This window comes from Glycine soja, chromosome 17 (genome assembly GCF_004193775.1).
Source record: "Glycine soja cultivar W05 chromosome 17, ASM419377v2, whole genome shotgun sequence".
Lineage (NCBI taxonomy): Eukaryota > Viridiplantae > Streptophyta > Magnoliopsida > Fabales > Fabaceae > Glycine > Glycine soja.
Window position 1 is genome coordinate 4420716 of NC_041018.1, and position 288358 is coordinate 4709073.

The 288358-nt window shown below is 32.1% G+C and overlaps 28 protein-coding genes, 1 long non-coding RNA gene, 1 other non-coding gene and 3 pseudogenes across 53 annotated transcripts; 18 read left to right on the forward strand and 15 right to left on the reverse strand.

Moving 5' to 3' along the window:
- Positions 1-2493: 2493 nt before the first annotated feature.
- On the reverse strand, positions 2494-2952 carry LOC114393503 (probable calcium-binding protein CML26). Its single transcript, XM_028354861.1, has one exon. It carries the CDS (start codon positions 2950-2952, stop codon positions 2494-2496), a length of 459 nt encoding a protein of 152 aa, XP_028210662.1.
- A 7698-nt stretch (positions 2953-10650) lies between these two features.
- On the reverse strand, positions 10651-12213 carry LOC114392309 (caffeoylshikimate esterase-like). Its single transcript, XM_028353387.1, has one exon. The coding sequence runs from the start codon at positions 12034-12036 to the stop codon at positions 11047-11049; it is 990 nt and encodes a 329-aa protein (XP_028209188.1). The 5' UTR covers positions 12037-12213; the 3' UTR covers positions 10651-11046.
- Positions 12214-15012: 2799 nt separating this feature from the next.
- LOC114394249 (protein SMAX1-LIKE 4) lies at positions 15013-19194 on the reverse strand. Its single transcript, XM_028355925.1, has 3 exons — positions 17581-19194; positions 16809-17016; positions 15013-16624 (listed from the first exon to the last, which is right to left on the reverse strand). Exons 1-3 carry the CDS (start codon positions 18912-18914, stop codon positions 15134-15136), a joined length of 3033 nt encoding a protein of 1010 aa, XP_028211726.1. The 5' UTR covers positions 18915-19194; the 3' UTR covers positions 15013-15133.
- Positions 19195-27648: 8454 nt separating this feature from the next.
- On the forward strand, positions 27649-27721 carry TRNAA-UGC. Its single transcript has one exon. It is a non-coding gene; the product is annotated as a tRNA-Ala (tRNA).
- Positions 27722-36551: 8830 nt separating this feature from the next.
- On the reverse strand, positions 36552-41345 carry LOC114391868 (mannosyl-oligosaccharide 1,2-alpha-mannosidase MNS1-like). The gene is made up of 11 exons (XM_028352858.1): positions 41239-41345; positions 40923-40988; positions 40616-40787; positions 40090-40179; positions 39798-39922; positions 39079-39144; positions 38598-38706; positions 38418-38516; positions 37715-37795; positions 37470-37640; positions 36552-37186 (listed from the first exon to the last, which is right to left on the reverse strand). Exons 1-11 carry the CDS (start codon positions 41340-41342, stop codon positions 36944-36946), a joined length of 1326 nt encoding a protein of 441 aa, XP_028208659.1. The 5' UTR covers positions 41343-41345; the 3' UTR covers positions 36552-36943.
- Positions 41346-50158: 8813 nt separating this feature from the next.
- Positions 50159-56998, forward strand: LOC114391826 (transcription factor bHLH35-like). Its single transcript, XM_028352807.1, has 5 exons — positions 50159-50521; positions 50805-50985; positions 51867-52097; positions 52739-52909; positions 56691-56998. Exons 1-5 carry the CDS (start codon positions 50235-50237, stop codon positions 56778-56780), a joined length of 960 nt encoding a protein of 319 aa, XP_028208608.1. The 5' UTR covers positions 50159-50234; the 3' UTR covers positions 56781-56998.
- A 1814-nt stretch (positions 56999-58812) lies between these two features.
- Positions 58813-61353, forward strand: LOC114393947 (proline-rich protein PRCC-like). The gene is made up of 2 exons (XM_028355463.1): positions 58813-59818; positions 60980-61353. The coding sequence occupies exons 1-2, from the start codon at positions 58865-58867 to the stop codon at positions 61136-61138; spliced, it is 1113 nt and encodes a 370-aa protein (XP_028211264.1). The 5' UTR covers positions 58813-58864; the 3' UTR covers positions 61139-61353.
- A 1055-nt stretch (positions 61354-62408) lies between these two features.
- Positions 62409-63770, reverse strand: LOC114391865 (annotated as a pseudogene).
- A 680-nt stretch (positions 63771-64450) lies between these two features.
- On the reverse strand, positions 64451-69161 carry LOC114393978 (RNA-binding KH domain-containing protein PEPPER-like). Its single transcript, XM_028355508.1, has 6 exons — positions 68730-69161; positions 67798-68047; positions 67003-67151; positions 66581-66841; positions 65936-66127; positions 64451-64947 (listed from the first exon to the last, which is right to left on the reverse strand). Exons 1-6 carry the CDS (start codon positions 69003-69005, stop codon positions 64756-64758), a joined length of 1320 nt encoding a protein of 439 aa, XP_028211309.1. The 5' UTR covers positions 69006-69161; the 3' UTR covers positions 64451-64755.
- An 8909-nt stretch (positions 69162-78070) lies between these two features.
- On the forward strand, positions 78071-81588 carry LOC114393417 (protein CHLOROPLAST IMPORT APPARATUS 2-like). 2 transcript variants are annotated; one of them, XM_028354769.1, is made up of 3 exons: positions 78071-79729; positions 80361-80516; positions 81179-81588. In XM_028354769.1, the coding sequence occupies exons 1-3, from the start codon at positions 78737-78739 to the stop codon at positions 81224-81226; spliced, it is 1197 nt and encodes a 398-aa protein (XP_028210570.1). In that variant the 5' UTR covers positions 78071-78736; the 3' UTR covers positions 81227-81588. The 2 variants fall into 2 exon arrangements, 1 of the variants encoding a protein (XP_028210570.1); XR_003662557.1 differs by having other exon boundaries at positions 78072-79729; positions 80361-80640; positions 81179-81279.
- Positions 81589-84621: 3033 nt separating this feature from the next.
- LOC114393914 lies at positions 84622-90502 on the reverse strand. Its single transcript, XR_003662624.1, has 9 exons — positions 90086-90502; positions 89462-89785; positions 87041-89378; positions 86823-86927; positions 86373-86404; positions 86232-86274; positions 85956-86118; positions 85707-85818; positions 84622-85601 (listed from the first exon to the last, which is right to left on the reverse strand). It is a non-coding gene; the product is annotated as an uncharacterized LOC114393914 (long non-coding RNA).
- Positions 89887-91821, forward strand: LOC114393913 (tRNA-specific adenosine deaminase TAD2-like). 2 transcript variants are annotated; one of them, XM_028355416.1, is made up of 8 exons: positions 89887-90004; positions 90111-90148; positions 90254-90320; positions 90498-90657; positions 90750-90846; positions 91044-91144; positions 91265-91324; positions 91505-91821. In XM_028355416.1, the coding sequence occupies exons 1-7, from the start codon at positions 89957-89959 to the stop codon at positions 91300-91302; spliced, it is 549 nt and encodes a 182-aa protein (XP_028211217.1). In that variant the 5' UTR covers positions 89887-89956; the 3' UTR covers positions 91303-91324; positions 91505-91821. The 2 variants fall into 2 exon arrangements, with proteins under 2 accessions (XP_028211217.1, XP_028211218.1); XM_028355417.1 differs by having other exon boundaries at positions 91524-91821.
- Positions 91822-92596: 775 nt separating this feature from the next.
- Positions 92597-98444, reverse strand: LOC114393912 (pathogenesis-related homeodomain protein-like). Of its 4 annotated transcripts, none has more exons than XM_028355415.1 (11): positions 98360-98444; positions 96640-97161; positions 96049-96214; positions 95732-95855; positions 95540-95652; positions 94994-95329; positions 94335-94568; positions 94154-94243; positions 93927-93977; positions 93266-93493; positions 92597-93042 (listed from the first exon to the last, which is right to left on the reverse strand). In XM_028355415.1, exons 2-11 carry the CDS (start codon positions 97137-97139, stop codon positions 92773-92775), a joined length of 2112 nt encoding a protein of 703 aa, XP_028211216.1. In that variant the 5' UTR covers positions 97140-97161; positions 98360-98444; the 3' UTR covers positions 92597-92772. The 4 variants fall into 4 exon arrangements, 3 of the variants coding, with proteins under 3 accessions (XP_028211216.1, XP_028211215.1, XP_028211214.1); XM_028355414.1 differs by lacking the exon at positions 98360-98444 and adding an exon at positions 97381-97771; XM_028355413.1 differs by lacking the exon at positions 98360-98444 and adding an exon at positions 97794-98314 and having other exon boundaries at positions 92648-93042.
- Positions 98445-100680: 2236 nt separating this feature from the next.
- LOC114393076 (putative clathrin assembly protein At5g57200) lies at positions 100681-105956 on the forward strand. Its single transcript, XM_028354337.1, has 15 exons — positions 100681-100904; positions 101046-101115; positions 101319-101416; positions 101952-102090; positions 102166-102293; positions 102396-102488; positions 102614-102664; positions 103254-103319; positions 103400-103465; positions 103593-103673; positions 103755-103826; positions 104095-104277; positions 104363-104441; positions 104904-105016; positions 105374-105956. The coding sequence occupies exons 1-15, from the start codon at positions 100815-100817 to the stop codon at positions 105767-105769; spliced, it is 1725 nt and encodes a 574-aa protein (XP_028210138.1). The 5' UTR covers positions 100681-100814; the 3' UTR covers positions 105770-105956.
- A 1685-nt stretch (positions 105957-107641) lies between these two features.
- LOC114392252 lies at positions 107642-108560 on the reverse strand (annotated as a pseudogene). Its single transcript, XR_003662270.1, has 2 exons — positions 108292-108560; positions 107642-108203 (listed from the first exon to the last, which is right to left on the reverse strand). The product of XR_003662270.1 is annotated as an uncharacterized LOC114392252 (transcript).
- A 991-nt stretch (positions 108561-109551) lies between these two features.
- LOC114393770 lies at positions 109552-114907 on the reverse strand. 2 transcript variants are annotated; one of them, XM_028355207.1, is made up of 5 exons: positions 114222-114907; positions 113383-113486; positions 112656-112832; positions 110031-112060; positions 109552-109883 (listed from the first exon to the last, which is right to left on the reverse strand). In XM_028355207.1, the coding sequence occupies exons 1-5, from the start codon at positions 114431-114433 to the stop codon at positions 109734-109736; spliced, it is 2673 nt and encodes an 890-aa protein (XP_028211008.1). In that variant the 5' UTR covers positions 114434-114907; the 3' UTR covers positions 109552-109733. The 2 variants fall into 2 exon arrangements, with proteins under 2 accessions (XP_028211008.1, XP_028211009.1); XM_028355208.1 differs by lacking the exons at positions 113383-113486; positions 114222-114907 and having other exon boundaries at positions 112612-112721.
- A 10333-nt stretch (positions 114908-125240) lies between these two features.
- Positions 125241-133064, forward strand: LOC114393438 (subtilisin-like protease SBT2.5). The gene is made up of 12 exons (XM_028354794.1): positions 125241-125609; positions 125785-125838; positions 126196-126410; positions 127081-127225; positions 127307-127701; positions 127953-128048; positions 128133-128205; positions 128493-128778; positions 129670-129995; positions 130767-131034; positions 131617-131898; positions 132284-133064. The coding sequence occupies exons 3-12, from the start codon at positions 126235-126237 to the stop codon at positions 132688-132690; spliced, it is 2454 nt and encodes an 817-aa protein (XP_028210595.1). The 5' UTR covers positions 125241-125609; positions 125785-125838; positions 126196-126234; the 3' UTR covers positions 132691-133064.
- A 1067-nt stretch (positions 133065-134131) lies between these two features.
- LOC114392525 (oxysterol-binding protein-related protein 4B-like) lies at positions 134132-140081 on the forward strand. 2 transcript variants are annotated; one of them, XR_003662330.1, is made up of 8 exons: positions 134132-134323; positions 135666-135842; positions 136665-136910; positions 137029-137125; positions 138125-138419; positions 138568-138670; positions 139120-139305; positions 139659-139747. XR_003662330.1 is itself a non-coding variant. In XM_028353694.1 (7 exons), exons 2-7 carry the CDS (start codon positions 135678-135680, stop codon positions 139911-139913), a joined length of 1161 nt encoding a protein of 386 aa, XP_028209495.1. In that variant the 5' UTR covers positions 134136-134323; positions 135666-135677; the 3' UTR covers positions 139914-140081. The 2 variants fall into 2 exon arrangements, 1 of the variants encoding a protein (XP_028209495.1); XM_028353694.1 differs by lacking the exon at positions 139120-139305 and having other exon boundaries at positions 134136-134323; positions 139659-140081.
- A 1730-nt stretch (positions 140082-141811) lies between these two features.
- LOC114392725 (oxysterol-binding protein-related protein 4B-like) lies at positions 141812-144987 on the forward strand. Its single transcript, XM_028353951.1, has 7 exons — positions 141812-142005; positions 142120-142263; positions 143045-143290; positions 143441-143537; positions 143781-144072; positions 144335-144437; positions 144623-144987. Exons 1-7 carry the CDS (start codon positions 142003-142005, stop codon positions 144872-144874), a joined length of 1137 nt encoding a protein of 378 aa, XP_028209752.1. The 5' UTR covers positions 141812-142002; the 3' UTR covers positions 144875-144987.
- Positions 144988-147599: 2612 nt separating this feature from the next.
- LOC114393013 (oxysterol-binding protein-related protein 4B-like) lies at positions 147600-154854 on the forward strand. 2 transcript variants are annotated; one of them, XM_028354270.1, is made up of 7 exons: positions 147600-147898; positions 151493-151636; positions 152696-152941; positions 153132-153228; positions 153528-153819; positions 153969-154071; positions 154311-154854. In XM_028354270.1, the coding sequence occupies exons 1-7, from the start codon at positions 147896-147898 to the stop codon at positions 154560-154562; spliced, it is 1137 nt and encodes a 378-aa protein (XP_028210071.1). In that variant the 5' UTR covers positions 147600-147895; the 3' UTR covers positions 154563-154854. The 2 variants fall into 2 exon arrangements, with proteins under 2 accessions (XP_028210071.1, XP_028210072.1); XM_028354271.1 differs by lacking the exon at positions 147600-147898 and adding an exon at positions 150319-150523.
- Positions 154855-155663: 809 nt separating this feature from the next.
- On the reverse strand, positions 155664-156536 carry LOC114392906. The gene has a single exon (XM_028354159.1). It carries the CDS (start codon positions 156480-156482, stop codon positions 155970-155972), a length of 513 nt encoding a protein of 170 aa, XP_028209960.1. The 5' UTR covers positions 156483-156536; the 3' UTR covers positions 155664-155969.
- A 9365-nt stretch (positions 156537-165901) lies between these two features.
- On the forward strand, positions 165902-172987 carry LOC114393620 (glycosyltransferase BC10-like). Of its 2 annotated transcripts, XM_028354978.1 has the most exons (11): positions 165902-166126; positions 166751-167249; positions 168105-168203; positions 169048-169148; positions 169557-169628; positions 169756-169846; positions 170329-170409; positions 171397-171456; positions 171536-171658; positions 172291-172329; positions 172411-172879. In XM_028354978.1, exons 2-11 carry the CDS (start codon positions 166863-166865, stop codon positions 172537-172539), a joined length of 1182 nt encoding a protein of 393 aa, XP_028210779.1. In that variant the 5' UTR covers positions 165902-166126; positions 166751-166862; the 3' UTR covers positions 172540-172879. The 2 variants fall into 2 exon arrangements, with proteins under 2 accessions (XP_028210779.1, XP_028210781.1); XM_028354980.1 differs by lacking the exon at positions 165902-166126 and having other exon boundaries at positions 172411-172987.
- A 15073-nt stretch (positions 172988-188060) lies between these two features.
- On the reverse strand, positions 188061-203149 carry LOC114392361 (putative inactive cadmium/zinc-transporting ATPase HMA3). 7 transcript variants are annotated; one of them, XM_028353471.1, is made up of 12 exons: positions 203058-203149; positions 202821-202985; positions 199444-199578; positions 197047-197328; positions 195146-195403; positions 191807-191904; positions 190956-191211; positions 190675-190812; positions 190130-190457; positions 189673-189875; positions 189273-189475; positions 188061-189018 (listed from the first exon to the last, which is right to left on the reverse strand). In XM_028353471.1, exons 4-12 carry the CDS (start codon positions 197234-197236, stop codon positions 188263-188265), a joined length of 2430 nt encoding a protein of 809 aa, XP_028209272.1. In that variant the 5' UTR covers positions 197237-197328; positions 199444-199578; positions 202821-202985; positions 203058-203149; the 3' UTR covers positions 188061-188262. The 7 variants fall into 7 exon arrangements, with proteins under 7 accessions (XP_028209272.1, XP_028209274.1, XP_028209273.1 ...); XM_028353473.1 differs by lacking the exon at positions 203058-203149 and having other exon boundaries at positions 197047-197271; positions 202821-203035; XM_028353472.1 differs by lacking the exon at positions 203058-203149 and having other exon boundaries at positions 197047-197279; positions 202821-203035.
- Positions 203150-211346: 8197 nt separating this feature from the next.
- Positions 211347-216217, forward strand: LOC114392662 (nitrate regulatory gene2 protein-like). Of its 2 annotated transcripts, none has more exons than XM_028353870.1 (5): positions 211347-211449; positions 212136-213329; positions 213738-213949; positions 214596-214819; positions 215223-216217. In XM_028353870.1, the coding sequence occupies exons 2-5, from the start codon at positions 212225-212227 to the stop codon at positions 215917-215919; spliced, it is 2238 nt and encodes a 745-aa protein (XP_028209671.1). In that variant the 5' UTR covers positions 211347-211449; positions 212136-212224; the 3' UTR covers positions 215920-216217. The 2 variants fall into 2 exon arrangements, with proteins under 2 accessions (XP_028209671.1, XP_028209672.1); XM_028353871.1 differs by lacking the exon at positions 211347-211449 and adding an exon at positions 211477-211594.
- Positions 216218-218803: 2586 nt separating this feature from the next.
- LOC114392377 (mitochondrial outer membrane import complex protein METAXIN-like) lies at positions 218804-221716 on the reverse strand. The gene is made up of 6 exons (XM_028353495.1): positions 221482-221716; positions 221018-221355; positions 220796-220872; positions 220582-220642; positions 219459-219615; positions 218804-219220 (listed from the first exon to the last, which is right to left on the reverse strand). Exons 1-6 carry the CDS (start codon positions 221624-221626, stop codon positions 219033-219035), a joined length of 966 nt encoding a protein of 321 aa, XP_028209296.1. The 5' UTR covers positions 221627-221716; the 3' UTR covers positions 218804-219032.
- A 1033-nt stretch (positions 221717-222749) lies between these two features.
- LOC114392496 lies at positions 222750-228430 on the forward strand (annotated as a pseudogene).
- Positions 228431-232296: 3866 nt separating this feature from the next.
- On the reverse strand, positions 232297-235879 carry LOC114391416 (18S rRNA (guanine-N(7))-methyltransferase RID2-like). The gene is made up of 9 exons (XM_028352421.1): positions 235719-235879; positions 235549-235624; positions 235386-235469; positions 235234-235289; positions 234936-234992; positions 234638-234687; positions 234295-234447; positions 233270-233402; positions 232297-233007 (listed from the first exon to the last, which is right to left on the reverse strand). Exons 1-9 carry the CDS (start codon positions 235815-235817, stop codon positions 232843-232845), a joined length of 873 nt encoding a protein of 290 aa, XP_028208222.1. The 5' UTR covers positions 235818-235879; the 3' UTR covers positions 232297-232842.
- A 3012-nt stretch (positions 235880-238891) lies between these two features.
- On the forward strand, positions 238892-240396 carry LOC114391921 (spermidine hydroxycinnamoyl transferase-like). Its single transcript, XM_028352934.1, has one exon. The coding sequence runs from the start codon at positions 238892-238894 to the stop codon at positions 240272-240274; it is 1383 nt and encodes a 460-aa protein (XP_028208735.1). The 3' UTR covers positions 240275-240396.
- Positions 240397-241793: 1397 nt separating this feature from the next.
- Positions 241794-243564, forward strand: LOC114393241 (spermidine hydroxycinnamoyl transferase-like). Its single transcript, XM_028354513.1, has one exon. It carries the CDS (start codon positions 242058-242060, stop codon positions 243426-243428), a length of 1371 nt encoding a protein of 456 aa, XP_028210314.1. The 5' UTR covers positions 241794-242057; the 3' UTR covers positions 243429-243564.
- Positions 243565-245299: 1735 nt separating this feature from the next.
- On the forward strand, positions 245300-258605 carry LOC114392909 (villin-4-like). 6 transcript variants are annotated; one of them, XM_028354162.1, is made up of 25 exons: positions 245308-245408; positions 245541-245615; positions 246227-246301; positions 246760-246885; positions 247063-247162; positions 247563-247631; positions 247738-247974; positions 248115-248292; positions 248378-248510; positions 248870-249032; positions 249117-249264; positions 249401-249501; positions 253350-253505; positions 253758-253826; positions 253927-253995; positions 254092-254229; positions 254369-254497; positions 254833-254980; positions 255107-255117; positions 255929-256069; positions 256322-256447; positions 256548-256613; positions 257192-257519; positions 257627-257829; positions 257969-258605. In XM_028354162.1, the coding sequence occupies exons 4-25, from the start codon at positions 246830-246832 to the stop codon at positions 258080-258082; spliced, it is 2883 nt and encodes a 960-aa protein (XP_028209963.1). In that variant the 5' UTR covers positions 245308-245408; positions 245541-245615; positions 246227-246301; positions 246760-246829; the 3' UTR covers positions 258083-258605. The 6 variants fall into 6 exon arrangements, with proteins under 6 accessions (XP_028209966.1, XP_028209963.1, XP_028209968.1 ...); XM_028354167.1 differs by having other exon boundaries at positions 257636-257829; XM_028354163.1 differs by lacking the exon at positions 246227-246301.
- Positions 258606-260921: 2316 nt separating this feature from the next.
- Positions 260922-267861, forward strand: LOC114392911 (putative glucose-6-phosphate 1-epimerase). The gene is made up of 9 exons (XM_028354168.1): positions 260922-261203; positions 261615-261689; positions 263491-263547; positions 264561-264721; positions 264878-265018; positions 265729-265831; positions 266612-266711; positions 267046-267292; positions 267522-267861. The coding sequence occupies exons 1-8, from the start codon at positions 261090-261092 to the stop codon at positions 267258-267260; spliced, it is 966 nt and encodes a 321-aa protein (XP_028209969.1). The 5' UTR covers positions 260922-261089; the 3' UTR covers positions 267261-267292; positions 267522-267861.
- Positions 267862-271862: 4001 nt separating this feature from the next.
- LOC114392711 (peroxidase 16-like) lies at positions 271863-274084 on the forward strand. Its single transcript, XM_028353928.1, has 4 exons — positions 271863-272125; positions 272742-272933; positions 273100-273265; positions 273444-274084. The coding sequence occupies exons 1-4, from the start codon at positions 271916-271918 to the stop codon at positions 273848-273850; spliced, it is 975 nt and encodes a 324-aa protein (XP_028209729.1). The 5' UTR covers positions 271863-271915; the 3' UTR covers positions 273851-274084.
- A 4045-nt stretch (positions 274085-278129) lies between these two features.
- LOC114394204 lies at positions 278130-281366 on the reverse strand. 2 transcript variants are annotated; one of them, XM_028355857.1, is made up of 4 exons: positions 280896-281366; positions 279403-279626; positions 278816-278920; positions 278130-278740 (listed from the first exon to the last, which is right to left on the reverse strand). In XM_028355857.1, exons 2-4 carry the CDS (start codon positions 279622-279624, stop codon positions 278336-278338), a joined length of 732 nt encoding a protein of 243 aa, XP_028211658.1. In that variant the 5' UTR covers positions 279625-279626; positions 280896-281366; the 3' UTR covers positions 278130-278335. The 2 variants fall into 2 exon arrangements, with proteins under 2 accessions (XP_028211658.1, XP_028211657.1); XM_028355856.1 differs by having other exon boundaries at positions 278130-278920; positions 280896-281363.
- Between the last annotated feature and the right edge of the window lie 6992 nt (positions 281367-288358).

Genomic DNA, 288358 nt, shown 5'->3' on the forward strand with positions numbered 1-288358 from the left:
ATGACAACATGTGTTAGATCCCACATAAATGTAAGTATACGATTGTTGATGATAACCAAAAATTTTAAGTTTGATTAGGTCTTTGTATTAAAAGATTAGTCTCATGGTTGAATAAAGAATATTGTTGGAAAAGTTTTATGTTTTATTTCTTACACAAAAAATGAAAGAAAATAATAAAAAGAAGAAAAAAAAATTCTTTATTTGGTTATATAATAAATGAAAAAGGATTAAATATAAATGAGATTCACAATTTATAAAACTATTTTTTTTTCTTTTCTTCTTTTCATTTTTCTAAACTAAACATACACACTTAAGATAATATCTTTTTTTAGTTTGTAAAATAAAAATAAAATATTTCAAGTTATTTTGATTTTTTACTTTCATTTTTTTTAAATTATTGTTTTTCTCTTTATATTCACGTCTACTTCACCCAGTTATATTCTTTTAAAATTAGTACATTATGATATTATAAAAAAAATTTAAACTGAAAACACAACCAAACACAGTCTAAGACATTGCAATTAACAAGTAATAATAGGTTTTACTAAGAGATAAAAGTCTTCCAAATTATGAGTACACTTTTCATTCGTCTTCTAATTAAGAAATAAGTTTAACTTTAAAAAAAAATATTTTAAGTTTGAAGACTTTTCTTGAAACGAGAGATCACTTTCTTAAGCATTCAACAAAAAATATATTGCTTTCTTAATCTAAACATTGTTCACCAAAAAAAATATTTATTAATATATTTTTTCTTCTAAATATTTAAGTAATTAAACGTAAATTCTTTTTACCACATACAGACTAAATAAATTCAAACACAATAATTTTTTATATCATTCCTGCACATCTATTTCTAAGTTTTTATTACAACATTTCATTAATATATAAAAGAAAAAAGAAAGAAGTTAATAAAACGGGATTTCCCATCCATCACACCGTAGATTTGAACATTTATTTGTTTATTTCAAGTGAGGTAAATATAAAGCTTTTAAGGCTTTTATAAGCATATTTCTTAAAATTTTCATTACATAAAAAAATATAGTGACTACGAATAAATTTTCTTTCAAAATCCACAGGAAGGTTCTTATAATTGTATGATTTATGGTATCATGTTGAACCCATTAAATTTTATTTCTCAATAACTAAACGATTAACATTAACTAAGAAAATCTAACTCGGCTAGTTGAATAAAATATGAATTGATATAAATATTCTAATGCATATGTCTCTATGATAAAAAAAAGTGTTTATCATTAAACATTAAAACTACAGTCAATATATTTTGATATATGTTTTAATGTTTATAATGAGAAAAGCAACAAAAGACCAGTCAAAATCTAAAACAATACACGCAAAATAAAATCTTACAGAAAAAGAAAATTTATATCATGCCACTTTGCTCTTCCTTTGTTTTGAGTCTAAAAATACATAACTAACCGGATAACATCAGGTGAATAAAATCTCAATGATATTTGATAACTCCTATAAGAATAATGTGTTTTTTTTTTCCTTCTCGACTACATATATCTTTTAGATAATCTTATTTAAAATGGAAATATTCACAATATGGTGAGATTAATTCGTTAAGTAAATATTTTGTTCATACCCTTGCATGTTTGGTTCTACATCTTTCATGTAATTTTCTGTCTCATGGTTATGTATGATTTTAAGAAGTTAATAGTAGTTACAATTTTTTTGTAAGAAAAAAAAAATAATAGTTACAACCTTCACATCCTAAAATTATGATTTATTTATTCACAATGATATCCAAACACGTTATACCCCAAACTTTGTAAAAAAAAAAAAGTATCCAGTATTTGAACTAACTATTAATTGTTAAAATAACGATCACATGACATATATTGTGTTGTACATATTTTAAGAGAAAAGATAGAGAGAAAGAAATAAAAAAATAACAATATAGATGTCATAGATTACATGATGAGAAATATGTCCCTCTTCAAGTTTTATGATGAAAATAGTTCAGATTTTAGTTAAATAATTTTTTTAACTTAAAGTTGTTAATATTAATAACTAAGAGTTATATTAAACTAGGTTATTGAATTAAAAATAAATGGTAATTTTTTTATTAAAATAATTCGTAAATACCAAATAACACAACAATTTTTTATGTGATTACCCACGCTGGAAAAATATATATTAGGTAGTTATAATTTCATTTTAAGTTAAAATTGAGTCCTTGTTATATTTTAATCTATTTTAAAAAATATTATTAGAAAAGCTAAAATAGTATAATATTAATGGAAGAATTTTATTGAAATAAATAATGTAACATTAAAAGATACCATAAATAAAAAAATGTGATTAAAAAAAGAAAATTCATTAAGAGTGTGTTTGGATGAAGCAATTTAAAATTTCAAATGTTCCAATTTAAATTTCTTTATTTTTAAAATTTTGTATTTGGATTCCTTTATTAAAAGTCGAAACTATCCGTTTCTAATGCGTCTGCACGTGAGAACAAAAATGGCGAAGCTAATGGATGGAGCCATTGGTGGTGCCGCCACAATTCTTGGAGGTTGTCAACATCGTCTTGAACTCCTCAAAGTTGATGCAGCCGCCGCCGTTGGCATTGACGGACTTGATCATGTCGTGAAATTTGTCGATGGAGCACTTGAGGCCGAGGAGGTTGAGCACAAGGTGGAGCTCTGCGGCGGAGATGAGGCCATTTTTGTCACGGTTGTAGAGATCAAAGGCGTCGCGAAACTCGCTGGATCTGCCATCGGTGGAGGCGTCAGAGCGACAAAAGGCGGCAAACTTCGTGAAGCTGATGAAGCTGTCGCAATCGGTGTCGAGGTCTTCCATGACACGATGGAGGTCCTCCGGAGAGACACCGGATTTGAGCGACCAGAGCACGTTGTCGAGCTCGTCGGCGGAGATCTTGTCGTCGCCGTTGGCGTCAAAGTGGTTGAAGACTGTCTCGAGTTCGTTCATGTCTTAGAAAAACGGAAAGAACTTGCTTTTGAGAATTTGAAATTCACTCTCTTTAAAATAGAATATGAAATTCTATTCTTTCAACTATCTAAATTCCTTTTAAAATTCTAAAATTTTAAATTTCTTTTATTAAAATATCCAAACAGTTACTTTTAATAAAAAATAATTTAATTTCCTGTAAAAAATACATTACCTAGTTAAATTATCCTATTCAAACATACTCTAAAGAAAATCAATCAAATTTTCTAACAAAAATGAGTTATCAACAAAAATAATTCATATTGAATACTTTGCACCAAATTCATAATAATAAAAAAATACACAATAAATGAAAATTTTCATTAAAGTATTGATGGTAAAAATGAAAAAAAGATAATAATAAGTCATAAATTATAAGCTCAAGCGTTACTTAACGGAGTTTCAAAATAATATTATAAATTAACAAGATAAATTCAGTTACTTAAAACATTTATTTTCATTTAATTTATAATTTAGTTAAAATAATTATTATAAATTAGCTAAAATAACTTGTCAAACATACTTTTAACTCTCCGTCATATGAAAACACTTGTATTTTTTTAAATAAATTAATAGTTTTAAATAATTAAAATATTATTTTGGTACAAAATAATTAAAATATTGAATGAGATATATTAATTTTATTGTTAACTAATATGCTACTTTCTCTTTTACGGTATTCATTTACTATAAAGTAAATCTTTTGATTAGCATGTTAAGTAGGAGTAAACAATATAACATTTAGTTTTTAAATTTATAAGTGTCACTTACATTAATTAGTAACTTTACAAAATTATCTTTTTGATCTCTAATTTTGCAAAAAAAAAAATTATTTTAATTTTGTTTTACTTTATTTTATATTTCCATTTTGCATGAAAAATTAAATTAATTAACATTTTTATAAAATAAGAGGCTAAAATGTTTTTTTTTATAAATTTAAGGATTAAAATAATAATTAATGCTTATAATTCAGAAATTAGAATAGAAAGCCACTCTAAGTTCATAATCCATTTACATCTAACATAATGATTTGAAATTTATTTATGTATTATTTAATGCATGAATTTTATTTCTAAAAAATAATAATTATTTTTATTTTGAGAAGTTTCTAAAAAATGACAATACAAATGACAGATCATAATTCCAACTTTGTAATCGTAAATATTCAAATATCACTAATCTTCTGTAACCATTTTTTTTATGTCATTCATAAAAGGTCAAGATATATTAATTGAAGATTTATGGCTAATTTAATGTCATAATTAGAATAGCTTATTTACTACCACAAGGAAACCGGTAGCATTAAACTTTGGAATAAGCAGTTGTTTATATATAAACTTGCACGATATTCTTGACGGTTTTTCGTGTTTAGGAATTACTCGAACTCTTGAAGAGGGATGCAATAACACACTCTGTATGTAACGTAACGTAAAGCACAAAAGCATATTATAATTAGAACGAGGGAGACGTGTCCATGAGCACTTTACCTCACCATTGATTCTGAATTTGTGTGATTATATCATCCTAAACTCACGTCCACAAAACTGAATGTCTTTCTCGGCTAAGATATATATACCGTGCATATGCATTTCCTCTTCATTTCATGTTTTTCAAGCTTAGGTAATAAATAAATAAATGAAACAAACACTCGAGCTTTTCCTTAATTTATTCATGCTAGCACGAGAAAACCTTCAAATTTTCAACTAGCTAGATAGTATGCAATCAAGCACACAAACTATTGCCTATTGGTCATGGGTCCGTTTTAGAAGAGACGGAAAAAGGAGACAAAGAAAACGACATGCATACGTGCCTAATGGACGAGTATTATTGAATATGAATTAATTTATACTAATAATCAGCTTTATAATCAATATGGTCTTCTGTTCTGTGCGCCTGCTAGTCGTCATTTACTTATTTATTTGTTTTGAAACATAAGGATTATCGAATCAAATTCTTTTTCTTTTCTCTCCTGCAAATCCTTTTTTACACACATGATACGGATTTAAACCCTAATCTATTTAACAGTATTCAATTATTTGTCAATTCTATCGAGCTTTGTCAGTAAGCTATATGCATGGTCAACTGAAAGAAAAGTTTACATTAACCTTAATCTGCTTAAAGAATTGAATTGTCAATCCATTATATCAAACTTTGTCAGTAATAATCGATATGGTTGTAAAAGTTTAAACGGACCTTTCATAGACTTGGTCTCTATATTAATATGACAGTACAAATGTTTTTTTTTATCATTAGAATATCTATTAATTAATTTTATTGATGATTAATTTTTATAAAATATTCTGACTCTAATCACTTTTAGTAAAAAAACCTTTTATTTTAACCACACCATATTTTTATCTATAAAATCCGAATATGAAATTTCAATTAGAAAAATCAAATCCAAAATCCACTCGTATCAATCAATGAGGTATTGTAAAATATCCCCTGCTCTGTATGAATGAATTCAAATAAACGAAAACAACAATTGTATAGAAAATTAGTACGATGAGAAGAAACAATATTAATATAAGGAATGTGGGGGAAAATTGCATCTTAATGCGTCCATTAAATTAACAACGTCGATTGATAATGCGCATCACCACAAATCCACAATCCATAATCTTTTTTTTTTTAATTTTATGAAAAGGAAAATTATTAATAAGTCTTAACTAGAATACAGTTACTACGACCGGATATATGTAAATGGCATCTAATATATATGATGTGGAAGACTTGTAAAATAAAGAAAAAGTTTTCCACTAGCCAAATTGCCTTCTTAATTTGTGCTTAATTATAGCACTAGCTTGTTTATACTTGGACGTTGGACCTATGTAGGGGAGGTTAGACTACGAGAAGAGATGCCAGCTGCAGCCTGCATGACTTAATTTCTTATACATCTCGGATTATTAATTATTTGAGTACACTTTATTCATCAATTATTAAACCTTTTGGACATACACAATAGATGTCTCTTGACAAATATTAGCAGAAAAATATTGTTCGGTCAACATCCCTGACATTTAATTTAACCACTTTATATTATTAGATATATTTGAATAATAACGTGATATAGTATTAATTATTTGTGAGACATGTTTAAGTTTAACTATATTAGTGTCACAAGTGTAATCAATAACTGTATACAACATTTACATTCATTTATTTTTAATTACTTCTAAAATAAAATTAACTATACCATTAAATATTTTAATAATATTATGATATATATACTATTAAACACTTTTAATATTTAGTCATTAGTGTCACAAACATGAATCGGTGACTGTATACAAATATTTATTTATTCTTAACTATGACAAAGTTAATTGTGACATTTTATCCGTAATATTGGAGTTGATTTAGTGATAATGAATTTGAATAAAATATATGACATCATAGATTTTAATCTCATGTACGACCATTGTAAAATAAAGGAAGAAATTTCTATAGAAATCTCGTGAGACATATTTAACCTACATATAGCTATATACAACACATTTATTTCCTCTTAACTATTTATGATGTAAAGTTAATCATATTTATCCACAAGATGAACAACGTGTAATGGTGGACACGTACCGGACACTAATTGGAGAATAATTCTAGTGATACAAATACTATTACTCATATTAGCATTGTATTTGTTTCTAGAAGAAGAAATAGGACTATATTTGAATGGTGTGAATAAGAGTGATCGTGTATGAGTTTATTTTTGTCCTAATCCATAAATTTTGGTAGGCTTATTCATTTGAACATAAATCAAACTCAATTAAGATATGACAATATATTAAACAAGATCGAGTTAGTTCAATTTGCATGTCAATATAATTATATCAAAATGTCGATTTGTTAATGGAATAGGACAAGACGGGTTATGAAATTATTTATAGAATGTTTAGTAGAGTAAAATGAAATGATATGAAAAATAAAAGTTTTAAATTAAAATTGAATAAAAATGTGAATTTTATTTTATTTTAGTGTTCATTTTCAGTTTTCTTTCCCCTGCAAAGGAACATAAACTTAGTGTTGAAATTTTTTATAGGTTGACTGAAACTCTTTGGATAATTAAATGTTTGCTTAATTAGCATGAATTGATGAATTCCTCTCCCCTTATTTTGATTTTATATATTTGTATATTTCAATTTCAAGTTTTTTGGTACGGCTTCAATTAAGTTAATTGAAACTATTGGTTGATTAATGTTCCAAATATATATTTGAGCTTAATTTGTTTAAAGTATGAACTTTAAGATTGACTCGTTTATTATATGTTTTTTTAAGTCAAATTTATATTTGAACTATTTTTTAGTTTCTCATAAATTTTCATACTCAGCAGCATATATAGACTAATTTTTTAATTTTAGGCATTAAAGTGAATAACTTATACCATTTTGGTTTTCTAAGTGAAAAGTATTCTTATCTCTTTTGAATATGATTCTAGAAAATTCAATTTAAATAACTGAAAAATAATAAATAAAATCACAATTTTTTTTTATTGAGACACAATTATTCAAATATATGTAGTAAATTAAATTATAATAAATTATTGATATTAAATCACAAAATTCGAACTCAAATAATAAAATATAACTTCAAATTTGAACTTATCTCTTTAGCTAAAAATAAACATGATTATTACAAGTTAAATCTGAATATTTTACTAATAACTTAATTTATTATTAATCTATTAAATATGATGAATAACTCAGTTACCACTTTCCACCTGTTTTAGATTTCAATAAAATTAACTTTAAATCATTAGACATAATTAAAATATAAGTTTAAACTAATATATATTAATGATAAATTTTATATTAAAATGTCTGTAGAATATGAAAAATATTTCTCAATATAAACCAAATGGCTCTTAATTTACCGATATTGCTACTTCATTCTAGTGGCTATATATGGCAGCGAAAGGGCACCTAAAGTATATATGCTTTAGTTATACGACCCTTATAAAACAAAGAAAAATTTGTCTATCGCCAAGTTGTCTTGTTTACTAATTAGATGCAAGAAAAACTTGTAATACTAAAGTGGATATATATATATATATATATATATATATATATATATATATATATATATATATATATATATATATATATATAAGGATAAAACATAAGTAAATATTAATTAATGTGTAATATTCTAATCAGGAATACAGGGTCGGAGATAGGGGACAGAAAATTTGCGTCATAAATGGCAACTCAAGATTTAAGAAAAAACCATGCTTCAGTGTCAAGCATGAGGAAAAGAGAATGCATGGGCCAAATTCTGCTCCATAATGTATTCTTTAATACTACATACGTTGAAGAAGTGAATAGAGCTATTCTGCATAGACGATTGGTTATTCTTAATTAATATAGTTAGCAATACATTTTTCCTTTAGCTTATAGCTTAAACCTATAATCTTGTTACACATGTGTCAACATATAGAAGCCAAAGCAGTTTATGAAACAATTTATCCTTTTTCAAAATTAACCTCTGAAAGTTTAAAGCGAATAACTTTTAGAACGTCAATATAAAATTAAAGAGCCACCAACTTTTTACCATTTAGCCAGACTTTTTATATTAGTCTAATTTTGAGAAGACTTTCATCCCAAATGTAATGCTTTTGTAGGTTTTCAAACTCTTGCATGTTTGAGTTCTTGAAGGATGAAATATTTACTAGCATGATTTCCATCTTCTTCTTGTTAGTATTTAAAATCCAAGTTTTGATGCTCCATGTATATATTGTCCAAAATTTCTATTCTATAATGGATAGTTTTTTTTTTTTTTTCAAGTGATTGATGCATTAGTGAGCCAGTTGCTTTCTTACGATTAGACAGAATTTCAACCGTCATCACCTTGAGAACATACGAGGCTTTTCTAGCAACACCCTTCTTGATACATTCTCTTGTAATTATGTAGGGTGTGTTTGGTAAAGAGGATAAAAATATAGAGGATTAAAATAAATGAAAAGTATTTGAACCGAAGCAGAATGTAAGAAGTAAGCAAGAGTCACATTATTTTTTTCTATTTTTCTCATACCAAACATAACACAGTGTTTACAAAAATATCAAAGTCCACTTATTTGAAATGATTTTATTAATGGCAACTAGAGAATGCAATTCTCCTACTAGAGCCAAAGGCTCCTCTAAGATGCCATTCTAGTCCTCAAAATCCCCATGACAAAAAAATTCATTACTGTACCTTCCTTCGAGAGTATACAGGTGCCTGATCATTTTTTAGTTCAATAATAAATAATAAGTAAAATACATTAATATTTTAGATTCTTTAAGAATTTAATTTTATATATCTTGTATAAAAAAATCTTAGAACCTTATTTTGAAGATTCATACACATAGTAAATAAAAATTAAAGCAATAAATATATTAATGATAAAATCATAAAAGAGTATAAAGAACTAAAATTAATAAAAATATGTTTTATTACTATTAAGAATAATTTTAGAAAAAAAAATATAAATTTAAAATAAATTTATTGTTACCAATTAAATTATTATTAATTTCTTAATTCTTAATTGGGTCTTGTAAAAAAAATCAGAGTTAGTATTATTTTTAAAACTAAGTATCAATTGTTCCTTAGATTTAGTTGCTGTTTTAATTTGTGGTAGTACTATTTTCAAAAATCGTACTACCACAAATTCTTAATTGGGGAGAAAAATTTTCATTTATCCGAGATCTAGACATAGGCAAAAATCCATTCTATAATTTAATGAATTATCGTGTGAGAAATAAATCTCACAAATAAAGGAATTGTACAATACAGTGCGAAATAACGTAAAAACGGACTCATTAATTTAATCCAATTTGTTTATCCTAAGACCCCGTAGGAGGTTTTTTTTAAAATTTTTCTTTCTATTTTCAAAAATCGTATTATTAATTTCTTAATTCTTAATTGGGTCTTGTAAAAAAAATCAGAGTTAGTATTATTTTTAAAACTAAGTATCAATTGTTCCTTAGATTTAGTTGCTGTTTTAATTTGTGGTAGTACTATTTTCAAAAATCGTAACGGCTGCATTAACATCATACTTTAATTAATTTTTGATTTGTGTTAGTATTATTTCCAAAAGTGGTAACGGCTACGTTAATAATACTACTGGTACTTTAATTACCTTTAATTTGTGTTAGTATTATTTCCAGGGTCAAAATTGTAACAGTCACATTAATATCATTAATTTTTTTATGGGAAAAAGCTCATATTATTTCCTTCAAAACTTGTTCATCAGTACAACTAGTAGTAGCTCATATATACTCTAATTAGTAGTAGCTTTTATTGCTGTTTTGGGATAATTTTTTTCCCAGCGTACTTTATTTTAAAAGGAGGAAGTAACTAATATTCTTAACACCCTGGTTAAAGAATTTTAAATAGAAAAGTTTTACTAAAAAGTATCATTAATCTACTTCTATTGTGATTTCTAATGCATTCTCATTACGTTTTTATATACATTTACCTGAAACAAACATGTCCTATTTAGAAATTCATATTTTGAAATATCTCTTTCTCTCTGATTTTTGCAAAAAAAACTTGGGTTTCACATAATTTTTCGACTAATCAATTTTGATACCTCGACTAGGAAGAACTTATGACTACTACTATATCCTAAGATATTATCACAATACGCAAATAAGGGGTTTTGATCAAACTTCCGATTTGAAAGTTAGTGATTTTCACCTGTGAAGAAAACAACTCGTAGCATCAATTCACATAAATTGTCTTAATGTTGCAAAAGGATGAAACATACCAAAGCAACACTGAAAAGTAAAACTTATTTTCGTTGAAGTTGTTTTGTTAGCTGCGTTTGCACTCCTAGCCAACGTTGTCTCTGATGGTCATTACTCAACAACAACACCTAGCAACAACTTTTTATCACCACAACTGTCTCTACTCTCAATATCATTCACATAGGAACAACCAAACACTAAATTTAATCATGGCAATTGATCCCGAATCAACTGTATAGCAGATCCAAATAACATAGAACGTTACTACTCTTGACATAACAGTAGTAATAATTCTGATTAACCTTTGATAAAAGTTTTGATTGACACATAATAAGCAATGTGGAACCAATTAATTGTTTGACTGGGGATTTTTGTTAGGCCCATACCTACGAACCCTCTCATCAATCCACTCCCTCATGTCCCCCAACACAAGGTTGGCGGACTCATCGGGCTCTCCCTGAATCAAAGAGTGATACATTCCATCGTAGAGCTTCAACGACTTATCCTCACTGGAACCCTTCTCATACAGTAGCCTCGACGACGAAGGGCAGGTAACGCCGTCAGAGGTTCCGTGAGCAGTGAAAAACGGCGCCGTCACTTTAGAGAAATTATCCTGTACATACTGTGTGACCCTGAGGAGCTCCCGCATGGTCCCCACCCTAGGTGGGCCCGTGTAGCGCCTCGGGTTCGACGCTATGACCTTCAACTTCTCCGGATCCCTAATGGCCTTTCCGACCATTTTGTTATCCGGCATGGCCGCCCACGTGTCAGCGAGACCGAACAAGAGACCGTACATGAATAAGTGTACCCTGCTGGGTTTCATGTCATCGGGGATCACGAAGAGTGGCGCGGAGAACATCAGGCCCGTCCACGTGTTCGGTTCTGATTTGAAGTACATGAGTAAGGTGGCTAAGCCTCCCATGGATTCGCCCAAGAGGAACGCGGGGAGGTTTTTGTAGGGTTCGCTATTGCGGACGTGGAGGAAGAAGGAGAGGGAGGTGGCGGCGATTTTGTCCATGTCGCCGAGGTAGCAGCGGAGGCCGTCGGAGCGGCCGTGGCCGAGGAGGTCCGCGGCGAAGACGGCGTAGCCCCAGGTGGAGAAGTTGATGCAGATTTTCTGGAAGAGCCAGCCAGTGTCGGAGCCGTAGCCGTGGGTCATAAAGACGGTGGCTTTGACTTCATGGGGTTCTAGGTTGAGAGGGAAGAAGGACTGGGTGAAGATTTTGCCATTAGGGGTTTCGAAGTGGGACTTGGTGTTGCGGACGCCTTGGGAGGTGTAGTATTCCTCTTCGGGGGTGTGGCCCCAGAAATTAGGGTGAACCTCCGATTCCGGTGCCATTGCGATGGAGGGTGTGAGAAAGTTCGTTGAAAGAAATAGAGAGAGGCTGAACCAACCCCACCACCACTACGGAGATTGTTATGGTTGGTGGTAATCATCACGGCAAGTTGGTGACTTTTTTTTGGGCTTGGCCTGTTAGCTGAATACCACTCTCATTTTGTTTGCACCCCCTTGATAGTTTTCCAGAATCTTATATTTTGGAAATGCATTTAATATATTGATTTTGAAAAATTAATTTAAAAAATAAGCTTTCGAAATTCATTCTGGAAATAAATTTCCAAAAAATTTAAAAATTTCTCAAAAATACTCTCTAGAAATTGTTTAAACAAAGGGTACAAAAATGCATAAGAAAATACAAAGAGAAAAACAAAATTGTAAAAAAGAAAAGGACCGGTCATCCATGTCCTTCGTCCAGCCTCTGGTATTGACACACCCGTGTTTGATTTTTCCTACTTCTTACTCCCCTTTTTTTTAGACAAAAACATCCTTAATAGAAATAAATTTTCGTTATGTATTTTGACATGACAGGAATAAGTTTATATCAAATCAAAGACACACAGAAAGAAAAAAGAAACACTGTCATAGTTGGAGGTGCAAAAACTCACATGAAGAAAATAATGAAGGACATAAAAATACTTGCAGAAGAAAAAAATGAGAAAATATTTGAAGAGGATGGAGAGGTGGGGGTGAGGGACTGAGGGTGCCTAGAGAGTAGAGAGTGGGGAGTGAAGAGAAGGGAAAGGGGAAGGAGGAGGGATAGAATACCAATTTCATAAAATTCTGGGAAGATAAAAACAAGGGGATGTTCGGAAAATCACGGGCCCTGTTCTCTAGTCATGAAAAAAAAGCAGTAGACAAAAAGCCCATGAAAGAGCAGGGCTGAACTGTTAATTTGATTTTATTTTGGGTTGGACCCGAAAAACAAATGTTACAGACTTTCTCAACATTAAATAAAACGGCCGAAAACAAAATTTACCAACTCTACAATCGTACGTAATGATTTCAAGCTTATTGCGCTAATACCTTTTGATGTATATAACTTCTATTCTTTTAAAAAACTTTGTAATTAACAAACAAAATCATTGTGATCTTTTATTTCGATTGAAGACATTCGTAAGCTCTTTTAGAGCACTAAGTAAAGCGAGGGACCCAAAACAGCCCTAACATGAAAAGAACCAAACTAGAGCTCCCCCAAAGGAAACCTTAATCGGGGACATACCTTTTTGGAGAATCTCAAAAACACTAACCAATCACAAATCCTTTGTTTATTTACACATGGTGGAAACTGGATTGGCAAGAAAGTGATACCTAATTAGTTCAGAAGCGTGTAAACAAAAGTGAACGCGTTAGACTCCCCAAATTTATTTGAATGACTCAGAAGAATCTTGGCACATTCTTTTAACAAAATATTATTTTCCAAAATATTCTTTATTTTAGGGTAGAGTTTATTTAATTATTATCTATCTAACAATAAGGAATGTGAAGAAAAGGTATCTTACTGATTTGATTCGTAGTAGGCAGTAATCTTCAATTATTCTTACACTAAAACTATAGGGAATTTATATCTTAATTATGTATATCGCATTTAGAGATCAAATTTGATCTTTTATATTATTGTTATAATCACACTCTTCGTACCAATTGTACGTATGTGTAATATAAAGTATTTTGATATCTTTGTTCAAAATTAGTCCATCATTTTATTTGACTTTTTTTTAGTGTCATTTTATGGACTACAATTACATTATCAAGTTTCATAATGATCTTGTCTTATTTCTTCACATGCAAAATTTGTTAACACGGTGGTCAATTATTATGAATATATGAGGTATAATGACAGGATATCATTTATGATCATTCACCTATCATAGAGTAACTTTACATAATTAAAACAGCATGACACTCAAGTTCTTTTCCTAAAGCAATGTATGTGATTTCACGATCATGACTTAAATGTACACAAAAAATCAAATCCATGCATAATGGTGTTCTAAGAAGAAAGAAAGGACGCATTTCCGCAGGTCAAAGTAATGATATACAGTTTTTTTTAAGATATAAATTGAACCCAGAAAGCGTCAATATTGTCTTGTAGCGGAGGCAGCTAGATTTCTTAATTGTCATTATTCATTGTTTAGATTCTCTTCGGTCGGGAGCATATGTAACTTCATATGTATATTTGTGCATGGAAGCCCTACATGATAATGATGAGTGTTCTTCGATTGCAGCACATGGAGGGTAAAAGATTAACAAAGGGATAATGGAAATGCAAAACAACTTTATGCCATTTTATTCTTCATTTATATGTCTTCCTTTCGTTTTAAAGCAAGAAAATGAAATGTTTACTTGTAGAGCCAATGATACAATGTAGCTATCATTTCAACATATCTTCTAAATGCAAACTACTCATCATATATATGTCGATTTTGAAATTTCATTTGAAAGAAGTCAAGCATGTGACGTTTAATTCCTATATCATATCATTAATGATATAATATTTATCTTCTCATTATATTAGGATGACGAGAGATTCATTTATTTTAATACTAACAAAAATACTATTTCATTCTTATTAATTTTTTTTAAAAATTTAATGATTATAATAAATAATTAATCTTAATCATTAAATTTTAAAATTAAATGATTTACTCTTAGAGTAAGTAGATCCTCCTCTGTTAGGATTAGTTTACCAAAAAATTATATTACCAAACCTCTTCAAGTATAAAAATGACTTGATTTATATTAATCATGTTTGGCAAAAGACTAAGTTTGTTTGAACTTTTGTAAATAACTTTTTTTTTATATCATAAAAACAACCGAAACGGACGATTATAATATTTTCAAAATGAAATTAACGGCGATAGGGGAAAATAGAACAAAAGATTAAGTTAAAAGACTAAATTTAATAAAAGAAACAAAAATAAATTAAAAACTCTCATAAATAAAAACCGAATTAGTAGGAGTAAGAAATGATGAACATAATGGTTAAGAAAAGGAAAACAAACCCATGCTATTATGGAAATTAGCAGTTACAGAAACTATCCCATTTTACACCATGTGGACAATTTTACAAGAAGCCCCCTGAGGTACCCAAAATCAATCACTCTATGAAGTAATTAACTTGGATACTCTTGGGCAGAGAAGAACTCATGAACCCACTATCCGATTTTCTATCTCCTTTACCACCCCAAGAAAGTCTAAAAAGTATACCCTCCTTCCCTCCAAAGTTAACCGTTTCTAAACTGCTTTGAAAAACGTCTTTCAGCCATTTCTCAAACAAGCTGTTGGTAAAATAACCACACCCAACACCCACATCCTCAATCACCCTCTCATCTACACTTAGATTCTCCAAACATTTCTTCCCATAAACCTCTTCAAAAGACTCTTTGAACTTACACAAAAACAACTCTGCCATCTCTCTGTCCTTAACTGGATTTGTGTTGAACTCAAACCGGTTCACAATTGAGTCAAGAAATCCGTTTTGGTTCAGTGGATCAGCTATAGTTTCTCCGGTCTGATCACTTGAAATGGGGCTACTTTCTCCTGCTTTATCCCCTTCATCAGCTTTCATGTTCAGATCAAGAGTGTTAAAGCTTGTTTGTCTTGAAAACTCTTTCTTCTTGCTCCCTTGAAAACTGTTGGTGTTAGAAAACATATCAAGTTCAGCTCTTCTTTTGTGGCCAAAACATGGCTCCGCGATCGTGGTTGTGACAGATGGCGTCTCCAAGTTAGGCTTGGTTTCACTGACTTGCCACAACAACCTCATAACCGAGTCCTCATTCTGCTGCTCAATGTTAGTGGATCCACTTCCACCATTTGTCAATATGAATATTACTTGGCTTGAGTTCTCTTCAGTGAAATTTCCAAAGTTTCCTGTTTCGAATCCATCACAGAGGAATTTCTTGAACTGGGCATCAGCAAAGTCAACATTTTCTATTAGCATCACAAGCTGGTGATGTGTTTTCAGTGCTCCTTCCAGCATTTCAGAAAATGGGGCTATTGATGTCTCTCTCTTTAGCATGTCAAATTGAAGGAGCAGATTAGTTGAGCCAAAAACTGATTCTGCAATTGCAAGTGCCAACCTTCTTTTCCCAATGGTGTCATTGCCTTGCATAAGTAACCAAGTAATGTTGTTACTTTCCTTTGCTGATTTGGAATCAATCAAGGCTTCTGCTATTGAAGGAAAAGTTTCAGACTGCCATGGCACATTCTCCTGCAATAGTTTACAAATATGAGCTCGTTGCAGTGTTGTATCAGTTATATCCCCCACCGCCGACTCACCTGAACCTCCATTGCCAAGAGCAAGAGTAGTCTTTACTTCTTTACCTTCCATGCTCTCAAGGGAATCCAAGACTGGCTCTGTTGCTTCTCTTTTCTTGCCGAAATTGAATTCAATGATGCATGATTGTTGGCGTCGGAATCGAGGGACGAGTTTGGAAGTGGAGCCATGTGTGGCATTGCTGGCAAAGGATATGGAGCTTGGTGAATTATAACTGTTGTGGTTCCAGTTCCATTGGTTCTGAGGCTGTTTGCTTTGGTGGAGACAGTGGCATAGTCTATTCCATTTTCTTTTCAATTGGACTAATTCATCCTGAAGAATGTTTGAGGTATTATAAATCATAAGCACTACAATTTTTCAAATCTCTACTCATAGGAACAAGAACATGCTTGTACAGAAAAACAAAAAAAAGAAAAGCTAGTGCACAATCATCCAGTATTGGATTATAACAGAAACGTTAACTTGATTTTTCATTTTCCACTAAAGAATTTGCTACCTTCTTATGGTCTTCTGTGATATGAGACTGAAGCCAGAAAGGCAACCTTTTCTTTTGGTCTGGCCTGATAAATTGGGCTTCTTTTTCATAATTGGAGGCACATTCTTCACAACAATTGAGTTTATCCTCCTGCTCCATATTACCAAAGGGCTTTGTTTCCAGCACTTGAGATTGGTTATGCGAGATGGTCATCTTTGAATCAAGGACACTGCAATTTGAGTTCAGAAACTCCACAATGTTAACATCCAAAATTAAACAAATAAGCACTGTTGAGTTTAGCATACGTGGCATTCCATTCTTATCACTTAATATCACATTGGGTGTTAATTATTCCCTGTGGATACAATAAGTCATATTTGCAAAAACATGTAACTCTCTTCCTTTTAGTAAAGTGTAGTTTCAGTTTCTACCACCAAAAATAATGTGCATGCGTAATGTGTAAGAGGTTGGTTATATACTGACAAACTAAAGTGAGGCAGATGCAGAAACAGAAAGGCTCTGCTTCACTCCTCAACAAAAATGTAAAACAAATTAAGCTTTCAACAAACCATCATGCCTGGATAACTTTTATGTACTTATGTTTTCCTTTCCTCTTTTCTTTCTTTCTTTTTTATTTTATTTTTTTTGTTACATTTCACAAGTCATATATATGTGGAGTTTGTTTTCTCTTTGCATTAAATCAAACAAATTAAGCAAGAAATGTTTTAGTCATTGGCTAGTGTTTTTAGCATTAAATCAAATCAACCTAATTATTATTAAGAAAAAAGATTACCTGGGAGCATGAAGACTCAAGCCCAGTCCACCTGATGGAACAGGAACAGCCTGAAGAGCCCATTGCTTCTCAAGAGGGGGTTGCCTCATTTGACACCTCATGTATGTTTGATAGCTAGCAGTGGCCATGAGCCACACCTTAGCATTATTTGAGGTTCCACAGTCACAGAATAACTTTCCTATTTCTGAAACTAAATGATCAACAGGATTATAACCAGAAACTTCTCCATTTGGGGACCCTTCCTCTTTTCCACTTAAACTTGCCTCCTCCACTGTCCACTTCAGGTCTCCAATATAAAAAATGCCACCCCCTCCTCCTGAAGCAATGGAATTCACCTTTCTTTCCAGCTCCAAGAGTTTCATTTCAACTTCATCTCTCTTCATGCAACTCAAAGAAACATGTGAAATTTGGAATTTGATAAAATGAATTGACTTTAACTCATCAGGCACTTCCGACCTTTCAAGCCTTCCCATTATCTCTCCCACAAGGCCTTCAGTTAATGACAGTGAGTCACCAACAATCACGGTGTTCTTTTTCTTCTTCCTCAAGAGGATATCCAGAACAAGCCTGACATCATCATCCTTACTAGAAGAAGAAGCTGCACCAGTGATGGAACACACTGGTGCATTCTTTGGTGGAGAAAAGACAAGTGAAGGGTGGAACTCAGAAGCGTAAGAAGTTAAGAAATGACGAGTAGTGTGCCTGAAATTGGTAGGGTTGTTGTTGGTGGCTGTTTCCCTATGGTTGTTGTTCTCACTGGCAGAAGGTGAACAAGGAGAAGAGAACACACCACCCGAGCTATTGTAACACTGGAAAACAGAATATTGAGGTGAATTAGAGTCCTCTATGTGGTTCTTAACAGCAGTGCTGGAGAAACCAGCCTCTCTCATGACCCTGCTAACACTAGGGTCATCAAGGATTGATATGATGAGGTGTTCAAGCTCAACCTTGATGGTGAGAAGAGGCTGTTGTTGCTGTTGCTCAATGCATCCCCTTCTCTGGTGAGCCTGAGCTCTCTTCAATGCAGCAATGAGAGCATTGGAGAGAGAAGGCTGAGTGTGGATCAAAGGAGAAGGTGTTGTTGGGAGCCTGTTGAGGGCAACATTGAAGCACAACTCAAGAGCCCTGCATTGAAGAGGATGATGAGAAGCTTGAGATGACTTCAGACAAGCCCTTCTCAAGGAACTTCCTCTTAAGCTTAGCAAAGTGGCAGCCACATGCAGTGGAGTGACCTGTGCATGGCCCCTCCTCCGAGCCAACCCCAGAGAGTGCTTCAACACTGAAGCAGCCTCAGCTGTGAGGGTCTGCTGTAATGTACAAACTCCTGAGCGCATCACTTGACCAAAACACCACCCCCCTCACCACCCCTTTTTGTTACTAATTGAACCTTAGTTTTTCTTCACGATTAACCACACTTTTCTTCTTCTTATCCTTCTCTTTAATTTCACTCTAAACACCAACCCCTCCCTCTCTCTTTATATGTATGACTCTGGAACTTATTAACAGAAAGGTTTTTGTTTCAAGGATGGAAGAAGTGTAAGCTAAAACAAAAACACACACTACAGAGAGAAAGCTATAGTGAGAGTCGTTAGGCTTTAGAAATACCAGAACTATATGCCTCACCGCCTTCTTTATACTTCTTGTCACTCATCATTTTTATTCTTTTCTTTTTCTTTAATTCTCTCTTTTGGGTTTTAGTTTAAAGAGGCAGCTTTTTCTTGTCTTTTTTTTATTATTTCGACTAATTCATGGTCTACCCTCTCTCTCTCTAGCTAGTCCCTCGCTCTAATATTCTGAGAGTATTTGTTTTAGTTTCTGATATGCCGTGACATTAATTAGAAACAAGCAATTTAATAGTCGTTTTAGTGTTTTTAATATATAATTGAATAGTCGTCTGAGCTGCTTCATGCAGTGTATATAAATAATAATAATGTGACTTACATTTATTTGTTGAAGTTTGAATGCAGGAAAGGTATATATCAATGTTTACCTACATATGAGTCTAAATTACATATTATTGAACATCTTTAAGCAAGAACTTATTTATACCAGTGATTTAACAACTTAGTGAAAACGATGTAACATTGTGTATTGTAAGGAGCAATATAACGATCGTGCATTTATAAAACTGAGACATTAGTCATCTTAGGCTACTCAAGTACTACTATATCTACTGGCTGCAACAGCAATGTGCATGCATTTTTTTTATTATGGCTAATCATTATTAATTATCATAATACAAAAGGCCAGACGAACTATATGATTCCGGGATTAAATTGTTGTGTTATTTTCTGTTACATTATTTGTAAATAAATGAAGTAGCATAGGAAATTAGAGAGTGCAGTGATGTGGACCCGCAATTCAAATTTTTTACTCGGCTTCATAGAGCTTCCCACCCTTTTCCACATCATCTTTTGAATAGACAGACAAGGCCAGCAGAAATTCAAAAAAATTTACTAAAGGGAAAAGAAGCCAGGGCGATGAAAGATTTTCTTTTAAAAAGCAGAGCGGTAAATTGTGTTTTTCTTTTTTCTTTTTAACATTTTTTTCAATTGTAGGTTATGTTTGGTTTACTATTTGGCCGCCTTCAAATTACAATTATCCCCATAAACTTAATTTAGTGTTATGTTTGAATAAAAGCTGAAAAACACTTTTAAAAATCCTAATACATTTCCGAATTTTAATGCATAAAATAAATAATATATATTGTTTTAAGAGTGAAAGTACTTCAAGTTTTTCCAACTAAAATCAAACATACATGCATAAACTTAGGATATTCTCTTTCAAAAATATGTTTTAGAATAAAATATATGAAGAATATCATTCTTCACAATAAGTGGAACCAAAAATACATTCAAAACATTTATCTAAACATAACATTTTTTTATCAGCTCAAAACATACATTGGAATACTGTATTTGAAGACTTGTTGAGAAAGACTTCTAAAAATCACGTTCAAGATATGGAACTAAATACACTATTATAGTGTCCTACAAAAGTAACATATATGCCTGTGTTTAACTTAAAACAACATTATATTAAATTTATTTTTCCAAACTCATTACACATGATAAAATTCATTCAAACTTAACATGCACATGGGTTATAGATTGTTGAATAATTACACAGTTTAATGTTAGCTATCTAGATTGATTGGGGTGGTCTCTCTCTTCACGCCAATCCTCGTAGAGAGACAGTATTTTATTCCCCAAACAAGTACCCAAAAAGCAACCCTCTGTCTGCTATCCTCTGTTAGCATTATTGGTTCTTTTTCAGCCTCACTTAATCCTCTCTCTTCTTGCAAACAGCAATCACCTTTTGTCTTAATCTCATCTCCTCTCCCATCCAACCACCCACTTAAACAAACCTTTTGAGTTGCCTTAGCAAAGCAAAACTGATCTGTATTCCATACTGTTATAAAACTTGTAAATTGTAATGGACACCCATTTGTGTTCACACACACACACACGATATATATATATATATATATATATATATATATTAGTTTAAATATCAACTTTTAATTAGTAGTGTAAACCATTTTACTACTTTCGTCTAATAACTTTACCCTTCACAATTTGCTGAATATAATAACTATCTCCACTCCATCTAATTAAGTTTGGCTTTTCTATCTTGCTTTCGTAATTGAAATCTTTCTTTTCCAGGTTTTATTTCATCTATATATACTAGACTAGATTCTTATCGAGATATATGAAAGGTATATATGATAAGGTAGGCTCTCGAGATTGTATACCTCACATGCACCCTAGGGGACACTATATATACACACACACACACACATATATATATATATATATAGGATAAGAGAGAGAGAATAAAAACCATGGGAATTATGATAAATATCATGGGTGAAGTGAGGAAGGAAGAAAAGGTGTGAAGAAATTAAGGTTGTATTACTTGTATTAATTAATTAGTAATAATCCATATATTTATATGAATGTACGTTTATACGTAGTTTCCTGAGGCATTTTTTCACCTTTTGAAAATACATTGACACTAGCTAGGTCGTTGTGACGTCTTCCCATGCAAAATAGTAACTGAGAAGGCAGGATTAGACATAACTTTGACCAACTGTACATGAAGGAAGTATATGGGTCCTAACGTAGTCACCTTAATTTGACCCTTGCAAGATTCGAAGCATGATTCGTATGATAAGAAAAATTAATCATTATAACCTTTACTTTTAACTTAATAATTCCTAAAAGAAAATGAAAGAAGATAACAAATCTTAAAAAGGACTAGGGCCTAGAGGGCGAGCTTCATCTTGGAAGTATTACATCGCGCGAATTCCAAGACTATCATCTGTTCAAGAGTTTAAGGTAGATTGAAGAAAAAGGAAACAAAAGGAGAAAAAATAAAAATGGAATAGAAGCATAAATTCTAATTGTGTAACTTCCTTATTCTCTAGTGCACTAAAAAGAAGGGGGGAAAATCCGTTAATATTTCCGTTGGAAGTTCGAGGAATGGAAAGTACATAAAAAATTGTAAAGCTTCAAAGTACGATTGAATACTCAAATTTAAAAATTGAGTACCAAACACAGGTGGAACGTTAACCGGTAGATAAATAATAAATTTATTTTGTTGAACGATCCAGATATTAGGGTTAAATTAGCTAGGTTGTCTTACAATTTATGTAAAATTGAAAAAGTGTTCATCACATTTCCAAAGACAGCCTGTGACGTTACTTAAACCGGCTTATGTTGTACCTTTTTTTTTTTAATATAATGAAATTCATGGAAGAACTGAAAATCAACATTTGAAAGCTAAGCAACGTACAGTAAAAAAAATTTTCAGCTTGTGCTCCCTATATAAGCATCCCCCCCCCCCTTCTCTCCAAATTCAATCTATATTATATTTTTTGTCCGTTTTTCGTTTACAACACATACTAGAGGAAACAGTTCCTTTGGAAACGTTTAAACTTTTGAGATTAATTAACATTAAGTGTCTCTTTTGCGGTCAAAGTCACAGATATGTATCACTTAGGTTATTACTTTGTAAAAGGCTAATTTATCGAATATATCTAGCTAAAACTAATACTGTGATTCTTGTTTACATTTATCTCTTTTTTATTTTTTGTTGAATTGTTTACATTTATCATCGCGGGATTATTGGAGGCTTCGTCAGTATGTATATAAGACAGATCATGAGAGTAAAAAGACTTTCTTTACATTGGAGGGGAAAAAGTAACTTTTAATCATTATGCTTTATAATGAATAATTAAGATTATAAATGATTATAGGACTTTTAATATTTGATTTACACTATTTATATATAGTTATACGTACAACAATCATAATTTTTTATCTCACTTTTACATAAAAGTATATTTTAATTTTAAAATATAAACAAATCTCGATTATAAAAGTATATATGAATGTTTAAATCAATTAAAATTTAATATATGTAATTATCAAGTTTATATCATATGAATCAACCGTGAGATGTGATTTTTTAAATCAATAATGTTATATGATATATCATTTCATACATATATATCGATCATAGTATAGTATGGTGATTAATTAAGTTTTCCTTCTTTTGCGGGGGTGGGGGATATGGGGGCACCTGTGTTCTCTGAGCAGTCTATATCTTTTGTTCCGATTAAAGACAAAGCACCACTAAGTAGGTAATAATGAGAGCTAGCAGGGCTCACTGATCATTTTGGGGTCATCAATGGCCAACCCTTTAACAAAACAAAAAGGATGGTTTTGATTGAAAGGGAGTGCTCAAATCATTGGAACATTATAATTGTAAAGCTTGAAAGAATGAGGAAGACAATTAATAGGATTTTCCCAGTTGGAAGAAAAGGATCGATCCCTTTATGGATTAATTGCGAACGAGAAAATTAATGAATGATTTGGTTTGCATATTCACTAACAGATTTTCAACAAAGCCTGAAAGTAAATCAAGGGTTCATTAACTTAGACAGATCAGGCCCACGTGTATTACAAAGGGGTTATTGACTATCGAGTAATTAAAATGTTTGTGTTTGACCACAAAATATATGATTAGCTAGGCAGATTAAATATGAAGCAATTACACATTGGATTTGGAATTTACAATTGCACAGCTTTTATTGTGAAAAGGGTCATTATTCTCATTTTCTCTAAAAAGAAAGGAAAAATGCAGTACTGGTGTGTGATGACCTGACAGCTCCTAGGGTTACGTAGTGCTTATTCACAGCTAGGAGCTCCTTTAGCTTAGTTAATTTGATAGAAAAGACAAGCTCATATGTACTTTCATTAAACTAAACCACGAGCGGTAATTTTCCTAGTCATGATATAGTTAGGTTGGATATATTGCCAAGATCAAAGGAATAAATCTGATAATAAAAAGAGAAAAGTATGTATATATTTGAGTGGCTCACATATCAAGAGCAATTAATTATATTAAGTTGGTTTTTTTTTACATAAATGGGTTTTTTTAGGAATATATAGATTTTAAAAATATTATAGATACAAATAAATCGTATTTTAAAACACAATAATATTAAGATTGTGTTTCAATCACGATTTTAAGTATTATTTTTAAAAAAATAAAAAAGACAAAAATCATATTTATAATTTTATTATTTTTTTAATTCTTACCAGTGATATTATTTTGAATCGTTTAGACTTAATTCAATCCAGTGATTTAAATTTTTTTCAACGCATTCCCTCAAAAAATACTGCAAAAGTAAAAATGTATCGATAGTTATAATAATTATCATAATACAGTGATCATAATAATAGATTGAGTTAATCATGTAGACAAAAAAGAAGTAAAAGGAAATGCTACTTGATAAAAGATTTTTCTATGCAAGGATTTTTTTTAAGATAATAGACACTTGGAAGTTATATTAGGTTTTGATTAAGTTAGGTCATTCTTATTTTTTGGACTGAAATCTCATTAAATACAGATGAACTAATTAAGTCTCTTATTGATCTTTCGGAATGGGAACGTGAGTAAAAGGAAGAAACAGACGGGGAGATAAAGGAAATGTAGGTGGGACCTACAGATAGAAGGAGAGTGGAACCCACAAGTTGCAAAAGGGCGTCGCAGAGCCTTTGATTCTCATGAGAAGTATATTTCTCTGATCTCCATAAGTAACCAAATTCCCAGTCATTCCTGACTCAAAAAGTTAGTATATATAGAGATTTTTTGGAGAGGTGAAAAGAAGACCTAGCGTGCAACTTTATACAAATATTGCCAGCAACATATCCTATCCTGTATCATACATAAATTATATTATATGCTCTTCTAGATGATAGCAGGATACAATATATGCTGAGACTGGGGGTTCATGGATTATATACTAAAATATAGTTTTTTTATAAAAAAATTTATTTAATTTAATTATATTGTTTTTAAATTATTATTTAAACAAATTCTAATTCCTTTTTCGAATGCATAAGCTTTCAGGTTTCAAATTCTAATTCCTTTTTGTTATTTAAATTTATCTACTATCTATTGTGATTTGTATTTAATTAAGCTTTATATTTTTTTAATTACTAGTTTCATTAAATAAGAAGAAAAATGAGTATTTTAGATATAGTAAATGCTAGGTAGCTAAGTACGAAGTAAATCATTTAAATTATATGATTTTTTTTACATAAAATAGTTTATATATATTATATTTCCCCCCATATATTATTACTTCAATTCATTATTTGTCGTTAATATTAAAATTTTCCAATTTTCTAGATTTAAAGTTTTCTGAATTTTAGTTTTAATAGATTATATGAAATTAACAGCAATCTACTTTCGTAAGTTATTTTTCAATTTTAAAAGTATTATATTTTTATTTTATCAAATAAAATATTCATTATTCCTAATAAATACATATTTATTATATTATTTGAATTGTTTGGCAAAATTAAATTTTATCTAAATTTAAAAATACATGTACAACACATCCGTCTGTCTGTGCTCCAAAAGCAAAAGAGAAATTAATATATTTGTACGTAGCCCTCTTTTCCCTTCCCGACCCTTTATAGTTTATTCCCTAAAACACACAGTATAACAATTCTTTACATCTCCGTGATCGTGACAAATAAACTTCAATTTTCCTTTATACTACTTGTCTCCTGGCTACATGTGTATTTCACTGGTTATACGCCTTTCATTAATACACATATGTATGTTTTTCTCAGTGGAATATACAATTCTTAAAATTACATGTCGTCTTTTGTTTTTTTATGGCATTATTTGTGATGTCACGCGACACAATGATTAACCTGACATTCGAAAAAGGCTTACGATAAGTTATAGTATACATGCATGATTCTATTCTCATAATGAGTTTATAAATCAGTTCATCGTAAGCTCGAACCAACTCAAAGATGAACGAGTATGCAGTTAAATATATTAATGAAGTATTTATCATACAAGGTCTTATAAAATTCACCATTATTGTGAGATTGAGGTTGAGAGCAACTGTTAAATTAATTGTGCATAACTCTTTCAAACGTTTATAAAATCAAATAATCCAACTAAGTAAGATTTAAGCTTTCCAACTTACTGTATGTGGTAGAATCGAAAGTGAAAGTGAAAGTGAAAGTGAAGTAAAGGAGAAATAAGGAGGAAGCTTTTGTTACTGAAATCTAAGAGACTGATTAAAGCAAAAATGACCGTAGTATAAAGCAAATAAAGTGAAAGGGAAGGTCATGAAAGTATGTTCCTTTCTTTCTCTGCTCATCTTTCTATATTGCATGCAAAACGATGACAACTTAAACCATCATTGCTACCACTCTCTCTTTGTTCACTAATCCCCATAAAAATGTCATGGATCCCTTTCTTTCTTTCTCTTTTGTTTTATCACATTTGTATTGGAGACACTCCTTTCGCTAAAGAATACATAGATAAATCAACAAATTAAAGCACTTGTATTTAATTACAAGAGCTGTCTCGAATTAAGAATAGAAAGATTTCTTGGTGAGAATGAAACACGCCTCTAGATGGTTGAAGATGTCTTTCTATATTGTCTCAACCCCTATACGAATATAATATAAAAAGGCATTCTGTGGCACCTAATGTATAAATTCCGAGTTAAGTAACCCTGCTGATGAAGCCTTACTTTCTGATTGATCAATTTTAGCTAGTCAAGTTATTTTCAAGGGATTACATATATAGTTATGGCATTATGTACATCATATAAATTGATATGAATTGACTAATCACTGCTTTTAGTGTTTTTTTAACATAATTAATAATTAAACTAGCAAGTTGTCTAGCTCATACATAATACGTTAGTATTTTCAAATTTAAGTAAAATTTTAAAATATAAATATAGTATATAAAATATCACCTAAAGGTGTTAAAATAGGTTAAGTCTGGTTAGCCTTATCTAAAATATGGATTGAACTAATAAAACAATGGGTTTAAAGTAATTTTGGTACATCCAGTTTGATCCAAAAATTTATTAGTTTGATGCGGGCTTAACTTGCGGTTGACTGAATCCGTTAGCTTGAATTTTGAAAAATAAAATATACTTTTATATTATTCTTTGATAAGAAATTATAAGTTATTTTTTTACATTGTGAAAACAAAAGTTAATTTGACAAAAATTAAACTTATATCTGACAAAGACCTGAGTTTGAATCACTATCGAAGTAAATACCTTATTGGTAGGCTATATGAAAATATTAGTAGTGCTCTTTGAACCTAGTGAACTCGCAAAAACTGACCTAAATTTTTTGTAACAAAAAAAGTTGTACATCATTTGTTTTAATTACATTTTACTTATAATTTTTTATGGTTAATTGTATGCTTTAATGTGTGTGAGGAATTATGAAAGGGCAACCAAGTTATAGTTTTTTTAAGAGAACCAAGGTAAATAACAATCATTTAATTTAAACATCATTATTTAATTTGGAGGAGAAAAAAAATGAAAATGGAGATAATAAGTTTCAATGTTTTATGCGATGAAATATTATGTATGTGTGGCATGATTGGGTGAATCTAAGTAAAGTGTGAATCTAAGTAAAAGATATGCTCAACTGCATTCATCAGAGATATTTGGTGCTTTAATAGATTGATATAGAAATGAAATCGAAAAACTATCAGCATGGGGATGTAGCTCAAATGGTAGAGCGCTTGCTTTGCATGCAAGAGGTACAGGGTTCGATCCCCTGCATCTCCAATTTTTATTGTGCGTACAGTCACGAGTCTCAATTTTTTTGGTCACAGCACCAAATATTTGTTAGACGAAGAAGCTGCATTTGCACCTTAGTTTCCATTTCTTTTTTTGCATATCACAATCCACTGGTCCCAAGTCAAAACTATATATACTGGCTTTTTTCCGGTTGTTGTTTCTGTATCTGTGCACATTGCATAACAAAGTAGTTGATAGGAGCAGAGAAACAATCACAGAAACAGAAGACGTAACAAACATGGATACAGGGGTACACATAGCAACATCAGAAGAAACAGACACAGCAAATACGAAGGCAGCAGCAAATACGAATGCAGGGGTACAAATAGTGAAAGCTAAAAGAAGAATTACCAGACCCACGCACTTAAGAGACTATGTTTGATGAGCAGAAACACTAGTAAGAGGAGGCTGAGCTGACACGTGCAGCATTTGCTAGGTCCAGGTGTCCTTTGCTTGGAAACATCCAGAATTATATACCGTTAGGATATTATGCCAAGATTCCTGAAAAGATATGATAATAGATATGATATGGATAATTCCTTAGCAAATTGGCATTATAAATATATGTAAATAACTAGCAAATGAAATAAGAACAATACATTCCTTCTCTTATCTAAGTTTTTCCCTTTTTCTTCACCTTCCTTTCTCTTCTCGGAGGCCCTGGCCCTCGAAGCCAGCTGCAGAACACGAGCACTGTTATCAATTTTGGTGCTCTCGTTGTTCCTCCCATGGCAGATTCCGATCGCACCTCTTTTCCCCCCGATAAGCTTGAAGACGCTCTCAGTCGTTTGGCCAAACAGCAGTTATACCTGGGTGAGTCTGTGAACGCTATGACCATGAAGATTGACGAGCTCCTTCAACGAGTCTCCCCCACTTTTTCTCCACCACCACCAACCCCGCCTCCTCTTCCACCGCCACCGCCTGTCCCTACACCAATACACAGAATCAAATTAGATGTCCCACGATTCGACGGATCCGACCCTCTCGGATGGATTTATAAAATAAATCAATTTTTTGAGTACCATCGTACTCCGGATTCAGACAAACTTACAATTGCCTCTTTTCATATGGAAGGCCGTGCTCTAGCGTGGTTTCAATGGATGAACACCACCGAGCAATTTCCCTCGTGGCCAGCCTTCTTGAACGCCCTCCGTACGCGTTTTGCACCATCCCAATTTGATGATCCCTCAGGGGCTCTAAGCAAACTCACGCAGACAGGTACCGTGGCCCAGTATCTCTCCGACTTCGAGGATCTTGCGAACCGCACCGCCGGCTTACCTTCGACCTTCCTCCTCAGCTGCTTCATCTCCGGCCTGACCCCGGAGATTCGAAGGGAGGTACAAGCCCATCAGCCGGCCACATTGATCCAGGCGGCGGGCCTTGCAAGACTCCAGGAGGAGAAGTTCTCCGACATGCGTCTATCCACTCGACCCCGACCCTCTCCTTCGCCTTACCCCCCGCGACCAACACCTTCCCTTTCCTTACCACCATTATCAACCCCACCTCCTTCACCCCCTTTCAGAAACCCTAATTCCCCACCCTCAACTGCCTTACCCCCTCTTCTTCCACCACCTAATCGACCAACTCCGCCCACTTGGAAGCGTTTGTCCCCGGAGGAGATTGCCTCCCGCAGAGAACGGGGACTCTGCTTCAACTGTGAGGAGAAATTCCATCGAGGGCATCGCTGCGCCTCGCGGTTTTTCCTCCTCATTTCTGATGAAGACGACCCGGCTATTCCTAATGTACCCACTTTCGACCCTTCTAACCCACTCACTCTTGACCCGATACCTACCCAACCTCCCGATCCACCCGATAGCCCAACTTCTTACCCAGCCCAAATATCTCTTAATTCCTTAGCCGGTCATGTCGCCCCTGAGACCATACGCCTTGTCGGAGCCATTTCCGGCCACCCATTGCTGATCTTAGTTGATGGGGGTAGTACCCACAACTTTGTCCAACAGCCTTTGGTGTCCCAATTGGGCTTATCCTGCCGGACCACCTCTCCCCTGCGGGTAATGGTGGGTAATGGTCAATATCTCGAATGCAACTCCGTCTGCGAGGCCATTACTATCCACATCCAGGACCATAGCTTCCTTGTTGACCTCCACGTACTCCCTATCTCCGGCGCCAATATTGTTTTGGGGGTCCAGTGGCTCAAGTCCCTTGGGCCAGTGTTAACTGATTACACTACATTGAGCATGCAATTCATTTCTCAGGGCCAATTAATCAAGTTACAGGGAGATCCGGCGGCCAACCTGAGTTCAATTTCTCCTTCACAATTTCGACGTTTATGTCGCACCGAACACCAGGGACTCTATTTCCATATCACTGTTCTTGAACACACACCTCCTGCGGCCATGGAAGACTTACAACCCCAGCTTCAGACTCTCATTGACCAATATGCGAGCTTGTTCCAACCCCCCCAAACATTACCACCGCCACGTACCACCGACCACCATATTCACCTTCTTCCCCAATCAACTCCGGTGAATGTCCGACCTTACCGGTATCCGCATTTCCAGAAGCAAGAGATCGAATTACAAGTTGAATCTATGCTTCAACAGGGCCTAATCCAACCAAGCAATAGCCCTTTTTCGTCCCCAGTTCTATTGGTTAAAAAGCACGATGGGACCTGGCGTTTCTGCGTAGACTACAGGGCCTTGAATTCTCTTACCATCAAAGACCGATTCCCGATTCCCACCATAGATGAACTGCTTGATGAACTCGGGGGTGCCCAGTGCTTTTCGAAACTTGACCTTCTTCAAGGTTATCATCAAATTCGAATGAACTCAGCAGACATTCCCAAAACGGCCTTCCGAACCCATCATGGCCATTATGAGTTCCGGGTCATGCCGTTTGGACTCTGCAATGCTCCATCATCGTTTCAAGCTACTATGAATTTCATTTTCAGGCCCTTCCTTCGCCGATTTGTCATCGTTTTCTTCGATGACATACTCATTTATAGCCGCTCCTTCGATGATCATCTACAACATCTAGCCTTGACCTTTCAGGTCTTACTTGACAATCATTTTGTCCTGAAGCGTTCTAAATGTTTTTTTGCCCAATCGCAGGTTGAATATTTGGGGCACGTAGTCTCTTCCAGAGGTGTAGAACCCCTGCCTGACAAGATAGCTGCCATTGTTAACTGGCCACGACCTCACTGCACGAAAGCTGTTCGTAGTTTTTTGGGACTTGCGGGTTTTTACCGAAAATTCATTCGTGGTTATGCTATGATTGCTGATCCCTTGGTCAAAGCCATTCTTCAGGAACCATTACAGTGGACCCATCAGACAGAGACTGCCTTTCAAACTCTCAAACTTGCCTTGTCCACAGCTCCTGTCCTTGCTCTGCCGAATTTTCAAGAACCCTTCACGGTGGAGACGGATGCCTCCGGCAATGGCATGGGCGCTGTCTTGTCTCAGCGAGGACATCCCATCGCATATTTCAGCAAACCCTTCACCAAGAAATTACTCTCGGCGTCAACATATGTCCGGGAATTGTTTGCAATTACTTCTGCAGTGAAGAAATGGCGCCAATATCTATTGGGCCACCCGTTCACTATCATTACAGATCACAAAAGCTTAAAGGAGCTCCTTACACAAATTGTGCAAACTCCTGAACAACATTTATACTTGGCACGCTTAATGGGTTTCGATTACCAGATTCAATATCGCTCTGGAGCTCACAACCAAGCCGCGGATGCTCTTTCCCGATCACCGGAATTTTCTTCATCACTCTCCTTGCTTCTCTCCATCCCTTGTTTGACCTTCCTTGAGGAATTACATCGACAGGTGGCCAATGACCCTCACTATTGCCAGCACCGACAAGACATCATTAACTCACCGGCCTCGTATCCTGACTTCACCATTCGTCAGAACCTTGTTCTCCAGAAAGGTCGAATTTGGCTTCCCCGCACTATTCCTCTCATTCGTACACTCTTATTAGAATATCATTCAACTCCACTTGGGGGTCACATGGGGGTAGCAAAGACAATTGCTAGGTTATCGGAAAACTTCATTTGGGCCGGCCTCCGATCTGACGTGGCAACTTTTGTAGCTAATTGTGCTGAATGTCAATTCACTAAGTATGAAACCAAGCGCACTGCCGGCTTACTTTGCCCACTTCCGGTTCCTTTTCGGCCCTGGGAGGATCTCTCCCTCGATTTTATAACCGGACTTCCACCATTCCAGGGCAAAACAGTGCTTCTCGTTGTTGTCGATAGATTTTCTAAGGGCATTCATCTGGGCATTCTGCCTTCATCCCACACAGCACACATGGTGGCTTCTTTATTCATCGACATGGTTGTTAAGCTTCACGGCATTCCTCGGAGCTTAGTTTCCGATCGCGACCCCTTGTTCATCAGTGGATTCTGGCAGGAGCTTTTTAAGCTCAGCGGCACTCACCTTCGTATGAGTTCAGCCTACCATCCACAAAGTGATGGTCAGACTGAGGTTATGAATAGAGTAATTGAGCAATATTTGCGCGCTTTTGTTCACCGTCGGCCCGGAAATTGGGGTAAATACTTACCCTGGATTGAGCTCTCACACAACACTTCATGGAATTCCGGCACAGGTTCCACGCCCTATGAGATTACATTTGGACGAAAACCTTTTTCATTTCCGGAATACATCTCGGGAACTTCAAAATTTGATGCTGTGGACGATCTTTTGAAACACCGAGAGGAAGTGTTCAATTGCATTCGTAAGAAATTGCTAAAGGCTCAGTCCCACATGAAGAGTATTGCTGATACAAGAAGACGCGACGTTAATTATGAAGTTGGAGATTGGGTACTTTTAAAATTGCGCCCTTATCGGCAGCGATCTGCTAAGGCAACTCCGGTTACCACCGGCAAGCTCGCAAAACGCTTCTACGGGCCCTTTCAAATCCTAGAACGCGTTGGTAAGGTTGCCTACCGCTTGAAATTACCCGAGGGGACTCGCATTCACCCCGTATTCCATTGCAACCTCTTAAAGCCCTTTCATGGTGATCCCAACGCCGATACTACTCCTCCCCTCCCTGCGCAATTCATTAATAATCAGCCCAGCATCTCTCCCCTAGCCATTCTCGACTATCGTCGATCGTCTTCGGCAGATGATGCACCATGGGAAGTATTGGTCCAATGGAGTGGGTTATCCCCGGATGAAACTTCGTGGGAAGACTGGGAGATGCTAACGCAGGAACATCACCTTGAGGGCAAGGTGATTCTTCAAGGGCCAGGGGAAGTTGATAGGAGCAGAGAAACAATCACAGAAACAGAAGACGTAACAAACATGGATACAGGGGTACACATAGCAACATCAGAAGAAACAGACACAGCAAATACGAAGGCAGCAGCAAATACGAATGCAGGGGTACAAATAGTGAAAGCTAAAAGAAGAATTACCAGACCCACACACTTAAGAGACTATGTTTGATGAGCAGAAACACTAGTAAGAGGAGGCTGAGCTGACACGTGCAGCATTTGCTAGGTCCAGGTGTCCTTTGCTTGGAAACATCCAGAATTATATACCGTTAGGATATTATGCCAAGATTCCTGAAAAGATATGATAATAGATATGATATGGATAATTCCTTAGCAAATTGGCATTATAAATATATGTAAATAACTAGCAAATGAAATAAGAACAATACATTCCTTCTCTTATCTGAGTTTTTCCCTTTTTCTTCACCTTCCTTTCTCTTCTCGGAGGCCCTGGCCCTCGAAGCCAGCTGCAGAACACGAGCACTGCTATCAGTAATCCAATTAATAATTCCCAATCCTGCTGCATTTTTTTTTCTTTCAGCTGCTTCTTTTCTCTCTAAGCACTAAACTAGACGTCATCTTTTCATTCCCCTAAACTAAAATTTTTGCAAGGTTTAATTAAATATTTAGTTCTTAAAATATTGTGATTTTTCATTTCATGTTTTTTTTTTCAAAATAGATCCTCATAAAGCATTTTTTATTTCAGATGATCCGTTTTTTTTTCCATTTTATTTTAGTACTTTTAAATTTCATAAATTCTCTATTTGGTTCATCTGAAATCTGAATGGTAGACTAAACGTGGAAGTCTGTAATTTTTTTTTTTTGAAAGGAAACGGGAAGTCTGTAATATTTAAGAGGAATAGATATAGAACTTGTAATATTTAAAAGAATCAGAAGGAAGAAGGGTTTATAATATTTAAAAGAATCAAAGGAGAAACAAAAACTATAGAAATATTATTTGACAAAGAAGTGATTTTTTTGAAGATCTCATTGAAAAAAATTAAAAATAAAAGAACAAATTTTTCAACAACCAAAAATTTAATTAAACCTTTTATGCAATGAAAATAAAAATTGACCCTTATTCCTACACCTTTGTGAAAACTTGCCATGTACATTTTTATCATTAATGAATCTGTTCACTGTTCTATCTTTTGTTTCCTTATTATATTCTCGAGTTAGACACTGTCTTATACACAATAACAAACTGTATCATATTAAAATACAGGAAAAATTGTTCAAAACTATGAAACTCTGAACCAACTAATTAAATTCCCAAATTTCTGGCAACAGTACGATAATTATTGAGCAACAACATACTTTGAAAACGAATCAACACCAGCCTAGAGGTTTTATTCTCTTTACGGTATCCCTTTTGCAACCTTTTGGTCTGACACAGACAAAAAAATTGTAGCACAAAGATGGTCACACATAAGTATATGTATGTCCTCATATTGATAATTGATGTACAAAAAGCTTTCTCTGGGCTCAGTTGCCCATAACATTGATTGATAGACAAATTGGCAGGAATCGGGTAGTAGCACTTCAATAGCATATATATGAGGAAAAAGAACACAAGAGAACAAAACAAAAGCCTAGCTATGCCATCTATATCTATATAAGTTAACAAAATAGGTCAGGGACTACTCAGAGCAAACAAACCCTGCATGTTTGTCTCTGCTGGGCTGAAAATAGACCTTTCAAAAACATCACTTGTTCCTTCAGAAAATAATGCATTTGTGTTTTACAGAATGCTGGTTAATGAATAGACCTCTCACTATAACTGCTTTGCTCTTCTTGCACATAATATTCTATTCATCTACACACTGCACATTACCCTCCTTTTCCCTACCTTTATAGCAATTAAGCGTGCCCTTCAACTTCAGCATCAACATATATAAATTACATTTACTTTTCATTTTTCACTCTCACATTTACCATTTACAGAATTAGATCTTGGGGTCACTTGGGCACGAGTCTATCAGACTATATCAGCTTCCTAAAGTTGGATTGTAACTCAAGGACCACGGATGAGATTTTGTAATCAAATTAAAAAATAAAAGTGTGTTCTGGTTTACCTCAACTTTTGTGAGTGGTAAATGTTTTGTACATCAACTTCTTGCGTATTTTATCCACACGTTTTTTTGGTTGGAACCATAGTTCGTATCCGTGTACATTTTTAATAATACCGAATTTATTTTAAGATAAAAGATTTTAAATATAAATCCATTAATTAAAATCATTCCTAATCAAGTTTACACACGTTTATCCAAAAGCACACTTAAAAGGGAAGAATATAAATGACACCACCAATTTTTTGCTAAAATTTTATCTCACAAGTAAATAAAATATCACATTCTTAGTGCAAAGAAAGAAAGAATCTAAAAACCAGGCACAGTATCATGAAGGTACAGCTAAATGTTATAGAAGTAGAAAAAAGGAAATTATTGAGTTGATATATATCCAATTCTAATAATTGGTGACTTCTCTGGTACCTTTTGAATTTGGAAGGGTTCCAGTGCTCTTTTTAGTTGGCCTTGGGCCATGTTTTTTGTCTCACACACAGGCACAAGCGCGCGCGCGCGCGCACATATATATATATATATATATATATATATATATATATATATATATATATATATATATATATATATATATATAATTTATCAACATCATTATCCTATTCGTCTTAATTTATATATGTTTTAGTAATAAGGGTTTAATGAGTTTTAATTTTTTCTTAATGGATCTAAAAGATCATTCTGAAATTGAGAGGAGAGGCAAGAAGAAGGAAAGAGCAAACAGAGACAAGAGTGAGGATTTGACACAGACTAACAGACAAAGGAAATGATTGAAAGAAAGAGAACAATTTTTCTTTTGCTCATTGCTTTTCATTGAATCACTGCCTGAGTTTGTAATCGATCGAGCACCTGCCAGTAGGGATTTCTCTTCTTTGATTAAACTGCTTGCTAATCTAAATCTTTTGACATGAAAGGTGAGATTGCCACATTGAATTTAATGTGTTTTACTGTATGCATTTCAATTGTTAACCTTTCATATTGTGTTCATTGTCGATTACAAACAATGGAATATTTTATAGTAGGTTTTGGATTTTGCTAACTCTTTATTGCTTACAAACAAGTTTGCATGTCATATACATTTAAACAATATTGGTCGTGTCTTATTCTAAATGGAAGTTTAAGTAATGATGGTTATTGTTATTGGTAATATTTTAGAATTAAGTAAATATATTCCTTTTCTCTTTATTCATCTCGTTATATCAGTAAAACTTCAAGCTTACCTAACCTTGTTGGGTCAAGTTTAATTATTGTATCAGAACTTTTGACAGTATATAATATTCAAATAGTAAATAAACCAAGAAGTCACTCATACACAGTCAGAAGACTTGGTAGAACCACAAAAGCAAGCATCAGGGAACATATTTGTAGGCATCACATTAAAAAAATTAAGTACATAGAATTAGTATGAATTATCTTTTTCATAGACAGTGCTAATCAACTAAGTTACATCTCTAAAGCATTAATATCAGGAATTTTTTTAATTAGAAGAGTCAAGAAATTTGAAAAATTGAAAATTGGATAACTTAAATCTCATAGTTGCAACTAATACACAAGAATTTACAATTATGCAAAAGTTGGTAAAAAAATTAAGTAGAATAGTCTCTATTTCTAACTAGGCATTTACACCCACATTTTATCCTACTAAGTACACCAATAAACAAAGCTTCCAAGTATTGTTCACCATAGACAGACAACCTATAACTCTGTTGATAAAGCAAAACCAGCAGTCCCCTGAGCAATATCATTAGTCAAAATGATGAATCATTCTCATGCAAAGATAGTAAAAGATGATGTGTCCACAGCACAAGGTTGAAGTCTTGGATCTAAGTTGAGAGTAGGGAACTATGCTTCAAGATCTGTTTATGAGAATCCGAAAGCAACAACTCTTAACTACTTTTTATAATTAATTCGACCTTCTTTTCTACCATGCAAATGACGTGGAAATACCTCTTCTTGGTCACCACTCTCTTCATGAGCACTTCTAGTCATAATTCTTAAGGGGTGTGCCTCTGTGTTGAACACCCATTCGTTAAGAGAAATGACTGATGGAGGAGAAAACAAGAGATAGAGGTACTTAAGTGTTTCTGAAAGGAAGTAGCTCTGCATCATATTATCTTTTGCACCAGTATTCACCTGAGCATTTAGCCATAGTTATGTTTAGTAGTGCACAATGTATAAAACGGGTAAATGCTTCATTGTGCAATTTTCTTTATAATATTTGAAATGAAGAAAGAGAAAGAAAGAAAGAAAGAAAAAATCTATGAATCCCATTAGTTCTTGATAGAACATTCATAATTTATGATCATTTCACACCAATATGAGAATACTTCACAAATGCATGCACAACTTTTTCAGGGTTGAGAATGAGAGTAAATCATGTAGGAGAAAATATTGAAGCAGTTTATGAATTTCTTACATCTTTGAGTCCAACATATCCTGTCTCAATCCGAGAATTGTTTTCAAATGCTTGAAAAATATTCCAACCCCATTCTTGGTATGTTTTGTTTCCAGTGAAACGCCAAAGGTAGAATAGAGACTCAATTGTTTCAGGCCTTTGGATATTCCACGAGGTACCAACACTCATATCCTACAATTTTCTTAACCTTAGCACATAACATCTTGGGGGATTTGACTAGCAATGTGAGAATTAAAGATTCAAACCTGTCCATTGCGAAAGTAATAGTTCTCTCCTGCCAATTTAGTTGGTGTTAATTGGTAGAAATTGTAACAAGTCCATGCAAGCTGAACAATAGGATGCATTGGAATTTAGTATAGTTTGAAAGAAAAATAGCAATTGAAACCAATATATTTCTAGCACAAATTATTAATTATCATCCAAACCATTTCCTTTTTGGAAAAAAAATATCAATATTCAATCAAATCTAAAACCTGAATGTTGTGTGGTTGGGTCTGAAAGAGAATTTACAACTTAGTCACAAGATGCAACCTAATTCTTTATTTTGTTCTAAATGAAATTTCCACTTCCTAGGGGAAAAGGCAAGAAAAGGTGTAACCCTGCTTTTCAAAACAATCGAGAATTTGGTACTATTTAAACATCATATACTTGAAATTATATGTTTCTATCATTTAGGAATTATAGGAGAATTGCTGATAGAGGAAAAAAAATACTTGTCAACTTCTATATTACCAACTATTGGAAGGTCACTTACGAACATTCAAGAGTAGCAACAACTTGCCCTTTTCACAAGTCATTTTCTTTTTCCATAGGCTTAGTGTATTCATGTATTATTCATATTTCTTTTTTTCATTACCCCTTGACAAGGAGGTCATCACAGTTTGAATGACTCAATGTTCATAGTCAAATTAAGTAACTACTTAATAGAAATACTTCTATAGCCGTTACCTCCTCTCCAAGTGCTAGAAATTTTTCAGCTTCTCCAGGGCCATAGTTAGAAGATCCCAAAGCCAACATTCCAGGAACAAAACATGCTAATTCATCCATCTAAGAAGGAAACGAGATAAAAGATTCTTTTAATGACATACTCGGCTAAGGCAAAAATAGACTTCCTTTTCAAAATAGCACCTTGTCAAAGTCTGCATTTCCAAGCCTCTCAATTAGGTATGTAAAAGATGAAGGTGTTGACCTCCTAATCATGCTTTGAAGGCCTTTCATTGATTTCTCCCACATTTCCCTGGATGCACCATTTGCTCGCACATTAAATATGGTCCAAATATATGCTTAATTCAAAGTTTGAACTTTCATATTAGAGAAGTACTGAAGAGGGGTTTGCCAAATGTGTAGCTTATCAGACCAACTAGGAAACAAGAGACTAGAGCATAGAAGAAAGTGATGGCATGTTTGTCACAATACTTTGTTGTTTATTCCATAATACTTTGGCTTCTTTCACAAATTTATGGCAACAAAATATGTACATGGTAGATTAGTGTGAGGCAAAGTCAGGTGTAAGATTTGTGACATAAGATAGTTGGATCAATAACTTCTTACCAAAGATAATAAAATTGCTTAATTTTCCAAAAGACAATCAACATTCCAAGTTCATTACCTATAAAATGTTACAACTTCAGTCTTGTTCCCTAGAATCCAGGCCTTGAGTAGATACTCATAGAAGCTACAACACATAAATCGACAACCTTGTTAAATATGTGAAGAATAAAGTAATTGAAAAATGTCAAGCAATCTATAACATAGTCAAGGATAAAAAAGATTTTTTTTTGTTGTTTTTCCTTTAATAAATGTTAATGACAACTCCTTTGTTGTTTTTTTCGTCATCACGTTGTGATCCGCACTATGACAATTACCAATCAACAAAAGATAAAAATTAGTTGAGTGTTTTGTATAGTTTATCTATGTTATTCCTTTTAAATATGTCAAGTTTATGCATGCATGAAAACATCTCTGATAGTAAGTGAACCATCACTATGTTGCATGTTAACGTATTAAAAATCATCTTGCACCATTCAAAATATATACATCAGTAACTCTAATTTGCTCCATATTCTCAATAATCACAGCAAATGAAAAAGGGTAGCTTAAATAGATCGTTAAAGTCTATCATATTCAATTTATCATCAAATTGTTCTATTCCTCATGAAGAGTTAACAACTCATTTGTATCTTCTATGTTTTGTAAGGCTCATAAAAGGCAAAAAGTTCAGCAAAAACTTACATGAAGTTGGAATTGAATTTTATTTGAAGACCTAGGTAGCCAACAATTATAAGATCATACGACAATTATCTTTTAAGTTATTATCAGTATCACTACCTGTCACCCATGGCACCAAATGTAATTGCTCCACTTGATTTAGTTCCAGTAAGTGGATTAATGTATATAGGAAGCAACCCATCCTCTGGAAAAGTTCTATAAAGCTCCTTGATGACCTTTTCTGCCTGAAATAATCGAAAGGCAAAATCGTAACATTCTCAAAATCAATATGGTTAGTGATGTGAAAAACTAGAATATTAGAACCAATTCACCTAAAGGAAAAGACATACAAAGTTGACAATTTTTCTGTCAAAAATAGTCAGGAAGCACATAAAAAGCAATAAGGGGTTACCTTTTCCTTGTACTTGGGGTCATTTGTCCTTTGAGAGAGAGCAATAAATTCAAGTTGCTCTGAACCAGAATCCGCAAGAATACTGTTTCCCTAGTAACAGAGAACGATCAATTAAGAACATAGAACGAGCTACAAAAATTTCACTATAGTCTATAGGTGGGTGCGCTAGACAAATCTTGAAAATCATTGCTTAAAATTAGACCACCACATTCAGTTGTATCCATTCCACCATTACAAATGCAGTGAGAATCAAGATAGCATTACCTTGAATCTATAGTAACGTGACAGAAAATTTTCAATACTAAAAACCCTAGGAGAGTTTAATAAAAAAAAATGATGGGACCATTAATCAACCAAAGGATCCCATTGATCAACCAATGAAAATTAATGTTAAAGGTGAACATGATCTAAATATTTAAGTCAAACAAATATTGAAATAATCATTCTGATATAAACCATAACTTATTTTTGTTAAGACAATAATATTAGATAAATAAATGAAGTACATAGTGAAGACAAAACATACCCGCGCCCATGTAGGGTTATTTGTATTGCCATATGCCAAGTTAATTCTGTTATAGGGGATTCCTGAAGGTGTATTCCAAGCAGGTAATAACTTATCTGCAAGATCTTTAGCCTTCTCAAGGAAAACTTTGTCACCAGAGAGATCATAAGCACTGAGAAGGCCACCTAGAACTCTAAACCAAAATAATAGACAAATGAGACAAAATGGACTAGAAAGCAAAATTTGTTGCAACTAGCAAAGTTACAACAACTTTAAGGTGGCGGAGAAATTATGTCAACAAAACTAAGATTGAACCTTCTAATTCAACCTTATGGTTGTCTCGAACACACTAACTTCAATGTTCTGGTGAAAATGCAATGATTCTGCAACCCACCTGCAATATTTATTATATTGGATGCTTTGAACATAACCAATCCTTGAACACAGAAACTAGAACTATGCACAATAACAAAAAAAAATAGAGTAGGAAAAGGACGAAATCCTTTCTCCTTTTTGTTTTTCCAATTCAACTTGTAGCAAAGTTGAAAAGGATTGTAAGAAGAAAGTAAGAATATACGCAAACATTTTGAAGCACACATAGCAGATTCCATAATCAATTGTATTAAAAATAATGTACAACTCACTCTGTAGCTCTTTTGAATTGGGCATCAAGACCCATTATAAATAATGTGTCGAGTGAATCTACTAAAGTTGCCCCCATACCGCCAAAACTGTCAACACCATTCATAGATTGTGGCTGTAAAAGGAATAACAAACTAATTAGCTGCTTAATTTAAATTTTACCAAGGATGAAATGAAAAATCCAAAATGTGAATGAAAGATACAAAATATGTTCAGACGGAAGACAATTCCAGACTCTAGATTATAGCATATATAAAACAAAGAATTATGTGCATATATTATTGTGTCTTGTAATGTAAAAATTCATATATCCCTTGATGGATCAAAAGTTGAATGAAGATCCTTGTCTCAGTATATCAAAGATATATCTTTTGCAAGCTTCAATAGCTTACTCAAAAGGATTGCATCCACCTCCTTATGAAGCAAATTATCAAGTTTTGCAATCATAACCCTCAGATTCAGAAACTTTCTTTAGTGGGAATAAAGAAATAGTTCATAGTATTTTTACAAACAAAAAATATTATAAGCTTTTACAAAATAAATACACAATCTCATAATAAAAAAAAACAAAAATGCCTAAGTTTCTACAAATTTAAAAGAATAAAATGGATAAAATTAGTGTCAATTTTTTTTAAAATTTTTTACATTCTTTTATTTGAAAAAATATTTTATGGCAGCAATACCTATTTTTTTACAAAACAAAAATAACAATTATTGAAAGTATTCAAGTAAAAAAATTTACTTAATGGGAACAATTGTCCCATAAGTTAGAACATAGATCTGTCCCTGATAACCCCTTACTTATCCTACCCTGCATATAGGGAGAGTTAAGGAGCTGCCCTACTATGGGGCAGAGGGTGGAATAGTGTTGTGATATGGGTGTGGGTTTGGCATCAAATTGCCCCACCCCATCCCACACTCTTCATCTAAATAAGTGCCATGTTTTGTCTTAGCATTGTCTTAGCAAGCAATGAAGTGAATGTTTATTATACTCTATTAAGCAATATCCTTTTTTCATAACCTAATAAATCTCCATTGATTTAGCAATTTAATGCATCTTAATTTATAAGGTGTGATAGATTAATTTTAAGATTATTGACTATTGTATAAAACTAATTAAGAATATTATATATGTAGGATGGGGCGGTAAGGTTAACTTCTAATATATTTTCTTATGGGATAGGTTGAGTTTTATTTTGAGATGAGAGGTGTTGTTAGTTTAGGAAAAAGCTCATCGCATTCCCCAGCCTACAAAATTTGTGATTGTAACCAGACTCACAAGTTGGTATCTTAACTTATTGCGGTTGTAATAAGAAATGTGATGGTGAATAACTTTTTACTCTCTAATCTCACTTATAGGCTTTACTTGTTGACGGCCTAGCCAGAAAAAAAAAATTGTGCAAATGACATGAATGTATATCATCAAAATCAACTTAATGATGCTCTATCTAAATAAAAAAAAATTAAAAAAAAAAGTTAACTTAATGATGTGCAATGAGAGGCTAGTTGATTAACTTGTTTCTTTTACAATGAGTAATTATAACTTCACTAACAACTCAAATCCCTTAATGGGGAGGGGGGAGCAAACCAAGCACCAATCATAATATTCATATCAAGTAGTGGATTGACTAGAAAGTTGAGAAAATATTAAGAAAAACCTTAAGTTCATCCTTTCCCCATGCATATTTTTCATAAGATGTCCAAGCATGAAGCATGGCATCTTTTACTTTATCTCTTCGTCGTATATTGATAGGATCTTCTTCAACAGAAATATCCTTGGTGAATTTATTGACTTCATCATTTTCGATACTTTCTGTCGAGTCTTTCATATGGCCCTTTATATTTTCTACCTGCGACATCCAATAACTCAAACTAAGCCAACAATACCACTCAGCCCAAAAACAAAATTTAAAAAGCATAGCAGCAACCCTCTAGATAATCAAAATCTGCACTTCTTACTGTATTTTCCAAGCGAGTAAATTCTTCTTTTAATTTCAAAATGTCATCCTGGCCAAAAAAAAGAAAACATAGAGAAACAAATAGCTTAAAGAACTATATTTCAAAAATCCAAGCCATTATATTATAAGACCTCAAAAGCAAGTTCAAAATACCTAAATCAATGCATTAACAATTATATTAAAAACAGATATAAAGAGATTTACAATAAATCATATACTATTTTCAATCAATTAAATTAAATCTCTTTGGTGTTTAGGGGTGAGATGAGACCATAATACAAAGCTATACTATACCCCACCCCATCCTTCTAGACTTTAAAACTTTTTATTTCTTTTAGAAAACAACAATTAAATGCAAAAATAAAAAACAAGGAAGAAAAAAGTGATTATTAGCTTTCTTCTGTTAGTCTTTTTATTTTTTTAAATCTCTTGTAGAAGTTTACAAAAAAGGATACTGATTTCATGTTTATAACAAAAATGACAAATACTAATTTGTTAATTTCAAAGAACATTAGAATAAATATATAGTGAAATGACCTGGTGTCCTGTATTGAGTGATTTGCGATCATAGAAAAGCCATGTAATTGATACACAAATCATAAGGACCAATGCCAGTCGTTTAGGCCTCTTTATGTAATAACGGGGTTGCAAATATCTCCATACAGATGATGTAGATGATGAAGAAGATTTTTTGCCCATTCCTCCCAGAAACAAATTACCAAAGTGATTAAGAGAAAAAGATGAAGTATTAACAATGCATATTTCATATATTATGGTAAAGAATAAGAGTTGAGATGAGAATGGTATTGTTATAAGTGGTGGTGCAAAAGGATGCGTAAGTTGTAACCTCAACGTAAAGAACGCACGCAATAAATGTCGGAGGACTTTTCCATATTTTTAGAACTCCTCCGCTCTCTTTGCTCTTTGCTCTTTGCTCTTTATCTTAATCATTCTCATCCTTCAGTTAATTAATTTACTAAATTGAAAATTTTAAATACTTTTATTATTAAAGAGTTTTGTTGATGAATATCCTACAATAACAGCTAAAAATAACATAGTTTTTTTTAAATAGCTTTAATTACCTAAAAATAAATTTTAAATATTTCACTCATTGTTTAACTTTTTTACTTTATTTTCTTTAATAAAAAAAAATTAATGATGATATAATGATAGTGTAAAATAGTCGTATATTAATTATAAGTTACTAGTAATATGACTTTTAGGATAATTATTATACAAAAATTAATAAATTTATCATACATGATAAATTATATTTAAATAATAGTGTAAATTATTTTAATTACCTTTGAATAATTTTTCTCTCTCTAAAGATGTACTATTTAAGCTAGATATTAAATACATTAGCTTTTACATCAAAAGAAAACTCATATGTCGAATAGTTAGGAACCAAATTAGTAATTAATTAATATTATTTAGTGGGGCTTACATTTTTTTTAAACTTTCAATTCACTTTGATAATTGCTAAATAATTGTGAATTAATAATAAAAAATCAGGCAAATTTTAACTTAAAATTAATTATTTAGTAGTTATTTGTAACTAAAAGTTAAAGAATTGATAAAATTTGAATTTTGGGCTGCAGATCCGAAGATTGGAGGTGTAACAAGCAAAAAGGCAAGAAAAAAATAAAGAAAAGAAAAAAATTTGAAACAAGCCCAGTCCAATACACGCGCTAAGCGCGCGTCACGCGCTAAGTCCAATAGAAGCACACGCTAAGCCTGTAACACGCACTAAGCACACGATCTGAATGCGCTAAGTGCGGGGTGTCGCGCTAAGCGCGCCTACGAAAGCCCGAAGCTCGTTTCAACAACTATAAATAGAGAGTCAGTCCAGGAGGAACCACACACCTCACCTCAAAGCACTTCTCTCAGCATTCCAAGCCTAAGCTCTCCCTCCCTCTCTATATTCTTTGTTTTTCTATCCATTCTTTCTTTCACCCCTCAGTTGTAAAGCCCCTCAATGGCCATGAGTGGCTAATCCCCTAATTAGGGTCTGACATGCCTATAAAGCCAACGATGTATGATGTACTTTAAGAGTTATCAATGCAAAGAGAATTCCTTCCAAGTTTTATGTTCTAATTCTTTTCTTTTTATCTTGCATTTACGTCTTAAATTTCTTTTGGGTTTTATTCACTCGGGAGAGGTATTTCCTAATAAGGGTTTAACATGTATCAGTTTTAGGAGTTATACGCTTGGAAAAGGGTAACACCTAATAGAACAAATAAAGAAAAGAATCTTTGGGGTCAACATTGATAGGCATAGAATGATGGCCCAATGCCCATGCATTTAACAAACATCTAGAATTTAATCTTAATGCATTTTAATTATTGAGTTTTCACAAAGGCATTTGGGAGATAGGTAGTTAAAATAGGTTTGTCATCGTGAGACGTCAGGAACAAGTAAAACAGACAAATGTGGGTAGAACAAGTTCAATTGCATTGGTAATGTAACACCATAATTTCATGCACCGTAGGCCAATTAGGTTTGTCCGGTCTTAGCATCTTCATCTCAATTAATTATCTTTTTAAATTGTTTGATCTAGTAGTAACAATTTACTCTCAGATTTATTCCTGCTTTTACTATTTATTTCTCACTTACAAATTGAAGAGTATTCAATAAAGTACAATAAAATCTATCTGGAAACGATACTCGAACTTTTAAGAATTACTACTTAAAGCGATTTGATACACTTGCCAAACACCTCAATACACTTATAAACTACTTAAGAATTATGTATTTTTTTAACTTTTATCTTAATTATCTAAATGAATTATAATAACTTATATTTATTATTTTCAAAAGTATTTATATAATACTATATTTATTATTCTCAAATTATAAAAATTATTTGATATATTTTATTTAATAATAAAGAGAACTTGTAAAAAGAAACATGATGAAAGAATTTAAAATTATCATTGCCATACGTAGGTTTCGGTGATGAGAGAAATTGCCTGCAGATTCTGATTAGGCCAGCTAGGGTTGGTCAAATATTGCGTGTGAACCTTCGATATATAAAAGCTTATCATTATCTGGCTAGGCGTGATTTCTTTTACGCGTCCCTCTAATGCTACTTTAACTTCAACTTCAACTCCAAAAGAAAAACTTGTCTGCTTGGGGGTATTTTATAATGCCAAGCCATTTGATGATTCGAATGAAAAATCAATAATCTAACTTTTATGTAAAAGTAATTAATCCTATGAAAGAGAGGCTAGCTCACTTAATTCAGCGGTATGTGTATGGATGTTTAAATCTAAATCGATCAGCTTAACATTTTTTCTTTCCCACTGATAAAAAAAAGTTTTAATCGATCTAAAAATAAACCGTAAATTAATTATTGAAAATTGATGTTTTTTTTTGGATTAGTTTGGATATATCTCTAGATATCGGGTTTTCCAATTAAAGGCCGATCTTTTTTAAAAAAAACCAATAAAATCATGTGATATTAGATTCGATAAAGTATTCAGGATTTTTAAATTATTTCTTGTTTCAAAAAATTAAAATTGTAATTTTCGGTTAACTTAAAAATTACACTCGATTCACCTACAATTTTGTTCACACGGCTTAACTTATGGTAAGTTGGATTGACCCATATGACTCACTAAAAAAACATTAAACCTAGTGACTTGTAATTAATGATTGTCTAATTATTTTATGATCATAAAATGTTTTTGTTATAAAATGATTCGTTGTCTTGTTACACGATTGTTGTGCTTGAGTGAAATGCATGCATGTAATTTGCTTTATCAGGGGGAACCGAGAGTTGAAAAACGATGTGTAAATTGTAATATGGACTTTCTTGGAAGTGATGCATGAAGACTCAAGTTGGCCGGTGGTTATGCATTTGGCCGGTGGTTATGCATGAAGACTCAAGTTCCCAGGGACTGACTAGGACTATAAAGGGGTTTTAAACTATTTCAATATTTAACTTCTAAATTCTAATAAATAATAAGATTAATAAAAATATTTATTATTAATTTTACGTGTAAATTAAAACTATAGATAAGATATACTACTAGAAAAATAAGCAAATATCAAATAGTTTTTTTTTAACTTTCTTAATTACTTTTTCTATTAATATTCTTTTTAAAAAAATCTCTCATATATGCATAAAGGATGCTGAGGGAATTAAGGGATGGGCCCTACTTGTTCACCTAAAATCCGTCCAGATCCTTGGGCCAGTACACGTAACAACCATAGACTCGTGGCATAGACATGGTGTGAATGAAATTTCAAGTTAATATTTTTATATATTTTTTTAAAAAAATACGAATTCGTGATTCAAACTGAACACTAAAAATATTAGAATACTACTATTTTTTTGAAGGCTAAATGATTGTGTAGATGTCTATATTATTTTATAATTTCTATAATTAAATTTTTGAAGTATTTTTTTGATAGAGTCCATAATTTTTATATGTGTAATAAAATCGCAGAAATTCAAGATATTAAACTTCCACATTTCAAAATAGAAATCATATAGCTAAATAATTCATCATATCAACATGAAATAGATTTTTTGTGACGAAAGAATTAAAATGATATGATTGTGATAATTGAGAGATCCAATCAATCAAATCATAATCTAAAAATTAGAATACTACATTTGCAATATTTAAGAAACCTATTTGGCACAATTATAATCTGAGATACTAAAGTCACATAATTAAGACACATGCATAAAAATTAAAATTACAATTAAGCCAAAATTTTATAATAACATAAAAAAATAAACACTAAACTTCAATTGTTATATATAAATACTAAAAGTGTGTTTTACTCTTTTTTTAGCTTATCATCTCCTTGAAAATATAAGATCAGTCCAACACTTATTATACAAAGTTCATAAGAAAATAAGCAGTCTATTTTCAAGAAAAAAAATTGAAAAACAAAAATAATTTTTAGTTTAAGGTTTAATTACTCATTTAATTTCTATAGTTTTATTATTGTATCTTTTTTATATAGAAACTAAAAAAATTACTTTCAAATTATAAAAACTAAAAAAAAATTAAAATATAAATTATAAAGACTAAAAAATCATTTTTAAATTATAAGAACTAAAAAATAATTAAAATATAAAAACTAAAAAAAATTATTTTCTAATTATAGGAATTAAAAATAGATGAATAGTAAAACTACATAAATCAAATCAATAATTTAACCTTAATTAGTAGGGGCAACATTTCTTAATAAATTGTACAAGAGGTTATTCATGTTGATCTCCCTTGGGATTATAAATCGACCTAAAATACTATTTCATTTTCATTTTTCACTTATTCACCCCATTTCATACCTATGTTTGTTCATTTTAAATTATATTTATTTATTGTGACGTCATAAATTTTTACACTATTTATGTAAAAAAAATAAATTTCTTCTTAATTTTCATTACATTAAATAAAAATATCAAGTTAAAATAAAACAAAAAAGTGATGTGACAGGAAGGACCAGAAAAAAAAAACAGGAAAAATCAGAAAAAATCATCCTCGTGCACACTGTGGCTGCGTATAAACGGTTTGACCAAAGTGCGCGCCGCAATATGAAGAATGATCGTCTACGGCTCAGAACATATTAAGTCATTTCCTACAACAACAAATCATGCATACGTCGGGTTATATTAAGAAATAAATTCTCTTGGATATAAAATTCTAAATTCTCTCTTCTCATTTGAATTTCCCCTTAAATGCATTTAATGTAACTTCTTATACTTTTAAACTAAACACTAGTTTAACAAGCAGACATAAAATATAAAAAATAATTTCAAATACATATAGATATTCTATCTTTAAAATTTAAATAAAAATTTAACATACATTTAAAATAATTCAAATAATCTATTTGATCATTTATCTTATTATTTCGATTTAATTTAATAATTTATTTTTTAAAAATTTACTTAAAGACAAATATAACGTCATTAAAAATATAAGTTATTAGTAATTAAAAATCATTTCAAAATATAGATTTTCTCTAAACATGTTCATTCAATAATCATAAGAACAACATCTAAAAACCCAAATCAAGAACATAATCCCAAACTCAGACAAACAACACAACCCAGAACAAGTCAAAAATCTAAAATCACAAATTAAAAACTCCAATCACAAATCACAACCCTAAATCACAAATTCAACTCAAATAAGTTACGGTAGTTTTGAAAATGAGAGGTTCTTACTGGAGGAAGTTGAAAGTAACAGAGATTAGTGTCAACAATGACAGAGGGAGGTAAAACATCTCGTCCACAAGCACGACTTCAATCAATTGGTAGGCGCGTGTTCTCGAAGCATACTTCACACACCATAGTCGTGTCAGCATCATCAAGAAAAACGTGCTTCCCATCATCGATGACATCATGCTTATTGATTGGATCACTGACAATCTAGCAATATGACAACCTCATTTTGTTGTTGGGTTTTGCAATTTGACTCAACTTCTTAAAATTGGAGGACGCGAATAAGGAGGAGGTCTTGAGCGAGGTGAAAGGAATGCTTGAGAATTTCAAGCATATTTATGAAGGTTGAAAGTGAGTTTAGGGATTTGAAGAGGAAAATTGGAATCCTTGTGACTAAGCACATTAGGTTTTTGGAGGAGATAAGAGAAAAGATTGATGAAAAGATGAGGAGAATAAAGTGTATTGAATAGAAGGTTGAGGGAAATTTTTTAAAAAAAAACTCATATATGTAAATAAATAAATATTTATATTAATATATACATAAGAAGGATGTCATAATGTATGATTTAGAGTTATATAATATATTAATTATTAAGGAAGTCTAACTTAATTAAGTGAATGAATTAGATGTGTATGAGTTGAGAGTGTTATAAATTTTTTAGTATAGTTTTTTATTTTAATAAATAAAAAAATTATAGTATATTAATTTTGTGGGCACAAAAAGTCTGATTGAATTCAACGTGAATAACGCGGCTGCACAGACCACACATTGTCTGACTGTCTGGATGGATGTTTCGAGGAAGCAGCAAATTAAACATAAGAAACAAAGAGAGAGAGAGAGAGAGAGAGCATGACAGACGAACAGCAACATCAATTCCCATCATCGATGGTCTTCTCTCCCCTATATATACATATATACCCCGCAGAAGTGGAAAATAAAAGTGAAGAAAACAGACCAAAAATAGAAAGAAAGAGAAATACCAAAACCTTGGCGCATCATATTCTTTATTCCCTCACTTGGATCGTTAATTCCGCGAACGAGCTTCTGCCCTTCAAATTAACCATGGAGAATATTGGTGAGGAGTACGGCTACTGGCCGGAGAACGACATGCTTTTCCAAAACGAAGACCTTGGCAGGTATTATAATCAACCCCTCTTCATCATGTTCTTGTATGTATATATTTTTTCATTCACCGTAACTAATTTTTGTAAAACAATCTCACTGACTATTTTTTTATTGAAGTCTCTCTTCTCAATTACACTTTTTTTATATGCTTGAATTTGATATTTACCTTATTTAAGGAAGATCCAAACACAATTATACTCATATCAACCACATGTTGATTTAATTTAGTGGTATAAACGTGCGTATTGATTGATTGATTAATTAATTTTGGTGATGACACATGCATGCATGTAGCTGGGCGATAATGGATGAGGCAGCGTTATCAGGGTCAGGGTACTATGATTCAAGCTCCCCGGACGGTACTGGTGCTTCTTCATCGGTGGCATCTAAGAACATTGTCTCCGAGAGGAATAGAAGGAAGAAGCTCAACGATAGGCTTTTTGCTCTAAGAGCAGTGGTCCCCAACATTACCAAGGTACGCAACAAATTAACCCCACCACCTTCGTATATTTCGATTCCTGAAAAGAGGGTTAAAAACAGCTATATATCTAGCCAGGAGCTACCACACACGTATTCTTTGCAATTATTACTTTAAGTGTGATTTGAATTCACTGTGAAAAAATTGATTTCGAATGTAACTGATTTTACAGAATTGATTATACAATAACATGAAAAAATTATATTAATTTTTTATATTAAATCTCAATTCTAAATATATAATTATACGATTCAGATTTAATTTTTTTATTTTTATATGAGTTATTTTCTCTCATAAAATATGTCTTATGTATATAATTAAAATTAAGACTATGTTTATATAATATGCTAATTTTTGAAATTGAACCACATTCCTTATAAAACATTAAAATTAAAATAGATAATAAAAGTATTAACTTAACATAAGCATCAATTTAAAGTATAAATAATATTAAGGACATGAGTGTGAGGATAATTTTTTTGTGAAAGAGGATAAATACTATTTTCTCTTTTTGATATTTTTTTACGTTACATTTCTTTTTTTAATATGATTTATCACATTATTAAGGATATGAGTGTAAGGATAAATTAGACAAAATGTATTTAAAATTAAATAAATATAGTAAGAACATATAATGAAAGTATTGATACGAGATAAATTAGATAAAAATGAACTATACTTGATTTTGGTAGAAGGAGAAACTATTGCTACTTCTTTCAACTGTAACATGATTTTTTTTCATCATAATTGATTCTATAAAAATAACCAAACATGCAAACTTTTGGTCAAAATTAAATTTGATCCACCTCATCATGTTTCACCATGATTTTGAATGCAATCCAAACGTATACTAATTTGTTGATGACCAATGTGCACAGATGGATAAGGCTTCTATCATTAAGGATGCTATTGAGTACATCCAGCACTTGCATGACCAAGAGAAGAGAATCCAAGCTGAGATTTTGGATCTTGAATCTGGGAATAAACTCAAAAACCCAACCTATGAATTTGACCAGGACCTCCCTATTCTGCTCAGGTCCAAGAAGAAGAGAACAGAACAGCTATTCGATTCTGTCAGTTCAAGAAATTCTCCAATTGAAATAATTGACGTATAACTCTTAACTCATCACTCTCTTGTATATTTTATATTAGTTAATATACATAAACTCCTGGGGCTATTATTTTCATTACTATAACATTTTTTATCTTAAAATTGAGTGTATAAGTTCATGAGTTGAAAAAATATGTAATAAATAGTTTTAATATTGTTTTGAATATGCTTAAGGTCCTTAATTATAAATATAGCACACTATATTTTCGGCTGTTGTAAACTTTTTTTTTATCCTTGTAATGTACTAATGTTCATCATCACCTATTTTGATTTCTGTCATAAACCTGTCATTAACACAACACATTACATGTCCACTAGTTCTACAAATATAATAGTTTTGATTTTATGTTCTTATAAAATATATGATCTTTGTTTTTAGTCCATTCTTTTATGTCATTACAAAATATAAAATTTTTGTTTAGTTCCTGTCGTTAGGACGGAACCAAAATATTATACAGATTTCAAAGTAAAAAAAAAAATTACTATATTTTACATTAACATAAAACATATTAAACATTTTTTTAATAATTTCAATAGAATAAATTCTTTTATTTTTATACATCTCTTGTATGTGATAAGATTATTGTTATACGAATATGAACCAATGAATGATGTGGATTTTGAACTGGTGGATGGCAGCTGAGGGTAACATACATGGGAGAGAAGACGTTTGTGGTGAGCTTGACATGTAGCAAAAGGACAGACACAATGGTAAAACTGTGTGCGGTGTTCGAATCTTTAAAGCTGAAAGTCATTACGGCCAATATCACTTCTTTTTCAGGCACGCTTCTGAAGACAGTCTTCATCCAGGTTAGTCTTCCATTTTGCCCTTCTTAAATTAATAAGTAAATAAATAAATTGTTAATTGTTTAATATTTGTGTTTAAAGATTAAATTAGTTTTTTTAAAAATAATACTCATCGGCTAGAATTTTGGGGGCCACATACTAGGAAACCTATGGACCACTTTAATAAAAGTGGGAAACCCATTTATGGGATAATGGGCATTTTAGGGTCAATGATGAGAATTAAGGACCTTATGGCAGTGTCCTATTCAAATCAGCTGATGAGGCAATTAACAAGGAAGGACCACGTGAATCTTGTGCTTTAAACAAAGATTGATGGGAGGACCACATGAATATTGTGCTTTAAACAAAGATTGATGGGAGGACCACATGAATATTGTGCTTTAAAAATAGAGAAAAAATTATGTGAGTATTATATGATTATTTTGGTGATTTTTATGCTTAGAAAGAAATTAATTTCTACTTATCGGTAGAAGATATTCTTTTGAAAATAAATAAATAATAAAAGACTCAATTTCATGACGTAGGGGATAAGAAAAGAAAAAAAAAAAAAAACCAAAGTGGTCCCATTATCCTGAAATTCTGAACAATAACCGTATTCCAGAATGATTCGTGGAATAACTTGCGCCAAACTTAAATAATCTAGTATTTCTCATTTGGCTAGTAAGAAAACCTATTCAGCATGTTTCTCACATCTCCAACGAGCCAAATATAATTTCGTGGAATTTTTTAGCTATTTAGCTAATAGCTTTTTATTTTCATTTTTACTTGACAAAATAAATAATTATATATAAAATTATTTCTATTTTTATTAAATATGGTAAGAACAAAAAAAAAAAACATTGCTTTGTTTCCCAGGTTGTAGTAGCACGAATCGAAGGGGACAAAATACAACTTTAGGAATAGTATATTTGTAAGTAGATGTAGACTGTAGTGGCCCATATAAGAAGGATCGAGAATAGAAAACGTGTTTCACAATCTGAATAGAAATCAATGCGATGACGTATAGTGATTAGGTGAATTGCACATGTCGTTGATATGAAAGAAATTTCCGCGCTGGAAATGAATTCACCTCACTAAGAATGCAATGATTAAGTTGTTATATTTATTATAACTTATTATAATATTTATAAGATTTAATGTGACTTTTTATTTTTGTATGTTTTACGGTTATTTTGTATATTAAATTTTAAAATTTCACTATAATCCTTTAAGTATCTAAAATATCCCATTTTAGTTATTTCATTTGATTTTCGTCATAAACATTATGGATCTGTTAAGAAATAGTTAATTTAATAGCCCCATGGCTAAAAACAGTAGTTATCTTTAAAAAAATAAAAATAAAAAACTAAACCCCCTTGTGAATTATGTGAAATAGGGGGCACCCACGTTGTGCCTCTCTTAAAGCCCCTATTGCATCAGCGATGGAATCCCAGAGGCCAGAGGGTCACCCTCTAGGGTATACAAATGACGGAAGAAGAGACCAAGGTGAAAGTCACATCCCTCATTGCCGATGCTTTTGTAACCTCTTCTCTCCTCGTGGCAAAGAACCTCAACGTTCCTTGATTTCATACGTTAACAGTTTCCAAACAATGCTGGAAACACAACCTTTGATTTCAGCCTTAATGTTGGATCCAAGTTGCCCTCATGTGGCCGCCGTAGCTGCACATGAGGCGGAGCTTGGTCGACGCCGGCGCGAAGGGCTTGTCCCAAGAGTCGGGGTAGCTGAGGTGCGGCGGCACGGTCGTGGGAGTTCGTGGTTGCGCCTCCATGGTGAGTGAGGGAGAGAGAGACTAAAGGGAGCAACGCTCTCGAGGGAAGTTTAGTTTTTATTTTATTTTTTTTAATAGAATAAAGATAATAATGATTTTTAGTTTTATTATATTAAATTAATTATTTTTAAAAAATTAAAATTAACAAAATAGTAATGCTTATGACTCAAAATTAAAATAAAATATTAAAATTATACATTTTAAAAACTTAAAAGATTAGAATAAATTTTTTAAAATTTAATGTATTAGAATGAAATAAATGTAAAATATAATAAAATAAAAATAACATTAAACATATTTATAATTATTTTTACTTATACACTTTTCGTCGCTGAGATCCTCTCTATTTAAAAAAACAAAACTATTCAGGGTCTGGTCTTTTCATTTTAGGCATAGCTAGGGTTTGCTTACGGTGAAACTCAATATAAAGGATTTAGATTAATATTCAGATTGATGTGGATAAGGATTTAGTTTTTGAATGGAATCTTGAAAGATACGTAGCAGTATACTTATTCAAACTTAAAAAGTGAAAAGAAATTCAAATGTAATTATGAGAATCTTTTCTCTGTCACTTCACAAATTTGATGTCTTTATTTAATTATACTTAAACATATAAAATGGAATGGATTTTTTATACTTAATTATTATAGCTATTTTAAAAAATGCATCACCATATAATCACAATAATTAAGTGACATTCAGGTTTCATCAAAATTAAATTAGGGAATATTTTCACCTATTTATATTTTTATTGTAGATATATAATAAGAATATTTGTGTTAATAAGTACATTAATTTTATCACAAATAATAAAGATTAAAATAAAATTTAATTATTAAGATATGAGAGAGATTCAAATTTTGGATTTTTTTATTAGAATATAGGTTTAAAATAATCTAATTTTTAAGTTGACTTCGCTTTAAGCGTGTCTTTAGATTTTGCATTGAGCAATTGTTCAATTTTTTTAATTTTATTTTAAGACTTATTTTCTTTCGATCTTTGCATCAATTTTTTTTCAACTTCTACTAATAAAAAATTATAAAGATGTTAATTTCTTTGTTATTTCATTAAAAATAATAATAAAGTGAAAAAATTATCGTTATTATTAATTAAAATTGATTATCAAATTAACTCAGATTTTATAATTATTAAATTGTACGCTAACTTATGTATTAATAGAAGTTAAGGTAGGTAGTGGTCTACTCAAATTATTTTTACTAATTTTTTTAAAAAAAGGAAATTGGGTTAAATATATATTAAATAGCTAAAATTTATTTAAAAAAAGAGAGAGAAAAGCTTTAAAACAATTAAAGCAATTTTTACAAATAAACTGCATACATGGTTTGATTTTTATTGTAAACTAATGGACGTAATACAATGAAATGAAAATTTTAATTTACAAATATTTTTTAAAATTATTTTAAACTTTATCTTGAAATTAATTTAAGAAAAATGGAGTGAATCATAACATAATTTTTTTATAGCTATATTAGCTTTTTGATTAAATAAATTTTAAAAATGACACAAATTAAAGACGAGTGATAAATGACGATTGCGACAGTAGTCACATCAACTTATCTTTCCACCTTTTTTGAGAAGGCTTATCTTTCCACCTAAGAAAAGTTTGTTTTAAATGCGGGCATTGGAGATCAGTATCATGTTTATTTAACTCTATAATTGAAGTCTTATTCGGATTGATTAGGAAACGAAATAGAATCCAATGCTGCTGAAAAGATGACAACGTTCACTCCTTTATCTTTAATTACCATATTGATGAAAGTTGATCATCTTAGTTAATGAAAATTAAGGATTCAATATTTGATATACAAAACAATAATTGCGTAGTACAATAAAAAGTAATATCAATTTGAGAGGCATCTAATTCAGCAAAAATAAAATAAAACTGAGAGGTATCTATTATATGAGAATGCCACAAAGAAATACTAACGATGCCAGTGTGTTTTGTGTTGCTTTTGAATTAATTGTATCACATATATATATACATGTATTTTCAGGCAGATGAAGAAGAGAGAGACTTTTTGCATATAAAAATTCAGACAGCGATTTCAGCTCTCAATGATCCTCTAAGCCCAATGAGTATCTGATGAAGAAACGAGTTCAGATCGAAGCTGAGATTGTTCTGTTTGTTGAGTTTCCTTTTCCCACTCAATGTTAATTATCTGTAGTGAATGAGTCTTAAACTCGAAAGTTGGCAAGTTTTCTTTTTCTTTTCCATTTTCTGTATGTTGATGTTGATAGCCTCTAACGTTGTAAGCTTTACGTTATTAATGAAATCGCATTTTCATGTTCTTCATGGTAAAAATAACTTTGAAGCACACTAATATCACAAAATATGTCAATCATTAACCGACAATAAAATTACAATTATTAGGACAAGTAAGATGTTTTAATTTAACATATAACTTAAAAATATTGATAATAGTTTATAATTAAGGTTTTTATCAGAATATTTATTTTTAATTTTTCAATTAATGCTATCCATTTTTTTTAATATTATTGATAAATGTTCTGAAGGAATTCTTTAACAAATTTTAAGAGTACAAAAGAAATTTGGTATAAAAAAAAGGGTACAAAAAAATTATGAGTGCCCATTTGATATTCGATAAACTGTTAAATTAATAATTCTCACCCTGATATTATTTAGATTTTGCCAATAAAAATAAAGAAATAAAATTTAAGAGTTCTGAGAGGTGACTTGAAACCCAATTTTGTCCGTGTGTGGATATATATATATATATATATATAAAACTAATTCAATTGGGCTAGATTTGACAACCCCCTGCCCTTTTTTTCTTTTTGTTTGCTTAAAAAAAATATGGACCCAATACAAAAATAACAAGAAAAGAAAAAAGAAAAGTTAATAACAAAACATGTTGAGACTGAATTGGGCCAATCATTGACCCAACAAAAATAAATAAAAAATGATATGATCCAGCCAAGTAATCTTCAACAAATTGCAAGGTGCAATGGAATGCAATAATCAGAAAATTAAGTCTCTGATCTGATCTCCGTACCATAAAGTGACAAGAGAAGGATTTCTGAGCCCCTCTTATTCTTTTTCTTTTTTAGTTTTGGCATTTTGGACTCAGTTCATTCTATCAATGTTTGTGTTTCATGTTTATTTCTATGGGCCTAGCGCCATGCATCTTCTTCTTCTGTTTTTCTGCTAATTAAGCTCACTTTATTGTAAATATTTTATACTTTCATTCATTCGATCACAATCTATTACATGATAAATTTATTGTAATTAACCTAAAAATCACACCAACAATAATTTCTAATTAATTAAAATTGTAAAGCTATTTAATATTGTGTCATTATATAACTATTAAATTCATATTTTATTATCCATCGTTTTTTTTTTGTGAAAAAATTAATAAAGTAAAATATCAAAATTGATGTACTGATTTCCATTTTGATTTTATCAAAAAGAAATACAACAATATTTTCTGTTCACACAATAGATTTTTATTAAACTTTCATCCTTCTTAGTTCGTATTCATATATTGTTGATTCAATTGATACTAAATTTAATTACTTAAGCAAAAGTTTTAAGTTCCAAGCCTTATAAATAAAAAATACAGTTTCCACTAATATCCGGTGAAAAAAAAACTTTCATCCTTCTTACACACATACATGACTTCATCATAATTTAGTAAATTTTCATTTTAAAATAAAAAAGATATTAGTTATTTGTCTACATTAAATTTGTTCTCAAATATTTTTCTTAAGTCAATTGATTTAAATATTTCTTACCTTAATTTTTTCATCTTAAACTTATTTTCCTAAATAAAATTTAAAGTATTTGAATAAAGATGATTAATTTTGTGAAATAAAGTTTAGAGTATATAATATTTGTTGATGAAAAATAATTAAAATATACTAACAATATATTTTATTTACATTTGTCATTTTATAACAAACTATTGAAATTATTATATATATGATAATTTTTTTTTAATTTTATAATAATTATATTAAATTTCATGTTTGAAATAATTCATTAAATTTTAAAAAATAGTCACCTTAAAAATAATATTTAATCAGTTCATGATATAAATATTCTAAGATTAAGCGTATACGAAATTCATTAAACTCTTCCAATAAATATAAAAGTACGTGAGCATGTGTTTGGTTTCCATTCCCAATTCCCAATTGTGTTGTGGGCATGGATTCTCTACTGGCGAACTATGCCTCTTCAGATGAAGAAGAAGATCAACAACAACCATCTCCACCCAAAACGACGTCGTTTTCCTCTCTTCCTCAGCCCAAATCTTCTCTCTTTCAATCCCTTCCTCAACCCAAATCCTCTCCTTTTTCTTCTCTATTTCAATCTCTTCCTCCACCCAAACAACCTTCCAGCGAAAGCGCTTCACTCCCTAACCCTAACCCTAACCCTAAACCCCAAATCGAAGAACCACGGCCCAAACGCGTCGTGCAATTCAGGCCCCCAATCATCCCTCTCCCAAACCCTACCCAACTCGACGATGACGACGACGACGAAGAAGAAGAGCGAAACAGAAGAAAGAACAAGTTAGAGTCCTCCACGCAAACCTCATCGGTCAAATCCTTCCTCGCCAGCATTCCGGCTCCAAGGAACACCGCCACTCTCGGCGTTCAAGCAAGTTCCGGTTCAGGCCGGAGATCCATCCTCGAAACCGAATCGCCGGCACCGGCATCAAATTCCGGTGGTTCCAACAATTTTCCCGTTGATCAAAGTACAGGGGATTATGAAAATTATGAGAATTACCAATATGCCACCGACCAGTATGCTAATTATTATGGCAATTATGGTTCGGGTGCCGAGCCAGGGAGTTCGGGTACCGAGTCAGAGGCTGGGGTTGCTGCTTATGGAACTGAACAGTATGGGAATTATGGTGATGCCTATGCTGCCTATGGGGATTATGGACAGTATGGGAATAATTGGGGTGACGTGTCAGCGGCGACACCGGTGCCGGAAGCGTCTGGGATTAGTGACAGTGTGATGAGGATTCCTGGGAAGAGAGGGAGGCATGAGATTCCAACTGAAGTGATTGAGGTGAAGCAAGAAGAGTTGATTAAGAACCGGCCAAGAGAGGATCAGGCCAAGCTAACTGGGATTGCATTCGGACCCACTTATCAGGTATTCTTGGGATGTAGGTTTAGTTGGCTGTGAGATTAGGTATTCTGTTTAGTTAGTTATTCAATGCCCTTTTAATATAGTGCATGTGTCAGTCTTGGCTGGGTTGAAAATTGTTGAATGAGAATGTGGTTCAAATGGTTTGTGAGCTGCTTCAGCCTGCTTGATGTGGAAATATATTCAAACAGTGTAGGAGATTCAATAGAAAGCCAATAGAAGGCTGGTCTTTTGCTTAACAAGTGAGGATTGCTTGAAGAAAAATTGAGAAATGTCCTGTACAAGAAAAACCTAATCTCCCTTGTTAGAGACCAACAGCCATTTCATTTACATCATAAATCTTAGGATAGATTTGAAGTTAGATATCTATAATAATTTGTGTGAATAGAAACTAAAAAACATAAATAAAATACAAATGAACATCGCTACACCTGTGCTGTAGTAGGATGAATACCAGTCTAGAAGATGCTTTGTTTTTGTTCTTTGTATGTTCCAGATCTAGATTTGAACATTCTAGAAAAAGGAATTGATATTATTTGCTGGATAATGTGCAAAGGCAAGGCACGTGATTCTTAAATGGGTTCTTGAGGCAGTGGTCATAGAGTAGTGGCTTCAAACTTAGTGTTCCACATTTTTGTCAGCATTAGAGGAAACTCATGTCTAATAGAGTTCTAAATAGACAGCGCCATTTGTTGATGATTTTGATTCGGGGTTAACCTCTTTTGATGCTCCTTGTTTAACAGTGATGTATTGTTAGATACCACTCTATTTGTGATATTAAAATGGTTCTTTAATATTATTGCCCTTTTACTAGGAACTTGCATGGTCATATACTTAGAATGGATCAGCATTGTGATTTAAATGCATAAGATGAATTCAGTTGGTAGTTCAAGTAAAATTAAGACTACTACTAAAGGTATGCCTTTAGTTAGATTAAATGAGCCAACCCAATTTTGATGTGTACATAAGCTTGACCTAGGTCTTATTATGACATGCATTAGCTGTGCTCCTCAAAAGTCAGTATAGATTCAAATCATTCATGAAATAGGAAAATCTTGGTTAGTTGGTAGTTATATATACATTGTACAATTGTAATTTCCTTTCTACTCCCTAAAAGGGATGTTGTTTCTATCATTTATTTTGTATTTATTATTTTGTCTCTTGTAGCCTGCTTCGACAAAGGGGAAGCCTACAAAGCTGCACAAGAGGAAGCATCAAATTGGTTCATTGTACTTTGATATGAAACAAAACGAAATGAAACTCGCTGAGCGGCGTGCAAAGGGCATGCTTACCAAAGCTGAAACACAAGCAAAATATGGATGGTGATTTGGGACGATGATATTGGAAATACTTCCATTGAAACGTGAAATACAAAGTGGAAGTTTTTATATTTAACTGCAGTCCTTGTGTTTCACTGTTCTGTCTAATGATATGTACGTTTGCTCCCTTTTTTCAGTGCAAATTATGTATTTCTATCCTTATAGACAGTGGAATTTCATACAGTACATTTTTTATGACAAAAAATCATATTTCTTCCTTTCTTTTAACTTGCTTTAGAGATTAGGTTTAAAAACATAAATTGTCTTTTATTTTTTATCTTTGGTGAGCATAAAAAAAATCATATGCATTTAAATAATTACTAGTTGATTGTAACAAAAAAAAAATGATTACAAGTTGATCAAATGTCATGAAAAATGGCGAATTAAGTAAGTATTTCATCTTCTTTTTTTAATTTTTCTTTTTTGAAGTAGAAGTTTCTCTAATTAACTTTCATAAAAGTATTTTGTTACATATTTTGAAACTATTATTCATTAAAAAAATTGTTTTTAAGATTTTTTTATTTTATTTGTCTAAAAAAATGTCCAACTAGGCGAAATGCTATCCTAGTACTAAAACAGTCCTATTTTATAATAATTTCTGACGACATTTGTTATCTATATTTGTCATAAGCTATTAAAAATATTCAGTTATTATCGTCATGTTTTGATTGATTTTTACTTTCATAATAAAGGATGAAAATATTATATTTTAATGGAAATGTGAGAGGTTATTTATTAATCCAATTAACTATCATTTCTATAATTTTTTGGGGCTTGAGAAAGAGATAATAAATCTTGGGATAAAGAATTATTGCAGACTACTGAAGAATGAGGAAACAAACGAGAAGAAAAAGGTGCATGTTGATGATTTGATTTACATGTGTTGCTTTATGTGCTACTATAACAAGAGAAATACTCGTAATGCACTTTCAAATTTTTTTAACACTTATTTAGTGAAATTCTATATCTACCCCACTAAATTATCTGAGTCCACTCTTAATTGGTGGTACTAGTATGATATTTTACTCACATAATAAAGGAGTGTTTAAAGGAGTAGGTTAATAACATTTTTCTCCATCTTAATATGCTTAGGGTTCTTAACATTGCAAAAAAGCATGTTAAATGCCGCAAAGCTACACTTAAGATGTGTGCTACAGTCCCCTCCATTTCCGTTTAAAATCCAAACACCCCTATATATGGTTTATGAAGTTAAAGATTCAAATCCAACATGAAGAGCAATAAATTGAAGGCATGAATTTTGAAAGGATAAAAAAAAAGGAACAAAGGAGCTGCATTTTCCCATTTCGATAAATTACTTGTATTCATTCATACAATCATGGATTCAAATTTGTAATAATCTCCAGGAAGATGAATTAGCCAGATTTTTTTCCCCAGTGAAACTCACAAATTTACGTCTGGAAAGAAAGTTTGATCAAAAGGTTGAGCCATTGAACCCAAAGAATGGGCGCTGCACCAGAAAACGAATAAAATGAGATGCAGAAAGTATGTAATGAACATAGATTACAAAAAGCCGTGACTATGACATACATCTTGTGGAAAGGAAGCTGTTGGAATAGGTATTGTTAACACACCAACCATGATATATATTTTATTTTTGGTACATATAATGTTCATAAATATGCTTCAGAGAAGAACAGTACAGGAAATAGAGGAGCATGTTTCGAGAAAAAAGTTAGCAAAGATATTTTCTCTGTAGGGCGGTAGCAAGCATATTTTCTCTGTTACTACAGACAAAGTATAACTAAACATCAGAAATCAATATCTACTAAAAAGTAAAAACTTCTGCTATTAGCAACAACCAATTTCCTGAAAAAACAATATTAATTCAATCCCTTGTTTTCTTTCCTCCAACAAACATTCTAAGAATGAAGAATCATAATTGAATGCATGTATACATAAAACCATTTCAATACATTGTGGCAGAGAATTAAACAAGTTAAAATGCATGAAATCGCTTCACCCCACATTGTACTTAAAAAAGGTAGAAGCAGCAATTTTACCTGAACATCAAAACAGCAATTTTGATATTTTTACCTGAACAGCAATTTTACCTGAACATCAAACCATCACAGGACAAAGCAGCAATTTTACCTGAACATCAAAACTTGATATAGAAGCGGGAACTGTCAATGTATAGCTTAGTTTGAAGAATTTCTGCAATTGTAGAACTCAGTTTTTCATTGCCACTCGGACCAAGCCCTCCAATTGAGATCAGTTCTCATAAGCAGCTGGCTCTTCAGTTCCAGAAAATGCAATAGACACTCCCCCATTCAACAAAATCATCACATACTGAAATATAACCCCCCGCCACAGCACTAGTGTTGAGTGTTGAAGGTAAGTAGTGGCCTTAATAAGTTTCATGACATGGGTTACATAAAATTTTGATATTTTTATAGAGTAATTTGATTAAACAATTGGTGAACAATGTTGAAAGAGTAAGTAAAAGGGTAAAAGTGGACTTAACGGATTCGGGTTTTCCGATGATTTTTGCAACAGCTTTGGTGGAATATCTGAGAATGTCAGAAGCAACGACGATGTCGACAGGAATGTTTGTGAAGAGATTCAAAGTGGGCATTGCTATTTGCTGCTATACACACGCACGAGTGCGTGGCTTTGGGGCAAGCCTTCGGAATAAGCTGTCTCTCTGATATTAACACTATATATGAGTTTAATAGTCATGTAAAAAAAACATCAAAAATCAGTTAAGACCTTTTATAGTTTTATGCGACTTATTTGTATTTTATCAATTTTATGAAAGAGAAATAATTATGTAATAATAATATAAAATTATTTTAGAGTGTCATTTAATTCTTGACTAAAATAATTTTGTCAGAATTTACTTAATTTCCAACCCGATCAAGACAAAAAAAAATTGTCATTAAATGTTACGAGTGTATCATCATTAAACTTTTTATGAAATTGTAAGTTTTTTAGCTCATTTTAGTATTCCTTTTATAAAGTTCGTTGCAATAAACTCTTATGATAAAAAAATTATTAAATAAATGATTAATCAAGCTATTTATTTGATCGGTTTCTTTCTAAGTTTCTATTTAATTTGTCTTGAATAAAAAAAATCCATAGTATTTTTCATAAAAGGTAATTCTGTATGAATTGAAAACACTCACAATATAACATAAAGATGCGCTGTTAGCTGGAACTTTTTTATACATAAGACTTGAATCTTTAATTTTCCTTAAAAAGAAACAAACATGCACAACTTTAAACTAATTATGCGTGAATAAAAAAATTAGTACATATTTTTTTTGCTGAATTTTTTTTACATAAAAGGTCAGAATAGTTAGCATTGCAAATATAAAATAAAATAAATATAACATAGCTTCATGCCCCTATAGATTCCACGATTAAGCTTTAAATCAATGCACATATACACTACAAACTAAACATCCTGAAAATGGTTAATATTTCATTACATTTTCTATGGCACTACTCAACTCTTTGGCCACATCGAAGATTACCCAATTATATGATGATAACGGATAATAAAAACGTGATTTTGGTGGCTCCATAATACATTCCAGCATCGACTCTCAAATCAGACCCAATTAGAACAAATGAAGTCAGTGTGAGACCTAGAGACTAAATTCAAAGTCTGAAAGTCCTATAGCCTCCAAGACCAGAAGATCCGTACCCACCGCTATAGGGTTGCGAGGACAAGGAAGATGAGGAAGATGAGGAATACGATGAACTGCCCAACTGAGGGTAAGAAGACCTCAGGCCTGTATCTAACCTGCTGTAATTACTAGCAAGAGGTTCTTTGTGATTACTTATAACTTCCTGTAACACGAGATTTCTATCAGTAAAAGCAAACGAAATAATATTCTTTCAGCATGAATTTGAAAATTGATGGCAAGTACCCAATAAAATGTCAGTAATAAGTATGAAAATAGAATGAATTAAACATATAAACAGAAAAGAAAAAATGAATTACGGTTGTAATCATGACAAACAATTATTCCACGATCAGTAAAACAGTCCAAAAATGGAGGGAGACAGAATAAAATATAAGGTGCCTGATAAACATGAAATTAAACATAATATGCTCGCTACAAAAATTAAAAGCAATACACAGACATTGACAAGTCTACTAATTTTTTATAATAAATAAATCTAGCAAAAATCCAGAATAAGATGAAATCCTCATATCATTTGTTTGAACTTGGCTGGTGAATGACTGTATTTCCCAATGAATACATATTGCCTTTGAAAAGTTACTCCAATCCCATCAATCAGAGAAGGATTGGTTTATTCAGGTCTAGTAAGGAAAAGCACAAATAATATTACGTCAAATCACAATCATATGTACCCAAAAGAACATCAAATAATGGTCATATGTTTTGACTCATGAGTATTTGATACATTTAGATAATGCCCACTTAATAATATTCTGGCCCTTCTGTGTTAGTTTATACTTTATAGATGTATTTTATGAAAACTGAAAACTAACACTTCTTTCCCATTTCCACTCCTACCAACATATCATGAACAAGGATGCCAAACTAGCAAACCATCTTCATTTCTTTCATTTCCTAATTTTCCTATAATAAAAAATGGATTAATCAATTTTGTCTCTTTTTTCGTACCCCCTTTAACTGCATATCATTCAATTTTCTGTCTGCATAATCAAATTGTAAGTACCATTTTTTTAGCCAACATGAGGAACATTATATGAACATACACATATGCCTAAGCATATCTCACTGTCATGCAAAAGTACCAGGACCACAAAGGCATAAATTTCTTTTTTTAGGCCCATGTCTCGTACCTGAATCAACTGTTGTGCCGTTTGAACCTGAGATGAGGTACCTTTTATTTCCACAATGATTTCATCAGGCACCGGGCTCTCCTGAACAGTCAATATGGCTCCACTAGTACAGCGAATGTATTCAATATTAGTCCCTTGTATACCAATTATGTCCTCTGCATAGGACAATGGTATTTGCATGGTTTGTATTACCTAATAAGTGGAAAAAGTAAAGGAAGGTGGAAGTTACCATCATATCAATAAAAAATAATAAAAGAAAAGAAGTCTGAGGTATAAGCAAATATGTTACAGGTGGAAAAGAAAAGTATGCCTTCAGTTCACATTACTTAGAATTTGACAAATCATATTGTATGACTCACTTTAAAAACTTGGCCCAAAATCAGATCACCATGAGAGTTAAAGGTACAGAAGTCCATGTAGAATAAGTCAGAATCAGAAACTAATGTACCTTCACTTAAAATTTGGACCACATAAAGCAAAATGTATAAAAGCACTTACACAAAGAATTAGTACATAATTATGATTAATGGTTACTTTTTCAACAGTTGGTACAAAAGAAAAAGAAACAATGATGTTGACAAGTTCCCAAGGAAGTTCCAACATCAAATAGAACATTGATATAATATGGTGCTTGAAATTGCTAACCGTTGTAACAATAGGAGGAGCACTGGGTCGACTGAGAGCCGAAGAACGAAGACCAGAAAGTGAAGAATCTTGCCCATATATTGACATTGTGGAAGGAGGGAGCAATGAGTCCAACTGACTTTCACGGTCAGCAAAGAGAGAATCCCTTTTTGTTGAAAGAGGAAGATCAGTTACAATGCTAGGTTGTGAAGCACTATGCAGTGATGGTTTATCAACCCAGGTAGTATCTGCCTGGTGCTCTTGGGAGATTGTTGCATTGTACTTGAACAAAACAAACAATCCACACATCTTAGTGTCAATACATCACATTCTTTGATGATATTCAACTCAAATGAAATAAAATAGCAGACCAAAATACATGATATGCACTGGTATCAACTATTTAAACCTGATTTTTAATAGTTGGAAAATGTCAAACTTACAGTTTTCTCAAATAAGGGAAGAACACTATTATCAACCAAAAACTTCCTCAGGTGCCCAACTACTGCTTCTAAAGCCTTAAGGACCTTCATGGCTTCTCCCTGTAGTTCCACGATCCTCTCGTCCGCAGCAGCATAAAAGGGAACCTCATCTATCAGGAAAATGATATGATATCAGAATCACTTCCATCATTGAACAAAAAAATACAGAATGCCAGGAAACAAATGAAAGGCTCCTTTTCATTAGGAGCACCGAGCATGAAAGTTAAAAACAAAGACAGCAGCCTTAGGAAAAGGCTCCTCAAAAGAGAGATCGCCTTTAAATTAAGTCAAAAGTGAATACAACTTTACTTCTCACTTAGAATAGTCTTAACTCTAAACTGAGCTCTTAACATTCGAAGCAAATCAGCCTCCAAAGACAATTTGGTAACAACTGATTAGGCTCAAAAGACAGGAAAAAGAAAAACAATAGAGTAGCTACTAAATACCACGATAAAACCTGCCTAATAATAGTAGGCATCTATGTTAATACGAATGTTCAAAATTTTCCACACCCAACTGCAAGCAGTGAGGGGAAACATCCACACATTATCTAGATTCCAGCCACAACATCTAAACACTGAAAAGATGAAAGGACACCTAATTTCAATAATCTTCCATGGAAGCCAGCTAGCACACTTTTTATATGACATCAGTCAATATGAGGAAGAATAGGCAAAAATAAAAGGATGCTATTAAGACACAGAGAATATCATAGATGTATCACAAATTACTGAATAATGGGGACAGCAGGCACACCTCCAGACAGCACTCTAACAGAAGCACCGGTATTTTCCTGTATAGATTTAATTAATGAACCCTGCTTTCCAATCAAATTTATAGCCTGTGTTGAGGCCACCAATAAACGGACAGAACAAAATGCAACTGCTGATGCTTTATTCTCGGCATCAATTTCAGAAAACCCAGAGACACGTTTAAAAACCCTTATAACAGCATCCATTGCAGGAGAAAGTGGTGCCTCCGGCTCTTCCTTCCCTGATATGAGTACCTAAAACGAAAATTCAAACCATATCAGGACAAAACACAACAAGACACACAAATCAAATAAATGTCCTCATCTATGCAAAAACATAAGGGACCAAAAAACAAACAGTGATCTGGAAAGAAGCATCATCTGAACAGAACATAGACCAACTAAGCTACAGAGTTAACTTCCATTCACTTTGCCAATTGCTCACCTACACTGAAAGTTGCAAGCTATAAATAATAAATAATAAAGAAAACACAACAATGTCACACATTTATCACCCAGAAGCATATTCTGTGGATAGCTGTGGTGAAATCAACCCTCGAATTGGAGTGATGATTAGGTAAAGCCGTCCCCAAAGATTCAAAACTTAACATTGCGAGTAAAGTTAGAACCCTTGACACTATCATGTGCTTTCCTTAAGCATTTAAGCCCTATAAATCCCCACATAGAAACCACCTCACAAATACCACTATCTTATAAACCACTCAATCCAAAACGCACAACAATATTAATGAAATTGTATGTTGGAAACTAGGAAAAGTAACGCATTGAGCTGAGAAAAACGAAAAGGCGAGCACAAAGAATCAAACTTGTAAACTCCAAGGCAGTAAGAAAAAAATGTCCCTACTTTAGATAAACTAGCAAAGAAATAAAAGAAATTCGAAGAAGAAACCCTAGAAATAAAATAGGGAAGACTTACGATTCGATCGGAGGTGCCGACGGTGCCGTCGAGGACTCGAATGCGAGCTTTCGTTTCCTCGCAGGTCTTCTTGATGAGCTCCCCCTTGCGGCCGATGATGCTACCGACCTTGAGCACCGGCACGATTAGGCGGAAAACGCAGTGGCCAGGCCACCCCGGCCACCGCTTCTCGGCGGCGGCGGGGTCTGGGGTGGGGTCTTCGGCGGGGGTGGAGGACGGTTCGGCGGCTGGATTGTCCGAAGAGACGCCGTTTTGGATTGGGTCGAGGGTGGCCATAGATAGGGTTTATGGTTGGTTCGTTAGCTTCAGGTTTATTCCGAAGCTCTCGAATTGGAAACAGAACACTAGCTGGCTCAAAGCTTCTCTATTCTCTCTCTCTCTCTCTCTCTCTAAACCGTCATGCCTCACGTGCTCATCGTGTGATTTCCGTCTCTCTCTCTCTTTTTTTTTTTGCTATCTAGATGGGCCCATGTCCAACAACAATACACAAGAAAAAAAAAAAGAAATGTTTGACAATTGCTATATCCACTTCTCCTAATTGCTAAGTGTACTTTCCTTTTCATGTTTTCCCCGAAATATCCTTGTCTGGCAGAGGAAAATTGATTTTGTGCACTCCCCAAAATTGCCACCGTCAACACTTAACAGGGCTGTCGATGTCGTCCCCTTCTACTAACAAAAAATTAAACCAACTTTTGCATGAAGCACAAAACAGCCAATTAAATCAAGGCACATAAACAATCATAAATCAGGTTTCCATACGCAAATCAAGGCACCGTTAGTGAATGGACGCACAAACGAAGTGAGGCACCACACACCGAAATCAAAATTGGATTCTATAATAGATCCCGAACACTAATTGAAATTCCACATCTGGCCACACAAAAATGATGCCAACACACTATGAAATTTGACCGAATGAACGTGGATGGATTTGGGTGCGTGGATCAATCACAACAACTTCAGAGCAAAACGCATGTGAATTTGAGAATGTGTGAGCAAGCAATTTTGGAATGCTTTACTCATTCTCCACTTCAGCCAGTAAAGCATACGCGAGTAAAAAAAATGAAGAGGAGCTTACTTAGAAATTAGGAAAGTGGATATAGCAATTGCCAAATGTTTTATATTTGGTTAAATTATAACTACATACAATTTATGATTTTGGTCTCTAATCTTCTAATTTTATAAATTAGGAGTTTTTCTTCCTTCCTTCCTAGATTATTAACAAATAATTATAAATTAATTAAAAATGATTAATTATTTAAAAAAATAATAAAAAATTATTAACTCCAATTTTCTTCAATAATATGTTTCTCCTCTTTTTCTCAAATACTTTTTTCACCTCCATTGTAGATTAACAATAACACCACATTAGGTTCATAATCTTTTATTAAAGTCTTTGAATGGTTAACCATTTTCATTTAATTTAATAATTCTATTAATTATAATTATTAGTTAATAATCTATCAAGAAATCAAAATTATCAATATATAAAATTAGGATACTAAATATTACAATTAAAAATTAAAGAGGCCAAAATAATGAATTGAAAAAACTAAGGAGATAAATTACAATTTAGCCTTTGACTTTAAATTAGGTCAGTTTTATTTTGGTTAAAACATGTGTCTTTGTCCTAGTAAATGTATGGTTTTTGTCTCAATAAAAGTATAATGTGTGACTTTTTGGTCATGAAGAAGATTTGCTTATATTAGAATTTACATGTATGATGTCAGTGCATTTAAGTTGGTCCATTAGCCAATTGAATGTTGACACGTGTTAAAACCTAATGCTATCTTTCACTCTCATCCCCCAAACCTTACCTCCGTTTTCATCCATGGAGACCAACAAGGACCCATCCGGCAGCAAGAAGGAGAGCACCAGAAAGCGCCGTCGTCGGAATCGAATGACTAGAGCGGCGAGGATTTGGAGACAGATGAAGGAAATGTGCTCATTCCCCCATTGGATTGGGTTCAAGCAAGTTATTTCTGTCTTCCTTCACGAATAGATCCGCAAGCACACCCCTCTCCATATCGCTGCAATCTTCTCCCTCATCTACCTCCACTGGATTTGCGGGGTTTGGTGTGTGGGTTGCTCTAGTTTGATTCTTTCATAACCATGGCTGCTGCTCCGATGTCGAGGGAGACGGAGAGAGGTGGTTTGATTCTTGATTTTTTTTTTTTTTTAAAAAAAAATTCTGCTTTAACTGCCACAAATAGTATTTTTATTCTTGTAATTTTTTTTCATGCTGGTGGTTTTTAGCCTCTGAAATTGTATTTCAAAATTTAAATTTTTTAAAAAATACCAGGTTTACATCCATTCAAATCTAATCTGTCAAAAATTCACAAATTATTATTTTATTGGAACCAAAAACAATTTTTTTTACAGTAATAAAATTCATACTTTATATATTTATGGGAACCAAAAACATTTTTATTTTACGTGAAATTAAATAATCGTGTAAATGTAGTTAACTAAAATTAATTTGATTTATATTTTGAATGAATTAATATAGAAAAAAAACTTATATTAAAAGTTTCTTCCTTTCTACTTTTTCTTCCATTTATTTTTTTTTCTTGCACCTTTTCATCCAACGAAACACGGCATAAGGATGTTGAGCTAAAAGGAAGAAAAAAAATGCATAACATAAACTCATTTCTTACCAAAATCTATTTTATAAAATTAATCATTTAACATAATTGTGTGAGAAGGAAAATACTTGAGGAAAAAAAAACTAAACACGTAAAAAAGAGTCGTGTCTTTTTGTATTTGTAATAGAAAAATGCTTGATAAAAGTAACATTTGTTTAATTGTTACTAAATTTGTATGACCCCAACAACAACAAAATCTAGATTTTCTTAAAAAATAAAATTCGATTTTTATTTCTCCAAAACTATCAATTTTATAAGATTGAATCGTAACCTCCCATGGTTGGTTGAGTGCCTTGTACTTATACTGTATATATTATTATATTTATTTTCTACACTGTACCTTTACTGCTAATATTAATACAGATTTAATTATCCCCAAATTTCAAATCTTGCAGATCATCTTTGAAGACTTACAGATCAAGCCCAAGGCCCAAATAGATAAAACAACACGAACACCATGGCGGCCATGCGAAGGTTGGAAATTAGTCTATACGACTATTAGAGCATTGAGCCTTGCTTTCTGTACCTCTTTATTTGTGTTATTCACACTATTTTTTTTAATATCATTAATATTACATATATATGAAGGGTGTGTCATTCTAAACTTCTTGCGTAATGTACATTGTCATTTTATTGTGCATAATTATTTTTCAACTAGTTTTTTGCATATTTGAATGCCTTAGATTACAATGAGTTGAACTAATATAATTAGCTACTTCATTTTTCTTTTCAATTTTTTTGAATATATTATTATTATTATTATTAACAATAATATTAATTATTAAACTCAACCACACAATTCGATTAAGGTTGAGTTGGTTTGGGTTGACTAACTTAACAAAAAAATATGATGAACTTAACTCTACTCAACTATACATCATTGGATTTTCGGCCTCTAGGTTGTTTAAACCAAATTGCTATTTGTCCCTCTCTCCAGGGAACCACTCTAGAGACATTTAGGGTTGAGATGTGTTCAGGTCGTATGATTAAAGCAGCAATCAATTGAGGCTGTCCATGCTTGTGGAGGATGGAATATATGGTCCCCAATATGTGTCTTTTTTGTTAGCATCTGCTTTGTTTTGTTGATCAGCTAGCTTGCTGTATAAGACAGTGACACCGTGCTACCAAAACTGACCCGTGTAAACCTTGTAAGGTCATTCTAAGCTTCAGCCTTCAATGCAATACTACTTGGGTGTACTCGCCCCAAGGACCTTGCAATTTGCAAACCATAAATAGATCTTACAAATAATATATGGGTCTCTTTTGGAATGAATTGAAATGTCTATAACAGTTTCTGTACATTTGATTTCAACTGATAAAATTGTTGACGGTTACATTTGTCGGCAACTTATTATTTTTTTCTTAGTCTTTAAGACTGCTAGTGCATTGGCTAATAGTGTAATAATGTCAGTAAATTCATGTACCATATAATAATGTTTACTTATGGGCTATTTTTTCTATCAGTAAAATGGGTTGTCTTTTATTTTTCTTTATTTTTATTTTCTGTAACAAAATATGAGGTTTTAAAGATATTTAAAAGGGACAAAACTCACAAAAGGAAAGTAGTAGAAAAGCTACTTGAGACAATTAACTTCCACTCTTTACAAGCGTTTTGTTTCTCTTTAATTTACATGAAAAGGTTAACATTTATCAGCTTGCTGTAAGAGGGATTAAAGAAAACAAAAACAATTTATAAGTTTAGTGTTTGTATATTTAGCATAATCACAACTAAACTGCACCACACCTATGCACTAATTAGAGATAACAAACTTGTTAATTGCCTAAATGTTGAAACATAAATTTTCAATAATCACGCTAGCTAGTTTCTTATTGTACTTTCATACATAATAGACAAGTCAACATAATTAAAGTGTAAAAATTTATATTCACATATACTGTATTAATAAGTAGTTACATGTTCACTTCAATTGATGATATCAATGATTAGTAATACAATATTAAATAAGTGTTTTTTAATTGTCAAATCAACATATAACAATTATCATTCTTATATTTTTTTGGTACAAGATGATAAGTATCTTTCAAAAGAGATAGTAACATCACAGCATCAGTTTCCATTTTCTATTTAATTAAATTTTATAATTTTAAAATTGTTAATTTGATGAATAGAAAGTGTTGTGTGTTTATACATAATAGCCAATAGGGCATATGCATTGAGATAATCCCATTAGATTAAAAGCGTCTAGTCCGCAAAATCAGATTATGTTAAGGTGTGGCTATCTACAATCCACTCATTAAAAAACTTATATAAAGTTGAAGATAATATTTTGATAAAATGAAGCTCAACTTCGCAACTATATGTAGAGTCACATGTTTTGATGAAATCTCTACCTTATATTATCGTACAGTCCATAGCATATCCAATTTCAATGGCCTTGGGAATTCCAAGTCACTCCCTTCCCACGATAAGATACTGACAAATATCAACTCTAAGTCTATCACATGAGTACGTATTTCAAATAAATTTCTTTGGAATTATTCCATTCATTGTTTTAATTTTTATATAAACTTATTATATATGTTATTTAAACGTATATAATATTAATTATTCAGTTTTAAACATTTAATCTGGTGTTCTCTAATACAATGTACGATTAAGGATTAAAGCAAAAAATTGTGGAAATGAAATAGAACCAATTTTCTTTTCATCTTAATTTATCAAGTGAAAAAAATACCTATACGAAAATAATTATAATTGTAAAACAATTTTCAAAGTAATTAACCTGATTTAATAATCTAAATAAGAATATATGTGAGAAAGTATATACTGGAAAAAATGTGCGGAAAAGGTCTTCTTTAATTTCTTGCGTCAAATAAGTAGTATAAAATTTATAAAGTATATACTTTTTTTAAAAAAATATATTTAAGTTTCGACATGAAATATACAATTAGATATTTTTCCTCAAAATATCTTAACTAGAAAAAGGACATTCGACTCTGAAATGCAAACAAAAAAGAGCAGCGCATGCATTCCTTTTAACATTTCTGTATACGAAGGAAGACAAATTATTTTTACACACCATCTTATTTACATGTTCTTTATATTAATATTTTGTTTGACAATTTAGCCACAAAAAAACATTTGTTTACCAAAAGAACATATGAGAATATTCAATATTTTATTTTTATTTAAAAACAATAAATCATTTTTGTTATACATCATAATTTTTCCACGACCTTAGTTGATGTTTGTTTCATGAAATTTTTTAAGATTTTTCAAAATGTGAAAATGAAAATATATATTCTCACTTTTATTTGAAGGTAATCCAAAAATATTTTGAGATATGTTTTATTCCTAAAAAAGTGAGATGATCATACTTATGCTGATTTTGTATTGAAATGATTTTATGAAGAAAAAAAAATAAGAATATGGATTGATAGGCATGAAAATCTTGTTAATCATGTAAAAAAAATATTCTACCCTCAATATCATTACATATATAAGTTAGTATTTTAAATTTCACAGTTCAATTTTGATATATGTACTGTCTAATCTCGTATCTTGTTGTGTATGTGTATATTAATAGTTTTTTAATATAAAAATAATATTTTAGTAATATAACATAATATTTCCAAAAATATAAAAAATATTCCCAATCAGTTTTAATAATTAAAAAACATATATTTCTTTGAAATACTAAAAAATATCGTTACCATATAATTTTTTCTGGAAATAAAATTCCCGGAAATAAATAAATAAAATCATTGAAACAAACTCCTCCTAACTTATATTCTTAATTCTTATTATACCATTGCAGACGTGTACGTATTCCATAATTCGACCCTATCAGTTTTTTTTCATGCTTCAGGAAAAAAACCCTATCAAGTTACACATATTTGAACTTGCTTTAAATTAAATGAGAAAAAATTGAAATTGATTTATTGTTACTTTAGTGTCTATTTATGATGGAGCAATTGAGAGAATTCTCATCTTGAATTTGCAAGAGCTGAAACCAATAATGTGGAAATGAAAAAAGAGAGTTTATATTTGCAATGTTTATTTACTATAAATATTTAATTTTTATATAGCTACTACAAAAAAAAATGGTATTAAAAACTTTATGGTTAAATAAAATTTAAACTCTTTCTCTGTGTATATATATATATATATATATATATAATATGTTTCTTATATATCTATATAGAAATTTTATCTATTTAAAAGAAAAATAATAATAGTGAAGGATAACATGTGCAGTCCAAGTAGCGAAGCTTTTATTAATTAAACTCTAAGTTTTTTATTTAATGCGTTAAAATAGTGGTATTTTCAGTTGTTTGAAACTCAACGTCTGTTTATTTCTCATTATATAGGCATTATATTGGCTCCAAGTATGAAAATGATTCAAGACCTTTTTATCTCACCAAACAGTGATATTGACTGAGCTTTATTATTTAATTTTCATCCCGTGAAAGCAAAATCAAATTATAAATATTTTATTGAAAAATATATGGCGGTGCGTTTTGTCTATGGTTGAAGCTTGAGAGGTCTTTATTAGTTTAGAAACAATATTTTATCGAAAAAAATATATTTTATGCATATTAGTAAAAACAGTATTTTGTCATTTAATTAAAAATTAAACTAAATGATAATGTCAAGAATTAGCCCGAATTAAATTTTGAAGTAAGAACGTTTATTATTGTAAATATTTTGTGTAAATTTAAGAGTGATCATAAGTTCGAGTCTATCCAATGACTAAAACAAACCAAACCAAGTTGAAGGGAAAAATTTGGATTAATTCAAATCATCTATTTGATTCAAATTTGAAAATGACAAAGTAAAGGACATCGGTCCATTATTAGGTTTGGACATACAAATTTCGAGTAACTCACCTTAAATACCTTCACTTTTTCTATTATCATATTATTATCAATCTTATCCCGTATTAGTGGTGTCCTGACCCAGATTCACAAATCACTAAACTGTCTCTATGACTTAAGTGATCTTTCTCATCGCTTATTATATATCTTTTTAATTATATATATCTTTCAACTAACTTTTTTTTTTTTTATCTTCATCTCTAAATTAACTTATAATATTTATAAAAAAACTGTGAATCATTAAAAATAAGTTTATACTTACAATGTAAATTGTTCATTGTAAATTCAACATTTAATTTATATATTAAAACATGTTTATGTATTATAAATTTTAGTTATAATATAAATATATATATATATATATATATATATATATATATATATACGTAAAAATATTTATTTGTTATGAATTTTAATTATATCAAAATACTAATTTTCGAGTAAGATATTTCACAAACTACGTATACTAGGAAACTCGATGTTCCCCGAGTGGCTGAGTGTCTCTAAAGTCTAAATATCTTGAACAACTAACTATCAATTTTTTTTTTTTTTATTTTTACATTTATTGGCTATAGCAGAACAATGGTACGGTCTGGACCGTAGAATGTTATAAACTAGTTAATCGATAAGCTTGTGGAAGAAAACACTAGATTTTGAAATGGTAATAAGACCAACGTAGCATGTTTAAGTGCCACAGATGAAATGCGCAAGACACCAAAAGTGTTCGAATCTGGTTGGTCTCAGAACACATCCAAAAGCCCACCTCTTTTCTTCTTGATACACGTGAAAAACTGTGCAACAGCTTACCCATAAAAGGCATGCCACGTAAGCCTGAAAATCTTAAGAGTCCAATCAAATACTGCCTCGTCACCAGATAAGGAGCATTTTTTTTTCGTATACCCAAAATTAGCTTTTGCAGGAGGTAAGGTATGGAATAATCCTGTATGTACACATCCATGTCTGTCACGGCCATACTTAGTAAGATTTTCATTGTTCAATTTACCAATTTGCCCAACATCAATCCCTTGCAAGAATGAAAAAGTTTAATATTGATCATGAATGAAAAGTTTTAGTTTTATTATCTCAAAAGACAAAAAAAAAAAAAATCATATAGATATTCGTTTTCTTCTTAAGAGACAATAAAAAGATATTGTTTAATATTTTTGCAATTTCCTTTTTATTAAAAGTTCTCTTGTAAGTCTAACCTTAAATAAACCGTTTAGTAAAAATCTAACAAAATGAATAATATTTTTTTATTTAGTAGCAAATCCTGCCACCCAAATGAATAATAGCAAAATGCATTTATTTATCAATGTGAAAGGCTCAGCGAGTTAACTGCATAGTTATAGTATTTTCCAAAAAGCAGTACTTTATTCCATCATTTCTCTCTTCAATTTTTATCACACCCACTTACTGTAGACCTTCTTTATTTACTATTTTAAGAATAAATTTCTATATTATATAATATTTCAATTTCTTGAATATAGTATTCAAAAGTGTTTGCCTTTTAAATACATTTCTGCTTTTCTAAAGTTTGTTCCCTATTTTGGTATTTCAAAACACTTATTTTTTAAACAATTTTTAATACTTACTAAAGTTTAGACGAAAAATGCCTTGTTGAGTAACGTTAAATTATTTTTTTAAAAAAAATTAAATGAGAAGGGATGAAACAGATCCTAAAGGGGAGAGGGATATTATAGTAAAAGAACAAGGTAAAATAATTGAAGAGGTAAAAGGGAGAGAAACAAAGAAAAACTAATAAGCTTAATGAAAGTGGTCCCCACGTTAAGAACAGCAGAGAAACCGAGCATTGTCTCTTCCTTCGTTCTCATCTCTATTTCCACTGCAAGTGTCAAGTGTAAGAGTGTGTGTGTGTGTGTGTGACTTCCCCAACCTCTCTCTCTCTCTCTTCTCATCCAACAAGTGACACACAGTCGGTGTGGGCTTATACCACTCTGCCAATTTGCCTATACATACAGGGACCCCAACGGGTCTTTCCCTTTTATCTACTTCGCCTCGTGACCCCTTTCTCTGTCTCTTCTCTCTCTGCTCCTGAATTTAACACTACTCAGCTTTCATACACTTCAATCCCTTTTTATTGGCCACCTTTCCCTTCTTCACAGTGCTACTACTTCCTTATCCAACACCAATTCCCGTTTCTCTTTTCGGGTTTCGGAATCAATCAATGCCGTGTTTTTAGATACTAGTACCTGCTTTAGCTACCCTTCTCATAGAATTGGTAATAAAATAGCAAGTCCCAGATTTTTTATTTCTTTCTTCTCCTCTGTCTATTTTATTCCCAATCCTCTAGGGTCTTGGCCTTTTCTTCATTCCCCCCCCCCTTTTTCTTTTATAAAAAAAATAAGGCAATAACTTTTGTTGCTTGTACTTTTTGGGTTTAGGGTTTTGCACCCCCTTTAGCTAAAACACACAAGTGGCAAGCCTATGTTCAACTTCAACTCCATGCCTCTCCAATTCTGAACATTCTAAATTTCCGATTATATAAATCCAAACATAAAAACAATGTCTTCTTCGTGTCTGAGTGGAGCCGGGGGAAGAACCTATGGATTCGATTTCGAATTCGTTAAATCTCCGTCTTCATCTACTTTCACATCACACACATCTTCTTCACCTTCCTCAACGATCTCCGAATCGAGCAATTCGCCGCTGGCAATCTCAACGAAGAAGCCCAGAACGCCGCGGAAGCGACCCAACCAAACATACAACGAAGCCGCGGCGCTTCTCTCCACGGCGTACCCGAATTTGTTCTCCACGAAGAACTTGAAAACTCAGGGCAAAGGCAAAGGCAAATTCTCGAGGCCCACATCGGAGAATTTCGATTACGATTCTTCGGAGCTGTTATTGCCGTTCAGAGTCTTCGACGGAACGGCGTCGTGTTTTCTTTTGGACCAAACGGGCCCGAAGCCCATGGAGAGGCCCAAAGTGGTGAGCGTGCAGGAGAAGGATAATAATAATAAGGCGTGTGAGAGCCCCGGCGAGATAAGCTCCATCGTGAATTTCAATTCAGTTGAATTGAACGATGACGGCGAAGAGAGCCTCGACGCGGAATCGATTCTCGATGAGGAAATCGAAGAAGGGATCGATAGCATCATGGGGAGCAGTATTCAAGAGGTCTCAAACGACGCCGTTAGTAACTTGCCCTGGATTTTGCCTTTTGGCGGGAAATTGGAGTTCCCGAGACCCCGTGTTAGGGCTCTCCGCCACGTCGACGACGGTAACTGGTGGAATTTTCCTGCCGTCGATATTCTTTCAATATCGCCCAAAATTAACACCAAGCCTCCGCCGGTGGCCGCCGAGAAGAAGATGAAGAAGAAGAAGGTTGCGGCGGCGCCGTCGCCGGTCGTCCTGGAGTTGAAGAACACGGAATTGCCCAAACCGAAACAGGGTTTGATGTTGAAATTGGATTACGACGGCGTTCGGAACGCTTGGTCTGACAGCGGAACACCGTTCACCGACGATAGCCCCCTCGCCGACGTGCCGGAAAATGACGTCACTGTAAGTTCCAAAAACTAAGTAGTACTCTGTTTTCGCAAGTTTCGTTAAAACCTTTATTGTGAGGTTTATGTGGAAATAACGTGTTTAGCAATGAGCTTTATTTTACTTTTAATTTGAATTAAAATGAAAATTCAACCTAACACAAAGTTTGGAGTTTCACTCATTAGTTAGCATTTTTAATCACGTGGAGTATGGGAATCGCACTTTTAAAAACTAAAATAGTAAAGTATTTCATGCATGTCTTGCCTCATTCCTCTATACTTTACTTTTCAAGCTATATTTAAAAAACAAAGTTCCATTGCAACATTTAATGGATTTCAAATTGGGTATGTTATCCCGGAAAAGGTTAAAAAGTAAAAAAAAAAAAAAAGCATCTTTTTTAGTTTTCATTATTACATTCTTATGTCGTATAATTATTTATATTTTTGTCTTGTATTAGGAAAATTTGTCTTGGCCGGTACATGTTATTTTGTGTCACGGTGTATTATTTAAAAGCACATAATGTCGGGGTTGTCACGATTTAATTGTGAGTGAGTGGTACACGGTAGGAGGGTGTGGTGCGTGAGTAGTGGATAATTAACGGAATATATTATTATTTTTTGTTTTTTGTTTTTTGTGTTGTTGGAGGCAGGCGCGGTTGTCGCAAATTGATTTGTTGTGGGACAATGGAGGAGTGAGAGAAGCTAGCGTGCTGCGCTACAAGGAGAAGCGGCGAACGCGCCTCTTCTCGAAAAAGATCAGGTACCAGGTCAGGAAAGTCAACGCAGATCGACGGCCCAGAATGAAGGTACGAGTCAGTTCACAGTTGAGTTGAGGACACTTGAAGAAATTTGATTTATGTCAGATAAAGAAAAAAGAAAAGAAAAAGGCAAATCTGCTTTATGATTTGGTGATGATAATTGGATAATGAGGTGCGTGCGTGGGTGCGTCACAGTTTATTATTTTTGTTATGGAGAGTGGACCCCGTTTATGGTGGTTGGTCACTTTGTCCAACTTTTGAGGATCTATCTATTTTTTCACCTTAGTTTGATACCATGCCACTACCAATGTTTTAGGTTTTCCTTTTTAATTTCATCAACGCCTCCTAACGCATGTCTTCGTTGCACTTTTCAGATTCTTTCATCATTATATTACGCTCTATAATAATATAATATAAATAAATAAAAGTTACTATTTTTGTCTATATATTCCTATGTCAAAAAAATTGGTCGGCACCATACTATAATTCTAATGTGATGTGATGATGGTTGAACGAGGTAGCATCAACTCCAGATCTAGGACGACAAATTCATATCAAACTAAAAAACGAGAAAGGGGGAGAGTGGAAATTAAAGATGGAAGCATATCATGAAGTTTTCTTAAGAGATTAGATTGTGAATTATGGCTTCATTTATGTTTGACACACACGCTTGAGGTAATAACACGTATAACTTGTTTGTGATGTGGCAGGGACGATTTGTTAGGAGGCTCAATTCTAGCTCAAATGCACACAGATGATAGTATCTAGGAGCAGGAAAGCACATGCTTTTTTGGGACTCTTCTTTTAAGAATAAAAAATAAAAATAAGATTAAAAGGAAAAGAGAGTTTATCTATATTTTTGTAACCTTTACTTTTTGGGTTCTTCTTCCTTCCTTCACTAGAAGATATGGGGGAAATTGCTGGATGAGATAAGCGACGGAAGTAGTCCAAGCAAATTGCCTAAGACTCTATTGCACTTGATTCTCTTCTTCGCGTTATGGCTTCAGGGAGATTCTTCCTTGCATACTTAGTCCCCATGTGGTCTGTACTTTCTCGTGCAAATTAAGATATATACCCTTGGAATCAGTAATACTACCACCACATAAAATTATCAACATAACTCATGCATTATTTCCTCCATTCCACTTTAATTAGGAACCTTAAAGTCTTTGTGTTAATAAGTTCTAAGTTGAAGGAGAGAGCCATGGCTCTAATATCCGTTATCAGAAAGACAAAAAACTAACCCGCAACAAAAATTAACGGTGATGTTCTGTCTTGTAATTGATTCGACTTTACGGATTTCTTAATGTGATGATGATGATTTGACACGAAGCCAAGAAAAGTAAAAGGAAATCAACTTGACCGTTGAGTTGGCCTTCTATCGAGGGACATGAGTTTACAATTCAAATACACAGTCTTTTTGCTCTGAGTGTTAACCTTGTCAATCTAGGAATTGGTGGTTTATTTCAATATGTGATAATTAAGTATTCTATAATCAAATCATATCCACTACAAATTTTACCTTATCATGCCATATGTTTTTTTTCTTTACCGAAATATCATGTCATATGCTACAATGCTACATTATTTTATGCTTGAGACAATATATATACATGTATTTAATCCAATTTTGGGCCCAAAGTTAAGTCTATTATACCCCAAGCCCGTTTTAAAGTGATCCTTATTGTAATACCGGTTATTGTTTCTTGCACCTTCCAAGTTGCTTCCAACACCTCTTTTATGACTTTCAGAATGCTCGATCTGGAATGTAAGATTACATTAAGGAATGCACCCTTTTTTGGGTTCCAGAATGAGCAATCCGAAAGGTAAAAAACATTTTGGAAAGGATGTAGGAATCAACTTGGAGGTGCAGAAACTAACAGCTGGTAATACCCTAATCCAAGGTTTTTCAATAGTTATGTCTGATGTACAGGATTTAAAACAGGAGTACAAAGCCCAAAACTTATCTATTTTTAGGGCTGGCGCATCCAACAATGTACACCCAGCACAACAGCGTAATTCCCATTTTACCCTTCTGTAAAACTAATACAAATTGGGCTTATAGATTGATAATCGTAATAGCCCATGCAAGAATCAAACCTTGTGACTTTTATGTTGTTAACACGACGTTCTAACCAACTGAGCTAATAAGTCAATTATATTATAAAATAATTAATGTCGTTATATGTAATACTAAAATTTATAATGTATATTTAATGCGCAAGTAAATTTAAATAATAAATTTTGTAATAATTAATTTTGATCTAATAATTAATTTATTTACATATATAATCATGTTTTCATTATTTATTGAAGGGATGTGAAAACAAAAATAATAGATACATGATTTTGTTGTACAATTATAAAACATAATCATGTTTTTCGTTATTTTTTGAAGGAATAAAAAAAAACTAGAAATATAATTTTGCTATAGTGTACAATAAATTTGAAGGGGGTGAAAAAAAAAACAAGGATATATATACACTCGTGGTGAAATACTTGATTTTGTTGTAAGTAAAACAAAGTTGATAAAAGTAATTTACCACCCCATTGTATTTGCTTTCACAAAAACAACATTAATAGAAGTATATTGCTTTTAAAAAAAAAATCCATTTATCGGAGGTTGAACCAGGAATGGGAAGAAGAGATGCAATGATAATATATTGCGATTTAAGTTAATTAGTAAAGGGTGTGGTGTGTGTATGCATAAAAAAAATCTTATAATTGGTGTGAGGGCCAAGCCCAGTGGGAAGCTCTGGATATCTGAACATGCATGTTTTTATTGTTATAATTTTGTATATAGATATTAATTATATTTTGCACTAATTAAGGAAATATAATTGACTGACCACTTCTAGGAGGCAAGCTTTCTTTGAGGGGAATAAATAACACTGTAAATAATGGGTATGTTAGAATCGTGTCCCACTGATGTGCAGTAGGCACATGTTTCCTTAGCCCTTTATTTTCATACGCATAATAAAAAAAATACCACTCTAAATAAAATAGGAATGGGTTCAGGATTTAACGACTGCGATCTAAATATGAAAATTATAATTCATCTTAAAAATATATTAACTAGCATTAAAATTTATACTACGTATTCATAATTATGTGTTTTTAAAATTCATCTAAGAAAATATATTTGCATATAAATAAATTAAACATTTTTAAAAGATCCAAAATTATAAATAACAATGGCCAATTTCAAGTATCACCAAGAACCCTAATGAATTTATAGTAAAAATTGCAATCGTTGTTAAGCTTTTTTTTTTTTTAACGAAAAATCTTATTATGTTTGACAAATCTACTAAATTAGAATAAATTATGTGGTTCACTAAATTATTTTTTACAAAAAATAGTAGCCACCAATATTGGAGAATAATTTAGTTTCATATGATTGAATAGAAGAAGAACAATATTATGTCATGACAAAAGTTACAACTTTATGATAGATCCTTGATACAACTTATATGTGGATTCTTCCACTCGAGTAGGAAAAGCATGTGGGAACCTCTCAAACATCAATAAGAAGAATAAAAACAGATACAAAAAAAAAAAAAACAAATAGAATATTTTTTAGAATTGAACTTATCAATTTCAATCCTTATATAGTATTAGTAAGTTTGACTCATTGAGAAAGGTTAATAAATAATCTTCAATTCTCAAATTATTTATAACTTTTAAAATAATAACAACATATTAAGTATTAGAAACAAAAATACATGACACTCAAATATTTTATCTAAAATAAGAAAAAAATACGACTATCTTTATAACAAATACTATAAAAGAATGGACTATTTTGTTAAAAAGTACAATAAATAAATAAGACTTAAATGACTTTTTTTTAATGTTGTACTTAAATGATATTATTTACATAATAAAACTTCTTTTAAAAAAACCATAATTAAACTTATATTCTTTACATAATTAAACATCCAAATAAAAATAATATATATATATATATATATATATATATATATATATATATTTATACACACATTAAAAAAAATGAAAAATTCAGGGAGGCCCAAGGCCCCCTTGACCTATATGTCCGTCCGCCCCTGAATAAAATCATATATTAATTTAACCAATAAAGTTGCTAATTTAGTTATTTTTTTAGTCACCAAATGATCTTTGAACATTTTTTTCATGCTTAATATTTGAGATAAACCTTTTATTTCTGTAATTAAAAAATTTAAGATATCAAATTGTAACTTATATGATGTAATTTAAGGGTATGACAACATCCCTGGGTACGACACTAGCATCCCCGCGTGGAGGAACACTGCACCGACGACCCACCACACAACATCGATGAACCACCACATCACAACGACAATCAACTACACCGCACCACCGCCACATCACTGCAACCACTAGCGACGTTGAATGAAGACAACGACAACAACATCAAAGTGCAACGATCGGTACACCTTTTTTCAGATATAGAAAAAACCGCAAACTGGTACATTAATCTGTACCTTCAGCACTGTAAATATGAGACCAGATGCATCATGCATGGTGTAGGTAGTAGGGATTGTACCAACTTTTGTTGCCTTTCAATTCATTTTTATGCACTTGTTCATTAAACATGCATCATACTCATTGAAACATCCATGGGAAGCCATCACACTACTTTCACAGTGACGTTCTTGTTGGGATTATCTCAACACATTATAAATACATCTAATCTTAATTAATTCCTCCAGCTAGAGCTACCTCTGTCTGCTCAAAACTTAATTTCCTTGGAGTAACGTTGAGTTGTAAAAGTAGGCGTTGAGCTACCAAAAAAAAGAAGCCTACGTATCCCACAATTGGCTTTTTTGAATCAGCTTCTCCATACAGTACGCGTAACATCCATTAGCACACGTCAGTTTCCATAATTATCTATCCTAAGCATACAAAATTAATATTAATGCTTCACCATTGCAATTACAGCCTCTGGCTCGTCACAGTGTGTCTCAACATCTGTTGCCCAAAACAAGCACCTGCCCTTCATGTTGTTCTCTTCTAGCTATGTCATGATGTCCTCACCCCTATATATTAATTAATTTGACATCTGATTTGAAAACCCCCCACCCATATGTCTTTGTACGAGACAAAGACTAGGAAATTAAAGGTGTCACCTTCCTAAGAAAAAAATACAATAATTGAGAGGAAATTCAATTAAAAAGGTGGAAGGAAGTAACATAACAGATCTCAAATGCAGAAAAAATTTAGCAGAATGAGCCATACCTTTTCAGACACAGGGAAAGATTCTAGTTAGTGCTACTTCTAAATGGCATGGCTTGATACCATCATTTGAGGCCCCATTCCCTTTAACAAAAGTCATTGCAGCTTCTTCCATCTGAATAGACACGAAACCTGTTAATCCCCAAATTTACTCCCCATTGTTCTTATACAATCCTACCCTCATTCAAACCACTTGCACTACTACTAAAATCAGGATGAAACAGGCAGCATCAAAATAGAGAAGAGACAAACCAATAAATCAAGATCGGCACCACTCATATTTTCACAAGCTTCCGATCTTCCTATGGCACTAAAATCCGTACTGGCGTCAACACGATACTTTCTTGAAAGAGCTTTCAATATTAAAACCCGCTGGCCTGGATTTGGGAGAGGAATGTAAAGAAGTCTACTAAACCTGCCAGGCCGTAAAAGAGCAGGATCAATTACGTCAGGTCTGCAAAAATGAGGTGAATACAGAAGCAAGATGTGAAGTTAAATAATATAATAGAGATGACGAACAAGATGTACCTATTTGTTGCTGTTGATCTGCGCCATCTAACTCAATAAGCAACTGCAATTTCATATAGTTGTTTCAGTTTATTAATGTTGTTACGAAGAGTAGGAAGTACCAAGTACATTTCCATATAAAACTTTCTGTAATTATTTGACCTGGTTCAATAATCGTTCAGTAACCCATCCACCTGAAAATGGCAAAAATAATTCTTAATGCACAATTAAACTGACAGCGAGGCATACCAGCTAACAATTGTACTACAAAATCGATTCACTGAGAACTCATAAGCCCTTCATAGATAAAGGCAATTAGCAATGGATAATCTTACACATAACTTGTCTACCAAGTAAACAATAAATGACTTCTCCAAACATGTACAAATGCACAATGATAACTGTACGAGCAACGTGGGAGAGGGAGATTTACAGTATAATAAATATAGGAACACAACAAAAATAGATTGTAAATAATAATAAAGAATAGTTGTTCAGAGAAAAAGAATTCCAGACAAGAATTTTTTTAGTTTACAGAATTGAAATCAATCAATTGTGCCATGATAAAATATTAGAGTTAACAAACATTCTTAAGGAGAGAGAACCACAAACCTCAAAAAAATAGTATAAAAGGTGCACATGCCTTTGCATCGTTGAACATTGCCCGAACTTTTTGCTCACTTACTCCAACATATGGATCTAGAAAAGTTCAGGTCCCTAGCAATTCAATAAAAAACAATTTAAATCATTTAAGAATGGTTTATTATAAACAGAGGAACATTGTTCAAAACCAAAACTAATGAAAAAAAGGATGGAATATTTAGACAAACCTTAATATGACAAAAACTAGCAACTGCAGCATTGGCAACAGCTTTGGCAATCAGTGTTTTTCCACAACCTGGAGGTCCATAAAGCAAAAATCTTGTTGTAAGATCCATCCCAAGACCCTGAAATGAACAATTCCAAATAATATTGATTAGGATCAACCTGTGATATACAACTTGCCCAAATAATTCATGAAACAGCAAAGACAAAAATCAATATAACAAATTTTAAAGTACGGAAATAAAATATAGTAAGAGAATTGGAGAATACACACCAAATTATTTATTAGAGATTTTTGTAAAAAGTATAGAATTACACAGGTAAGGAAGCTGATCCAGTGCTATCAATTGTGGATTGTGGAAAATGGCAGAAAACCAATAATCCACTATATCATATAGCGGATAGCATCATGGGCAAATAGCGAAAGTTGCTTGGCAGTTGAAATATATGATATATATATCAAATCAAATATATATGTATAATTATTAAGTTGTATGCAAATAAAAATAAAATGCATAAAAATTGGCATAATATTAACTCAAAAGTTCAAGTGGCATGAGACTTGCCAGAGGCAACAAGAGGATGCAGCATGCATTCTGCAACCACAATACCCATAGCGGACGTAATAGCAGATAGAGTCGTTATTGCAGATCTACCTTGCAAGTTGCAATATTGCTATAGCACCGCTATAGCTGCTATTTAACAACACTGAGCAAATCCAATTGTAAGGTTGCTCTATATACTCTGGAACATGACAGAAACAAGCTAATAGATGTAATCAGATACAGAGGTTCTTCACTCAAATTTTGACAACTAGATTGATAGAAGAATTTGAAGAGAGAAAAGAGGCCAAAATGAATTGAGTTAAGAAAGAAATAGAAATAAAATTGGATTTGATACATCTTGCAATCGTGTCAGTTGTACAGCTGTACCGGCAACAAAAATAAATAAACTATACTAGATCCTACATCAATCCTTTCCCCAAGTCACATCTCTACAGTTACATATAACCAAGTGAACAAAATAGTGATAGACATTTGAGAAATAATTTCTGTGGGATCCATGGCAGTTAGTTCCTCCCTCATCACACCTCACTCTCCCTCAAAAACCTATACATATTGCTGCTGCCAGTACCCTAACTGCCATGGATCCCATGAGATTTCTTTCTCACATATATCTATCAATTCACTTGCCTATAGACTGCCCTCATACACACACACACACACACACACAAACTTACAAAAATAAACACTACCATATATATATATATATATATATATATATATTCCAGTCTAACAGAAGTCAGGAAGTCTGATGCATGTGAAATTCATGTATATGATCACTATAAAGCTTGTTAGAAGCTGCATATTGTCCATAAAGGAGTGCATTTATAACTATTTGACAATTGGCATAACAAAGCAAGTAAGCATTACACTTTCATACACTATGAGTCTATCATTGACGTTTATGTTTTATTTCATAGCATTGACTTTCTGTACATCAATTCCTGAAATTAGGTTTGCATATCTGAACTCCATTAATGGTTGTTTTACTATATATTTGCTTCCTAGTTCCTAGTTCCTACCAAAGATGCAGTTCATACACACCTCTAACTCTGCACATTCATCACCAAGCTACATTATGACTTATGATGTTAGTAAATGGAATCTTTAGAAGAGGCAGCAATTGACAGTGAAGATCTGAAAGGATTACCCACATCCTAGAAGGAATGACACCAAGTTCAACATTAGTATTGTTTAAAAATTCCTCTTCTACTTTTTGAATAAATCTGTCCTAAACATAGGATAGCAAATATTGGTATTAACAAATAACAAATGTGACGGGGCAACTTACAATATAGGTCTAATAATAATATTAATGAAACAAATCTAGAGAACCTCCAAATCAGACATTTTGATGGCAGCCTTGTCCACTTCTTCTGGCAAGAAAGGTTCCCTAAAGCAGTCCTCTGGATATGTTATTCTCCTCATCGCCAATTTACCAGCATGCTCGATCAAACTTTTCAAATCAGAGCCAGTAAATGCTTTTGTAGATTTAGCTATCTTAGGTAGATCAGTCGGACCCTGAAGTTTAACATTGCAAGTGATCACGGAAAGGATTTCCTCCCTGGAAGATTCATAGGGCCTGCCAATTAAAATCTTACAATCAAATATTCCAGGTCTTCTAAGGGCGGGGTCAATGGCATGGGGCCTATTAGTAGCTCCATCTGTGATAGATTCTCTCTTTTCAAAGCAATTGCATCAACCTCATCAATAAATATGATCGATGGAGCAGTCCTGTATGCTTTAGAGAAAAGGTCTCTAATATTTTCTTGAGATTCACCTGAAGGAAATAGTAATGACTCATTGATTATAACCAGCCAAACCATGTACAAGCATTCTGAAATTCTTTTAACATTGAATTACCTAGCTGAGAATCCAGAGACCACTTGGGTAACTGAAATGGAATAAAAAGGGAGTCGAGTTTCATTAGCGATAGCATGAGCCAGTCTAGTTAGCCACATGGGGATGGTAGATCGGCAAGAGCAACATATTCAGTTCCTCCTTAACATTCTTCATCCCACCCAAATCCCTAAAAATTGTCACATCCTTCCCCTTAACCTCAACACCACCACAGACTGAACCCTTCCGAAGCTGAACCAGAAGGGCCTCCTCCACTCGACGCCGCCGGAGCACTGGCCTTCTCCCGTTCCTACTGAACCCAGCAATGAGACCCAGCTGTGCCTGAGCCTGCCCCACAAAAACAATTACCAAAAAACTAGGCTAGAAAAAAAAAAAAAGATAACTTCTCAATCTGTTTTTCTAAACTGTTTTTATTTTAAAAAATATATTTTCTCTTGAGAAACAAATCTTATTGAATACACTTATCTTAAAATTGATTTTTCCCTCTTTGTTCTCAAGATGTCCTCACCCGAAACCCTTACATTCATGGAGCTCGCCATACAACAGGTAATGCTCTGAAAATATGTTTATTTCCTTACATACACCATGTACTCACTACTCACTCTACGTTCAAATCTTCATTCTTACCCTATTGCTCTACTTTATGTGACAGGCAAAGTTAGCTTTGGATGTTCTTGAAGTGCCTGTTGGGTAAGTTTCCTTCACAATTTCATACTATTTATTTGAACACTTCATTGGAGCATTATTGCTGCTATGCTTTACTCTCTTTATGCCACCTATTGTATTTGTTGCCAGATGTGTAATTGTTGAGGATGGCAAGGTTATAGCCTCAGGCAGGAATCGAACTACCCAGACACGAAATGTAATTTCATCAATCACCTCTTTTCTGTTTTATATTTAGCTGCTCCTTTAATAATCTATTTGTTGTTTTTAACTAATGCTTTACTCGTCTACTTAAACCTTTTATGAAATTTGGCTTTTGTAAGTTTATTTTTCTTGGATAGAATTTCCGTTATCATCATTCACTACTTTTTTACAGGCTACAAGGCATGCAGAAATGGAAGCTGTAGATGTGCTTCTCGGGCAGTGGCAGAAACATGGACTTTCAATGTCTGAAGTTGCTGAAAAATTCTCAAACTGCAGCCTTTATGTTACCTGTGAACCATGCATAATGTGTGCATCTGCTTTATCAATTTTAGGTATGCTCCTTCAAGTCTTCAGTTGATCGATTTATAACACTTGCACTCTTTATACTGTCCTTTCTAATTCATTTCTTTGGGTATTATTTCAGGTATAAAGGAAGTATTTTATGGCTGTTCAAATGATAAATTTGGAGGCTGTGGATCGATACTGTCATTGCATTTAAGTAACACCACACCGCTCAATAAGTATGTCTCCTAACTCAGCACCATCTTTGCAAGCCTTATCTTGATCTTTTATTATTATTATTTTGTTGGGTGCAAGTTATTTACTACTATTATTTTTACTTTGTTAGTTAAATTATTGTTACATCTTGCAATCTTTTGTTCGCTACATCCACTAATGTATGTAAATAATTAATTCTTATTTTTCTTCTAATTGATAGTGAAGTTTCACCCGGAAAGTGTTTCAAATGTACTGGAGGTATAATGGCATCAGAAGCTGTTCTTCTCTTTCGAACATTCTATGAGCAAGGAAATCCCAATGGTAAGTTATTTTTATCTGTTCTAACTTGCACATAACCTTCTAAAGCTTTCAGATATTGTTGATATGTGGCCCATATTAGTCCATCGTAATAGTACTTATGCTATTTTAATTTCTTGTCAGCTCCAAAGCCACACAGGCCTCTAGCACGTCAGGCATGAAGTTTAATTTGTATATAACCAGGTTGGTGGCATGAAGTTCAATTTCAATATATATATATATATATATATATATATATATATATATATATATGTTGCTTCTCATTATTTGTGTACAAGGTTTTTAATTACTTGTGGCTGAAAGTTGTTTGTTACTAATCCTGTGGTTTGAATTTGTTTTTTGTCTTCTAATATTTGCTGACAGTTACTGATATGGTTATCAGTCATGGCCTGAGGATCTGTGCTACCGTAGCATTTTGGGCAGGTTGAAGCTGTTATTGAATGCCATACAGGGCTTTTTAATTCGAAAAATCAACTTCATGTATTGATTATTAATGTATGATTTGAAAGATGAATCAGGGGTTGCCGTTTGAAATGAATCTTACTGGATTAAGTTCATGCTAATTGCCAAACGGAATTTAAGCTTTTCAATTTTGTTAAATATTTGTTTTCTGAAGGTGCAGTGAGTTTCCATTTTTTGTATACGCAGTACGTAATTCATAGTTATGTTGATATGGTCTATTCGGGGATTTGCACGTTCAACCTATACTACTAATGTACCTTATTCTTGCCATCATTCTTAAAATCTTTAGGTAGTGTGTTATATAAAATACGAACAAATTTTAGACGATCAAGATCACTTTTTTAACATAATGATGGTAGATTTATTTGCAGACTTTTGAAGGTAATATCAATATCTACAGGATCTACCTAAAATTTTACAGTTCTATACGTAACTCATGTTCTTTGGTGACATCGCCCATACAACTCGTCAGTGTCGATTATTGCTTTTTGTCTGAGATTCTCGGAAAACAACCAAAGTTCCAAGGTGTATTCTGAAATGCATTCAAAGGTTAAGCTACATGGATGTACTTATATTTTAACCGGACATTAATTTAATCTTTCAATTACTTACAGGTTTGGCAGTGGGTTTCCTTTCTGTGAAAAATTGGAAGCAATATAACTTTTACTTCATTCACACTGCAGAAATAAAAGCAATTTACACATTACACATGTTACCCATGACGCACTGCTACCATAAACACACTAACCATCTGTTTGATTTGAAGCTGAGCACAAGCAGTAGCCAGTGAAACATTTTTCTTGTTCTCTTCTTCATGTTACATCGCTTATGAACTCCCACGAAAGGGTACAAGTTTTGTTAGTAAAAAACCAAGTTCCGTACGATTTTATAATTAATTATATTTGCTATGTGTGGGTGAAGGGCTTTGACTAAGTCAACGTGCAATGTCTTGTTTCTATGGAATTACAACACCGCGCAGAAGTATCATTCATATTGAAGGTAGCTTTGAGCAAGCCAATATTATTAATATTTAATATTACCAAGTGAAGTGAGACAGGTATAATATCATTAACTTCAAAACAGTTCCTTTCTTTGAATAATACAAGGTGAGACAGGAACTAACTACAAATCATGTATTCCCCTGCTTTGCATTTTTTCAATAAAAGTTATCATTCAACCTTTTCCCGTAACACTGCTGTGGGTACATATACAATGGATGGTTCACTAGAATGGGGTTCATTTGAATCCTTAACTCTGGAATTTTGAATTGCAGTTAATTTTTGCTTCATACTATCTACTTTAGTCTTCAATTTGCTTAGCCTTTCAAATTCCAACTCTGCCGCCTGAGAGTCTCCTTCAAATGTAAAACTTATCAACCTCTTCTTTCTTTTCTTTAACAGTTTCTTCAAGCTCACATCATCACTGATCTCCATAAAGTCCTGAAGGGGAAAGAAAAGTGAAAACTTGTTAACTGGGTTCTTCTCAATCCAAAACAGTTACAAGTGCAGAAAATTATATAATGAAAAATGTTAACAAACATGGGCCCTCCTTTCTTCAAGTGACTGAGAAAAAAATGCTCTCTTTGAAACTCTTATTTGCCTTGTTTACTACTACTTCTCAAGCATGCAATGCTTATAGAACAGGACACTATTAGAAAAGCACCATGTTGCCATTTTCTCCTGGAGGTGGAGGAATTTCTGGTTGTCTTTTCTTGTTAGATGACTTTGTTTTCTTTCTTCCATTGACATTTTTAACATCCTTCTGGAAATGTGTCGTAGTAATTTTAGAGGTCTTTGATTTCAGAAGATCGAAAATCTCCTGATTTTGTAATCTGGAGTTCTTTGTAGAAGTGATACTCTGAAGCTGATCTGCTCCTCCTTCTGCTTGATACTGAACAAAATCCACTCAAATTAGAGTTCATTGCAAATTCCATGGGCTAGACAATTTCTGACTGTGTGACACAAAAAGGAAGTATCTTCCAAAAGTATGTATAATTTACAAGGCATAAAGATAAGAATTTTTATCATATAACTTACAAGGCATCTATCTGTTTTTAATTATCAGGCAATGCATATTAAATGATGTTAGTTATTGCAATCTAAACTTACCACAGCTCTTTAAGTCAAAGCCAGACATTGATCAAGATAAATTTTACAAGCAGAGAAAGTAAAGTTTAAACACTTTTATAAACAACTAGATGATGTATAGAAGGGATGGCAGTTATGCAAAGAGCTACACATGGGATAATTTCTGGTAAAAATAGAGGAAGACAAAATAAACTTGCATAAATTGGACAATGAGAGATCAAAATGTGGCACCAAACCTTTCTGTTTTTAAGTGCTAAGTAACGTGCATTTTTGAACCATTTGCTGACCTGCATTTTCTAGCACAAGTTAGTAACCGAAAGTCTGAACAAGTAAAGAGTTTTGAGACATGCAAAAAGATCAAGACAAAAGTAATTGGAATAAATATGGGGACCAAGATAGTGTGCATGAAAAGAAAATACAGCTTCATAAGCAAATTCAAATGAAGATAGACAAAAGTCATCACCTTCTCAGTGTCAAGTCCCAGCTCTTTTGAAAGACCCTCTCTTATAGATCTTGGAGGAAGTTCGTTCTCAGCAAACACTTGGCGAAGCTTCTGGCTCATTTCATAAGAAGATAGAAGGGAGATAAATTAAAGCACATAAAACTCCTTTATAAATAAAATGACCAAGAGTTTCTGGTAGTACCTCAACTGCATCATGTGGAATCCTAAAACAATGCCTTTTGATCTTTATGCTTGAAGAATTTTTTCTTGTCATGTCGAGGTGCTCATTATTGGGGTGCATATACTCACTTTCATGCAAAGTCATAAGAGAATCAACAGCATCAGACTCCTTTTCTCTTCGCTTTCTTTTGCCAGGACCCCAGTCTTCATCTTCACTCAATTGTTCATATGCAGGAGCATCCTTCCCAAACATTTCCTGAAAAGATGAACTAGGATGAAACTTCTTTTGCATGATCAAAACTATTCTCAAATTAGGACAGCAAAAAAAATCATGAACTCTATTTTTTAGTAGTATTTCCATGCATAATGATTATCTGTCTACATCACATCCAAGGGTAAGTGGTACATCTATTTGGTAATACAGGTTTTAAATCAATACACTAAAGCCTACAAAGGAGACACATATTTACCAACCCAATTCATAAAAGTAGATATCAAGATTATATTTCCAGTGAGAAAGAGCAACAGTGTGTCTGTAAAAAGACTGGTAAAATGAAAGCCTTAAAGTTTAAGATAATCAACATTGGGTCAGTAACTTAACTTCCATACCACCACGGAAGTTGTAGCTTTAAAATTCAGGATTTTAATTTGCTTTTATGAAAGACAACTTTATATACTTACATCATAAAGTTTCTTGTAGTCAACAGCTTTTCGCTGCCTACAGCCACAGGCTTTGTCCTCAGACTCATCAGAATCTATGCTGCTTTTGACAGAAAAATATTCATGACTGACACCATCTACTGGAGAAGATTCACCATCAGAAGAACACAGACTGGTAGAACTGGTTAAATCCTCAGATGCACTATCATTTGCTCCTTCTGTGTTGATATTGTGGCTGTCTTCTTTCCTCTCTGGGTCATAATCATCATCTTCAGAATCATCAGATGGCCATTCTTCTTCAGGATTCAGTAATGCAGTCTCACCATCAGGTATAGCAGCCTCTTCTTTGAATACATCCTTAAATTATGGTAGAAAGGAATTAATTGAACCAATAGGAATATATGGATTTGAATTCTTTAAAGTGAGGAGTACAGTTTAGAAAACAAAGTCTAATGATTAATAGTTGAAGAGAAAATTGAGAGTACATTCTCATACACACACACACACACACACTTGTGCACTCATATTTTATAAAATTCTAATATGGTGATATATATGGATAAAAACCTGCCAAGTACTGTGCAAGGAGAAGTGAGTTCCAAGATGAGCATTCGTTGCCTCCAGTATTTCCATTTTACATTCACAAAATTTACAAAACCAGCCCTGCTCTCCAGGAGGAACTGCAATTTTATTAATGAAGTCAATGCACAGGAGGTTGCATCTTAACAGAAACCTTGAAAAGCATCTTAGGGAACTCACTATTTTCAGTGTCCAAAGGAGGATCTAGACATTTTTGGTGAAAAGCACGCTTGCATGTACCATTGCATAGTATAATATCATTATCTGGAAGCTCTTCACGCACAGTGCACTTTACACAGAATATCTAAATGTAGAAAAATAGAAAAGTGAATATACAGTTTTTAATATGTTGAGCCTTGTCACTCCATACAACTTCAGAAAATGAATCCCTAGCAAAATAAGATAAGATGTGAAGCAGGCTCACAGGTATTAAAATGGAAAGAGTACAGAAAACATTTAAATGCAATGAAGTATTCAAAGTGTTGATACTTTCTCACATGTTCATGGTAAACAGATCCATCTGGAGCAATGGCAGAATCTTCAATGCTACTCAGTGAACCAAGAGAATCCAACTGGCGAATGACATCACGAATACCAAGTCTACATTTTAAAATCTGCTTCCTTGCTCTTTGAAGCTCCTTTTCTGGCTTAATCTTTTCTCGACTGTGAAAGGAATTTCCATCAATGCAAAAAAAGAGTAATGATGAGCCACGGTGCTATTTGTCAAGGGCTAGTGTTGGGTTAAAATAGCTAATAATTGTTTTGAGATAAGATCACACTGCATTGCCGCAAGCTGTTATCCATGAAAAATGTTCGGAGAAAGAAAACCATCCTGGTTTATAATCAACCATATAGCAGCATACTATACCAATTTGGAAAACATAAATTCAACTTAAATGAGTACATAAAAATTCCTGATATCACCAAATTCAATTTAAGTAATACTAAATAAACCAGCCATTTATATACTTATAATTCCTTTAAATGATATAGTCCCCTAAATTTTTCATGTGATAAATTTCAAGTGACATAGAGCATGCCTTTCTTATAATAACAATAGCAAAAATCAATTAAAAAGTATCCCATACCTCTGACCTTTCCAACCTTCTCCAGAGTAAGCATCAATAAGGTTCTGCTCTAGCTTCATTTTAATTAAAAGATACCTCGTTCTCCTCTGCAGGCGTGAAGGATCATCAAGATCCACATTATTCCTTTGCCTTTTCTTCTTTCTCTTCCTCTTCATTTTGGGAAGCTTTACCGCCCCATCAGCATCTCCCCCCTCTTTTCTAGAGCTAAGAGAAGCTTTTTTGCCTTGTAACTTTGAGGATGGCTTCTGTGAAGATTTTTTGTTCTTGATAGGCAATTTTTTTCCAATAATCAATTTCTTATCTGAAGAATCCTTAGGTGGCCCTTTGACCTTGAGAGAAGAGATAACTCTCTTCCTTGATATATCAGTGCCAGCATTTTTTGTGTGAGATTTTGATCCCACTTTCACTTTTTCCTTCTTCCCTTGGCCCTTCTTACGCACCTTCAAAGGACTGGATTTTTTAGATCCTTTTTTGTTTAACTTCTTCTCACTATCCCGCATACTGATATATTATGTACCAATCCTGAAAATTAAGCACAAAATGGGATCAAGTTACATTCAAGTTAATCCTATAGTGATAGTCTAGATTGAACCATTCCAACACAAACACAAATTCTGCATAAAAAGGACAACGATTGGACAGAAATTGCACTTAGCAATGAAGATTAATGTTGCTTCTATCCATTGTTCAAATATTATTACTCAATAACCTCGATCATATTAAGAGAAGAAAAATGCTGACCCGTAAAGAAAATGAGCACGACAATTGATCAAATACTTGAAATCAAGGCAGGATGAAGCAGTGCCAAACATTATACGAATTGGCAAAGAGTGGAGCATTCATTACATGGATAGTACTCGTAGAAGAAATAACATTGAATCATGAATCACTTGATGAATTGAGCAAAAACGAAAAAGTCAGGGTATGATGCTTAAGACCCTGATCATTTAATCGCAGATAAGTTGTAACCAGTTACTCAAATCGAGAAAAATAAACAAGAACTGGTGATCAGAAGAAGAAGAAGAACACACACAAAACACCCCAAGTTGTAAAGAAACAAAAAAAAAAAGGCCATAACAAGATGAGGCAAAAGACCTTGAGTTTGAATCCAAATGTCAAACCCCACAAGAGTTTAAGGCCAAAAAAAACGAAACCTGTAACTGAAGAGGAATAAGGTGAAAGATCAGAACTTTCTAAGACCCTGAAGCTGTGTGAACATGTTGAAAGTGCATGAGTTGGAAGGATTAAATAGGTGAAGTTTGATTGAGATATTGGTTTGAAATTGAAATTGGGTCTCAGATTCCCAATGTTGATTGGTGGAACCAGTCGCCGCCAATTGCCACCCCAAGCGCCACCAACGGTTTGCTAAGCTTCTTGTTATGTTGCCATTCCCATTCTATGAATCTCTCTCTCTCTCTCTCTCTCTCTCTCTCTCTTTTCCTTTCTCTCTTTGTGTGTGGTTTTATTGTACAAGTAATTGTGGTGGCAGAAACTGAAACGAAAAACAAAACATTGGTTTGCTCTTTGGGAAAATCAGATTCCTTGGTGAATCAATCATAGGCACTGTTGCCAATTCTGTGTAGCCAATGTGTATGTGTGTGTGTCTCAACTGGTCAATGTAGCATGGAAGCAAATATGCTCGGCTTATATACAAGAAAAAAAAAAGAAGAAGAAGAATCTTCATGTGATCTCCAAATAGATTTAGCTTAGCAGAAATTACCGATTTAAATTACTGTCTGTCGGGCTATGCTTGCTACAGTTTGGTAAATGGATGTTACAAAAATTTAAACAGGAATAGGTAGTACTAACAATTTTGGTTTTATTTTTGTTCTTCTGAATAGTAATGTTTTTATTTCATTTATCTCTCCTGTTTTTATGCTTTAATCTCATTCAAGATAAAGCGATTACCAATGCAGATGTTTGTAACGAAATCATCTTCAAGAATCAAACTTTTAATTAGATAATATATTTAAATTTATTCGTGACAAACTCTTTTGATTTTATATTCATTTTTTGAACACTTTATTTTATTTATGTGCATAGTAATCATTGAAAGTTTACTAAAACATATCTTGAAAAGTCACTTTAGCATATCATAAATTGACGTATTTAGAACTGTGATAAGGAGTGTTTAATTTTGTTTTATTCTTAAAAAAACTAATCTAAACATGTATCAAACTTTATATAAACTTGGGTGCAAGTATAATTATATTTTTTTTCAATAGATTTTGTAAGAGATTAGAGAGAAACAATAATATAACGATGTTGGTTAATCGACAAGTTGTTTTCTTTAGATTAACATTATGATGATGATTCCTTCTTCAATATCTAAAAATCAAAGTATATTAGAGGTTTAAAAATAGGAAACACGGTCAAATTGTGATACATATCACATAGATAGTCGTATGTGTACCAGTATTTGGTATATGTATGATATACGTATGTCATCAATTTTAAAATAGTTGTGCTTTCACACCAATTTTAAAAGTATCTATATCAAATCAAATTATATTAGACCCTGTTTCGTTTTGAAAAAAAAATATTGTTAATTGTAGAACATATTAAGAGGGTAGAATGATTGTTTCCAGAAGGGATAATACTTCAATCCCATGAAGATTAGATAGGTACGTCATCTTCAGCATGAAGTAACAGTTTCTGTGATTCTAAACTGAATGAAATCATGTTTGAAACTTGAAACATGGAACACGTCCACAATGTGACTGTGAATAGCAGCATAACACTTGGAAATGATTTATCGGGTGAAACTGAATCCTTTTGCCCCACTACCCAAATAATCTTAACTTTTGTAAGTTGCAAAAAGAAAAGAAGAAGAAGAAGAAAAAGGCATATGGAAAATTTGTTTTAATCAATCCGGCTTTAAGAATAGCAGTATACCACCTGGCAAAATTTTGCTTAATAGTGCTTTGGCTGGAAGAAATAAGGACCACATTGACATCAAAATATGGAAAGTTTTCGATGTAAATGAAATATAAATATGAGAAGTACAAGAAAATAATGAAAAGAAAACGATGGTTTTTCATTGGCTTGTTTCAAAATCACAAGATGCTGCTGCTGACGTGGTTTGTTTCAATTTCATGTATGTAGGAGATGATCATGATTCCGGAACAGACATGGCAGAGGAGTTTGGATATACTAGGCATGATTATTGAAATGAAATCCAATCAATAAGGATAACACAGGAGCTTATATTCTTTTTTTCTAATCAGAGCTTATTCATGTCACGTGGGCATTTGATTTTATATAATAGATTAATTAAAATATATATGTTTATTGGGTAAACGTATTTAACAGTTGATGAACATAGATTAAATTAAAATTCATATTAACAACGATTTTCTATTAATTAATAGTGTACAGAATTTTATACCAACATTGTATAGAAATTAGAATAATTCTACATCATTTTATAACATCTTTCTATTTTTTTATGAGAAGTATTGAATGCATTTTATTTTTCAAAATATTAAGCGCTTTACTATTTCATTTAATGGTTTCTTTACAAGACAATATCGGAGGATTTGTAGAAGAATTAGTAAAAAAAAATGTATATATAACATTGTTCTATAAATTTAACTCTAAAATGTTAACATGACACTCTTGCTGAGTTATGGGGCATCCTTCTCAGACTTAAAACTGGGTTGGGCTCGTGGTTGCAGACCAAACCATAATTGTTTGAACCTATTCCAGAGCGTGACTGACTCTTTGGTCTGTCTTTAGAGAGTGAGGGCAAGGTTTTTTATTTTCGTCATTGTGTCTACTCATGTAGATGGAGTGATTAATAAAAACTCTTTCTTCGACAAAAAATAAAAATATAAAATGAAAAGTCGAATGTCTATGGTTGGATCCCACGTGTAAGCACTCAAAAGAGAGAAGAGAAAAGAGTGTGGACATTTTGGTATTTTCACGCAAGACCAAACGGAACCCGCCTTTTTCTGTTTTTAATAAAAATCAAGGAACAGAATCTACACAAACTGAGGTCAATTTTAGTTAAGGCTTTAAAACCTAAAACTACCGATATACCCTTTGGTCGTTGGTTCCTTCTTCTTGTCGTTGGAAAACGACAGTGTGGCAAAGAAGAAGAAGAAGGAGGAGAAGAACATTCATTTTTTCCTCCTTCTTTTTTCTCTTTCTATCAAATTCCAATAATTTGGTGAATGGGAACGTTCCAGACCTTAAGAAAGGCCTACGGTGTTCTCAAAGACTCCACCACGGTTGGCCTAGCCAAGGTCAATAGCGAATATAAGGTAAAATTCTTTATGTTTTCATCTATCAATTTTATTTATTTATTTGTTTTTTCTAGAAATTAATCTTCTTGCTCAATTGATTTCAATTTTTCAGATTTTCTATTTTATATGTTTTCATGTTGTTCTGTTTTTCTATGTAAGGAATTGGATATTGCAATTGTGAAGGCTACGAGTCACGTAGAATATCCTCCTAAGGAACGTCATGTTAGAAGTGAGTTCTCAAATTTTGTTGAGCATATATAGATTGGAAATTAGTTTCATTGAGGCTTTGAATCATTGGTCTTCAATCCATTATGCTTTGGTTTAATTCCATCGATCTCATTGCTTGCATCGGAAGAAACTAGAAATTAGATCATTACTACCATAATGCCAAATTTTGATATTGATAACTTGTCTCTTTGCTCTTCGATGCAGAAATATTCTATGCAACTTCAGCACACCAGCCGCGGGCAGATGTAGCTTACTGCATACACACACTAGCCAAGCGGCTTTCGAAGACACGGAATTGGATAGTAAGTCCTCTTAATACCTGTTTGGATGCACTCACAGCTGCTAAACAAACACAACTCATTTTGTTTTCTTGTCCATATGATTTATGGTAAAGTGTTATGTTTTTTTAACAGCGTTGGAAAAAGATGTTGTTATGCTTGCTTTCTTCTTGAAAATGAACAAGCATGCATTAGCTTAGAAAGGGGGAATAAAAGGAAAATGGGAATGATATAATTGTCATGAATCAACTATCCTAGAAGCTGAAGTTGTTCAGTGAAAACATGTGAATGTTTTTTATATTATATATGAGATTTAAAACTACAAATTATGACTCTAATGCCTTTACAAAACAAATGGGATATGATGTGATATGTCCAGTATACAACCTTTGTGGAAAGCAACATATATTGTGAGGCTAAATAATTCTTAGGATCAGTTTATCATTGATAAAGAGAGAGGGAATGAATGGGATTTGCACACAATTTTACTCAATAACGACAATTTTTCAAAACTTTCTTGACATTGTTTGTAACTGAATAATGCCATGTCACATGACAGGTTGCCATAAAGACATTGATAGTCATTCATAGAATATTGAGAGAGGGTGATCCTACTTTCAAAGATGACCTCACAGCCTACGTGCGCAGGGGACGTTTTCTTCAAATATCTAATTTCAAAGATGACTCAAGTGCTCTAGGTAGATTAGACAGATCCTCTTGTTATCTGAATTTTCTTTCATTCATTTTATGCTTAATTAGATTTCTCTATGCAGCTTGGGACTGTTCTGCATGGGTTCGAACCTACGCACTATTTTTAGAAGAAAGGCTTGAATGTTTTAGAATCCTAAGATATGACATCGAAGCTGAGCGTTTAACAAAACCATCACCGACTATAACTCAAGTGTGTGTGTGCGCTTTGCTTTTTAATTTTATTCACGCATTAATTTTTCCATGCTAGTTTTGTTACTACTTTTAGAAAATTAGTAACTTTCAGCTTTGACAGGGACATAGCAGAACACGAATGTTGACTAGTGAAGGGCTATTGGAGCAGCTGCCTGCACTGCAGCAACTTCTATATCGCCTAATTGGTTGTGAGGTAATAATTTGTGGAGAAAACTTTGATTTGGTATCTGCATGATCCTTGTCTGTTATACCATATCTCTTGCCATTGAAATGACATCTTATTTCCCTTAACATTTAATTTTCTTTAATATCTTGCAGCCTGAAGGGTTGGCTTTACGCAATCATCTAATACAGTATGCACTGGCCTTGGTATGCTTGTTTAATTTTCTTTAATTTCACTTTTAAGTATTATCTGATAATATGTTTTGTATCAGTTGTATGACTGAATAAAATTAGACTAAAACGTTTTTTTTTTCAAAAAAAGAAAAGCTGTAACCTGTTCATGTGCAGAATTGTGAATATCATATCCTTGCAAAATGACAAACAGAGGTGAGGTCTAACCAAAGGGGTTAGTCCCCACAACATGAAAAATCAAGATTTGAATTTTCATAGGAAGTGTTTACATTTAACTTTTTGAAAATACTTTGAATTGGATTGTCTCTGAAAGAGGATACATGGGGGGGGAGGGGGGGGGGGGGGGGGGAATAGCATTGCAAAATTATATATGCAAACCAAAGAACTTTTTGATTAATATTATTTGTTCATTCATGGCAAATTATGGATTTGCTAAAATCTAATCTTAATTTTTCTTTGATAACGGCTGAAGTTAACAATTCATTAGTAATCTAATCCTAAAAAAATATTTTAACTTTTTTGTTTTCTTTTAGGAATCCATTTACTGAGCTTTGTATTATTTCTCTAACTTCATTTTACCGCTTCGGGAAATATCATCATTCAGATATTGAAAGAGAGCTTCAAAATATATTGCGCCCTCAATGATGGAATCATAAATCTTGTGGATGTGGTAACGTCTAACTTAGTTTAACAAGTAATTTTGATTACTTCACTTGAATTTGAAATTGTACTAACTAATGAAAGTTGCAGTTCTTTGATATGCCAAAATATGATGCAGTGAAGGCGTTACGTATTTATAAAAGAGCTGGCCAACAGGTTTACTATGATGCTTTCCTTCAGAGCCATTATCTTCGTTGTCCAATTTGAATTGTTTGTTGTGCTCAATGAAACTTTCCTAAAGGGGTTCATACTTGTTGAATTGATTATCATTATTATTATGCAGGCTGAAAATCTTGCTGACTTCTATGAATACTGCAAGAGATTGGACCTTGCTAGGAATTTTCAATTTCCAACCTTGAGACTGGTTCTTTCTTGCTCATTAATAAAAATATTTAATTTGATATCATATACAGTTTCTCACTGAGATCTTTCCCATAATAAACAGCCACCTGCTTCTTTTCTTGCGACGATGGAAGAATACATTAAAGAAGCACCCCTGACTGCTACTAAGAGACTGGTAAGCAAAAATGATTTACAAATTTATTCGAGAAAGCCTGTGCCTTATATGCGTTTGGTGTATGAGCTTCAAAGAACCAATATGCATCTCTTTCTAAAGTCATTGTTGCCACATCGATAGAATTGGAGAATGACCATGATAACTTATTTTTATTATTAAATTTCACTCAACAATTTGCATCTATGTTCTGATTCTAGTTATGCCATATAGCACCCGGCCTGACGTATTTGTGTGCTATGATTCGTTAATAAATGTCATGCAACATCAGGAGTATCACGAAAATGATCAATCACCTCAAAGTGAAGCAGAACCCAAAGAATCTGAAGAAGCTGAAGCAAGTGAGCAACCAGATGAAGAAGTCAACGAGGAAGAACTGGTAGATAAAGATGAAACACAACCTAAGGAAGAGGAAGCTGAACTTCCTCCTTTGATATCAACTGATGATTTGCTGGTGTGTTTTTGGTTATGTGGTAATGGTATGAATGTTTGATATGTTGGTTTGATGGAATATATAATATATTTGTCCAACTTTGCAGGGTCTAAACGAGATAAATCCAAAAGCTCAAGAACTAGAAGAAAGCAATGCTTTGGCGCTTGCAATTGTACCACCCGGCGGTAAGGCCTAGAGTAATTAATAATTAAAGACAAACTTTTATAGTGCATGCCTCTCTTGAGAATGGAGATTGGAATTTGCTTCACTAAGATATACAGTATTACATGGAGATAGCCTTCCAGAGACTCAAAGAATCACAATTTAAAAAATTATGCAATGCTTGTTAGAGTTTCCAAGCGGAAACGAGAATATATGACTTAGAAGTACATTTGGGCACTCCATAAAAAAATCGAAAACTAGTGAAGAAAACTTGTCGAATGAAGGACTGTCTTTTTCGTTTTATACCACAGCAGATAAGAGAAATTGGAGATGATATACTAGCACTCATTTCACACAGATAATATTACAAACTTGTATCAATTATTTTCTATTCAAACCTCAATCATGTCCATCATTTAACTAACCATCCTTCTTGTTTGCTACTTGATTCAATTCTAATTCCAAGAGTTTGCAATTTTATGTAGGACATTACTCAAACAATCTTGCGTTGACTAACATAAGCGGAACTTCTGGTTGGGAACTTGCACTGGTAACAACACCAAGTAACCATACAAGCCAAGCACCAGATCGCAGAATGGTTAGTTTTTACCTGCTTGTCATACTTAGTTTGAGCTCATCTGTTTATAAGAAACATGTTAATCAACATTATCATGTTACTTGCACACGCTACAGCCAATACGGCCTAAAATGACTTTTTATATGATGTTCATCTCACATATTAAGGCTATAGGTACAGTTTCACACATGTCAATTTTGTAAAGGTCTGTTACTCTGTTTGAAACTTTGAATATGGCTGTTAAATGCATATACTGCGGACAATTCTCATATAAAGAATAGCTCATACAACTTTCCATCTTAAGCATAAGGTTATGGTTTGTCCTTTAAATCTAAAAGATAACACTATTGTTCTTTTCCCCCTCTTATGTTGAGTCAGGCTGGTGGGTTTGATAAGCTATTACTAGACAGTTTGTATGAAGATGAAAATGCCAGGAGACAACTTCAACTACGAAATGCAGGCTATGGATATGAGGGAATGGATACACATAATCCATTTGATCATTATAATCAGCAGGATCCATTTGCAATGTCCAACAACATAGCGCCTCCGGCCAATGTGCAAATGGCATTCATGGCTCAGCAACAACAACAAATGATGTTCCAACAACAGCAACAATATAACACGATGATGGTCCCTTACCAGTATCCACAGACTCAATACAATCAACAAATGCCAGTAATGGGTTCTGCTAATCCATTTAGTGATCCCTTATCCGTGCCTAGCTATACTTATAGTTCCATGCATCATCAAGGAAACTACCACTTAATGTAGAGTTCAGCTTCTTTCCTACTCAATCCTCTTCTTTTCTCTCCCCCAATCCCCTGCCCAAAAAGGATGTGTTCTCTGTTATTTTAAGTAGGATAACACCAACTTTCTTTATCAAAATCTCATTCATTATTGGCCGGTGAATGTGACATGTACATTTTATTTGTAACTATCAATGATTCATTTTTCATCAGGCATGCTTGGGTACACCCTTTCAAGTTGCATTAAATGGTGCATTTTGAAAAATAAAGTTACCTGAGCGATAGTCCAAAGTTTGAAACTGAGTAATCTAGACAGAAAACATGCCTCATTGACTATTATTCCAACTGAGTAATCTAGACAGAAAACATACCTCATTGACTATTATTCCAATTGAGTATCAAGACAGAAAACAAAGCCTCATTGACTATTATTCCAAGTTTAATGATTCATTTATCTTACCAGAACAACCCTGGCAAACTAAAGTCAACTCGACTGTACAGTACTTGCAGTTCAGAACCCATTTAAAGCAACTTAAAATCAGGGTCATGTCCCACAAACCAAAATAAAAATAATGACAAGTGATCATGATAATAAGAGTAGATTAAAATGTAAAAACAAACTGAAACAAAATTTGGGGTGTTTGGTTTGGTTGTTTTTTGTTTTCATTTTCACTGAAAATGGAAAATAGTGATGAAAATGTGTTTGGTTGAATTTCTGTTTTCATTTTTAGTGAAAATATTTTCCCAAACAAACCAAAAACTAAAAACAATAAAATCTCATTTTCAGTGTTTTCGGTTGAAACCAGAAATCTCATTTTGGATAAAATGAAAACGCGGTGACAAGGAATGTAATTTTAAGCAAATCTAAAAATACATTTCCTTTTGGAAACACATTTTCAATGTTTTTATTTTTTGAAAGTAGAAAACAAGAAGTCAAACTAAATATGTTTTCAGAATTCTAATCTTTTGAAAATGAAAACAATTTTCAGAAAATGAAAACAGAAAATAAAAATGCAAACCAAACACACCCTTAAAAAACCAAACTTATTCTATCTCTTTCCTCCGAGAAAGCATGATCTAAAATTCAATATTAATACTTTAGGATCCTGCATGAATGTATGTGTATGAATTTTTCAAGTTGAATTTTTTGTTTAGATTTCACGCTAGACTCTTTCCACAATACCAAATGCCCCTCCAGTCAAATACAAGAACGCTTGACCAAGATCTATTAGTTACATTTAAAATCTCTTTTGAATATAACTCGCACATCTTAAGACTTATCATGGTGAGTTCATGCCAAAAAAGAACTGTATCTCTCTTTTCAATTAGAATAATGTTATTTGTATGACATATTTTACAACAATTGAAAGAGAAATATGCAATGTGAAGGAGAGATAGAGACAAAAAATATTGTTGAATAAATTGTTGGATCAATAATGCAACACATTCAATTATAACAAGAGAGAATCCAAATCCTGAATCATACTAGAGCATTTGATAAATAGTCTCTAGCAAGGCGAGGCAAATTTATAATTCTTGCTGAGTCTACTCAAACAAACTATATCTTCAAAACTTTAGCACTGCTTTTCTTCTCGTATTATTTGAATAGGTCTATGAATAACCTATCACATTTCTTGAGATAAACATAAATCACTCCTTTTCCCTCTTTCGGCAAAAGAACTAGTTCACGTACAATGGCAACAACATGCATCTTAGCTTATATGGTTGCATGCTCTGAGCCTTTCAATGGGAAATCAATGCTTTAATTATAGAACTTAATAGAAACTACACAGTGCTAAAATAGTAAAAATTCAAGAAACTTAGGGACAGCGCTAAAAACTTGTTCCCCCCTATCAAGTCTACTACAGTTATATGTACATGAACAGAGAGATATTCATTGAATTGAGCAGATGTTTGGTCGTTCAGAGGAATGCTCAAAGAAGCTTTTTGCTTTATTAGTTACACAAATATATACATGATACATCACCCAATGTAAAAGGTTCAACATACCAACATGGACAATATTATTCTACACACATTGGTTATTTTTGAAGTGCTTGGTCACCAACCAAATTATATACAAATAACATTTGAGACCAAAAAACGTGAGAATGGCTAATCCAAAAGCAACCAATGGTTAACCTGTGCAGGAATTCTCATTTTCATGCACTGTCTTCTATGCAAGCAAGCTTCTTGATCTTCAAATAGTTTAGTTCCCTCTCATTGAGTTAAGGTTGCAACCCTGAAAATTATACATAGTTTGAGCTCAGCAAGGCATGTGCTTTAAGTCGAATCCAAAGACAATTCTGAAATGATATCAACACACACAAACACTTAGCATGATGATCATCCTTCCTCATCTTCAGAGAGAGCAAGGTTTTGAGTGGGTGACATAACCTTGAGTTGCACAGTAACCTCTGTCCCTCGTGGGGTGGCAATAGCATTCCCAGATTCGTCGTCTAACATGCAATAGTGAACAATAAAGAATGAATTGTTTGTTAACGAATAAACAATGGGGTTGAGAGAAACAAGCAAAAGAAGAAAGACCTTGTTGAAGGAAGAAGGGATGAGAGGGGATGGAGAATTTGTGAAGGAGAGGGGAAGGAGGAGGTGGGACCCAGAAGGAGGAACCGGGGAGGAAGGGAAGCCAATCGGGTGTGGCCTTCTTCACCATAAGACGGTGGACGTGATCCTCCAACAGCCTCACTCCGTCGATCTCCACCCACTATCACGCCCTTAGCCGATTCGGAATGACGGAGTAGCTAGGTCTTGGTCTTCTTCGAGATGAATCTGGCCATCATATGGGACCAAACCAGATGCGCTTCTTCCTTTTCAATACAGATTTTTACAGAGGGATATCATTATATTTTACAACTTCATGGCCTCGGATCAATATCATGCTATTCAAAAAATTGAATTAATATTTTTTCTATAGATTATTTATTTAATATTAGTACTTCTTTTGAAACTTTTAATTTTTTAATTTTATATTTAAATATTTAAAAACTAATATTTTAGTCCTACCTGTAAGATAAATATTTATTTTATATAATTAGATGTTATAGTAAATTGCATTCAGAAAAAGGTGTTATAATAAATACATATTTTAAACATATAAACTATATTGTAAATTTATAATCAACAAATAGAATTTAAAATACATATATATATATATATATATAATAAAATATAATAATAGATGTTTTTATTGATAAAGATTAAAAAATAATATTTTTACATTTACTTTCCGTATGAAAAAATATAAATTAACTATTAATTTAATATGATGTATCAAAATTTAAATTTGTAAATATAATTTTTATTATTAACAAATGACCAAATTAAGATTTGACTAAAATTAATCATTAATTTTGAATAATTTTTTTATAAGTTAATTTTGAATAAAATAAAACATGAGGTACTTAATGTATAAAAATAAATAAATCAAACGGCACGATAAAATAGAAATTTAAAAAAGTTCATTCTCTTAAAATAAACAGCTAATCGTCTTTACGCTTTATATTTTTTCTTACAAAGAAATAAGATATACCCCTATTGAGTCTACAGAACAAAAATCTCAACGTTATCAAACATGTGTTTTATTCATTTTATACATTTAAATTTCGAGGGTATAACTAGAAACGGATGAAGGTGATGGAAATTATGGAATGGTGGAAAAAAAATATAAAATTCACGTATCTAAACATGAACACATTATGGTCCGGGACTGCTTTTGCAACGCTGTTCTAAAATGCAAACCAAGGTATGCAATGCAAATGCAATCAAGCAAAATTTAAATCATAAACAGAAATGAATCATCATAATTTATTTCATGATAAATCGAATATTTGTATTTACACATTCATCTCTGCAAAACTATGGTATTCATGACATGAGGTATGGAAGTGAAGCCGAAGAAACTCATTTTATTGCCACTAAAGAATTGTAATTACAAAATATATACAGGACACATCAATGTAAGATTTGGCTCACATCTCAGACAAAAGATTGCTAATTTTGCGGAGCTCCTTGAGAGCTGACATGGCATTAACCTGCGCTTTACCAACCACAACAATTTTAGACATGTTATCTAATGATGCTTCTTGGCTCCTGTCTTGTTGGAAAGCACACTCAATCACCTGCCACACAAAAACAAGTTCTTAGGATAACATGTTTGAAACAGCTCATGTAAATAAAACTGTTTTTTTTTTTAATCTTCAGATTGTAACTTCAGTTTACTCACTAACTTGTCATTGAATGAGTGTGACAATCAAAAAGAAGTTTACCTGGATATGCTCAAGCATTGACTGCCCAATATTCCTCATACTGCCCATCACAGTCTGATCTGTAGATTCCCCTTTGCAACTAACAGAACTACAATGTCCATTGGCTGTAGAAGAGGGTATTATGTTTCTTTGATTATTACAATTGTTGGCTGTAGAAGAGGGTATTATGTTACTTTGGTTATTACAACAGTTGGCTGTAGAAGAGGGTATTGTGTTACTTTGATTATTACAATTGTGGGCTGTAGAAGAGGGTACTGTGTTACTTTGACTATTACAATTGTTGGCTGTAGAAGAGGGTGTTGTGTTACTTTGGTTGCTACAATTGTTGGCAGGTTTTACAGCCTCATAAGCATCACCTCCTTTCTCTGACATAAACTCGCCATTATTCCGCCCAAACTTCCATAGCCACTGGAATTTGTTCAATTTTCTCTCCTTAGAATTTGTGGTTGAATTCCCTGCAGAATTATTAATATTATTTCTCCCTGGTGTCTGAGGTCCTTTCTCAGGATGATCAGAGATTGGAAGAGGTGAATCAATGGGACTACTAAGTGAAGTTTCATTAGTTATATCCAGGGATAAATTAGACCCAACACTTCTTTTCTCGGAGTCATTTTTGTGATCAATGGTCTCATTGGTAGGACTAGCTGGGCAAGAAATAACAGGTGAGTTTTCCTCACTACTTGTGTTTTGACTTTGACATCTATCTTCAGGAGAATAGTTGTTGCTGCCTTCAGAGCCATCTTCCCCTTGCTCCTCTTCAACTGTGGCAGACAGATCATCATGACAAGAGAGTTTTTCAGTATCTTCCTCGAAGCCAAGTTCCTTAGAAAGATCTTCTAACAAACATCGCCTAACCGGTGACTTGGATTCCTTTTTACCACTCTTAATCCTTGATGAAGAGGGGTCAGATTCCGTTCTTTTCAAACTGAACTTTACCTTTTCTGTCCATCCCTTCTTCCGAGTAGGAACCTGTTTTTCTACTCCATCTTGTTTGAGTTCTTCAGCCTTGTGGACCACTCTCCACTTTTCTTCCCAGTAGCTATCAGGTACCAAATTCAGAGGAGTTTTTGGTGAAATTGATTCAGATGAAAGGGTGCGAGATCTTGCAATAGCTGATTTACCCTGGTTATGATACTCGACAAATAAAGGCATTGAGGATGAAATCTCAGTACTTAATGCAAGAGCCAGCAAGGATTTAGCTTTCTCTATTAGTTTTTCAACGTTAATGTTCTCAGGGAAGTTTAATAATCTCTGGAGACAGGTTGTAGGATTTTCAGCTGCAAGTAACGAAGATCTTATATGAAGCATCATTGCTACAGCCATAGCTGAGATAAATGCTCCGCGAGACGAATTGAAGATCCTAAAACCAGAGTCTGCATTGTCCTCTGCATGTTTTTCCAATTTACTATTATCTGATGAAAAGATTTCATCCCAGATTATCAAGAGGTTGCTGAGTGAAAATTCCCGTCCAAATAAAACTCGCAACCAGCGGAGAGCAAAGTACTGGGGTTCAACCCCGAGATCAACGAGATGGCCATGCAAAGATGAATCCACATGAGACAACAAATGATACAATGCAGCAGAAGCTTCAATTACAGGAGGCAAGCCAGTATGGGACCCAGGCAAAGGGGAATAAGAGAAGAAATCAGCCATTGCAATTGAACCACGTGCCCCATTCATTAAAGCATCAAACATACAGTAAGCATCATGTTCAATGAACTTGTCAGATAAAACCACACCCAGTTCACCTTCAGCCCCATAAGCGTCACTTAGCAATACAATGTTCTGTATCTTAGGATCAAGCTCATCAAGACTCTTGATTTTCGTTGCATTTCCATTGGAGTTGATTTCATCCTCCATCAAGTCTGAAGATTTTCTAAAATCAAAGCTGTAAGAAAGATCATTCTCTTGACAAAAGAGGTCATCAAATCTGTCTGTGAAGTGATCTTCATAAAGCTTTCGAACTTCCGAAAGACACCCCACATCAAATTGGAGAACAAAAAGCACCGGAGCAAGTAATTCATGCATTCCTACAAAATAAATTAATGAAAGAAGCACAATAATATCATATCAGCAATTTGCATCACATACAACTAAATCAAGTTATATGGGAACCTGGAAGTCAAACTAAGGGAATTTATAATTTACCAAGTAACAGGTTTCCTACAATTTAATCAATGGATCTCGCAACAAGGAAGACAATGTTCAGTAATCATACATGCAGATAATGGAACAGTAATGAGTAATCAATGCAAATGTAATTACAAACTCGTTGGCTGTAAAGAGTATTTTTGATAGATATAGTCATTAATTCCCATTGTTCATGCCCGGAGAACATGAGATTGGCTATGAGCAAAACATATGATGTGCCTTTTTGTGATTGGTAAAGTTTTCATTCAATTGTATGAGCTATGGTTAATTATACAAGGGAAAATGAGACACCCATGATAAATAGGAAAGCTTAGTTGAACTAAAGATGAGTGTACTGTAAGCATAGTTTCTTATATGGAGTTGGAAGGAAAAATAAGACAACCGTCCCAAAATGAGAAAACATGTTTGAGACAAATGTAAATTCACTTACATTCAACATATTGTCCGCAAATGTTGCTAGACAGAGCAATTTACCTTGTCTATAACCACACTCTGGGTGTCTGAGACACCATAGTAATAAAATTCGTCTCAATATGCCTTGGCATCCTGGTGTCTGGAAATAGTTGCCATGTTCTGGGTATAAACGTGATAAATCCTGATCAACCATCTTCTCCATCTCTGCATTGCGAAAAAAGCGACTCCATGTACTGTCTGCATATAGAGGTCAAAATTGTCAACACAGATAGAGTTCAATGGCAAGAGACAGCAAGGGTTAGATAGACTACCTAGAAATCTATGGATATCAGTAATAAGTATTTCAAGGCTTTGAGGCAACATTATGACAAAAAATGCAACAATTTACTTGCTTGTCTTTTTTATCTGCTTCCTCTTCACCTCAACAGTTTGTTGATTGCCATTATTTCTTTGCTTAACCTTTTCATGGGTTTGGTTGCCACTAAATGAACAGGGAGCATTGCTATATTCCTTTAGGGAAAATACATATATTTACAAAATCTTGGAAAATAGCACTAGATATATAATCTGTCAACAAATAAAAGGATACCAAAGGATGATGCTCTTGTTAAACCAATAGGTGGAAGGAAATATTGCGCATTAACATTCAAGATATCTAACTTGCTCTCTACTATTTAAAAGAAATTTATGAAAGTATATTGGCTACATCAGGGATCTGGAACCAGATATAGATTTATCTACAAGTAAAGTGCCAGAATGGAGTGTGAGAAAATATGCTCAGGTTTACCTGGATTTTGTGAAAGTGGGTTGTCCATGACAAGATTGGGTGAACTACTCCCATCCTTTGGCATATGAGGATCAACAAGGAGGCGCCCTCTCAAACTAGCATACCTGACAAGATTATAAACAGTCCGTGTTAAATAAGAAACACCACAAAAAAAACTGTTTTTAGCTGAACAAATATGCAATTGTTTTTAATGCACAATTATGATAAACACCAAGAAACAGGTGGATCTAACAACTCAGTCCTGGCAACTCTACACATGACGTGTAAGTTGTAGCAGCAGGCAATTGCCAAATCCATATCCAGAATCCATAATTTATGCAAATAACCCTTAATGCGAAACCAAGAAACAGCTTATTTTTCTTTTCATTTCAGCCAACGAAACAATACTTTGATATAAGATGATATTGGCCTGACAGGAGGAACAAAAAAGAAATATAATCGATTATAACGGAATGAATTCATCCAAACACATACGTAAGCATTCTCAATTGAAAATTGCCAAAATTTCCTGTATTTTCTGTATGATTGTATCCACATTATCCCAAAAAATAAAAAATTTCCCTTGTTATATTGAGAGTTGAAGGGGGGGGGGGGGGGGGGGGAATTACACACAACCAAAAACAGCTAGTACATTATATCGTTAAGCTTACCATTAATACCTAGGAAGTAATATAACTTTGGCTGGAACTCTCAAATTGGCACCGAATTTGAGGAATAGGATTATAGAAACAACACAAATTGAAATTAAACCCAAGAAAACAATGAAACGTAATTACATCCTCATAAAAACTATATAAAAAAAAACTAATAAGGTACCATGATTATTAAACTGGCCTCACCTCCTTCTAGAATTAGCGGTGGCACGACGAAGATCATCAATGGAAGAAGAAGAAGAAGAAGGTAACACCCCAAGATTTATACGCCACTGCAAACCTCTAAGATCCCCGAATCGCCGACTCTCCGGCGCCGATCCCGGAGAAGCGGCGTCGGAGCTAAAAGATGGCACCAACGAGGATTCCGGCAATGGCGGTTCCATCTGAGCCGGCGGCATGATTATCCGGCAACCCCTCACCTACCCAGATGCTCAAAACCAACGATATTCCAGGAAAAAAAAATGCGAGCTTTGCAGAAAAATCAATGAAAATTGTCCCAATTTCTGAAGCGGGGCTCCTAAAAAACGTAATAATTTAACTGAATTGCAATCTGGGAAAGCGAAAAATTGGAAATTTTCAGCCACGCAAGGTGATTGAAGGGAAAAGGGTAAAATAGGGGATGAGTGGGCACTGAGCAGAGAAGGAAATGATTGGAAGAGTTGGAATGTTGGTTTTACTGATTCTCTGTCTTTCTTTCTTCCTTCATTCCTTTGTGGAAAGAAAAAGAAAGGAAAGAGAGAGAGAATAGGAAGTTTTTTGTCCAAGGGAATGAAATGAAATGGGAATAAACAAAGAAGGAAAAGTGAATGGTGTATGTGTGTTGGGGAGTAAGTTGTGATGGAGGGTAAATTGAGCTGTACATTTTCATTTTCTTCTCTCTGAATTGATCATTCTGATAAGTTTTTGTTATATATTGTTTTTACATAGAAAAAAAGATAATGGATGAATGTTGTAATGTTTACTTGTTTAGAATATAAATTTGTATCCTTTAAAAAAAATACATATATAAATTTGTAAGCGTTTATAATTCAGTTTGTACTAACTCGTCTTTTAGACGAAATCTTTAATATTAAAGGTTTCTTAATAAATAGGTATAACTCAGTTTATTAAACAATATGAATTAAATATTGTAAATTTTGTAATATTATTTTTTAGAGTTAATCCGACCATAAGTAAGATTTAAAATAATTTTTTTTAAAATAGTTTACTTTAAATAAGAAAATTATATATTTAATCTTTTTATCAACGTGACTTTTTTATAATAAATGTGATATTTTAAAAATGATTTAAGACTTTGTGTTTTACTTTAAAATTGGATTGATGATGAAAATTTAAATAATTGATATAAGTTTATAAATTCAAAATTCAAGAAATGGTATAAATTCAAAATTTATTTGTAATTATTGTATTAAAAATTCACCATCCGCCCATCTCTGGAGTAGTTTCAATTTTTTTAATAAAAGTAAGAGGTAAATTTTTATATATTATTGATATATAAAGTTTAGTCAATCAATAAAAAAATATGATAAGTATAACTTTTGATATAATTATTATGTATAATACTGGTATAAAATATTATTGTATATTTTTTATAATCAAGAGAGATAATGTAAAATAAAATTATTAATATGATAAAAATAAATAATAAATGAATATGGTATATAATGTACCAATGAGCAAAAGTATGGAACCTTGTAGGGTATATTCTTTTTGGGTGCTCTTAAATGCTTCGAGTTGTTATTGTTACGCGGCTTACGCCTTTCATCAGTTTACTGCAGCATGGAAAGAAAGAGAGAAAGAGACAGAAAGTGGTAAGGGCCAAATTCAATAAACGAAAATGATGAAAAATAAGAAAAAAAACATTAGTATAATTTCATTTTCTAATACTCCTTCAGACATTCTCTTTCCAAATCTCTTTATTTAATACGTAGTTCGTTTGTTTTGGCTAGCAATATTTATTTCACGATTGTAGCATGAGTAGTTGAGTACTACTTTCACCAAAACAAACACATAGCATCATCGGTCGTGATTATACCACTCATTGATTATGAAAATTTATACACACAAACAGGAACTTTATTTGACTAGGAAAAGAGTTGGCCTGACCCATATTCTTTTTTGTTTTTAATTTCCTTCACTTCACTTGCCGCTCATTGATGATCAATTTTGAGTTTTGACCCAAACTGGAATATAATCAAAACATAGAAAATCAGAAGATTTTCCACCTCCTACAACATGAAAAAGCGAAAAACCTTTGGAGCGGCGATATCAATTAAAGAGCCACTTATTTGAAGAAAAAACAAATTGTGAAGTGAGCTAGTTCAGGCAATTTGCATAAAGTCTTGTATGTTTAACCATTTATTTTATTTTGTCATCATGCAAAGCCCACTAATTAGACATGTTCAAGCGTACAATTTTGCATTGGAATGATGGTGCTATTCCCAAGTTTTTTTTATATATCTTCATCTAACCTCTTACACATCCTTTGTCTCTGGTATATATTATTGGAGAGATATATAGTGTATGTTATTTTTTGTAAAACATTGTTGAAGTGATTCCTAACTTGAATTCTTGATTCCGGTGCCACTCACCACGTGTGTTTAAGCCGAAGTTGATTTCCAGATAAATTTATCCAAAAGTATCTCAGTTTGGTAACATCTAACCGAACAAACTGACGAATTTGAACAAACAGCCAAGTGAATACTTCCATGATGCTACTTTCACTCTTCCCATGTGCTAGCTGGGCGTAAGGGTTTAATTTGTCTGTTAAAATATCTACATTCTACACTTGTCAAACTATATATGTGCATGTGTATATTTGTACCTCTCAAGTTATGGTGGTTTGTGTTTATTGATTAATTGTTCAATGGTTTTGGGTTGAAATTTACCATTCATAGTTTTCTCCTTTTCATTACATGCCTCATTTAATCGGTTTGTCTTTTCCTGGTTGGGGATATTTGATCAAGGAGCATCCAATAATATGTTCAATAACTTTTTTTTAAAAAAAAAAATATTGCAATAATCTTCATGTCCCAAAATAGTGGTTTCCAAAGAATATCGCAAGTGATATTAGGGACACACATTTTGGCCATTGAATGAGGTGAGACATTCAATTCAACCCATGTCGTCTGTTCCAAACTTAATAAGATGTGGTAGAACCTGGCCAGAAAACATGGTATGTGTTCGTGTATGAAAATGCATATAAAGGAAAATATTTTCATACTCGAAGTTGTATCAATCAACTTGTCAATTCAATGTTCCTTGTACATTTTTTTATCTCTTGAATTCTTAAATTAGAAAAATCCTGGTAGCAATAACCAAAGCATAGGAAGTAACAGACCCAACTGGATAAAGGCCAGACCAGCATGCATACCTTAGTGAATTCGTGGAATGAATGGGCCTCTAACACTGATTGACTTTGCTGGCTTTGCTTCACCACTACTTTGCTTGTAGTTTGTTAGGAATTGGTTTGTAACCACCTATAGAGAATTCCAGAACAATTAGATATTTTCATTTTCTGTAACTAACTGTTGTTAGGCAGTTAGAAAATCATCTATAAATGTAATAGTGCAGCAATGAATAAAGGCAAAGAAGAAATTACTCATCTTAGTATTATTAGAATTGGCTTAGAGCAATCTACCAAGTGGTCTGACCTGCCAGCCATCATGTCTGACCATAATATGCGCCTCTCCGCCACCGAACGTCTAGAGGAGGCGGTGTCGCGACTCACCCAGAACCAAGCCACCCTCACCCAATCCCATTTCGCCATGAATGAAAAGCTTGAATCTATTCTGGATCGTCTTGCCGCCATGACCATTGTTCCCCCTTCCCCAGCCCAACCACCTCCGACCCCACACCATCACCCTCAGCTAAAATTGGAAGTATCGAGGTTCGACGAACAATACCCCCTGGGGTGGATATTCAAGATCTCTCAGTTCTTAGACTACCAGGGGGTGCCAGAACCAGAGCGCCTCACGGTTGTTTCCTTCTACATGGAAGGACCAGCACTTTGCTGGTATCAATGGATGACCTGCAATGGGTTTTTGTCCACATGGTCCGCCATGATTCAAGCATTGGAGTCTCGATTTGCACCTTCCTACTACGATGATCCCCACGATGCCTTTTTCAAACTCCAACAGCGCAGCCCCATCAACGATTATTTGATGGAGTTCGAACACCTTGCCAATCGCGTCGTTGGTCTTGCCCCACCATTCCTCCTCAGTTGCTTCATCTCAGGGCTCAACCCAGATTTGCGTCGCGAGGTCCAGGCACTCCAGCCCATGTCGTTACCGCAGGCGGTGGCCCTCGCTAAGCTTCAAGAGGATAAGCTTAACAACCGTTGTAAGAGTTCGTGGACCATGTCGTCGACCTTTACCCCTTCTGCCAGTCAACCTTCCTCGCACCCTCCTCCTCGCACTTCTATTTGGCGCTTATCTTCGGAGGAACTGGCGTCGCGCCGCGACAAGGATCTTTGTTACCATTTCGAAGACAAATGGTCACAGGGCCATCGCTGTAAGCCTCATCTTCAGTTGTTTATTGTCGAAGACGACAAGGATTTTTTCGACGACAGTCCTTCTTCGGAAACGCCTTTGTCCCCCACAAGTACTTCCACCACGTCACCAACCCCACAGCTCAGCCTTCATGCTCTCGCGGGAATGTAGGTGCCGGAGACATTCTGCGTGTATGGAACCATCAACCACCATCGTGTCGTGGCCCTCTGTTCCTCATTACTTACAAGGATCTTGCTCGGTGGAAGCTGTCGACACACTCCTATCTGATCATACCAACATTCGTAATACTCTGCATCGATGTCTGCTCAAGGCAAAGGCCAGTATGAAGTGCTCTACAGACGCTCATCGTTGAGACGTCCAATACTCTTTCGGTGATTGGGTCAACGTTCGCTTGAGGCCCTACCGCCAAACTTTAGTGACCAGCCAGTATCACAAACTCTCTAAGCGATATTTTGGTCCTTTCCAAATCATTGAACTTATTGGAGCAGTAGCTTACCGCCTACAAATTCTGAAGACTGCCAAAATCCATCTGGTGTTCCATGTCTCGTTGCTCAAGCCGCATCAGGGTCCACCACCCATTACTTCAGGTACTTTACCAACCATGGTCCACGGCAACAATCCCATTGTCCATCCCTTGACTGTGTTGAACTAGAAATGGAACACTGACATGAACCCACCTTCAAAAATGGTGTTGGTTCAATGGAGGGTCTAGCACTAGAGAAGGCCATATAGGAAGATTGGACGAAAGTTCAGAAAACATATGCCCTTGAGGACAAGGACATTTTTCACGCGGGGGTGTTGATAGCAATAATCAAAGCATAGGAAGTAACAGACCCAACAGGATAAGGGCAGACTAGCATACCTTAGTGCATTCGTGGACTGAATGGGCCTCTAGCGCTGATTGGCTTTGCTGGCTTTACTTCACCACTACTCTGCCTGTAGTTTGTTAGGAATTGGTTTGTAACCACCTATAGAAAATTCCAGTACAATTAGATATTTTCATTCTCTGTAACTAACTATTGTTAGGCCGTTAGAAAAATCATCATTAAATGTAATAGTGCAGTAATGAATAAAGACAGAGAAAAAATTACTCATCTTAGTATTGTTAGAATTAGCTTAGAGCAATCCACCAAATCCCCTATTTTGAAATTTTCATATTTTCCATTCACTTCTTCCTTTTAATCCACTACCATACAGAATCTTTCTCGCTTTCATTACATCCTTCCACTGTTCCACATCCTGAACTGAAGCATACAATATTTATTTGATAATTAGGCATATGGTGAAGTTCAATAAGCTCCTTAATATAATAGTTAATATAACAGGATCCTTCTAACAGGCCCATCATAAAGGTTGAGTTTCCACTTTCCATAACTTAACATGAAATGTTGGGCCTTATGTGTTTATCTAATTTGACCCTGACCCAAATGAATGATTGGGCCGACACCAAGTTTCATTTCAAGGTCTTCTACAAACACCTCTCCCTATCAGTTCATTTTAAGTGCCTTTTAGCAAATAGTTCAGAAAGCAATGTCTTCAGGGATAAATAAATTCATCCCCGTCACGTGTATATGTAGATGCTAGATGTAGGACTTCCTCAAATTTTGGCAGTGAATTGACAAAAGGGACAAAATTAATGCGCATTTGGGATGCTCGTTTTAGAAAGAAGAAAAAAATATATTTTTTATCATCTAGAAAAAAAACATTAAAAAAATAACCTCATCAAACTTGCACAGCAAAACATAGAGAAAGGAGTATTTGGGTATAGAGAAAAGTTTATTTTTTTCCAGAAAAGAAAAACCCAGCCATTTTGCCTTCTATTTTGATGTTTAGCTACTCAAATATAAAATGAAACATGATAGAAGGCACTCATTATAGTATCTTTCTTTGATCTTTTTCTATTTAATGAATCAGGGTAATTGCGATTTGATAGGTACTCAACGAGCTTGGAAGTGGAGAATAAGCCAAATGATAAACACTAGCAATAAAGACATTACTTTCTCCTCCGTGATTCTTTCAAATTAAAATAATGAAATTCAGAGCCCACCTCTCCCATGATGGATGGATTAATTATCACAACTCTCTAAGCATGGACCAAACAATATAAAAAGGTTAAAATTCTGAATAGGTACTACTCCTAGCTAGGGAGGGATTTCATTAACCTTTTTTATTCATTCAACAATTCAAAGGCTCATCTTCATCCATGACTCGTGAAAGTCCCTAAAAGGGGTAAAATGTGTACAAAAAGTGAGATGATTTGGGGTGATTATGTGTCCTTAACTAGCATCAAAAAGTCTAGGGACTTTTGTCACACTGACAACCACTTTTGCCCCCATTCATAACAAGATGAATGAGTGCCAGTCCTTTTCAACGAATCCATCAACGCTGGGGATTGGGGACTCCTATTACACATGGGGTAGAAACTACCAAGTGTGACAAAAAAAGTCTTGGCAAAACGTTTTGTCAATAACAGTTATTCCCATATTGCACTTATATATACTTTTGTTAATCATAGTATACTTTGAATTCTAATGACTAATAATATTTTTCTTACCAGACAGACAGCTATGAATAAACTGGCAACGTAGAATACTTAAAAGTATAACTTTTTCCTTTTTAATTCTTTACCTTTTTCCCTCTCTTTTTGGTCAGAATAATGTTTGGTGACACTCGTATGTGTTCATCACACTTGCTTTGTTTGTTTGGAGTCAAAACCAATGGGCGTCACTGCATTTAGCATTCCTTTCATTTTGGGGGGAGAAAGTGAAGGAAAAGATGTTTTGGCTGCATTAGAATTTAGAAAGGCAAAAATACCATTAGTTTTACATATTTATTTATTTTTATTAAGGGTGTTTACATTATTTTATTAAAGTCCAAACATTTGGCATGTATGTATGATCATGTGTCACATTAAATACATGCAATATATATATTTCTATTTTTACTTTTTCCGTTTAAAGATAATTGGCTATCGAAAATGTCTAATTTAATTGCTTAAGAAGTGTGCGTAAGTTGCCGTAAAATGTCTAGAAATACTTTACAGTGTGAAATAGTCATTATGATAACGAATTTGTGACTGTGCTTGCTGATCTTTGACTAGGCACTGATCAATTTGTAACATTATTGATTCATCCAAATTTGATGACATTTCTCCCCATAACAGAATTTTGCATGCATGGTGTGTGTGCATGTGTGTGTTTTATTCATCTCTTCCCATAACATTACACGAGTTCACGTATGAATGATCAATTGATGATAAGGGCATCTCTGCTCACATGTGGTGTATAAGCATAAAGACAAGGCTAGTGGGTCTGCCAATTGTCACCATATAAACATGGGCAGTGCAGTGCAGAAAGCAACCGTCACCATATAAACTTCATTTCTCGTTTTATTATTATTCCAAAAGAACAGTACACAACGTACAGAACAGAATCGACTCTTTTATCTCTACATCTGCATCTTAATTTGTTCCCTTATATACAAGTTCCCCCACAACACAACCATAATTCATAAAATAATTAGGAGGTTTTTTTTTTTTTGTGTATTGTACATACCGTGGGACCATACTTGCTGATAACATGCATGCAGTGATAGAAAATGACTTCAATGACCTTATCATAATTCCTAGCTAATATACATTATTTTTTTATATTGGAGTAGTAACTAATTTTGTGATGTATTTTACATAGATTTATTTCACGTTGTGTCGTCATTTTTTTGAAGAATAAAATGTCAATCTTGAAATACTTTAAAGTATATAAATGCTATTTAAAGTTTAAACTACTCATATATGATTATAGGCCATGTCATTAACATTTACAAGCAGTGCTTTTAATAACGTAATATAAGTATTTATTGTATTTTTGTAAGCCTAAAAACACAGAGATCACGAACTAGCATGAACTAATTGACGATTACGGGTCTGTCAAAATAAAAAGTGACGATTAAGACAAGCAAGAAAAGTGCGAGGATGGATTGATTTTTTTAAAAGTAATTAAATCAAAAGTAAAAATAAAAAAATGGTGTGGTCCCAATAAATCAGCTTTTCCGATCTCATATATGTGGAAGAGTTGTCTTATATGTAAAATACTTCAGACAACATTTTATATAACAACATTTTTTTTGTATTTATCTCTCCATAGCATATTTATTATACTGTGTTTTTTATTTCAATTTTATGATTTGTTTTATGAATTATTTTTTATACGTAAATATAGGTGTTAGCAACGCACTTTTCATTAATTAAAATTTATTAAAAATTAAAAAGCATGAGCAGAGTAGAGTTGGTTAAATAAAGAGTAACACTAATTTTGTGACATCTAACAAATTTCGACTAAGAGAGGCTATTGGAAAAAAATGTTTAGATAGTTGTGGCTAGCATTTTTCTACGTATCCAAACCTCTCTCACTTAAATTGCATGATTCAATTACACGTTAACTTATAAAAACGTTAAAAATTTCAACCATATAATCAATATGCTAACTTAACACAACATTGAATTAATTATTACTACTGTTATGTTCTACTGTCAGTGAAAAAACATTTATATTTGGTATATAATTTTGTTATGTGTGAAAATATTTATTAAAAGAAATTAACTTCTTAAATGGTATATAATTATTACTGTTATGTTCTACTGTCAATGAAAAAACATTTATATTTGGTATATAATTTTGTTATGCCTTGTAAAAGTTTATTCAAACTAGTAACCGTCAATTACGAACATTAACATAAAGCTTTCTTTCCATCAACTCTCCTTTTGACTCTGAAGATTAAAAAAATCTTCATGAAACGTTCACATGGACAGAGTTAGATAATTAATATGCATAATTGATAGCACCATAATGATTACAGTCCTCATTGTTTAATTTGCAAAGTCACGAACGTAATCAAAATCATATTATAGTAGTGTCAAAACTTATAAATCCCAATATTTTATATTAAGGTGCTATAGGAGTTCGGGGACTTCTTTTATTATTGTTTCACGTCGATTTAAAGGAGGACTCATGTACGCGGCAATGAAAATAATGACCCAGGGTATCACTAATTAAAGTACATCAAAATAAAATAATGTTTTTTGTTAGACAGAATAAATCTTAATGGGATTCGATGTCAAATTCTTAAAAGTTAAATTGTTAAAATAATTTAATCATAAATAAATATTTTGTATTATATAATTGTGACAATTACATACTATTTTTTACATAATTTGATCATTATGTAAAAGAATTACTACCTTCACTTTCTTTTTATCCGTCACTTGAAAAAAAAAACCATTTCTCTTTATCTTTTATTTTAAAATTTCAAGATGGCATCAATTATTACTATTTTTAATTATACCCTTAAAAAGAGATTTAAAAAATAATAAATGAGATATGTAAAAAAAATAAAATAACAAATAACAAATGATTTTAATGATAAAAAATAATTATTTTTTTTATTAATATATATACTATAACTTTAAATTGTAAAAAAAATAAAAACATATTATTTTTTTTAGTTTGAGTGATATTAAATTAAGATTTTTTTAAGTAAAGGGAAAATGTTAACGGTATATTCTTTTTGGTCTTAGATATAAGGAAAAAAAAAACTTATTGTCATAATTTCAAATATAAAAAAATCAACTAACTTTTATGTAAGAAGATCATTCCTGAAAAGCTTTTTATTTAATTGAAGTTTTGTTTCTAATGATATATTCTTTTTTCTTGATATTAAGTTTCAAGAGTAAAAATTTTAAAACATGGTTTAATTTTAATGAAATTGGCATAATTTATTATTATAACAAAAAAATTTAGTAAATAAAAAAAGTTATCATTTTCTCTTATATTCGAGGTCGGAAGGAAGGAATAACACACTGTTTATTATTAACTATAATTCATTAAAAAATATAAATTTTGGTGTACCCACTTCTTATTTAATTTTTAATAAAATATGTGCTTCAAAAAATGTGTTAATGTTTCTCCTCAAATAAAATTTAAAATTTTATTCTTGTGAATGAAGAATTATGATTAAAAGGTATATAATTAAAGTTAACTAGTTAAGTTTTGTATATACTAATCATTAACTTGGTAAATATTTTGTAACAATAACATAATAAAAAATATTTTTTTAATAATGATTCTTTTAACAAATTATCATTTCTGTTTAGAAAACTAGCCACGTTATTAAACATGTCAGCTATGCAAACGAAATAAAAAAATAAAGGTTGCTACACATTAGAATTATAAATGGAATAAATTAATTTTAAAAATAGAAAAATTACATACTATAATTTTTAGATATTTTTAATATTATTTCTAATTAAAATAACAAATATTTGCATAAAAATATAAAGATAAAATTTTAATTCTAATTTAGAGAATAATACAAAAAAATACTTATAAAACTGCATTTAAAATTTGTCCATTTTGTAGTAAAATCTAAGCTCCAAAGTCCAATTTTAATAAATGGCTTTGTCAGTGGCACAGGGAGAGTAATGGTAGAAATGGAAATTTCAATAATGAGTATATTTTCCTTTTCCCGTCCCTGTGATTTCGGACACGCGTAAACCCCACCAAACGGCAAGGTCATTCTCGTCTTTTCATCTCAACCGCCTCCGACAGCCTGCGCGCGAATGTCCCCTTTCCCACCTTTTATTTATTACTATTAATTTGCGAACAAATCAGAACCGCAACATCAGAAATTTGCTAAAAGTAAGAAAAGAAAAGAGAGAGCATAGCATCCATTTAATTTAATTTACTAAAATCCGAATTCCGAACAACGCAAACAAAATGATTCCAATAATAATGATAAACAATGAATGCTAATTATTAATTATACTAACAACAATATTAATATCAGTTCCCTGCATCAAGATTCAAGATCAGACATGATGCTCTTACTTCACTCCATTGACATTCAATTCAATTAAACAAATAAACCAAACCCTAATACTCTCACTCACTTCTACCTTCTTCTTCTTCTGATTCCATGGCTTTCAGGTTCAACAGTGATCGTTAGATCACTGATTATAGCAATGTGAATGAATAAGTGAGTGCATTGGCGTGTATGTGAATCAAGTTAAGTACGTGTGCAAACAATGCCCATTTCGCTTTTCTCTTTGATACCAACTTCTGCTTTTTCCCCTCCTCAGAATGATTCTTTGCTTCCTCTCCTTCATTACTCCTTATTCTTATTCTTATTGTGTTTATTTTCAGCTTCACGTGCTTTTTTCTTCTTCTTTTTTTCTCTGCTTCCAGTTGGTGTGACTGAGAGCAACTGCTGGCTACTTGGATCAGAGTGAGTGGACATTGGTAAAGTTTGCTGCTTTGAGCTCAAATTTCAAAAGGGTTGTTTCAGTTTTTAGATATGGAACCAGCTTGTATTTTTTATTCAGCTTTTTTTGAGTTACCGTTTCATTGGTAAAGTTTGCTGCTTTGAGCTCAATTTTCAAAAGGGTTGTTTCAGTTTTAAGACATGGAACCAGCTTGTATTTTTTATTCAGCTTTTTTTGAGTTACCGTTTCATTGTAAAGTTTGCTGCTTTGAGCTCAATTTTCAAAAGGGTTGTTTCAGTTTTTAGATATGGAACCAGCTTGTGTTTTTTTTATTCAGTAACTTTTTGAGTTAACGTTTTGTCTAACTGGTTGGCATTGACTGGACCTGACACAGATCTTGTAAGCTGCTGGAGTTGGGATTGGTTAGTGAGAAATGAGATTGTTGGAGTTTGGGTGTGTGTTGATTGTTCTATCTGCACTTCTGGTTTCTGGGGATGCTGAGGTTTACATAGTAACTGTTGAAGGTGACCCTATCATAAGTTATACTGGAGGTATTGATGGGTTTAAAGCTACTGCTGTGGAATCTGATGAGGAGATTGATACCACAAGGTACTTGCATTCATTTCTCTCAACTCTTAGTACTACCACTAAGAGTTGTTCCTTTGGCAAGTTTCTTCCTTCAATAAGATATATTTACTTTTGAGTCTTAGACTGGACTTGTTGCTAGTTTTTGTTATTGTTGTTGTTTTTTTTTTTTTTTTATCTTTATTGGCAAATGTTAGTTTTGTTAGAAATGTTAGTGGGGGAATTCGAACCTGTGACCTCTCCCTTCACCCTTCCCCCTTCCCCCAACCACTGGGCCACTTGTTGCTAGGTGAGGTGAACACGTGAATAGGTTTTTGAAGAGTCTAATTTAATTTCTTCCCGAGTAAATTTAGTTTAAACCCTCTTAAGAAGTAGGCAATGGTTTAATTGTTCAACTATTGCTCATATGAAGTTATTCTTCGAACCTGAATTATATGAAGTTATTCTTGTGTAGGCTAACTTGTGATTGTGAACAATTTGTTTACAGCTGGTGCTTTTTCTTTTCTCTTTGTTTTTAAGGATAATAATGCAATGATCACCAGCCCACTCTGTTTTGAACAGTAATTTTCATTTTACAAAAAAATAATGATAGTTTTTGGCTGTTATTTTTTCTCCTCTAGTATGTGATGAACCAAGAAATGGATATTGGCAAGTGTGGTTACTCACCTTTTGTACTATTTTAAACTTCTTCCAGTGAATTGGTTACTTCTTATGCTCGCCATCTTGAGAAAAAACATGACATGCTGCTGGGGTTGCTGTTTGAGGAAGGGACATACCAGAAACTTTATAGCTATCGACATCTTATAAATGGGTTTGCTGTTCATATTTCACCAGAACAGGTGAAGTCTTCTTCTTACTTCATTCCTTCTATTATTCTTACTTCACTCTAATTTCCTTATGCTATCCCTTTATATTAGTAGGCAGAAACTCTAAGACATGCTCCTGGAGTGAAATCTGTTGAGAGGGACTGGAAAGTGAAGAGACTTACAACACATACCCCACAATTTTTAGGGCTTCCAACTGGGGTTTGGCCAACAGGAGGTGGCTTTGATCGGGCTGGAGAAGACATTGTGATTGGACTTGTGGACACAGGGATCTATCCTCAGCACCCAAGTTTTGCAACTCATAATTCTGAGCCATATGGGCCAGTTCCAAAGTACAGAGGAAAATGTGAAGCTGATCCAGAAACTAAAAGAAGTTACTGTAATGGGAAGATTGTTGGAGCACAACACTTTGCTCATGCTGCAATAGCTGCTGGGTCATTTAACCCTTCAATTGACTTTGCTTCTCCTCTTGATGGAGATGGACATGGAAGGTTTGGCCCTGCCACCTTTTTTATTTATTAACTTCTTCCCTCTGAATTCTTCACATGTTCCCTTCTCTACGAGATTGAAAGAGATCATAACATGCCATTTCTTTCTTACGAGCAAATCATGAGAACTTAAGAGTAACATTGGTTCTTCATCCTGTGTCTTCACTCACAGCATCATGCTTAAAGCAATATATCTTCTAATTTGATTATTTTTTTTAACAATCCTCTGTTTTCCATGCATCGTCATCCGGCAGTCATACAGCCTCTATTGCGGCCGGAAATAATGGAATTCCTGTGAGGATGAATGGCCATGAATTCGGGAGAGCGAGTGGGATGGCTCCTCGTGCTAGGTAAGGAATAATACCCTTGGTTGTTTTAAAATTGGGAATTGTAGTCCTTTCTGTTGCATTAGACATTTGGTGTGTCTTTTTCAGGATTGCTGTCTACAAGGCAATTTATAGACTGTTTGGAGGGTTTGTTGCAGATGTAGTTGCTGCAATTGATCAGGTATACAAGTATATCATATTTATACATTGACTTGAGAATTCATGAAATAGTCCTTACCTCACCCCCCACAACCACTCAAAGTACTTGCTCTCTCACCTAGGCAATTTGTTTACACTAGATTGCTTATGAGTGGATATTATTGCAGCAGCACTTTTTCTTTTGCTGTAAATCTCAGCATTCAACATAAAATTCAACAATTTGTCTCGATAATTTGTCACGTTCTTATATTTTTTACTGCTGGTATTCTATCTCAAAATTTCTAATTTACAAAATTTGAGTGTCTACAGGCTGTATATGATGGAGTTGATATACTCAACCTTTCAGTTGGACCCGACAGTCCTCCAGCAGCCACCAAAACTACATTTTTGAACCCTTTTGATGCCACACTTCTTGGAGCCGTGAAAGCTGGTGTATTTGTTGCACAGGCTGCTGGAAATCATGGTCCTCTTCCTAAGACATTGGTTTCATATAGTCCATGGATAGCATCTGTAGCAGCTGCAATTGATGATCGTAGATATAAAAATCATTTGATCCTTGGAAATGGAAAAACCTTAGCAGGAATTGGGTTATCACGTGAGTTTTCCAACTTTTGACTATATTTTCTTCAGATATAATTGTAATGGATTGCCGTTGAGACTTGGGAGATATAATGTGGAATATTTTGGATGAAATTTTCTTTGTCGTTGATGAGAACATGAAAATAAGTTTCCCCTTCCCAAATAGGTAAAGAAATAAAATGTAAACAAAAACACATTTTCAAGTAGAACACGTCTTTTACCGGTTACTGCTTCACTTTAACTTTGTTTTCTTGGGTAGCACTAAAAATAGAATTAAAAAAAAAAACAAGATAAAATTGTCATACTGGGACTAAGGTATGACATATTCTTCCATATTTTCATTTACTATAGTTGGAAAAATGCATTTACTATCTTTAATAGGGTCAAGTTAGAGTAGTAGTCAAAATAAAAAAGTTTGGCATTACTCCAATGAAGTTTGGTTTATTAAATATGTATCAGATATGTTGATTTTGTTTTTTTATTTTTATTTTATTAGCATCCAATTTAGGTGGTTCAATGCATTTTAGTGAGACAAGTCTCATCCCATAAGTAATTAATACGTGCAACACGTTCTGTTATTTGGCTTGCAAATTATTTTTTATTTGAAGCTGACTATCTGAAATATTAAGCTCTGACTACTTAATGCTATGAAATGTTGGCAAACTGGTATACATATTGACTACCTTCACCAGTTATGTTTGTTTTGTTATATTGGGGTTTGGTAATGAATTATGTTGGTTGCAAATCAAAATTCATGAGTTCTTCCTCAAGCAATAAAGTCTCTTCAGTGTTTTGTAAATTCAAGCTTACATGGTAAAACAAATATATGGATGTTAGTTCCCCTTGTATACTTTATATACTCACTATTCAAACTGTATTGCTAAAATATGCATAATGGCTTGTACAGCTTCCACACATTTAAACGAAACATACACATTGGTTGCCGCAAATGATGTGTTGCTAGATTCTTCACTTATGAAGTATAGCCCCACGGATTGCCAGAGACCAGAACTTTTAAATAAGAATTTAATAAAGGGAAATATTCTTCTCTGTGGATATTCCTTCAACTTTGTTGTTGGCACTGCATCGATCAAGAAAGTCTCAGAAACAGCAAAGGCCCTTGGTGCAGTTGGATTTGTTCTTTGTGTTGAAAACATTTCCCTAGGAACAAAATTTAATCCAGTTCCTGTTGGCCTTCCTGGGATTCTCATCATAGATGTCAGCAATTCAAAGGTAATCAGACTCATCTGTACTGGTGTATCTATGTAGAGGTAGATGGAGTTTGAAGCTAAATCCATTTTCTCTTGGCCCTTAATTTTTTGGCTGAATTGCAGTTTTGGTCCTCCTAGTTTTCCAAATTCATGATTTTGGTCCCCTTGTTTTTTAATTGTAACATTTGGTCCCCTAGTTTTATAAATTTGTGATTTTGGTCCCTTGATAGATTATTAACTAATAATTGCAAATATTAGAGAGATTAAATTAATTATAAATTAAATAAAAATTATTAATCATTAAATTTTTTTTAATAAAAGACTATTAATCCTAATGTGGTGTTACTATCAATGAAGTCGTGTGTGACAGTGGAGGTTGAAGAGGTGTTTGTGGAGAAGAGGAGGAGCATGGGGTTGTGAAAAATTAGGATTAATGAATTTTTTATTCAATTTTTTAATAATTAATGGTTTTGATTAATTTATAATTAACTTAATAACTCAGTTAATCAAATTTATTTGTTAATAATCTATCAAGAGGACCAAAATCACCAATTTATGAGACTAGGGGACCAAAATGTTACAATTAAAATCAAGGGGGACCAAAATCGTGGATTTGAGAAACTAGGGGGACCAAAATTGCAATTTAGCCTATTTTTTTTCCAGAGACAAGTACTTATCTCAGTTATCTCTCCCTGTTCTACATTTCCATCTATAATTCTTTTTTTTTGTTTTATGATCATAAGTATGCACTATGTATCATGTGATTTAATACTTTCAAATTGTTATTTTTCAGGAACTGATAGATTATTATAATATCACTACACCAAGAGACTGGACTGGGCGAGTAAAGAGTTTCGAAGGTAAAGGTAAAATCGGTGATGGTTTGATGCCTATTCTGCATAAATCTGCACCACAGGTAGCATTATTCTCTGCTCGAGGGCCAAATATAAAGGACTTCAGCTTCCAAGAGGCAGATCTTCTCAAACCAGATATATTAGCTCCTGGTTCATTGATTTGGGCTGCTTGGTGTCCAAATGGAACTGATGAGCCAAATTATGTTGGTAAGTAATGGCTTGACTAAATTGTCTTCTTTGTTGTTACTTGAAAACTTCTACCTACAATTATACATTTCAACCTCATGACCTGGGCTTAAGCTCATATGGGTTGGTGAGGTGTGGGGTCTGAGGTTCAATTCCAAAGTTCTCACAAAAATAAAGATCTTTGAACTTGAATTTGTTTGGAGCAAGTGGTTGGTTGGAGATAACCAATTTGTTTTTTTTTTCTTTTCTTTTGTTCTTGTGGATAGTATGAGAAATTCATCAATCACTGACACAAGACAAGATAACCAACTAGACTAGAGACCGTCATGCTAGAACAAAGTGGACATGTAAATTGTATAATAAAACCTGTCAAACTAGGAATATTAGATACAGATGTTTAGGGTTTCTCTTTGTTTTGAGCTTACATATAAATAAATTTAACTCCTAGTAATTGATGTTCTAAATTATGGGAAATGTGTTAAGGATTCTCTCATATTATTAAAAGAATAATTGCTTGATTAAGGACGCGAGGGAGGAAGGTAGAAGAAAACTTACTAATATATTTACATAATTGATTCATTTTAAGCTATTTTGCTTGTGCAGGTGAAGCGTTTGCCATGATATCTGGAACCAGCATGGCTGCACCACATATAGCTGGAATTGCTGCTCTTATAAAGCAGAAGCATCCTCATTGGAGCCCTGCAGCCATTAAATCAGCTTTGATGACTACATCAACGACTCTGGACAGAGCAGGGGATCCTCTTCTAGCCCAGCAAACTTCTGAATCAGAAGCTATGAGGCTGGTCAAAGCTACTCCTTTTGATTATGGGAGTGGTCATGTTGATCCAACTGCTGCATTGGACCCTGGGCTCATCTTTGATGCAGGTTTGGTTTCTTCTTCTACAACAATGAGTCATGAACAACCATATAAGGAAACTTAACACTACACCTTATTCCAAAACCTTAAGACTCAGGTTATGGGTCTTCTCCTCCCTTATATGGTGCTCAACTTTTTCACTTCTACTCGATGTGAGACTTCACCTCACACTTGTTGGTTACCAGAAGTTCAATAGAAAGAATCTTTGTAACATGAGTAGAAATGTAATTATAGCTGTTAAATATGTCTAACCAAAGCTGGAGACCTTCTATCTTCCTCTTTCTGCATTTGTTTGCTATTTACTCAAACAGTATATGACAATCCATCATGGATCACAGTGTAAAAAACCTTTATTCAGCATATTTTAATAAATTTGCATCATCAATTTTGCAGGGTACGAGGATTATATAGGCTTCTTGTGCACAACACCTAGCATTGATGTTCATGAGATAAGGAACTACACTCACACCCCATGTAACACCTCCATGGGCAAACCATCAAATTTAAACACCCCATCAATCACAATTTCCCATCTTGTGAGAACTCAAGTTGTCACGCGCACGGTCACAAATGTTGCCGAGGAAGAAACCTATGTGATCACAGCCAGAATGGAACCGGCTGTTGCCATTGAAGTCAACCCTCCAGCAATGACTATCAAAGCAGGCGCATCGCACCAGTTTTTGGTGTCACTTACAGTGCGCTCGGTGACAGGAAGGTATAGTTTTGGAGAGGTTTTGATGAAAGGGAGCAGAGGGCACAAGGTGAGGATTCCTGTTCTGGCCAACGGATACCGACGATAGATAGCATAGTGAAGTTTGGTCAGCAAAGGAAAGGAAAGCAAGTGCTGCTTGTAATATTCTTTGTAACCTGTGGGGAATAAGGTATGGCGCTACATTTATTCGTCTAAATATATAAATATGTAATGTTAAATTATGAATAGGTGTAAAGGTAAGCAGGTGTAAGGGGTCACTCCTAGTTTCTTCCACATATAGTTTTGCTTATATTGTCTAGTAATTTTGTTGGAATGCTTCATCACAAGTTTTAACCTGTATCTGCCCCATTCCCCAAAAGTTCGTTGCTTACAGCATGTGTAATACATGAAATAATTTGTATAACATAAGGTATCAATGGCACAGCGTAAATCCTACCAAAGCTATTGGCTAGTTAAATTCAATTGCTCTTATTTCAGCGGTCATAATTTGAAAGCAAATTAGGGCTTTCTTTGAATACAAGGAACTGAGTTTTCGGCCAAAGTATAAATGTCAACCTTTGTTAAACGATATGTTCCACAAAGAATATGATATACATGAAGGGTCGATTTGATATGTACCACAACCGTTATTTCCTTTCATTCTCCTGTCATCCAAACCTCTTCCTAGGTCGGTTCGATGTATATATTATTTCAAGATGCGATAATATCACAAGCAAGCCAACGTTTACTAGCGGTACACGGCATTTGCTGCTTGTAGTATGTATGTTACGTACGGGCTTCTTTTGTTGTTAATTAGCTTGCTTAAAATAACAATTTGAGGTGGTTAAAACCTAGAATCTCTAGACAATTAATGTGCTTAATAATTAACTTAAGAGTGGGTCGGTCATCCAATGTTGTAACTAATCCCAAGAAAATATAAATGTTTAAGGAGTATTTGGAAAACTAATTAAAGTAAGCTTAAAAATGAAATTTTATTTTAATATTTTTTTTAAATTTCTCGGATTAGAGAGCATTTAGCTACATTTCTCTTAATTAAATTTTTTACACACCTTTATTAGTTGAGTTTTTTTTTTTTATTATGATACTAGTATGAAATAGTTATAGTTGAAGATAATGATTAATTTTTATTGAAAATCATCAACATACATAAAATATGTATTTCTCTTTTGACATAATTTATTTTGTATCCAAGATCAAATAAAATTCCAAATCACTTAATTAAAAAGCACAAATCAATTTATGTTTGATATTAGTTGAACTGGTTTAGTAAATTGATACTATATATTCACTTAAAAATAGAATTATTCGTTATACGAATTCTAGTTGAACTAATAAATTATACGTGATTAATACATGATTTGCTTGCATTTATTGTGATAGAATATTTATTCAATCTCTCTTCCAACTCCCAAGTTCCAAATCTGTGCAAACAGCCAAATGCTACAGACTACTAGAACTGAAATATTTTTTTCGAAAATGGGTAAACAATTAATGGAAAAACGCAACCCATGTATATATATATATATAGACGCTCAATTGTGCCATGTCCATCACATTTCTGTAGCTCTATGGCCGAAATGATACAGTTTGTTTCCTTATTCTAAACCCCAAAGTAGCAATAGTTAGATTAGAGTACATAGTTTTTGTCACACCTCACTTCTCTCCGATTTGCGCTTGTTCTTCTTCTTGGTCAACTCGATCGTAAGTCGTAGAACTAGAAGGTACGTCCTTAATTTGTTTCTCAACAATTTCCATGTGTGTGCACCCGATCCATATCATAGATGAAATAATTACATGTACTGTTTTCGATTCAAATAGGTTTTGATTCTTTATAAGTTTTCCGGCGTCTTAAGAGGGCGGTTTTAGTGTTGGTGACCGCCAAATGAGTGGTATTCCTACGAATGAACACTATATTATTGTTTCTATATAGACATGCTAATCATGCTATGCTCGCTAATCACTCACGCAATAAAATATTATAATATTATATGCCTTGGTTGTCATGTCACCTTAAAGCACGTGAAAACGAAACGAGAAAAAAAAAAAAAAGGTTGATAAAATGTCCCACATACCTTAGAATATTGTTGATGCCAACTCTAGTTCAGTGCTGTACCTGTTTTTTTAATTGCTTTCACTATTTTCTTCTCCTTTTTAACTAATAGGACTTTTCTTTTCAGTTTTAAATATATTTTTAGTGTTTATAATTATATTTTTTTAATTTTTATAAATTATATTTATTTTGTTTTTAGTCCTTAAAATATTTTAAATAATATATTTTTACTGTTTAGAATGTTATTTAAAATATTTTAAAGACTAAAAATAAAATAAATATAATTTATAAAGACTAAAAAAATTAGAAATATATTTAAACCTTCTTTCTCCTGTATTTTTTTATCTTCACATTTTTGCCCTCCTCGTTTTACTTGTGATTCGAATATAGACAAAATTACGCTGATGCGAGTGAGTTTCCCAGAAAAAAAAACAACGTTACCTTTTTTGAAAATGTTGTGTGCCTTCATACAAAAGTTCCTTATCAGATTGTTCATTTCTTTCATCTATGTTGTTAAATACCTAAGCATAAAACTTAATTAAGTTCTATATACAATAAGTTCAAATCCAAAGCACATTAATTCTATTAAAAAAACCCGACGTACCATGTTTTTCCCCTTCATTTTTTAATACTGCTTCGTGCCCAATTTCGTGAATTTGGGTGGTTTAAACTGCTTTGTGGGTGGTTTTTGTAACACATACTACTACACAATATAGATGATTAAATTGTGCAATTCAATTTTCATGAATACAAAGGAGCAGAGTATAAAAAAAATCATTTTTACATATTAATTTTTAAAAGTAATTTAATGTCTTGTTTATTTTTTATAAATAAATAATAAATGTTACATTATGTTTTTCACATTTTAAATTAATTATACATATATTTTTAATAATTTAAATATTTTAATTTTAATTTTATTTGTGCACACAATGCCCGATAGACCTCCTGATTAATATAAATGTGACGGTAAAAAAATACTAATAGAATATGCTTCATTGTGGTTGGGTTAGGGTGAGGGCAATATGGAGGTAACAAAAGGGAAGGAAACTAAAATTGTTTTGACGAAACCCTTCCAATTGGAAGCTGAATCAGATTTAGAACCGTCTTATAGAGCCCCCCATCTCCTACATCGCTTGTTAAGTTTACTCAAGAACGTGCGGCCAGGATCAGATCTCACAAACTTCCAAGTAAGTTCTCTCTCTTCAGTCATTTTAACCTTTTTTCCTCCAACTTGGACCTAGCAAATTACTACACAGTACACACTACTAGAAGCAAATTCCTTGGCATACTAAAAAGCTCATCTTAAACATGTATGTTATTGGTTTTAAGTTTTAGCTACTCCAACAGATTGTATTGTATAATTGTCCCCGAGTTAAGTTTAGTGCTGTTAAAAAAAATGAACTGAACTGATGTCGAATTGAAGTAAATTGTGCTAATAAAACTGAACTGTTTTGAATAAAAAACCAACTGGAACTACTTGATCCGAACTGAACTACAACCTATGAGATTAAAAAATGTGAAAAATTTACTTCAAAATTAGATGTTTATTCAGAACAATTCAAACAATTCGGATCAGTTTTAAACACTTTGGTTCCATTCAGTTCATCCAAACTGTTACGCATTTCAGTTTAGTTCACCCACAGTTCTGTTTGCACCTTTTACAGTTCAATTCTTTAGTAGTTCAGTTCAATTCATCTATTTTGCCCACCCCTACTTGAGTTTCTTCATATAAATTTCTTCATCAACAATAAGAGAAAATTATAGGTACACCAGGTACTGTTATCTATAATTTTTTGCAATATCAAACATTGTGACAAAATTATGACCCTGACTACAATTTATATATATATATATATATATACACACACACACACAGTAATGTAAGTCTAGAGAGTAAGTTTTATGTATATGGTCACTTAAGCTAATGGTAACAGTTTAATAGTCATTGGGTATCAATGATAACATATTTAGACAGATGATAAATTAAAGTATTTTTGTATTGTGTACAGCTGCCGCCTGTGTTTAATTTCCCAAAATCTCAACTTCAATGCTATGGTGAATCAGTGTACTGCACATCTTCCAACTTGCTAAGCCAATGCAACAGTGGGCAGAGTCCACTGGACAGGTTCACATCAGTAGTAGCATGGAGCATATCTACCACACGCCCCACATCTTTTGGTGTTGCTCCTTATAATTCCACTCTTGGAGAGACCCACCATGTTTCCAAGGGCAATCTCAACGTCCTAGTTGAGCAGGTACTTAATTGTTGCTTCTAAATTCATTCTCAATAACACTTTGGCCACATACCTTAGGACACACTCTTTATTGAACATTTTAGATTTAATAATGTTGTCACCTTTCTTGTGTCTGCAGGTTTCACTCAATCCTCCAGTATCTGCCCTCCATGCAACAGATGAGAAGGAAAACATTGAGATGATATGGTGCCAGCAGCCTGTTCCAAAGTTTCGGGGTATCTTTCACTTTCTTTCTAGGATCATTAGTAACTCAAATCCACTAATTAACTCATAGTTCAGATAGAAAAAAAATGTACCATTACTATATAATTCTCCAACTCCTAATTAATTAGCCAACTAATTAAAACCTGTTTCTGCAATGAACTTCCATATGTCCAAGGTAAAAAAGTTGTGGAAGTTTTCAGTTTGCATCAGCAAATTTATGTGGTTCATTGATAGACCAGTCCCGAGATGTCAACAAAGAATTAAGGGACATATTTTTCACATTATGAATTTGCTTGCCTACAAATCAGATGTCAAAGTGAAACCTGGTAGCTGTTACTTATAACCCATATAGCTTTGTGTAAAAGTAGTTTTTTTGTTTTTAATACTTTATAAGTTTAGGTAAGTTGGATCTTTTTTCGCGGGTGCTGGGTAGCGGGTTTGGTCCCTTTCATTGGAGCCTCCCCTCTCTTAGCCCCCTCGCCTCACCTTTTATTAAAAGAAAAAGGTGAGTTGGATCGTAGGGGCTCATTAGGTAGGGCTGGCCTCACAGGATACTTAATTACCAATTACTTATTAACGAGTTCCTCAAATTGACAGCAAGATTTTAACTCATATCCATGTGAAATATGAATGTTATTTTTACCAACTGAATCAATCTTCGTTAGCTTAGTATAAAAGTAGTTTCACCATCCATTCTATCAAGTGCCGCATTTCATAAAAGTATTACAGTCTGCTCCTAGATGGTTCATGGTTAAATTGGGTGTGGAAACTTAATATGTTGTTCCTTTGACCTTATCCCAAGATTTATTCCAGGCAAAACATTGCTTATAAATAATTAAACTGACTTTATCACAATTTAGCATGATTTTCTTGGAGTCTCATATTCTTCTCCAATAATATTTAACAAATATTTGAATTAACCTGTCTCAAGTCAATTTTCAAGTTCTAAATGTTTACTCGGCTAGCTAAGCTCTGCAAATTCATACGTGTATTTCAAACTAAAAATGCAGGTACATCTATTGAAGCTCAAGTGCATGGTAAACGGCTGCTGAAGCTCCAAAATCATGGAGAAACATATGAAATGAATTCTCCTCACCTTTCAATTAGAATTCTTCCGGTTCCTGGGATTGATTGGGTTGGCAATGTTAATATAAGGTGCCCAGAGACAGGTCTGGTAGCTGAAATATCATACAGATCAAGCCATTCTTTTTTAGGATTTGGGGGAAGTCGTAAATTGATCAAAGGGAAAATCCTTGACTCTTCATTACTCAAAGTTCTCTTCGAAGTTGATGGTCATTGGGATAAGTACGTCTAATCCCTCCAACTTTATTTATTTTTCTTTGCCCATGAAGAGTAAATTTATAATAAATAAAATATTAATATAAAATCTTCAAGAATGCTATGCTACATTGTGATTATAGTGACACATTGCTTATCAAATGAAATTATGCAGGATAGTTAGAGTGAAGGATACAAATAGTGGAGAAGTGAGAGTGATATATGATGCCAAAGAAGCCATTTCAGGTCTCAAAACTCCTATTATCAAGGATGTGGAGGTAATTAACTTCTGTTCTGTCTCCATTTGCTTGTGATATTTAGTTACATTTACATATCTCCTTTCATTTATCAACCAATCTTCCTGGCATGGCCTGCATAAGGCTTTTCTGATTGGAAAGAATGTGCTTAGATAATTCATTCCGTGTAATCAAGAAAAACAATGTCCCTTTTAATAAAATAGAAATACAAATAAAATAAATTACGAAATCATTAAAATTTAAAAAGCTGATTTTATAATATAATTAAACAATATTATTAGAGCAACAAAAATCTGTTCGCAAGGTGTCATGCAAGTCATCACTTAACTAATCACAGAGACTTAAAACAAAAGGCTTTGATATATAAATACGATGAAAAAATATATTAGAGACCTAAAATAAAAATTGATTATTTATCAAGGACCTCAAATATATTTAAGCTTAATTTAATTTATCATGTTCAACTGTAGAGGATCCACTCCCCTCCCCTCCAAAGGTGGATCAGCACAAGTAACTCTGAGTAATTTCTTTATTCTTGATGCGGATTGGAAGTATTAATGTGGATCACAAAAGCTGATACAAACATGCTATACGTGTCGGAACACTATGAAAGACGTGGTTTATTTTGCAACACCTCTTATATTATGCTTTGAGTGGTATACTCATGTCATTGTGTTTTTCAACTGAATTCATTGCACATAATTTTCTTAACATATAGCATCACTCACTTTATAAAATAACTCGTAACAACTTTTTAACATCGTGTGGTTGGAGATATTATTACTCTAGACTTTAGAGGAGTCGGGTTCCTTATCAAACATGTTCTATGGATAAAACTTCATCCTAGCCAGGCAGGCAGATGCAGATGTACATTGATTGTCTCTATCATTGTTTAAAGATTTTGATATGCTTGTTTTGAGTCTCAAAATGTTAACATGAAAAAATGGGCTATAGTTTTGTAAACATTTTAATTTGCTTTAACATTTTATTTTTTGGTAATTGTTATCAGAGTGTGTGGCCAACCGAATCAGCCCTTGTTTGGAGTGAGTTGAGCCAAGCCATTATGAACAAAGATTGGGAAAGAGCAAGAGAAGCAAAGCAAGACGTGGAAGAAAGACAGAGGAATATGTTGAGAGACAGAGCCATGAAAGGAGAAACTTGGTTTCCTAAGAATTTTAGGGTGTCTTACAGTAAAGACACATGGGAATGGGACTGTTCACCAACTCATAAATGGGTCCCTGAGGCCCCCATCATAGCTCAATAATTTATTGTTATGTACTATGTACTGTGATGTCTTTAAATACCAGCCAAAACACAGTTATAGGCTGTTCAAAAATTTATTTCTGGTTGGACACCAAAAGGGTTGGAAGATTTATTGTTGTACTCATGAAATTCATTTAAACCTAAGTTATTTATTATTTTTAATTTTTAATAAATATTGAGATAGTTTGATGAATAAATTTATACAATATAATTAGTACTACCAAGTATGGAAAATATGATTGCTTTGTCGATTCCTATTCTTGGATTGCCATAATCTTAGTTTAGGACATGTTGATGCTAAACGTGCTTGCTTTGTCGCCATGGAAAATGTGAACATGAATGGGAACGTTCTAATTTTATTGAATAAGTTAATCATAGAATAGCTTCTAAAGCCCTGCTACAAGGTCAGCTGGTAGCAGTGTTTAGATTTTCGATGGAAAAAACTCGGAATTATAATTAGACAGACTTTTGAAAATTTTACATAAAATACCTAGTAAGATAAACCTTGTGGTGAAGTGTTAGTTTAGATCTCATTAACTTTTAACTAAAATCTAAACAGTCCATTATTAGATTTGATCCCCACGACTTGAGAAACAAACTTAAATTATATTTGAGCAAATAATTTGATTAAGCATTATTTAGTAAATTTAATAACAGGAAAGTTATATATTACGAAAAATTGTTAAATAATCAAAATAGATATTTCAATAAATCCAAAAAAATAGCGCGAGACTGTTTTCTCTTAACCAGACATCTCAGATTCCATCTATTTTAGTATTAAATTAATTTTGAAGTATATAAAATATTTTTAGTTACTGGTTACAACCATACTCACGAGTCACTGGATTATTGTTTTCTTACTGTCCTAAATATAATGATGGTTGGTGTACTTGTTCCATCTATGAGTATGTTTGTTTTAAGGTTCAAAATCCTTTAAACGGACGTTCAACTAAAAATTGAAATTTGTAATTTCTTACAAAACTGAACTTTGGAACGTGTGCCAACGTGATGAAATGTTGGAACAAACACACGTAGTTTTTCATGTCTTATTGAAAGTTGTTTCTTATTAGTTACTACTGCTTGGAAAACGTCTTTCCAAGATCGGGTAGAAAATGCTGCTTATTTGACGACAAGTTAAACGCTTACAAATTATTATATATTTTTTAAATATTATGTACTGTTTGATTTGTTTTTTGCTGAGGGATTTGTTTATGCAGCTGGTACTCTCAATATATTGTTCAAATCGATAAACAGAAAGAAAAAAAAAAACCTAACTCTAATAGCATATTAAAGTACAACAAGGACATCCGAAAGATCCCCTTAAAATTAGATAAAGAGATGACCTACCCAATTATATAAACACTTATCATGTTAATGTTGATTAACTATTCGATGTAAGACTCACAAAAGCTATTGCTAATTATGGTCATCCATTTCTCATTAGCAACTTATACTTTCTTGACCAGTCACACTAATTTGAGAGGAGATATTAATTAATAAGGAAATACGTAATATATATGTTGTGGTTTTTTACGTTAACAAGGAAATAACTGTATGTATTTAGAATTCCTAATTTAACTTCTACAAATCAAGAAATATTATAATATTTTTTCTTACGGGAGGAAAATAGAATGAAATTAAAGAACCATAAAGCCAAATTTCTTGACAAAAACAATACCTTTCTAATGGAAACAAAAAAGAACTTTTCAAATGTACTACCTGATCTGCTATAGTTATTTTTTAAAAAAGAAAAATAGAAATTAGCTTTCAAATTATTGTCGGCTAAAATTGATAGTAACTGTTAATGCATTGAAGTGTAGTTATTTAATATATATATTAGGTATGAGTCATAATCTGTTTCCATAAAATGGAAAAGAGTATATATCTATGAGACGGTAAAGTCAAATATTATTTATAGACACCCCTGTGGACGGTGATGAGGTTCATGGCAAAGGCTTATCCATTGATACGCCGACTCTGATTCTGATAAAAACAGCACTTATTCAAATATTCAGCTAAGCAATTTTCAGTTCATTCAGTTGTGATTTCATCAAGACAAGTTGCAAATACATAGTTAGATACATACATGCATGGTAAGTACACATTCCGCTTCTGAGTAAGAAATATATATATATACAGAGAGAGAGAGAGAGCGAAGTGTTGTTGTCTTCTCTTGATCGATCATCTCTGGGCGTTGTGGTGTATAGGAGACAAAAATAGTGCTCGCAAGGCCATTCTCGCTAGAGAGCGAATCAGACCCAGATGCAAATTATAAAGCTCCAAATATTTTGCGGCGCATATTAAGTCTCTTCAGTAATGTGCGCCCAGGATCTGATGTCTCTTGCTTCAAGGCAAGTAATGTTTAATGTTTAATGTTTAGTTTCAATCATTTTATCAACATCCTTTCTTTCCTGATGTTATTATTGATTAAAATTTATTAAAAAATATAAAATCATTAAAATCGTATTTGGTTACTAAGAAATAGAGTCGAAATTAGAAGAAAGAGAGGATGGAAAAGTGAGGAAAAGACTTTCTTTTTTGTAACATCTGTAAAAATAGGCAAGAAATTAATGTTTAAAAATATTTATGGGGCTCAAGGTTTTCAGGTTCACTCAAGATAGCATGGAAATCTTGAGTCAACCCCTTTTACAAAACTGGCCCGCGTCCTTCTGCTACTCATTTGTAGCTCGAATTCTCGTATGGTTCGTTGTGTACAAGGCGTGAGTTAACCGATTATGTGGAGGAGCATAATCAATTATAAGTTAAACATAATAAATTATGTACATTAAGCGATTATGTGTAAGCTAAGTGTAACAATAATTTATTATGCAGAGATACGCAAAGCAACAAAAATAAATATTAATGTTAAAAGGATAAAATTATATTTTTGTTAATATTATAATTTCCTTCTTTTCTTTCAAACCATATAATCTCTTAATTTTATTTTCAGGATATATATATATTTCTTTTGATCAGATTTTTTACCTACCTATTTTCAGTCAGATTTTTCTCATCTTTATCGAACACAACACAAAGTAAATAAGATATGAAACTCATTTTTTTTATAATTTTGAATAAATTTTAACCCTTAAGAGAGCATAAAAATTAAGTAAAAATAATTGGTGGGTGCAGCTGCCACCTGTGTTCAACATGCCGAAGTCAGAGCTTCAGTGCTATGGGGAGTGTGTATATTCCACAGCGTTAGACATGCTAAGCAACATCAACAGAGGCAACACACCATTGGATAGACTCATATCTGTTGTTGCATGGAGCATTTCTACCGTACGCCCCCTGTGGTTTGGTGTTGCTCCCTACAATCCCACTCTTGGTGAGACTCATCATGTTTCCAAAGGAAACCTCAATGTCTTACTCGAACAGGTACGCACAGTACTATATATATGTTTTTTCATTTTAATTACTTTGACCTCAAAATTACGCTTAAGTACTAATTACTTTATCATGCCATGACCTGGTGGCAATTAATTAATCTCCATACATGCATGCATGCCATGTTAATTTTGTTCTCAGGTTTCACATCACCCTCCGGTATCTGCTCTCCATGCCACCGATGACAAGGAAAACATAGAAATGATATGGTGCCACTCTACTGTTCCAAAATTCACAGGTAATAAAATTCTTCAACATATATATCTTCTTTGATAAAATAAATATATCAATTTTTTATTTTCTATTATATATATATATGCTCTTCGAAATCCTTTCCCATTTTTGTTGCTTCAATTGATTTAGAGCATGAATGTTCTAAATTTCTAATGTTCTGGGACACAAAAACTTAATTTGAATTAAAATTATTAACAAAAATACTTATACATAAAAATAAAAATAAAATAAAAAAACAAATAAGCAGGTACTTCAGTTGAAGCTCACGTGCATGGCAAACGGCAGCTGAAGCTCCACAATCATGGAGAGACCTATGAAATGAATGCTCCTAATCTCCTTATCAGAATTTTTCCAATCCCTGGGAATGATAATGTTGGCGATGTCAGTATCCGGTGCCTAGAAACTAACCTTGTGGCAGAATTAAGCTACATAAGCCAATCTTTCTTTCGGTTTGGGACAAATCGGAGACAGATTAAAGGAAAGATCATTGATTCATTGTCTGCCAAGCTTCTGTATAAAATTGAAGGTCATTGGGATAGGTACCTACCTCACTTTAATTTGATGTTTATTAGTTACATATATATATGACATTAGAAAGCTTAGCTTTTTTTTTTTTTTTTTTTTTTACAATTAATTGTGTCTCTATAATTTTTGTTTTGTTTAAAAAAAGAGAGTCCAACTCTAGGACAAAGAGTTTATAACAATTCATCAACATTGTTCAACTAATTGAGTGAAATTTTGTGTGTGTGTGTGTATTATTTAGATTATATGTTCCTAATCCAATAAACTGCACTGTTGCAGTACTGTAACAGTGAAGAATACAGACAATGCAGAAGTAAGAGTGATATACGATGCAAATGAAGTTATTTCAGGACTCCAAGCTCCTATTGTCATGGATCCGGAGGTAATAAATTAATATATACTTCACTTGCTTGTGTTAGTATCAACAATTAAAAATGAAATTAATTAAAATGTTGTGTTTAATTTATGCATATGTAAGGAAACATCCTTTTGTCAATTTTTATTTTTAAAAATGTGAATGTGCATATCTTTCTTAGATTACAATAAGATTGTGTTGTTCTTTATCAGAGTGTGTGGCCAACAGAAACCACTCTTGTTTGGAGTGAGTTGAGCCAAGCCATCGTGAACAAAGACTGGGAAAAAGCAACAGAAGCAAAGAAAACAGTGGAGGAAAGACAAAGGGAGCTCCAAAGAGAAAGAGAGTCAAAAGGGAAAACTTGGATTCCTAAACACTTTAGAGTGTCTTATAGCAAAGAAGAGGGTTGGGACTGTTCACCAATTCAAAAGTCAGTCCCAAACGCCCCTATCGTCACCTTGTAATGTGCTAATTATATATGTATGGTTTATGTGTGCTAATTATATATGTATGGTTTATGTGTTTGAGTAAGTGTTAATAAAATTGATTATGAAATGATGTGATTTATATGTTTGAATATTTTTATTATGAAATTATAGCAGTAATAAAAATTATTATTAAAAAAATAATCTTAATGATGTATTTTATTATTTAATTATTATTATTTTGTGAAATTTACCTTTTTAATTTTTTTTAATTTACTTAAATTTTTAATTTTTACATATTTTATCACTTGGACTTTTTTTTTGGCTCATGACAGTGGAGGTGATTATGCAAGCGGGTGAAATTTAATTTCTAGTACCAAACATGTTTAGGGAGTTATCAGTACAGTAGATAAGCATACCAGCATCTTTTACATTTGGAGGGACAAAAGACTGCATAAAATTTACAAAATGAAATGTGGCGCGTTTATGTCAATCCAAAAAACGCAGTATTTGTGCAGTGTTGACGCACAGAAATAGATCGGTAAAATATATATGTACATGCATTAAGCTAGATCAACTAGAAGTGAGGGCTGTTAGTCTGCATGAGGGAAAACCAGATTAATGACTTCATTTCATGTCATGTGACATCAATTATTAGGTGCATGCTTATTGTCGCCAACCAGCTTGCTTTTGAATCTAGGGATGGTTGCTATTGGTATATAAACCTTAAACTTATTTGTTTGCTCAGAATTTATGGTACAATAATCAACTTATAAGATTGACTAATATAAGTTCAATAGTATACTATATATATATCAACCTATATAAATTAGGTGAAGGATTTCTAAAATATTTGAGCATGAAAAAAATTGAAGCTTGTAGTTAGATTTCATTGCTGAACAGCAGAATATATCACGATATACTTTTTTTTTTTGTTGTTGTTAAATGATCTGTACTCAATTTGAACGCTTTAAGCCTATAACTTAAGTAGCTATGAGTAAATTAAAAAAACTAAATATATATTATGATTAAAAAAAAAGTTTCCGTAAGGTTCATACCGATCCTTTACACATACAATATTTTACTAGCTAGTGCATAACTAATATGCACTGTATAGTTCGGAGCAATAAATTTTAACTTAGTTTGTTAGCACCTATACAAAAATTTGGCACTAAGCTACTAGCTAATAGACCCTATATGGTGCCTAAAAAAACAAGTCAACCCTTGTGTTTATGTGTCGCAAACGCAGAACCAGCACAACCAGAGAGTCTTTAGATTTTGACAAAATTTATTTGACAGCAATTGATTTTGAAAGAACTGATATTAAAAATATTAATTCGCTTAAAAATTATATATATTTTAAAAGTTAGTCTATAAGAATTGATTTTGTTTGGATAGCAAAATAATATCACTTTTAAAGTTTGATATAAATATATTTTGGATAGTAAATAATTTTGTTGTGTTTATGCTATGAAATTGTCTAAATTTTAAAAATGAATTTTTTTTTTGAAAAACAATTAAAGCTTATAAATGGTCAATAATGGTGAAGTTACATATTGCAAGAGAAAAGAAAATGTAATAGGAGATATATCTAATATTGAAGAGTAGGGAGATATCTGTCTGCATCCTCATTTACTTGCATCATGTGCCTTCATGTTGAAAATTATAAAACAAAAAAATTATTTTAAGTTTCGTTAAAGTTAGAAATTATTTTCTGTAATAACCAGATACAAATTAATTGTACCAAACAACATATAATTAGAATTAGAAGCTTCAACTTTGTAAAGTACTACGTTTAATTCTATCATCACCTATCAACTTTGTTTTCTCACAATTGTGAATTGTCGCCCCGAGAAAATGCAGCTAGCTAGTCCACTCCAACGAAAAAATCTCTATACAAACGCCGCTTAGTTAGAGATGAATCTTCTCCGTTCCCCATTGATTCCACTCACAAACAAAGTGCACAATTCATCCTTGAGGGTTCGCACAAGCAACCATAAACAAAAACAATAATGATAAGTAGGATTAATTCTTATAAATCAATTTTATAAAATTGAATTAAACCTAAAATTTATTTTTTTAAATTGTATCAGAGTCTATCATAATAAATGATTTTAGGTCTATTGGGTCATCTATTATCTTTTAGTCCTTCAAATTTTACACTATAAATGTTTAATGTTAAAGATTTTAAATTGACATGCAATCATTATTTTACAACTTAATTGTATAGGATTAAGTTATAGCTTAAACTCACTTTCTAATCATAGAAAGCGAAAAGTTTTCATTAAAAATGGACATTAATACACATTTATACGGTCTTTCTAGAGTGAATTTCAATAATAAAAAATTACTTAACCAACCTATAAAGATACTAGATAGCAAAATTCTAATACTGTAATAATTACTGTAAGGGGTGTAATAGACTAGTATACTTGTAGCTATTTGAAGTAATACTAACTAATCACGTTCAATTCTCTCCAAAGACACACTTTTTTTTATTTATTTTTTATCATACACACTATTTTTATTTTTAAGTCCATCTCCGATGCATGTAACAGTGACAGTACGTGCCGTGCATTTAATTTTACAGTTCTATTGATGGTAAACCCAATTAATTCACTTTCAACTTCCAACAAATATTGGCCTTACCTTAAATGATCAATGCCAGTTTACTTTTCTTTTCTTCTTCACAGAATAGTAGAATACTACATATACTTAAACCTCTTGATAGTTAGGACATACTCTATCTCTTGGTGATACTACATATATAGCTTCGTTTCGCCGCTTTCGCGATAACTTGATGTTCATAAAAGAAAAAGGAAAAATTATGTGATTATAAAGTTCTAAACCCTGGCAGGTTTATATATTCTTAATTTCTCTCAGAAAGAGAACTCAGCGAGGTTCTGTACACATGTACAGTACCCCCTGTCCCACTGAGCAAAGGCTTTTTCTCCATTGACACAACTTTGATAAAAAAAATCTGCACTGCACTGTTTCATTCAGCTAGCTAGCTTCTCATATATACCAATTGTGTGACTGTTCATCAAAAGTTTCAGATAAATGGTACGTGCATATTCTGATTCACTCTCTCTACATCTTTTCTGCGCATCCGTACGTGAATTTTTATTTATTCATATATATATATATATATATATATATATATATATATATATATATATATATATATATATATATATATATATATATATATATATATCCTTTCCAAAGTCTTGATATTTTCCGGCACTTTAAAATCAACAGAAATAAAACAGTATTTTGAGAATACCTATAATCTCTACTAGTACTAAGATGCATCAAGAGAATACTTTTATCTTGTGCACAACCCCATGTGTGGAATACTACTATGTACACAACAGAGGCTCTTAATGTAAGAAGTTTCCAAGCCATGGAATTGCAACTTGTGCAGAATCCAATGTATCTTTTCGATTAACACTTAATAAAGAAATATATTACTTGTCAATTACCACTTGGGTTTGAATGTACGTAATTTAACAAATAAAAAACATGCTGGTAAATTTTTAAGAAATCATTTTAGGCTTCACTTTGGATTTGCTTTGTAATTTATTTATTTTTTTGGATAAACCAAAGATTTTATTTAATCCAAGTGAATACAAGATGAAAAGACCAACGAAAATGAATACAAAACCTGTCACATATATATCTCCCTTTTACTGTAACCTCATCGTAGACATGCATCTTAGTTCCAAAATGGCTTCCACATATGTTGTATATGGTTATTATAAAGCACTGCTATATATGTGTTACTGATGAGCATGCTGCGGAATTAGAAAACCAACAGGATAAGGAATAATTTTAATTACCTTCACCATGCATAAATGATTTGCTTAATATCCAATTAATTATGTACCCTTCAAAATGTGTGAATTCCTCAAAAGCCATATTGACCATAAAATAGCAAACCATCTCACTTGCCAAAGTGGTTGCTTAATTTTTCTGGTTACTGTAAACATGTTAAGTTACTAATACTAAATCAATATTTAAGTGCTCAGTTACATGTTACAAATATTCAAGAACAGACCAATATTAAGCCACACTTTTAATGTTTGCTGTTGTAGTAATATTAAGTGCACGGTTGCATCTTAACATTAATTCAATTTTCAAGAACAGACAAATATTAGTCACTTGCTTCTTACCTAGGAATTTAAATGCTTATTATTATATATTATTATGGTAGGAAGGAAATGCTCGTTTCATGTGTAGTTGTTGGTCTTATTTTTCTCTTGATTGAATTGGTTTATGTACGAATTACGATGATGTATATGTGGACATAAGAAAATAAAAATCGCAACGCCCATTAATGCATGTCCCACTTTGGGATGAGTTGTTGAATGCTTCTTTGTCTGTCTTTTTCGTTCTTATTTTTAGGGCACTCTTTTATTCCTATTTTGGTTATTTCTTTTATTTCAATGTTTCTTTCTTTTCTTTTTGCTATTCTTTTTCTTTAGTATATTTATTTTTTTTATAGGGAAAAATATTTAATTACATTAACATAGAAGCACAAGCACTGCCATAATACACCAAGACAAAAGATAAAAAGGAAACATAAATCCTTCTTCACAAACATAAACCCTTCTTTAGTATATTCATAAATCATATATAACAAAATTGATTTCTCATTTTTAAAAAAGAAATTATTTCTACACAGTTTTTTTGTTTCATAATTATTACACGTCATATTTATTTTATAAGATTATCTTTTTAGAAATTTACAATAACTAATATATTTCCTTGTTTATTTAATTATTAATTTAAAGAATTTTTAAATTTTGTTAATTAATACTCAAATTACTTCAATTAACACTGGACCTAATGGAATACTTTTAATTTGTTAATATTTAACAATTAATTAATTTTTAAATTATTTTAATAATAAAAAATCTAAATTCATTTATTTTTATATTTAATTTTTGAATCACCGGTAAAACAATATCTCATTAATTAAATTATCTTTTAAAATATTTTTACTTATATTTTATTATATTTAAAATACTCACGTGACGTCGACACACAAATATTATTTTTATCGATGTATATTAATTGTTAGATTATTATTTTCTTATTAAGACAAGGGATCGACACACGGATACTTATATTAGCGTAGTTAAATGTTAATGCAATAAACGTTTGAAGCTTTGAAAAATATAGGAAAGAGGCCGAGGATTGAATTGACATTTAGAGTTTCATGATTTATATATATATGAATTCATGGTTTTGAATTGTTAGAAGTCCAATGATTCATGGTTCTGATATATATATATATATATTTGGTTTGTCTTTTCTTTCTAACGTAGAAACTAAAGGAACGTGTCCTGTCCGCTAACCGATAGTATTTCTTAAAACTGTCACATCAATTAGTTTCTTTCCTTTTTAGCTAACTTGCTTAGTTGCCCTTTCAACTTCAGCTTCTCTATTTGTTCTTCCCTTCACCAATGTCACTAAAATTCTTATTCAAGTGCTTAATTAAAGGCTTTGTATTTTCGCTTTCGTAGAATCTCAATTGTATGAGCTGCAGCTCTACTTGAGCTTCAGTGGCTTTTTAATATCTCAATCAGATGAGTAGCCGCAACCTTTGATGTTCTTCCTATATATACCTCCAATTCTCCTTTTTTTTCTTCATTTTTTAACATTAGTCTATAAAAATTCAAGGTAAAGAAACATATACTTTAAGTCTTTAAGTATAACACATGCTTTTAGTTTTTCTTTTGAATGGATAGGTTTATATATAGAAGGTTATTTAATGAAATTGGAGTTCTTAGGGCATTGTTGGCTTACGAAATTAATTTATCTCTAACAAAAAGATGAATGTTTTTTGAATCTAGTATATTTGCGCTATATATGTTGGTGCTTTACAGCTTTTAAATGCGTGAAATTAGCATAAAAATTTAAGTAAATGTGTATGCTGAGCTGTGCAAACTTGTATTGTGGAATAGTGATTTCAAATTTTGATAGATGCACATATATATTAACTGAAAAAATTGTATATATTTGTATACATATTTGTTAACTATATGTATGAGTTGTCTTTTATTTCCATGCATGTATGACTAGTTTTATATGTGGATCAATGTGAGAAATTAATTATCACCCACATGAGTAGCTCGTTAATGTTTATGATGATATTCTGATGTGAATGATTTAATAACGATGTTAACATAATACCTGCCTGTGGGGGAGGGGGAGGGCTAGGGGAAAACATTTAATATTAAGATTGGTGTGTAGCATATTGATACACGTTTTCTCATATTTGACTCTATCGTCCAATATATAAGTCCACATTTGAATGATAAGAACTTGTAAACAAAGTTTGAATATCACATCACATGTCCTGCCTGAAAGAGGAGCTTGGCACCAATTTTAGATTTTTATTTTGATTTATACTAATAAGATATATACCAGGTCGACCACCACATTTTAAACTGAAATTTCAAGATATTAATTAAGTTAATGGGATCTTTGATCCTTATAGTTCTCTCAGAATCTATTATTTATCATTGTAAAATTTCTATCAACAAACTTAATTTTCATTTTAACAGATTCCTAAGTAAGCCAATGCCACACATACTTGTGATTGTGAAATATAATATAATGAAGTCTTCTTTGTGCGTTTTCTTGTAGGACACAAAAATTGTGCTCTCAAAACCATTATCACTTGAAGGCCAATCAGATTCCGATGAGCATTATGAAGCTCCAAATATTCTGCATCGCATATTAAGTCTCTTTAAGAATATGCGACAAGGATCTGATCTCTCATGCTTCAAGGCAAGTTATATAGAAATTAAATGATTTTGTTAAGAAAATTTTAGCATAAGAATGGTCTCCCAGTTAAAAGATAGGGAAAGCTTATGTTTTCTAAAATCAAGCAATAATTTATATATCCACTCCAACGAAAAAATTAATTACAAGTAAATCTGTAATTTATCATAAATGAAATATTGCCTTATTCCAATTGGTAAACTCTTTGGAGCTTAGAAATTGAAATGCTGATATTAAATAAATAAATAAAAGACACTTAAATCTTTATTTTTTTAATTTTCCGTCGTATTTATTCTATTTAATTCCTTAACTTGTGAATACTTAAACAAAGTTGTTTTCATTAATGAATATATTAGAATTATTCTAGAACTCAATTCACTTAGAAAGTGGGATTCATCTTAAAAAGCAAATTGAGAAGTCATAGTTCTAAGTTAAAAATGAATAATTAAGATTAAAACAATTATATACGGGTATGTATTTAATCACAAATTCAACTGTTAATTTTTCAACCAATAGATATCACTTTTTATTTTTAATAATTAAAATAAGGATTTGACATTGAAAAATGTACTTTAAAAGATAAAATATAATTAATTATTAATTAGAAAAAAAATGTGTGCCAAAGTGTGTGTGCGTGTTTTTATGAATACACTTCATTTTCCAAAATACAACTCCTCACCTTAAGTCAAATCCCTAAAATAAAAGCAAATTAATTTGGCTATTCTAATAGAACCATTGATAGGATAAAATGTTTGTTCTTAATTAAAACATTTTGGAGGCGGTTGCTTCTTGCACTCTCATTATAGCTTCTTGCACTTTCCTTTGCATTATAAATGTTTGTTCCAAAATACAAATCTCCAAAAGCTTTACCCATTGAACTCTGTTTGTGTCCAGATTTTGCCAAATCTTGTATTGAAATTCAGTTTTGCCTTGAACAAAAACATTTTGGGCCATTTACGTTCCTTAGCTGATAGTGCCCATGGCTTTGTTAGGCCCATATTTTTCATCACAATCCATAACCAATCGAAAATGATATTTACTTGTGGAATCTGTATTATTTCACAGCTGCCACCTGTGTTCAATATGCCAAAGTCACAACTACAGTGCTATGCAGAATCTGTATATTGCACATCATCAGATTTACTAAGCAACCTCAACAGTGGAAAGACACCACTAGATAGACTTATATTAGTTGTTGCATGGAGCATTTCTACCATACGTCCTCTAAGGTTTGGAGTTGCTCCCTACAATCCCACTCTTGGTGAAACTCACCATGTTTCCAAAGGAAACCTTAATGTCTTACTCGAACAGGTACTAAGTAACTAGGTTTTTTTATACCACTCTCACTTCGGCCTCAAAATTCTTAATTAAATACTTTATCAAGTCATGGCCTTGTGTTGTGGCACTGCACACCTTTTTCTGGTTTTTCGAAGATAATTGTTTTTTCAAAGATAATTGTAATTATTGTATTATAGGATTTGCATGCATGCTTTGTTTGCAGGTTTCACACCACCCTCCGGTATCTGCCCTTCATGCCACTGATGACAAGGAAAACATAGAAATGACATGGTGCCACTCTCCGATTTCAAAGTTCAATGGTAAAATTCTTCAGCACATATATATGGTGTGTCATAAAATAAAATTTAATTTATCTTTTATCTGGTAGGTTATTTTTTTATATCAACAAATATTAGTCGTTAGTTTTTTCTTTTATCTGATAGTACTACATGTCTAGATAGATTGTATCAATTGACACCATGTGTCAAACATCTTCCCATTCTTGTTTTTGCCTCAGTTGATGATTTGGAACATGGATGCTCTAATGTAGTGTTACTTACTTAAAACTTTGAATTGTAGTTAAAGAATTTACTTATGCATAACAAAACCAAATATGCAGGTACTTTAGTAGAAACTAAGGTGCATGGCAAACGGCAGTTGAAGCTCCAGAATCATGGAGAGACTTACGAAATGAGTTCTCCTAATTTGGTTATCAGAATTCTTCCAATCCCTGGGACTGATTGGGTTGGCAATGTCAGCATCCGGTGCCAAGAAACAGGCCTTGTGGCAGAATTAAACTACATAGGCCAATCTTTCTTTGGATTCAGGGCAGGTCGAAGACTTATTAAAGGGAAAATCTTTGACTCATTGTCTATGAAGATTCTATACAAAATTGAAGGCCATTGGGATAGGTATCTCTCTTTGAAGTTTTAGTAATTACTTATTTGTCATCTGAAAGCATAATTTTGGCTTTTTATATATTTTTTTTTTCATTTTAAAAAGCAGTGCTTGTCAATTGTTTACTTTCTTGATGTAATCCTAATCCTACAAAATGTTGCAGTACTGTAACAGTGAGGAATACTACTAATACAGAAGCAAGAGTGATATATGATGCAAAAGAAGTTCTTTCTGGACTTCAAGCTCCTATTGTCCAGGATCCAGAGGTAAATAATAACCATATATGCCCCTCTATTTTTCCACAAAGTATGGTCTTTCATTTTGTCTTCGTTTATGAAATCAAGTATCAAAAAGGAATTATACAACACTCTTTCCATAACTATGACCTTCATTAACAAAGCTTATTTTAAAGCAATATCCTTTTGTCAAATTCTCTTGCTGAAATTGTGAATGCATGTGAATGTCATCTAAGTTTGATATGAGATGTTGTTGTGCATCATATCAGAGTGTGTGGCCAACAGAAACAGCCCTTGTTTGGGGTGAGTTGAGCCAAGCCATTTTGAGCAAAGACTGGGAAAAAGCAAGAGAAGCAAAGAAAACTGTGGAGGAAAGACAGAGGGAGCTCTTCAAAGAAAGAGAGTCAAAGGGGGGAAATTGGGTTCCAAAACACTTCTTGGTGTCTTATAGCAAAGAAGGGGGTTGGGAATGTTCACCAATTCAAAAGTCAGTCCCAAAAGCCCCAATCGCCACCTTGTAAGAGCATGTTTGGTTTACGGTTACAAAATTATATTTGAGGCAAAAGTAATTTTGCTAACGAATGAGAGGACCCTTTCTTTTGTGTTATTTTACTTTTATCTATTGGATTTGCATTGGAACACATGCCACAACATTTCCGATTACAGACCAAACATACACCAATTTGCCAACTGTATCAGTATATTTCAAAGTGTTAGCACTATTTCTGTATGTTTTTAAAACTCATAAAGACAATCTGAAACTGTCAAAAGTCATCAATATATAGCTAGAGTGATCTGCTTGTTACAATTAAAGAGCAATAAGTCAACCACGTGTTATGAGTGATGAGCAGGAAAAGGAATATATTCATTCATCATAAAAGAGAAGCGCTTGCATATGAAATACTACAACTTTGGTTACCCAACTCCAACCATTTCATCAATCAATCATTTCCCGTCATTTGCGCTACCGAACAGTTATAGTACTATTTATTGCTAAAATAAATTAAACGCTAACTCGTGTATCATAGACACTAAAAAATTTGCAAGCTCCAGATTGTAACCCAAAAAATAAAGAATTTATTAGGATTTCAATAGCTGAACTTTCTTCTAACCCGTTTAAACCTGATTTATATTACTTATATATACAAATAAGTAACAAATAGTCCCACCGACGCACTAAATATTACTTAGTACAGAAGGTATCATAAATTGAATGATTTAACTCTTAAGTCTTAAACTTAGGAATTCAGCAAACAAGTTGAAAAGGGCCTCCAATTAAATAGATCACATGTTTCTGGACCCTGCACCTGCATAGATTGTTGGTTAAACATACCGCCTTAGGGTGGGACATACACACATATAGAGAGAGAATTAACTATACATTGCAAGATAAATCGTCTCTCATGCTTATAGCTCAATTGCTAATATATGTTGAGTTTACCGGAAAAGATTTAGATTCAATTCTCACAAAATACAACATTGGAGAGAAGAAAAAAATTTAAATGTGATTAAATTTCAAACTAACAATAAGTCTTATAATCGGTCTTAAGGACCGAAGTTTATAAAAATAATTCGGGATCACACCCAAAAATTAAATATCCTAATTATGTGATTACCAAAAAAAAACAAAGTTATTTGTCATATATCTTAAATAAGTTTTGGATTTGAAATCTACAATATCCAGCGCGTAATAATTGGTTACTAATATAAATATATCCCCAGAGACATTCGTAAGTACATCTTTGGAGAATCAGATACAAAAAATCTCAAATACATATTATGCAAGTCTAATTCTCCTGATCATAACATGAAAGGTTCAGCAAACTGAAACAATTGTCTCAATTTTTTATTTTTTTAAACAATCAATACACCGCCTTACATGTCTTAGTCCTATCTGGTTGCCTCAATCCAAGTTCTTGCAAAAATCATTAACTTTCTTGCAAATCCGATTCACTTCTCTTATGGAATGGCTTCTCTGTTATGGTGTCCAAGATAGGTTTCCAAGGTTGCACTTTACTAGGGCTTCTTCCTCCAATATTCATCAAACCAACACCATATTTCTCTGCCACCCCAACTCCACCAGGACTCCTGGAGGGTGAATTCCAAAATGTTTGGGTTTGGCTTGACAAAGGACCTGATTTGGCTATTGTGGTGAGTCTCTTTGCAAGGCCAGCCAGGTCCACCGGCGAAACATCGGCTTGTAGTACCGAGTATGGTAGCATGAAATACACTTGACCAGGTTGGAGGTTGGTGTCTCCATTCATTGATGTTGAGCATGGGGAAAGAAGCTGAGTGGAAGTGCAAACAAAGTGTTTTTTGGGGTATCCAATTACTTGCCTCACTGAAATTGGTTGATCAAAATCCTCTACATAACCATTGAGATGAACCACACGGATATTCTTCAATGTGGAGGATGAGTTACATGAAAAACAAGCCCCCATCTCTCTCGGTGTAGATGCTAAATGAATGAAAAAGTAGTGAACACTGATGCATGTGGCCTTGTGTTTATTAGTATAAATAAGAAATAGTATATACAATAAACAAATGGGGTTTGACTTTGATGATTTAAACGATAAACGGATAAGTGCACACTTATTAATTAAGCCATTTAGAAATGAAATTGATGGGTTACCTAAGCCGTGCCTTTTCTGACCAAGTTGTTTGTTTTACTTCCTAGTTCTATTATTATTTTCATCCTAGATGCATGTTTTATGCATATCGAGAAAGTCAATAGATACATGTGAGAAAATAATAATTTTATAAAATTAATTTTTTTATTATTAATTTTTTTTTTAATTTTACTATTTATCATTAATTAATATTATAAGAATATAAATAAAAATAATAGTTAATGTTATGTTAAAAAATTAAAATAATAATTATTTTAGAATCTATTTTTTCTCAATAATTATTATAGAATGGAGGGAGTATTATTTTTATTATTATTAGTGAGAAAATAGCCAAGTTGTTTGTCTTGATCAACTTGCAGCATCATTGACCCGAAAGACAAAAGCCCTCACATGCAGCCAACGATGTGTTAATTAATTTTGTTTTTATGGAGCGGTGTATTAATTCGACGATAATAACTAATAGAGTTTAATTAAAATCAGAAAGCTTAATTTCAGTGTTTTCAAACTAGAATGTTTCTAACCTAACCGGGAGAAATATGAAACAATCTCCACTGTCTCCATTTGAAGCGTTGAAACAATCCTATTAATGCATGAAGTGACAAGCCTAATAATAACGAGACTCTGTCACTTGCCTTATGAAAGAAACAACTTGCAAGTGGCAACTCTATTCACTGTATCTTTCTTTTCAATTTTTTGATAAAATTCTTTTAAATTAAGCTTGTCTCTAAAGTTCCAATAATTGCTCTTTTAAGTTAAACCTGTTTCCAAAGCAACTGCAGCTTATTCTTCATTTTTTTTATAGATCACTTGTATTTATCATGATAATCTATTCTGTTTGAATCAAATAGAAATAGAATCGCTCATAATTATAAATTACAGTTACAGTAAGTCAAATAAATCTTTAAGTTACAAATAGTTGCAAGGAAAAAACAATTGATGAAACTATGATGATTCGAAATACCTTATTGTAATTACGTTTGAGACCACAATTTAAAATCATGAACTACTATGAATAACAAAACAAACTGTTTTTCTAAAGTATTTATGGTAACTAGACATACACTCACAATTTATTAAAATTTAAAGATAAATGTTCTTACTTAGTGTACTTTGACAATATCTCTCTTTTTAATGAACGTGTTTGTGGCCCTGGCAAGGTCAGCAACTGTGTATTGAGTTGACTTACTCTTAAATCTACATACATGTTATGTTAGTAGAAGCTTGAAGGTGAAGATGAATTAAGTAAGGAAAAGGCGAAGCTGTTAGTATTAATTCTTGATGAATTCTCAAACCTCAAAAATGTTATTTCTTGTCTGTTATTTTTCCTTAAACATGTTATTTTCATTTTGCGATAAAGAAAATGTCGTCTTCAATGTCAACCGAAGATGTATGCCACCGTTTTATTGTATACTATAGTACAATACCCGTGCGTACGCGCAGGTAATACTGCTACCTACGCGCTACCTACGCGTTAAAGAGAGAACTTGTGAGAGATGAAAAAAATAATATAATGGGTATTTAAGATTTAAAAATGAAGATTGGGGTGTCTTATAAAAAAAAAGGAGGTGCAATTAGCAGGTTTTTGTGGTAGAAGATAGTGGATATACCGTTATTATCGTTCCTCATAGCCCGGTGGCTCTCTCTCCTTCGATGAACAAAAAAACCAGTCACCTGTCTTAAGTCTTATTGCACTAACTTGATCTTTATCATCTCTCTTGCTTGCTCTCTTTTTAAAGAAATATATTGGATTCTCATTCTTAAAGATTTCTAAAGACTTTTTTGTGATAACTAAAAAGGGGAAGTGGCTTCTGCTTATAGAAGGCTTGGGTTATTTTAAAATTTAAGTCTTTTATTTTAATTTAATGATTAAGATAAATCATTCTCATTTTCACCCCAAAAAAAATCATTTTTATATGATACACCTTACATACCAGAACAAAGCTAGCTGGAACATTTGTTTTTTTTTATAATATGAGAACAACTAATCAATTATCTTATCAAAGTTAAAAATAATAAACTACTCAGATTAAAATACATCATCTGATCTTTTATAAGCAACAAATTATATGAAAAGAATCAAAGAAAATACTTAAAAATTCAAATTAAAATCTCATGTAAACATCAAATTTCTAAAAAAATATCAAACAAAAATCAAATATATAAAATATTTCAATTATCATGTCTTAAAATATATTAATTATTATGTATTCTTCTTCGATATTTTCGTTAGCTCATTATTATTCTTACTATGATTATCATTATGACAGTCACATATCTTCTGATTGTCAACACATTCATTAATAGTTATTTTTTATGTCACTATCATCATCGTTATCACCTTAATGTTATCACTACACCATTATGACCAACAGTCATAATAATAACAATCATAATCATAGGATTAACACATCATCATTAACAAGTGTATATCACTTTATGTCCAAAAAGGTTTTAAACAAATGAAGTTTTTAAAATAATTTTTTAAAAAATTATATGTGAGTGTTTTATTTGAATCTTTAATAATATTAACATTGTTGTTGCGACATTATTTAATGCTATTAATTGACCAGAGACTAGAGTTTAAAAAAAATATGTAGAGAATTAAAATCAAACCCCCTATTTTTATAAAAAGAAAAGGAAAAGGTCATTTAAGTCAAAATAATACTACAAAATGAAACATTAATGTTAGTTTCGAAAAAAACAAAAATGCTGCTTTCATTGGGCCAGCCGCCGCATGACTAAATTAAGGTTCAATACAAACTGATTTTCAACCTCGGAAATTTTAAATAACAGAATGGCTTGAAAAAAAAGGAAGTTTATGATAACGTAATAAACTATATAGAATAACATACCAGTATTTTTATCATTGTTTGACAGTAATGATATTTTTATCATTGTTTGACCATAGTGATTATTTTTATCATTATTAGACTATATCAATATTTTAAGGATAAAATATTTGGAATGCATTTTATAATATGAAAAAGATTCATTTTATTAAAAATGCATTTTATAATAGTTCTGACGAGGAACAGAGAAGCAATCTGAATATCTGGCCTAAAAAGCCTAAAGCCTAGCACACTATGCATTTTAAAATGGGTTATAAATAGAAAGAACCTAGTTTGGGCTTGGCCTGGACCAGATCATAAAACAGAAACCCAAAATAAATAAAAGACAATAGAAATTAGAATAGTAAAATGATAAAATGTGAAGAGGTTCAATCGTAAGTGGCAAGCACAAGGTGTTGCTCGCTATTTCTTCTGGCTTCTATGCTTGATTTCTCCCATGTTATCTTGCTTTTTTCTTTTTATTATTTTTTCCGTGATTCTAGCCCCCTTGACCTACTCATAACCAGCCCAAGTGCCCAATGTGAATCATTTATTCGATCCAAATTATAGTACAAGCTCAATTAATTAATCTGAAATGCCTGAAGAAATTTTAGGCATTCAGCCCAACTTTAGGAAGCAAAAATATGTGGGCCATTGGCCCAAAGTTTCTTTTGTATTCTCTTTTCTGTATTAATTTATCGGGCGTGGCTTAGTTAGACTATTCTAATGTTAAAAAGATACATGGATAAAAGAGAATTGATATAATAAAATAAAAATAAATAAATGATAAAGTACAGTTTCCCACCTTTAATTCTTAATCCAAAATTTTTATCCTTATTTTTTTTTTATTTTAGTTTTCACATTTTAAAAAATTTATAATTTTAGTTTGATTATTAATTTTTAATATTTTTTATTTTTATCCAATTGAATACTAAACCTAGTATTGATTTAATCTATCATAAAAAATAATTTAATTGATTAAAATATAAATAATAAATGTATACAAAATTAATAAGTAGACAAAAGTTACAGATTTTGAAAATGTGTAGACTAAAATTACAAAATAAAATAAACTAAGACCGTGAATCAAGAATTAAAAGAGACTAGAATAAATAAAAGAATCAAAGTTAGAATTTAGCATTAAATAAATGAACGAATAAACCAAATTGAGTGTTAGTAAAAATAGAAAAACATTATGTCAAAAAATAAAAATTGTGGAAATATCTCTGATCCAAAGTCCAAACACACAGATATTGAATAAAAGAAACATTTTTTTTATTTTAAAAAAACTTTAACACGCCTTTTATATTATTATTGTGACTAACATTTGACTACATCCACATTTGAGAGAGAACCTAGTGAATGTTCTACATTTGGATGAACACAAAACGAATATTTACCCTAAAAGTTAAGATATATTTTTAGTTAAAAAAAAAAAGAGAACAAAACATCGTCAACTACCTAATTGCATCAACTAGGAGGCTTGAAGGATTGTCCCTGAGCTTCCACGACTCACCAATTATTGCCCTTTCCTTAAACAATGTCAATGCCCTCCTGGAAGTTGTGTTCCAACTTAACATTCCAAAAAAGAAAAAAACCACCTTAACATTCCCAAAAAATCATATATGCATGCTTGAAGATTATGTAAAGCCAAATTTCCATTTAAAAGCCACGCCACGAACGAGCTCAGCTTGAAGATTAGTGGAGTTTCTGATGAACCCAGTGCTGGCTAGTCAAATATTAGAAAGCTCAAAGTAAGTAGTTTTACTTAGTCTGAATTAGATTAATCAAATATTTAATATATTGTTCGGATATAGTAGACTTTACTTCTAAAGAAGTATAACTAGAAAGCAACTATAATGTGTGTATTTATGTGTTTTAGATGGAGTTAATACTTAATAGCACAAATAAGTCACGAAGTTGAAAATTATGGTCAGGAAGTGTGTATTTGTTTTAGGCTAATTCTACTTTTCGAAGAACATTCAACGCCAATCCTCCTCTCACAATGAATTTGCGCAGAAACTCAATTAAAAAATGATAAAAATAAGGACCTAGTTATATATTATATCTAATTAAAAATTCCCAAATAATTCAGTAACTTACTAATTCATTTAACCTAAAATTAACTAATCACAATTTTACACACACAAAAATTGTAGTCATACACCATAAAATTGGTTTGATTAATCACATACATGAGACATATATCCCGTACAAATGATGGTCAAAGTCAAAGTAGTGCCCACAGTTTACCATTATTTTTCTTCTTTTCTTGAGAATCACAGTTCACCAAATTAAGAATATAATAAATTGACCTAACGATCATAGAAAAGCTTAACTTTTGTTCATTATTAATAAGTCAAAGACGGATTATTTATTATGATGTTATTATTGATAGGACCTAACTTTTTAAATTTATTTATTTTTTATATACGACTTAATTTATATTATCTCATATTAATTATTTTTAAATTAAAAATATTTTTAATTAAATAAGAAAATATTACATTAAAATGTATTGAAGAGAGAAAAATATTAATGAAAATGATGTTTTTTGAAAAATATGTAAATTTAGGATAAATTTATTATTATTATAGTTATTTTTTTAATCTTAATGAATTAAATAATTGAATCTTATAAATAAAAATATATATAGTTTTATTAAATAAAGCTAAATTTTGGTATATTTGTGATCAAAATAATAATGCAACGACGTAATAGGACAATAGTTTTTTTTTTTTTATGTTAGTAATCGGACAATAGTTAGACTTAGACTAATTGAATTTTCTTGAAAAATTAGCTTTAAATAGATTATTTGAAGATTGAGGCGTTTTGCTATAATATATAGGTTTATTGTTTTACAAGAATCAGAAGGTAATTTTGCTTCAACTTAGTAAAATTGTTATAAATAGTAAAAAATATAAAAAATAGCGAAAGTAATTTTCGTTATTTTCATTATTTCTTAGATAAACTTTTAAAACAAGTAATAAAATAAAAATAAGTTGCTATAGTATAATTAAAAAATATTTATCGAAATAAACTATTTATATTCTCACGAGTTATCGGACACCAATGAAATTAAAAAACTAAAAAAATAAAATTGAGAATAGTTGCATCAATCAGATGGCTTGCAGATTGAACCAAGTCTTGGGCAAGTAGAGCAAGCCGCCGTTAGTGGCAAATTGACAAATAATAAGTTAACATCTTTGTTTTGTTAGTCTTTTTCAATTAAGCCATGATGATGTGGTCTAATCAGGAAAAAAAAAACAAACATCGACTTTGAAATGCATTAATGACAATAATATTTTTTATAATTCGGTCAATATTTTTTAGACATTCAATATCCCGAAATTATTTTGTATTTATACTATAATCAAAGCATGTAATCCTTAGGATTAAAACAAACAAAATTAGAGAATTTATTAAAGATCTTCATATTTTTTTTGGTAGTTATTTTTTTTAGAGTCATTCATATAATAATAATAATAAAAATACTGACATACAATAACATTATTATTATAACGGTTTTCTAAAACGTGTGTAACCTTGCACAAAATAAGAGTAATTGATAATTTAATTTTACCTTATTTAGATTAATACTTATTATTAATGATTCTTCTAAATTAATACTTATTTAGATTAATATATTCACTTTCAATCAAAATAATAAATATATATTTCTCATTTATAAAATAGATTCATTTTCTATAATATATTTCCCTCCAAAAAAATAATATCTCTTTCTAAAAAAATCAAAATAGTATTTAAACACCATAATTATTTTTCAGTTTTTCATTTCTTTCATCTCTTCCTAAAGTTATAGATTAAATTTTTGGAGATATGTCTTGAAATTATATATTTACTATTTTAATTATAAGGCTTATATTGTTTTTTTCCCTTCTTTTAACCATTTTGAATGACTGGTAAATAATTATTCATTATATTTTTCTGCAGGGTTATTAATTTGCGAGTTATTAACTTTTTGTGTTTAATTAAATATCTACAGTGTAATAGGTACAAGACGTCCAATGGATTTATTAAGGATCTGATTCGTAGAATCAAAACATTGTTTGTTTTGATAGGTTCATTATATATATTATTGTTTTTTTTTAGGGAGAGATATTATATAAATTGTACTTATTTGATAAATAAGAAATAAATATTATTCTCTTATTATAATATTTTTATCTAATAATATTTATTTCTTATTTATTGAGAAAAAGATAAATTAGTGAGATATTATTTACTTCTTATTTATCAAAATATCTCACTGATTTTGATAAATTCACTAATATCTTTATTAAAAAATCTGAATTTATTTTTATAACTCACTGAATCTAATAAATATTTCACTAATATCTCACCGATTTTGAAAAGAATCTAAATAAATATCTCACTGATTTATCTTTTTCTCTAATAATATTTATTTCTTATTTATCAAAATAATAATATTTCTTTCTTATTTATCAAATAAATTAAATTTCTATAATATCTCTCCCTCAAAAAAGTAATAATAATTATAATAGATTCTTATTTGAAAAAAATATGTATATTCTCTTAATAAATATTTTTCAATAAAAAAATCTGTAAGTTAAATCTAAAATACTGCTTAACTTAACAATTCTAACATATGAAACTGTTAAATAAATTGGAATTAATTTTTAAAAAACGTTTTCCAAGAATAAAAATCTGTTAAGATAAAATCACAAGCTTTAAATTTCAAATCATGAAGCTAGTTTATTTTTCAAGAAAAAAAAAGATTTGTTTTAGCAAAGTTCAGCTGATATTTCAAACACAATAATTATTTGTGGCGAGTTGGTGTAAACTCCTTGAAACTATCTTCAATTATTATGAATAAGAAAATAATAATTATTTTCAAACAATTTCTCCCTAAGAAAACAGTTTATTTTTAAAAAAAAAACAGGTGTCTCAACCATACTATAGGAGTCACAATTTTAGGGAAAATTGACTTAAATATTATTTCAACTTAATAAATATTTCTGAATTACAATAAAATACTCCATAATTTTTTTAATTAAAATGGTTTGAATTAATAAATTTACTTCTTTATCAAGCCAAAGTCTTGAATGAGTTAAAACAAACATGCAAGAAAATCTTTGTCATCATGAGACGTTTATTAATGATTATAATAATTTATAATTTTGATTGTTTATGTGAAATTTGAAAGTTTATATTTTCTCATCTCACTGTCGAAAAACTTACTAATAAATTAAGAGTATTAATTTTCCCTAACTTATACAATAAATGAATCTTGACTAATTGATTAATTTGTATTTAGTAAATGATTAAATATTAAATCTTTGAATGAAAGAAACCTTTTCCTAATTTAGTAATCTTCATTAAAGGATGCAACCGCGTGGTGAATGGTTGATTAATAACAAATTTGACTTTGTTGAACATATGAAGCTGCGTGGTGATTGGGTCGCCATTCCAGAAACACATAGTTTGCTTGGAACAAGCAAACGCGCCTGTATCTGGCGTGAGCCAAATCAATATATTTTTTTTAAAAAAAATACTAACAAAGCATTTGATAAGTTTTTATAAGTATTTATTTTTAATTATAGAAATTGTAAAATTTAAAAAGTATATGGTACGAACAAAATATTTGATACATTTCAAATATTTTTAATTAGAAAAAATGGAATACATCACGATATAAAATAGTTTTATAATGTGATTTGATTATTATTATTTTTATTACATGAAAAATATTTTTAATTATAAACTATCATGTTAAATACTTATTATATTTAAAATATAATAAACAGATTTCATTAAACATTAATAATTTCATTTAACAAGTTAACATTTAAAAATGCCCGTTCTTATTAAATATATGTTTAAAATCTTTTAAACCAGTATAATTTTTATATTATAAAAATATTCCTTTTATAAATTTTAGATTTGTACTATTGCATTTTTCATATGTTGAAATACTAATTTTTTCTTCTTTTTAAATCAAAGATTAATTTTACTTTAACACGTGATTATGAATTTATGTCTGATTAACAAAATTATGTACATGAAAATAATCAAATATAAATTATTTTTTTACATGTGAATACAACAATCATATATATATATATTTATAAAATCAGTCTTATTTGAGTTAGATATTAAATTCTAGATGTAAATATGCATCTTAAAAAATAAAAATATGAAAAATCTAAATGATCTAAATGCAAATATGTATCTTAAAAAGAAAAATATGAAAAATGTAAATGTAAATATATATTATATATTATATCTTAAAAAGAAAAGAAGGAAAAAGCGAGCGCCAACCAATGGAATGGGCGGCAGCAATGGTAACTTGGGTGACCCAAACAAACCGAAATGACTGTTTCTGTTTCCGAGTCTGCGTTTGTGTTTGTTTCAGAGAGAGAGAGAGAGAGAGAGAGAGAGAGAGAGTGTTGATTTGTTTTTTTTTTTCTTTTTTAAATTAATAAATTAATTCAGAAAGGGTTCCTTCCCTTCCCTTCCTTTTCCACTCTTGTCTTATGATTCTTCTTCATTCTTCCATTTGCCCTAGATTAGATCTTTCTCTTCCAATCTTTAATTATATTAGATTTGATTTTCCTTAATCCTTCGCCTGCTTTTTCATTCCGGGTGGGTGCTCTCTCTCTTTCCCTTTTGCTTGATTTCAAATTAATATCGTCGCTTATTTGATGAAGAAACTATACACACACAACACAAGGGAATAATTCTCCCTTATTTTTTTCTTTTTCTTGTAAATAAATTGGGTGAGATTGTTTAGTGTCTTGCAAGTTATTTTTCGTTATACACTCTCTGTCACCCAACAGAGGTTTCGATATCTTTTTTGATTTCGACCCCGAGGTGGTTGCCCGTTTCAATTCTAAACTTAACTTTCCAGATTTTTCGTTCGGATTAAGGTTGTTTTAGCTGTTACGATACTCCGAAACAAACTTCCCAATAGACTGGTCCCTACTCCTGTCCTGCTGTTAAAGTTTTTAACAATAACTCTCTAGCATGAATAAATTAATTGCTTGAGTTTTTACATGTTTCGTGCATTTTTTTTTATTTTTTTTATTTTCCGGAACATTAGTCTATGTTCCTTAATTCCTTAATGTTGCCAATGTTTATTAAAATTAGAAGAAATGTTAGGTTGGGTGGATGATGTATTTGGGTCGTTGTATGATGTGTTGTTACCTGCCTCTCTTTTGATGATGTCGTGAGGGTTGTTATATTGCTAATGCACTTTTTTTTTTCCAGATTTTTCTGCATCAGTCTATTTGTAGGGTGTATTCCCTTGATTTTGTGTGGGTTTGAGTGAGGGTGCGTGTGAATGAAAAGGAAATTTGCTGGAGGTGATGCATTTGCATAGATGAAGACAGAAAAAGTTTGGCGTTTAGGCGGCATGGGTGATATGCAGATACTGCCTGGGTCTCGCCACCGTCCTCCCATGAAGAAGCCGAAGTGGATTATTGTCTTGGTGTTGTTTGTCTGTGTCTTTCTAATCTGTGCTTATATCTACCCACCGCAGAGCAGTTCGACCTGTTATGTCTTCTCTTCCAAAGGGTGCAAGGGTTTTGTTGATTGGCTTCCACCTATGCCTGCAAGAGAATACACCGACGAGGAGATTGCTTCGCGTGTTGTGATTAAGGATATTTTGAACTCGCCGGCAGTTGTTTCGAAGAATTCTAAAATTGCCTTCATGTTTTTGTCACCTGGCTCTCTGCCATTTGAAAGATTGTGGGACAAGTTTTTTCAAGTAAGAATTTGTTACCTGTCTAATTTGATATGTTCATGCTGTTGTTTCTCAATTTGACTGGTAAAAGAAACATCAAATGGTTAGTACCAGGGAGACTTTGAGAATCTCATTCATTCATTCAGAAAACTGAATTGGAATTATTAGAAAAAAGAGCTGCTTATTGCTCCCTTAGATGGCACTGGTACTCTGCATGAAAATTGTTAGTGGTCTCTCTTGCTTTTGGGGAATGATGGGCAAAGTAAACTGTTGCATGATTTAAATAATTAAAATGGTCTGTGATTTGATTCAGTATTTTACAACATTGCATTTGAAAGCAACTGTTAACACAATAGATATTTTGCTAGTTCTTCCAACATTGGACAAGAATTATTCTTGCACACGGTTGTGACAATGATGTTTTTTAATTCTTTTCACAGCCTTGGGCACTTACCTCTAACTGAAAGTGCTATTTAATGTTTTGTATTTGACCCTTGAAATTTCTGTTGGTATAGATATAGCCCTGGCACAGTGGTAAAGTTGTGCCTTGGTGACCTGTTGTTGGTCATGGGTTCGAATCTGGAAACAGCCTCTTTGCATATGCAAGGGTAAGGCTGCGTACAATATCCCTCTCCCATACCTTCGCATAGCGAGGAGCCTCTGGGCAATGGGCCACACTAGTTTTTTTTATAGATATACAACACAAAATGCAAAATATGTTTTACACTTTTACTAATAGACTCCTCATAAATTATTGTGCGAATATACATCCTTTGTATTTGTAACTTCAGTAGTTGGTACATGGTTTCCTTTTCTTTTGAATCCTGTTCATCTTGTGGTGTGCATTTACCTGGAAGATGCACTCCTCCTTTTTTTCAGGGTCACGAAGGGAAGTTCTCTGTTTATGTCCATGCATCCAAGACAAAACCGGTTCATGTGAGCCGTTATTTTGTTAATCGGGATATACGCAGTGATCCGGTACATATTTTCTTGTTATTGTTCAGTTTACTATTTGTGAATCGTACTGTCTTAATTAAATGATAAAACAAATATATATTCTCTTATATGAATCATATTTTAATAGACCATTTGTTTTAGATTTTTATTTAAAGAAAAAAGTGTTAAAATGTATAATATTCAAAAACCTTAAAAAGGTTGTTTTAGTAATTTTTCTCATAAGCTAAAAATTGTAGTTTCTGACAAAAAGCTGTATCACAGAGTGACTTGTTTATCTTTTATGCTTAAACAAACAAACCCTAAATGTATTCGACTTAATGTTTTACCTACTGTATTGAACTCACGGCTTTTGATTTTAGGAAAATAGAATAGTATTGTTGATTTGACTTGAGAGATTAACAGATACTTTGACTATGTAATTCATGATTTGGAAATATAATGCTGCAATAGATCCACATCATAGACATTTTATTTAATACAGAGTAGAAAGGAGAAATAGTAGCCCCATTGCCTGGCATCATGAGATGTCAATTTTGCAGTGGTAACCCAAAATATAAGCATAAAGATCTGTTGTACGCTTTCCTTCTCCTTAAATATGTGATAAAAGTATATTTGTTTTCTTCACTGGAATAAGCTCTGATGTCAACAAGTCCAGTTTGGCTTTGAACTCTGAATTTACTTTGCCTGAACAATGTTGTAGCTGCTCGTAATTAATTGGTATTTTCTTGAAATAATTCTGAATGTGTTATTTAAGTTCAACTGTTATAATAATAGCAATAGTGATTGAAAGTGTAATTTCCCGTTGTTTTCTAGTAGTCTGTGGTTTTCTATTAAGCAGTTCTTTTAATCAGAAGTCTTGTTGCAGGTGATTTGGGGGAAAATTTCTATGGTTGATGCAGAGAGACGACTATTGGCAAATGCCCTTCAAGATACTGACAACCAGCAATTTGTTCTACTGTCTGATAGGTAAACCGTAAATGTGTTATGACTTATGAGATTGCTTTTAATTTTGTTCCTACTTATTAATTAGTTTTAGGCTTAAATATGTATTTAGTCTCTACAAATACGACTTCATTTGATTTTGGTCCTTAATTTTTTTTCCATTGGTTTTAGTCCTCCTAAATTTTAAAACTTTTGAAAATTGTCTGTCACTACATATTGATGACGTGACATATGTCTAATCATGTCATGATAACTACCATTTTGAGGTGGCATGACTTGATGCATGCAATGTTTTCCCTAAATAATTTAAAACGTTTAAAATTTTCTAGGGCTAAAACCACTTAATATCATATTTACATGGATTAAAAGTATATTTTACTCTTAGTTTTATAGGTTTTATCAATTTCTGATTTTCTTATATTGGTTTTGCAGCTGTGTGCCTCTGTATGATTTTGAGTATATCTACGAGTATCTGATGTATACAAATATCAGCTTTGTAGACTGGTATGACTTGCAGTATTACATGTGTCTCTCTGGGTTTTTATTGAGATAATGGCTATTATTCTATATGTTTTCTGCTCTGTCTATTTGACATCCTTTACTAATGTGAACTTTTCCTTTTTGTTATTAGCTTTAAGGATCCCGGTCCTCACGGCAATGGCAGGTATTCAGATCACATGCTACCTGAAGTTGAGGTGAAGGACTTTAGAAAGGGTGCACAGGTATATTCTTGCTAAAGTCATGTTGGAGCAACTTAAATTCAATATTTAAAATAGAAGTCTTGCATATTAATATACAAAGAATTTGAAATTTGAACAAGTATTTAGGCTACTTTATTTTATGATTGCCCCTTTCACAAGATACCAACTGGATAATTGGAAGTTGCCATTGTTTCATACCCTTGATTTGTGATTTATGTCAATAGGCTACTTAACACAGGGCAGAGTTGAGTTGTCATAAAAACTTTGTGACATTTGTCAATAAAATGAACAATACTTTGATCTTGCGTGAAATTCCTTCTATATCTTTTGGTCACCCAATCAGTGTTCTGCTGTCATTCAATATCACCACACCTATTCCTTTAAGCATTTCTTCTCTGACATAGTCCGAGTCTTTGGCAACCAAGAAAACACACACACACACATACATGTATATATATATCCGGTTTATATGTCTTTGCCTCATTGTTTAACTTTTTCTGCAGTGGTTTGCTATGAAGCGGCAACATGCAATTATAGTCATGGCTGATAACCTTTATTATTCAAAATTCCGGTCTTACTGCCAGGTAAAGACTTATGTTTCATAGTTTAATTTATTCTCCATAAGTGTCAGTTATATTTATTATTTAACCACATTTAGTTCTGCTTAAAATTGTTTTACTCATCCAGCCAAGCAAATATTTCATGAGGTTCAAGATGCCGAGTTTCTTATTTTTAAGCAATACATGGATGCTGCATTTTGCTACTTGTATTTTCTTAATAATTTTTCTCCAATATATGTTTGCGGTAAACTGTATGCAAGACGTTATACAATCTTCTTTTTCTTCCCTTGAAAATAGAAAAGCATTAGTGCACTCTAGAGTACCTATACTTGCACGTACAGGTATGAGGTGCCACACAAATAAAATTTAAAAGATGGCAATGTGGAATGTCAAAAAGTGTTGGCACCCTTGATATTGTTGGTCTTATCTTGTATGCCAGTGTGCTTATGTGATTAAGGTGATCAGATCATATATGTTCTAATAAATTAGAATTTTAAGTCCCATACATGTACTGCTGTGCAAACCAGAAAAGAGGCACCTTATTGACCAAGGGAACATAGAGATGATATGCAAATGACTTATATCAGGCATCTTGTGTGGCAGTGTTGTGGCTTACTTGATTAATATGCTGACAGCTGTTTGGTCTAGAGGGGAGGGACACCTTGGTTGGTTCACAGGGGGTGGGGAGGAGAAATAAACAATTTTATTTTTTATATACCTAGAATGGTAAAAAAAGTTATTAAGGATAATTTAGTCCAGTTTCTGATGTGGGAGCTAATCTTCCTTTTCAAAATTTTGAATCAATCAAATTTCTCCCCGGCCCCCCTCTTCATTTTCCTCCAACCAAACACCATGTAAGGTGATTGGACAAGATTTTTAAATCCCCAATATGTATTGCTTGTTGTCCAAACTACTTAACTGTCAACATAGAGCTGATATTCAAATTATCTACATATAGTGATTTCTGTGGAACTACGGATTCAATTGATATAAAATTTCTTATTATCCCAGCCTGGTTTGGAGGGGAAGAATTGCATTGCTGATGAGCATTACTTGCCAACCTTCTTCCAGGTGAGAATTTGAATTCTAATACAGTTCTTTTGTTAACATTTTTCAGCCTTTAGCTAATTAGCTTATGTCTCTGATTTAGATGGTTGATCCTGGTGGCATTGCAAACTGGTCACTAACTCATGTTGATTGGTCTGAGAGAAAATGGCACCCTAAATCATACAGGGCTCAGGATGTTACTTACGAGCTTTTGAAGAATATCACGGTATAGTTCTGCTAAAACTCTAATTTTTACAACAATGCATATTCATTCTTTTCGGCAAGCATCTATGCAGAGGAGAGGGATAGCCTTGTCGAGGGTAAACCTCTGGCATCATCATCACATCCCAGTCTTAATCTGTTTGGATATCTAAGGATATGGGTGAAATGGAATGGGTTAGATTATTTTACAATGAAATTGAAGTTTCCCTTCCATTGTTTGGATGGTGAGTAAATAATAAGTTATCCAATAACCTCAAATTAGGGTAAAAGAAATACAGATATTGGATGAAATGGGATGGAATTTAGATTCCATCCTAATTTACACAATCCATGTTATGGCAACTAATGTCATTCCATTCCACTTGTTCTCAAATCCAAAATAGTAAGAGTATGATTGAGTTCCAAGCGTGTTGGCAACACATGTGCATTCTTAGCTATTAGAAGAAACACTTGCAATGCTGGTAAAGGAAAAAAAAATGCAATTTTGTTTTAGGTGTGACACTTTTTCTTTTTCTACAGTGGTGTTGTTTAGTAAGCGTGCTGCAACTGTGGTAGTCTATTTCAACTTAGCGTTGTCCTTCTGATTTGTTTTCAAGTTTAGTACTTGGATATTCACGATAATTGTTATATTTGCAGTCCATTGATGTTAGCATGCACGTAACCAGTGATGAGAAGGTATGGTGTATGAGAGCTTTACTGATCTGTTTTATTGAGAATGTATTAACCAGCTTGATGAATTATCTTGTGTTTCCACAGAAAGAAGTGCAAAGCTGGCCTTGCTTATGGAATGGGATTCAGAAGCCATGCTACCTATTTGCTAGGAAATTCACTCCTGAAACACTGGATAGTTTGTTGCGTCTACTGGCCAATTATTCAGGACCTTGAGAGTTGAGCCTGCTATTTTGATCTAATTCTTTGGTCGGAAAGTAATGTTAGTTTCGGCCCCGATCTTGGTTTCTCATATGGCATGAGAGTTGTAAATTGCAGCATTATTGCGGCTTGATCGCCTGCCAGCCACATATATTGAGTGCAAGAGTTGAACTGGCCTTGGAGTTCGAGTGGCCTAACATGGACAGAAGAGGAGGCTAACGATTTAGTGTTCCTTTTGGGGATGGATGGATGGCTTATTATTTTTTCCTTCCATTTCTGTTATATTTTACATGATAGATTTTGGAGGAATCATATCAACTCATTATGGTTGTTCATCTTTGTAAAACTTTCAAAATTGTTTAGTTGAAAACACTACGTGCCACTGTTCATTCAGAAAATTCATTGGTCTATTCTTAATGCGTATCTCTTTGATGCTATGTTGCTGGCCTTTTTGTCAGCGTTTTCTTTTCCGGCTGTAAGTGATGTTTAGTATTGAGTCTTATGTGAATTTTGCACTTGAAATTTCTGATGAAGTTAGAAAAAATTCAACAGATTACTTTCTTTGATGATGGTTTGCGATGGAAATAATTATATATTTTTAAAAAGTAATTTCTGACAAGACTTTGGGATTCTTGTGACTCCCAACTGGGCCAAGCAGAAGTAAACTATCCCTTTAGGAATTCATGTACCTTGTTAATATTAAATTCCTGTGCGACGTTCAGAAGAAAAAAAAAATGTGGACATACACTACTTTCATAGTTTCATTGAAGGTGATGTGTGAACAGACTTTCTTCTCCGGTATTTGTAGGCTTCTCCTGTGTTTGTAGCTAAAAATTAACGTGTTAAAAAATGTTACTTTAATCAATATTTTAAAAAAAAAATTAAATTTATGAAGAAATTATTAAAAAAATTATTTACCGAATAGTTAAATAAGTTTTTTCAGCTAATAAAAAATTAAAAACTAACTGTCATGTCTTTGTCAAAGATGGTCTTTATTATTTGCTAAATTTTATTTTTTGACAACATTAGTTAAAATTTAAAAAATTTATGTCTCATTTCTCATTTATTTGATCTTGTTTTGTAATGAAGTTTAATTAAGAGGAGTGTTAGTAACACACTCTCTAATATACTATTTCTAACATATATTATTATTGATCGTCTCTTTTTATATTCACACCCATACCCATCCCACATTTTACAGGAATGGAGAGGACCAAACTTGTTCGTGACCCATCCCATTGCTATCTCTGCACTTAGCCCATGCTCTTTTCCTCCACACCATGACAAATGACAATTAGTCTAAAAAACAATAAGGTTGAAAAGCAACTTTTGTGGCATCTAAAAGCAATACTAATTAGAAGATAAGTGTGAGGTAAAGTTTCATATTAGATAGAAATGAAAAAGTTGAAAATCATATAAATAAAAAAAAAACTCATAAACATGAACCTTAAAATTTTGAGTTAAAGTGTAGTAATCAGTTCACCTGTGATTACTTGCAATTTTTTAATGTAAAATCGGATTTATCCCATTAATTCTACAACATTTCCTTATACTATTTTTGGGTGGAAGCACTCGTAACAGTATAGTGTTTTATTATGTTTATGCATCCCATTAACTACACGAGTTTATTTCAATCACAAACGAAATTCAAAACTAGCAGATTCTAGCTAGCAAACTTAACATGTATGCTAGGATTAAGCAATGTAGAAAAGACACTTAAAACGCGCGTGTGCAGGAAAGCCAGGTCCATTACCATAAACTGTCAGTAATAAATTCAAACATATAGGTAAATACTAGTAAATACATTCTCCTAACCATGAGAAAATTAAGTTAAACAGTTGTAAACACACTCTTTGTAATAAGGTCCCTAAGAAAACTAATAATTCCAATCCAAGTATATCAACCTCCAGTTATGTCTTTCGACAAAAAAGAACCTTCCAATTGTGTCTTTACTCTGTTCCAAAATCAAATTATATAGTTCATGCATCACTACTCATCAGCCCTGTTGGGAAAAACTCAAATCTCACGTCGACTAAAAATAAAGTCAAATTAAAATATATAAGTGAGAGACAATCCTTATTCTTTGAATTAACTTTTGGAGTTGAGTTAAGTATAAACTCACATGCATTCACTTATTAGCCTGTGTAATCTTTGAGGGTCATTGAGGCCAATTTATACGCAGAGGATGGCATCCATAATAACTTGAGATAATTACAGTTAGGCACATGTTAATATTAAAGGTAAACATGAGTGCCAACAATGCATTCTTCTTTTAACACGTTTCTTTTAATACACTTTATTATTAGTGAAAATTTATTGAGAATTATAAAATTCCATCAATAATAGAGTGTGTTAAGAGTATGAATAAGTAAAAGTTGTTGCAACTTGCATTCTTATTGTCTGGAATCATGCAAAAAGTTGACTTAGCTCGTTGTCTTTCTAAAACTGTGTGTTGATAAATTTACTATTGTGGGAATAGAATATGAACAAGAAAGGCAGCCAGAGAGTAGTAGTGGTTAGTCCATGTTTCTGATTTGGCATTGTCATTTGTCGATGGGAATTTGTTCTCTGAAATTTAGCTGATTAGAAGAGGTTCTGATTACATTTTGACTTTATTTGGTTTCCGTAACAGTATGGGCATTCTCACACACTGTATCAGTCTAAGAACAATACCGATTCCTTCTCTTTTTCATAGCTAAACAAGAATTTTCTTTTTCTTTTCTCATTGTCTTTGCACGTGTAACCTTTGTGATGTTCCCGGCCCACTGCATGATCTATTTGGAAACACATCTTTTTACCAGATAGGATATCACATGGATTTTGCACGTAACTTCTCCTTCTTTGTTGAGAATCCATTTCGGAATTTCAAAATCTCTTTTTTGGATATAGTCAAAGAAAAAGGATATCATTGTTTAACTCGAATAAGTTTTCTAGAAGCAGGACTAGTACTGGACAGCATTTTATGACGATAAGAAATTATTAGATAAGCCTTTTTTTAGTATAACCTGGATTTTACATTTTACATATCTTCAAATTTTAGATTTTAATTAGAATGCATTAATTCGTGAAGGCTTTTCATACTGTGATTTAATCACATATAACAATTTGACAAGCTTACTAATTTTTAAAAATAGTTATTTTAAAAGCTTCTTATATATGTTGTTCGAGATGGATCAAGCTTACACGTTAAAGATGTGTTGGGACTTGATGAGGTGTGTTCCAAGTGGTTTGAGGTCCGAGATTTTTCGCATTTGGTTAATTTTCTGGCAAAGTTGAGACACTTTGTAATGGGTGGATACCTACAAAATACATTGTAACATTAAAGTTAGTAGCGACTCTACCATAGTAATGATGTGTATTAAATGTTTAGATTAAATTTTGATGATAGTGGTATTTATAGGAGTAAGAGAAAAACTAGATTCCCTGGTATGAAGCCAAAAGGCCTCTTAAGGGCAATATTACTCTACTCTGGTATAGGGACAGGATAACTTTTCAAATATTTGGACAAACTTGGGACGATCGAAATTGAAGTGTTTAAAAAGAACCTGTCTGGAATTTATCTCTATTTTGTCTCAAATATTTCTCGTTGAATATAAAAAATTTCCCACAAATTACATACAGATTGTTTCGTATGAAATATACAATCTTTATATTTTTACCAATTATTTAAAATACGGTTAAAATTAGAGACAAATTTAACACATGCATTATTGTTTTGCGAATTGGTGTAATATATATATATATAGATAGATATCAACTTATATTATGAGTTATTTTTCATTTTTATCATTTATTTTTTTATAATCTAACAGATAAAATTAATAACTTATTATAAATATTAGATTTTAAGTTAATCCCTCTTTTCTCTGTATATTATCCATATGAATATCAAAGAGTTTATCATAATATACACACATGTTAAACCAACTCAATTATATCTCCTTGGTATATATTATATTGTTATATTAACATTATATATAAAATAAGATAAAAAGGGTAAGAGTTTTCCAATGATGGATAACATGTTATGGTTAGATTTCATCAAACATTACTCTCGCTTTCAAAATGTGCAGCATTAACTTTAAACTTCAATATTATTAGTCATATAATGATATTCTAAATCCTAATTTTTTAAGAAAAAAGAATCTAAGTTTCATTATTGAATGAGAATCCCTTGAGCGCTCAATAAAGTAACTTGTTTTAGGCTTTATGATTCAAACATAACCAATAAACCAAGTTTGATTTCTAGATACAAGGTTCATTGAATGTTTTGTTTCAACTCAAAATAATAAAAGTATTTTTCAATCACATTCACATAACATAAGTTATGAATTGAAAAATTGTCCTACATAGGAAGTAAGACATTAATATTGAAGAACAAATGTTCAACGTAGGATTTTTAGTTATTCATAGCCATGCGTGATGTGCAGCATCAAAATACAAAAAAAAAATGGTGGGAAGAATCAATGGAGAGCTTTCAACTTCAAGACACCAGGATACAAAGTGAAAACATAGAGATTTTTTTATCCAAAATGGCCCCCTTTTATACATAACTGAAATTTCTTTTCTTTTAGTAGAAATTCGCAAGTGAAATTGCAAAATTGAAATAACCATTCCTATATTGCGATCTAGATTCCCTTAGCAAACTTTGACACTTTGACATTCGCTCCAATTTTTGCCTAACGAGATAAATTTGCTAAACAAATTCTCTCTATTCAAAATTTTGCTCCAACTACGTTTTCCCTTTCTAAACTTGATTTTTTTTAAAAAAAGTTCAACAAAAATAATTAGATGCAACCTTTCAAAAATTGGTTGATTAAAGTAAAAACAAACTACCTGCAAGATTACACTTAAATTAGTCAAACATTACTTAATTAAGAAAGTGAAATAATTATCTCTAAACTTGAAGAAATTATTAGGTACTTCAAGACCACCATATTATCTATATGCACTCATGCACTCCACAATTAAGTATATCTATGACATATTATAAAAAAAAAATTATACCTATGGCAGTTATCAACAACCATTAATAAATGCTTTAACCTCTATCCAATTTTTGAAAAAATCTACTACTACAATAAAAGATTTCACCTACGTGGAAGAAAAGGTCTCAAAATATCCATTCCCCCATTGATGGAAAGGCCAGAGGATAGATGCGACCCACAACTCACTAGCTGGGAATGGCTGATATTGGCATGCTATTGGCACTTTTAATTCGTATTTTTTAACATATTCAACTGCATCATAGTTACCCAACAATACCCTACTTCTTAATTAAATTTCATTATCCAGCATGTATGTTTGTTTAATCATTATATCCAAAATGATTAAATATAGTTTAATAATGTAAGTTTGGTAAGCATGCATACAAAAAAAAAATGAGTACGATGGCTAGTTCTTCTGCACATGCATCTTGACTAATATATTCATAATAAGGACTGATCAAACAGATGTTGAATCTTGGTGGATACTTGATAGAACTGATCGAAGAAAGTCTAGTCCAACAATGTTTGCCATTTTCAGCTTATCCTGAAATAATGATTTTTCCTCCATTTCTTAAACATGTAAAATTGACCGGTTGTGTATAACAAAGATATTATTTCAATCATATTATGTCATAGATTAAGCAATGGGGAAAATTGACTCTTAAAACGTATGCAGGAAAACCAGGTCCATTTCGTTAAACTATAATAAATAACAAAATCAAATAAATAGGTTACTAAATAGTAAATACATTCTCCTAACCATGAGAAAATCTAAATCACACTCTTTGTAATAAGGTCGTTGTTACCCACGTATATTTTCCTGAAGCTTGTTTCAATAATGCCTCTTCCTTTTGAAGTAATTAAGTACTTTAAATAGATAAATAAGTTTTTTTCTAACCTTGAGTCTCAAAAGTACGTAGACCAATGCAACAAGAAAATGGACTCCCTCAAAAAAGGCCTACTACTAAGCAAACTAATAATGCCCAACTATTTCCAGTTTTGGTTATTACTCTGTTCCAAAATCAAATAATATAGTTCATGCATCATTAGCACTGCATCAAAAGTGATACAGTACTTAAAACAAGGCTGTGGCACAATTAATGCATATCATATTTCAAGCCCTTTACAAAGTCTGACATGAGAGTGTAAAGGGAACAAATATGAGCCTGGATGGCCACCAGCATAACACCCACGCAGGGGATCTTTTTGCTTTTAAGCATATGCCGGCAAGCCATCCTGGCTCAAATCTACTCTCCCTACCTTCATGCAAGACACTAAGAGAGAAAACTACACCACACTTTCTCACTCACACTCACATTTCACTTATTAGGATGTGTCATCTTGAGAGTCATTGTGGCCAATTTATAAGCAGAAAATGTCAAACAAAGTCAAAGGATGGCATCCTTGATAAAATTATATATATATATATAGCCCATAGGCCCGCCGTTTCTGAGTTTTTTTTTTCATGCTGCTCCTTATCCAAAACCATTCTTATTGTCTAGAAGAATCATGCAAAAGTTGACTTATTAGCTCGTTGTCTTCCTAAAACTGTGTGCGTTGATAAATTTACTGTCGTGGGAATAGAATATATGAACAAGGAAGCAGCCAGAGAGTCCATATTTCTGATTTGGCATTGTCAATGGGAATTTGTTCTCAGAAATTCAGCTGATCAGAAGAGATTCTGATTAAATTTTTACTTTAATTTGGTTTCCAATCAGTATGGCCATGCATAGAGGTCAACGTTCCTTTGATCTTTTATATGCACGTTTCATTCTCATACATATACACTGTATATATAAGTCTAAGGCATAATAGTACGGATTCCTTTTCTTCTTTCTTGGCTAGCTAAACAAGAATTTGCTTTTTTTTTTTTTTTTTTACTTTTTGCATTAATTGTCTTTGCACGTGTAGCTTTTGTGTGATGTTCTGGCCTACTGCTCTAATTGGAAACTGAATACCAGGTATGATGATATCATGGATTTTGAACGTAATTGTTTGTTGAAAATCCATTTCCGCATTTCAAAATCACTTTTTTTTTTTTTTATATAGTCAAAGAAAATGCTGTCATTGTTTAACTTTAAATAGACTGTTCAACCAATCGGACCTTACACGACTATTTGATTAATATAATCTTACTTTTACATTTTATTTATCTTAATTTTTTAATTTAATTATAATAAATTAAAGGTATAAACATATATATCATTATATTTAATGGCGGTGAATTACGGTTTAGAAATCAGCCAAATAAATAGTAACGGAGTAGGAGTTTAATTGTTTGTAAACTTTGAACAATGAAATTGTATATATCATCTAAACAATTTGACTTTCTATTTTTTAAGCTTGCTCACTAGAATTAAAATGCCCCATTTCTTCGGTATAGATGTGGTATGGAGTAAATCCGTAACGCAATGTTTGGCAGAGGAAGGAAATAGAGGAAGAACACCTACGTATACGTAGGTAAGAAAAAAAGTGGAGAGAAGAGAAATATAAAAAAAATAAAATAGAAGTTTTTGGTTCAGGATAAACAGAGTGAAAATTTAATTTTAAAATTGTTTAATTTAAAATAGAAAAAATAGAAGTATTAAAAAATACCATTTTACCCTAACTTTAGATAATTATATTTTGACTTAAATATGTTTTTGGTCCTTTAAATATAAATAATTATTTTTTTAGTCCTGAAAATAATTATTCACATTAGTCCCTCTAATTTTTTAATGACTACTTTCAATCCATAGTTTCACATTTTATAATGATTTTTAATCATCAAAATTTATTTTTTTAAAACAATTTTTTGATGATTTAAAACTACCAAGATATTATACTCTTATAGTTTGGTAATCATTTTTTATATATTCTGGTGATTTTAAAGAAAAAAAATAAAAAATGAAATTATTCTTACATATTCTAATGATTTTAAATTGTGGTAAAACATTAAAAAATAAATATTTATGAAGGTGTAAAATTTTTACAAATTATAACATCACTAACACAAAAGAATAAGAGAGACTAAAAATAATTTTTCAAAAATTAGAGAAACTAATAAAAAATATTTTATTAAGGATTAAAAAAATAATTGTCCAAATTTAAAAAATTAAAAATATATTTAAATCTTATTTATTTATCCCAGACACATAATTAATTATGTTATATGCATAATCAATTATGTGGCATTTTGAACATGATGTTTTCTCCTTTAGGTCATATAATTCAATTATATGGTCTTTCAGGGTGTGCATGAGGAGAGTAACCTAGTAAACAATCATAATTTCTTCAGTTTTCTTAGCTCTCTAGTCTAATGTGGAAGGGTTTTTAGGTGATTCTCACCATTTTGAAAAAAATTATTTGCTATTTCATCTCTACCACAAAAAGGAAAGATTTTCATTTCTTCTTCATTTGTTTGCTTTCACTCTCTTTTCCCTTTCATTTTTTTCGCAATCAAACAAAGCGTAATTGTTTCACTCTCCATTAGGCATACTCAAATTTGTGTGTAATAATTAAACTGGCCTGTAAACCAAATATTGACACAAAGTCAAGGAAGGAAGGCAGAAATTATGGTATTCTCCAAACATTGATACGTATTCTAACTTCTTATTTGTGTTTTTTTTATATATAAATAGAATTATTAACCCGTTAAAAAATTTTGACGTTTTATTCGATTCCAAATTTTCCAAAATTAACAACCTATATTTTAGAAAGTCCTTTTTACCCTTAACTTTGTAATATTGACCAAATTAAAGATCATGAAAATATCTCGACGTTCTGTAAAATGTCACTAACATATACCATGCATACCATAGGAACCTTCGTGAAATTGAGATAGATGAATTACATAGCAAGTTCAGATCAGTGCAGCAACTCGTTGAAGTTTAACAAGTTCAAAATTAAAGAGAAATCCGAAAAATGAATTTGAGATAGTGATTAAAAAACCATGCACTGACTGATAGTGTTCTTAATCATGAAAACAACCCAATGAAGGCCATTTCAATGATTTCAAGGAGGACACATACCTAAATTTCAATGGTGATTATTGCTTAAATGAATTTGTGGATTAGCTCCAAAAAATTATAAAGAGTGTTTTAGTTGAAGCAAATTTCATGTTAAGGATTATTAATTTGTGTGTAGTTGAAGAAACGTATCAATCTGATGCGAGAGTTTTAAGAAGAAAAAAAAAGCATAATTAAAAAGGAAGTAATAAGATAAGAAAATGAGAGAAAAAATAATGAAAATTCATGTGTAAATCCCTTCTTGATCACTACTACCAAGATAACTTCATTCAATGCAATAATCTTCGTCAAGAATCAATAATGATGGTGGCATATAGTACAAGAGAGTTCACGCAACTACTGGTGAAGAAATTCATGAAAACTAGAAAAGAAACAAGCAAACCATGGGCAGTGATTTAAAGAGCAAAATTTCCTAACTAGTTCAACTTTAACGGTATTAATTGGATCTTGGTTGATTGCATCGAGCTAGGTATCCAAATATAAAGATAACTTTCTAAAAAGCTAAATATATATAGCACACAGTTCAAAAGCCAGAAGGAAAAGAGAAAGAAATAGCTCACTAAACTTATAAAAGAAATTAATTCAATTGCTTGATAATAAACTCATACATATATAGAACTGGTGTTTACGGACTGAGAATGGAACTAAAATATATATAATAAATAAAGAAAATTAAGTTCGATCGCATATGACTTAAAAAATTACGGTTGTACATGGAGGCTTGTAACTTAAGGATCACATGCTTTGGGGGGCACTAATTTCATGCCCTCGTTTCTAGAGAGACAGGACTACTTGTATGAGTGGGAGCCTTCTTTTTTAATTTTAAAATGTTTAATTTATATAAGGGGTAATGTAGAATAGTAATATTTAATTAAGAATTATTTTTTTATTATTTAAAATATTTTATTTCTTATAGTTTTATTTAAAAATAAGTAATGAAAGTTTTTTACAATACTATATTGTTTTGATTTGGGAGATAATTGCATATTTTTCTTTTTTAAGAAAAAATATTTTGGTATTATTTTTTCTTTTAATAGTCTATATAATACTATTATTAAATAATAAAAAAATAGACCGAAGAAGAAGAAGAATTTTAAAAGAGATAAATTTTATAATGTCAATTAATATGAAAGATTTTAAATTATAAAAATAAATTCTTAATATACATCCATTTAATCTTTATATATATATATATATATATATATATAGATATATTCGGTTTCTTTTCAGCAATTATACGAGGGAAAGGCCTTAAGAAACACTCCAAATTATAAAGTACAGTGCTCAATATTCATTGAAACCTCAAAAGGGTATTCATCTCTTTTTTCAATATTTTCTTCCTATTTATCACTATTGATATTAACAAATTTATCATCTATTTATCTCTTTTTCTCTTCCAATATCTCAATCTCTTCCACCAATGATTTTTTCCCCTAAAATACGCCGACAGAAACTCCCTCGTGATATCATCCCTTAAGAATAGTGAAGTAAATGACTGTACAAGGAGTGAGGAAGAATCTGCAGAATAAATTGTAACGAGCCAAATAAGAATTATTTAGCCATCTACACTGTCAGTATCACTTTACTTTTCCATCTTTTGTTCTTGCAAACTTTTGTCCTTGAAAAACAAATATATACTATACGTACGCTTAAATATAAATAAACACAATTAAGTGGAGTCAAATCAATTAACTAAACATGCTGCATATACAAGAATGTGTATTCATATCAAAATAGAACATAGATTAATCAACAAAATGAATTTATTATTATATGGCAGCTGGTAACTAATGAATAACACAATATTTGTAGTTTGAGACGATGCAATTAATCAACTATATGTACATTAGTCCGCAAAGCATCACAGTAGAAGAAGAAAACAAAATGTAGCCAAGAACAACTTGCCGGCGTGAAAGAAGAAGAAGAAGAAGAATGTTATAAATAGATACATTTTATTGTTTATTCTTATTGCTCCGGCAAGTCATCCTTGGCTGCACTCTACTTTCTACCTCTTATTGTGAGTTGAGAGGACCTTAATATTATAAGCTTGGAGTGCTACATTGATGGGTTGGGTGGTGTGCTTTTATAGTAGAAGAGAAACACATAATATATAATATATATTGGACTGAGATGACTCTGACTCACCGATTTATTTTCTCTGACATGAGATAATTATGCTTTATGGAAGACAGCTACATAGGGAAAGGGCCACGTGCAACTCTTTAAGTCTATCCACGATCTCCGCTTATTTCTTTAATGTAAAGAAAACACCTCTTCTAGTGATCATTCATGAATCATCTACAACAAAATAATTCTACACATAATTAAATATAGCTTTGGTATTTATTCCGGTTAGCTTGCTTTGCATATTGAGAGGTGCTGAACTAAATTAAATCCGCAGCCTTGTGTTTGCATTGCATGGTGGGTCAAAGCACAAGTGCACAACACAATCCCACATAAAATATTGATATCCCGCACTAGTTCTGTCTATTATTTCATAGATTTATATTCAATTTTTTATTGATCATGTTAGTTGTTAATTTTTTTAATAAGAAGATACGAACTAATGGCTCATAATTTCTTTTCTTCTCTTCTTTCTTCACTATCAAACTGGTTTTATATATAACCTTAACTTGATTTAGATTTGTACATAATCAGTCTCAGATTTAAAATTAATTTAGTATTTAATAAAAATTAAAAGATATATGTGTAAATTAAATGAACCTAAATGTAATGATAAAAAAAATGAAACTAAAATGAAGTATTACTCCATGATGGGCCCATAAATAGGCTCAATTTTGAGAGCATAATGATACTCCAAGATTTAAAGGATATTGTTCTCATGTACATCTATTTGCTATGGATAGATGATTCAATTATACTATCACATTTCCAATTCCCAATCTAGATGACATATCGTGATATATTTTCATATATCTAAAGTTTAATCATATTTAAGAGGTAATGATAATTAGACATTCTTAAATATAAAACATATCATTTATGTTTTTAATTTATTTTTCTTTTCCTATCATGTTATTATATCATTTATTAATTTATATTTTTATCTCTCCTTTCTTCATTTCTCTTTAAGGATCATATAATATTTGAGTGTTCATTTATTTCTTTTTCTTATTTAAGAGGAATGTTTTTTTTTTAAATATCTAAACACCTTATCTGTAGCATATTATTAAAGTATCATTTCAAGCCCATATATATATATATATATATATATATATATATATATATATATATATATATATATATATATATATATATATAGAGTTATATTAAAATTTGATTTGACATTTGATTTTTCATCATAAGTGTCATTACCTCATTTTTCATATTCAGCCATGCTTGATAATCATTGGAGTAACAGTTTAATCAAGAAACCGCCTAATACAATTATGAGGTCCTACCATTTTGGGTCACATCATATATAATATTTGTTTAGATTTTTTTAACTGAAATGGAATAGTTAATTTCCTTTTAAAATTACTTAATTAGTATAGTTTATCAATATGAGATAAATTGTATTATTAGTATGCACTAACATCATCTTTACTAACAAGTAATAAGGTGAAATATGATTGGTAAATAATATTATTCTTTAAACACATTGTCATAATTTTAATTTTTGATCTGTGTGTAAAAAAATATTTATTGAGAGAGATCAATCTTTTAAATGAATTTCAGTATGTGAAGATTTGATCCTTAACTTTAAGATTGCATTAATCCTAAAAAAATAAACAAAAACAAAATCATCAATCCTAAAAATATAAGTAAATGTTGACTATAAGATTCCATAATCACAAATGTTTAATTTGTCTTAAATTTGATATATATATATATATATATATATATATATATATATATATATATATATATATATGATTCGTTGAGTTAATATTAACAGTTGGAAATAAAATTTAATCTGTATAAAAGATTATTAAAGGGAATTATTTTACAGAAAATTACTCTTAAAAGTTATAACTTGATATCTCTTGTATATATTATTTTAATTTGTAATTAAAATGATATTTTTTAAGTTTTCCGTACCCGGGAAGAGATCATTTGCGCATATGTACGCGTATGCACAGAGTCTGAAGCTAGCCCGTATCATCTTAATATATCCTGCATCAAATGAAAGAAGAAGAAAAAACATATATAGTTGAGAGATGAATTCATAAGATGAGTCTCCCATTACAAAAGCTAGTTAGCTATTAAGTAAGTGCATACATATGTGCCTCATCTCATATAACAGGAAGAGAGCAAAATGCAGCCAAAGATTACTTGCCGGGTTAACTCAATTTTCACGATCAAAGCATTTAGCCTTATCACATGGAATATGACTCCGGCAAGTCATCCTTGGCTTCATTCCATCCTCAACCTAACCCTCTGCTAGTTAACAAAAAAAACATGCAGCATTATTTGATGTACTGCGGGAGCTTAATTAGTTTGCTTCTAGTTGCTGTATTAGGTGATTGTTATATAGAGTTAGAACAGTAGAAATACAATTATATTACTATTTCGTATGAATTCTTAGCCAGGACAATTAATAATCATTCAAATTGTAGGTGACTACTGACTAGGTGGCATCTTTATATGTTATTCAAAGGGAATGATTAGATGCAACCCCCCTCAACTTATGCTATATATTTTCCGTGCCAGTACTCGAATTCTACCATATCTAATGAAACGGTGCACTTTTCGGCTTCACAACAAATTTATGTGTCACACCCTTTGCATTGAGCACAATAGAGAACGTGTTTCTGTGAGGCATGGGAAAAGGGACTGTATAGAATCTCATTTACGCTGCGTGTTGGACGCACAATAAATTTGGCAATCGATTATCACTCTGAATTTGCTGCCTTCACCGATTTCTCATAAATTACGTTACGCAAACAAGTTATTTTACCCTACTTGCTTGAGTTTGTTTTAGGTTCATAAAAGATTTCAATTTTTTTTTTTTGCTGAATTATAAAAGATTTCAATTTAGCAAATAAAATTTAGTAGAAAATAAATTTTAATTACCCTCTGTATTGTTTTGTGTTACTTAATTTTCTTATAATTTGTGTATTATTAAACTTTTTAAGGATTCGTTAAAATTAATCGTTTCTAATAATAAATCTAAATTTTTTACTAACAAAAACCTCTATAGTATATATAGGATGGGCCTGAACTGTAAAATCAAGCCTATGATTGAATTGGGATATGATTATAAGTCCAATTTAAATTTTAGAAATAATAAACAGCACGGCCTAGCCTGATTTGCATATAAAAAAAATTATGTAAAAAAATTAATATTAAGGAATCAATTAATTTAATTATATACGAATACTACCCCCGAAATATGATGACACAATACAAAATTTTAAATGAAAATATAAATAAATCTTTCGTTAAAGTTGATTTATCTTGAGGAAAAAAAATTTTTATTGAAACAAAAACTAATCTTTGAAAAAATATTTTAATTCAAGTGTTAATTACACACTAAATCAAAGTTGAGTTTTTGCAGCCATTAATACATCTTTAGAGGCCATATAATTAATAGCGACCAAATCCTTCACAAGTAGGAAATGGTCAGTAAATACTAAATATATTCAAGCTCGGGAAAAGTATGACTGACATTTAAATTAAGTACTAGTAGTAAACATATGTTAAATAGCTGTGAAAATTAATGCAGTAAAAATCGCATTGGAAATTAACATTTTAGGGGTTAATATCCATTAGCCACAAAAGTTCTAAGCTAAATAGTGAAATACGAACAATTGTTTTTTTACTTGCTAAATAATAGCAGCAGTTTTATTTTTTTGGTCAGAAAATAATAGCAGCTAAAAGTAAACTTTCTCACTAGGAAATATATGGGTTATTGAGACATTCAGCAAAAAACAAAATGGGTCATTGAGTCAGGTTTGACTTGTGATTTGTGAGTCTTGCTTTAATGGGCCAAAATTGAGTCTTAAATCCAAAAGAAATGGGTAATGGACCTTGAATTGTTTAAAAAATTGAAAAAAATTATTTAATTTAATTAATAACACTAAAGGGAAAGAAATCAAAGAATCACTTTATTGGGGTCACATTCTCTTAATTTATTTATCTAATTAATTAACGTATCTCCACTTAAATGTTGGTTAGGGATCTTCTCATTTACTGTATTCATATTTTATCGACAAAAAAATATTGCATGATCAAAGATGTTTTTGTCAAAGAAAACAAAAAGTAACAAACAATTTAAAATGGTCTTGTAAAAATATCAAGATAAAAATCTATAATAAAAAAATCCGATTAAAAAAACTTGAGAAAATATTTTAGATTAATTAAAAATGACTTTGAAAGAAATTATATATATATGATAAGAAAAATATATTGATAACATTAAATATTACACTTTATATTTCACTTTTGAATTCCTTGTTATCAGAAGCCTTTAAAATTAAAGCAGTTAACTCCTGATTTTATGATGTAAATTGAGTTCATCAAACATTGGAACGAGGTAAAGAAGACCCAAAAGAAACAACACACAATTGAGATGAGATTGACAGAAAACGTTCAACTTCTTATATTAATGTCAATGAGTAGTGCTGCATACTATAGTATATAAGCAACATACATTAAATAAATAAAAAAGGAAGAAGCCCTTAACATATACCCAAACAACTGCCAAAGTGATTCCCCTTACATTGATCATGACCCTTCATGGTGCTGCAATGGTTAACAATTCCACCTAAAGTTGAATTTCAAGAGCAGGGTGGACATGTTGAGAAACTTGTTTGTGAGGCACACTTCTGATGATGTTGATCGTGTTGGTCATGGTTATGGTATTCATGTTGATGTTGACGGTGGTGATGATGATGATGAGAGGAACTGCCATGAGCACCACCACATTTCTGAGGTGGGAACAATTTTTTTGTCTTTTCTGAGCAACAACGTTTGTGGCTATGATCTTCATGTTGATGTTGATCATGCTCATGATGATGGTGATGATGAGAGGAATTATCATGAGAGCCACCACATCCATTTTTGTGGTTATGCGGTTTAGTAGAAGATCTACAACATTTTCCTCCATGGTTGTGTCCTTTTCGCAGAAGTAACATGCTGTTAAAGATGACCAATAGGCATGTTCCAACATCAGCCACAACTGCTGCCCAAACAAGTGGATGACCACCAATGGCCAAATCAAGAATCGCAGCCTTAGTCATGATTGAAAAAACAATGTTTTCTACCACTTTCCTACTAGCTTTTCTTGCAAGCTTAATGGCTTCTGGTATCTTCATAATGTCATTGGACATAAGAATTATATTGCCCGTCTCACTTGCCAATGCAGAACCTGAAATGCCCATCGAGATTCCAATATCAGCTGCAGCCAATGCCGGCGCGTCGTTTAGGCCGTCCCCAACCATGGCTGTTGGACCTTCCTTCTTAAATTCTGAGATGATTTTCACCTTGTCCTCTGGCAAAAGTTCTGCATGAACTAACTCAAGAGAATGCCCCAGCTGTAGATGAAATCACTATTGCCATTAGTATTTAACTCAGGTTCTATGACTCCAACTTGTCCATGGGAAGTTAATACTTAATGCTAACAATAGAGTATAGAAAAATGAATTACCCAGTGACATCTTACAACATAAAAAAATAAGTTCAGTTCACTTGACCAAGCACATAAGAAGTTCAGTATGGTGACAGCTTCCTACAATTTAGCCATATTATATTCACAAAGGTTTGACCATATAAGTATAACATCACACACCTCATCCTGTACTTGCATCGCAGCAGATTGATTATCTCCAGTGAGCATAGCGGTTTTGATTCCCAATGACTTCAACTGTCCTATTGCCTCCTGAACTCTTAATCTGCAAGCATCTGAAAGAGAGAAAAATCCAATTGGGATTGCTCCCAAGTATATGTATCCCGTGGTCTTTCCTCTTTCAACTTCACCTTGTAAGATAGGAACTACAAAACAAAAATCACTATCCTCACTCAGTTGCAAGAAACAGAAGGAAAGAAATATTAATATCAAGAGAGCATAACGGTCAATTAATTGTCATTAGCTAAAACTATAAGAGATATTGAAATGAGTTACAGAAATTATATTGTAATCTCTTTCAGTAAGCAGGATTGTATTACACCCCAATGGTAAAGGCATTCACCTGTTTCAGACCCAGCTCTTGCGGCAATTCTTTTATTTCCAATGTAAATAACTCTGCCTTCAATTTTCCCACATATTCCTTCGCCAGGGAAAATTTCAAATTCTGTCACCTTTTCTGGCTCTGGTTCAACGGAGAGAGACCTTCCATAATCAACAATTGCTGCTGCCGATGGATGGCTTGACTTGCTCTCTATGCTTGACACCCTGAAAAGTTGAATGTAAACTCATTGATCTCATAATTCAACTATCTATTTAATCTACATTGGAAATAGCCATCAGAAATTTCCTAACAAGTTCATATAATATCTGCTATTATACCACAAGAAAATCTATCACTATTATTTATTCACTACTACTAGTATGCTTTACTTTTCTTTTATTTTTTTAATAAGTTTACATTTCAAAGAAAGATGGATAGAAATAGCAGTGTAAGAGGGGGAAATAAAGGCCATCCTTACCAGTAAGCCAATGTGTTGAAATCAATGTCATCTGAAAGAGATTGAAAATGTGTGACCACAAATTCACCCTTCGTTATGGTACCCGTTTTGTCAAAGGCCATGACCTTAATTTTGGCAAGTGTTTCAAGATGATCACCCCCTTTGATGAGAAGACCTGATGTGGCTGCTTTGGTGTAAGCACAAAAAGTTGCAACTGGCGTTGAAAGGATGAGTGCACATGGACATGCACTTACTAAAACAACCAGCGAAAACTGAAGCCAAAGTTTATGGTTATGTTGTTTTAGCGCAAGTGGAATCACCGCTACAAGAGCTGATATGATTACAACGCCTGAAAAAACATTACCAACAACATTTAAGGACAATGAAATTGAATGCAAGCGTGACCATAAAGTTATAGATCACATATAGCTGCGTTTCATTGTCAAAAACTGATCTTTTATCTCTTCAACATCTGACAACAACTTACTAAAGACCGTGACTATTCAAGATTAGTTTTTCAGTTCAAGAGTGATTAAAACAAATACTGTAGATTATGTATGACTAACCTGGGGTATAAAACTGGGCAAACTTGTCAATCAATCTCTGGATGTTGGTTTTGCTGTTTTGAGCTTCTTCAACAAGCTTTGCCATTTTAGCCATCACACAATCCTCAGCTAGTGCAGTAGTTTTCACACTAATATAACCTTTTTAATCAATCAAGGAAACACATTGACTTCACCAACTTGGTCTAAGAAAAAACAAAATATCAATTTTTTTTCTCCTTATATTATTTTCTCTAGCAAGCACTAATGGCACATTACATATAATGGGAACTAAGAATTTTTACCATTTAAATTGATGGTGCCAGCCCATACAGTAGAATCCTTTTGTTTTGCCACAGGGAATGATTCCCCAGTCAATTTTTTCTCATCAACTTCACAGATTCCATCTATCACAACACCATCAATGGGTATCACCTCGCCTGCTTTAACTTCTAAAACGGTGTTTATTTTCACCTCATCAGCATCCACAACCTCTCCGGTTTCAGCTATGACTGCTTTTTGAGGGGCTATGTTCATCAAAGATGACATTACTGCAGTTGCCTGAATCCAAAGGCATTGCGTTTAGAAGCTTCACAATACTTACTATGAGAATTGAAACAGAGAACCCTGCTTTTGTGTTCTATAGAGAACATCAAATGTAAGACATAGGCTCATTGATTCAGTTTTCTTCATTGCCTATATACTGATGATGGCAATAATTCTTTCAATCTTAAATCACACATTTTGCATACTTATGTGCAATCAATAAGGCAATTAGTCTTCTTTTGTATAGCCTAGATTGTTCAACGTTCTTACACTAAAGTATGACAATCATCATCCATAAGCATTTACCAAAGAAAATCAGTATCCATAAGTATATTATAATATATGGAATGTGTGTGTGTGTGTTTCAATTATCTAATAAGGCTTTGCAATAGAATCTGGGTCTACTAATTTTTTTATTAATTCAAGAATCATACGTTAATTCTTGAGCCAGTGTTAAGCATGGAAAATAAATAAATGAATGAATACCTCGATTAATTCAAGAATATGTGTGTTTGAACAGTGGCTCCCTCAATTATCTAATAAGGCTTTGGAATAGAATCTGGGTCCACTAATCATGAGGCAGTGTCAAGCAAGAAACATAAATAAATACCTTGTGGCTTGCGCTTGACTCTAGCCATTGTGCAATTGAGAAGAGGAAAACAATGGTGCCGGCTTCCAAATAATGATTCATAGAAATTGTCCCAATAACTGTCAAATAAAATAAATTATTGGAACTGTACTTTCCAAACGTATAAATGTTATAATAATATTTGATTAATAAGTAGAATTTAATTGTATAATAATTAAAAAGTACTAATATCCTCTCTTTCTCGAGCTTTATATTTTAAACAGCGAAAATATATAATATGTAATAAAAAAAACTTTTCTCATTGGACTGAGTCGGTTACATAAATCAAAGAGTTTAATTTTGTATAATTAGAAAAATAAGTCACTTATTGTAAAAGTTAACAATTTACTAACCATAATAAATTATAATTAAATAATAGCATAAAAAAATTTATACGGTCAAAACATAAACTACTTACTCTAAATCAAATAATGGTCAGAATATTTTATGATGAATCATATCATAGGCGTTTATCTGGCATTTAGGCTACCCTCCATTTGGTTTAAACTTCTGAATAATGTCCTTACTTAAGGCAAGTTAGTGAACTGTGAACCCATCTTTTCTAATTTCTTCTATAGGTGGTTTTCCAACTTTCTCTCTAGTGTTTTTATTTCTAGCTAATCATATATTTTTTCTTGTGTGCTAACTCATCCAGAGACATTTTCTCCTCTACGTTACGTTGCATTTATTCTCTTATTAACTTTCTATTGCAGGTTTATATAATTTAAAGAAATTTTAAAGTAAATTGTGTTCATTTTAGATATTAAAATAATATTATATATATTTAACATATATAACATTCTGTGTAAAAAAACATATATAACATTTATAAGTTATATTAAAGAATAAAAATACTCATATATACAAAAATACATTTACTCATCTGAATGTTAACTAATTACTACTTAATTTGGATGCCTATGGCTATACTACTTAAGAATTTCTGATCTAGATTGATACCATCACGTCTTGTATATATATAAGACGTTAGCATATATCTTCTTTCTATCTAGATTATTTCTATCATATGTTTGGTAGCTTCTAGCAAAGATATTTTGGGGGGTCAAGTTTGTCGCTTTAACGTCGCTTGAATAATTCAAGTTCTTACATGCAAGGTAAAAAATATTGGTTAAAATATGATTTTATTTCCTTTAATTTGTTAAATTCATAATTTTGATTTTATGGATTATAATTGTAATATTTAGTTTCTTTGGTGTTATAAATTGATAATTTTGCTACTCCTAATAGATCGTTAACTTAATTAATTAAGTTATTAAGTTAATTATAAATTAATCAAAATTATTAATCATTAAAAATTTATTAATCTTAATTTTTTATGATTATGATTAATAGCCTTTTATTAAAGTTTTTAATAATTAATGATTTTTATTTATTTATAATTAATTTAATATTTTTAATAATCATAATTATTAGTTAATAATCTACGGGGAACCAAAATCATAAATTTATAAAATTAGAGGATGAAATATTACAATTAAAAATAAAAAAACCAAAATCATAAATTTAAAAAATTAAGAAAACCCAAATTGCAATTCAGCCAAAAAATATATTATGCTGTGTGAATTATACTGCTAAGGAGGGTTTCATCAAACTTAATTTTGGGATGGCATGTCAGTTTTATGAGCCAACGGTAATGTTTGTTACTTTGTTTGTTGCATGGCAGATTTTCAGCATGTTTGGATGCGCTTCATCAAACATTAGCGATAAAATTAATTTTAAATGAAGTTGATTTTACATAATTGATTATTGTAGAATTAATTTTAGAAAAAATAAAATTTATTCCTATTTATTTAAAGTCTACCATGCATGATTTTCTTGCAATATAATTAATTCTACTATAATTTTAAAAATAATTTAAATATGTAAAATTTGGTCAAGATTAACTCATCGTCTTATCATAATTTATCATAATTTTAGAGATTTATCCAAACACACTAATTTGGGACTATTTTTCAGGTCTTAACTGAAGCTAATATATAGTTTCAGCTTCCGTAATACACTGCGTCATAAATGCACTTTTCAAACACAACTTTATATATGACAAATTATGTGTAGTTTTATTTAATTTTAAGGATTTATTGTTTATCACTTTGCAAGACAAGAATATATGAAGTTATTAAAGTTGAAAAACTTGAAAAATAGAATCATACATGTGTTACAAGGATATGAGAATTTCTCATGTGATTATCTTAAGTGAAAAAAGACATAAATATTTATATAAATATATAAATATTTTATACAAGACAGAATCTGTGTGTCCCTATTTTGGAGTTTTGTTCTGTCGAGTTGATTTGGGAGTTTGAGTTTAATGAGAAGCAAGCGTATTTTTCAAGAATTATTGTGAAATCATTTCTCTGTTTCAAGAATCCGTTGGATCTTGTACGGTTGTTTTTAAATTTTAGTTAAATGTAAAATTAAATAAGAAAATTTAATTCAAATAGAAGTTTAAAAGTATAATTAAGTTATAAACAAAATTTTTAAATTTAAAAAAAAAAATAAGGGTGCGTGTTACTTTAAAGGAAGGTGTCCTGAAAATTTTAACCACTCCCAAGGTTTTTTAGTTTATATAATAAATAATAAAGGGAAAGAATATACAGATTTGAATGTCCTTTTCTATTTCTTTTTTAAGAATTTTTTATATTTAAATTATATTAAAAAAAGATAAAATAAGAAGATTTTGAAAATGCATTTAATACTTTTTAAAAGTTAAAGGGTAAAAAAATAAAATAAAAATATGGCAGAAGTGGTTTTTTCAAAAAGTTTATCTGAAGACATCATAAATCATTATAAAAATTATGAGTTCTATTTGAAGAAAATATTCCAAAGTGATTATTTTTGTTAATATATGATCCAAATTAAATTGTGTTATAGTTAATCTAGCATCTCAACCATTTTTTTTCAAGTTCATCCACACTGGAAGTTTCTCATTTGAATGTGAAGAAAATTAAATAATTCAATTGTGAATTAAGCAGCTAGCAGTCCAACTTAATATTCCACAAACTGAAAGTGTAGGGGGAAAAACACCCATTCCGTTTTAATGTTATATAAATGTTCTCAATTCAAATTTATGAAGAAGAAAACAAGAAGGGCACAGGAAAATAGGGATAACTTTTTATTGATAGTAATTGTAGAATTGTTCAACTACTTTCTCAATCCACCATGTACTTACGTTACGTACTACCAAAGACATCAAGTAATAATTGCCGTATAGTGTAAGGACCAAAAATAAATATTAAAAAAGCATAGTGGTGGAGTGTAGATAATACGTATAAAGTCATAGATTAAATGAAATTAAATTACCTGCAATGAGCATAAGAATGTTGATGTCCAGCCTAAGGTTCCGAATGGAGACAATGGCCTTTAAGATGAGAGGATAGACAGCAACAGCAACTGCTCCTAGTGCCAAATATTTCAAGGGATGGAACACAAATTTGAGGAGAGAAAGCAAAAGTAACACTCCAGAGGCAATTGAGTAAGGGCTTGGCCATCTCTTTTGGTGCTTTTCGTCCCCATACACTCTGATATTTGCTTCTAGCCTTGCTTCATTCAGTGCCTTAACTGTCATCACATGCCCATTATTTGTTTCGGCCTTATTATGTCAGATAGTTTTGTTTTCCCTATAAAAAGCTAAAGGTGATGGCCATATACAGCAAGAGGATATAAACAGCGTAACTTTACTCACAGTGCACAAATGCTACAGATACGACTCCTTTTTCCACAAGGTAAAATATGTATAACTAATTAACTGCCGACGTTACAGTTACACTCCTTAATCTATACTATAGCAGTACCTATAAATTGTAGTGTATATTAATATAATATAATGTTCGGATGAGCTTATAAAGGTGTAAATATATTCTAAAATTTAAATGACAAAAAGATTATATCGGATGCTCTTAATATTTATTGTATTTTTTTATTTTAGAATAATATGTATTGACACATGAATAATTAGTATTCGTTCATTAATATCAATTAGCCCTATATGTAAATGTATCTCCTTTTAGGAAAATTAAGTAATAAATGAATAAAGAATATCAATTTTATGTTTATTTCCTAGTTTTGATAGAATGACAAAGTAGTTTTAGAATAGTTATCTTGTGTCCATCATGTAATTTCAAATTTATATACTACATGATAATGTAAAAAAAGTAAGAATAATAATTGTTGAATTTTCATTATTTAGATTTTGAAGTAATTAATGTTACATGCTTAATTTTTAATAATATAAGACATTAAAGTGAGTTAAAAGAAATAATTTATTTGAATAATAAATAAAAATCACCTTTAAAATGTAAATGCATATATGTTATTAATAAATTTGTGAGCCTCTGTCCTTAAAATCAATTTTGCTCGCTAGTGAATTAATCTTATGAACCCAAAATCTAAAACATGCATACAAAGTTTGCAAATCTATTTCGCTCAATGCAAACATGATATTTCATGAAGGGATACGGAAATACGCAAGATCATCAGCAAAAGCAAGTCTCTTGTCTTGTGTGTGCTTGATTTTGGCACAGTCAAATGGGCGTTTCTCAACTTAATGAGGAAAAATATTTTTGTAACTTATTCAGACAACTGTTAATGTGTTTGTGTCTGACTTCTCTTAAAGGCAACAACGTAAAAACAACTCTTTTCTTACTTTGTAATTTTTACATGAAAAAATATATTTTTCTCATTCAACATGATTCTAACGTGTTCCCAAATGTGAAACTAATTATTTCTCGTAACTAGTAAAGAACCAAAAACTCGTTTTCATAATTAATAACTCATACAAACATAGAACAGAATATTTTACCCGCAATTCGATAAACCATTACAAAAAAGTTAGGCAGTCCTATAATGGAACCTTTCTCTTTAAGCATGCCACTCCACCGTGGAATGGTCCAATCAATGAAGGTTAAAAATACATTGGCCCAATTCCCTTCTCTCCCGCATGCCATCAAACACAAGTGCATGTGTGCCACGTCGGATATATATGGCAATTCTTTTAACACATTTTATTATTAATTAAAAATACATTAAATTAAACAAAAAATGAAGAGTGAGATTCATAAAAAAAAAAAAAAAATAACCAATTACAAAGTTTTGTTGAAAGACGTGTTGCTGATACTTCTATGCATATAGAATATAGAATAGAATAACAAAAAAGATTATCAAAATGAAATCAGGATGAAGTGATTTGAGAGAAGAATTTTTACCAATTTGAAGTTGCGAAATCACAAGAGTGTCATGGACAACAATGACGGTTCGTGATGGAACGATGACTGAAACCTCTTTGATTCCTTGGAGAGGTCTCAAGATGTTTTCAATTAACGGAACTTCCGAAGAACAGCACAAACCCAAGACATCAAAGTAGCTCTTCCGCATAGCTTTCTCTGCCTTGTCCATGATGATCAGTGAAATTTCAAAGCTTTGATTTTTATCTGAATCCCTTCCACCCCACAACAACAATCGATCACTACCCCAAATGAAACAAACTCCTTTTGGATTGATCAATTACCAAATTATGAAAAGGAAAAAAGTATTATTATTATTATGTGAAAAAAGAGAAAAGAGCTGAATCAGAGAACAAAGAAAAAAGAGAGGGGCCAGTAGTTAGAACAAGAAGTGCCCGTTACTTATAGTAAAATTAAACCGTTAAATAAGGAAAAGCATGCAGCATGTGAGACTTGTTAAGAAAAAGCATGGTCCAACATAGGAAGAGAAGCGGTTAAGACTAAGAGAAAAAGAAAAACAACTTCTTCTAACAACAGAGATAAGGAATTTGGTGGTGATGATGCCGATGGTGGGAAGCGGTGCAAGAGAGCTTAAGTAGGCAACTTCTCGGTGGGGCATAAAAGGGGAAAAAAAATAAAAGATGCCCTAAATCAAAGGACAAGGACAGGGACACACAAATTTTACTTGGACAAAACAATGTTTAAATACATTTTTAGACTTTTAATATACTTTTATTATTATTATTATTATTATTATTATTATTATTATTATTATTATTATTATTATTATTATTATTATTATTATTATTATTATTATTTTGATTGTATTTTTATAGATTATTTTGATTGTTATAAAATATAGTTTTTAAAATAATTTTTTTCTTTTTTTTAGTTTTGGTCCTTATTGTTTAATTTTAGTCCTTGTGATATATTTAGTTTTTGTTTTTGTTCGTGTAATATGCAAATTGTTTGATTTTAGTCTTTATTAAATATTTTCTAAAAGAATTAATTTAAAATGAATAAAATATTATAAGACTACAAGAAAAAAAATACTATCAGGACTACGAGTAAAACAAAATAACAAGAACTAAATAAAAAATACAAAGAATATTTTGAAAAATAAATAATTTTGCAAGCATCAAAATAAATAAAAAAACCTATTAAAGAAAATAAAAATATTGAAGAATTATGCACGAAATACTCTGCCGAACTTCAATTATTTTTCGCTATGCGAGATTTTTTTTTGTTTTTTTTGTTTAGAGGGGTGACTTCCTTGTGTGGGATGAGACAAGGGTATGTCGTGGAGAATCAACAAGATTAATGGAATCCACCTATTAATCCACATTTTCTTAGCTTTTTTTTTTTTTTTTTACCTAAAATGGGTTTTTTTTTTTATATTTTCACATGGGTTAGTTTTGAATTAACTATCAAGTTAAATCATAATAGATATTACTACTTTTTCTGAATTGAAAGTCATAATACTTATTATGATTTTTTTAAAAGAAAATAGTAAATGATTCAATATAATTTTTTTGATAATTTTAAAATCGTAATATTTATTTTTTTGCTATTACGACTTTAAAATCGCAAAAAGTTTTATTTCAACTTCAAAGTCGTAATACATTTTTCTAAAATAAAAGTTTTTAATTTTTTTATGATAATTTTTTTTTGTCTTCACTTTTTTTAAAATTGTAAGAAAAAATATTTATTTAATTATTAAATAAATAATTTTAATTTTATTTGTTATTAGTTTTATTTAATATGTTATATATTTTTTTAATATTTTATTATTCAAAATATATTATATCTTTTTAATATTATTTTATTTAAATAGTTTTTTATTTAAAATTTAAATAATCTATTAATAAAAATAGATACTAAAATTAGAAGGAGATACAAAAATACTTTAATTTAAAAATCGAAGACATTTATATGAAAATTATATGTTTTTTAAATTAATAATGAGATTATGTCCCACCATGAGTTATTTTACATATGTGACAACATCTCTCATCTTGTTGGACTAGATTTACATGTGTTTCTTATCTTCTTGTTTTACAACCTCTAAATCCTCTTGTTTTAGGATGATCGATGTAATCGTAGGTTGTTGTCGAAAAACATGATCATTATCATTGTCATCATCATCATCATTGACGTTTATTGTTGTTATCATCATCATGATCCATATCACGCAACATTAATAATGATTAACGATAATAAGAGCTCAATGATGATAGATTATATGCAAATGGTAGAGTATTGAAAGTGATGTCAAATTTCTGTAAGGGTTCATAAAAAAATATTTGAGGTAGAAAGAACTTGAAATGAATACTGAGGCATATATGATGAGAACCATAATTAAAAACTTTGTTTACATACTTGAGAATTGAGACGCATATCTAGAGCACCGCTGATTGATGTTATGTTTTTGATGCAGATGTTGGGGTATATATCTAGAAACATACCAGATATATGTCCAGTATACGATTGATGTTGGTGATGATCAGGATAACACTGTGAATTAAGATTTATAAAGTTAAAAATAATAATAAATAATAATATGAATAATTTTTTAAAATTATAAATTAAACTTACAACCTCATTAGATAATGTATTATATTACTTTTAATTTAACAACTACTTTTATTATTAAAAGATTAACCAAATTTTAAATAAACCAAAATATTTAAATAAAACATTATTAAAAAATATATAACATATTAAATAAAAACATAAAAAATATACAACATATTAAATAAAACTAATAATAATTAAAATTGAAATTATTTATTTAATAATTAAAGAAATATTTTTTTACAATTTTAAAATATTTTACAACAAAACAAAATAAAAAAAGTTTCTAAAAAAATTAATTTTTATTAAAAAAGTATTACAACTTTGAAGTCGTACTATAAAAAAAATTACAATATAAAAAAAGATTATGATTTTGAAGTCATAAAAAAAATTATACTGAAATTATAAAATTATTTATGAATTCAATTAAAAAAATTAAAGTAATAACAAGTGTTATAACTTCTAACTCAAAAGTTATAACACCTTCTATTATTTACCCTTAATTAATTCATAATCCATCCCATATGAAAAATAAAAAAAATACTCCTTTTAGATATAAAAAAAAAGCCCATTTTCTTGTTATTTTTAGGACAATGGGTTTAAAACATTCAAACTAAAACAAAACAAATTAAAGCATAATCTTTCTTTGATTTACTCCGCGAGGTCCATTCACATGGGACCTGAAAGATTGTTTTACAATGAGCAGAAACTATAAATAATTTTAGTTTTATTGCTGTAGCTGTGCATTTCCTAAAGGAGAAACTAGAAAGAAGGAAATAAGTAGTTTTGAATTGTATATTATTTCAGTAAATCTTTATTAACTCATATTATGATGGTATAATTTTTTCGTTAATAGAAAAAAATTGAATTATATGTATAATTAATTACAGATGAATAAAAATTATAATCAAAGCTTCCATATTCGTGCAGACACATCAGAAAAAATACTATTCGTGCTAAAACTTTATTAAATGTATCCACAGAAGAGTCGGCGACGGACTCAGGAAACCATCAAGGGTTTTTTTTTTATACTTAAATTATTTAAATATCCATCTAGTAACAAATAAATAATTAATAAACAATGACTTGTATAAATTATTTAATGATTTTACACATAATTAATTATAACATATATTATTAGATTTATTAATTAATATATATTTCTTCTATTTTTATTTATAAGACTCAAATTTAAAATGATGTTTGTTTTTTTATAACACTTAATTTATAATATTTTTTGTATTAATTATTTTAAACTAAAAAATATCTTTTATTCAAAGAAGAAAGAGAAAACATTGACAAAACATTAGAAGAAAAATAAATATTAATAATAAAGATAGTTTTGAAAAAAGTTATAAATTTAAAATAAATTTATTATTATCAATTAAATTAATCATTTTATTTTTCTTTAATTTTGATAGATTAGATAATTGAGTTTTATATATAAAAATAAAAGGAGTATTTTTTATTGATTAAATTATAATTTTGGACCCTCTAAATTTTAACTGTAATATTAAGTCTCTTTAGTCTTATAAATTGATAGTTTTGATCCTCCTAATGAATTATTAACAAATAATTTGAATTAATTGACTTATTAAGTTAATTATAAATTAATCAAATTATTATTTGTTAATTTTAATTTTCTCTAACACTTCATTCCTTTTCTTCTTCACAAACACTTCTTTTACCTCCAATATGACATGCGACTCCACCAATAATAACATCACATTAGTATTATAATCTTTCATTACAATTTTTAGTGATTAATAATTTTTATTTAATTTATAATTATTTTAATATCTCTAACAATCACAATTATTAGTTAATAATCTATGATAAGAATCAAAATCGTAAATTTATAAAATTAGAAGAATCAAATATTATAATTAAATTTTAAGGAGATCAAAATCATGAATTTAAGAAATTAAGAAGACTAAAATTATAATTTAACCTATTTTATTTACTTTTTTTAAATATATATATATATATATATATATATATATATATATATATATATATATATATATTATAGTTACAAAGAGATTAAAAAAAAAACCGTAAACTGACCTACAAAGACAATCACCAAAAATTAAGTTTCATGAGGAAAGCAAATCCCAAAAATATATCTGTTATTAGCTAACCAAACATGTATATCATAATTTGCAAAATTTACAGTGATTTAATAAACTGGAACGACAGCTCAACTACCATGCATCATAATCGTCATCAAGTATCTCATTGACAATGACATTGGATTGTGGATATACAGACAAGTTCAATTTCTGTAAAGTATAATCAAACAATGTCATGAAAAGTTGAAGCCACTGCACAACATAAAACAGGAATGAACAAAAGCAAGATTCAATAGCACAATGTCAATTTAAGACACACCTAACAAATTCAGAATGACTTTGTGAATTTAATTGAGGAAGAACATGTAACAAAGATATTGCAGATAGCAAAATAATGAGCATGTGTCACATAAACAATAGAACAAAAAAATAAGAATCTTGTTTGGTGGTGGCATGATGATGATGGTACGGTGGTGACAAAAAAGAAACGACCCACGCGGTTATTATGAATTCTTAAAAAAAATTGATCCGTGGTTCAGGCATACGGCAGACCAACGGATTCATGGACTTGAAGTCAATTTGTTCACTCCTATAGAATATAGGGATATATAGATGCCACTTTAACAACCGAGCGTAACACATCAAAATCTCACTATCATTTTTTTTGTGAGAAAAACTTTTTTTATTGACACTATTATAACTTCTTGTTTTTTGTTGATAAAACACACTATCATAACTTAATGTAGTTAGGGACAAATTTCGAGAACAGACAAGGGAAGAGTCATCACTTCTTTTTTTTTTTGCATGTATGCACTGTACATAAATTTTAACTTTAGATGACATTTAAAGATATAAATTAAAAAAATATAAAATAAAATTGATAATTAATTAAAATCGTTGTCAAATGGTATTCTGTGTTATATTATCATTGCCAAATATTATAACACAAAATAGTTAAAAAGAATATAGATGGATTCTTAATTGAATGCAAAAAAGAAAAAAGAAAATTTAAGAATGTAGTTAAGCCTTTTTCCCCCCTTATTAGTTGAAGTTTCATATTATTTTTTTGGGTGAAGAGTTGAAGTTCCAATTGATAGCAACATTTCTTACCTCAGTTTTTCTTCAGCTTCATCTCGGATCGACATTCTTGGCATCTACGGAATCCAAAACCATCCGTGACCATCAGCCATCAAGAAAACAGCGTAGCAGCCATTGCAACCAAAATGTTGCGTGTAAAAGTTCGTGCCTAAGTGCTTGTGGGGGAAGAACTCAATGCTTTTAAGTAAAAAAAAAAAAAACTTCAAATTCAGACGGATAAAAAAAGAATCGTAAGAATTATATGTATACCTTTGACGAAATAACGGTTGATCACATCTAAGGGTTAGGCTTTGGCTCGAACTCCACAAAGCAATGCTGTAAAATATTTTATTTCTTTTTTTTTTATATAGTTTTCACTTTTCATTTTGGAGATTATTGTATTCTTTTTTCTTATGCAAAACATACGAGATTCATTTTCAATCAAATAACTTTATTAATCTTCCATTTACATTGATTATATTATAATTATTTTCAGAATTAAAACCTACTGTATTTACTAACCTTTGGAGGTGGAGTAAGTTTATGAACAATAATATAATAGATTAATTAATAACACGTATCTCAAGTTTTGAGACACACCAACAAATACTCACCTTTTCCTATTACAATTTTTTTTTTTTATGTTGTCTTTGCTTTTCTCCTTTTCTCTTTGTTTTTTAAACATTGTTTGTGAGGCTTCAATGTGCTTATGATACTTATTAGATGTTCTTTTATTACAAATATTCACGTTGAAATATTTGGAGAAAAAATATGCTCGACTAAAATTTAAGAGTTGTAAGAATTCAAAATTAGATTAATTGTCCACAACGTTGACAGCAATGGAAAAAAATCTTCGCTATTTATTTTAGTAAAATAAATTAAATTATAACATATAATGATTTTAGAGAAGAAAAATATAATTTAATTTTAAAATAACAATACATAGTTATATAAAATTATCAATAATTCACCATCTTTCTTTCTTTTTTATTATATATATATATATATATATATATATATATATATATATATATATATATATATATATATATACACGTCGTCTCATACAATCGAATATATATACATCTCGATCTATTTGCTGTCACTGTCCACATATATATGGCCTTTTGGTTTCTAAAATTAATTTGTAAAGCTTGGTCTAAGGAAAAAATCATTCCTGCTCAAATTGGAGATATACAACTATATATTGCAAATTTAATTTTAAATTGATTGATGACCTGCTTTAATTAATTTTATAAAAGTAGTTCCCATTTCCAACTTAATTATATTGATAAATGACCAAACATTGCAACTTAACTCGGGGTAGAACAATTTCAAGATTTAGCTAATCCTTTGAGCACTGACGTCTGCATAATTAGCTTTTTATATAATTATGATTTAAATCTGCATTTGATTCTTTAAATCTAAGTCACCTCTGTGGGTGGGTTGCTGAATTTTTAACCTCTGCATTGAAGCATCTCGTTCCAACTATTTTTCATCTTGTACATAACTTTGGTTTCCAATTATAAAGTTTGACTTTGTTTATATATAAAAAAAGGTCATTTTTTCTCCCTAAATTTATTTATTTTTTCAATTTAAAAAAATGTTCTTTCTGGTCTCTGTAATGAAAAAAATTACTACAAATTTATATTCGAACCACCAAAAATCAGTCTGGAAGAACAAAAAAGAACTTTTTTGAAATTGATGGACTACAAAATAAATTTAAATTTAGGAGAAAAAAACAAAAATGACCCAAATTTAAGATGTTAAAAACATTTAAATCTATAATTATCATCAGATTGATAAATAAAATAGACTTTATTTTTATTTAAGTTATATTAATTAATAAAAAATTATGCTAAGCATGACTTCACTTGTTTTCTCAATAGAATAACATCTTGCCAACCTGTAATTGGTTGTATGTCATATAACTAATGGCTTAAAAATCTTAAAGTCATGTTGTTTCGAGAATATTTAGGAATTGAATATGGTTTTTTCTTTTCATATACATTTTCATATTTTCTTGTGCAAGTCGAAAAGTTGAAATATGAATAAAGGGTAAAGTTGAAATATGAATAAAGGGTTGTAGCTAGGCATGACAATGTGAATGAGATTGAATTAATTGCCTTATGAATCATATGAAAATTAAGTATTTTAGACAAATATCAAAAAAAGAAAATTATGAATTGAATCTTATAAAAAAATAAAAAAATGTCATTTTTATTTTAGATCTTATAAAAAAAAAATGGAGATAGTGCAATATATTTATAAAATTTTATATTAATTTGAAATTATGCAATAATTAATTTATATACTTATACTTTTAAAATATGTATAAATGGAAACTACTGAATATTATAATTGTATTTTTATAAATTTCATTAACATAAATAATGAAAGTATCAATAACTATAAATTAATAGTTAGATTGATAAAAAAATATGTTTATATAAAAATATTAAACAAATGTAAGAATCTTAAATAAAGAGAGGCTTGCATTTGCTTCCCGAAAATTGTGAGGAAAATTCGCATGCAATATTTTTTTCTTCTTAAAGATGGACGCTCCAAATATATCATTTTCTAAGATAATGTATATTGGTCACGGAAAAAAAATAATGGAAGGAGAAATACTTATTAGTTCACAAAAGCAGAGTTGTAACTTGTGCATGGTTGTCTTTTGTCGGGAAATGACCTTCCCATTCCCCTCTTCGATCTCCATTGTCTCGTCGTCGGGGCACCGCCATGGCCGCCGCAGCGTTCAACGACGTCGACGACAGCGTGAACAGCCACACTCACAAGAACCCCTTCGTCTCGCTATGGGTGTTCCTCTCCAGCATCGATATCACCTTCATGATGATGATAATAATTTGGCCAGGAGACTTGACCAAACCGGTAACCGCGTGACTGTATCCTACCCTTGATATTTTTAAAAACCAAAAATCATCACCAAATTAAAAAAATTATTTAATTCATTAACGTACGCTACAAAATAATTTCACTTTGGCACCTTACACTCCGTCACATTTTTGTTCTTTAAGAAAAATTCTCATCCATTCCGAAATATAATACAAAAATGTATCACTTCACTAAAAACATAAGATGTACTAAATTGTCAAAAACATTACTCTTATAATAATACTTTTCCCATTGGAACTCCTTTTATAGATTAAGTCCTAACGATAATAGATGCTTTCATGATTGCAGAAAACTGGATATAGCGGACTTGGGTTAGCCATCCACTATCTTATTCTTTGAAATGTCATAGCATATGTTGAGTGGACGTCTTCCCTCATTTCAATTATGTATATCTTGTAAGCTGTTAGATTCATCATAACCGTATGTTAAACAAATAATTTTCTATCTAGAAACGTTGTCGTTATTTGTATGATTAATAAATTACGTTGTGAAATGTATGCATTATTATTATATGACTCACCTGCACATATTTTTTGGTAAACTGATGAGACATTGCTTTATTAACAAAATCTAATTAAATAAATACATGCAGGAACTGATAGAATTATTATGAGGCGTTTGATTGGAAAAATTATTACATAACTTAGAATCAGCACGTGATCATAGTTTCAACTAATTTATATGTACGATCGAACTTTTCAGTTTACAAAAAATAACTAACACAACTTAATTATACATTTATATGTTAGATAAAGATTAATCAAAGATCATGATAGTCTAAAATAATAATTTCTCGTTTGCCTGATAATTTTTATAAAAGGATGATGGAAAAGAACTTATATAAAATTTATTCAATCTGATAACAACAACTGCCTAAGCTAAAAGATGATAAGTGTTGTTAGCTTTAAAATTCAGATAACTTATTATATAAAAGATAAGTTGAGTTTCTTATGGTCTCTTAAAATCGAACATAGCATAACATATATGTTTTCTACTGTATTTGAATTCTATTTGCTCCCCTGCCTGCACGAAGGAAACAACCTGACTTCGTATACTCACCTTGCCAAACACAACGCACGCGTTATCTAGGGCAAATCTGTCTTCCTATAAAAAAAACTGCAAGTTATTAGTGGAGCTTTGTTTCGACAATATAATGATTAAGGGTGCATGCAGCTTGTTAAAGGAAGAAAGAGAAAAAGAGAGAATAATATTATTTGTAGCCAAAGTTGCAAGATCATGTAATACAATGCTCAGATAATCATAATGAATTGAAGATAATATATTTAATTTCATGTCTGAAATTGATTTCTTTTTTGGGTATGATAATCATAACAAAGTTTGAATCTATAATTTCATTTAAATAATTCAAATCTCTCTCCGTATTAATCAAATGAGAAGTATATAAAACAAATATTATTGGCATTCCCCGGGTATTTTGTGAATAATACGAACTAGAGATCGAGGGGATCGGAAGAGCAACTAGGCCCGGATTATCCGACAACACTTCAACCATTGGGACCGAGGAAGGAATTTAGAGAGAATATTCCTTGAAAGTTTGGTTATGAAACTGCACATGCATAAATAAAATTGTTGTTGATCATATATTTCAATTTAATAAAACTGGAGTTTTTGTATTCAAGATCTTTTTTCTTGTATTTTCTTGAAACGTGTACTAATTACTTTTAAATTCTTCCTCTTACTTTAAAATTTTTCTTTCTCTCTTAATCTATCATTTGCTTTGCTACCACAGTAGCTAGCTACCTTCAATCAACTGTTGTTGATTTCTATTATAGTTGTTCATTTCAAATTTCAAATTGTTTTTTTATAGTGAGAGTTATTACTATTTTTCCTCAGATTTCAATTATTTTTTTATCTGTTTATTAAATGATATGATCTGACGATATTTATGGTGAATTTAATGGGATTATTTCAGGATCTTTAAATAATAAATGAATGAGATTTGATGGTCAATGAGTTCTCAGTTTCAAGACTAAGACAGTCTCTTACAACACATGATTTGCTGTTGTTTGAAACCGAAATATCTTTCTTTCTAGCTAGTTTATTTTTCTTGTAATTTATGTTTAATATTTCAAATTTATTCTATTTTTTCACCATTTGTTACAAATAAAATGCATTTAAATATATAATTTCTAAACCATCATTCATCAACAAAGCTTAATCCAATTGATAGATAATTTCTAAGGTCTCTTAAGCATGTCAATCAAAATGTATGCATGGATGTAAAATGATTATTTTAGAAAATATATCATTTAAATATACAAACATTTATACTATGCACAAAATACTAGTAGTAGTAGTAGTATTTAACATGTCGTGAAGATCATACCAACTAACGAAAGGTAGAAAATGGTGGCTTTGTTAAAAGGTTACGACATTAAAATTAGTATTACGAATCTTGAAAGGCACTATAAGTATTTGGATAGTGGGCAATAAGATAATTGTTCAACATCACGTAGTGCACAAATGTCACCAATCCACCACCCCTTTAGTGGCTTTGGAAAAATATGAAAATGGTTGGGGTAACATAATATGGTCAATATGTCAAGATCAAATTCACGAGTTGCTCTATTCTAAACTCAACTTACTGTGCACTTTTTTATGTGTGAGAAAGGGAGTGGTGACTAAGATGGTGGTGTTCATATCAGTGTGTGAGATTGGAGATACAACAGTCCAATAAAATTGATGTGTAGGACGAGGCACGTCACATAATATGGTGCATTTTGCTGAATATTCTCATACGTGATCGATATAATTTGTTGGACTATCAATAATGCTCCCTGTTTTTATTTTTTTTATTTTATTTTCAACGAAACAGTACTTTTGACTTCACAATCATTATCTTCGAATAAAATATGTAAATTACAGATCGAAAGCCAAAGGATTAGGAGAGAGTGGTTGATTGGATCTTTCCTTCCTAAACTGCCAAAGTGAATTTAAAACATAGAAAATAAAATAATAAATAACAAATTATTTATTCATGCCTGCTGTACTTACATGGGTAATGTGTTGAGTAAATTAACATATTTTTTTGCCCAACATGAAGTAGACGACTCTTGATTTTTGGGGAGTGTGGACTGTTGTCTAAAAGCTGTATCATTTCTTCTTTTTACTTTGAATGTCAATGTCAATTTGCATTTTTTGAAAAAATTTTGAGATGAACATGTAAATATAAATAAATAAAAATTGAAGATCATCATTATATTGAGAAATTCACGAATATTTTAATTAAAATTAAGCAGGGTCGATCACTTGATCCTCACATTTTATTGGTCGAGAGCTAAATGATAAATATAAGTTCTTTATATTTTATTAAACAAATTTCAAATGAAATAAACACATAATTTTATCAAAAAATAAAAACCCTTATATATACATATTTAAAAATCTTTATTTATCTTTTGTTCTCGATCCAAAAAATATTAGGATTGGTTCTGTTTTTTTTTTTTTCAGAAGAGTCAAAACTGACACCTTATTTATTAAAATCAAATTTAATTTCACTCGCATATTGACAATATGTCGGTGCATGCATTTCTATTTTCTAATATCATTCGTATAACTTAATACATATTAAATAATCATGGTACTTTATAATCTCGAGATTGGGGTGTTGGTGATACAGCCCACTGAGCCCAGTGAAGGATAGAAAAGTTGTGCTGGACCACATGTAGAGCGGCCCGTATTCTATGAAGGATTTTGTTGGGATAGATGACACTTATCCAGAACAAAAATGGTAAAAAAAATAAAATCTAAAATATTTTAATTATTTTTCATCGTCTAGTTCATAAAATTTTAAAGGTAAGGAAAACAGTAAAATTGATTTCACTATTTTCATAATCATACTCAGAGATATAATTAAAAATTAAAAATGAAAATAAAAACGGGGATCAGATCAATATTAGCCTATGCATGAGTCATGAGCCATGACTCGTTTTTCTTTTATCACTGCAGCCATGACCCATATCAATATGACATGAGTTATAAACAAAGAAAATAAAAAAGATGAGGATTGTAATCATAAGAAAATAACAAGATAAGGATTGTGAATTTGTGATCATGTTCGTGTGGGATCGAACCGTGTGTGACGTTATATGGAATCTTTGTCCTTGTGCTGTTGCATTGACCAACAATCATAGATGAATAGAAAGAAGCTAAGTACAATAGGCTATAATATTGCAACCTTACCTAGTACTACCTCTGTTTTTATGTTAAGAAATAAAAGATAATATTTTTATATTTTAATTATAAGAAATATAGGATTATTTTATTATTAAATTTCTTTTTTACTCTTAATAATATACTTATTTTTTTCATAAAAATAATATATTTATTGAGTTATCAACAAAACAAATTAAACTTATTGGTTAAAAATTTATCTTTTGAAAAATAATTATGAATAATCTTAGAATAAAACTAAAAGTTATGAAAAATTAACTGATCTAGTTTTTTTATTAATCTTAATGAATTAAATAATTATTTTTTATTATATATAGGAGCAGAAGAAGTAGGATTATATGTTTGTCAATTATGAACAATGCAGAGAAAAGTGAAGACAGTCGCGTAGCATGCATGCAGCCTTGATTTGAAAAGCAAATTGGACTTTCATCTAAAAGGGTTAGAATTTGAGACGGTGATTGAAACATGGAAGGCAGAAAGAAGAAAATTTTGGCGTGATATTGAACCTATTAAAGGAGTCAACAAAAACACTGCTTAAATTTATAAAATCTATGTAGTGTAAAATTCTATGTAATTATATTAGGGAGTATTTGATAATTTTCTTTTAAGTTGTACTTCTGTACTCACAGTAATGACATCACGGTTTTGAATAATTTAGGAATCAAATTATTATTAATTAAACCTCTTTTGATACATCAAATGACAAATCCATGAGCATTTATTTTCATAAAATAAAAATTAATGAGCATTTACTCCCGGCCTCGCAGGGCCGTTACAGGGGAGCCGTCCAGTGGGTCCTTTGAAAGTTTGAGTTACTAATGCCCACTAACCTTTTTGCTTTACTATTTTTTTTTTTTTTTAAATTTAATCACAAACATAGTCGTGAACTGGAACCGAAAGTATTAATTGAGCCAGTGAATTGCTAAGTTAAATTTCATATTATACTTCCATAGTTAATTATAACATTTTTTAACTAATTTAAATTTCTTAAAAAAGTAATTATCATATCAAATTTGTTAATTATATGTATTATGATTTCAAAATTATCCTTATGTATTTTTTATAATGTTTAGAGAGAGAATAATTAAATAAAAATATATAAAAAAAATAATTAATACATCTAAAAAACATTTTTTTATAAAAATGGATAAATAAATTTTTAAAAAGAGTCATATAATTAAAAATAAAAATGCTTAAAATAACTGAAAAATTTTCAATTTAAAATACAAACTGGGAACTTCTTGTAGAGGACCAACAACGGCTAAGTTAAGAGCGTAGAGTAGCCAATTGGGCAAACTAATTCCGGATTTTGAGTGGTCATTTTCGTTTTCATTAATATTTTCCATTTGTGGCAGTGAAGAAGTTCAGTGCAACACGAAGGGCAATGCCCTTAGTTGTCATATTCTTTTTGTTGCTTTTTATTAAACTGTGTCTTTTTTTGTTTGTGTTCCCCACACAACACTGTTTCTTTCTCCCTCTTCGTGTGTTTTGGAGTTTTGACCGTTGCTTTTTCTCAACGTCTCTCTCTCTGAGATCAATGCCCCATTGTGAGGTACGTTTCTCCATTCCATGCTTCACTGTTCATGTTCATTCTTAATCAAACCCAAACGCTTAACATTTTCTCTTTCTTCATTTTCTTATTGTCCTTCTCCTACTCTCAGCATTTAGTTTATTTGTCAGCTCTTAACAGCAACAGTGTGAGTGAGGCTGCATTGAGTTTTTTTTTTTTGGTGAAATGAGTACCCTTCACCTCTTCTGTTATCCTTTTATTGTTGCACACGTTTATAATAACATTTCTATACTTTTCCTTAATTGTAGTTATGTAAATCTTTAGCACCTTCTTTTGCCCCTCGTTTGTGATCTGAATACTGGTTTTCTTTTTCTTCAGATAACCGAGGATTGTTTTAATGTTGCCCCTTTATTAACTTCACTTCAAAATGTGTTTTTTGTAGAGATTTCTAGTTGTCGTTTCTCATCTTTGCCAAAAACAAAAAATCCCAGATCAAAAGTTCTGTGCTTTCTGAATGTCTCCGTGTTGTGATTAGCATAGTTTGGTCTTATGGAAAACATAGAGGAATCTCAATTACTTGAAAACAATGAAAAGCATCTACCTTTATTAACCTTGATTCATTTCTTTTGGTTATAATGTTTAATTTACTTGTTTTTTTTTTCTCTCACTCCAATTCATTTTTTATGGAATTCAATATACATACTGAACTTTACTGTTTCTGTGGGCAGATTTGTGATAAATAAAAAACTGTTCTTTGATATCATCCATTTCAATGCAAGCCTGAGATAGATATTCATAGGAAAGGCATAGTAAAGAGATGGGATGTTCTCAATCAAAGTTGGATGATGAAGAGGCAGTCAAGCTCTGCAAAGATAGAAAACAATTCATCAAAAAGGCTGTTGAGCAAAGAGCTCAATATGCTACTGGACATGTAGCATACATTCAGTCTCTGAAAAGGGTGTCAGCTGCACTGCTAGATTACTTCAAAGCCAATGAGTTGCGTGAGTTGTCATTGGATTCATTCATAACTCCACCTTTCACACCTGTGAAGAAAACTAGTCCTGCTTTCATTCCCATTTCATCAAAATCCTTCACCCCAACAACAATTGAGTTTGGTCCCAAGACAACTTTGAAGGTGAATTACCTAAGGCCGAGTGGTAATCCGGCGATTTCTGTCGAGGAAAGGCCTCGATCGCCTGAAATGGTTCGGGTTGAAAGTTATTCTCCAATGCACCAGTTTGGCATTGAGGGTTTTTTTCCAATGCAATCCTTACCTGTGAATCCCTCAATTTATTCTCCCCATAACAGGCCTAATATCCCTCCACCTTCACCTCAGTCTTCCCAATGGGATTCCTTTTGGAATCCTTTTTCATCATTGGACTATTATGGTTACCCCACCCAAAGTAGCCTTGATTGGACCGGAACGGATGATGAGATCAGAGGACTGAGGAAGGTTCGAGAAGAAGAGGGAATACCAGACCTGGAAGAAGATGAAACTGAGCAAGAAGAATTTGCTGTAAAGAAAAATGTAGCAGAAGAAAGAGCCAAAATTGATGTAAACCCCTCCAAAGAAGAAGTCACGGTTACAGATGTTGATGAACATGAGGAAGAAGAAGAAGAGGGAACAGATGCTGAAACTGGAACAGTGAATGAAGTCACAGACTCACAAGCCAATGGCATTGAATGTTTTCAAGTATCTAAAGCTCAAACTACGGGTCAGGAAATGGAAACTGGTAATCAAGAAGCAAAGGAAGAAACACCTGGTTTTACTGTTTATGTAAACCGAAGGCCCACAAGCATGGCTGAAGTGATCAAGGATCTTGAAGCTCAATTCACAATAATCTGCAATGCAGCCAATGATGTCTCAGCATTGTTAGAGGCCAAGAAAGCTCAATATTTATCAACATCTAATGAACTGTCAGGTTTGTTGATAGTCTTCTTGCATGCTTCTGCATTTCATAGTGTTCAGAATTGTGAGTGAGTTAGGTTCAAGTTTCAACTTTCAAGAATAGCTTTCATATTTGCTCTGTTATTGTAAGAACAAGAGTTAGCAATATTTAAATTTTCAGAAATTGCAATTTTTTCTCTTCTATTGTAGGAACGATAATTTAGTAATTTGACTAATTTTCATTAGGCCAATGCATTTCTTTTCCCTTCCCACTTCCAAAATCAATCCTCCATAGTCCATACTACAGAAATTGTGTTTGAGTTGTATGGAGAAATAATCTTTTTCTCAAGTTTTCATTTGATTTTACTGCATCATTTTTCTTTCACTCATGTCTATTTGTAAATTTTCAAGAATATAAATTTGAATTAATTTTCTTTTGCAGCTTCAAAATTATTGAACCCAGTGGCGCTTTTCCGCTCAGCTTCATTGCACTCATCCACATCAAGATTCTTAATGAATTCTTCAAACACTAGGGATGAGGATTACGAAGGCCCCGATGATCCATCAGAGGAACATTGTTTGTTTTCTGTTAGTCATCAGTCCACACTAGACAGGTTATATGAATGGGAGAAGAAGCTCTACGAGGAAGTCAAGGTATATTACTGAACCCTTTTTACTGGTACATTTATTACTGAACTGCTACATATGAACTATTAAATTCATTGTAAAATTATTTCGATAAACTTCTCTATGATGACATGCTTTTGTACGGATAATTGTTGCTTGAAGTATAGCCTATTGGAACTTGAACTCTTCTCTCTGGCCATCAATTAAAACTTTCTTCTGTCAAAAAAAATTAAAATTTTCTATACCCTTTGCTGGCCTTTGTTCAATTTAGACTAGTTTAGGGATGACCAAAATTAGTGTTCATTCATAAGGTTATCAACCCATCTATAAAAACTACACTTGCTTATTGTTAGTACTAAATTAAAATTACAGCAACATAATATTTCAAGGTACTTATGTAATCATCTAAGAGGTTTAGCTTCCAGGTAATATGACAAATCACAAAGCCTCTAACTGACAAGTATATATCTTTCTTTAGCCCAGTAATGGGGTTTTGGAAAAAAAATCACACAAGAGGCCAACTTAACCTTTTAATTCAGTAATTTTTCTTTCGAACTATCGTTTCTTTAAATGTTTATTAGATTGTTATTGTAATATTGTTACAGGTCATGGTGCTTATGATTGCATACAATTTTAATAATGGGAAACTTATGCCCACTTTCTTCTTCAACAGTCAGGAGAACGTGTTCGCATTGCATATGAGAAGAAATGTCAGCAACTCAGGAATCATGATATAAATGGAGAGGAACCTTCTTCTCTTGATAAAACAAGAGCAGCCGTTAGAGATTTACATACCCAGATAACAGTTTCAATACACTCAGTTGAAGCTATTTCCAGGAGAATTGAAACTCTAAGGGATGGAGAGTTGCATCCTCAGCTTCTTGAATTGGTGCAAGGGTATGTATGAAAATGAATTTCACTGATAATATTCCATTTTGTCCTGTATGTCACTCTGACCTAAAGTTAGAGTTTAAAATTGTTAACTTATATCATTAATTTTACAATACTTTGTATATTAGAGCTATAAAATTTACATAGCATCTACTTAATCTTGTCTATAAAGTACCCCGCAAGATTATATATCTATTTTGGTGCAAAAACTTTTGATCATGCCCTTCTTGTCTTAAAACTACATATTGAGTTTTATGTATGGTTATGTTTTAATTCTAGTTTCTGATATCTACATGAGCAATATGATGTGTCTATGTACAACATAACAAATGCAGATAGGTAACACTATGCACACATGTTATTACAAATAACATATCGTGCTTGCTGATTCTAACATACAAACTAACAGGCTTGCCAAGATGTGGAAAGTGATGGCAGAATGTCACCAGACACAGAAGAGAACCCTAGATGAAGCCAAGATTCTTCTAGTTGACAATGATGCCAGAAAACAGTGTGCCACATCACGAACTGATCCTCAAAGGCTTGCTCATTCTGCCTCCAATCTTGAAACCGAATTGAGGCATTGGCGAAACACCTTTGAGTCATGGATCACTTCTCAAAGATCCTATATTAATGCTCTAACTGGCTGGCTTCTAAGATGTGTGAGATGTGAACATGATCCATCAAAGCTAGCATGCTCTCCTCGCAGGTCCAGTGGCACTCATCCACTATTTGGACTTTGTGTTCAATGGTCAAGGCATCTAGACGCCCTCCAAGAAACAGCAGTGCTTGATGGCATAGACTTTTTTGCAGCTGGCATGGGGTCCCTCTATGCACAACAGTTAAGAGAAGAGACTCGACGAAATCCAGATGGATCAAAAGAACATGGTGAGAATATGGAAATGGTGGAAGTTGGTCAGGTTGAAGAGGTAATGAATACTGAGAAATTGGCTGAAGTTGCTATCAAGGTGCTTTGTGCTGGTATGTCAATTGCTATGAGCTCAATGGCAGAGTTTGCTGTTGATTATGCTGAGGGATACACTGAACTTGCTAAGAAGTGGGAGAAAGTGAACTTGCAGCAGATTTCTTGTGGGGCTGGAACATAGATATAGATGGCATACATTTTTTTGGTTCATTTATTTAGTTAGCAAAGGGTGTCAGTGAAAGTAATTTATTGAAGGGTAGATTTAGATGAAAGGAAAATGGAGGAAAAAGAAAGGGAGGGAGAGATTTTATGCCAATCTCTCACCCTTGTTAGAAAATTTTTATTATGAAGGGAGGGAAATGAGGAATTTCATGTAATGCTCAAGACCAACCCTTATAAGTTTTTTGTGAACATTTTGAAGTTCTCTAATTTGGGGATCTTAAATTCTTATAACTCATAAAAGAGAGGAAACTTGTTAATTACGGTGTGTTTGATCTTAAATCTTAAATACTTATAGGAAACTTTACACTTTTTTTTTTGTCTCGAAAACTATTTTCTAAATTAATTCCACTTTACTCACAATTAATTTCTCATACTTTCATCCCTTTATTCATCTCTACCAAACACAAGGTTATGATTTTCAAGAGTTTTTCCCTAAGCACTTGAATATAATACTTTATGCTTTTTTTTTTGTTTTTTTTAAATATTTATTTGAGAAACAATTTTTAAAACTTAATATTCTTTTTGTCCCTGAATATAAGACAGAACTAATTCAAGTGAAAATAAAGTCAACAAATCCTTGATGTTATTTGTCTTAAAAATCAGTTTTTAGAACAACAACGTGAAAAAAGAATCAACCAAGTCCTTAATCTTATTTTTGCCCAAAGCTTAACAAAATCTCATAGGAAAAAATAATTTTACTAGCAACAAATACTTATCTAATAGCCTCTAATCTTTTATATATATATATATATATATATATATATATATATATATATATATATATATATATTAGAATACACAACAACTTATGAGTCTCACTTTCTATTTCCTCGATTAGACACTCATTTTTTTTTAAGTGTGTTGCATACATTATTTTTTATTGATTTAATTAAGTTTTTTATACTTGTAATATAGGTGATTTTTAGATTACTACTTAATATTTTTTTTTTAACCAAGTACCTGAAAAAAAATAGTTTTATTTTATTATCTGTTGTTAATCGTTTTTTGTTAAGTGATGACATGACAAAGGAAGTATCACGTTATCACCCTCTTGTCATGTATATCTCATTGTCATATTATCACCTTTAATGACATATGTGTCAATGATTGAACATGATGATGTGACATTCTGTTTGTCATGTTATCACCTAACGGAAAACGACTAACGACAAGTAGTAAAAATGAAACAAAAAAAATTTACAAGTAGGTATTTACAAAAAATGAATTTTTAGATAGTAATATAAAAATAACCTATTTTTAGGTATGAAAAATTTATTTAATATATGACATCAAAAACTTATTTAAATCATATATAATTGATGTTTTACAATCTATGGTCAATGTACACATGTAACATGTTTTGTCTTTCCTTATTCTTTCTTCAATATTCTTTGGACCCAAAATATATATCTCACCATTTGATCTTGGTAGGTTCTCTTTTAACTTTGTTCAAATATTAAATGTACAGCATTTTAACTCTTTAATTTCATCTTTAATATTATCTTATTAATCTAATTCAATTGATTAAACATGATAAATTGATAGGTGAATTATTGTAAATTTTAAATAGTGTTTTTTTATTCCTACCAATAAAAAATATCTTATTAATTTAATGTATTTCTTATTTTGAATAAGGAATTATCTTAAAAAAATAAATAGGATAAAGTTTTCTAAGTATATATAAAAGTAAATTACATATATGTTCCTCAAGTTATTTTAATTAATTTTTAGTTTTTTGACAAGTTTAAAAATATTTGATCGATATAAAAGTGTTTGAGAAATGATTTTTTCTTATTGACTTATAAGATTTGCTTTTAAACATAACTTAAATTTACGATTACCATTTGTATTTTTATTTTTAATAAAATAATAATATTTATCATTTATCATTTTATCTTAAATTAGATTATTTATTTTGATAAAAATCCTCCTTATCATTTGTTAACTAAAAAATTGTTTTTCAGATTGATCTAAATAACTTTTTCATACCTAAAAAAATGTCATTTTTAGATTATTACCTAAAATTATTTTTTTGTCAAATACCTATTGAATTTTTTTTGTTTCATTTTATTATCTATAGTCAATTCTCTTCCGTTAAGTGATGACGTGACAGACGAAATGTCATGTCATCACTTAACGAAAGATGACTAACAGTAGGCAATAAAATGAAACTAATTTTTTTTTAGATACTTAATTGAAAAAAATAAATGTTAGGTAATAATATGAAAATGACTTATATTTTAAGTATGAAAACTTAATTAATTTTTTTTATTTGTATAATTGATATTTTTTTATTGTCCATTTCTTTTAATTTACCTTTTTTTTAATATTATCTCTAAATAAAATTCTAATATTTTAATTTTTTTTATCAATAGTTAAAAATTATCTTATATAAAAATATGTTATCATATATAAATTATCCATTATAGGTGTCCATCAATCAAAGTGTGATATTACTTATCAAGAAATTAAATGTACTAAATACTTGAAAAGTTTTCTTACTAAATGAAAATACAAATAGTACATTCCTCGTAGACTTGTCTCTATGGGAAAAGGTAAGGAATCTTAGCTGTTTTAGAAAAGAATTTTTAAGAGAAAAATGTGAGGAGAATCAAGCAAAGCCTAATTCTCTCAAGACTTGCTTAGGCCTACAATTCCAAAAGTTCACTCAAGTCATGGTTCATTTCCTACAACTCAATAAACAATGGCATCTTTCCAATTATAAATATATATTTTAATTTTGTGAATGGTATTATTTAAAAAAAGAACCTAGAAACCTCTAGGGAGGGCCGTACAAGCAAAATTACTTGAAGAGCATTACAAATAAAAAGAGGCGTTACATCAAAAATCTGAAAATGATTCAAAGAACTCATTCCATGATTTGCCTCACGTGACAACAACAATCTGTTTAACACTCGTCTATACAAATATGGATCTTATAACTAGTAAAAATTAGAATGAATGATAATTTTCCAATTTTGCATTGTAACAAAGAACAAGAGACACTTGTTTTATTTAGGTTGGAGGCAGCCTTGACTTTTAATTGAGGAAGATAAACAAATGAATGCAATTTCATTCATCGTAATCATAACTACCATCATCATCATCTAACTCCACTTCAGCATCATCAAATGAAGTCATAAGTGTGAGGAACACAACAACTGCAACCAACTGTGCTACCACAAAATATTTGGCCTTCCTTTTGAAGGTTTTCTCCTCCTGTGTTTTCTCCCTTTTGGGCTTACTCTTCGGCTTTGAACCTAATTTTTTTGAAAAAATGACAAATCAAACTTCATGAAGATTGACAGGACATGAGAGTTTAAAATAGCAAATATATACATATTTCTGGCCACTGTATCTAAATAAAATTATTAGAGAGAGAAGGATTCTGTTCTAGTTATCTATATGATTTGAGTACTGCTTATGCTTGTTAACACAATCTCATCAAGCAAAACTAAAAGAGAAGTCTGCATTTACAAAATCCAGAAAATATCTTACTTGAATGACTTTTAGAAGCAGATGATGTTGCATCAGTATGAAATTGTGGGGCAGAGGAAGGAGATGGAGCTGCATCTATAAGTTCTGTCTTACATTGTTGCACATATCTAACTAAATTAGCATGCTCTGAAAACTTGATCCGCAACATTGAAGATTCCTGATGTACATCAATGCAGGCAGGATCTAGAATTAAAATTTTCTCAAAACAAATGTCTAAGTGATTCTAATAAGCATGCACACTGCATTTACCACAGGTACAAAATAAAATAAAAACATATATTTGTGGTCTTCATTAAGGAGAAAAGCCAGGAATCTCATGGGTAGAAGAGTGCAAAAGCAACTAAGTACAGAGGCTTAGAAGGCTTTGGTACTGAATATTAGTTTCCTCTTTCAGAAGTATTACCCAAAATCAGATTATGTTTAAAAAATAGTAACATATTCTCAATATGAAGAAAACTAGGAATCCCCAATCATCAATCTCTCATTTGCTCAGCCATCTCACTAGAACAAGTCTAAGTTACAAATTTTCCATCTAGTGCACCTCATTGCAATTATTTTATTATTTCTAGGACCATTGTGATCATGATTCTTACACCAAAGAGGTAAAGAGAAGTATCTAAGCACCAAAAACTCCAAAGGGACCAGATCACAGCTTAAAATATCTCTGACTTTATTGCCCAGTCTTGAACTGCTTTTCGCAGGAGTTAATATTCTTCTTTAAAATAAAACCTTTTAAAATATCAACTTCAATTCCTTGAGAACAATCTTAGTCAATTGTCATTCGCTCTGCCAAAATTGGGCAGATAAACATTTGTAAACACTTCATATACAGCTATTCTATAAATGGTTCTCTAACATAATCCTTTTCTGTATGCATCTCTCTTTCACCTAACCATTGGCTAATGTGCTGCATTGCTTCAGACAATTGAGTGCCAAAAACATTTATTCCTATTTTGAGATCAGACCAACTTCATGATAGTTCCCAGAGTGTAAAGTAACATGTAACCACAAGTCTATAACTATCTAGTTTTAATTGACCAGTATAACCCAGGCAGCCAGTAGAGTATTCGTAACTATCTGAAAACAAACATTAGAATCACAAATAATTAATATTAATACTTACAGGTAAAGCATGAAGAACAACTAGTCCATGTGCAAGAAAAATAGCATCCAAGCTTGATGGCCTGCATAAACCAAATAAAGCATATGAATACCTCACCTGGAGGATGAAGTCAATAATAGCTCCAAAAATGAAAAACAAACCAAAATCTTCCCACAAATAGCTCTAACAAAAGATAATATCACAAATTCCCGCGCAATTCAACCAGAGGAATCACCTGTTCTCAAATAAGTAATTCTGTTCACCTAAGCAACTTGACAGCGCCTCATATGCAGACTTTGCTCTCTCATAAATCTGTCCATCACTAATAACTAAACATAAATACCAAATCAAAGAGAAAATCATACACGCAAAACATTAAAACTACTACTATTACTACGCACACACAAAAAATGTTGAAATTACTGAACCATGCAAAGAAAAGAAAAGAAAAACAGACCTCTTCTTTTTTCACTTCAGCATTGTCATTAGTTATCCCATGTTTCAGCTTTACCCAAATAGCTTTCTTCCAAGAGAGAATCTTCCCCAATGGCCAAGGAAGATCAGAGTAATAGATGCTATAAGCAGAGGAACCTTCACACCCCAGCCAGAGTTCATAGGCAAGTGCATCAGCAAGCCAAGTGGTGAGAATTGCTTTGGTTGAAATCCACTCAGGGAGTGAAGAAACCCCACTATCCAAATCAACAACCCCAACATCTTTCTTCAAGCACTCAATGATCCCCTCCTTCTCATTATTATAAGCCACAGAGTCATCAACCTCAAAGTAAGGAATTTGATCTAACCAAAACAAAAAAGTGCAAACCCATAAGCAGAAAAAGACAAAAAATGAAACTTTATATATGAGAATGAAAACCCAGAAGCCTGAAAGAGAAAAAAAAATGGGAAAGGGAAAGAGGGTGTTACCAGAATGAGGGTTGTTGAGGTGGAAGTCCAATTGGAAGGGAATTTGGGCGAATTTGAGATAAATGTAGGCAGAGAGGGATTGAGTGCAACCGGTTGGAAGGCCAAAACATGGCTTTCGCACCACCAGAGTGTTCAGTTCCGCCATGCATCAATTTCAATAATTTCTCAGGGGTTTAGGTTAGGGTTCATGTGATTGTCTCTGGTTTCTTCACTTTCTTGCTTTGTTTTCTGTGTTATTTTTAATGGGCTTGTTTTTGATGAAGTGGGGCTCTTTTTTTTTTTAATAAAAAAATAGTTTAAACATTATTTTAAAGCTATATAACAATTAAAAAAAGATTTTAAATTATATATATGTTGTTCTCAAATAATAATAAAAGGTTAAATTATATGTATTTGATGTTCTCAAATAATAATAAAAAATTAAATTTGATTTTATCTGATAGTTTTATATTTATGTATTTTTAAAAATATTTAAGTTATTTTGAACTAAAAATAATTGAACGGTGTTTTTATGAAAAACAAAATATTTTATGAAATCAATCAAAATTAAGAATTATTTCAAATACAAATTTCAACAAAAAGTTATAAGACAAAAAAAATAAGGAATTAAAGTGAATTAAATTGTTCGTGCATTTAAACTCTCTCATTTAACTTGTAAGTATATATAAACTTATAAAGAGTTTTTTTTTATAATAAGAATAAAAAATATTCTCATTTAAAAAAAAACATGGATGAGCTAGTCAATCCAACATCAATTTTGTCAGCATGGATCTTGAGCGCTACCAACAAATTAGACATTTATGTGTTGTCTTATATAAGAACTAGTAATTCAAACTTCCCTTAAATATATTACCAACTTATACATTAATATTTAATCATACTGTACACTTTCATAATTATATAATTATTTTAAAATAGCCTAAAGTCATTAACTAATATTATTCTACTCATAAATTAAGATATTATGAATGATTGTTTTAAAAATATTAGTTAAAAAATTAATACTAATTTTTTTAATATAAATTATTATATTCAAATAAATTAAAAACCTATGACAAAAATATATTACTATGAGTTTTATAAAAGGAATTAATTTTTATTTTCTTATCAGTTTTTTAATAGAGTAGAAATAAATGAAATAAAAATAAATTTAGATAAAAGTTTTAAATTAAAATAAAATATAAAAATATAAAACTCATGTTATTTTGCTATTATCCGTTGTCTTTTTAACTCAAACGAAGTTAACCTTAAATCTTACCGGGGCCATGATGGTTGCGTCTTTGTCTCACAAACAGCGTTTTTTTTCTTCTCAGTCTCTATCTCTATTCTCAAAGTACAAGCAAACGCAGTTTTAAATTCTTGGTCTCTTGCTTGCTTCACTGCACTGCACTGCACTTGACAATAAATATAAAATGATAGAAACATATCAATTTATTTTAGTCATACTCTCTCTCATCCCAGCTTCGTTAGAGAATCTATTCTAGGGTCTCCAACTGCCAAACTTATTCTTCACCTTCTTAGTTGAAACTCCCAAACAAACGTAGTAGGTTCGTTTTCTTCATGCTCCAACTACTTTTTTCCTTTTTCTTCTCATGTCTTCTGTGTGTTCATGCATTCATTTTTCACTCCTTTTCTCATTTTTTGTGAATTTCACTGTTTTCTTCTTCTTCTTCTTATCATACGAAATTAGGAATTGGTGATTTGTATGAGGTAATTGTACTTGTTTGTTGCTCTCCTTGATGGTGATACTTGTTTTTATGATCGTGGCTAACTTAAGGTTGAAGAGGAAGCACGTTTCACTTGAAATGAAATTTTGAACAGTAAGCTTGTTGTTATGACTTTAAGGAACATTACAAAATATCATAATTTAACTCTCTCTGAGTTTGTAGAATAATTTAACTGTGTGAATTTGCATGCGAGATTTTGCATTGTACTTCTACAAATTTACGTGAAGTATTCTATTTTGCCATGTTATTTCATCACTGTTCTTGTTTAGTAATTAGCACTACTATGCTTGCTCACTTTCCTAGCGTAATAATAAAGTTCATTTCTTGTCGGATGTTTATGCTGATGTAATTTGTGGGGGCACTTTAGGAGGCAACATGAAATTTCTCGTTTCCATTACAAAAGGCGGGGCAAACTAATCTTCCAGTAGTATGGCAACTGAGAATCCAATTAGAATCTCTGAAGCTGGGAGTAAATGGCCGTCTTTTAAGGAAGCTGCAACTTTTGGCTCACCATCCCGTCACATGGCAACATAGGATTTGGGTATATTTTTTGAATGGCCATAGGTTTCATGGTCGTGGAAAGGATGTGGTACCCAACAGCAGTGGCAGTGCACCTCCAAGCATGGAAGGCTCATTTCTGGCCATAGAAAACTTGTTATCCCAGAACACCACCTGGAATGCGAGCTTGGGATCTCTGAACAGAGATATGCAAAAAGGTGAGTCTGAAGACCAATTACTAGCTGATTTTGCCGATTTGACTGTTGCAATGTCAACTTAAACACTAAATATCCTCCCCCACTTCATGGGAAAATGTCCTGTCTGGTGCACCATATTGGTAGTATTAGGCTTTTAACAGTAATTGGTGATTGTCTTCTGCAGATGATAGTGGTAAAGGGTCTTTATATTTGTCACGAGGAACTCTTGCAACACACAAGGAGGAGTCTGAGGATTATTCAACCCAACAGATGTATGATAATGAGTTAGACAAAGCTATTGGAAAATGGCATAGACAGGATGTGGCTTCAACATCATCTCAGCACACAAATTTAGTAATGGTGATTATTGTGATATTAACTTCTGAATTTGTAAAATCACTCAAGTTTTCTGCATATAAATTATAGGATTAGTCTCATGAATTTCTACACTCGAACACTTTATTTGTTAGAATTTTACTTTCTTCTGCATTTATTTCCTTTTTTTTCCTCTTTCCTGCTGCAGTGGGTAGTGTGTACTGATCCCATGTTTGTGATGACTTTTTTCTTTTACTATTTTTTGCAAGTTTGAGTCCAAGTTTTGACTGTAGAGAGCTAGCACCGAATCCTTTTGGTGGAGGGATTTGAAGTTGGTACAGCAACATCCCCATCAGGGAAAGCAGTTGGACAATTCGATTTTATGGAAGGTTGGGTGCGGGGACAAGTTCAAATTCTGGGAGGACAAGTGGAGAGGAGGAGAAAGCCAATTATCAGTGAAATATCGTAGATTGTATACCATCTCGGCTCAGCAGCATCAACTAATTCAGCAAGTGGGGACTTTCAAAGAAGAGGGGTGGGAATGGCATTTCCAGTGGAGGAGACCGTTGTTCGATAGTGAGATAGAGATGGCGGTCGCATTTATACAAGAAGTTGAAGGGATCACAATCAGCTCGGACTCAAATGATCATTGGAGGTGGACAGCAGAACCAAATGGAAGTTATTCGGCTAGGAGTGCATATAGAGCAATTAGAGAAGGCTTGTTAGGAGAGGGGCAGGATGGTGGGTTCAAGGAATTATGGAAGCTTAGGGTACCATCGAAAGTGGCGATGTTTGCTTGGAGGCTAATCAAAGATAGATTGCCAACCAGAGATAATTTGAAGAAGAAAAGGGTTGAGTTGCAAGAGTATTTGTGTCCTTTTTGCAGATCGGCGGAAGAGAGTGCAAGCCATTTATTCTTTCATTGCAACAAAATTATCCCTATCTGGTGGCAAGCGGGGTCGTGGGTGAATCTGGTGGCGGTTTACCCATTTCATCCGAGACAGCATTTTCTACAGCATTTCTATGGAGTCTGTGATGGAATGCAGGCGCACAGATGGCAGTGGTGGTGGTTAGCACTGACTTATACTATTTGGAAACATAGAAATAGCATCATTTTTTCCAATGCTGTTTTCAATGCCCATAAAGTAATGGACGACGCAGTGTTTCTACTATGGACATGGCTCAGAAACTTAGAAAAGAATTTCACGTCTCATTTCAATCAGTGGTCTTCAAATCTTAAAGATGGTTTTCTTCGGACATGAACACAGGGAAATAGGATACAGTTCTGTTTTATTACCTGATTGTAGTATTTATCAGTTTGTGTAATTACTAGGTCTGCTAGTGAGTCAGCTACGAATTGCATTTTTAAAAAGTATGTACTGTTATAGTACCTCTGGTACTCATTAATGAATATATTATATTTTTGGCTGATAAAAAAAAAAAAAAGTTTTGACTGTAGACAATCACTTGACCTTTTTCTTTTTTTCCTCCTCCAGATTAATTTTCTGATTTTGAGCATATTTTTTTTCTGTATTAAAATTGAAAGTTTCAGGAAGATTTTCCCCATAACATGTCACCTGTATATGATAAGTTTCTTGGAGTGGTGGATGAACTAATTGGCATAGATACTGGTTCCAGTTCTTCTCATGGTCCTCCTGTCACTACAGTGGATGCTGTAAAACCTACCATAGGTGCAGATGATATAAGACTGTCATCAACTGTTGATTCCCCTGCCCCAGTCACAAGTTCATCATCTCTAAATTCCACTGGAAGCATGGGTTTTAATGACTTACATGTTACAATTGTAGAATCACAATTAAGGGCTCTCAGTGTATCTAATCTACCAAATTCAGAAAGTCGGAGTTATGAAGATAAATGGGAGAACAGCTTCCAGAATAATTTGATGCAACACCAGCTACAAAACTATCCATGTGAAGTGCCTAGCACCAATTCTCAAAGTGAAAAATGCACATATGTTGGTATGGAGCAGTTTCTTCACAATCCCAGCAAGTTCTCCTCTGATGTACAGCCTGTACTGCAATCATCAGGATATACACCTCCACTATATGCTACAGCAGCTGCTTATATGACCTCAGTAAATTCGTTTTACACTAATTTGTAGGCTTCGGGTATATATTCTCTGCAATATGTAGGTGCATACCCATTTAGTCCCACAGCTGTTCCTCCATATATTGCTGCATACCCTCCTCATGGTTCTGTACCACTTGTTGACGGGGCTACTGGTTCTAGTTTTACTCCCCAAGCACCAGGGGTTTCTTCTACTGCAGGAAACAATTCACACGGAGCTGAAATGATGCATGCAAACAAGTTTTTTGGACAATTTGGATTTCCTCTGCAGCCTTCTTTTGGTGATCCTATTTTCATGCAATATCATCAACAACCTTTTGCGGAGGGATATGGTGTATCTGGTCATCTGCTGGCTCCTAGAGCCAGTGTTGGTGGCCAAATTGGTCCTTTTGATTCCCAAAAAAGGCCCAGTAGTGGTGCTTACTTGGATGACAAAAAAGTTACATAATCAGAGAACTGGTGTTAATTTGAATTCTAATAGAGGTGGGCTAATACACCCTGGTTATTTTGGACACCCTTCAAATTTGGGTTTCGTACCCCAGTATCCAAGTTCTCCACTTTCTAGACCAGTTTTATCAGGATACCCAGAAAGTAGAAATGGAGGTTTATTATCTGGATGGCAAGCTCAAAGAGCGTTTGACAGTGCTCACAACCCCAAAATTGCTATTTTTCTTGAATAGTTAAAATCTGGCAAAGGTCACAGATTTGAGCTATCTGATATTATTGGACATATAGTTGTATTTAGGCAAGTAATACTTTGGTGATCTTTTCACCTATCACTTTATCATCCCTTGGCTTTGGAAATTAAGTTCATTTTTTTTTTAACTCCAGCACTGCTCAGCATGGGAGCTGTTTTATACAGCAGAAGTTGGAAAGCTGCTGTGTTAAAGAGAAGGAGTTAGTGTTCAAAGAGGTTCTTCCACATACTTCAAAATTAATGACTGATGTATTTGGAAACTATGTAATCCAAAAGGTATGTTTTGAAGTGATGTACATTGTCATTAACTAACTTTATGATTATTTGGAATCTGTTATGCTCAATTTGTCTGTTTCTCTTGTGCATAGTTTTTTGAGTATGGAAGTCCTGAGCAGAGAAAGGAACTTGCAAATCGACTTCTTTGTCAGATACCGCCTTTAGGTCTGCAGATGTATGGCTGTTGTGTAGTCCAAAAGGTATGTAATTTTTTTTATTCATATAACATTAAGACATTGGTATATATTCATGTCAGTTGTTTGTCTTGAAAGCTATTACAAGATATGTTCATGGATTTTAGTCAGTATGACTATGATTTTATTTCTACCATTTTGAACCACAGGATCTTTGATTGAGATTTATTAATGATCTAAATATATGAAGATCCTACTTAAGCATTTGCTAGATGCCTGCCTTTTTGCAAATTACAGTCTGAAAATGGGGCTGCTTATCTCAGAAATTTATCTTATCTTCTAGCCAAGGTGTAGTTCCTAGTAATGACAAAATAAGTTTGTTTGCAATAGATCAAGATGAGAGTATTTATGGTCTTTTTGTTTTCCATGTCAAATACAAGTTGCATAGTTTCCCATGCTGGGAAACTCCATATTTTGAAGAGCAATTTTTTTACTTCAGCCCAAATTCTGTTTGATTATCAATAGTAATAGCTGCAGGGGATTGATGAAGCAGTGTCAACATGGGATTTGGTGATTGTGGTGTAGGCTCTCACTTCTTGGAGTTGAGATATTTCTGTTTCTTTTCCTTTGTATATGTATTTCTTTTCTGAAAGCCAACCTGCGTAACTGTCTTTAGCAGAATGATATTATAAATACAAGTATTTCCGGTATACTCAGTGTGTCAGTTTGAATCTATCATTTCATTTATTTCTATTTTGTTCCTGTGCAGGCACTTGAGGTTATCGATCTTGAACAGAAAGCTCAGCTTGTTCATGAGCTAGATGGAAATGTTATGAGATGTGTACGTGACCAAAATGGGAATCATGCAATACAGAAGTGCATTGAATCAATTCCAACTAAAAACATTGACTTTATAATATTTGCATTTCGTGGTGAAATTGTTATTCTATCTATGCATCCATATGGGTGCCGAGTCATCTCACGTTCTTTATCCCAACATACATATAAATAAATAAAATATATAAAAATATTGATGAACAAATTCATGTGAGTAAAAAGTTCACATTTACTTCACTGTTACAAAATAAAACTTATTAAAAGTATATCTGACTCATAACAAAGCCGTCAAAACTTACAAAAAAATTGTTAAATCAATGAGCATTGTGTTTCAGTATTCTCTAACACGAGATTTTTTAAAATTACCAACTAGTCATTTGCTCACATGAAAACAAGATTCACTATTACAAAATAAAACTTATTAAAAGTATATCCGACTCAGAATAAGACCATTAAAATTTACAAAAAAAAATTGTTAAATTAGTGAGCATTGTGTTTTAGCATTCTCTAACATGAGATTTTTTAAAATTATCAACTAGTCATCTGCTCTCATGAACATAAGGTTTGAAATCATCACAAGATCCAAATACAACTAACGAACAGAAAGTGAGTTATCATATTTCTATAAAAAAATACAAATAAACAGAAACATGATCAAAATAAATTTTAGAAGTATTTATAACATAGTTTAACTTAATATAGTCCACGTCACTTCACTTTATCATTTAAAATTTATTTTTCAATCACCAATCACATTATACATGAATCATACACTCGGATTAAGACGTAATAATACTCATCAATTTCATAATAAACAATTAATAGACATTATGTAACAATTATACTAAGAGTCAAACCTATATGCAATGGGGTACCATATTATTAAAAAATCATATTGAAACGCTTAGGAGTATATAACAAGACACATTGTAACATAATGTGTATGTTAGGTTACTTTCACTAAGTAAAATCATAAGGTGACCAGTCAGGATCACTTTGTTTTGAGAGAATGCTCCAATCATATGAAATCAACATATGTTTAAAAGAGCACTCAAATCGAATGTCTTTATTTCCAAGGCCTAGACTCAGAAGAATCCGTTAGAGTTTTACTTTCCTGATTCAATTTTTGCACGCAAACACTGTTCATGAATTATATAATACCTACGACCTTACACTTGTGTTTCAAACACGTTTAACACATTTTGCTACAATTTAACACTTTAGGTTCCTAACTAGGAATCCTACACTTTCTCTTTAGCACTACGCATAAACACTTTTATTAATGCAAATACCAATCGAATTATTGTATAATTCACAGCTCACTACACAAGTATTGTCACATCAAGTGTTAACAATACAATTATCCACAACCAAATTTCATGTCCATAATTTTAACATATCACAACGTCAGAATCCAGCATCACATGTGTATGTGTATCTAAAAAATTAACACATGTTCAACTTTGCACTTATGCTTAATCTCAACAACAATGTTATAATTTCTTTATAACAATTTATCACGTTAATCTAGTACTTCTTGTTCAAAATATAACAAATTATACAAAAATATTTATCAAAACATGGGAGTAAAATCCTTCAGACAATTTCACATAACCATATAGGAAGAATTTCAATATAATAAACATCCCAAAATAAACCCAAATTTGATTCTCTAAGGATTCTTACACATGTTCATTCTAACCCCAATTTTGATAAATTCATCCTTATCTCTAAGCGAGCTCACGTGTCTAGTCCGACAACGATAGTGACATTCCCTAGTGGTTGTCTAAGATTCCTCAAACTTTTCCTTTGATTGTTTTGCTATGATTTTTAAGTGCTAAAGAGAAGGAAAAGAAATTGTAGTCTCCATTTCACTTTCAACGTGCGAGACTAATTTCTCTTTGCAAAAACATTACTTCATAAATCTCATCGATGAGAATGTTTGAAAATGAGTTCCAAAGGTGATGTCCAAATTTTACGATAATCCAATGGTTAACGAGTTTAAGATCGTAATTTTATTGGGACAGATTTTGATGTATGCAAAAAAAGAAAAAACTCAGTGCGAGAGATATTTCTCCCACCACAGACATTATCTCAAAAATTCCAACAATGGGTGTGCGAAAATAAGTTTCTAACCTCGTCTTCAAATTTCATGACAATTCAAGAGAGATTTTGGGAAAGAAATTAGGAAAAACGGATTTGAGAGAAAGAGAGAACATAGAGACGTGTCATAAATCTAAAAAGTGACTTGTTACATCTTGGACCTATTGTTTACTCTATTTTTTATTTTATCATTTTATATAAAAATTTATTTCACTCTCTATCAAATAAATAAATAAAATATTTTTTTCTTCTAAAAATATATATTTATTTTATTTACTTAAAAACTATTATTTTAATTAATAAAACTATTTCTCTACATGTAATTAATAATATCAGATATGTTCCCATGTCAGACACTACATGACAACTTCAAATACTTTTAGTTGCATTTTTTTAAAATTTTTACTTTTACTTTTATACCAATGTTGATTGGAATACCAACGTTGTATAAACTATATAGATTAACTCCTTATATAGATAGAACTAAATAGGCTATTAGACTTAAATATTATATTTGATTTGGACTTGTGTGCATTTTGAATGTTAATTAGAACCTATAAAATGTTTTATTTTTAGTTTTATGTTATAAAGTTATATTATGTTTCTATAATATTATTATTATTGATACTAATTCAACAATAGTTAAATCATTGAACCTTAAATTAATGCAACTGTTCGTTCAATAACGAATCTGGTTTTAAAAACATTGAATTATCTCACATAAGGAGGGAAGAAGAAATTTTGGCCGGACTCTCCTAGAAAGTTCTTTCTCTCAAGTCTTACTCTCCAACCAAAGGAGAGAAAATGCCTTTTTTTACATCCTATTTTTTTTCTCTTCTTTCCCCTATACGAAACAATGTGTAAGAGTCCTCCTTTTTTGCTTTCTTATCCCTTTATTTTGCATGCAGAGAACCAAACACCTGGACCATGATGACAATAAAGGTCTTGCACAATGCTTCACTGCAAAGACAACAACTAAGTTGTATTTCTGTTGTGTCACAGGAAACAGATGACATATTTGATCTTTGGGCTTCCCATTGAATAAACGAATGCTACTGTGGCTTCATATCTGCTGCACCTTGATAGTTCCCACATTCATGGATTCAAGAAACATCAGTGTATGCATACTATGTTGTGCACTTAATGTAATGATGTCATTTAAGTAAATTGGTTTGTATAATTGCTTCATCATGTAAATTTAGTGAATGTTCTCAGCTTTACTGTGGTTTTCTATAGGAAAGGGCTGGGGGTTTGTCTCCTTAATATTTGTTCTCTCGTCCTTGTTGTGGTTTGAATGTTGATTTAATTGAGCACGATCAAGTTAAATGGTGGCTGTTTTAATGCTCCATTTGTTCGGACGAGGATGCCTGATATCAGGCTGTGGCATCGCTAACATGTGGAGCTGATCCTGGTAAAAGCTTGAAGCTCGAGGTAAAAGAATGGCGTTATGCCCAAAATAACAAAATTATTATTGGTGCATGAACACATTTTAAGGAAAATAACGTTCATGCTGAAGTGATTTTATTTTCATCGTAAGCTATTTATTGTTTAATATTTAAATAGGATCATTCTAATATTTGTGAGCTTGACATGAACAAGGCATTCAGCTTTACTATTTAAATTTAACTGACAAATTAGATATCTTAAATATTAATTATTCAGGATTCGACCTCTTTAAATTATATGTAATGAGTGATAAACCAAGGAAATACTAAGATATACCCATTCTCTACCCGCCAATTCCTCGCCGCCGAAATTCTAACTTTTAATTATAGACTTGCTATATGAAATGATGAGTACCATCCAGTCAAAAAAAATTATGAATTGAAATTCTATCGATTTTAATTTTACTTAAATAATAATACAATTAATCATTTACATAATCAAAATGAATTATCTGCATTGGTAATGATGTGGCAAATATCTGTTTTTTTTTCAATCAATTCAAATAATCATTGCAGTAAGATTCCATTATTGTAATAGCTACATCCAGAAGGTATTAGTGTGATAAATGTGAATCCAGGAAAATTACAGTAAGATTCTATTTAAAAAACAAAAAAGTAAAATGGATACACAACTATAATCTGGAAAAAAGCTACTTGTATTCTGGAATTGTGCGCCTCACAACATTTAAAATGCATATGTTTGCCAAATAGATACAACTAAAGCAAATGATATTTATCTGTATTTTAAAAACACATACAATATCATGGCTTAGGATCCCCCTCAAGAAAAAAAAATAAAACTGATATTCCAACATATTGCTCGGGCCTTGAAGGCTACTCATACATGCACGTTCCTGCAGTCAAATTTGTTTGATAGAAGCCTATGAAGGATATTTATCCGGTATGTTGGAATATCAGTTGTTTTTTTTCTTGAGGGGGGATCCTAAGCCATCGGGGCTATGATATTGTATGTGTTTTTAAAATACAGATAAATGTGACTAGTTTTTTATACTCTCGACCCTGAGAGGCAAATGCCAGACAAAATCAAAAACGATCCTTCCGTTTCCTACCCGTGTACTTGGTATTTGGAGGAACAACATTTCCTCTTCTTCTCATCTGCTCCTTCTTCCTTAGTAACCATTCCTTTCCTTTACCAACCTTATTATTTTTCTGTTTCTTCCGCGGTCTATGCCTGTCTGATATACATACCTGCAGCATTTTTATTTTGTCTGATAAGTAAACTATACATAAGCTTGTGAGCAATGACAGGTAAAGATGGCATTTACATAACTTGCCTACATCTTGCATTTCCAAAATCTGGATTATAGGTAGCAATCAAAGAATACAACCAACTAATCAAATAAAGCAAAAATTAACACCAGGTGCTTTATAAAGAAAGCCATATTTTAGGAATACTATTTTTTAAAGAACTCATTGTATAAATTGAATTCACAAATCTGGTAACACTCACTGTCTGATTTTCTTCATCTTCACTGTCGTCATCAGAGCAACTCTCCCCATCTTCATTTTTACCTTTGGAAATGGACGCATTTACTGAGCATTGACCACAAGTGAGAACAAGGAACTCCTTCCTCTTCTTAGAACTATCATAAGACAATTGTTCTCCGGTTAGTGAAACACCATGCTCAAGAAGGCTAGGCAAAATGATGCTTTTCAAAAGAAATCATATATAACAACCACATCAAATAAAACACTGCACCCCAACAGTCGAATATAATTTTTCTTTAGTAGTGTTCATAATTGGTAAGATAAGATGACTATATGTGAGGCATGAATCAACAATGTCCAGATATATTACACTTTCTAGGGGTAACGTTTTTAAGCTTGAGTAGCTAAGATAAGATGACTGGCTTACCCCAAAACTTATTTGATAGAATATTTGGACATTTTTGTCTATCATTTTGAGTTTAGTTTTTTTTTTTTTTTTTCAGAATATGAAAAGCTGTCAAATTTGGACTTGCCTTTAATATTGCTATACCTTGATTCTTTTGGACTTGCATCAATCTTATAATTTAGCTACCTCAATAAATATTTTATGGTTCCACCCCAGCTAGTGGTGGTGCATATTTTCATGAAGTATACAGGTTAAGATGATTCATTTTGAGATATTCAATAAATTCTCACAAATATTGCTAAGCAAAAACATACAGTGACACGAAAACATAGGAGGATTATAGACAAAATTTGAGTTTCACAATGGACAAAAGTTGAGTTTCTTGTATGTTATCTTGGTAAAAGGTAAAAATAATTCATGAATATTTTTTACCAAATTGAGATTGCTAGTACATAACATGACCCTGTTGACCAAAAACTATGATTATAGCACCCCTACCAATTACCAAACACTAGAAGACAAAAATTAAAAAGCAATTGTGCTAACTGAGAAAAAAAAAATAGACTATATTTATTTCCAGCATATTACTTTTTTATGAAACAAATGAGCCATAGTAATATTATAAGATTTATTCACTGCACCTGTGTGGAAAATCCACCACTATACCACCAGCAAATCCAGCATGCATTGCAGCATTCAAAATCAATTCACGTTGGTCTATATTTTCAGGATACACTTGAAATACTGCTCTAGCTCCATTTGATAAGCATTTATATAGAGATGTAAAAAAGGCCCTACACCAGAAATTGAGATTATATGTTATTAGAGAAACAGAGAAAAGGAGATAGGTTCCAGAATTATTGAATCTCACTAGTGTAAGATGCAAAGAAGCACAGAACTGTGCATGTTTCTACACACTTAAGAGTTAGTGACCCAAAATAGAAAAAATAAAAAGCAATACAATAAACAAGTAAAGGAACATACTTCAATCTTAATCGAGGGTTGTGAGAGGATTTATCAGCATTGCATAACCACTGCATTGTCATATAAAAGTTTGCCTCGTCATATAAATGTCCACAGAATTAATAATGAAAATGAGATGCTCCCTATCAAACTTGGTAGAGAAGAATACTTGTTCACATATAATAATCCCCCTTATCATTTCATTCACCCAGTATGCGTTCTGCCCAAATTCAGTTCTTTTATTTTTCACATTTAACATGGGGCTCATTCTGTAATAATCTATTTTAGTTTGATTTAGTCATTTATATTGAAAACAAACCTGAACAGCAGATATACTGATGGCCCCATCCATAACTCCAGGACGAATTCCTATACCCTGAAACCAAATGACAAAGTGACAGAAAAACAGTAAGGCAAGATGCAGAGCATGGATGTCATTTTTATTTTGTCAATAATAACTCATTCATTGCACACAAACATTATGACCAAAACACACACACAGAAGAGTATTATAAGTTTATAACATAAATTAGAACACAATAACATTGAGCAGGAACAGCAATTGCAACAGCAATAATACTGATTAAGCAGAAATAAGGTGAATAGTATAGATATACCTGGCCCATGTCACCAAGTAAAAGGTCACCCTCAACCTCTCGCTCCACCGCAACATCTTACAAGTTTAACAAAAATAAATAAAATTAGCAAAAAATATATAAAAATTCAAAATAAATAGGAATAACAAACAACATTTCAAAACATAACATACTAAGCATTGATGCTGAAATATCAAGCCCAATCCAATGGTGTCCATTCTCCGAGATTGTCTCACCGCTAAGTCCCGATCCACAACCTACATCGATCATTCATAAGCCATTAAAATTCGACAAAAGCGACAGAGAATAGCTAAATTGAATTAAAATTTAAATTACCGATATCAAGGAGTAATTTAGGAACGCCGTCATCAGGCAAAGCAAGTAGTTCAAGAGCTCTCTCTGACAGCGTCGCCTATTTGGCACAAAGGAATTAATTAATGAATGAATTTCAGAAAGAAAGAAAATTGAATTGGGAATGAGAAGAAGAAGAAGAAGAAAGGGAAAACCTGAATTTGAACAATACGGGAAGAAGAGGTGTACTTGCGAGCTTCGGCATCGTCGTAGAAAATCTCAGGCGGCGCAATCACCTCTGGTCTCGACGCCATCCTTTCACAGCGACAAAAACCCTAAAACCCACACACACCGTTTCACACTTATTAAATAATTTGGGAATTAGGGATTTCCATCCTCACAATTTCCTTATAAAAAAAATTGCTACCATCATATCTTTATTATTTCCATCCTCACAATTAGATAAATGTTATTCTATAAAAGTTACATCAAAATTAAACTGTTAATATATAATGATTTTGTAATTTTTAATATCTTAATATATATAATAATCTTATTTTTTTATAATCAATTAGTTAATTTTAATTAATCAATCATATAACTTGATTTGATTGATTATTTGATTTTTTTATAATTATTTATAAAAAAATTATGAACAAATTAATTATCTTCAATAAAGTAATCTATTAAATTTAAATAATTAAAATATTTAACTTTAATTTATGTATATGTATAATTAAATTATTAAAAAATATAATAAGATTTTTTTAAACGAAAACTAATGTAATATGAAATAGAATTGACAAAATATGTCATTATATCATGCACTAAGAAAAATGGAAAATAAAATTTTGTAGTACAAGAAAACGGAAAATATAAATTTGAGATGGAATCTCCTCCCGTTTGGTAAGTTTCAATAATGCTACAAGCCATATTGACTAGCTTATCAACAACAAATATATAAGTATGAGAATGAACAAATGCATGTTAATATATTTTTCAATTTAATATTAAAATTCAAGTTTATGTTTAATATAGTTATTAAATTATATATAATAAGATCAATTTTTAAATATTTTAATTATTTAAATTAACAAATTGCTTTGTAATAATTTATATATTGGATGTAATTTTATAAAATAATATTGGAATAATTTGATCCATCATCTTTATTATTACTTAAAATTTATGGAATTGTATAGATTCCATATAGTGATGATTTTACAATTTTCACCATAAAAAGTTAAATTTTTTTAACAAATTTTAAATATCAATAAAAATTATATTAAAGACGATGTTACTTAAAAGATAATATATCAACAATTTTGTCTAAATTTTTTTATATGTTTATTGCATTATTAATTAGTTTTAAAACATCATTAAAAGAAATGCTTACAGATTAAGCGCAAGTTAATAGAAATTTTTTTATGAAATAAATCGTTGAAATATATAAATATTTTTCATTTAATTTGAATTTAATTCTCTTATTCATTCATTGAAATTTTGTATATTATGAAAAAAAATTATTATAAAAGTTAACAATCCATCGTATATATCAATTTATAACTAGATGATGGCATGAAAAATGCATGCTAGGGTGGGTAAGGAGTTAATGTAGGTAGTTTGTGGTAAACCATTGTACAAGGAATGTTGAAGAATATTGTAGTGTTGGTATGATATCCTTGCAACCAATTGTATGCATACACACACATATCAATGAGTGTACCCATTCTTAATGTAATGTCAAATGTGTATCTAGTGAGCGGTGTGGAGGGAGACGCATGCATGCAGGGTCGTCCATAGGCAGCGATGACAACAATAGAGGATTTTTTACTGCCAAAGAGCTCTTATAGAAGGCTCACGTATTGCTTCTTATAGACTTCAAGAACATTGCCAGGTTTCTGACCATGAAAAATCATAGGTTGTCTATTTGAAAGCAATTTGCTAGTAGAAGTACTGTTGGGAACTTGAGGGGGAAAATATGGGATAGAATTACATTAATGAATTATAAAATTTATATAAGTAAAACTCATATTGTATCTTAATTTAAAATATTCGATGTATGATTTCACTTTTTATTCATCCACCACCACCATACTGGATAAACATCCAGGAAAATTAACATTAATAAGTTATGAATAATTATATAAGTAAAATTTTAAATTTATGATTTTTTTCCTCACTTTTATATATATATATATATATATATATATATATATATATATATATATATATATAATTCAAGAAGTATCCACCTTTTGTTGAATAAAATCTCATGACAAAGAAGAGCGCACACAAAACCACCCAAATTAGGTTGAATTTAGTGGACTGAAATGTTATTTTTTTTATCATTCAATCAATTAAAAAATATTTTCTTAAAAATCTTTTTTACTTCAAATTTATATGGCGTATGACTACACTAATACACTATATATATGTTAGTATTACATATCTTTTCTTAAAATTCCAATATTAATTGAGGGGGAAATTGAACAAAATTTAATGTTTGATAGTTACAAAAATTGAACTCAAATCATCTATAGGTTATACACATTAACATTCAATGTGAATCCTGTTGAACAAGTAAAATTAGTATGATATTGCTAACGAGTGTTTTTAAAGTATTAAAAAGAAAAAAATTATTAATTAAAAAACATATTGAAATATATGTAAAAATCATAGAAAAATATATTTTTGCATTCTAATGATTTTTTCTTTTTACTTCTTTAAACAATCCTTTTTTATTTTTACTTCATTTAGTTTGGCACAGTACTCCGTAGTCTTTCAATATATATGTACACAGAGAACTTCATGCATATATGTTTACCCGAAAATTCCAAGTATTTCATAGTCTTTTATCTGACTCTTTTTTCGCCCTTCAGACTCATAATTTGATGCATTGTCATATATTTAAAATTATTTTTTCTTTTTGTCTGCCTAAACAAATTGTTTTTTTAAGAGAATATTTAAAATTATGTTGTTTACATGTTAGCCTACTAAATATCTAAGAATATAGAGTAGTTTCGTGTCCAGCATGAATTTGCTTGCATGCATATCAGATTAATGTACATGCGTAGCAGTGGACCTACTTACAGGTTAGAAACATAAGGAGAATTTTTGCCTAACCCAAATGGTTCAACGAATCTATACTTGTTCAAGCATGCATGCTTTGCATTGCTTTGATTTCCACGCAACAACCAACCATCACGAGGAATTCATTTCGACTAACTGAACTCAGAATTTGCGGCAGAGTGAAAAAGTACACTTTGCATTTTTCATTATTGTCCCATCAGAGACCTATAACTATAATAAGACACCTCTAATGAAGAACCTCTTCATTCACTTTCAAAAACCTAATTAACTCCTGTGTGAGAGAGAGCTAACAAACATGTCATCAGTAACCTACAAAGGCTGCTACACCGTAAGGCCTATGGAACCAACAAAGTGTGAACGCGTACCTTTATCTGAATGGGATCAAATAGGCACCATAACTCACGTTCCCACAATCTACTTCTACCGTCCCACCTCACAAGACAAAGACAACGTTAACACCGTTGCTTCCACCTTGAAAGACGCATTAAGCAGAGCCCTAGTGCCGTTTTATCCACTAGCTGGTCGTTTACATTGGATAAACAAGGGTCGTTTAGAGCTTGATTGCAACGCCATGGGGGTTCATTTCATTGAAGCTGAATCCTCACTAACCCTAGAAAATCTCGGTGACTTTTCACCCTCTTCAGAATACAACAACCTTGTCCCCAACGTAGACTACACCCTCCCAATTCACGAGCTACCCGTGGTTCTCATTCAACTAACTAACTTCAAGTGTGGTGGTTTTAGCATTAGCTTAAATACTTCACATGCTGTTGCGGATGGACCAAGTGCATTGCACTTCTTGTGTGAGTGGGCAAGGCTTTCACGCGGTGAGCTTCTTCAAACGGCGCCGTTATTCGACCGGACCGTGTTTCGTGCCGGAGAGCCTCCTCTGATGCCACTAACGGAGTGTCGCGTTCACAAGGATCAGTTCATTCACCCTCCGTTGTTGCTCGGCCAAACCAACAACACAGAAGAAAGGAAGAAAAAAACCACAGTGGTTATTCTCAAAATGACCAAAACACAAGTTGAGACACTGAAAAAGACAGCGAATGAGAGTAACAGTGGTCATGCACGTGGTTACACTCGTTATGAGAGTGTGACTGGTCATGTGTGGAGAACTGCATGCAAGGCAAGAGGGCACAAAGAGGACCAACCAACCGCGCTAGGTGTTTGTGTTGACTCGAGGAGTCGCATGGAACCTCCTTTGCCAAAAGGATATTTTGGGAATGCAACTTTGGACACTGTTGCTACTAGCCTTGCTGGTGATTTGGTGTCAAAGCCATTAGGGTATGCGTGTAGTAGAATAAGAGAGGCGATTGAGAGGGTTACTGATGAGTACGTTAGGACGGGGATTGAGTTCTTGAAGAATCAAGAGGATTTGAGTAGGTTTCAAGATCTATATGCAATAGGGAGTGAGAAGGGTCCTTTCTATGGGAACCCTAATCTTGGTGTGGTTAGTTGGTTAACGTTGCCTATCTATGGCGTTGATTTTGGGTGGGGGAAGGAGGTTTATATGGGTCCGGGGACACATGACTTCGATGGAGATTCTTTGCTTCTTCCTGGTCCAGATGGGGAGGGGTCTGTGCTGCTTGCTTTGTGTCTTCAAGTGCCGCATATGGATACGTTTAAGAAGCATTTTTATCAAGACATTAATGTGTCAGAATCATGCCAAGATTGATAAATTGGAGAAAGACACTTGCATGCATGCAGCAAGCAGATACAATTTGCAACACGTACAGCTTCTCGATCAACTTAAAATAACCAAGCTAAATAAGATGAGGAGAAACTAATTTAATCTCATATGAAGGTTATTGCTTATTTCTTAACCATTATTTGTGTTATCGTGTAGTGGTTTTTACCTATAACAATAATAAAAAGATAGATATCCTTGTTTAATTGGTTTGCATTTTTTTATCTTTATTTTTTTAAATCTAAAACATCATTTTAATTAAAATTCAGAATCACATATTTAAATTGTTCTCCAAAAAATTCCTTCCTAATTAAAAATTTCCAAATTTTATCCTTAATCTCTTCATCAGCTCTTGTCTTCAGTATTGATGTTCGTCACAACCATCTTTAATCTCATGCTTATGTTGTAGAAGTATTGGATATGATGACACTCCTTGTATTTGCATCGCTGTTAGTTTCCACCAATAGCTAATTAGTGGGACCCGTTGCTCTTGACTTTCACATCGCTAAAAAATACTTTCGACACCGCATGCATGCATGTTCCAAAAGTGCTTAATTAATTGTATGGTTTGATGAACATGCATGTTACGGAGGGCTTGGACACTGGCCGAGCGAAGTGGTTTGGAAAATCTTGAGAGAACATGGTCACATTTCACTTCTAATGTTCCTCCTAATTAATTGTGTGTTTTATATAACATAATCATATGCTTCTTACGTCGGCTGAAAATACAAGGGGCCCATGAAATTGATTTTGTTTGTGCTTGTAATGATATCCTTTTGTTAATTAGATGGGTTTATACTTTATATGTAAATCTGATTTTCTTATAGTTATTTTTTCTATGAAGCTCACCGGGTCAGTCACTGTTTGATTTAATTGTAGCTGGATTGATGAAAAGTATTTTTTTTTTCAAACATGAAGATATTTTAGTTGCTTAATATATACTTGCTAGCATATTATGTGGCTTTTGGCTGGTGGTAAAGGCGATGAGTTTGATGCTTTGTCACTAGCATTGCAAGAAAAAGGTCTTTACACCATTTCCAATGATCAAGTATTTGTGTTTTTCTATTAAATATTGATTTGCTTCAGGTACGTAATTGAAAAATAAATGTTGACTAAATAACAGATTATTTACGAAATCTTTAAAAGTTGAGTAGTACGTTTTACAAAAAGATGCTTAAAATAATACAAGGAGGTAACTAGTATGAGTAAATAAATCAAGTTACGGAGATATTTATCGATACCAAGTTGCGTTTGTCATTGTTACCCCTCCCTTTTCTAATTGAACCCTTCAAAGTTAAGTGGTTTACATTATAATAATATAATATTAGCAATTAATATGAAATATTATGATCGAGAGATAATCTTATTTTTTTTAAATGTGATAATGAATTTGATTTTGACTCCTAACTATAAAAAAAATAGGTGTTAATTTTGGGAGAAATCAATTCCTTAAATAAATTTAAGTATTTCAAAAAATTAAGCAAAAAATGCCTATAAATTGACATATAGCTGTATGTGAATATCAAGCATTAAATTCCTGGTGTGAGTTTGAGAGAAAAAACATTAAGGGCAATGTCAATCCCATTGATATATCCGTGAGGAACTCACTTCAACCTAGCTAGAGTAAAAAAAGACGTTTTACATTTATTTATTTATTTTCCTGATCAGAGAGAGAGACGTATATATTTATATTAATGAACCTCTTCAATCATTAATTCAATTTCAAAAACCTTTGATCCCGCCGCATTAATTCCTGTGAGAGAAAGCAAACATGCCAGTGACCTTGAAAGCTTGTTACACTGTGAAGCCTATAGAGACAACATGGTGCGGACGCGTATCTTTATCTGAATGGGATCAAACAGGAAAAGTAACTCACGTCCCCATAATCTACTTCTACCGTACTCCCTCGCAAGAGAGCAACAACAACAGCATTGCTTCCACCTTGAAGGACTCATTAAGCAGAGTCCTAGTGCCATTTTATCCACTAGCCGGTCGTTTACACTGGATAAACAATGGTCGTTTAGAACTTGATTGCAACGCCATGGGAGTTCAATTCATTGAAGCTGAATCCTCATCAAGTTTTGAAGATCTCGGTGATGACTTTTCACCCTCTTCAGAATACAACTACCTTGTCCCCACTGTAGACTACACTCTCCCAATTCACGGCTTGCCCTTGGTTCTGATTCAATTAACTAACTTCAAGTGTGGTGGCGTTAGTATCGGCATAACACTTTCACACGCGGTTGTGGATGGACCAAGAGCATCACACTTTATTAGTGAGTGGGCAAGGCTTGCACGCGGCGAGCCTTTGCAAACGGTGCCGTTTCATGATCGAAAAGTGCTACATGCCGGGGACCCACCTTCGGTGTCACTAGCAAGGTGTCACTCTCACACGGAGTTTGATGAGCCTCCGTTGTTGCTCGGAAAAACGGACAACACGGAGGAAAGAAAAAAGAAGACCGCAATGGTTATCCTCAAACTGAGTAAAACACAAGTTGAGACATTGAAAAAGAGAGCAAATTATGGCGGTTATGGTAATGGTAGTTATAGCCGTTACGAGGCTATAGCTGGTCACATATGGAGAAGTGCATGTAAGGCAAGAGGGCACAAAGAGGACCAACCAACAACGCTTACTGTTATCGTTGACTCGAGAAGTCGAATGGAACCTCCTTTGCCAAAAGGGTATTTTGGGAATGCAACTTTGGACACTGTTGCTACTAGCCTTGCGGGTGATTTGGTGTCAAAGCCGTTAGGGTATGCGTCAAGTAGAATAAGAGAGGCTATTGAGAGGGTTAGTGATGAGTACGTTAGGTCGGGGATTGAGTTCTTGAAAAACCAGGAGGATTTGAGAAGGTTTCATCAAGATCTTCATGCAATAGAGAGTGAGAAGAAGGAGGAGCCTTTTTATGGGAACCCTAATCTGGCTGTGGTTAGTTGGTTGACGTTGCCGATCTATGGCGTTGATTTTGGGTGGGGGAAGGAGCTTTATATGAGTCCAGCAACGCATGACTTCGATGGAGATTTTGTGCTTCTTCCTGGTCCAGATGGGGATGGATCTTTGCTGGTTTGTTTAGGTCTGCAAGTGGAGCATATGGATGCGTTTAAGAAACATTTTTACGAGGACATTGAGTCAAAATCATGAGGTTTTTTTTTATTAACAAATATATTACTTGTTAATTGTTATTTATAAAAATAACGAGAATATTGAAAGAAACAGGAAGCTATTCATGATTTATAAGGGAGATTTGTGTAGGAATAAAAAAAAACATTTGATTAAATCTGAGGAGTATCATTATAGTTTACATAAAATATTTTATATATATTATGCAAATGATATATTCTTATTAAATGTTATTCAATTATTTAATTTTATTAAATAAAATAACAAATCACATATTTGTGATATTAATTAGATATAAAAAAGTAAAAAAATATCACATTCTTGACAAACAGCAAATAAAAAATAAATTTAAATACAGATAACTTAAATTCTTTTTTATTTTATTTTGTATATCGCACGGGTAAAAAATTCACTAACATAAACAATACCATTACTATACACATGCATATGACTTTTTCTTCGATATTCTACTTCATTTTTTTGTCGATAAATATAAAATATAATTTTCTCTTAATATCACTTTCATCTCATTTCCTTCTCATCTCTCTTCCTTTTTTTTTTATTATATATTACTTTTTATAATTTTTATTCTCTCTCTCTCTCTTTATTTTCTTTTTGGATAAATACATTTGGACATCCAAAATCTTATTCTACACCTAACGATTAAGAGAAAAGCTAAGGGAAAAAAAATATAGATATAATATGCCAGAAAAAAAAAAAGATAAAAGGAAGTGAGAGAATATTGGATGAGATGTTTAAATTTAGGAAGTATTCAAATATTATTATTCATTTTATCTTTCTTTTTGTTTCGCGTCTTCACTCTTCATGCTCAGAAGAGAGATAACTACATACTTAATTTGAACCCAATGTTATTAAAATAAGAGAAATGAGTGAGCATAAAGGAAAAAAAGTCATAAAAAATCGCAAAACTTTTAATCTCGCATCAAAGGTCTAACTTGCATTCTTGCAAAGCCGTTATGGCACAAATTCTTGAAAAGATATCATAAGGTTGGAATAGCCCATAATGATAAGATAGAATCCAAGAAAAATATGAGGAAAAAAACATTATCTAATGGAAAGTCTTTTTTATTAATGAGAAAAATGATCTAAATATTATATCTAATGATTACATCTCTTTAGAAAATTGATTATGATGTCCTTTCACGTAATAGCTCATGAAGGATTATATATTGTATCATTACATATAAAGAATAAGGAAAAATAGTTTATGCTATAAAGAAATAGAAAAAAACAAAAAATATAAGTATTATAAAATTTATGATGTGATATATAAAAAAAAAATGTATTAACGAGAGATTTAAAATAGACAAGTATTATTATATAATTGCTAAAGAAATAAGATTTTGATAAAGTGAAGATAAACAACTATCTCACAAACAAGATTATGAATATAGGAGAAATAATTCATTATTTAAAAGGAATTAATATTTCTCAGTGTATTTTTTATATTATAATTATATAAGAATAAATATTAATATTGTGCCATGCTTGCTAAAATACCTATTATAATCATATAAAAAATAAATATAGAAAGAGATGCTTTACACTTTTTAATAGGCACTCATTAATGGCAATTGCATTGCGATATGAATAACAACATTGGCATTGGCATTGGCTGGTAACTCTAAGTTTCCCGGTTTATCTATTTTTTTCGTCCAATCCTAACAATGCGGAGGTCCAGCCATTCACCAGTCTTTCTCGCAACTTTCCTTCACCCTCTTCTCTCTTCTCCTCAAAATTAAAATTAAATATAAAACAATAACAATACCAATAACAAAATTAAATTTCAGTAGCCCATTTTTTTATTTTTTTTATTTTTTAAAATAAAAATATCTAGAACCGAATCGCCGAAATAAATGTTGGAAGGAAAATAAACAAACGCGTTTACTTGCATGTTCGGTATTTTTTACCCACTAAAATCAAATACGAAGAAACGTGAATGAACATTCTCGCTTAGGTGATGCATTCATTGGTAACAAGGTACTTCTCATCCGTGTTCATTAATTGTTTCACCTTCGCCCCCACATTTTGAAATCCAATTCATGCTCTTATTATTTGTATTTTTCAAACTTTGTTTCATTTACAACTATGCAATTCATCCGAATTCTCAAGTCTCACGTCGCATTTGAAGGCCTTGACACTGTGGTTGAACATTAATTGAAGACAAGAAAATGGTACCTGAAAGAGGTCCGAGGACAGGGACTTTTGTATCTATGAAATTAAATTGAATTTAATGGATGACTTGTCCTTTTTTTTTTTCTTTTCTTATTACTCTTTTGGCTTTCCTTACGTCGGGTTTTAATTTGAGTGTTTTTTTTTTTTTCCTTTCTCCTTCTCGATTTCTTGAATTTTGGAATTTCCAGGTATAAGGCCTGGAAATTGGATTGCGATTCATTGTTTGTTTCACAGCTTTCAGTGTATATTATCTTCCTTTTTTTTTTTATTCTGGATTTTGTTTTATTTTTTATTGGTCTGTTGTTTAAATAGAGTATATCGAAGTTTGAAAGCTGTAAAGTTTATTTTTATACATTTGCGGATTTTAGGTGGTGGTAATTTGTTATGCTTGCATTCATATGGAGACTCATACATGAATTTATTATGTATTGCAGACATTTTTCCCCATTTTAGTTTATTTTAGCTGACAATTTCCCCAAATTCTCTCTCCTATTATTATTTTCTGTTTGCGTTACGTGTTTTCGGCCAATTCTGTACATTGTCTTTACTGCATGCACCTGTGAGGATTTGTATGTGTGTTTTCTTTTGAATAAATGTGATACTAAATGTTTTAAGTCAGACAGCATTAAAGAGGAGTCATAATACGATCACTGAGAACGCAATTTCTAAAGCTAAAGGCATTTCATTGAAAATATGAGGTAAGATAATACAATCGATAACAAAAAAAGAATGATTGGAACACTTTGGCATTTAGAAGGTTATACCCACTAGATATTATGTAGTATTTTAAAGGCAGCAGCAAGCTAGAGAGGTTTCATTGTTTATTTGTATGCTCATGCATTCTTTTTAAACAGCTGTTAGTGAGTACATAGTTGCTGACATGCTAAAGAACGTGTTCCTATTGCTGCAGCTTGATATACATCATACATGTCATAACTTGTGGGACATGAATATATGTAAATTAGTTTTTTGGCTTTTGTGATTGACAATTCTTGAGTTGAGCACATCAATTGTAACCTCTTGTATAATCTGTAAATCAATCTGTCCAAATAAAGCTATTCTGAGCCAGATTTTCCTAGTTGAAAAAAGTTAGTGAAAGCATTTACGTTTACTTTTTTCACCCACCATAGATCACGTAGATCTTTCCTTTCTACAGGGCTTCCTTTCAGGGTAATTGTTTCCTATATTCAAGCTAGGTTGTGGAAGACAAATAGTAGAATAGCAGTATGTCCATTTCTATGAGAGATCTGGATCCAGCTTTTAAGGGAGCTGGACAAAAGGCGTATCCTGCACTAGCTAACAATAATAATATATCATGCTGTTTACAATTGCCATATTTTCATGATGACATAATTCATTCAAAGTTGCTGCTTCATTAGGTTCTGTTCTATGTTTGGATTGATTTTATGCATGTATTTTTTTCCTGTGCTTGTGCATTATTCTCCTTAACCATATACAGCGGATTGGAAATATGGCGTATTGAGAATTTTAATCCAGTTCCCATCCCTCAGTCATCTTATGGAAAGTTTTTCACTGGGGACTCCTATGTGATCTTGAAGGTTAGCAATATTTTCCAAATGATTAATAGAATGCTAGCCTCCTGTTGATACAGAATGGTTAAAAGAGTGATAGTATGCATTTACAAAATATATTATTTTCTCTCAAATGTATACAAACATGAGTTTCTCTAAAAAGAGATTGTTGGCTTCTTTCCCATAAGATTCATTTTCCTCGTGTTGAAAAATAAGTTTATGAGATCTTTGTTCAAATTTCAATATATTCCTCGGTACAACTTATGTGCTGGATTTACTTTATTCTTTGTTATTTGATTTTTTGAGGATAATTGTTAATCCTGTAGTTTTTACTTTTCTTAAGTTTATTTTGCTTCCTGCATCATATATGCATCAGCGTCTTTCCATGAATATCAATATTTTCTTTTTCCTTATCCTCTCCATGTAGACAACTGCTTCAAAAAGTGGTGCTCTTCGTCATGATATCCATTATTGGCTTGGTAAAGACACCAGTCAGGTAATTTTTCTGTTTATATATTATTATCCCCTCCTATTGTTTTTGGTTTAATATTTAATATAGTCTCCTGTTCATTTTCTCACTGATGATCATAACTATAAAATAGGATGAAGCTGGTGCTGCAGCCATCAAGACAGTCGAGTTGGATGCATCTTTAGGAGGATGGGCTGTTCAGTATCGTGAAGTACAAGGTCATGAAACTGAAAAGTTCCTCTCTTATTTCAAACCATGTATCATACCTCAAGAAGGTGGAGCTGCCTCAGGTTTTAAACATGTTGAGGCTGAAGAACATAAGACACGGTTGTTTGTGTGCAAAGGGAAACATGTAGTGCATGTCAAAGAGGCAAGTTTGACCTTATTCCTCTGCCATTGACTCATTGAGGTTTGAGTCGTGCATATTATTATTGTGCATACTGCATACAGACACCACATATGTAAACAATATTTTTCTACTTGTTGATTAGCTATTGGTGTTGGTTATAGATTACTTTCGCTCGATCTTCACTGAACCATGATGATATTTTTATTCTGGATACCAAGTCCAAAATCTTCCAATTTAATGGTTCCAATTCAAGTATTCAAGAAAGGGCTAAAGCATTGGAAGTTGTACAGTATGTCAAGGATACCTACCATGATGGGAAATGTGAGATAGCTTCTATTGGTAAGTGTAAGTATATTTTACAGTTTCAAAGATGACGATTGCTTAATATTACTAACTGGATGTATATGCTTGAATTCCCATGCAGAGGATGGAAAGTTGATGGCTGATTCTGAAAGTGGAGAATTCTGGGGTTGCTTTGGGGGCTTTGCTCCTCTTCCACGGAGAACAGTCAGTGATGATGACAAGCCTGCTGATTCTCATCCTCCAAAGCTACTTTGGTAATATGCTTTCATTTATATTTGCACAGTCAGTATTTTCATTTATATTTGCACAGTCAGTAAATTCCTTTCTCTTTTTTTACCAAAATGATATTTGGATACAATTTGCTATTGCTTAAATATGTTTTTAATTTTACTCTTTCACTTATTGTTTTTATTGCCCTTCTTCTGCAAACTTCTGGTGTTTATCAATAATGTAAGGCTGTTATAAATTTACCATTCTTTTAGCCCAAAGTTGTATAAGTTGATAATTCTGAGGATGTGAAAATGATGCTAATTATGTAGATGAAATTTATTTATTATATTGAAATGTAAGATTCTGTAATACTCTAGTTATAATGAAATGATCACATTTCCAGTGTTGACAAGGGGAAGGCAGAACCTATTGAAACCGATTCTTTGACAAAGGAATTTCTGGACACAAACAAATGTTATATTCTAGATTGTGGGTTGGAAGTTTTTGCATGGATGGGAAGAAACACATCTCTTGATGAAAGAAAAAGTGCAAGTGTAGCAGCAGATGTAACATCTCTTGTTTCTTTCTTTGTATTGTTGAGCATTTTCTGTGAGTTTAAATGACTTGAGTTCCTGCTGACCAAAAAACAGGAGTTAATCAGGGGCACTGGTCGACCAAAGTCCCATATAATTCGTGTAATTGAAGGATTTGAAACAGTAATGTTCAAGTCCAAGTTTGATTCTTGGCCTCAGGCAAGTGATGCACCAATGTCTGAAGAAGGTCGTGGCAAGGTAGCAGGTAGGTTTAATTAAAATTTTATGAACTTGTCATTGGACTGAATATGTTTCTTCACCTTTAAATTGGTTTTGCCAGCATCATTTGCCAGGCTGTCATTATGTTCCTCTAATTCTGTCTCTTTTGGGTAACTTTCTAGCACTTCTAAAACGTCAAGGATTGGATGTCAAGGGTCTCGTGAAATCTGAGCCCAAACAAGAAGAACCTCAACCCCACATAGATTGCACAGGACATTTGCAGGTAGTCTACTAGTTTCTACAATAAGCAATTAATCAAAACTTAAATCTCTTGATGCAACTTTTGTTGGTATTATTTTTAATTTTTCAGTGGTCTTACATCCCCAATCTAATTAATTTCTTACAATGAAAGAATCTTTTGAAATCACAATCTCTGTATCCATAATACTCCACCTTTCTCCCATCCCAAAGATAGTCATCACAATAAGAGGCATACAATTCTGTTGAATGCGCAAGAGGTCAAAAGCTGTATTCTATTGTATGATTGGAATATGTGAAACCTAGAGTGTTAGACTAGTTTAGATTTGATTTAGTACAAATTGATAGATGCTTAATATTTTCTGAGAAAGGAATCTAGAATTAGGGAGGGCCTGAAGGGATTTAATGTAGAATAGGCAGCATGACACTTCCTAGTTCCTACACATATTGGATGTATAAATATATAATCTGTGATCCATAGTTTACTTTGTGATTTATCTGCTATAAATATTAGTCCTTAATCAGATTATAATCATATTTCTTATTTATTTTAATGAGATTTTGCTTTCTTTAGTTTATATAGGTATTGGTCCCTACATTTTCACTAATTTGGGTTTTGATCCCTGTCATGAAAGTCTCAGTTCTTATATTTTCCTCTCCTTTGACTTTTAGTCCTATAGTTTCTTCTTGTTAAGCTACTGGTCTCTATTTTCCATGAAGGACTGATTCCTCCTATAGTTTCTTTTTACTAAGGTATTGGTTCAAAACTCAAATAGATGGAAACTATAGGGACCAAATTCTTATTTAGGCCATTTTTTTATATAATTCAATTAGGATATGGTCAACTGTAAAATGATTTCTTTTTCTCTTATTGATTTCTTTTTCTCTTGGAACAAGACGTCCCAAGAGATTATTAAAGTGGCTAAAGAGACGTTGGGTGAATCTAGAGGTTTTGGACCTAGGGGTAAAGAATCGTGGTGGTGGAATGAAAGTGTTCAGAGCAAAGTTAGAGTAAAAAAGGAGTGTTTCAAGGAGTGGTCTAGGTGTAGAAATTCTGAAACTTGGGATAAGTATAAGATAGCTAGAAATGAAACCAAAAAGGCGGTGAGTGAGGCAAGAGCCCAAGCTTTTGACGGACTATACCAAGCTCTAGGAACCAGGGACGGAGAAAGATCTATATATAGGCTTGCTAAGGGTAGAGAGAGGAAGACTAGAGATTTGGATCACGTAAAGTGTGTTAAGGATGAAGAAGGCAAAGTCTTAGTGCATGAAAAAGATATCAAGGAAAGGTGGAAGGTGTATTTCCACAACTTATTTAATGATGGATATGGATACGACTCTAGCAGTCTAGACACAAGAGAAGAGGACCGGAACTATAAGTATTATCGTCGGATTCAGAAACAGGAAGTAAAGGAAGCGTTGAAAAAAATGAGTAACGGTAAGGCGGTGGGGCCAGACAACATACCTATTGAAGTGTGGAAAACTCTTGGAGATAGAGGTCTTGAGTGGCTCACCAAACTCTTTAATGAAATTATGAGGTCAAAACGCATGCCGGAGGAATGGAGGAGAAGCACGTTAGTGCCAATCTATAAGAACAAGGGGGATATACAAAATTGTGCAAATTATAGGGGAATCAAGCTCATGAGTCATACCATGAAATTATGGGAAAAAGTGATCGAACGGAGATTAAGAAAGGAGACTCAAGTTACTGAGAATCAATTTGGTTTCATGCCGGGAAGGTCGACCATGAAAGCGATTTATTTATTACGGCGGGTGATGGAGCAATATCGCATGGACCAACAAAACTTGCACTTGATTTTTATTGACTTGGAGAAAGCGTATGATAGAGTGCCTAGAGAGATTTTGTGAAAAGCTCTAGAGAAGATAGGAGTTAGGGTTGCATATATTCGAGCTATCCAAGATATGTATGATAGGGTATCGACTAGTGTTAGGACACAGGGTGGAGAGTCAGACGATTTTCCCATCACAATTGGTTTGCATCAAGGGTCAACCCTTAGCCCCTACCTTTTTACCTTAATTCTGGATGTCCTCACGGAAAAAATCCAAGAGATAGCGCCGAGATGCATGCTTTTTGCAGATGACATAGTCCTCCTTGGAGAGTCGAGGGAGGAGTTGAATGAGAGGTTGGAAACTTGGAGACGAGCTCTAGAAACACATGGCTTTCGCCTAAGCAGAAGCAAATCGGAGTATATAGAATGTAAGTTCAACAAAAGTAGGAGGGTATCTAACTCAGAGGTGAAAATAGGAGACCATATTATCCCTCAAGTCGCACGGTTTAAATATCTTGGGTCTGTAATACAGGATGATGGAGAAATTGAAGGGGATGTGAATCATCGCATTCAAGCAGGATGGATGAAATGGAGAAAAGCATCGGGGGTGTTATGTGATGCAAAGGTACCGATCAAGCCAAAGGGAAAGTTTTATCGGACTGCGGTAGGACCGGCGATTTTGTACGGAACAGAATGTTGGGCGGTCAAGAGCCAACATGAGACTAAAGTAGGTGTAGCGGAGATGAGGATGTTGCGGTGGATGTGTGGTAAGACTCGACAGGATAAAATTAGAAACGGAGCTATTAGAGAGAGGGTTGGAGTAGCGCCTATTGTAGAGAAGATGGTGGAAAATAGACTTAGGTGGTTTGGACATGTAGAGAGAAGACCGGTAGACTCTGTAGTGAGGAGAGTAGACCAGATGGAGAGAAGGCAAACAATTCGAGGCAGAGGAAGACCCAAAAAGACTATAAGAGAGGTTATCAAGAAGGATCTCGAACTTAATGATTTGGATAGAAGTATGGTACTTGATAGAACATTATGGCGGAAGTTGATCCATGTAGCCGACCCCACCTAGTGGGATAAGGCGTTGTTGTTGTTGTTGTTGTTGGTATTTGGTGTAACCACATTGAAGTATCGACTAAAGCTCTTCAGTGTTATAGCCTATTACATTGATGAGTCCAAGGAATTCCCCACATTCCACTATGTTTTAAGGATTCAATGAAAAAAATACAAACCAGCAAAATCACATCGAGTGAAATATGTGCATTTAAGTATTTAACTACTAAAAATGGAAAATGTTTGATATACTTAACTCCATTTTTCCTTTAAGTCCCTCTTTGAAAAACTTTACATTTTGATTCCTATATGAAAAAAGTGTTTACGAATAGTTTCCTACTTTTGCTGAAGTCATAATGGTGTTCAATGTTTGCTGAGTTGTCAAACATTTGTCCTATAGTAGGGAATCAATTCAACAAACTTTTGCCAACTCAATAGGCATTTAACATTGTTATAATTTCAGCAAATGGTAAGGACCAATTTGTAAACATTTTTCCATGTAGGGACCAACATGTAGAGCTTTTCATGTAAGGACCAAAATGAAAACAACTTCATATGGAACACATTTTTTATTGAACCAAACATAAAAGAAAAACATAGAGAAATAGTTGTAGAATGCTACTTCCTTCCCAAGCCCAAAGGCAGATTCACACTTTTCCCAAAAATTGTCCGCATTCCCTCTCTCTTCTAATCATAACCTCCAAAGATGCATGCATCCTTGTGGATTCCACTCACGCTTCCATATCTTAGGACCATGGCCTAACTGCTGCAGTACTAAGTCCTTTTACTGAGTTTTTAAGAATGTGAAGATATGCTTTGGGTTGTAGTTGATATGTTGGTCAATATTTTGCATTGTTTCTTAAACATTTGATAGATAGTTTCCCATGAGAGTTTCAGAAGATATGCTTTGGACTTCTCCCTATTTGGTTGAACTAATTGTGATTTGAATGTACAACTACTGCTACTACTACATTTCTCCTGCTTAATTGTTTCTGTTGTTAATAAGAGCTTTAACATAATCATACAGGTTTGGCGTGTGAATGGTCAGGAAAAGATTCTTCTTCCAGCCACTGATCAGTCAAAATTTTATAATGGAGATTGCTACATCTTTCAATATTCATATCCTGGAGAAGATAAGGAAGGGCATCTTATAGGAACATGGATTGGAAAGACTAGTGTTGAGGTGAAATATTTATAGAGCTTTGTTTCACTTCGTTTTGCTCATGTGTGTTTATAATGATTTCTTTCATGTAAAAAGAAGAAAGCTAAAAATCTGACTTCAAATTATTCACCTTAAGCTGAAAACTATATTAGTGAATTACAGCTAATACATTTCATTACACTGTACACAACATTGGTAACTCTTTTGGGACCAGAAAGTGTTGGGTAAATGTGTTAGCCTGCATTCCTTACAAGCTTTTTTTGTTGAAATTAGGAAGAGAGAGCTTCAGCTCTTTCACTAGCAAGCAAGATGGTTGAGTCAATGAAGTTTCTTCCTTCCCAAGTAATTTTTCTTTGAATGTGTTATTTTCAATTTGTTGACAGATTATTTATGCTCATTGCTTATATCCTTATTGATGGTATCTGTGTGTCATTAATTGAAGGCTCGTATCTATGAAGGCAGTGAACCAATTCAATTTCATGCCATCCTGCAAAGCTGTATTGTTTTTAAGGTTTGTGGGATATTGGTATTGGGTTAACTAAGAAAAAACTTCTTTTTATGAATATAATTATTTTAATCCTGGACATTTATTTTAATTGTCTATCAGGGTGGACTTAGTGATGGATACAAGAATTACATTGCGGAGAAGGAAATTCCAGATGAGACATACAATGAGGATGGTGTTGCATTATTCCGCATCCAGGGCACTGGACCAGACAATATGCAAGCTATACAAGTTGAACCAGTAAGTCATCTTGTCTGTTTATAGCAGCTACCTCTACCCACTATATTTTTATGGGCAATTTAAACTTTTTTTTTATATATAATACATAATTTATTTAAATAATCACAATGTTTCTTTTCACATTCCTTTTGTCAACCAGGTTGCTTCCTCCTTGAATTCCACTTATTGCTACATACTTCATAGCGGACCCACTGTTTTTATTTGGTCTGGAGGTTTAGCAACTTCAGATGACCAGGAGCTTGTTGAGAGAATGCTGGATTTGATTAAGGTTTGTTATGTTCCCAAATATACTTAATATGAAAATTTTGATTTGTACAAAACAAAGACCAAAAGGTTTTTTTGGTCAACATATTCAAGTTAGACAAGCAGCTAAAAGTTGAAGTTCTTATATTTTTTTCATGTTGAAGATGGTTAACTATGCTGGTTATTGCTAAACTTGCCATTGGCCTACGTAGAATTGCCTTTGTCCTGGGTCCTGGGTTTGATCCAGGCAGGTGCCATTTCACCCAAGCCACATTACCCATCATAGGAACTATGCCAATTTTAAAAAGAATATATATTACTGTTTATTAATCAAAATATATACTTGCCAATCGTCTGCAGCCGGATGTACAATGCAAACCACTAAAGGAAGGCGTAGAATCGGAACAGTTTTGGGATTTGTTGGGGGGAAAAACAGAATATCCCAGTCAAAAGATCACGAGGGATGCTGAAAATGATCCTCACTTATTTTCTTGCAACTTCTCAGAAGGTAGGAACTAATTTTTTAACTGGAAAGATTTATCTGATCTCCATCCCCAGTCCCTTCTCTTCTTAAAGACAAATGACTGACTTGTTTGTGATGGCTTCTTTCCCTGCCTGATTGGCCAATGTGCAGGAAATTTAAAGGTGTGTACACCCACTTATCTGTTGATATGCATGATTTTGGAATATTCTTAGTTATGTTAACCCCATGGTGTGAGGGCATGTTAAAAAAGTTTTTGCCAATGTCAATATTTCATTTATAACATTTTAACTGTTAAGTTGCTCCTTGGGTAAAAAATCTGAATGACATAAACATAATCCATTTTCAACACGATGGTTCAATAGGATTGAAAAACAAACTAGGATAACTATCAAGAATGATGAGCAATGAAAAGCTACAAAACCGGGTTTAGTACTTTAGTTAACATCCACACTCCTGTTACTCAAATCTGAGGCTAGAAAGATGCACTCTTAGGGTTTCATTAAATTACTATAATGACATTATGTGTCTGATCACTTAATTTGTCGTCCCATGATATAATTTTACATTTGAATGATACAATTGCTGGCATGGACAACAAAGGATTCAAATTTGTATAATAACTAGTTGACGTAATGATTGGCAAAAAAGAACGAAATACAGCTAATCTGATTCATTTAAAAACATCATGTTAGGACCTAGGACATAATCTTTCTGCAAAGTGGTTATGGTCATCTTGGCGTCCTTTAAAGACTGACTCTGGACGTAGAATGCTGACAGAAAACTGGCCAGTGTGTTATTGATCACTTTTCTTACAACTAAAGGTGAATTTAAGATAGATCTTGAGGGTGAATTTGCTGGTTTGTGATTTTTTCCCAAATAAAATCTTATTGCATTTTTATGCTTTGCTTATGAAGATGCTAGTATTTGGATTTATTCTGGTGCAAGTGCATTAATCTGAAGCAATGCTTGCAGGTGAAAGAGATTCACAACTTTTCCCAGGATGATTTGATGACAGAAGATATTTACATCTTGGATTGTCACTCGGAAGTCTTTGTCTGGGTTGGCCAGCAGGTTGACTCAAAGAATAGAATGCAGGCTCTAACAATTGGCGAGGTATAACTGGTTTTGCTTTTCCTGGAAGCTATAAACATACTAGTTTAGTAGTCTAGTATTTTGAAGAGTTGTGTTATAAATGAAATTTCTTACCACTTGGATAATGTTCTTTTTGTTTTTCTTAATATGGATTTAACTATGACAACTCTTTCCACCATTAGAATACCATAAAGGAGTTTCAATGTCTTTTACGTTCTAGTATTTCTGAAACCAAAGTATGCAATTTTTAACTTATTCTTCTGAATTATACAGAAATTTCTTGAGCATGATTTTCTCCTAGAAGCATTATCTCGTGAAGCTCCAATATATATTGTCAAAGAAGGTAGTGAGCCACCTTTCTTCACTCGCTTCTTTAAATGGGAGTCTGCAAAATCTGCAGTAAGTTTTTTTATGTATATATATGCGACTTCAAATAATCTGTTCACCAAAAATAACAAGTTTGTACTTTTGGCTACTAATAATTCCTTGTTTTTGGTAGATGCTAGGAAACTCATTTCAAAGGAAGCTTGCAATCGTGAAAAATGGGGGTATGCCACTTATCGTTGTAAGTAATCTTTTCTTTGCTTCCTTTATAGAATACCTGTTTTCTTAAGAGTGAGGAATGACCCCATTAAACTCTTTTAGTCTGAATTTCCATATTATTTTTACATCGTACGTTTTGTGTTTCTTATAATTAGGAGAGAAAAAAGACACTACTTTCTTATATAAATTTTGGAGATAGTAGTACATCAGAAAGAAACTGCTGCTTTTCTACAATGAATTTCTGCCTAATTTCAATTTATAGCTTCATGAAACTTGTAAACATGCCTTATTTCTTGCTACATTTAATAAAATTAAGTTAAAAAATGAACTGTTCTGGGTTGACTGAAGAGAATACTATTGAATTCCCAGTGTTGAATTCAATGGTGTGAACTCCGTACTGATCCTTCAGAGGGGTATGGGTCTGAGTTGGCAATGGATATAGGTTAGATATAACAAAGTGCTTTAACCAACCTGCGTCTCATTCTCAGATAATTTTAATGTACTTCATTTATTAATTTGCTCCACTTTAAGCACCTTAATGTTATATATGTTTGTATTTGTGCTATCTGCTTGGTTATTGACTATCTGATACATTATCAGAAACATAAACGAAGAGCATCAGCAACTTTTGGGGGAAGGTCTAGTGGTGCACCAGATAAATCCCAGCGTTCCCGCAGCATGTCTGTCAGTCCTGATCGTGTTCGTGTGAGGGGCAGATCTCCGGCCTTTAATGCACTAGCAGCTAATTTTGAGAGCTCAAATGCTAGGAACCTTTCAACTCCACCTCCAATGATTAGAAAACTGTACCCAAAATCTGTGGCAAAGGATACAGCACAACTGGTACCTAAATCTTCAGCCATAGCTCATCTTACTTCTAGTTTTGAACCATTCTCAGCGCTAGAAAATTTGATTCCTCAGTCACAAAAAGGTATGCAGTAGATGAGTGCGTTGATATTTGATGCTGTTATTATTAGTATTATAATATGATCTGATACAAAATGTTATTTCTCTTCTCTGGATTGATATGATGTGAAGCGAATTCAGTTACCCCCAAATCAAACCCTGAGACAAGTGACAAGGAGGGTTCTATGAGCAGTAGGATAGAATCTCTTACCATTCAGGAGGATGTGAAAGAGGGAGAAGCTGAAGATGATGAAGGTCTCCCAGTTTACCCATATGAACGTGTAAACACAGCTTCTACAGATCCTGTAGAAGATATTGACGTGACTAAACGAGAGGTATAATGAAAATGTCAAGATATAGCATCATCTTGCCTATCTTCTCATCTTTTCTTTTTTCCTCCATTCTTTGGAAATTGCATCATATAATCAATCTTTCTTTTGCTTTAATTTTGACTTGTTTGAGCTTCATGTACAGGCTTATCTGTCATCTGCAGAGTTCCAAGAGAAATTTGGGACGGCAAAGAATGAATTTTATAAGTTGCCAAAATGGAAACAAAACAAACTCAAAATGGCAGTTCAGTTGTTCTGAGTTAAATTACACTTCACCTTCTGTCTCCTCCGTGCATTTTAAGTTGCAGTTAGAGGGAACTTTGGTTATCGTCAAAGTTTACATATTTTTTCCTTGACATTGTTATCTGTGTTTTATATCTCAGGGAGCATGCTATCTGTTTTGCAGTAAGAAACTGAACATATGGAAGTGAAAGGGGACAGCATGAGCGTTTTTTCTTCTTTTTCTTTTAATATAGCTGCTTCGACTTCCAAGAAGCTCCTCTTGAGGAAGAAAGTAAATAAAGATTCTTCCTTACAGTAGTTTGATATTTAGGTTCTTTCTTTGTTGAGAGCTGCTTGGTGTTGATTTTATAGGCCAAGGGTTGATGGAGTGCCTGTCTTAATTTGTTTTTCTTGTTGATCATTTTTGCATTCAAAATTGTTTTGGGGAAGCAATTACTTAGATTGTTTTGATAATCAAAGTATGAAGTTTGTACAGATGTGTAAAAGCCACTCAACAAGTTATTTATTTTGGAAATAAAAGTGTGATTTCCCCCCCTTGATGACAGTGCAACAGAGTCATATAAAATAGATATGGTTGGGGTGAAAGTAGACTAAAGTGTTATATCAATATGAATTAGTTGATGTGACACTATAATAGAGTGTTACATTAAATCATCCCTAATGTAACATTTTTTTTTGGGTTCTAAAGTGAGTCTCGTTTGTACACATTGGAGAAATAGGTCAACATAATAACAAATTCTATAACAGAGTAATAGACAGTGCAAATAAATTCCTCCAAACTTGCAAAAATCTATGAGGAGTACCAATAAAATATAGAACGCAAAATAGAAATTAAAGAAAACAGAGACACAATTCGTTTAATGTGAAAAACTTCTCAATGCAAGGATAAAAATCATGGGTCGTCCAGACCAAAGAAATAACTTCATTATAGTCAATGAAAATACAAGAGAATTTCCAACAAGTGCACTAAAACCACCCCAATTAGTACGATAGAGAATAGATGATAAAATCTCCAAAATATAGAGTAGAGAATGCAAAACACTTATCTCTCCAGATATCTTTTTCACGATCCAACCAGACAATTTGAAATATCACTTTATAGAACCTGCTGTCCAAAAATTAGTCCGATCCAATGATGAGCAAATCCGTAGTTGCAATCTGAAAAATGCTCTCGGGTGGGTATGCGAAAATTACAATGATTTTCTTTATCCTTCTTTCTCTCTTAATGATTTGTAACTGTTTTTCTCCTCTCAAACGAGTCTCTCTGACTGTATCTCATCGTCTGATCTCTCTCCACTTAAATAAATGAGGCATAGGAACTTTACTCCAGATTGGAAGGGAGCCCAAAAACCCAACACACATCACTTATTTTAATCTTTTTTTAACTTAAGCATTTCATTAGAACTCAATCTCTAACTCAACCCTTCTACAAAATTAACTAAATAGGCTCCACCAAAAATCCCAATATTCCAGATCCTTATATTTCATAGATAATTTATTTATTAGTGTTAAAAGTAATGCAATGCCCTACCACTTCATATAGGCATACTTAGTAACCGGATCATGTTTCAATGAGAATCAATAATGTTCCAATGTTATTTTTTCAATAAGCATGTGTAAGATTCTTCCGTTTGACTTGCTCTTAATGTTTCATTAAATATTGAATGTTAAGTTAATAGATGAACAAAAAATACACAATTAAAATAGAAAAGGGATTAGATTTGTAAAATTGAAAACTAGAAGTATAATTAAACTCAATTATTCCATGCTATTGCTAAGCACAGGCACGCAAATTGTCCAACAAAAATGCATTATTGCAAAGGGGTACCATAATTTTGTGGATGTGCATGCAAAAGTATGCTCTACCCAATTTAATACAGCCCGTCAACAAAAGGAGTTAAGTTGAATTGAATCCATTTTGTGATTAAGTTGAAAATATCAACTCAACCTAATTTCGATGAATTGTGAAGTATGTTGGATTGACTTTTCCAAATTAAAAACAATAAATAAAAGTATAAAAATTTAAATATAAACGTATTGTCACAATTATACTTATCATAAATATTTTCCTAAAACTATTTTTGTTATGAAAATTCTAAAAGCTATCATCATAGTTCAATAAATATAGTAAAAAAAAAAATAACATAAAATTTATAATAATTCATAAAATATTATAGTTAACTAGATAATTTATGAAAAAATATATATAAGAAAACTGAATCTGAAAGGTCAATTTCAACCCAATCTTGTTTTGACCGACCGGATTAACATATTACACAAGCTGAAATATGCTAGTTGAAGATTCGAAAATTTTAATTTAACCCATCTTAGGTAGGCATGTTAAATTGATTGACCTGACATGACATATTAACCCATTTTTACTTCTCTGTACAAACCCCCCCTTTTTTTAAAGTAAAAAAGTCCTGGCACGTTGACAATTTTTTCTTCCGTTTACAAATACATTAGGGGTTCAATAATAAGTGTTTATGATAGTATCTCATTCAGTAGTGATTACAAAGAATAAGACATTCCATAAGAATATATGATAGAAAAATATTTTGATTTTGATACACACGGACCTTACAAAACACCTGTTACGTCGTTGGGATATCTCATATCTTTGAATTATATTTCCCTACGTCAATCATTGCTCTTTCTCATAATAGTGTCTACACATCATCAATCAAGAAATTACGTAAAAACTGTTTATGATTAATGCAAAGAAGGACTGAATATGTGATATGAATCTATCATCAGTGTTAGATTTACACGTACTCAACAACAGCTTGCAGTTCACGTCGCGTCAAAAATAATAAGAACAAATTATTAATTATTAATAAAGAAAAAAGTAAATAGAAAGTGATTTCGGAAAACGAGAAGAGAGAGAGAAAGACAAATAGAAGAAGCTGCATTTGCAGAGACGCCCTGAGAGAGAGAATTGGAAGGTTGCGACGAGTGATGATATACACATATTGTGACGGTAGTGAAATCGAGGAAAAAGAGGTAGCAATTTGCGAGTTGCAATGAGTAACGAAAAGGCTCCTTCATCAGCTTCTTCGAGTAGCTACGAGTTGAGCAAAGGCATCAATGGCCTCGACAAGGTTATTCTTCGCGACGCACGTGGTAGCTCCGCTGAGGTATTTGTATTTCTTCCTCTGTTTCTCTAATGTCTGCTGCATCTGTTTGTTTTCCTCTGTGATTTCGAGCAGATACTGCTTGATCTGCTTCTTGATTTAGCGGTTTAGCTTGGATTCGTATTCGCGCCTTTAGATTCTCAAGTTTTTTTTAGTGTTGTTTTTTGATTTTGGCTTGGCGCGTTTCGCCGCCATTGTCGGTTGGAGAGTACTGATCTCGTGAGCTTTATTTGGATCCAGATTAGAATATTTTGATCTGAAAGGACTATTCCTAAGCAGTTTGATTTGATTTATCTTTTACTCTAATTTTCGGAATTTCGGTTAAATATTGGTGTTCGATTTTGCTGCTTTTGCGTCGGTTTTGAAGTAGCGAACCACTTGCCTAGGTTTCATTTCTTTGTTTGTGATTTTCAGGTGTACTTGTACGGTGCTCACGTGACTTCATGGAAGAATGACCATGCCGAGGAATTGCTTTTTCTCAGTAGTAAGGTACAGTATGAAACATATTTTTGTATTTAGTTCTCAGTGTTTTAATTTAGTTGGCCGATTTTCCTCCTTTGCATGTCAAGATGAAGGGGGGAAGGGAGGATCTGATAAACTTTAGATCAGATCTCAGTGAGGTTGTGAAATATCAGTTCTCACTAAAAACGTTCATAGGTTAATTAGTGCAATATTTAACATGAGAAGCTTATCAATATGGTTAAACAAACTTTCTAGCAGAAACTTCAAGTTATCATTTGGCTTAGATGTTGGCATTCTTTTGCCTGCATGAACTGCATCTTGTCTCGTTTGTTTCCAAATCTTTTGTTTTGCTTAGTTTACGAATATTGCTTAGTCTTCAGGAACCAGCATTTTGCTTGAAATTTAATATTCTGGTTGTTGTCAAAGCCGAATATTAGATTCTTATGAAGCGAGTGCCAAACTCCAGATAAATATTTCTTTCACAGTTTAACCGGTATTCTAGACAGGTAAGTAACCTCTGTTAGGAATAATTCAATTTGCCACCTCCTTCTAGAACATCATTTTATCAATGCTATCAACAAGTTCACTAACAGATAGAATTCTGCATAGCTGCATTACAATGCCTTGTTTATAGAATTTAGACTGTTTAATCTTGTATCCTCCAGGAAGTAATTTGTACCTATAATCGTTAGCTTAAACCTATTGAGCTTGAGTGACACCCATTGTTTGTTTTATTTTCTAAATGATCATCGGCTTACCTTAATGCAACTGGTGGTGCCATATTTCCACCTAAGTATTTTAATAGACTCCCTCCCCTTTTTCCATGATGGTAAGGTTGTTAATGGTTAAAGTCAACTCTATTCAATTATTATCATAATTTATAACTAGTATTTTAGCATATGCACTGCACATTATAAATGTTTGCTTTTATACTTTAAAATTATAGTAAATAATTTTTTTAATATAAAATTATATTCTAATTAAAATTTATAATAAATAAATACTTTTAATTTATAAATTACATTTTAGTTTTACCATGATTAATTTAAATTTAAGGTTGTTTTAACTATGGACAATTTCTTTTAAAAAAAACTATTAGTTTTCAATTCAAAGAAAAAGTTAAAAGAGGGTAGATTGAAAGGAATAGGTGATTAAAAAGATCGATTATACAAATAAATAGTTTAAGACGTTTGAAAGAGAAATTTTTCAGTTAGTTGTGGGGGTAGTGTGTGAAATTCACACCCAAAAGAAAGGAGGAGAATCTTCAGAACGTCTAATTGAGAGTGGGGAATGTTAGAGATCCACTCTCCAAGTTGTGTATTCTAATTTATATTTTATAATATAGAAGCAGATTCTAATTACTCAGGCCTCATAACTATGACATTGAATGATTTGATTTCTGGAAAGAAAATGGTTTAACTGAAATTTAATTTTTAATCCTAATTAATATCTCAACTGTTCTAAGAAATGAGGTTTTATGATTTGATTCAAATTATTAATGCTTATTCATTCTTGGTTTATATTTTGATGTGGATCTACCACCCAAAGGATTTGTATCCCAAAGTTGGCTTGGGAATTCATATGTTCCCTACTTTTTATTTTGCTTAGAATTTCAAATATTAAATGTTTGAGTCCCTTTTATTAATCTTTTGCTCTATAGCCGTAAATCTTTTCAACTCAAAGGTGAGTTTTTCTCTGGGATAACTGGAGTTAGGGAAAATTATTTTAATATGCTCTATCGATGTGATTATAATTTTGAATTTTTTTAACTCCTGCGTTGAGGTTGATGAGCTCTGATCCATCTTTTTTTTATTATAATATGGTGCAGGCTATCTTTAAGCCTCCAAAGCCAATTCGTGGAGGGATCCCAATATGTTTTCCTCAAGTATGTACTTCTAATGATAATATTTCTGTTTTCCACCATTGCTTTCATCGTGATAATACTGCTTTGGAAGGAAAATAGATAGAAATTGGAGAGGAAAGAAGAGGGTAAAGCATGTGATAGGAAAGATTTGATAGCTCATGTATTCACAAACTTAAGCTCTACATTCATTAAATTATAATGTTGTGAAGATAAACCCCATTTTATTATATTGCTGCCAGAACAATTAAAGCCTAATATCATATCTGAAGTAATTTCATTTGTAATTGAACAATAATCTGATGCAAGGACCAACAAAACTTAATTCTCGAAATACTTGGGGAGGGGGTATTTTTAATGAGGTTAATTTGCCCTGTCTTTATGATGGGGTATTGGATTTGATGAGTTTTAGGAAAAATTCAAGCAGGTACTCCAAACAATTTGCTTGTGATAGGAATAAATTTGTAATGCTTTTTGCCAAGAAAAATAGATCAGGGCAATGTGGAACTAAAATCAACGGAAAACATAGTAGAATTTGAGATGGCAAAGGAAAGAAACCTAATTGGACCTACATTTGATTGGATTGCACTTCTAAGAAGAGAGCAGTTGCAGCCATAACTCATAACTACCAAAAGTTCAATACTGGGACATCTGCAATTCAGGTCCAAGCTAAATAACTGGTCTCAAATAGACAGTAAGACAGAACCATGTACCTGACCTAACCCCCTCCCCAACAGCAAATGAGCAAAATCAGATGTGGTTTTGGACTGCTAAATTCCGTGCCATAAATAATTAAAAGTGATACCCAAACATTGAGACTCTTTATGTTTGAGCCTTATAGATTTGCTGCCCTCAATCACACAGAATCTGCAATCACACTGAGATCCAAATAAGAAATAAAAAAAATTAAAATCATAGGGTATTCTGAATGTCATTGCAATTTGCAAATCCCCCCCCCCCCTCCATCCCCAATTTGCACTGTTATTCTAATCAGATCCCAGATTACTTGTTCAGGGAAACTGACTCTCTCTTTGTAGTTTTCAAACCTCGGTCCTCTCGACTCACATGGATTTGCTAGAAACCAATTCTGGACAATTGATGATTCCCCTCCTCCTTTTCCAACAAGTACTTCGAATAAAGCCTTTGTTGATTTGATTCTTAAACCCTCAGAAGACGACATCAAGATTTGGCCTCACAGGTATACATAGTAACATTCAACATTTTTGGTCTATATTTAGGGAACATTCTCTTAACTAAAACTTTTTTATTGCGTTTTTATTTACTAGTTATTTCATAGTTTGAATTTTTATATCACATTTCTTTCTCATGTCATATGCCATTCTTTTTGCATTAGTTTTGAATTTCGTCTTAGGGTAGCTCTTGGACCTGGAGGAGATCTGTTGATGACATCTCGGATCAGGAACACTAACATTGATGGGAAGCCATTTTCATTCACATTTGCTTATCATACATATTTCTCTGTGTCAGATATAAGGCAAGTGCTTGAAAGTTGAAACATGTCTTATATCACACTTCAATTTGAAATTTTTTGTTATTGCGCATGTCTTTATTTATAAATTGACTTTGTTTAACTTTTGGATTTGGTTAAGAACCTGTTCAAGATATGCACATTAACAAATGAATAGAACTGTGCAATCTTATCGAGTGGGTATAAGCTTGTTTTCCTGACTCAATAATGTGAAATCTATTCCTTGTTATGATTTGCAAATTGTTTTACATCTGTATGAGAATGTCGGTGTTGGCTTTTCAAATTTTAAAATCAACTGTGGATTTGTGGTGTTGGTATCTGAAGATGCAGAGTAATGATACAAAAGTTTTCCTATGTGTTCTGTCATAGAAATAGAAATAATTTGCAACCATAGTTTCTTGAATTAAACAGCATGCAAATCCTATCAGTTTATCCACATACATTTTTTAGGTGCATATTCATAGAACACAATTTGTCTTTGTTGTTGTGGAATATTCAGTTTTGGTCAAATTAATAAACATTTTGGTCATATCAGAACCTTATTTTGTTGTATATATCTCTATCTTTTGTTTTCTTCATTTTATGTACTTATTTAACTATCTTAATTGGCCTTTATTTTAGCTTACTGTCAGTTTTGATTTATTTATTTATATTTATGTTGAGGGATATACTTTGAGACTGCAGTTTTGAATTAATTTAACTTTGCTTGTATTCAGTGAAGTGCGGGTTGAAGGATTAGAGACATTGGATTATCTTGACAACTTGCAGAAAAGGGAACGCTTTACTGAACAGGGGGATGCTTTAACATTTGAATCAGAAGTAAGATTGTTTACCTTGTTCTACTTTGCTTTAGAAAACACACGTGGGTATTACAATAAATATGCTGTGAGTAATGAAATATGACAATTTCCAAGAAATGGAGCTTCTGATGATAAATTAAATAAATTGCTATGAATAAAAATCATGTTTCTATTCTTTTTAGGGTTGTACATTTAAATAGTACTTTTCATTTCAAACGACGGTAAAAAAAACATGTTTTGAATTAAAGAAAAAGGAAGTGATAGGCCTGCTTAAATGGAGTATCAGACCAATTTATAGATTTTGAATGTTTTTTTTCCTTTTGTTGCTCATGTTAATTCAGGCATAAAGTGGGCCATAAACACCAATGCCCAAACAACATTTTCCATTTGATTGCTGCTTTTTCTATCGTGTATGGATGAAGAGAGGCAGTGTTTAACTGTTTCGGAAGCTGTTTACTTTCTTTATTCAGGCAAACAATTGAACAGTTGCTTCCCACACCCCCAACAAAAGCCTCACTTTTTCTCTTTTTGACTTTTCCTGTAGCACAGGTGGCAACTTCCCACACCCCATCCATTTCAATTGAGTTTTGACTACTGTACTTAACCCATATCTGAAACATATTTGCATCGAAAATATAATAAAAAAGAAAGAAAACCATCTAACTAGTTTGTATTGTTGTGCCCAATTTGTAGTAATGTGACACATCTAGGCACATGTGTGTAACCTGTCCTGATGTACTGGCATTTCATATGCTTTGATGAGTTGAAACTGGCACTTCACTTTTTCTTTGTATGATAGTTTGACAGGATATATCTCAGCACTCCTACAAAGATTGCAATTCTTGATCATGAGAAAAAGAGAACAATTGTATTGCGTAAAGATGGTCTTCCTGATGCTGGTGATTATTATCAGACTCATCTTGTGTACTTAGTTTTTTACATTGATAAAGTTTACTGGTGGCAGTGGGACTATATTATTGGAAACTATTTTAAGAGCAAAAAAATGTTCGTTGTAAATGTGTAAATAAAGCTTGAAGTCCTTACCTGTATTCATTTTCATGTCTGAATTCTTCCTGTTAACTAGAGTATTACATAAACCTTTTTCTTACAAGTGAGTAACTTCCCATTCCAAATTTAAGAAACATCTTGAGTAGTTGGTATATTTAACATTTGTGTTGCTTTTGGATTGGACATAAAACTTTTTCTTTCTCATTTATTATTTTATCTGTGCAGTGGTGTGGAATCCTTGGGATAAGAAAGCAAAGGCTATATCTGATTTCGGTGATGATGAGTATAAGTACATGCTTTGTGTAGAGGCTGCTGCTATTGAAAAGCCTATCACTTTGAAACCTGGTGAGGAATGGAAGGGAAGACTAGAACTTTCAACTGTTTCTTCTAGTTATTGTAGTGGACAGCTTGATCCCAAAAGAGTTATTCAAGGAAGCTGAAAGATCATCGTTGTGTTTTGTGTCCTGTACAGGTAATAAAATGCACATTGATATATTCCTTTTAATTGTCTATAGTCAATCACAGGAATCATCTCAAGACCAAGTTTGATTCCTGTGCTTGATTCTTGAGACCTGATTGATCAGCTTTAGATTGGTCTTCCGTTAGTTCTTGTCTTTAGTCAGATTGCTTAGGTTTCATTTGAGTGTCCTGTCATCTACCAGTTCGATGTTTCACTAATCATTTAGGAAATATATGCGCAGGTAGCTTGTTGCCACCACGATGAACGTTGAAAGGAAAGTGTCTCCAACAATTTCCCCCCTTCATGTTCCACTTAAACCTTCTTCATGTTGGACGGATGAACTCATGTATAGAGTTTTGTTAAATAATATTTTCCTGTAACGGATGACTAGTTCGGTCATAATTGACGTATAAGTAGAATAGCCTTCAGTTGTTTATGGAAAATCAAACTAAAATCTCAAATTTTATTTGATTTTCACGTTGGGTTCTCGTACTCATATGAAATGTTTATTATCACATATCATAGGCAATGAATGCATGTATTTGACAGGATCGTTTTACAACACTACAATTTGGCCTGTATGTCGTAAGTTGTTGCCGCTATCTAAATTTTCAAGTAATGAATATAATTATTAAATATATAATTGTTATCTAAATGATGTAATATATCATATAATTCATATCAACTTGTTATGTGCGTGTAACTTGTAGCGTTGTGTAAACTTAACCTGTCGTATAATTCTCTAAATGTTTGACAACAGCGGGACCGTTCAGTTATATGAAATATGTATAGGTTATTTTGTTATATATTATATTTTGCTGCCTTTTTTTTCCCAGCTGTTATAGACGTATTTTGCCAGCTGTCTGTTCATTTTTGTGGATGGCGACATGAAGTAATGTATCTCATAAAATAGATTGCAAATTGCAGTCAACAATCAAAACAATAATTATGTTTTTTGGGCATCAAAATGTTGTAAAGCTAAAAATTTGAAGGGAGATGCTATATAAAATATACCGATTAAAGCAACGAAAAGCCATAACAAATCGCCATCACCAATTGTGAAGTGGAGCAGAAAACCACTCAAGCATGAGTTTATGTCAATTTGGGATAAGATCAATTTGTGTTTCCATGTTGATTGAAAAAAAGAAGTCTGCGGACTAACATGTAGAAGATTTACATTTATCTTATCTCCAACATGAGTAGATTTAAACTTGCAATTTGTGATATGTGAAACTTAGTAAGTCTGCCTCGGGTATGATTGGAAATTTTTAAATTTTAGTGTTTGAAATAACGTTACTATACTACAACAGTAAAAATCACGTCAATAGGTTCAATTGATTTAGAAGCTACTTATTGTTTCCGGTAAACTTGGAGAGACTAATGATCTGCGTCGCAGATTTGATTCCAAACTATAGAAGATTGGCATTTATCTTATCTTATATTATCAAGGGGATCTAGTTCCATTAATATCGAAAAGAATGTGTGAATGTTATAAACGTCTGGTACCATGGAGAAGAAATGAAAAAAGCTGAGTTAGAATGTAAATGAGATCAAGCAAGAATAGCAATTAGCAACAATCAAGGTCCATACATAGTAGTATATATATAGTACGTAGGATGATATTATTGATATATCTTGTAAGAGTTGTACATATGGGCGAGTCGTTGTGTCCTACTCCGATGCATTACTTTTGCGGTAGCATAATATGTCATTGGCATACATTTGTTGATCGTTCATGTTTGAACAATTACAATTTACACAGGAGCTGGTCTACCCAGTATTTTTGCCTTGCGCTGTCATGCATGTTCCTGGATATATATATATATATATATATCTCATTAGCATTCCTTGAAATAATAAGACCATGTACACCGATCCATAAGGTCTACGAGACAATTGTCTAATATCCGTAATCAGTTAAAAAGTGTTGTAAGAAAACTTTTATATACTTAGTAATGGTTTTTATTTATTAAAAAATTAAATATTTAGGTGTTAGTTTTTATTGTAATTTTTATGTAACGTTAAAATAAACTTAATGTTAGGTATGAATTTTAAGATAATTATTATAAAAATTAATAAACTTATTATATGTTAATTTGTGATTAGAAGACATATTGTTAAAAAAATTATCAGTAACATATAGTGTTAGTGCATAGAGAATTTACTATTAAATTATATATATATATATATATATATATATATATATATATTGTAATAAACAAACTTATAAAAAAATATATTACATATATTGTAATTAAAAAAACATCTTTTAAGACTTTTAAAGTAGTTATTAATATCAAAATCAGCAAATTTATCTTGTCATTGGATAATAAAAAAAAAACTTTTATATTATCGGTGCATATACTACCTTATCATTATTTATTGAGTAAAATGATTTTATTATAAAGTTTAATCAATAACTTTATTGATTAAAAAACCTAGAAAAATAAAATAAACATTAGCCATTAGGCATAAATTTGACCTAAAAATAGTTTTCCTTGCTACTCTCTCATATAGTTAGTGAAACTCAAAATATTAATTTAATAATAACCTAGCTGCTGGTACTAGTACTCATACCAGGTACTAAATGAATTTTCAAATTAACATGCCATATTATAGAAACGATAAATTAAAACTCCTACTTGAGGGAACAAATCAAATATTAAAGTCGTCTCCAAATTGGTCGGTATTGAGGTGCTTCTCTTGGACCTTGGCAAACTTGATAAAGACAAAAAGAATGGTCTTATCTGGTACTCGTTTACTTGTTGGGGCTTTTTAAAAGAGAGATTCAGGCGTTGATCTAGGAAATCAATCAACTCAATTATAATTTTTTGTCTCACGTAACATGTTTGTATAGTAGTATGATATAGCGTGGAAGAAAAAAAGAGGAAGAAAATTATACATAATAAACCCCAAAACGTTGAAAAATAAAAAGTAATAGTGCAAGTAGCTTAGCCTTTGTACTAAAAAATAATATAGCAAATTGAAACTAATTATTTGAATCTTGCAATCAGACATGGAAGAATGTTACATATAATTTGATTTCGTCTACATACAAGAAATGAAGGGGAAAAAAAACTAGTGTTATTGTCTCTTAGATTTTTTCTTCTTCTTCTTTTGTTTGCGGGGTGGGGGAGTGAATGGTGTCAGTCTGTTTTTTTTTTTCTTCTTTTTTGGTAAAATAACTATAATAAATATTTTATATAGATGATACAGAAATGGCTTATGTTGTGAACAATAATTAATAGAAAAGTGATTTTGTATGAAATAACAAAACTATAATAAAGAAATAATATATATACTAGCTAACAATTTCACTTTTGTTAGATATTAGCAAGAATAAGTGTAACTACTAAAGCTTTTAGAGTATTTGCTTTATGCAGGGATTGACAAGTGTAACTGTAGGGATTGGCTAGTATCAAACAAACAAAATAAATAAAAAGGTATTGTTTTGTTTGAACTATGAAAGAAGAAGGCTAGGGTTTTTTTTTTTGAAAGGAAAAGGGATCGACAAAGGGGTATAACAGCGAAGGGGAGTTGTTAGGAAAGATGGTCACATGCAATTGAGTTGGCCATCTCGTAATGACGAATAAACTGACAAGCTAGACATTCTCTTAAACTAAATAAATGAAGATTTAACATTTGCATTTAATTTGAAAGACGAGAGAGATAAGACGAAGGAAAAAAGTTTTGCACTACTTCAAGTATTTTAGCATTATTTTTAATTAAAATTAGAATAAGTAATTTGTATAATAAAGATTAGGTTGGCTTATTAGTAAGTAAAGCTTTAAATATTGATTGAAGAATAATATCGAGATAAATAATGTCTCTCTTTTTTTTTCTTTTTTCTTTTAGTTATTATGTCACCATCTATTAAATTCAACCAAAAAAAATGTCACCATCTATTAACTTATTTTAGTCATATTCATATAGTCATATATATAGTAAAAAATTGTAATTCTATTTATCACCAAAAATTAAGTGTTTTTCCATAAAGATTTTAGTATACTAATTTGAAATACGAGCAACAATAAGCATGTTAATATTTTAATAATTTATCTAAAAATAGCCTTTATTTGTCATCAAATAAAATATAACCTTTTTTCGATGTCAGTTCATAAACTAAATTTCTTTCATCCCTAGTAACATGCTAATCCGTGGTCGTGCACACCTACCATTCGTTATTATTATTATAAAATTAATACTAATATATAACAGCAAATTCTGGCAGCCTCATCCCTCCACAGATTGCAAATTAAACACAGCATATAGATGCTTCACGCAACGTATAATTAGACTGCTACATTCTCAATTTTTAAATTATTCTTAGAGTCAATTTCGCCACCATCATCCTCTATTTGATAACAACATGACATATACTTAATATCAATGGCCAGACTGTCCATGTAACAGACCTTTGTTGTTGTTCTCATCAATCATTCTCCAATTATATATATATATATATATATATATATATATATATATATATATTTGGTTCTTAATTACATGTCAACTACATATATTTTTGTTGCTCAAGCTCTAGGTGGGGCCATGTCGAGTGTATATATATAAGTGGATAGTTGTTATATGTTGGAACCAAGTCGAAGTAGCAAAATAAAGAGTTAGCAAGTACTAATGGAAACTCCTAAATTTGCATTCTTGTCTTTGCTTCTTCTCCTTACTAGTGCTACTATAAGTTCAGCTCAACTAAGTAGTGGCTTCTACAAGAACACATGCCCCAATGTGGAGCAGTTGGTTCGCTCTGCTGTTGCACAGAAGTTCCAACAGACCTTTGTGACTGCTCCTGCCACTCTTAGACTCTTCTTCCATGATTGCTTTGTGAGGGTGTGTATATTCCTTCTTCATCACTTTCATGGTTTTCTTACGTACATAACTTAGCATGGTTTGAGTTCACATATATTTCTTTATCATTATTTTGTTAATTAAAACGAAAATTTATGTGTGCTTAATTTTGCATTCAGGAACCTTCACAAAACTATATAGGTTCTATATACAATTATTATCTATTAGTCTATATTTTCAGCTTAAAAACATTTTTTTAGTGAAGTCAGACTATATATAATTAGTCAATATTATTAGCTCTGAGCCCATCCTAGTGGTCATTGTTGGGTTTATTGGCCACTTGTTATCCAACCACATACAAATATCCAATCATGTAAAATTCATATCCCATGATGCTTAATTCTCAACATAAGGATTGTGTGTTGAAGATCTCATAATATTAGTGGCCAAAACAATATATATAAATAGAACATAATTATAATCTTATGAGCTAGTTTTTTAGTTAAACTCAAAGTATAAGAACTCTAATGAAATTTTAGCATGTTTATCATTTAGACTATAGAGTAAACAGTAGGTTTTTAAAATGACTGATGACTTTTTTTATTTTATTGTTGATTATTTTGTATGTAAGGTGATAACAAATTTGTTTGTGCAACAGGGTTGTGATGCTTCGATTTTGCTTGCAAATGGTAGGCCAGAGAAGGATCATCCTGATCAAATTTCTCTAGCTGGTGATGGTTTTGACACAGTGATTAAAGCCAAGGCAGCTGTTGATAGAGACCCTAAGTGCCGTAACAAAGTCTCTTGTGCTGACATACTCGCTCTGGCTACTAGGGATGTCGTAAATTTGGTATTATTTCATTTTCTTTGAAATTTTATTTGCTTCGTTAAATTATTGACCATAATGACCAGCAATTCATTAGTTTACCTCTAAATCGTTTGATCGATGCCCATTAAGAATTATACTGTTTGACATTGCATTCCCAATAGTAATAATAAGTGCATATCATTAATAGGCTGGTGGACCATTTTATAATGTTGAATTGGGAAGGCGTGACGGGAGAATATCTACTATTGCCAGTGTTCAACGCCATCTTCCTCACCCTGAATTCAATTTGGATCAGCTCAATTCCATGTTTAACTTTAATGGCCTATCCCAGACAGATATGATTGCATTATCAGGTAATTTCACCAGCAAAAAAAAAAAAAAAGAGGTTCTATTTTATTCAATCATACTTACTTTTATAACTTTAAACCAAACATGTATTAAATTATAGTAGGATAAAGAATGTTAGGTAGTTTAATTTAACTTTTTTATATAACAAAGCCTGAAGAAGAATAATGTGTTTTAATATGCTAGGTGCGCATACAATTGGGTTCTCTCACTGCAACAAATTCTCGAATCGAATCTACAACTTCAGCCCCAGAAACAGAATTGACCCAACACTGAATTTACAATATGCTTTTCAACTTAGGCAAATGTGCCCCTTAAGGGTTGATCCTAGAATAGCCATAAACATGGACCCTGTCACGCCTCAAAAGTTTGACAACCAATACTTCAAGAATCTGCAGCAAGGTAAGGGTCTCTTCACTTCTGATCAGGTGCTGTTTACAGATGCAAGGTCAAAGGCCACAGTCAACTTATTTGCATCAAATGAAGGAGCTTTTCAGAAAGCTTTTGTTGATGCTGTTACTAAGTTGGGAAGGGTTGGTGTTAAAACTGGAAATCAAGGTGAAATTAGGTTTGATTGCACCAGGCCCAACTAGAAAAGTACCAATGTGTTATCATCATTCCTATTTAGAATTTGTACGAATTTTTTTGTTTTTTTTAACGGCGAGAATAAGGTGTGAACCTAAAATCTTGTATGAACCATCCAAAACTTTCATCATTAGGCCGATCTAGTTGGTTGAGTTTGTATAAGTTATATTTAATAATTCATTATTGTATTAATAATAATTGATGGAGTTCTTTGATCGAGTTCCATTCATTGCTTCAAGTTACAAGATCATTGTATAATTAATACATAATGTGATGGACCCATTGCCATAATTAGTTTTATATTATCATATTAATTGGATTAATGACCTTTTAACATAATCAATAAAATAGAAATATGATAATAAGCGCAATAAAATTATAATTTTTCTAAAAGAAAAAGTAATAAAGAACATTTAGATCTCACGAACCTTGAAGAACATATCCTCGACTAACCTTGGACCACGAAAATACAAAAGAAAAGAAAGCTAAACTCTAACCCAAGTATCAAGTTATAAGAGTGGCAAAAGTACCTTTGTAAGAGTTTCTAAACTTTATTTATAAGTGTGATTTCTAAAGCGAGCCTAAAACATAATAAAAATAACAGGATCCTAAAGAAAAACATGATAAAATAAAACATAAAAATTGCTCAGAGAGACTAAAAAACAAAATAAAACCTAAATCTAAAATATTAATATTAATTAGCTTGGTGCTCCACAAATGTTGTGCACTTTGTAAGGTGTGATATCTAAATTCCTATTTCCTTTCTCTGCATTGATCAACTAACTTTATTGTGTAGTGAAGAGTGTGATTAGGGTTGTGTAGTGAACTCTAATAAGTAAGGTCATCTAGGCACTTGTCTTAGGTCTCATTTAATTAATTGTTAATAGTTAGCGCTCCTTACTAGGAATGAGGAGCTTGTTGGACATCTCATCACTATACCATGAGATTATTGTTGAGCGGTGTAAATGTTATCCTTATTTCTTGCAATATCTAAATTTTTAATATTTACAAAACTACATTAATTTTATGATTTACATGAGATTTCTTCTGGTTGTTTGTATTTAATTTTCTAATTTGGTTTAATGATTTTTCATAGTTAAAAAATTTATTAACTTCCATTGTCCAAAAGTTAATATTTCTCCTTACATAAAAAAATAAATAATAATAATAATATAATTTACGAATTAAAGGGATAAATCACGGTTAAAGTGTGATACCTCAGTCTGAGCCTCATATCCGTCTAGAAAACAAATTGAAACTTTCGAATTCATTGCATGGACCATGTGATGTGAAGGGCCCATACACCTTGAAGACTAGAACCTATCCACTTTCTTCTTTTCTTTTCCTCACATGTCTCCTCCTAGGAAGTTATCATTGTTTGAGACACAATTGGTTATTAAACATGAGTATTTCTTTCAAAGAAAATTCAAATTTTGATTTACTATATTGTGAGTGACTAGTCCATTTTGTTAGACTTAATCCCATTGGTCTATCCACTTCCTAAGTGCATTCATTTACACATGATAACTGTGAAATATGAGTTAAATTGATAATCAATTTTGGTTAAGAATGATTATAATTTTATCACTTTAACATTGTTTTTAATGAAATAATGGAAAAATTAATATCATTGTAATTTTTATCAGTAGAATTCAAAAGAAGAAAATTTCAAGTGTTTTGGAGGAAAATTGATACAAAAACTTAAAGAAAAAGTCTTGAAGAAAAAGTTGAAGATTGGGACACCTCACATAGCATACAAAACAGGTCCAATACATCTCCTCGCTTAATAGTCAGCTCACATCTAGCGTGAAGAAGACCCACGAAAAAGTCCAAAGACATGCTTAGCATGAGTCCCGCGATAAGCGCGTGATCACCATCATACTTGCTAAACCCAGAAGGCTCGCTTAGCGAAAGGTCGTGTGAATTTTAAGTTACCTTAAACCTATAAAAGGAGTAGGAAGCAAAAGAAAAAAAACACCGACACACCAAAACTTATACCTCTCTAATGAATACATCCTAAGTCTGAGTATCTCAAATAGAGGAAACTCTATTTCTATGTCCATTATCCTCTTCTCTTCCTTTATCCATCCATTTCCTTCTTCTATCCACATCAGCCCCTAAAGTGTAAAGCATTTCATGGCAACGAGAAGCTAAACCCACATTGCAATATAACTCTTTCTTATTATCTATTATGCAATCTTATTTCTATTGCTCTTTTTGGTGCCTAATTGCTTATTATGGTCTGGTCATCCATATAGTGGTTAGGGGATAATGCATTATTGAAAAATGGTTATTTTCTAAAGAACTAAAAAGGGTATCTAAATGAAATTATTGCTAGAAATAGATTGATATTCGGTTAGCCTATTTTCATTCATCTCTAATCTTAAGACGATTTATTATTTTCATGCATCTCTAACATTAAAAATTATTAACATTGCATTACAAGTAGTTTTGGCATGCTAGGTCCCAACATATTTGCATTCTGAATTATCTTTTTATCATCACCTTATCTTTTACTTTTCTTATCTTTAAGTCTCTTACTTTTTTTATCTTCTACTTTTTTAAATCTCTCATCCCTTTAAATTTTTATCTTATCTCCTAATCTTCTATTTTAAATTTATTATCTTTCTTATCTCTTACTTTCTTTAAATTTTACATTTAAATTCTTTATCTATTGATTGTAAATTGGGTTTGTATCAATCTACTTACAAATAAAGTCTCTATAGATTCAATACTCAAAATTTTGAGTACTTTATTATTTGAGACAATTTAGCGCACTTGTCAATGAGTTAAAAACGTGACAGAAAGTTATTTGACCTTTGGGCATAAATGCATAAAAGGAAAGATTGTTTCTATTTGCTGTTTAAAAAAGATACTCTAAAAAATGAGAGGTCCTTTATTGTTCTAATTAAAACTAAAAAAAACTAGATCATTTTGATTGGTTGAACACTGTTGTAGAGAAATCAAAACGTTGGATCTTAGACCCTGCGTCAAATAAATTAAACTTATTTGCTCACAGATTTAATTGGAATTAACGCTTAAATTTTTAATAATTTTTACTTATAAAATTGAATTCCCAGCCTTATTCTTGAATTTCCAATAATTTCTATACGGCCAGTTCAAAGAGTGACTCAATCTTCCCAAAAATGGATTTGACCTCATGTCCCAACTTAAAACTGTTAAGTTCTGTTTCATTTCACTTATAAATTCTTCTCTTTATTTTCTTTGTGTGAAACTTATATCATCATGCGAAACTTACTCTTGAATTTCTAAAAAAAAGTTTCACCATCTAGTTGTGTTATATTTCTACGACAATAAATTTTGAGATTTTTTTGGCACATACTACTTATCCATATTCAAAATAAAAAATTGTATGTTTAATACTTAGTGAATCATCGCATTCAAGCAGGATGGATGAAATGGAGAAAAGCATCGGGGGTGTTATGTGATGCAAAGGTACCGATCAAGCTAAAGGGAAAGTTTTATCGGACTGCGGTAAGACCGGCGATTTTGTACGGAACAGAATGTTGGGCGGTCAAGAGCCAACATGAGAATAAAGTAGGTGTAGCGGAGATGAGGATGTTGCGGTGGATGTGTGGTAAGACTCGACAGGATAAAATTAGAAACGAAGCTATTAGAGAGAGGGTTGGAGTAGCGCCTATTGTAGAGAAGATGGTGGAAAATAGACTTAGGTGGTTTGGGCATGTAGAGAGAAGACCGGTAGACTCTGTAGTGAGGAGAGTAGACCAGATGGAGAGAAGACAAACTATTCGAGGCAGAGGAAGACCCAAAAAGACTATAAGAGAGGTTATAAAAAAGGATCTCAAACTTAATGATTTGGATAGAAGTATGGTACTTGATAGAACATTATGGCGGAAGTTGATCCATGTAGCCGACCCCACCTAGTGGGATAAGGCGTTGTTGTTGTTGTTGTTGTAATACTTAGCTCAAACCACTATTAAGAGAATTTAGAACTGACAGACATAAGAATCACACTATCCTTCAGAAGATACAACTTCTGAGAAGACAAAATCATGAATCCACCTGCATATGGTGACTGTTCTGTTTGCAAGTGACAGAATCATAGCCATTTATTATGAGACGTTGCCATGTGATGCTCCTAGCCTATTTGTTGACGATACGTATCATTTACAAAATAAGAATTGTATCCTTTTTTGAGTTTAGTAATCTTTTGAGAATAGACTTTCTTGTATACTTAAATACTCAAGGCATCCAGTAGTATAAAGTTCAACATTTACAATAACATTATCAGGTTAGAAAAGAACATGTTGGAAACGAAAAATAGTTTTAGAAGCACTGCAAATTAGATACTATATATATACACAGAGAAGGCACTCAAAAGTGGGTGTATAAGCTATTCATTTATTATTATTGGGATAAAGTAGAAAGTAATCTAGGAATCTGAATGCATGAACCATACAAATTCGGTGGTCCATGTAGAGTTGAAAGGATACAATCAAGCTATTATAGTGCTATTTAAGCTTTAGACCTTGAGAAAGCCAATGTGTCCCCTTTCTTTGCTGAGTAAATGTCACAGTGGAGCTACTCATTGGGGTTGTGGGGTCACTGCATTCTCCTGTTCTATCTGATTTGAAGGAGGCAGGTGAATTCAGCTTTCTGGTTTCTCCATTATTGGTTGAGTTTGAGCATGCTAATTGTGGTAAGTGAGAGTTCTTCTTAACTTGGCTACCTCCTATACTTAGTGTCAAATCCACTTCCATTTCTTCATCATATCCACTAGTACTTGTTTTACAACTCTGAAGTGCAGTGTGGGAGCTAGGCCCTGCCTCACCTTCATCGAAGCCACGCACTTGGGTAAAAATGTCTTCCTCAGCAGCAGACCTTTCAAGATCAAAACCTCTTCCTCCTCTCAAATTCTGAACGTGGAAATCAGGCTGGTGTGAAATCTGTGTTGTTTGATGTTGCTGTTTAATGGAATGTGGATGGCTTACATTTATGTCATTCGTGTGGTTCCAAATTTTCTGTTGTCTAATTTCGTTTTTGAGATCATCCATCAGCATCTTTTGCACAGTGTATACACGGTGTAGTTCTCTTACCTGCAAATTCCAAATTCTCATAATTGCTAACTTTTTAAAGATAATAAAATTTTGTTCCTGAACATCATGTCCCTTTAACAGGGTTGACACTAATATTTCGCATGTGGTGACTGCTTGGAATGATAATAAATAATTAATGAAGTTCATAGAGTGAAGAAAATTCGGCCTTGGATAAGATATCATGGAAGGACTTCATCATCATACGTTGATTTTTATATCATTATATTCAGTTTCAAAGCATTATGATTTGTATTTTCATTTTTCACACAAAATGGAGTGCGACAGCCTCCAAAGATAAAGATAAAGAAAGGCCACAGAAATGGAAAGCTCCTCCTTCAATCTGTAATGCTCATGAATTCAAGCCTAATACACTTGATTGACCATATGCTATGGTTTTCAAGTAATGCAACATTTATGGTAACATGGATATTTCTTTGTATTATTAAGATGAAAAGTTCAATCATACCACATGTTGAGGATACCTGGTGTTTGAAGATGTCCTCTTGCATCTGCATTGTCTTTTTGATGGATTCTACATTGTTTCTGTCAAGCATCCTATCCATGGGACCTTGCAATTTATTGATTCCAGTCCTTTGATGCTTGTTCTGAAAATGCTCCCAGACATCCACTCCACCCACTGCTAAGTTGTTGCTGTCTACTAAGGTTGCTAGAAGATTTATGGAATATTCAATTTTGGTTCCCATGCCTGACAAAAAGAAAAAAAGAAAAAGGCTTATTTTTTTCAGATTTTTTTTTCTAGCTATCAAATCACAACTTGTTGGTGTATGGTAATGCCTCAAGTCAACTACTAGAAATTTTCTTTATTATTGAGCAAGTCCTTGAGAGAAGTAATAATGAATAAAACATGTGTTGTTCCTTTCTCTGTTTTTTAAGGCTAACAAATGCAGTTATGATCTCTCTAGCTAAAATGTGAAGGTGGGGACAAAATTGAATTAGGCCAAGGTTGGAGGATATTCATTTAATTTAATATCTAAAGAACAAAAGATTGACAGAACTGTAAACTCAGAAATTTTGCACTTGTTGAAACCCAAATTTGTAGGTAACCATACCTGACACATGGCAAGAAAATTGAAATGAAAATTCAGCAGGATCAGTCAGTCATGATAAGCTGACATTATCCTGCAAGATTCTGCCACTGCCCTTTTTGGTGCACAGATGCGGGCAATATATAGGAAAGAAAGATTCTAGTTTACGTTGTGAGATAATTTGTCACTGCCCTTTTTAGTAACCAAAAGTGGAGAGAGAGAGAGAGAGAGGACCAAGGGAAGAGAATTATGCATTGAAATGTTCAAACGTGCAATCAAACATTGCTGGGACACTGATGAAGCGTGTAACATGAACAAGGCTACAGTGGAACCAACTAATATGTGGGTCTGTGATTGTATGATGAAAGCAGCACTAGCCATATATTATAGCCTCATAACAGTGGTCTTCATCCCCTACTCCCATCACAAGAGTGTCCACTTATCCTTGTTTCTTATAAAGCTACCCTCTTTTTTTAGCTATTCTAATTCTAAATAGAACAACCAAACTTTATATACAGTGAACCTAAAGTAATTAAATAGGGACTAGAAAGAATTCAATAAAATTCTAAGATCACACGCATCATCACACAGACACTAGGAGTTTACATGCCCAGGAAGGACATGTGCAAGTCAACTTATTTTTCTTTTTATGTTATTCTTGAAACTTTTGATGTATCACCATGGATGGATAATTGGTATCATCACTTCCATGACAATTAATAAAACTAACAATTAAAAAAAAAAAAAAAAAGACCTTCAACGATATGAAATAAATTCTCATTGAATTTCAGAACTGCAACAAAACACCTTCTCAAACCATATTTGGAGACCACACATCAAGAAAAATAAAACTAAACTCATTAGGATCAATTTGGTGCCTAATTGAAGTTAGTGGAAACATATTTATGGGGGTGTTGTGTAATTAATACCTGTAATAAGAAGTGGCAAAATAGCAGCTTTCTGTGATGAAGGTCATTGAACATCTTGTTCCCTCATGCCAGCATTTATACCCATATATAAATGAGGCCTTACAAATAATAATACCAATTCCAACATTACAAAGGGAAAATTAATTGTCTCATCTCATGAGTCTCCTTGACAAGGAAAAAATGACGGATCAATCCAAAGAGTGCACCACACCACCTGGAGAATCAGGATGGAGAAAGCTCATTGACAGCAGCAAATGATCTCTTGGCACATGATGAGAACCATTCAACCCTTTACAAAGAAACAACAAAGCAATAACCAGCTCAAATTTAAAACTGTAATCATGAGTTTAATAATTCAGGCTTGACAGGCTGTGAAGGTAGGAGGCAAGAGAAAAGCTGGAGTAGCAATGTGTCTGTTTCTGTATGAGTGACTATGTGATATTTAGAAAGAGAAAGAGAGAGAAGTATACATATTCACATTAGAATATGGTATATTTTGTATTTCTATAATATTTACTGTAGTTGATATATTATATTGTTGCTTTAATGTAGCGTGGGAAAGGATATATAGAAGAGAGGGGACCACAAAGATGTATAATAATAAAAACAAATGACACTCAACATGAGCCAATGTAGGCCAGTGAACAAGATATTCCAGACAAGGTCTTGCACAGGGACTTAATCAAGATATGCATGAGCAATGTAAGTTAGTGCTTCTTTACTATGCCACCAGAATTTCTCTCTCTTCAAACTTCCTTGATTTTTGAAAATTCAACTATTGTGATTTGATTATTCTTTCCGTACATGCTGAACAATCATCTGTTGTGTTAGGGATTTCAGCTGAAACCAATTTCGGCAGGTGTTGTTGGGTTACTTATGATGAATTTTCTTTTGGCAGCAGCAAATTAATTTCATAGGCTTGGGAATTGAAATTATATATTTTTTTTTTGGTAATAAGGATTTGAAATTATATGCCTATACATTGAAGGGCAATACAAATAATCGTAAATTCTAATTCTATTGAACAGATTTTATTTTTTTTGTTTACACAATTCAATTGGGAAGATCTAGCAATATTATGCATATATTTCTTCTCTGCCTGGGAAAAATTCTCAACATTGTTTTTAGTCTGGACTGGTTATTTGTCCAAGTGGTAAGATGTTTAATTCTCTTCAAGTATGATTTCTCTGGGTGGCAAAAATAGGTGAGTTTTTTTCCCTTAATAAACTCTCCAACTTGGGTCAAATTAACCAAAGTTTAATGAAATTTTCTAAATATCAAAGTCCGGGAAAATAAAGAGAAGGAAAAATTACCTTTCTATATTTCGAGCCTGATCCATATGTAAAAGCTCAGTTTTTGATAACTAGAAGCAATTCAGATCCAGCTCGCTCTTTTGGAAAAAGCGGTTTTTATTTTCTATAATACATATAAAAGCTTAAGTGAATTTCACTCATTTTGTTTTCCCTCCTCCCTCTTAAAGAATAAAGCAAGAAATAATAGACTGGTTGAAAATTGAAAAGTTATTGATAACTTTTATGTGTCTGGTCATAACTATTTTGTATAATATCTTGAAAAACGATGCATAATGTATTGTAAAACAGAAAGTGGTGTAATAATGCATTCAATGGATGTCCCTCTTCTGTAGTTGTCCTACAATTTAAAGATTAATTAGTTATTAATTTCTTGTTAAAACACGTGGGTCTTTTGACAAAAAGAACTATATACTACCATATCTAACAACCCTGTATATATTTATTATTAGATCAAGTAATCATATAATTTTAAAATATCAATTTTAACAGTATCTAATAACTCTCTGTATTTATTGTCACTTTTTAATTCTTTTAGCTAGTGTTCGTGTTATTAATAAATATTAACGAATGATCTAATCTGATCGTCAAAAGTGAACAGAAGAAAATTTTATTAATAATCTGTCAGTAATAATTAAAACCAAACATAGGAAATTAAGAGCGAGAGAAGAGATGTATGACCCATCACTTTCCCCCTAAAAGCTGTTGGGCAAGAAATACCATATACACACTTAAACTTTAAAAGCTTCCTACCTAGCCTTCAAAATTCTGATCCGAAAATATCAGAACCACACACGTATATATTTGTCTAAATCATTATTCTGAACATTATTAAGCAATGCATAGATTTTCCTACTTAAAATATCCTTTCATCGTATACGTATGTGTGGGCATGCCTGTCTTTGTCTCTTACTTGTTAAGTTTATGTCTGAATTGATTCTCTCTAGTTTTAATTAGTGTAGCCATAAATGCTAAAATTGGTTAGGAAAATAAATAAAGAACACGCATGATAAGGTGTGGCTTGAATTAAATAGGATTTGAATAACAATGATAGATGGCTTTTTTTTGGATAATATTGGATATGTTTTAATATCATTTTAGATTTTTATAATGTGAGTTTAAACTTAACTCAATAATAAAGAAACTAGAATTGTTTTTTGTTTATATATATATTTTTATATGATTTTATCTTTTATAGATATGATATTTGAATTTTTTCTAACTATTGATTGATTTTCTTGGAGATGTTACATTGTTACCTAACTATATTATTATATTGTCCGTTTTCTATTAAAATTACCCGTTATTTATATTATTCTCTGTACACCAAGAGAGAAAGATCTGCGTACCTGACACCAACTGGTGGTGGACATCAAAGTTGTCAGAATCAAAGATGAGTTTTATATCCAGCTTGACCTAAACGGATTTGTTTTGGAAAAATATTTTGTCAACGTCAACATATACAACAATAAAAAAAATTATTTCCTTTAATTTGTATTTTTAAATATATAAAAAATGAAAATAATTATATACATTAATTTTATATTTAAATAATGAACATATGTGATAACTTTTTGAGTCACACTCAGAGCATGACTCGAAGTAAAAAAAAAAAAAAGGAAGGTCTCCTGGATATCTCAAATCAGAGATATTACTTATCAGTGTCTTAAACATTGATTAAGAAATTAACAATAGTTTTTATTAAAAATAATAGTATGAGAGATGTATTAAAAATAAATAACTAAATAAAAACCTAGTTTCCTTCGATTCCCTGCGTATACAAACAGGCTATTGGTTGCTTGGTTTGATCTTATGTTTTCTTTTTTCATTTTTTTGGGGTCAGAAATTCAGAAAATCATGTCACACAACACATGACGTTTTCGTTGAATAACACCTGACCTACCCATAAATAAACCTAAAGCATCTTTTCCCCCTTTATTTTACTAACTTCCAAGTAAACCCCCGGTTTTGGTGTTAGAAGATAAACTCATACTGGATCAATGCATGATTAAAGAAGAGAGTCCTAGATTAATTTCAACTTGCAATAGCTAGGTTCTTCAAATTGGATCAGAGGAAAAAGCACGCGTTGTAGCCCCCACCAAGGCACAAGTCGTAAAAAATGTAGACCCACCACTCCACTTATCCACATGTCTTTTTATTTTCACTTCAATTCTGGATTTGGATTCTCCCCGCAAGTGCCACTTACTTTATTGTAGCAATTCATTGACCAATGTCAGAATTATATATATTGACCATTATGAGATGCAAGATGCATCAAAGTATTTTTTAACCTTTTATAATAATTGGATGTAAATGTGACACTAGTAGATATATTGTTGAATGTTGAGACAGGACAGCTACTGAGGATCAAACACATTTATTTCTACTAGATGGAGTATAACAACTCTCAACAATATTGCTAGTTAATAATAATTGTACTCACACTTCTTTTATTTATTAAAAAAATAGTTATCTCATCAATCATGATCATATACAAACCCGTAATAGATTCCTTTCTCAAGATAAATCCAAATAAATGTACAGTCTCTTGTTGCACAAGCCTTCTCATCACCAAATTGCTGTTTTGTTCTCTTATTTTTCTTTTCTTGGCTTCTATCTGTATTGATTCTGAATACCTTTAAGTCTTGTCAATTTCTATATATAAATAACACTTAACTATTGGGCCATTATGGTACCGAGAGGCGGGTCCTTGTCTGCCTTGTATTTGTCCCCCATCCCTATATGCATGCATAAATTTAATTTAATGTCTCAAGTCTACAGAAGAACATGGTTAAAAGAATTACATTAATTAACTAATCTAGCTAAAGGTGCACATTATCCCAAGATAATAATCTTTAATAGGATCTCAATCCCGAGCATATTTTCATTCTCAGGATGGCTGCATTAGGTGGGCCCCATAGTTTAAAAAACCAAGCTTAAATATAATTGGTCACTTCAAATTAGTTACTTGAGTTTCAACAAATGACTGCACATTAAGTGCCGTACGTCATGATCAATAGATTCATAAGAATGTCACATTCACACACATAGCTTGTGATAAGGTATGGCCAGAAAGTGTTGTGATATATGGGGCCCAACAGGTACGGTGGTGACACTTGTAAGTCACCCAACCATGCAAATTGGTTCTTAGTACTCTTATCATGTTGTTTCTAAGTTCCATCGATTGGAGAGAATCTAATGGTTACTTTGTGATTTAATCTGTTTTGGGATCAGTTGTTGATTAGTTATTTTTCCAGGGGGGCTTCACTAATAGGCCTTTAGTTTGCTGATTTAGGAAGCAATTGACTCTAGATTGAACTTTTTCCTTCAAGTATGTTAGGTTAAAGCCTGATTTCCTTTTCATTAATTGATTAAGGCCAAAGGAGCTCATTGCTTCATATTGATGAATCCGATAAGCATCATGACTACTTTATTAATCATTTAATCTCATATAATAGTGGTTAAATAAAGACATGCGACATTTATTGCTACAAGACTTGAGTTTGATCCCTTTTATTGCTACAATCCTTATTGTTTTACTACTACTAATTAAAAAAAAGAAAGATATTGTCCATCTATACCAAAAAATAATAAAATAAAGTGACGTGCATCTTTAAATTATTTATTTATGATTTAATTATTAAGATTTGTTATGCTTTTATGACTTTTTTTTATTCTTACTCCGTCAAAAGTAAGACACTTGGGATCGGATTTATAAGAGATGACGTTAAAATTAAACTCAATCTGCTTGTTGTTCATACAAACTCAAGGAGAACTTGTCTCACCTTTTTTTAACAAAAAAAATCTATTTATTTATAATTTTAAATAAAACATATATTAATTTATTGTCTATATTTTAATTTAAATAATACATAAAAATAATTAAAACAAAAAAAACTTAAAATTTAAATTATGTTTTAAGAAATTATGTCATTTCGATTTTTATTTAATTATTATGATTAGTCTATATTTTCAATAATTATAAAAAAATTATTGTAAGGATAAAATTTTGTCTCTTTTATATAAAGTATGTTGCAAAGTTGGTTTAGAACACAGGTGTTAATTATATTCCCAAAATTTGTTCAATCAAACCTCACACATAAATTTGCTTAAAATCTAACAAATTCAAACATGTCTGATCTGCTAAAAATATATTTACCGTTTCAAATCGTTAAAAAGTTTAGTAATTTTACACTCAATTATCACAGGAAAGTTTTATTCCTACTTATAAAGGTGATAAGAAAGTTTTATTCTCACTTATTTATAAATTAGCACTAGTAGTAATATTTCATTCTCAAAATAATATTTTATTCTTTTCAATTAAATCTAAATATGAAAAAAATAATCCCGTCACTTTTTCAAGAATATTAAAACATTTAAGTTTAAATATTAATAAATTAAAATTATATATAAATAATTTCAATTTTGTTTTCCTTTTAACTCTTTAATGGTTGTCCTTTCTTTTTCTACATAGCAAAACCTTATAAATAAATAAATAAATAACAGTATCAACATTAACCCAATTTTAAGATATTGTAAATTATGTTTTTATTATAAAAAAATATGCATCACAATTTTAGATTTTAATGTAATAGATATTTTATTTATTGATTTTTTTACTAGTTTTATTTATATATTTAAAATTAGAGAAAATGCTAAAAAATAATTTTAAAATGTTAATTAAAGGATTAAAAAATGCTTGTATTAATTTATTTTTATTTCTAATGATTTTTTATGTAACTTTTAATAATAAAAAATTCTAATGAACAAACTCTAAAATAAATCAATTAACTCATAATCCATTAGGAATGACCTAGTGATGAAGGGTTTAGTTTGTTTACATAAGATCTTAGATTTTAACCTTAACATTGTAAAAAAAAATCTCTAAAATTAATCCATATAAAACTGATGTTAATAAAATCGATAAAAATAAAACATGGTTTTCAAAAGAGTGATATTATTATATCTTTATATATGTTTTATAAAAATATTAAATAATAAATAAATAAATTCAATAGTAGATTAGAAACACAAAACATTAGCAAGTAAAAAATTAATAGAAAAATACTGTGTAGGAAAAAAAGTTTTAGAATTATTCTTTCTCAAAAACTGAGGAGGCAAAGAAAAGATCGCATCCAATTCAGTTGGCACATTCAATGTATCAGATTCTCAGCATTAATTGTGTGTGTATAAGACTTCCCGACCAATAAGATAAAAATAAAACATGAAATGGATATTTAAAGATCAAAAGGAATCTTCCCAATTTATGATGAAGGCTTATCTCTTCTATGGACCCAATGCCCTCTCTTCATTATCAATAGTATCCTCGTTCCCACGTTATTCTGGTGCTTATTGATTATTATTTTTTTGTCATCCTTAGTACGTATTTTAATCCCCTCAATGATTGCTGCCAAAATTATTAAACTATCTCTATTTTAATATGTCTAATTATGTTACAAATTTTTATTTCTACTCATATGCCCTGCCAATAAAAATACTGTTTATTCTTCCAACAATATTAGGAAGAAAAAAAACTATGTGCTATATTTGTTTTTAATTTAGTTTAGATGAAAAGGAACGACCTTGAAAATAAAGTCGAAAAGGAGGGAAAAGATTTTCTTTTGGTCGCATAGGATAGGATTGCATTTCCTCGGTCAAAAAGATATCAGCTAGAAGTCTTCTTCCCTTAGATTATCCAGTGCGCATGTGTACACATTTAGATAAAAAAAAAAATTAAAAAATTTTATGATAGAATTTGTTTTTTTTTTTCAAAAGCTTATCTAATTACTTTAACTTTTTTAAAAGTGTATTTTAATTAAAAATATTATTATTTAATTTATTTTAAAAAGACAGCGTGAAACAGTCCCAAATTGGAAATGTGAGATGAGAAGTGAGAAAGTAGAATAAAGAGTGGAGGGTAGGTCAGTAATTGTGCTTCAGAGAATTTGATGTTGATGTAAATCATGACTCACTTGGTTGGTTAGTTGTTGTGGCAAACCACCCCAATGCGTGAGGGAATGGCTCAGTGCTCCACATCCACGCCACCGCCAACTCTTGCCCTCTTAAGAGTCTATTCAATAACAACTTCTAATTTCACGTTTATATTATTAAAATTTATATATTAGTATCATGGAAAACTTATAACTTATTGTA

Bases quoted from the DNA above. Each gene is read 5' to 3' on its own strand.
- LOC114393503 (XM_028354861.1), bottom strand. From the start codon at position 2,952: ATGAACGAACTCGAGACAGTCTTCAACCACTTTGACGCCAACGGCGAC.
- LOC114392309 (XM_028353387.1), bottom strand. From the start codon at position 12,036: ATGGCACCGGAATCGGAGGTTCACCCTAATTTCTGGGGCCACACCCCC.
- LOC114394249 (XM_028355925.1), bottom strand. From the start codon at position 18,914: ATGCGCTCAGGAGTTTGTACATTACAGCAGACCCTCACAGCTGAGGCT. The intron at 17,017-17,580 runs GTAATCTTTTTT...CTCAAATTGCAG, and splicing joins TTGAGTCTTCATGCTCCCAG to TGTCCTTGATTCAAAGATGA. The intron at 16,625-16,808 runs GTAGCAAATTCT...AACATTCTTCAG, and splicing joins TCACAGAAGACCATAAGAAG to GATGAATTAGTCCAATTGAA.
- LOC114391868 (XM_028352858.1), bottom strand. From the start codon at position 41,342: ATGAATGGTGTTGACAGTTTTGGCGGTATGGGGGCAACTTTAGTAGAT. The intron at 40,788-40,922 runs GTTGAATTAGAA...ATTTTGGTTTAG, and splicing joins GTGTTCGAGACAACCATAAG to AGTTCTAGGTGGCCTTCTCA. The intron at 37,187-37,469 runs GTAAGAAATTCA...CTAAATGCTCAG, and splicing joins GATATGTTGGACTCAAAGAT to GTGAATACTGGTGCAAAAGA.
- LOC114391826 (XM_028352807.1), top strand. From the start codon at position 50,235: ATGACAGACGAACAGCAACATCAATTCCCATCATCGATGGTCTTCTCT. The intron at 50,986-51,866 runs GTACGCAACAAA...CAATGTGCACAG, and splicing joins TGGTCCCCAACATTACCAAG to ATGGATAAGGCTTCTATCAT. The intron at 52,098-52,738 runs GTATAACTCTTA...GGTGGATGGCAG, and splicing joins CTCCAATTGAAATAATTGAC to CTGAGGGTAACATACATGGG.
- LOC114393947 (XM_028355463.1), top strand. From the start codon at position 58,865: ATGGATTCTCTACTGGCGAACTATGCCTCTTCAGATGAAGAAGAAGAT. The intron at 59,819-60,979 runs GTATTCTTGGGA...TGTCTCTTGTAG, and splicing joins CATTCGGACCCACTTATCAG to CCTGCTTCGACAAAGGGGAA.
- LOC114393978 (XM_028355508.1), bottom strand. From the start codon at position 69,005: ATGGCCACCCTCGACCCAATCCAAAACGGCGTCTCTTCGGACAATCCA. The intron at 67,152-67,797 runs GTGTGCCTGCTG...TTTTCCTGATAG, and splicing joins TGTTAGAGTGCTGTCTGGAG to ATGAGGTTCCCTTTTATGCT. The intron at 64,948-65,935 runs GTACGAGACATG...CTCGTGTTACAG, and splicing joins CGGCACAACAGTTGATTCAG to GAAGTTATAAGTAATCACAA.
- LOC114393417 (XM_028354769.1), top strand. From the start codon at position 78,737: ATGTCTTCTTCGTGTCTGAGTGGAGCCGGGGGAAGAACCTATGGATTC. The intron at 79,730-80,360 runs GTAAGTTCCAAA...TGTTGGAGGCAG, and splicing joins TGCCGGAAAATGACGTCACT to GCGCGGTTGTCGCAAATTGA. The intron at 80,517-81,178 runs GTACGAGTCAGT...GTGATGTGGCAG, and splicing joins ATCGACGGCCCAGAATGAAG to GGACGATTTGTTAGGAGGCT.
- LOC114393913 (XM_028355416.1), top strand. From the start codon at position 89,957: ATGTCCTCACCCGAAACCCTTACATTCATGGAGCTCGCCATACAACAG. The intron at 90,149-90,253 runs GTAAGTTTCCTT...ATTTGTTGCCAG, and splicing joins GTTCTTGAAGTGCCTGTTGG to ATGTGTAATTGTTGAGGATG. The intron at 90,658-90,749 runs GTATGCTCCTTC...GTATTATTTCAG, and splicing joins ATCTGCTTTATCAATTTTAG to GTATAAAGGAAGTATTTTAT.
- LOC114393912 (XM_028355415.1), bottom strand. From the start codon at position 97,139: ATGCGGGATAGTGAGAAGAAGTTAAACAAAAAAGGATCTAAAAAATCC. The intron at 96,215-96,639 runs GTATGGGATACT...TTCCTTTCACAG, and splicing joins GAAGGTTGGAAAGGTCAGAG to TCGAGAAAAGATTAAGCCAG. The intron at 93,494-93,926 runs GTTTGGTGCCAC...GATTTTGTTCAG, and splicing joins TAGCACTTAAAAACAGAAAG to TATCAAGCAGAAGGAGGAGC.
- LOC114393076 (XM_028354337.1), top strand. From the start codon at position 100,815: ATGGGAACGTTCCAGACCTTAAGAAAGGCCTACGGTGTTCTCAAAGAC. The intron at 103,320-103,399 runs GTAACGTCTAAC...TGAAAGTTGCAG, and splicing joins TCATAAATCTTGTGGATGTG to TTCTTTGATATGCCAAAATA. The intron at 103,827-104,094 runs GTAAGCAAAAAT...ATGCAACATCAG, and splicing joins TGACTGCTACTAAGAGACTG to GAGTATCACGAAAATGATCA.
- LOC114393770 (XM_028355207.1), bottom strand. From the start codon at position 114,433: ATGCCGCCGGCTCAGATGGAACCGCCATTGCCGGAATCCTCGTTGGTG. The intron at 113,487-114,221 runs GTGAGGCCAGTT...TAATCTTGTCAG, and splicing joins ACCGCTAATTCTAGAAGGAG to GTATGCTAGTTTGAGAGGGC. The intron at 112,061-112,655 runs GTAAATTGCTCT...TTTATTTTGTAG, and splicing joins AGAGTGTGGTTATAGACAAG to GAATGCATGAATTACTTGCT.
- LOC114393438 (XM_028354794.1), top strand. From the start codon at position 126,235: ATGAGATTGTTGGAGTTTGGGTGTGTGTTGATTGTTCTATCTGCACTT. The intron at 126,411-127,080 runs GTACTTGCATTC...AACTTCTTCCAG, and splicing joins GAGGAGATTGATACCACAAG to TGAATTGGTTACTTCTTATG. The intron at 128,779-129,669 runs GTGAGTTTTCCA...TGGCTTGTACAG, and splicing joins AGCAGGAATTGGGTTATCAC to CTTCCACACATTTAAACGAA.
- LOC114392525 (XM_028353694.1), top strand. From the start codon at position 135,678: ATGGAGGTAACAAAAGGGAAGGAAACTAAAATTGTTTTGACGAAACCC. The intron at 136,911-137,028 runs GTACTTAATTGT...TTGTGTCTGCAG, and splicing joins TCAACGTCCTAGTTGAGCAG to GTTTCACTCAATCCTCCAGT. The intron at 138,671-139,658 runs GTAATTAACTTC...AATTGTTATCAG, and splicing joins CTATTATCAAGGATGTGGAG to AGTGTGTGGCCAACCGAATC.
- LOC114392725 (XM_028353951.1), top strand. The intron at 143,538-143,780 runs GTAATAAAATTC...ACAAATAAGCAG, and splicing joins TACTGTTCCAAAATTCACAG to GTACTTCAGTTGAAGCTCAC. The intron at 144,073-144,334 runs GTACCTACCTCA...GCACTGTTGCAG, and splicing joins ATTGAAGGTCATTGGGATAG to TACTGTAACAGTGAAGAATA.
- LOC114393013 (XM_028354270.1), top strand. The intron at 151,637-152,695 runs GCAAGTTATATA...ATTATTTCACAG, and splicing joins CTGATCTCTCATGCTTCAAG to CTGCCACCTGTGTTCAATAT. The intron at 154,072-154,310 runs GTAAATAATAAC...GCATCATATCAG, and splicing joins CTATTGTCCAGGATCCAGAG to AGTGTGTGGCCAACAGAAAC.
- LOC114392906 (XM_028354159.1), bottom strand. From the start codon at position 156,482: ATGGGGGCTTGTTTTTCATGTAACTCATCCTCCACATTGAAGAATATC.
- LOC114393620 (XM_028354978.1), top strand. From the start codon at position 166,863: ATGAAGACAGAAAAAGTTTGGCGTTTAGGCGGCATGGGTGATATGCAG. The intron at 169,847-170,328 runs GTATATTCTTGC...CTTTTTCTGCAG, and splicing joins ACTTTAGAAAGGGTGCACAG to TGGTTTGCTATGAAGCGGCA. The intron at 171,659-172,290 runs GTATAGTTCTGC...TTATATTTGCAG, and splicing joins AGCTTTTGAAGAATATCACG to TCCATTGATGTTAGCATGCA.
- LOC114392361 (XM_028353471.1), bottom strand. From the start codon at position 197,236: ATGGACAAGGCAGAGAAAGCTATGCGGAAGAGCTACTTTGATGTCTTG. The intron at 195,404-197,046 runs GTAAAAATTCTT...ATGTGATGACAG, and splicing joins GATTTCGCAACTTCAAATTG to TTAAGGCACTGAATGAAGCA. The intron at 190,813-190,955 runs GTAAAAATTCTT...TTGATTAAAAAG, and splicing joins TGGCACCATCAATTTAAATG to GTTATATTAGTGTGAAAACT.
- LOC114392662 (XM_028353870.1), top strand. From the start codon at position 212,225: ATGGGATGTTCTCAATCAAAGTTGGATGATGAAGAGGCAGTCAAGCTC. The intron at 213,330-213,737 runs GTTTGTTGATAG...TTTCTTTTGCAG, and splicing joins AACATCTAATGAACTGTCAG to CTTCAAAATTATTGAACCCA. The intron at 214,820-215,222 runs GTATGTATGAAA...ACAAACTAACAG, and splicing joins CTTCTTGAATTGGTGCAAGG to GCTTGCCAAGATGTGGAAAG.
- LOC114392377 (XM_028353495.1), bottom strand. From the start codon at position 221,626: ATGGCGGAACTGAACACTCTGGTGGTGCGAAAGCCATGTTTTGGCCTT. The intron at 221,356-221,481 runs GTAACACCCTCT...TGTTTTGGTTAG, and splicing joins CCTCAACAACCCTCATTCTG to ATCAAATTCCTTACTTTGAG. The intron at 219,616-220,581 runs GTAAGTATTAAT...GATGTACATCAG, and splicing joins TTGTTCTTCATGCTTTACCT to GAATCTTCAATGTTGCGGAT.
- LOC114391416 (XM_028352421.1), bottom strand. From the start codon at position 235,817: ATGGCGTCGAGACCAGAGGTGATTGCGCCGCCTGAGATTTTCTACGAC. The intron at 235,625-235,718 runs GTTTTCCCTTTC...TGTGCCAAATAG, and splicing joins CCCGTATTGTTCAAATTCAG to GCGACGCTGTCAGAGAGAGC. The intron at 235,470-235,548 runs GTAATTTAAATT...TGATCGATGTAG, and splicing joins TAAATTACTCCTTGATATCG to GTTGTGGATCGGGACTTAGC.
- LOC114391921 (XM_028352934.1), top strand. From the start codon at position 238,892: ATGTCATCAGTAACCTACAAAGGCTGCTACACCGTAAGGCCTATGGAA.
- LOC114393241 (XM_028354513.1), top strand. From the start codon at position 242,058: ATGCCAGTGACCTTGAAAGCTTGTTACACTGTGAAGCCTATAGAGACA.
- LOC114392909 (XM_028354165.1), top strand. From the start codon at position 246,830: ATGTCCATTTCTATGAGAGATCTGGATCCAGCTTTTAAGGGAGCTGGA. The intron at 246,886-247,062 runs GTATCCTGCACT...AACCATATACAG, and splicing joins AAGGGAGCTGGACAAAAGGC to CGGATTGGAAATATGGCGTA. The intron at 253,506-253,757 runs GTGAAATATTTA...TGTTGAAATTAG, and splicing joins TTGGAAAGACTAGTGTTGAG to GAAGAGAGAGCTTCAGCTCT.
- LOC114392911 (XM_028354168.1), top strand. From the start codon at position 261,090: ATGAGTAACGAAAAGGCTCCTTCATCAGCTTCTTCGAGTAGCTACGAG. The intron at 264,722-264,877 runs GTATACATAGTA...TTTTTGCATTAG, and splicing joins ATCAAGATTTGGCCTCACAG to TTTTGAATTTCGTCTTAGGG. The intron at 265,832-266,611 runs GTAAGATTGTTT...TTTGTATGATAG, and splicing joins CTTTAACATTTGAATCAGAA to TTTGACAGGATATATCTCAG.
- LOC114392711 (XM_028353928.1), top strand. From the start codon at position 271,916: ATGGAAACTCCTAAATTTGCATTCTTGTCTTTGCTTCTTCTCCTTACT. The intron at 272,934-273,099 runs GTATTATTTCAT...TATCATTAATAG, and splicing joins CTAGGGATGTCGTAAATTTG to GCTGGTGGACCATTTTATAA. The intron at 273,266-273,443 runs GTAATTTCACCA...TTAATATGCTAG, and splicing joins AGATATGATTGCATTATCAG to GTGCGCATACAATTGGGTTC.
- LOC114394204 (XM_028355856.1), bottom strand. From the start codon at position 279,624: ATGGGAACCAAAATTGAATATTCCATAAATCTTCTAGCAACCTTAGTA. The intron at 278,921-279,402 runs GTATCCTCAACA...TGGAATTTGCAG, and splicing joins AGGACATCTTCAAACACCAG to GTAAGAGAACTACACCGTGT.